At 44.5% G+C, this 280,853-nt stretch overlaps 3 protein-coding genes and 1 long non-coding RNA gene across 9 annotated transcripts; 2 read left to right on the top strand and 2 right to left on the bottom strand.

Annotated features, from left to right (window-relative positions):
• Positions 1-57,251: 57,251 nt before the first annotated feature.
• Positions 57,252-63,441, bottom strand: ZBTB42 (zinc finger and BTB domain containing 42). 3 transcript variants are annotated; one of them, XM_090034146.1, is made up of 2 exons: positions 63,356-63,441; positions 57,252-62,131 (listed from the first exon to the last, which is right to left on the bottom strand). In XM_090034146.1, exon 2 carries the CDS (start codon positions 62,115-62,117, stop codon positions 60,696-60,698), a length of 1,422 nt encoding a protein of 473 aa, XP_089890272.1. In that variant the 5' UTR covers positions 62,118-62,131; positions 63,356-63,441; the 3' UTR covers positions 57,252-60,695. The 3 variants fall into 3 exon arrangements, with proteins under 3 accessions (XP_089890272.1, XP_089890273.1, XP_089890275.1); XM_090034147.1 differs by lacking the exon at positions 63,356-63,441 and adding an exon at positions 62,769-62,988; XM_090034149.1 differs by lacking the exon at positions 63,356-63,441 and adding an exon at positions 62,417-62,576.
• A 46,446-nt stretch (positions 63,442-109,887) lies between these two features.
• Positions 109,888-123,766, top strand: LOC149872267 (uncharacterized). Its single transcript, XR_016440610.1, has 3 exons — positions 109,888-110,239; positions 111,291-111,397; positions 122,111-123,766. It is a non-coding gene; the product is annotated as an uncharacterized LOC149872267 (long non-coding RNA).
• Positions 123,767-126,665: 2,899 nt separating this feature from the next.
• On the top strand, positions 126,666-231,859 carry AKT1 (AKT serine/threonine kinase 1). Of its 3 annotated transcripts, XM_090034143.1 has the most exons (14): positions 126,667-126,908; positions 132,082-132,248; positions 176,580-176,708; positions 191,004-191,115; positions 198,906-199,053; positions 200,912-201,043; positions 201,218-201,283; positions 202,422-202,490; positions 203,435-203,560; positions 207,309-207,437; positions 210,683-210,897; positions 223,042-223,129; positions 228,579-228,681; positions 230,470-231,859. In XM_090034143.1, the coding sequence occupies exons 2-14, from the start codon at positions 132,203-132,205 to the stop codon at positions 230,547-230,549; spliced, it is 1,443 nt and encodes a 480-aa protein (XP_089890269.1). In that variant the 5' UTR covers positions 126,667-126,908; positions 132,082-132,202; the 3' UTR covers positions 230,550-231,859. The 3 variants fall into 3 exon arrangements, with proteins under 3 accessions (XP_089890270.1, XP_089890269.1, XP_089890271.1); XM_090034144.1 differs by lacking the exon at positions 176,580-176,708 and having other exon boundaries at positions 126,666-126,908; XM_090034145.1 differs by lacking the exons at positions 126,667-126,908; positions 132,082-132,248 and having other exon boundaries at positions 176,638-176,776.
• Positions 231,860-265,662: 33,803 nt separating this feature from the next.
• On the bottom strand, positions 265,663-269,375 carry SIVA1 (SIVA1 apoptosis inducing factor). Of its 2 annotated transcripts, XM_090034141.1 has the most exons (5): positions 269,203-269,375; positions 268,915-269,106; positions 267,215-267,373; positions 266,678-266,834; positions 265,663-265,914 (listed from the first exon to the last, which is right to left on the bottom strand). In XM_090034141.1, the coding sequence occupies exons 1-5, from the start codon at positions 269,318-269,320 to the stop codon at positions 265,857-265,859; spliced, it is 684 nt and encodes a 227-aa protein (XP_089890267.1). In that variant the 5' UTR covers positions 269,321-269,375; the 3' UTR covers positions 265,663-265,856. The 2 variants fall into 2 exon arrangements, with proteins under 2 accessions (XP_089890267.1, XP_089890268.1); XM_090034142.1 differs by lacking the exon at positions 267,215-267,373 and having other exon boundaries at positions 269,203-269,368.
• Between the last annotated feature and the right edge of the window lie 11,478 nt (positions 269,376-280,853).

Here is a 280,853-nt window from a genome sequence, read left to right as displayed (position 1 = left end):
CAGTATCATCTGAAGGACTCAGGGGAGTTACAGTCCCAGTGTACTAGATGCTGTATGAACATACAGTAAGAAAGTCTCTGCCAGGAGGAGTTTACATTCTAGACACAGTGTACTCCATTTAAGTACATAAGCTCCAGACTGAAAAAAGCTGTGCATTCACCCAGAGCATGGGCCTTCCTAACTTGATGCTGATCAAATCCATATCACTGTATCAGCAACCCCAAACTGTCTAACTCCCATCATTTTTCACAGCTTGTGTTAGTCAGTTTTACAGCAGCTATTAGAAGACTTGAAAATCAGGGGGAGAGAGCAGCCCTGCAACTGGCCAGCTCCCATCAGTTTCAAGGCATCTAATAGCAGCTCTTCAACACCTGCTCCCCCCCTTCACCATTTCTATACAGTTTACATTTCTACAATTACCTTGCAAAGCCCCAAGGCAGTGGGGCTGAAATAAGCCATGTGGTTTGTGCACTTTACCGATACCTGGATTACAGCTTATGCAATAGGTAAATTATGACTGGCATTGTGTTGTTATGCACTTACTTGGTACATGTATAAATGGATTATACTGTAAGATAGACAATGAGAGGATGCAGATATTGCATGTAAGCAGTAATGACAGACCACACAGGAAGTCTATAGCAAGACCAGGAACTGTACCCAGATTTTCTGGATCCAAGTCCCTAACATACTCACTTATGAATGTTCCCCTAAACAGAAACTGTAAAGATGAAATGGTAATTAGAGCACAGCTGCCTATGTGTCCTTGTCCCTTCAAGAAAGTTGTCCTCACTGGGATGGCATGCTTGACACACACCAGGCTTCTACCATCAGGCATTTTGACACGGGGTCATTGAATCTGAAACTGCTTGCTGGAGAGATCAGACTTGTTCTCCAGACTGATGACATGCTGATCTAAAAGTAAGGCACCTCCGTAAAGCCTTTCCCCAAGAGCAACGGCAATGCTAACAATAATTAATCATAACCCTGCAAGTTCCAATGTCCTGTGATTGGGACAGCAGGAAGAAAATATCACCTGTTCTTCTAGACCTTTTACTCCAGCATAATTCTGGTTAGGGCCCAGGTACCAGTATGATAAGCTCCTTTCAGATAACCTAGATACCATTGCTGTGCCCAGTTTAAAGACTGTCAAGGTCTGTGCCATCACTGGCTCAGTGAAGTGATCAGTGGGGTCTGTGTTTATATTGTGTATGCGTGCATGCATAGTTTGTAAGTTTGCTCAGCACTTTAGGATCGTTGGATGAAAGGCACTATATAAATATTAGCCATGCACCAATCCCCAAAGTATTTCAGTTGCTCTTTGATAATTTACTTTCAAATGCATGAGTGAAGGTTCCCAGGCAGGCTGAAAGGAATCCTAACTCTCTCGGCTCTGTAGCAGGGCCAGTTCTCTTCGAAAGCCTATGCTGGGTTGGGTGCTGCTTTCATGGAAAACAAAGCATCCTTAATGGTAGCAGGACGTGTTCTTCAGAGCCCTGCCTCAGAATGCTGCAGCTGGTTCACATCTGTGCCTGGTGCTCTCTGGCTTCGGTCCAGGATTCCTGTTAGAGGAAGAATCAAGGAGCTGTAGACTTTTACAAGAAGACATTAAAAGCCGAATCTTGTGTTCCCTACATACACCAAATTCCCATTGTCTTCCAGCTGGACTGAACCCTTTACCCCTAGAGCCTCCAGCTTCGATAACTGACTGGTGAGTTGGGATGCCCTTAAAGGTGCTGAAAGATCTCAAAACACTGCTCATCCACGCTCAGAAAATCAGAACCTTTTAACATACCTTGGGAAATCTTGTTGCTGCCCTTTTGAATAGGTCATGCAGCTTGTTCTTTGTTGGTTTACATTTGAATTACAATTTATCTCCCAGCCATGGGTATTGACACTGGATTTGGACCCATCACCTATACCTTTGTTCCAGGCAGGCACAATCCTCAGACTGACCACAACACCTGCCAGTCGATGATAAGCAAATTTATTGATACAGAATAAGAAGAGAAAAGCAACAATACAAACAATTAAACAATTCTATATCTAGCAATCCTAGGGCTGTCATCAAAGTCAAAGTATGTCTGGTCAGGATGCAGGCTCCACTCTGAGGCTCTTTCTCTTCCGTGTCTGCAGTCTGGAGGTGGGATGCCGAAGCCCACAGCCCCCCCTCCAGTGGGGTGCATGACATGGGCTGCTGGTGTGTGTCCTCTGTCCATGGTGGCCTTGGGGACCCTTCCTGGGGGACAGGGATGGGGGTGGGGACCCCTCTCAACGAAGAGAAGGAGGGACGGGACAAAGGGAGGGATGGGAAAGACAAAAGGAGGGACCCTGTGTTACTCTCAAATCTCTGCTTTTGTATTCTCCTTCCCCCTTGATGACTCCTGATGACTTTTCATCTGTGGCTATTTTTGGTTGGCTGTCTCTCTGTGGCCACACGTCCACATAGCTTTCCGGGCCTTCTCCTAATTTGGTCTGTTTCCCCAAAACTGGGACATTAGGTCCCCCTGCTCTCTGAGGCCTTGTTGCTGGGGTCACTTATCTTGTGTTATGGGACATACTTCCTTTGCTTCCCAGGCTGTGTGTCCTTGTTGTGCCAGACAGCTTGTCTGCCTTGAAGGCTGTGATCTCGTGTTATGGCATACCCCACTTAATTCTCAGGCTTTGGCCTTGTTGTGCTAGACAGCCTGTCTACTTTCAGGGCTATGAGAAGCTGTGTGTGTGTTTTCCAAGCTTTTTAGAAATCCAGTTAACCCCTGCTGCCTATCTTGACCCCTTATCATGCATATATCTATACCTATAAGCCAATTCCCCCCAAAACAAACCTTTAAATATCATTTCTAAGCCAACAATGGGCCTGGTTCTCCTCGCACTTAAGCCACTGTAACTACATTGCTGACTCCTGATTTTGACCAGTGGGAGCCAGCAGAATCAGATCCTTGTTTCCAAGGACAGCCTTCAGCCATGCAGAATGTCATTGCGTCACATGCCAACACTCCCGTTCACTTGGCAACATGTACTAGGCCCCAGGGGTGGATCCAGGGCTTGCAGTAGTGCAGTTCCACTCCCACAGGTTTAAAACCAAGTACCTGGCAGTGACTGCAGCATATCTATTCAGGCAGAAGAGGGGGTCCTGACTCATTATAATACACCTTATTCCTTCTAGACTCTCCATTCCATAGGTGTTAATGACCCTCTCTCCTTTTTAATGGTTTTTCAGTGGTTCCACTAATCAAGCTATCCTTTGTTCTGCAGTTCGGCTTTCTGTTAGCTGCTCCTGGTAATGTAACTCCTGTTTCACAGCCCTGCAGACTGCTTTAACTAGATAGAAACATTAACCCAGGTGTGGAAATAACTTTCAGTGAAACACTGGATGTACTGTCAAGATGCTCAGGATGGCTAGATTTTGTTTTATGAATCTGAAAAAGATATACATTTGATTCTAATGAGTACAGGACCAATGAAATGTCTTTTGATTTAGTTTGTTGTGTGTTTATACATAATATATGATATAACAAATTCATGCACGTTCTAGTGAGGTTATATGTGTTTTTACCTCCATCTTAAATTAAATAATATAGCATAAGGCCATGGGTCTATTAGTAAAGGCTCTGTTAACTGGAGACAAATATGTGTTGTGCTATGTGAAGATGCACCACGCTATCTGCAACCCCCTTTTCATACTTCTAGATCTGCTCATGCCAGACCCCAATCCTTTCAGTGCTTTACATACAAGTCATCCTATTGAACTCAGTAGGACTGCTCATGTGCTCACGTGTATAAATATTAGCAGGACTGAAACCTAATGATCTAACACAGGGCTGTCCAAGTGGTAGCCCACAAGCTGCATCCAGCCTGTGAGGGGTTAATTCATAGCCCTCCGACTTCTGGTCCAGGCACTGCTCCTCCCATTGCTCTTCCTGCTGTTACGGTCAGCCAGGATCTCTGGGTTCCCTTTCCCTCTTTCAGCTTCTGCTTCCTACCCCTGCCGCTAGATGCAGGTTCGGGAAGCCTGCGGCATCTGTGCAGCGCTGGAGCACTTTTGTGATGCAGCTCAGAGAAGCAGGGAGGTGGATGTGTAATGGCAGGGGGGAGCCCATAATGCATGACACATGACACATGACCTGGATGTGTGCAGCAACCCACTGTTCAAAAGTTGGACACTTTCATACACTGATTAAACCAGCCCAGTAAAAGCTTGTGCAGGATTCTGGGACATATTAAGGTTGATCTCCACACTGCTGGTGTGATTTAAAAATGGTAGGGCCCATTCCTTAGCTGGCATATCTTAGTTTAACTGTGTTGGTGTCCATGTAACTGTTCTGATTTACATCAAGACAGGATCTGGCCCTACATTTTCTCCCTTTACATTATATTCCCCATATACCAGCATGACTTTTCACTTTACAACTATGGAATCAGCTAAAAATAAAACCTAATTTGCATTATCAGTTTTTGTCAGAAGAGGCTTACCTTTTTTTTGCCACATTCTTTCTTCCAGTTTTGCCATGAAAGGCTTAGCCTAGAGATTTTCTTGTTATCGTGTAGCTTAAATCATAGAGCTGTTTTTAATTTACAGGCTTCATAACATTGGAAAGAAAAATACAAATTATCGATGCAATATGAGAGCAGGGATAGTGCAAGCAAATGCTTTCATAATGTCTCACCCAAGGCTTATGTGGTCCAAATCTTTGCTAGGAAAGATTTTTAAAAGTGTGTTTAAGAGATTTAATATTTGGCAATTTTAATTAGTAAGAGCACAACAATGAAGATATGCTGTCTAATGGAATTAGGTCAAAGATATATGGTTAAATGATCTGGTTTGTTAAATGGAAGACACCTATCATAAGCTGGAGCTATTGCAATGCTATGTTTAAAGAAATCACTTTTCGTGGAAAGTTGACGGGCTTCATAAAGGAAGCAGCAGGGTGTTTGAGGGAGGATGGGAAAGACGGGCAGTTGGCAAGCTGAGCTCTTCTTTGTTTCTGGTTTTCTTCTCTTCTCTGCAGAGCTGGTTTGCTGTTCTGTCTGAGAGTTTCTCATGCGGAAGTTTGCAAGTGTGCTTAACAAGTGAAATTCTCACATGTGCCCTGAATAAGCAGCCTCTGAACAATGTAATATCCCAGCACAATTCACGCCACACAATCCACCATGTGCCATGGTACCAGGAGGCATTCTCTTGCACAAATTTCCTCCTCTTGCACGGGACCTCCTCTAGTGGGTACATTGCACCTGACATTTAGCACTTTGTTAGAAATATCCTTTTCCTGTCTACTTCATTTAGATGGTTTGATTGTCCATTTTTTCCCCACAACTATTGATGACTTAAAATGAGGTCTAAATCTAAATCAAGATGTGGGGAAAGCAATGCTGTTCTTGTTACTAATGTCATTCCAACAAGGACAGGGCATCACTGGCTTGGGTATTTTATAAACAACCAAGATATCACCCCCAGTTCATACCTTTTCACTCGACAACCAAAGTTTCAACAACAACAACAACCACCATGTTGAAAGTTTTTAACCAGTTCTAGTAAATAAACAGAGCAAGGGAAAAAGAGGTTGATGTTATACAAGAGACAGATGTTTCCATGAATCACTGCTGTGGTCGGTGTAATCACACAGGTTTGCCAGTCTGGTTAGTGCCAGATCATACTATTTCTGCTAATAGAAATTTCATTTTTTTTCCTGAAAATTGATTTTTGTTTCTTGCATTCGGCTACGCTTCTATAAGCTGGAAAACTCCAAAGAAATATTTTAGAGATCTATAAAAGACGCATGATTTCCTTTAAGTGGAAGAGTCTGTCTATAGTAGCAGACACAGAAAGAGAGATCTTGGGGCCAGGAAAAGATATTGTCCGATGGCTTAGGGAGAATGATTTAAGGATGGCACTGCACTTGCACTGCCAAACATTTGCTATGCAGCAGAAGCTAGAGTCAGCTTCTACTGTAACATCCGTGAACAATGCTCTTCCTTAGTTATATACCGCTTTGGTGGTACTCCCCTTCAGTTATAATTTATCCAGTGACAAGGGAGATAGTGATAAATATACATGAAAAGGTCATGATTGCCAGGACAAGCCAGACTGCTTATAACAAGTTGGGTGACTGGATAACTTCAATTATTAATCACACACAAGCCATCAGTTTTAGGCTGATTCACTCTCCAGGCATTTTGAAAGAAATCGTTAGAGAAATGTTTGTGTTCCTTGGGGGAATGGAGAGATTAGCAACATCAAAAGGAAAGGATAGCAATCAGAATTAGTCCAATAGGAGAGCTCTGTGAATGCAGGAGCTGCATATAGTTTGCATACATTACTTTGAAACCTGCAGGATATTTTGGGTTAAGCTTAGTTGAGCAGCAGTAGCCAAGTTCCTGTATGTGGTGCACTAATCAAAATCTCTTTCTCAGGCTATGCCAAGGGTCTAAGTAATGTGCGTGAAGCATATATTATATTTAAAAACAAGCAGGACCGTTATCAGGAGGGACAAGAAAATTTGCCGCGTTTATTGAGAATACAACAACTTTAAAACGATACACACATCTACACACATATATACACATTCATTCTCCATCTCTCTGCAGATGTTATAGTTACTAGGGGTGTGCAAACTTTCACCGGCCATTTCATTTCAACACTGTTTCGACTCATTTTGAGGTTGAAACAGCAAAAGGAAGCGAAACAAAGGGCATCGAAACAGCCTTGAAACAAAACAAGGCTAGTCGAAATGTTTCAAACGTCAAAATGTTTCAGCCATAGTGCTGGGGATGGGAGGTCAGTCCAGCTGGGCTGACTTCCTGCCCCCAGCCTGATCTACCAAAACATTGAAACAGCATCGAAACTGCTTCACTTTTTCAATGAAGCAAAACAGAACAGCTGTTTCGAATCAAAATGAAATTTGAAATGGAACGCTGTTCCGTCGAAACCTCAAAACTCAAGGCGAAATGGAACGGTGCCATTTTGCACAGCCCTAATAGTTACCAAAGTCAGTTGCTCAATATTTGCTCTAGGTGGCCAGCCTAGGCATACTGAGATCCCATTGGAAGTGGCGTGTACACATGCGCCTATACTTCCATGAAGTTTGCAGAGTGAGTTCCTACCTTTATGCTATTAAGTCTCTTCTTTTATAGGGATTGCAAGTCTTTGTTTGAGACTAGGGTACTTTTCCATTCTGGCATAAGGTCAAGCTCATGCATCATTGCCCCAGGCACTAGTATCATTCAATGTTCCCCTGTTATCACGGTGTAGGCCGTGTCCATCACAAAGGGAGTCCTTTAGGCTTGTTATGCTCTCCAGGCCTTGTTTTAAGCTGGTTTCTGCTGCTTATCTCTTCCTCACCTGGCACCAACTGGTTCTTCAGCCATCTTCAGCGTAACTTGCTTAATGACATATATTTATAGTTTGCTCTGCTTTTACCATTCATTCTATGTTCATTCATCCATGCTTCCAAATGTTATAAAAGAAATACTTATATGCAAATACTATAATCAGAGTATAGACAAATGATAACAACTTAATTTGTTAACTTGACAGAAAATAAATATTCTATTTATGCTAAGCAATAAAAAGTGGAGACCAAGCCTTGTGTTGCATAACAATAAAGCATAAATAAAACTAGATAATAATGCACCTAATTAAAAGACTAATACGCTAGTGTCAGTTCAACATCTAGTAGCCACTGGGCCAGAATACTTAAATTAGTGGCTCTCCTAGTGTCCCTATGTGCAGAGCTTACTTGTATGTTGGTCCCTGGACATGTTTGAACTTTTGTATCCCTGTCTCCCTGCAATGTTAATTTAAAGCCCTGTCCAGAAGATCAGCCATCCTGGCTGCGAACAGGGACTTCCCTTTCCTCATGAGGTGGATGCTGTCCTTTCCCAGGAGTCCTCTCTCTCTGAAGTGTTCACTGTGGTCAAGGAATGCAAAGTCTTCTTGGTGGCACCAGCGTCGGAGTTGCCAGTTCACTTCCTCAGTGCATCCTTCCCTTCTGGGACCGCAGTCTGAAGCAGGGAGCACAGAAGAAAAGCCTACCTAAGCCCCCAGCCCCTTCAGCCCAGCCCCCAGAGCCCTGTAGTCACTCATGAGCTGGTCTGGATTACTCCTGGCCATGTCATTAGTACCTACATGGATGAGGAGCATGGGGTAGCAGTTGGAGGGCCAGACAAGCCTGGGGATCCTCTCTGCTACATCTCAGATGTGAGCCCCTGGGAGGCAGCAGACCTCACGGGCTAGGGGATCCAGATGGCAGCTGGGTCTCTCAGTGACCAGCAGGAGGGAGTCCCCCCCCCCACCACCTTGTACCTCCTGTTGGGGGTGGCAGCAAGCTTCTTACCTTCCTCCTCTCCCAGTGTCACCATCGGAGCCTCCTCATGTGTGGGGAGGGGAGTGTACCTGTTGTGTACCCCACCCTACTTCCCTGCCTCTGCCCCTCCTCCCCCATCTTTTTGTGCTATATGTGTCAGGGTGTTTTTAAGCCTCTCCAGGGGCACTGGATGTTGGTTACAGCTAAGGCGGTGGACTTCAACTGGGGTGTGCCGATTTCTCCTGCTAGGAGCAAAACCAGGGTTCCTGGCTACAGGGTCTTGCCTCTCCAGTCAGGATCAGACGCATCATCATTTTTGGGGTCAGGAAGGAATTTTACCCCATGGTCAGATTGGTATGGACTCTGGCGGTGGGGGGGTTTCCTTCCTATGTAGAGCCTTGGCCCTCTACCCTGGAGCATATATTGACAATATTTTATAGAAGCAGGATGGTGACTGCCATGGTTTCCCTACTTTACTTGGGGCAGGTTAGGGTGTTATGTCTGTGTTGTGTCAGGGTTGAGGGTAGTCTTATCCAGAGTTTTATCTTATAGGTATTTGGATAGGAATGATCCTGCCTCAGGTAGGGGCTTGGACTAGATGACCTCTGGAGGTCCCTTCCAGCCCTACTTCTTCAACTATGACTATGTAAACCAGTGCCAGCTCAGTCTTCCCACTCTGAGCAAGTTGAGATGACAAGGAAGGTGAAATTCCTATAACTTCCTTGTAGTTACATTTCCACCGTGACTAGCTTTGAGGTATGTGCACCAGTGCTAAACAAAAGCTTTATGTAGGCAAGATATCAGGGGTGCAGTCTCAGGTGATCAAACAGACTAAAGAGAGAGGGGATCGGAAAAAGACACTATATAGTCAGGATTTTGCAGCATGTTATAAAGTGAGTTTACATTCTGTACAGCCGAAGATGTCCTACTGTAAGTGTTTAGCAAGTATCCAGTGTTAACAGCATCTAGATTTCATTAAAATAGAGCAAAGGGAATATGAACGTGTTAATCTAAATAAAACTGTGGCTGGTTCACTACTGGGAAATGTCTCAGCTGGCAAAGGAGATGAGATGGGAGGAGACCAGCCAGTCCCCATTCCTCAACAGGTAGGGGAGTGTTATGAGGTTTTTGTAGCAACCTCTTATTTTTTCTGTACAGTCTGCCATCTCTGTGTCACTGAAAACACCTGTTAGTAGTGGCCATTCCCTTGATGAATTGAATTCCAGACGTGGGAGTGGGGTACAAACTCAGCAAGTCATGTCTGCATGAAAGAACAGAAGCTTGAACATTGACTATAAATAGGTGTCTCTGCTTGATGACCAAATGCTTAAGTATGAGAACGGGCTTGGTTTGGGTGCAATGGCTTGAGCTCTTTACATTCTCTGACACTTCAAGTCTTTTGAGGTCCAAAAGAGGTGTCCTTTTGCCCTATGTAACATAACTTAGTAAGGGCTGTCTACATATTTATGTAGATATTACAGTGTCACAGGCAGTCTGACCCTCCAAGTGGGGTAAAAGCTCAGCTGTGGGTGATTAGCTGGCATTTAAAAGCCCAGGGGAAGATAGGGCAAACAGGACGTGCTGAGGAAAAAATGGTTTGTGGCCAGGGGACAGCCTGAAACCCAGGAGAGTTTGCTTTTAAGATGGGCCAGTGCTAAAAGGGCACGTTCTCAATCATCTACATTTTTCTTCTTTTATGTTATTAAATTCACAGTTTCTGGGAACCTATCAGCATAAGACGTAACTATGATGTACAAAGGGAAGTACACAACTCATTATTAAAGCACAGCTACGATGGGAGAGAGTTCTCCAAGACAGTTACTTGACTATCGGAATGATGGAAAAAGAAGCAGGAAGGAAAAAAGCAGTAAGAAGGAATATAATGAAAATGCCACAGTAAGTCTATAATGCATAAGAAAACAAGAAAGAGTAGACTAGTGGATAGGACACTAGCCAGACCAGGGAGAGACAGAGCTCATGGGCAAATTGCTTTAGATCACATCCCACTCATGTTCCTAGGTGCCTAAATGTGTTCCAAGAAGAATTTAAGCACTGATTCATAAAAGTAATCCAGATTGACCTTGTTCCCACAGCTGCAGAACTGCATAGCCATCTGGTTTCATGAGAAGCCTCCATTTTGTCCTGAAAAGATCCCTACACTTAGGTTTGCATGCATGCTCAGAAGTGATCCAATTCAAGCACCTAGATGCCAACACCTGCCTGTGCAGCATCACTCTCCATCTTCATGCTGGGAGATGCCTAAACCCTGCCTAAGTCCTCCAGCTACAGGTGCCCACAGAGCATCAGTAGCATGAAGTACAGCACACGGCACCCCATGGTAACTCTCAAACAGCTGTGCGGGTAGCAATACCGAACACTTCTTGCAGAACAGTCTGTGGGGTTACAGCACTGGAATAGGTGGGGGAAGCTGGGTTTGAGGCTGTGTTCAGCCTGAGGTGATTCAAACCTACATCTCCCACTTCTTAGGAGGGTGCTCTAAACATCTGCCTACCGCATCAGTTGGGTAGACTCTTGTCCAACGGGCAACCAGCAGCATTAGATTCATAGGGCCAGAAGAACAAGCAAAAGGCAGCCTGACTATGTATGTCAGTCAGTGATGGGACCTTTATGAGGGTAAGTGAAAATTCAGTTAACAATATATTATTTCTTTTGCCTGTACATAAGAAAGAACAAAGTAACTGTGCAAGTGATGGAATGTCTTGCTTTTAGGACATGAAGGCTATTTCACTAGCAGTTTCTTAAAAATATCCTTTTAAGTTTCCTCTTTGGAGAAAAGGAAAAAGAGAGAAAACATGGATATGATACCTTATTATTATTGGTAGGGTTAGCAAGTGTAGCCTGGGTACACCCAGGAGAGTGTGCCCTGTCTTCCAATGACAGTGATGGGAGTCAGGCAGGGTGCTGGTGGAGGGGCCGGCTACTAGAGGAGTTCCCTCTCCTCTCTACAGAGCCAGGCAGAGACCAAGTGCTTAACTATATACTATTTATTACTATAATAAATACATATACTTAAGATCAAACATGAAATATTTACAATAAAGCTTATCATGACACTACATATAATATCCCACAATCTCCATAAACCGGATAATTTACAACATATGTAATAATTATAATTAACACATTAAACAAGATAGTTAAGGGTACAACACGATAAACACATATGGGGAAGCAACTTATATAACCCAAATAGGTTAATCAGAAATGTTCCCTTAAACCTACCAAGTAACAATACAAATATACACATTAATGCATTAAGACACATGAACTATATAAACTCCCTTAAAGAATACCCATACCTTAACACAACAACAATCACCAAAATAGGGAGTGCACACAGCACCCCCCCCCCCGAGGGGGTTCCCTGGAGCCTCTCCCCTGCAGGGCCCTGGGATGTGGACACACCCCTGCCGCAATGGAGGGTGCAGGTGACGGACCCTCCTCTCCCATGCCCCCTGCTTCCTCAGCAACTCATGCTTCCTCTCTGAAGCAGCCAAGGCTCGTCCCCTGGTGGCTGATCCCACAAGAGCCTCCTCCAGCGGCACCTTTGGCTGTCCCTGATGGCCCAGTGCCCCGCACTGGGAGCCCAGGGTTTTCTCTCTCTCTCATCAGGCTCCAGCTCCCCTTTCCCAGGCCCTGCTCTGGTCACCAGGGCTCTTTTAAAGGTGGAGCCACACGGCAGGCTCAGGTCACTCGGCCCAGGGCCAGGGCTAACTTGAGCAGTCATGAGCTGCTCCTAAGGCGGGTTTTCCATGTGCCGACCCGCGCACTGAGTGAAGCCTGAGCAGCCGGGAGCAGGGTGGATTCTCCATGTGCTGATCTGCCCACCGACTACCCAGCTGCTTGCCAGGTTCACAGGCTCAAGCCACTTTGAGTGGCTCCTAGAGCCTGATCACCACGTGCCGATTCGCGTACCGCTGAAGCTCAGGCGGGGTCCTGAAGATGGCTGTCTCCAGAGCTCCTCGCTATCCCTCATCGTCTCTCCCCCCAGTGTGCCAAGTACACTCCCCTTTTATACTCTTCAGGGGCTCCCCCTCCAAAGGTCTCTGGACCTGGCTGTCACAGTTGAGATTCAGGTCCAGCAGCTCCTTGCCCCCTCCCTTCGGAAAAGGGCATGGCCTTGCTTCCCTTTTGCTGCCTCCGGATTGGTGGATGGGCTCCACAAATCAAACAGCAGACCCAAGTCTAGAACTAACCCAAGCCCCAAAAAGGTAAGCCTGCTCCACAAGCCAGTCAATTGGTGGGTAAGATATTGTCAATTGACTTCATATTTTTTGACCAGTTAAAGATTATAGCAATTAAAAAAAACCAACCAACCAAAACAAAACCTACATTTTTTGGTAGACATAAGACTTTATTGCTTGTTGACACATTCCTTAATGGAAAATGTGTGCTTTTTCTATGTATTATTTGGACCTATTAGTATGTATTAATTTATTTATTACAATTTTTGACCAATTAGTCAATTGACTGAACTTTATTTGATTGGTCAAATACTCAACCCCTATTACTAGTACAGTTAGACAGGCCTCAGGCAAAGCAGAGGCCTTCTGTGCTGGGCGTTGTACAAACTATACTAAATGCAAGTCAGAGACTTTATAGTCAAAAAGAAGTGTTTCAGAAGTCTCCATGTCCATATCATCCCAGTGGGCAGACTCCCCCCTTTCACCTTCAGGCATCTGATTGCAAGGTGAGAGCCACAGAATGTGCTCATTAGTCTACACTGTTGTTGAAGTTTATTTGGCAAGGACCTAGTGATGTGGTTTCTTTACTCTTGCATTACATCCATTAAAAAAGTTTTCCAGTGAAGCTGTTGTGCCTTTATATCTTCTAGTTAAGCCTTTTAGTTAAACTTGGGCATTAACTTGGTTAGAACATATGGCTAGATGTCTTCTTTAGAGCTTCTACGAATAAATAATACACTATTATAAAAATTTTTAGGAAATGTCACAGTTTTTTAAAAGTAACATGTATGCTTTGCAGGCTACTTTAAAACTTGAATCTCAGCCATTTTTAATTTTAAGAGAATCAATAGGATCATGTGATGTATTAATCATTTGCCCAGTTCACTCTTTTAAGTCAGTTTTGAACCTGAATAACAAAGATGCCAGGAATCTCATTAGAAGCAGAATCCAATCTCTCAGGTCCTTTGTGCTTTCACTGAGAGTTTCAGATTGCTGCTGTCTTGAAAGATCCAGTCCTAAATAGGTCACAAATATTTTAAATAGAGCTAGGACAATGATTTGACATTTGGATGTGGCTTATATTTGAACTAGGATCCAGTTCAAAAGCACTGGCAGCACAGAAGAATTTTAGGATTTCCATCTTGCAAATGATTAACAACAACATAGAAAACACAGATAACAGATACATCAACAAATATTTCTATTTTGATTCTGGAAAGAGGCAGAAGGATGTATTCAGACTGCATGAAGATGATGAGGTGCTTTCTAGTCCAACAGTCACTAAAGAGGGTGTTAAACAGCAACCACTATCTATAAAGATTTTTCCGTCAACATGTGTGGGTAAGAGAGTTTAGCAAGGTGATCTGTTACCACTGACATTGGTTTTTTTAGTGAATCTTTCCAGAACTTCAGTTCTGGAAACAATACAAAAAGCTAACATGGAATGCAACGGATTAAAAAACAAAAAAAACAAACCCTTGCAGAATGGGTGTATAACTAATACCCGCCAGTGTAGCTGTCTGGAAAATGGGACTTGACAAAGAAACCCGATTTCATCCTTTAATGAGATTGCTAGTTTGGTTAATAAAGGTGACCGGGTGGATAATAGTCATAGGCTCTTCCAAGGCATTGACTTAGGACTGTACAACATTCTCCTTATAAATTAGTTCTCTAAAATGTTGGCACAGCACATGTTGAATGAATTAAGTGCCTGACAGATCTCAAAAAGGAACCATCATTAAAAAGGGGTATGTCTAGTGGGGTTCGTTGCTAGGCTGATCCCAATCAATATTTTTTTATGAGTGACCTAGAAATGCATGTCAAATCAGTACTGATCATTCAGGGTACCACAGAGAATGGCAGAATGACCGATAATGTTGTGGATAGGGCAGGCAGGCAGAACTATCCAAAGTGCTTGGTAAACTGGATCTGTTCAAAGAAACTGTTTTAATATAGCTCAGTCCTAGTCACATGCCCCTACATCTCCAGAACTGGTGACAGTATGCTGGAAAGCAGCAACTCTGTAAGTGCCAATAGGGTCATAATAGGTAAATAGCTCAACATGAGTTACTGGTTCAGTGCTATGACAAGAAAGGGTTAATATTGATCCTTGGAAGAATGAACAAGAGAGTAGTGAGTGGGAAGGCAACTTTGTTGGAAAGGCTGACCAATAGACTTGAAAAGCTGGAGAAGGTGCAAAAGATCCACAAGATGACTGGAGGCCTGCAGAAAGTGACTTCCAGAGAATTTCTTAGAAGATTAAGGAGGATGAAAGGGCTCTAGAATGGAGAGGAGAAAGGTCTCGCCGAAACTAATGGCTAGTAGCTGAAGCCAAATGCATCTAAATGAGCAATTAGGCACAAATGTCATTAGTGAGAATGAGTAACCATCGGAACAAACTACCAAGTGATGCATTCTCCATCATTTGAACGCTCAAGGCAAGACTGGATGCCTTTTTGCAGATATGCTTTAGTTGCACACATGACCGAGTTCAAGATAGGGACAAATGGGTGATCCAGGAGGTCAGACTACAAGAGCGAACTAATGCTCTGACCTGCAGTTTTGTAAAAGGCTACCCGCATACAATATGAATTAAAAAACTGTGCAGGAGCAGTCACTCACAACCTTTCAGATACCGTAATCCTGCAAATTCTGAAAATGCCTTCTCATATAATTTTAGGAGACATCTGAACCAGAAAATAGGCCCCTTCTGCTTTTGGATTCTTTATAAATGAAAGCTATAGGAGAGGGGTTGGAGCCGCTTATTCCAAACTGAAACCTCCCATCAGCATTCAAGGAACTAGAATTTGAAGTTGTGGATTAGGAAATCAGGCAAATTTGGATCAGTACATTAGTACAAACAGACTTTCTTTGTACTGTGTCTGCTCTGAAGGCTTGCTGGCCAGCAGAAAAATGAAACATTGAAGAGAAATAAAGACACACATATTCATCCCATTACATTATGAGGTTTGCAAGCCCCAACAGATTACCCTCAGAATTCCTCATTGTTTTCTTTTCTCTCTCCTTTTAGCTTGGTGGAGAAAGCGAGGCGGAGAAGGATAACAAAACACCCCTCTGGCCTTAATCCAAAACTGACACAGATCAGGATCGTTCACTGGACGCCAGTTTGCTCCAGCAGTCACGGTTTTCATTTTATTTTTTCATATAAAGTGTTCATCTTTGCAGTGGAAGGGGGGGAAAAATAATGAGAATACACTTTCACAATAGCCCAGTAATGGTGATTTAAAAAAAAAATCCATGGGTGGGGGAACAGGACCTGCTTACTGTGGTATAAATTGACCTTATGCAGAGATGTACCCCAACATAAATCACTCCACTCTGGGCCAAAGGTCTCTTTCCAAGTGAAAAGCCACTTTACCCTTGTGTGTTAGACCAGGGTACCCGTCATGTGTCCACTCCCTCAGTTTTATACCTGGGGTAGCCCTTTGCTCAATGCAATCTAGCTCCCCGGCCACCTGGTGACTGGGCGCTGTAATAGCACCTAGTGCAGGCAACCAGCTTCGGAGAAACGGTAGGATAAGGATCTCCATTTGCTAGAGAGTAAATTTACCATGGAGTAGAAGCCATAGTAAGTTACTCCGTAGTATTTATGTCTGGTGTCCACACCCTAATAGATCATGATGAAAAGGAAGAGGAAAAGTAGGGGGAGAACCACGAAGATGAAGTTCACTCACCGAACCAAAACTAAAAAGCACTTGCATGTTAATAAACAGAACATGGATCATGGCATGACTTTCGTCTCTGGATCAATAAATTTGATCAAAAGTTGACTAATCCTTTAGGTGCTAAGTGGAAAAAACAAAAAAGGATTATGCAGATCACTTGTTTCTCTTCTGGGATATACTGTAATGGGAAGGAATATTCAGAAAATGTCAGGGTTAAAGTTGGCCCCATTCAAATTAGTGGGGCCAGGATTTCTCTCTCTACATCCATGACTAATACACTGCTGTGTTTGGTGTTGGGTTTGATCTAGGGGTCTGGCTATTTAAAGAGAAACTCAAGGCTCCTGGGCCTAAAATTAGACCTGCCAGCTGTGTTTTGGTTTGCAGGTCTACAAATGGCACCATCCCTTGCTCCATTCTTGACAGCAGGCAGGAGTTAGAGGCATAAAAGCTCTCACACCAAAGAAGCTACTTAAACTGATCCAGCAGGTGAGCAAAGCTAAGCCTGGGGGAGGTGCATGGTGGTAAAGGCAGAGCAACTCAGCAGCTCCGGTTTATTGTACAAGGCCAGCACTTGCACATGTGCAGGCTCCATGGGTGCCTGTAGACATGCTCGTCCACATTCACAAGTATTAAGCCCCTGCATGTTTCAAAATGGCTATGGGGCAGCTCTACCTAAACCTCATCAAATGAGCTTTAGATAAATCATCTTGTGACCATTTTGAAATGTGCAGGGGCTTAATACACATGACAGTGAGCCATTTTAATTAGAGCAGCTGTCTGGGAACCACTCCAATTATAATGCCCACCCCCCACCACCATTCCTGAGCATGTGTATAGGCAGTCCATGTTCCCACTCTCATGTTGGAAAGCAAGAAATCACCAGGCTTATGGGGATAAGAGATACTGAACTGAAATTCCACCTTCTCTTAACTAAGTGTAAGCCCTGGCAGACTCCATGGCGTTTCCTGGATATCAAAATTTACTTACGAATTTTGCAGATGCATTTCACCTAAATGACCTGCTTTATTAAGAGATTAATTATGGGTTGATTTATTGTCGGTCATCTTTCTTTAAGGCTTTTGGACGATTGCTTCACTTTCCCAGTACTCAGTGCTAATGACTCACCTGCATTGTGACGTGGCTGCTGGAAAGCTTCCCATCAGGACTGCTGCAGCACTCAGCAGATTTGGAAGGCACTATCAATACTAGGACTGCAAGGAAAGAGAGGCTTAAACAAAAGGTTAGTCACCACCACTGAGAGCTAGTGAAAGCCCTGCCAAGTCCTAGGAAGGAGCAGCCTTTGGTCTTCCAAGGTCCACAGGAGGAGGTTATGGGTAGAAGTGTGGATGGCAGAGAGGGGGGGACTTGTGGACAGGAGGAGGCCCCTCAGAGGGAGGATTTCTGCAAAACAGAAATCAAGGATTCACAACCCAACACGGGAATAAAACAGAAGCTTTTTTTGTTTTTATCTCACAAGCTTCACCGACTCTCCTGCAATGTGCTCATTATTGTGCTGGCTGTCAGCAGGTGCTGGGGGGAGGGGAGGGGGGACACAACCATCTTGCACTTTCCCATCCTGCTAAATTGGAGAGGGGGAAAGCTCCTGGGAAACTGGGAGGTGGTTGCCCAGGGTGCCTGTTGGTTGGAGAAGGTTAGGATTTCCCCACCTAGCCTTCCTCCAGCACCGCCAAACCTGTCAACACACTCAGTGCAACAGGTTCACTCCTGGCCCCTCCCAGCACTGAAATACAGCTACTTCTGGGGTGGAAGTGTGACTAGGGTCAGAAGCATCAGGTCTGGAAAGGCAGAAAGATCAGCCAGGAATGGAGAGGGGCAGGGAAAGCCTGGCTACAGGGAGCATCAGAGAAAAGCAGTTACCTGTTGTACTTAGAGCCATTGCAGGGAAAAGCAAAAGACTTCTGAGAAGCGAACACTATGCTTGAAAAACCGTGTGGTGGATGCCGTTTCACCAGCCAGAAAAAGACAAGGGGTTGAAGCCTCTTGAGATCATACCGTAGGCTGATTATTGGCCTGATTTTATCCTCACTGACATCAATAGCAAATCCCACACTGACTTAATAAAATGGTGCAAGATTGTGCCCCAGGACAACAGCTGTCTATTGGATCACTACATTAATGAGGTCAGGATTGGGTTAGGATTTGCCTTTCTTTCCCTCATGGCACTGCACAGTTAGGAGAACAGATGGATCAATGCCCAATATAAACACCCACCAACATTGAATTAGCTACTGAGAGGTAGGAAATTGTCAGGTAATAATGAGTGAGAGAGCAGTTGAGAGCACATGGATTGTTTCCTTTTATCCTTACAAATAGCAGTTGGTGTAAATTTTCTGGTGTCTAGTCTGGTGCCGGTCTCTGCAGTTTCTAATCAATTGTTGCCTATGGGTGGATAAACAAGCTTGTTCATCCATCAAGTGTGTCCTCTCACCATTGTTACACAACTGCTTTGCTTCTATACCAAGCATTGATCAATAAAAATGTATTTGCAGGGAGAAAATAATTCACACCAGTTGATCTATGTGAGGCAGCCTGTAACCTTAAAGCTCTTGCAATGCTTTCTGCCACATACAATTGGTATCTCTCTTCCCCTTAGGGCTAAGCTGCCACCATTAGTTTTCTTTTACCATGGGGTAAGAGCATAGATACAGGGAGTTAGTGAGGAACAGTGGTTCTGAAGTCTCTGCCTTCCTTCTACTTCACCCTGATTTGGTCTTGTGTCTGTGCCCCCGCCATGAACTGCTAAAGATGCTTATTGGTATAGGGTAAGAGACACCTGTTTTCCCCTTTACCATCAGATCATAATCTGCAGTCATACAGAATGATTAGAAATGAAAATTAATTTAATCAGTGGAAACTAGGCTTGATTGATAGGATTAACACTGCATAATCAGGGGCCAGTCATCAAAGTCAGACAGCTAAGCCCACATTCAAGCATACATGTGCACCTGCTTGCCAAGGAGACATACACAATTACTCTAGTTATAGAGGAAAATAAGGTAATGGCTCAGAACTGGCAATCTGGTCCCCAGTGAGCTGCTTGTTCTAACAAACACCCATTTAGCTCTTTCCTGCATTTGTGTATTTGCATTAGTTTCCTGAATTTGGAAAACTCTTGCATTGTTTCACCTTATGTGGCTGATATATGCCCACAGCTCGATTAACCACTAATGACTATAAAAATAGAAGATCAAAATTAGGAAAGGCATGTGGCAGTGCTTACTGGTAACAGAATACTCTTCTACGAAAGGACTCTGGGCTGGATCCAGTGGATTTAGGCACCTAAGTGTGACCATATCCCTTTTTCAGGGACTTGAGTGTGGACAAGGTTCACACTTAAGTGCCTATTAAGTGGAGAAAGATTAGGTTCAATATATGTCACAGGAAGTGCTTTCAGTGTTGCCTGTAATTAAGGTTACCCAGCCCTTCCCATTTGATGACCCTTATTTTCATTTGCTTATAATTTTGCCAGGCCAAACATTAGGTCCGAAATGCTGCAGGCCAGCTGCCTGCCTCAGGTTGATTTTTTTCCTCCAGAATAGTTCTGCAATTTCAAAGACCAAAGTCAGAGGAAAAGTTGCTGTTTTTGCAAGCGTAACTGTTTGACTGACTTGAACTAGTTGTGCAAGGAGCCTGGAAGTGGAACAAGGAGAATGGGACTGAGATAAGGAGCCTACCATGCAGGAGAGACAGGAACAGTGTGGAAGTGATGGGACAGAAGGGATCGAGCCTGGGGATGACTGGTGACAGGGAACTCTCTGTGCCCAGTAGATCCCACTCCTCTCCGGAGCCTGGTCTTTCTAGGTCTCAATGTTTCTCTGTTAGCAGTACACTACTGTGAACCCACTCAAAGATATGTCTGTCACTGGTTCCCTTATAGTATAACAACCTACTAGTGCTGTCAGCTGCATGGTTAGATCAGGTGGCAAAGTTAGCGCAGTGGATTTGAATGTTCCAACCCTATTTAGTGACATCTCCCTGGTTTGTATTATTTCGAGGATGGATTTTGAGTTGTTCTTCCCGCATTTTGTATGCAATTTCTTAAGGGTTTCTATATGTTCTACAAAGTGTTCCAGCTAGCTGTAGCCACTCTGGCTTCCAGTTTGACCTTTTTCTCCAATAACAGAGAAAATCCTCATTTTTCCATGTTTTTCTGCAGTGAACGGAAAACCCAGATCCCTGTAGCGTGACCCCACCCACTAATCTTGCGACCCCATTTAGGGTTGCGCCCCAAGGTTTGGGAACCGCTGTTCTACAGCCTTGCACCCTAATGAAAACACAGACTAACGGCTTAGATCACACGTTTCAGTTCTGCAATCATTCAGCTCCACCCTGGTTCAATAGATTTGTTAAAAACCACACTTGTTACTGGACCCGAGATTGTATGGGCCAGTTCTTTAAGAAGTCTCAGAGGAGGAGTATTCAGGCCCCGTCACATGAGTGCACTGAGTTCGGTGGGTTTTGTCTCCCTTTAGGTGTGGTAATTTCCATTTTCACATCCTTAAGACTTCACTGATATTTTTTTCATTACCAATATATCCTCATTCACCTAATTTTTCCTCCTCCTGTGTATTAGAACACACTTCCTAGTCCAACTTTGCCCTTTCATTTCCTGGTTCAAGTCTGTCATTACAACCTCAGTCCCAAAAATTATTCCTCCAGTGTAATGGGAGGCTCCTAACCCCATTACAGGAAGGAGACTGCATGGGAGGAAAAAGAGAGAGCTGCAACTTTAAAGCCAGGCTGAGCCAGCTGAACGCAGTGGCCCCTGAGGCTATATAAACCCAGCTCTGGGGAGAGGTAGACCCTGGCAGTGCTAGGAAGAGGAGCAACCTGGTGACAGAGCCAAAGCAATAGGACTTTTTGGACTTCTAATTGTGATTAGGTCCAAAGGAGGGCTGGAGCTGGGAGAAACTTGGTAGGATTGAGGAAAGCCTGGGGAGTGCCTGGAGAAGAGACACCCAGGGGAGAGTTGAGTTTGGCTTCGGTTTTTTGTAAAGAGGAACCTATGCTGTGAAGCATGGGGTAGCTGTGAGAGGAGCTGGGAGGCCACAGTGGGCACTCTGGAGAGTGCATGGACTGCTCATGATGTGAGGCTAGCAAGTCTAGGGGAGACTGCCTAGGGGCTGGCCTGGCTCAAGGGGAAAGAGCGAGAGACTGATGAGCCTGAGGGGCTGACAAGGTAGGAAGTTGGTGCATGGACAGAGGAAGTTTCATTGAGACCAAGAGCTGTGAGGGTCTGAGCAAGAACAGCCCAATGATGCGAAAAGAGAAAGGGGTGCCTAAGACGGCTCTCCAACCAAACTGAGGAACTACTCCTTAACAACTGACAGTGTCAAAAGCGTGGCGGGTGAGAGCGAGGCTGTTGGGACATCAGGCGGGCAGGTGAGAGCTGACTGCGGCAGACCACGTTCAAGTCTTCTGCCCTGCCGTACCCAGATAAAGACCATCCTTCAGAAAGAATCCTCTTACCATCCTCAAAACCTCTCACGGCACCCGTCCTTAACCCACCCACTGACTGTTTGCATTATCTCACCACAGTCTCATCCTCCATTCTCCAGGCACCTGAAGATCACCCGAGCCTCCACTCCTCCAGTGTCTTCCCAGCCCAGTGGGGTCACCCTTGATGCAGTCCCATAGGGACCTGACAGTGTTGTTTTTCCCCCTATGAGGGATGGTCAGTGGCTTCTTCCCTGACCCCAAAAGAAACCTCTTCAGTCTTAGGTCCACATGTTGTTTCCCTGATCATGGCAAATGGCACATCTTTTCATTCTCTGGATCAATCTTTGTGACCAGACTGTTGATATTTCTTTCCAAGACAAAAGGATCTTTCTCCTCCTGATGCAGGGGTGAATCTCTGGTCTCTCTCAGTCATTTAATGTCTCCACTGCTCCTTTGGCTGTGGTCTTCCTTGAATGATCTCCTCTCTTCCTGGGGGACTGGCTCTTCTCTTTTTTTTTTTTTTTTACCAGCCCTTTTGTGTCTGCCTCTTTCTTCTTTGCATTCTCCAGTGCTGGTCCTCACAGTGAGATTTTTTTTTTCCTTCACTAACTGATCTTCTCCTGCCTCATTCCCGTAGTCATGTGCTTTCACAGATCTACCCTTCTCAGAGCCTGCCCTTTAGATTCCTTTCATTCAGAAAGGGTTACAAGTCTTGAACTCCCTGTTCAACATTTCCTCTCCTCTCCTGCACTGCATCCTCAACTCCCCAGTCAAACGCTACCATTAGTCACGTCCAATGAGCGTGGCTGTGCAGTATGTGGTGCCACAGACATGTCTGTAGCACCATATTCTTCACATTCATTTGTTCTCTGTGCTGCAAGGGAGCAGCATGGCAGGTGGTTTTTGGGGGGCGGGGGTTTGACCCCTGGATACCTGCACAGAAAAAAAGAGGAGTGGCGCACACTCAGGCAGTGCGCATGGCTCAAAAGTGAAGCTGGGCTGCGTGGAGCCGTGCTCTGGCTGCTGGCCAGCCTCTGCGTGGCAGAATCATCACTGCCGCAGCCCTGGGAGGACCCCAGGACCCCAGGTAAGGCTGCTGTGGCCAGCCCAGTGCTATCCCCTATGGCCCCCGGGGTAACTTGTTGTGCACCAGAGCATATGTGACACAGGTATCCCTGGAAAACCAAACATCTGCACCATGCATGGACGTGGCCATTGAGTCCAGCTGCATCTCGGGTCTGATCTTCTCTTCCGTGAACTCAGTGAGCTACCACTTCATGCCTAGATTCCCACTCAAGGTGATGGACCCTGCAGCTTCTAGGTCCAGTATCTGAGGTGTCTCTGGAATTCTTTAGGTGTCCCTCACCACCACTGACTTTTCTCCCTCCTCCTTCCTTTCAAAGGAAAAAATACTCCACCTTTAAATTCCCACCCCAAACTCCCCTGTTTACTGCTCCCTGGTTGCTTGCTGCTTGGCTCCGTTCCCTTGGTCAGCCTCGCCTCTTGCTTAGGCCCAGCACTTAATTGTATGTGAGCTGTGATCAGGACCCTTTGCATTCTCAGCTGCAAGGCCTCCATCCTACTCACGACATGGAGCCCCTGAACCGACTCTGCAAACTGCAGCTGCAACAACCACAGAAGAGCACGTTTGAAAAGCAGAGGCAACTCCAGTTCATTGCCAGTATTATTTATAGTCTATACAGGCTCCAACCTGTCATGCTTGATACTGCACAGCATGTAGTCAGACTGTTCCCCTTGCAAAGAGTTCGTAGTCTAAACGCACAAAACAACGGCAAGGTGAGAGGGGGAGCAGTCGCAAAGAGCGGAAGTGTCTCACCCAAGTGGGTAAGTGATGGGACTGGAACTAGAACTACTAGGCAAAGCTGCATGGCTGGCTATGGAGGAAGGCTATGCAGCCATGACTCCTGCCCACATCTTAGGACTAGCCCAGCAGCATGTCAAAGGCACTTACATGGCTTCCTATTACCGTAATATCTCAGCATGCCTTAATATGATTACCTGAATTTTGCAGGCAAGGAGCAAAAGCAGGTCTGCTGAATCCTGACCATAGGAACAACCTTCCTCTCGCTTCAGGGGTGCCACATTTCTGGGATGGGATGGGATGGAGCATTCAATCCATCCCCCTTCAAACACCCACACCTGCTATTGCAGTTTCAGTGGGCTAAGCCTTTCATACAGGCTTTGCTCACGGGATGAAGATTTGTCTTAAAGCTTACAGGGATTTATGTTGTATGTTACTATATAAATCTTGACTTGCGTTACAGCTATTTAACAACGGAGGGAGTAAATCCTATTGATGCTCAAGACGGATTCGTCCTGCGTGGGCCAACCGGCTGTCTCTTCCTGGTGTGTAAATGTGCTCTCAATGAACTCCAGAAAAAAATACCCCACTGAAAATGTATTGGCAACACTAAACTACCGTGAAATCGGTCAACTCAGAATATCTAATTAGTGAAACTCCTGATTTTTCAACATTAAAGTTATGGTTTTTACAGTATATTATCTTCAGTTTAGAAGAGTTTTGTCTGTGGTCAGTCTTCTGTTCTTAATGCACACATTGCATTGGATCCTGTTTGAAATTATTAAATGGTTAAAGATCAACTAAACCTAGTGAACTATAGTTCAGAAAAGCATAACTCTCACATATGGGGTCAGTACTGCTTGTCAGTGCAATTAACTTATACCGAACTCGACTATTTATGTGAATAAGTATTCACAGTCTGTATCTATATTTGCTTTTCTTATCAGCTGACATCTGTCAGCCGCACCTGATTTTCATGAATGGCTTTGCTCTATACTGTATGAGAAAGACACTGTTAGAGAAAGAGGTATGGAGTACTTTAGTGTTACCATAAATATACACTAGGGGATGCTCTTGGGTCATCATTAAGAGATAAACTGCCTTGTCTTGTGTCTCAGCTGTGAGGAGTTTACTTTTAACGTGGCATGAAGATTAGAATAAGTTGTTTTCAAATGAAAAAAGTGTAATGTGAAACTAATAAAGGATACTGATAAACCTCCTCTTTTCCTTCTGCAGCTGAAATGCTATTAAATTCAGGACTTAAAAACTAGAAGTTTGTAGGGGTTTTCTAAAAATGACCTATCACATGTATATCATATGGAGCAGGACAGTGAAGCAGATCCTGGAGCTGATAATGAATTTGGTGTAAATGTTCACAAAGGGACATGCTCAAAGCCTTGTGCAACAGACATCATGTCATAAAAAGACCTAGCCGTTCTTGCGGAGGAGAGTTTTGGGGCACTATTCTGGGTTTCTTTTTGCCCTCAAAACTCCCACTAAAGCACCTGGATTTAAGCTGTAACTTGACCAAAAATTGAATCATTAAAAAAACCAATAAGGAAGCTGGTTTCTAATGATCTAACTTCTTTGACCATCTCATTCAGTTCAAGGCAAGTTTTCCAGCCCTAACCTGCAAGCTGCTCAGTGTGGGAAGACTTCCTGCATGTGTCAAAGTACCTTTGAAATCAGTGGGATTGTGTGTAGGCACACATGGAAGAACTTGCAGGATGGAGAATCATCTAAAAAAAACTTTGAGCAAGTGTTTAACTAGATGAGCAGTCCCATCCATGTCAGTGTACCTAAGTGCTTGAAGGTATGGATGCCTTTGTTTCTCGACACCAGGCCCCACATTACTAGGCAGCAAACAAGTGATTCATTTTTCTTTTTATATCTGCACCCATGTACACACAAATACTGGTGATAATACTCAGTGCTGCTCTAGCACCTCTCATCGGAGGTTTTCTTCAGTCACTGGTTTGAAAGCTACACTTATTGAAAGTGCCTTTTTCAGCAACCTCCCTTATGTCATCCCTCTAAGAAAGCTATTGCCTAGACTGTAACAACTCTCCAGAAATGTAACCAATGGATGCAAGTGTAAACTAAATGTCAGGGGAGACCAGAAAAATCAAAGAATAATCCATTGTAAATTAGGGGGGTTGAATATACTCCAAGCACTTTCACTTAGAATCACATAAAGCTTTGCTAATACAATAATTTAAAAATGCAGCTAAATTATCTACTGGGAGACTCCCCAGTGAGCTGAACCTGTGCTACAGCTTAATTGTTTGGGCTCAACTCCATTTGGACTGGCCTTCACTGGTTTTATTCATAGAAGGCCTATATTCATGTGATGAAGAGCAGCAGCAGACCCTGTGATTTTTCAGCCTGGGGAAAACTCCCATAGGAAGCCTCTTAACTTATCCAAGAGAAATTTTTATAGGCCGTTCTCTTTACCTATAAATGACTCTAAAGCAAAGGTAGATTTTGCAAGAGACTCGGTGTAACATATAGGGACATATACTTAATGATTTCAACTGCAGAAACGGTGTATTAGGCATGAGACGTCTCAGTCCATCAGCCTTTCTGTTCAGTGCGTCTGAGGCCGCGGAGGAGGATAGGCAATGATGCATGCGGATGGTGAGGGGTGTCTGACTTCAGCGTCCTGTTCAAATAAGACTGAATCTTCTCTTACACCACAGCAAAACAAGGGTAAATCCAGTTATCTAACCCAACCAGATAAAGTTTGGACAGACAAGCTACACAAAGGTTGCCAAAGTGTAAAAGAAAAAACCTGGGGCTTTTGGTGTCTGTCAAGGATACGTGTAATCGATGCCCACCGTTCTGGGCTTTCACCCCTGTGTTCATTCCACAGCAGGGTCGACTCCTAATCTGCGCCCCCCTCTCCTTTCTCCCAGAGCCAGGTGCAGTTCTTCTTTATTTTTATTTTTTTTTAATAGAAATCATGCCCAAAAACCAACAGCAATATCCTTTTCCCACTCCCTCTTATTTTGGGCACTGGCATGCCTCTGCCCCAGCTATCTCTCAGCCACATATGTTGTATAGCTGCTCCACTTTGGGTTTGGACTGTCCTTTGTGCCCAGGTCCTGAAGAAAGACCCCTGAATGTTCCCCTTTCCTAAGTCCCACCTATTTTTTTTGTGCCTACACAGTGACCAGAAGCTTGGCTAGTCATGTCAGCTGCTTAGCTTTTCTAAGGGACATTCCAGGCCTGGTTTAATAATTTTGAACTAATTAATTGAGCTCACTAGTTCGCCTCAGACATTTTCATTTGGGGGAGATTGCTCTTTCAACTTCATTTCCCTTTCTGGGGTGTTTGCAGGGATAGAGTGTCTGGCTCTAGGAAGAGTGGCAGATGGGAAAATCTGTGTCCCTTCTGCTTCACAGCCCTGGTGAGCATCTCATTAAGGAGCTCAGGTGGTTCTGGGAGCAGAATACATTTTTCCCCTCATCAGCCTCCTTTTGGTCCCTCTTCCCCAGGCTGGAAAGCAGCCCGTGCTGGAAAAGCCAGCTCTTCTGGGCAGTGGAGGACTTCCCATGAGACGAGTGCTTGCAGCCCAGCCTTGGCAGGGTTCCCTCAGCCACTTTCCCCCTAGCAGGAAAGACTAAGAAAGTCATGGCCAAACCTGTCATTAGGGGAGTGAAGCCAGAAAGACCACGCACCTAAAACTGTATGGTCTGCACCAACAGCCACGTGTGATTTCAGATCTCAGCAAGTTACAGATGGGGGATACTGGATACAGCCTGGAGGCTTCTGAGCCGGTTCCCTTCCCTTGCTGCCACTTCTAGCAGAGGCCCCTCAGGCAATCACTGCTGTACTCTTATATACCCCAGGCACTAACAACTCCATGAGGAATACAGGCCTCTGGCCCCTGTGGACCAGAAAGCGTAGACCTTCTGGGAAACCAGGCCAGAATCTTGCTCAAGAGACCTAGAAGGAGCCTTATGACTAGAGAGATGCATACTCCCAGCTTCTCGGAGGGTGGGGCTATCCCTGGCCACTTAACATGCACTTGCAGCAGCCTCTGAAACAGGACCATGATGGACAAATTCCCAACAGCTAATGAATAAAATCAGAAATGTTTTTCTCTATTTGCTTCCACGGATGGTATCATGGAGAATGATCCTTTAGACCTCAACGATTCAGAGAAGGCCACAGACATGTATCAATTTCTCTGAACACATGGGCACATGCAAGAAAATCTTTCCCTTGTGGAGGTAAAAAGCCAACAGGTCAAATGAGTTAAAGGATCAAACAGTAAAATACAGACCAACTTCCAGAGAAGAGACTCTTTCAGACAGAGCATACCATGTACATGTAGGAGGTTTGCAGCTGTCCTGGACAAGCGATAGTTGTATATTCCTCCCCATGCTCCCATGGGAGATATGAAAAGAGGGGTGGAGATTTCCTGCTACTAGTAGGAGACTGAAATAGTATCAGGCTGTTGTCCCCAGCTGCTGCTACAGGTCACCAGAGCCTCACTACTGGGCAGATATTCCCGGTGACCATGATGGGTCACCATGCCCTAACGTCCTGGCTATTGTTCCCAGCTTCTGCTGTAGGTTGTTTTGCTTCATCAGCCCCACAGCAGCTGGTTATGGAGTTATAGGAGAAAAAGGAGTCTAGATGCAGAAGCAATAGCAGGTAGTAAAGGGTCTTTCTTTCTACCCCCAAGACCTTCATCTTAAAATTAAATAAGTCACCGGTGCTTAACTACCTGTCCAAGGGGCTGCATCTTCTGGCCCACAGGGATGTCTGGAAATTTGGCAACATGGTAATGGTGGCAGCACTAATTGCCATGGCTTCCAGAGCTACAGCAACTTATGCTGACACTGCTTTCCTGCCATCAAATTTCAAGCTTTATGGGGAGGGCTGTGGGCCAAATGACATGGTACCACATGCCAGATGATGGCAGTGTGCAGGGTCAGGCTGCAGCCAGATCTAATGCACAGGGGATCACTCTTGCAGCTGTATCTGGCACATGGGGTCAGGCACCTGTGGACTGACCCTATGCTACATCGATCCCATGGACCAGTCCTGTGCCACTTATCCAGCCTGCAGGGCCAGAATGCTGGGTACCACCGAGACAGGTTTTCAGTATGCACTGCTCTGGTTTTAACCTTTCTTACTATCCAAAAAAAAAAAAAGTGTAGTTATTTTTCTTAATGGTCAGAGGTTCAGTGGTTTTTTACTGGGACATTTCCTGAAAAGTGGCCGCCTCACTACACAGGACTTTAACAATCATGACGTCCAAGTCTCAGCCTTGGACAGAAAAGCTCTCGGGTGTCATCATACCAACATAAATAAATAAATGCAAATGTGAATCTGTTAGGGCTCTGTATAGAGAGATGTGGTTCCTTGATTATCTCAAACTCATGGAAAATCAGAAATATGGTGCCAAGGAAATCAATCAGGAAAGTTCATATTGTCAAGTACAAGGTCCTCTCTCAAGAGCGTTAACACGGGATAAATACAGTCCTCATGAAAACAAATGAACAAAAAACCACAAACTAAACTCCTACAGAGAAGTCCAGATCTCTGAAACATGCCAGGTTTTTATGCTACCTATCTAGCAATTCTTCAACTTCCTCTTATCTTACCCAGAAATCTAGGTCCAGTTTCATATCCCTCAACTGTGAATGCAGAGATGTTTTTTTTTTCTTATTTCGCAGAAAACTTCCACTTCAGTGCAGTAAATGGGTACTAGAACGAGAGCCAGCACACACTGCATCCACCATCTGGAACACTTCATTTATTAAGATCTCAGATCACACATTCCTCCATGGATAATGGATTTGTTTTGGTCATGCCAGCCAACACGTCCAAGAGGATTTTCAGAAATGAACTAAGTACACAATCAGCGCTACTCCAGAGAGAAGTCCTTTTGTTTTGGGATGGGGGAAGTTGCCCATCTTTGTGTGTGCTGCCCGCCTAGTGGAAGTAACATTAAGACTTACATGGCAAGAAGCTGGGCTGGTAGACTGCAACCTGCACCCTGAAATATCTTCACTTCATTTGATTTGTAAGCAGGTGATTAACCTCTTTGCATCTGTAAATAGCAAATCAAGTGCCCTGTGGCTTCTCGGTATATCAGGACCTAAGGCCGTGGGGTGAGGAATGACCTCTCACAAAGTAGGCAATAGCTCTGCCACACATCTTCCCACTTTTGTTGCTGCTCCCCCGCATAATATGACAGCAACTAGATGGCAACCAAAGATTAGTGGCGATATAGCTAGTTAATTATAGTTTAAAACCAGACTTGAATTGCTCTAGAAGCTATTAATTGTGGGTATGCGTGTGCAAACATAAAGGTAAACTCTCCATAGTAGGATGTTCAAGGAAAGGAAAGTTTATACAATTCCCAACATTATATGCCTCTTTAGGTCATCAGGCCTCCCTTCCACACCTGCAAGGTCATAAAGCATGACTTTGAAATCTCCTTTGAAGCACTACTCTGATTTAACTCCAACAGGAGGTGATGGGGGTGGTATACTTCCTGTCTATGAGAAGAGGCCTCGTGATAGCTACTTAATCTCCAATTAGATGAATTTATATTTGAAGTTGTGAGCTTTCTCTAACAAAGACACAGTTAAAAGTATATTACTTTTAATGTGGATGGGATAACCTCATGCTGTCATAACATCTATTCCCAAAGTGAAGCCAAGAGGTTTTCCATCTAGTTATGCATCACAGTCCAGTCTTTAAGAGCACAAAGTTTCAGGGCAGAGCAGTCAAACTTCTTAGACTGAGATCTGCTAGATAGCTGCACGGTCACTGAAGTACATGTTCACCACAGGGCATGTAGTGCCCATCCAACCTTAATGTCAGATTCCTGGTAAAAGGCTTTCCCCTACTTTGGTGGCCAAGGGAGATGGAGAAAAACCACACACATGCACATGTTTGGATGCCCTTATTTAAAAGATAACCCCCCTAATTCTTGCCCTAAAGGCACACTGTTACATAAATCCCATCATGACAAATCTGTAGATCTTCATGAAAGAATAAAAAACTTTATCCATTTATATTACCTGAAAGTTTCCTTTCTTTATCTAATAAATTCCATGAGGTCAACCTATTTTGGGCCAAACGGGTTGTCCAGAAATGGCTTAATTTATACTGGGAACTCTACCTAGAGATGTTACAGTAGATGTTGCCACATTTGCGCGCACACACTTACGCAAAATGACACCACTCGCCTTTCTCTCCTACAAGTTACTATGGAACACTGTGAAGTGAATGCTTGGTAAGTCTAATAAAAAATTAAATTTAACAATTAAGGAGAAGCATTAACTATACACTATAACAATGTGAAGGATGTTCTTACAACACATTACATGGTGCTTCCCATTTATTTTCTGAAGCTAAATAAAGATAGCTGAGAAACCTATATGTGCTCCTATTGAAGTCAATAAATACCAACATCGGCTACATCTTTTAGTAGTGATGTCGTCACTGATCCAGTATTTAAATCTTCTCTAGTTGAATGAAAAAAACAATTTAGAGTATTTTAAGCACCCAGGGCCAAAGTAAATCCAACTCAATTATTAGAAGGGTAACAACATTACATTTAGTTTGATTATAACATTACAGTAATAACGTTCCAGTTATAGTTGAGATGGCAGTTTGAATATGAACTTTTCTGGTGAAGTCATAAAAAAAAGCATTTGGCCTTTTGAAATATACCCAAACATGGAAATAAAACCATTCTATGAGACAGGCTGGTTTTTTTAAATGCAATTTTTTGCACTAAATATTTGTTTTTAAATGTTCCCCCACAGCTGAGGCTGGAAAGTGGTTTTGAGCATGATTTTGCTATTTAGTTGCTTGTGATTTTCTCAAGTAAATTCTTTTAGAATAAAAAGTTTCATTCTTTGTCTCTCTGCATAGTTGAACTTTTAAAAAGTAAAGCTTCTGGAGCAGTTCTTGAATCCTACATATGTTCACCTCAGTATAGCATGTGCACCGTATGTTCCAAAGGGCAAGTTTGTGCATTCGGAGCTCTAAGTTCTGCTCAAACTTGATGTAACCCTTGAGAGAGGTCTAAAAAAATCAAGTTTAAAGACTCTGCTGTATGGAAGGTTTCAGAGGAAATTAAAGTGTCTACATATATTAGACTAAATAAGAATATTGACAAATTTACAAAAGGCATAGGAACAAATGCAGGGATCATATGAGTTTTCAGCCTTTACTCTCCACTTCCTGGTTTCCATGTAGTTTTTTCACAATTTGGGTTTTAATTTTATGTGCTGCCCCTAGGGAGGGGACTATTTCATATCAAGGCTCTAAGGTATGAAAACTGCCAATAGAGGTTTAAAGGGAAAGTCAGGCATCTGAGAACGTGAATGAAAATCCAAGCCACCTTCTGGGGCCAGCTTTGAGCATGGAGGACTTGGGGACTGAGCTGTATTCTGCTTGTTATTTCTCTTCAGGTTGTTTTTTTGTTTTTTTTTTCAGCTGACAGCTAATTTCCCCATTCCAGTCTATTTCCCTTTCTTACAGTTTATGGTGTATGGCTGTAGCAAAAAATGAACTGCTGCAGAGGTTACAGATAGACTTCTGGTAGTCAAAAGCAAAATAAGGGAACAAATATGCACAAAACAAATGTTTTATAATTGTTTCACTTTGTGTTTTCTCTACTTTCATCTCCATTACTCATTTAGTAGCTATTGCTGCATTGTTACTTATCAGTCTAGTTTTTGAAACTTAGCTAAAGTCAGTTTCTTCTTTGCAGGAAACTTCAAAGTTAAGCAAATGAGGATTCGTCACATCAGTGACCATTGTTGTTTTGTTTCTTCCATTTCCTTCCTAACCCCTTAATAGGTGAGCAGCATTAAGTACAGCCAAATACACACCTTCCCTGTCTGTGTTGTTACTGGCTTGATACTAAACCAGCTGCAATGATTATACTCAAGGAACACCACATTTGGGGTTTACTTTAGTTTGTCGAGTAGTTGGACATATGACGTGGCCATTAGGAATACAAGAAAAACTCCCTGTGCACAAGGTTTGTTTTTAAAGGAAACACACAGCTAAAATTCAACTGGAGGAGGGAATTTGGGGCCATGTTGGTGGCCAGAGAGAGACAGAAGTGATGAAGGGAGGACAAGACTTTAGACAGCAGCAGTATCCAGATTATACCAGCCCTGTTTCCTTCCCATCCTGTTTATCATGTATACCAGCCTCTGTTTTCAAGGAAGAATTAAACAATATTTACTAGCACTTCTATAAGATAGGTCCCTGCAGGGTAGTGAGAGGACTCCATAGAGCCCATGATTTTTGTAGATTAGTTGTCTTACATTACTCTAGTTTTATTAAAGCAACTAACCCTCCTGAATATTTGGGCTGGTCCTGAAGTTCAGGGATTTGCCCCAGAGTGCCTCAACAGTCCTCAAAACAGGAGTTTTGTTCCAAATTTGAAAAACTGGAGCCCTCCCTTTGCACCCCATAGCATTTCTCAAGCAGCAGCTATCATCCTGCTGCATCTGCTGAAAGCACATGGCATAGTACTGCCTAGCACGGTGTGAGCTCTGGCTTTACTGTTTCCAACAAGGATGGTGGCTGTAGACTAGCCCCTGAACTGTACACAGAAGATTTACACTCCTGCCACACCATCCTCAAGCAAAATCACTTCTCAGAGCTGAACTTCTGGTTCTAAGATCCGTAGAGCACCCAGGATTGTCTCCCAAACTGAGCTGCTGGGCAACTGGTTGCTCTAGCTTTCATCCTCTCTGCAGAAGTCTAGCCACAATTTCTCCATGGCATCCTTCCCTATAGAATTCAAACTTGTTTTGGTTGTTTATTTGGAAGCGAGGTCTCCAGGATAAGGTGCCTTGCGGCAAAACCGTGCCCCAAATGAAGGCAATAGCAAAACTCACATTGGCTACGCTAGGCCAAATTCCATCCTGGGTATCTTCTGTTCTTCTCCCTTCCATGGTAAGAGAAGATGCTGGTTGGGAAGTTTTAAACCAGTGCTGGAGGAACAATTTCAGCATCACTGCCACATGCATTCATTAGACAAATACTTTTTATTAACCATCCTTACACTTCAGTCAATATTTACTGTATTACCTTCAATGCCTTAGTTGAGTAGTTTGCTCATAGCAATTGCCTGCCAACAATTTAGCTAATTTACCTTGGCAACAAAATTCAAGCATTCTGAGTCATCAAAATCCCTTGGCATTAATGTTGGACACCAAATACATATACATGGGCTTTGATAATGACTTAAAAATTAGAGCAGCAGTTTTTTATTTAAAATCGTATAAATCTGGTACCATGACCAGAACTGGACATGTTGTACAGTGTATTGTACAGTGTTCGAGCAATGGATTAAAAAGTGCCTCACATACAGTACTTCTCCTGTCCTGGTGTTGGGCTTAGGATGGGAAAAGAATACCAGCTGTTGGTTGGCAGATTTTATGGGAGGCACGCTTTAAAAATTACTATAGCGTTACCTAGCTCGCTTTCACTTGTGAACTCACTAAGCTTGGAGGAGAGGTGGATCAATTATTCATAAGTTAAAATGCACACTTTTATTACACCAGATGTTTCTCTGAATGTTTGACACTGCCCATTAACTCACCCTTTAATTTTAATTGGTTAACTAATGGCTATATTCAAGGTTAAATGAGTTTAAATCTTCATTCTTTTCTTTTATCATTTAGGATAAAGTTACCATCTGACATCAAGGGGAGGCAGGAAAAAGAACTGAATCAAGTGTGAACCTCAACAGAGTATGAATAAATGGCCACTTCATCGTCCCTAGAGCTACCCTGGGGCAGGCACAACAAACAGATTTCAGCTTTCATTTAGGAGAAGTGGCAGAAAAGGCCCCATGTCTGGAAGCAGATGTGGGCTTGCAGAGCTGCCTGCTGCTTGGCTTGTCATAATATGAGACTATGGGGTGGAGGGAAGTAGCACACTATGAATACAGTTTTTGAAGCAAGCCATTATAAACAGCTTAGAAAGGAAGTGCTTCCTAAAAGGTAGAAAGCATTGTTCCACTGTCTAACATTTCAAACAAGATATTTAACTAGCTCCCAAACTGAGGATGTTTAATTTCATGATTATTTTATGTTTACAGGTTAAAGGGATGCCATCCCAGCCTAGGTCTCAATTAAATGTCATTATAAATATTAATATTACATTAGGAAATGGAATTTAAGGACCGGTTGGGGAAGCAAGCACTGGGGAACAATGAATTGGTCTGGTCTGTTTGAGATGCCAGGGGAGAATTCAGCTTTATGAACACCTAAAGAAATGCTCAACTCAAGGGCAGGACAGTCCTAGCAGTGGTAGAGATGGGGAGTGTTATGGTTTTCCCATATGGGTATGAGATTTCCTGCTGGCCTCTCTTTCTTAGCCATGAAGTACTCTTATTCCAGGTATTATAGTAAGAGCTCATATACCATGCATCAGGCCAGTAAACACCATCTGTTCTACCTCAACAAGATGGGGTCCCTCAGAAGAGAGCAAATTTGACAGTAACACCACGGGGGGAAAAGTCAGCCTCTCCACCGTCCATCTTAAAGGCCAGTTGCAACAGCAGTTCTAACCTCTACAATCAAAATTACCCACCTCAGGCGCAGACATCACTGGAAAGGAGTTTATGTTAGAATATATCCTTGAGAGGTCATGTAAACCGACCTGAGGTTAAACAAAGACGTGTGTCGGCACACACAGGGATAAGAGGTGTTTGGGGTCATGTTATTTAGGGCTCAAGGCCACATCCCATCATCTTTTTCCAGTGAAGACTTAATGGGAAGTGACCTAAATACTGTAGTCCTGACCTCCATGAAGAAAACAGGATTCAGTGCCAATGGGAATGCAACTGAAAGGAGGCGTGTAGTTCTCTCCCTCCATTAAATTAATAGCAAGACGGTCACACCCATCCTGCAGAGAAGCCTAAAGAAACAGCTCCTTGTTTAAAGGGCCAAATCACATTATATGAGGCATAGTTCTGTGACCTTGATACCAGGACGACCCAGAATACAAAATACGTGAAGGGAGAGAGGGAGCAGGGAAAAAGGGATGAACAGTGTTAAGTCATTCTTGAGGAAAAAAGATGTATACCGACCTATTTTTCTCCTGCAAACCTTACATCATGTTCTAATATTTCTCATCTTGGAGGTAGGATGATAAAGGCCTATTTGCATAATTCTTAGTCATTTCTTCCACTTCCATCTCTCTCAGCAGATGTGCACCATTACCACACTTCAACAAAAAGTCTTCCAACGTAAGCACGTGGTATTGTTAAGAATATACATAAGAACTGCCATTTACTGGCTCAGACCCCAGCTCCATCTTGTCAAGTCTCCTGTGTCACGTGGGTGAGGGTCCCCAGTAGACAAGTCTGTATTCCACCTTTATCCCACGAGCCAGCAGGGACCTCAGCTGGCAGCTCTTCCATGGAGCCATCACCATGGGCGAGCATCTGGTGTACCTTATGGACACTCCCAACATCTGCCTCTTTCACCAACAGCAGGAGAGCCTGGTGTATACTTACCTCGAGTGCGCAAGGCTGCAGCCCCTCTTCTACCTCCTGCAGAACCTCCTGCTGAGGTTCTGGCTGCTCTTCTCTCCACACCTCTTTTGTTATGCACTTCCCATCTATGGCCCCACCAAGCCCCAGGACCTCCTGGTTAACCTCCTCCTGGCTCTGGCCAGGGGGAACACAGGTGAGTAAGGTGCTGTCGTCCTGTCACTCCTCCGCTCACATCTCTAGGAAGAGTTTCACTGGTTGGCATCCATAGTCTCCCTCAACTTGTTCAAGGGAACAGGGGGCACTGGTTGATTTGGTCTGCTCAGTGCTCCTTTCTCATCCCCTTGTTATTAACCTATGACCTCACTCCCCTTTCTGGTTACTCTGTTGTTGTCCCAAGTAATTAGTCAGTGCATCTCCAATGGCCTCCCTTATTAAGGGAGGCTTCTAAGCCTTTCACAATGGGTAATGTGGGGCCCCTGCAAGACACACTAGGAAATTTGGTCATCATACCAGATGACAAAGCTAACCTATTCAACGACTTCTTTGCCTACATTTTCCTGAGCAGGGACCGGATCAGCCCCCCCCACTGGGCCCCCTCAGGCCCCAAGGGAGGTGCACCTAGGCCAAGGGTCAGTCAGGGAACTTCTGGAGGAACTAGATGTATTTAAATCAGCTGGTATGGATGATCTCCACCCCAGGGTGCTGAGGGAATTAGCTGAGGTCATTGTGGGACCCCTGGCACGGCTGTACGAGCACTCGTGATGCTCTGGTGTGGTGCCAGAGGACTGGAAGAGGGCCAATGTGGTTCCCATCTTCAACAAAAAGAAGGAAGGAGGACCCGGGAAACTACAGGCCAGTTACTCTTACCTCGATCGTGGGAAGCTTTTTGAGAGACTTATTCTGGCACACATCCACGAGGGGCCAGCAGGGGAGATTATGCTTAGGGGCAACCAACACGGGTTCATTAAAGGCAGGTCCTATCAGACCAACCTGGTGGCCTTCTATGACCAGGTCACCAAATCCTTAGATGCAGGGGTAGCAGTGGTCATAGTCTTCCTGGACTTTCGGAAGGCCTTCAACACTGTCTCTCACCCCATTCTCATTAAGAAACTGGGGTTCTGTGGTGTCAACACCTACACAGTCAAATGGGTCGCCAACTGGCTGGAGGGCCGCACCCAGAGAGTGGTGGTGGACGGGTCATTTTCGACCTAGAGGGATGTGGGCAGTGGGGTCCCCCAGGGCTCGGTCCTCAGGCCTGCGCTGTTCAACATCTTCATCAGTGACTTGGACGAGGGGGTAAAAAGCACTCTGCTCAAATTTGCTGATGACACTAAGATGTGGGGGGATGTGGGCATGCTAGAAATGAGGAATAGGCTACAATCAGACCTAGACAGGTTACAGGGGTGGGCAGATGACAATAGGATTCACTAATTCAACACTGACAAGTGCAGGGTGATGCACCTGGGGAGGAAGAACCAGCCCCATACCTAGAGGCTGAGGAACTCCCTTCTCATCAGTGCAGAGGCAGAAAAGGATCTTGGAGTCATCATTGATGCCAAGATAAACATGGGCTGGCAGTGTGGGGATGCAGTCAGGAAGGCCAACCACATCTTGTCATGCATCCACAGATGCATCTCAAGCAGGTCCAAGGAGGTGATCCTCCCCCTCTATGCAGCACTAGTCAGGCCACAGCTGGAGTACTGTGTCCAGTTCTGGGTGCCGCACTTCAAGGGGGATGTGGACAACATGGAGAGGGTCCGGAGGAGGCCACTCGCATGGTCAGGGGGCAGAGGAGAGGCTACAGGACCTGAACCTGTTCACCCTCCACAAGAGAAGGCTGAGAGGGGATCTAGTGGCCATTTACAAACTAGTCAGAGGGGACCAGCAGGCATTGGGGGAGTCCCTGTTCCCCCCAGCACTACCAGGAGGGACTAGAAATAACGGTCACAAGCTGGCAGAGGGTAAATTCAGATTAGACATCAGGAAGCACGACTTCACAGTCAGGGCAGCTAGGATCTGGAACCAACTTCCAAAAGAAGTGGTGCTGGCTCCTACCCTGGGGGTCTTTAAGACAAGGCTAGACAATCACCTTTGGCCATTTGACCCCAGTGCTCTTTCCTGCCGTGGCAGGGGGTCGGACTTGATGATGTGCTCAGGTCCCTTCCGACCCTACTAACTATGAAACTACTATGATGGGCCACACCCTGTGACCCCACGGCTCAAATAGATCCGTGCTGCCCAGGGGCAGAGAGTGGATGCTGAAAGCAAGAGCAAACTGGGTCTGACTAGAGTTTTTTCCATTGTTCCTCTCTCACTTGCAGCTTCCAGGACTTAAGATCTGGGAAGTTCTCATCCAGGGCCTGTACCCTGAACTCCAATGCTCAATAGCAGCGGTGATGCATAGGACGTGCACATGCACTCCCTGAGAGTGCCGGCGCACACCCTGGCAGGCCGCACTCCCAGGTGGTGGGGTGGGGTGGGAATGCCAGTGGCCTCCCCTTCCCCTGGCTTAGGAGTGCCACAGCTGCTTCGGCACAATCCCCCCACCCTCATTGGCAAGACTGACCATGGGCGATCCCCCCCTCCCAGTTGCTGACTGGTTGCTGCCCCCCCGTCCCCTCCAACTAAGGTGGCACCAGTTGCCTATACTCAATAGGTACTGTGCACCTTTCCTCCAAGAATTTGTTAAATCTTTTTCAATTTGGGTAAACTGTCAGCTTCCACAACATCTGGTGGCAATGAATTCCACACTTTAATCACACGCTGTCTGAAAAGAACTTTCTTTTGTTGATTTTAAACTTACTACCTACGCATTTCATGTTGCGACTCCTAGTGCTTTTAAGAGTTCCTATGAGAGAGTAAATAATAAATCCTTTTCGACTTTCTCATCACCATTTAGTATTTTGCAAACGCATCTCATGCCCTTCCACTTCCCACCCAGCATCTCTTTTCTAAACTGAACAGACCTAGCCTTTTTAGTCTCTACTCATATGGAAGCCCCTTCAAACCACTGATCATCCTTGTTGCCCTTCTCTGTACCTTCTCTAGTTCTTCTACATCCTTTTTGAGGTGTGGGGACCAGAACTGTGCACAGTATACAAGGTGTGGATGTACCATGGATTTATAAAAGAGGCATGAAGAAGCTTTCCATTTTGTTGACAATTCCCTTTTTAACAATCCTTAGTATATTGTTTGCCTTCTCTGTCCCTAGGTCCAAATTCTAATCTTATTTATGCAGGTTTAAATTGAGGCTAACTCCACTAATTACATTTGAGTTCATATCTGGTCCAACATTTCAACAGAATTGGGCCCCCACAGTGGGTCCCACCAGGATTTTGGCACACTGTATAGAATTCCATGGGTTTAAGACAGCTCATCTATCATCCTTCTTCCAAGGCTCTAATCTCTTCTTCTGCAAAATGGGTTATGAAGAATTAATTCAGTAAAATATAGCCTCAACAACATAGTAATAACATGATTTTAAACATATCTTGGTATGTCCTATGACACTTCCACATTGTAAAGACATAGTGGGATCATAGGAAAACAGGGCTGGAAGGGCCCTCATGAGGTCACCTACTCCGGCCCACTGCTCCATCCTAGCTAAGTGTTCGTCTAACCCGCTCTTGAAAACTTCCAAGGATGGAGATTCCACAGTTTCTCTAGGTAGACTGTTTCAATGATTGACCACCTGCATAGTTAGAAAGTTCCTTTTAATTTCCAACCTAAATTTCCCTTGTTGAAGCTTGAAGCTATTTCTCCTAGTCACTGAGAAGAACCATCATCATCTCCATCCTCTCTGTAATCAGTGTTCAGATATTTGAAGATTTAACAAATCCCCTCTCAGTCTTCTCCAGACTAAACAGCCTTTCTTCCTAGGCCCCTAATCATTTTTGTTGCTCTGTGCTGGACCCTTTCCAAACTGCCCACATCCTTCTTGAAATGTGAGGCCCAAAACTAAACACAGTACTCCAAATGAGGCCTCACCTGTGCTGAAGAGAGTGGAGGAGTCATTTCCCTTGATTTACAAGCAGCACTCCTGTTACTACAACCCAGCATGTTGTCCTTTTACGCAAAAAGAGCACACCATTGGCTCATATTCCGCTTATAGTCAACGGGTCCTTCTCTGCAGTACTAGCCAGTCATTCCCCAGTCTATTCCATCTCTTTCCTGTAGAAGACCATGTTTCACTTTGAAACTTGTTAAAAATCTGTCAGAAAAAAACGTATACATTGCTTTCCTGTAGAATACATCCATTTTCTGATCAGTTCAAGTATTACATGGAAATAAAGTGTCTGTGAACCACATTTTCTATTGCTTGGAGATCTTTAGCAGACTGAACGAGGGGACTGGTTAGGCAATCCCTTTCAGGGTGGATTTGATTTAAATCATGATTTATATCACTAGCCAGGAAGCCTAGATTTAATCAATCATTGTTTTCTACAAAAAGTGCATTCTTATTGTTTGATAAAACCTTTGGTTCAGGGCTATGGAAATAGACTTCAGGATAGTTAGCATACGTTCTACATTTCCCTTTAGTCCGATGTTCAGAACTTTGACTATGACAAGTCCATCTATTTTGTTACAATTTTGTTCACAAATTGTCATCAGATTAGGCCAGTTCTCAATATATCACTCAAAACAGCTTTTCCACTGAGTTCCACCACACGTCTTAGGGGAGAGTTAGTCTGATTCCTCCTGCTTTCTTCAGAGCAGCCGCTGCAAAATGGTTGTTACCAAAATGTTTTGCAATTCCAACAAAATTCTGCTCAAAATCCCTCTCTTTCATTTCTACTGCCCCTTCCTCCTTACATTTATCTCCAGACTCCTCCTCCTTGCCCAGATCTACTCCTCCCCCCAACAATCCCCAATTTAACTTCATGAAACTTTGCATTTTAGAGAGAGGTAAGGGCTTGTCTCCGTGTACACAAACTTGCAGACTGACAGTAGGGCTAATGGGTAGGTAATCAGGTCTGTTATCTCTCATCTCTATATACTTCTGTTAACAAGGATGTTATCTGTGGAGAGACAAATCCACAGTTTGAGAACTGAAACTAAACATCACAGAGATGCTTAATGGGATCTTCTAGAGTGAGCACTGAGTCCTATTGAGTAGAGTGGTTTTCTTTAATAGTTTCATAGTTTCTAGGGTCGGAAGGGACTGAGCAGATCATCGAAGTCTAATGCCCTGCCATGGCAGGAAAGAGTACTGGGGTCAAACAACCCCAGCAAGGTGTCTGTCTCGCCTTATCTTAAAGACCCCCAGGGTAGAAGCCAGCACCACTTCACTTGGAAGTTGGTTCCTAATCTATAGAGGTTACTAATCTATAGAGAAGCATCTGGGAACCCCATAAAATTGGGCTCTTAATACAGACTATGGCCTGTTGTGACCCATTTATAAAACTTTTCTTAAAAAGTTTATGAATATATTGTCTCAAATAGTATATAATTTGAAGTGACAATCCCTATTCTATGATGACATCATTGAGATTTAACACATCTTAAATTAAAGCTATCTTTATATAGTTTAAAGAAAAAGCATCTTAGCAAAAACATAAAAAATACAATTAAAAAACTGATTTACATAAAATTTCTTTTTTTTCTTGTTAAACCATTGATTGATTGCTTGATGACGTGATGATAAGCAGGTGAGCGCAATATAGGTCCCACATTACACTTAACAATAAAGTCTATCATAGGCAAGAAGCTAGATGTTAAATATGGACTCTGGACCATCCTCTCGCCTGTACAGACCAAGAATGTAGGGCATTTGGGTGCTGCCAGTCCCATGGTACATGCTGTGCCAGTTCTGTGAATAAATACAGGATTTCTGAGCTTTTAATCCTGCACATTTCAGTGGCACTAAATTCACTTGTGAATTTTTCCCGCCCACTGTGTTTAGTTCGAGCTGTATTAAGTTCAGTTTTCTTGAAGTTTCTGTTCATTCTGGGTTTTGGCAGGAGAGTGAAAGTTTACATACAAGTATTCCCTTTAGCCTGTAATTTCAAGGTCCAGTTGAGGGCAAGCTACCAGCTAACCCATACCCTTTCATGAGTATCAGATTTCTGGGTACAGAACTGAGGATTTCATTCTTTGTTCTTGAACTCATTCTTTCCATCACAGGGTCCAATGGAATGTAATCTGTCCAGATGCCAACACCTCTTAGGAAATAGTAATATAGCTGCTATGCAGTTTAAGTAGCTTATTCATAAAAAGAGAGAGCGAGAGAGGGAGAAAAAGAATTTTGGGTCCTAAGGGCCAGCTCCTCAAATATGAACAGAGACACGGCTCCAGTGAAATGCAAGAGCCACCTGAATTTACACCAGCTGAGGATCAGCTGAAGTTAGAGCGTGCCTGTTTCACAGTGGCTGAGAATCTGGCCCTCTTTGTAGTGAAGATAAAAGAGGGATTTGCTGAAATGCCGTCTTTGGAAGGAAATGCCTGGTAGAGAGAGCAATTCCATGGGGTATTTTATAAGATCTCATTTAACAACCCCGAATTAAGAGGTTTGTCAGAAAGAAAAAGCATCCAGGAGAACAAGGCAGCCCAAAGAGCCAATTGACAGATTACCACATGACAAAGCTAAGAGAGCTCTGAATGCTGCCAACACAACTGTCCGCAGAGTATGCCAAGAGCCAGATGCTGCCACTGGAACAGTCTCTTTCAGAGCCTGGTAACTGGCAACTCATTAGTGCCATCCGAAGCACAAAGGTTAAGAAAAGTGAACTGGGAAGTAACTATTGCACTGGGAGGAGACAAAGAAAAAGTAAGCAATACCTGCTGAAACACTCTTCACACTGGCATGTAGTTTGCACTGTATTTTATCATGACATGTCCAAGTCAAAAATATTCTGCCATTCAATAGTTATTTGCATTAGAGAAACACAAAAAAGCCCTTTGCCCGGCTTATGGCTCCATGGTGCTAGGTACTACACATACAAGCCCTGCCCAAAAGAGCTCAAAGCTTAGCTAGCTGGAGGCGGTTCAACAGATGCGAGTTGGGGCATTTTTATGACACGCAGTAAGCAACCAAAAGCACTAACCAAGACCCTACTACAGGTTATAGTGCCAGGTCATACCATGCTAGGATACATGCATGCACTACATCCCAGATTAGATGTAATGTAGCCATCTTAGCAAGGCAACCTTGCACCAATAAGCTTTGTTTAGTATAGCACTCAAGTGCTTCAACTGCTTCTGGTTTGGGAGATAGCCCATGTACTATGAATAGGGCATGTCTCAACATAGTGCTGTCTAATGCCATCATCTAGCGATATAGGTATACTCTAAGGATTCTGGCTGAGGTCATCTATTTGGGACACAGCCAAACCCTGAAATCTCTCTCCTGATTTCCAATCCAGAGCCATAATCTTGACATCCTTCCTTTTGCAGATAAATTCACATCACTTAATAGGGTCAGAACTAACAGCGTTAGTATTTAGGGTGCTATTCCTCATGTTGTGCAGGGTTGATGGCAGTTGTACTAACAAGCTAGGTTATGATTTATATAGGATGGTTTGGATAGCGATGATCCTGCCTCAGGGCAAGGGGTTGGACTAGAGGATCCCTACAGGTCCCTTCCAGCCCTACTTCTCTAGGATTAAAATTTCCCATCCATGTGAACATTTTGATCAAGAGCAGAAAATAAACCCCAATGGAAACTGTTCTCTGACCAGCTCTATGCTGTAAAGAAGTTCAGTTCATATTTACAGTCTATCCTCAGAAAGGTTCTGCAGAAAGGCTGCATTAAAAGGTGGGCATAGAAAATATGTTAGTTAGCAGAAACAGCCCGGTCAACACTCAGAGTCAGTTTTCAGAAGTTTTACACATTCTATATTGTTATATAAAAAAAAAAAAAAAAAAAAAATTATGAGCAAAAATGTATTTCTTACATTTTAAAAAAAGAACACATGCAACCCCTCTTTCAGCAGTATTCCACATTGGATATGATTCAAAAGCTGAATTTTTAAATGAATACTTTGTGTTGGTGTCCCTGCATACAAATGGTGGTCACCTGCCTGGTCAGATACTGGCTGGATGCAAAGGGGGGGGCGGGTATTGCCAACCAAGGGTCAGGGTCAAATTAGTGAGGGAGTACTTAGAGTGGCTGCATGTCTTCAAGTCAGCAGGACCAGATGGACTACACCCAAGAGTACTGAGGGAATTGGCTGGACATTGTGGGACTGCTGGCATAGGAATTTGAAGACTTGTGGTGTTTGGGAGAGGTTCTGGAAGACTAGAAAAGGGCCAATGTGGTGCCAATTTTTAAGGGGGGGGGGGTGTCCAGGAAACTATATGCCAGTCAGTATAACCTTGATACTGGGTTAAAGTTTGGAAAAAATTATCAAGTTGTCCATTTGTGAGAGACTGGCAGAAGACATGATGCTAAAGGATAGCCAACATGGCTTCACTGAGAGCAAGTCATGTCTGACCAACCTTGTCTCTTTCTATGATCAAGTAATGAACCACTTGGATGTGGGAGACACAGTTGATGTCATATACTCGAATTTTAAGAAGGCCTTCGATATGGGCTCCCATGATGCTCTTACAAAAAACAAAAACTGGGGGATTGTGGGCTAACAGGTGGGTTAGGAACTGGCTAAGGGTTGAACCCAGAGAGTGTTAGTGGATGGGTCTGCATCATCTTGGCAGGAGGTGGCCAATGGTGCCCCACAGGGTTTGGTTCTTGATCCCATGCTGTTCAACATCTTTATCAATAATTTAGATGAAGATGTGGAAAGCACACTGGCCAAGTTTGCGGATGATACTAAGTTACAGGGAAAAGTGGTCACACTAGGGGATAGGATTCAGATTCAGGTGGACCTAGACAAGCTGGAAAAGTGGGCGGAGCAGAACCGGATACAGTTCAATAAGGATAAATGCAGAGTACTTCATCCAGTGACATGAATATAGGTTAGGAAGAGATGTCCTGACCAGCACAATGACTGAAAGGCACATCAGGCTTATGGCTGATCACAGGATGAACATGAGCCACTAGCGTGACAGTCAACAGAGCAAATAGCATACTGGGATGCATTAGCTGATGCACTGCAAGCAGGGCTAAGGAAGCGATACTTCCTATCTACGTGGTGCTGGCGAGACCCCAGCTGGAGTGCCAAGTCCAGTTCTGGGTGCCACACTTTAAAAAAAACGGAGAATCTTGAAAGGGTCCAAGGAAGGGCCACAAGAACGATTAAGGGTCTGGAGAACAAACCTTATGAGGAAAGACTAAGGGGTCTGGGACCATCCAGCCTGGAGAGGAGAAAACTGAGTGGGGACTTGGGGGCCATCTATAAGTATGTAACAGGGAGAATATCGGGAGCTGGGAGAAAAAAAAACTGTTCGTTAGGGCACCCCAGGGGAAAACAAGGAGCAATGGCCATAAACTGTTAGAGAATGGTTTCAGGTTGGATACAAGGAAGGACTTCGTTACCATAAGACTGACCAGAATCTGGAACAGACTTCCCAAGGCGGTGGTGCAGTCCCCAACCTTGGAAGCCCAAGAGGAGACTGGACAGACACCTTGCTGGGATTATTTAATCTCAGCTGTATTCTGGTCCAGAGCAGCAGGTTTGGACTCTATGACCTGTCGAGGTCCTTTCCAGCCTTTAAATTTCTATGGTCTCAGGTACATATGACATGAACAAGGATTTGGTATTTTGGCAACTGTTGTTAAATTCATGGTAGCAGGTTTGAACTTGGAGATTACACTCTAACTTTGGGATAGGACCCATGGACAGGAAGGGAGATGCAGAGGAATGAACACTAGCCTATTTACAAATAAAAGGTTTAGAAGTGCAATCTGTTTCCTCAACAGAGCCGTGCATTTACAGGAACTCAGCTATAAAAAGATCAGCCGCATCATATTCTGGATACGTTTGGGAACCCTCCTCCTCCATTATGCCTACACTCTGCAATGTAAGCTCTGCTCTCAGTAGGGGCATAATAAACAGGCCAGCTAGGAGAAGAAATTATATAGCAGTAAGTGAATGAAATAGTGCACGCTGAAGCATTAAGAGCCAAATTGCATGTATTCACTGCCGCACCAATCACACGCTTAGAGAAAAGGATTTTATTAGTAACCAGCTACAACACTTTGTTTACTTTGCCGCCAAATTAACTTGCCCTTTCCTCAGCATAATACAAGAGCATGTGGAGAACTCTGCATTGCTCTGGAACGGAAAAAAATAGATCAAAAAGGTACAAGGATGAAATACCGTTCTGTCACTGCTGCATCGTGACAGCTATTCTCACAGACATTCGGTGAACACCATGGCAGCACTGCAAAGTGTATGAGGAAGTAGCAGAGGACCGGAAGTTACTGGTCAATGATATACATTGCTGATTCAAAGGCTGATGACCTTAGTGACCTGATCCTACAGTCCTTGCTTTGGCAAGACTCTCAGGCTGCATCCAGACAAGCACGGACATTTGGTTCCCTGGGGACAAGTGGCAGGGGCACAACTTATGCTGCTGCTACTTGTTCCCGGGGAACACCTGTGCCACATGTGCTCTGGCACATGGCGGGTTACCCCAGGGTGGGGTAGGAGAGGCTGGGACCAGCAACTGTGCTGTCATCAGCTGCCTTACGTGGGGTCCTGGGAAGCTGCGGCCATGGTGCTCCTGCAACTGGGAGACCGGTCCACAGCTGGAGTATGGCCCTGGCCAGTAAGGGTTAGGTTTTGGGCAGCTTGCACTGCCACCACATGCACAGCCCTGCTTTTTTTTCCCTACCTGGGTTTTTCCAACCCTGGGATCAACAGCCCCACCCTCGGTAGCAGTGTGGGGAACACCTGAATGTGTAGCATGTGGGGCCACAGATAGGTCTGCAGCACCATACTCATCTGGACACAGTCTTAATGGCTGCATATGGGCATTACATTTGTACTGGGAGAATCACTGCTGTCTTGGTAGAAGTGACAAGTATTCACTGAATTTCTCCCCGGGGGAAAAACAATGTCCTATCTGGAAGATCTTTCAGGTCCCCAACTAGAAGATCTCCTATGCAAGACAGTTGCTCTCCAAGAGTGAACACACGTATGCTCCCTTCCCAGTCTGAGGCCACTCGGTCCAGGGAATGGACTGGGGGCTTTGCCCCACTGCTCCCTCTTGGAATAATCTGGCAGCAGCCAGTTCCCTGTCTCTTCCCCAAACTGGGCAGTCTCTGGTTTGCTGCTCCCACCAGCTTCCCAATTCCACCCACCTGAGCAGCTGCAAAGCCAAACCCAGTTCCTGGTCCCAGTCAGCTTCCTGTTGTCACTGTCACCACCCAGCTGGGCATGGCATGGGATGGGTAGGAATTGCAAAGCCCTAGGGGCCAGAACTGAGCCCAGGGAAGCAATCCCTGCCCTCATTTCTACCTTCACAGACTTTAAATTATCACCTTCCTCACCCCAGTCCACAACCCAACAGGCTTTAAATGTCACATGTGCTGCTAAGCTAGGTGGCGCGCACAGCCATTTAAAAGCCAAGGAGCTAGAACACATGGTTGGGGAAGCTGCCCCTGGCCCCACTTTTCTGTACCTCCAGCTTTATATCACTATGTGCGGCCTATTTGTACATGATATGATATGATTTAGAATATGGGGAGCTTCTCCCCTGCTTGGGAAGGGGGTAAGACAGGTTATCAAGTAATGGGCTCCCTAAATAGTGGGGAAGCAGCCTTCTAATGCTCTTGGCTGGAGAGCTCACTTGTGTAGCAAGTACACTCTGACTCCCAAGCAATTTTTCTATTTCTCTGAAATTCTCGCCCACAGAAATGAAAGCCGGTGTGCAGCCAATGATTCCAAGCCACCCTAACCCTATTAAAGGGTCATTGTGTGGCCTTTTACACTGTACTTCTAGCATAGTGCATATGCTTTTTGAAATTTCCTCTCTGGCAAGTCAGTGAACCAATACTAATTGGTTCACTATTGCAGTAGTTACATTCTTTACACCAACCTACTAGGGTAATTCAGGAAAGGGTGCGAGACCTCTAGGTCCAAGCCCTAGAAAAGTGCAAATGCAATACCCAGGTAGCTCAGTATACAAAAGAATGGCCTCTAGGTACGAAAATGAAAGCACCCCCCCAAACACTCACTCGCAACATCCTCTTTCCTTTCACAAACATCATATACTGTAATGTGTTTAGTCATCAAAGGGAAGCATGCTGAGGCCAGGCCACCATGGGTCTGAGAATCCTTCACTCCCGTGCTGCAAAAAGGGATGTTAATATTTTTCACCAAGGAGGCACTGTGCTTTTCAAGATACCAACTTCAGATGGCAAAGAAGAGATCCCAATGCTGTGATGATAAAACATTTCATGACACTTTCCATAAGATAAACCAGGAGGGAAAATTCAGTTGCAGTAGTTACATTCATTACACCGACCTTCCTCCGCTCTGTTTATTTAGGTATTGTGTTCTACATTTTTTGTTGCCTGGTGCTGCTTTATATCAAGAATGTCTATTAGACAGGTGTCTTGAGTATGCCAGCACATTTGGAGATCTGTCATAAATAACTTTAAAGAATCTTGAAAGATCTATTTTTTTTTTTTCTGGAATCAGTGTTACTTTTTCTTAAAGCCACGACCTTCTGTTTGAAGGTGAACAATGAAATATTGCAAGAGTCTGTTAAATAAGCCATGAAAGACACAGCAAAAATGCCATGTGGAAGTCATTGTGCTGCTACCAAATGTTGCATTGAATTGAAGTTTTGGTATCTTTTGATGTCTGCAAATACTGTGGAACAAAGTGTCGTCTGATCTTGTAAAATCTAGCATTACAAGCAGAGAAGGGGGGAAAAAAACCCAACAAAAACAGGTGGCTTTGTGGTTTCAAAGTCGTAGCCTGAAAATTCACTGGTTTTTGGTTTGTTTTTTTAAAAGAGATCAGCAAAAGATATTTTTAAATCTGTAGGCCATCATGAGCTAAACTGACCTCAACTCCTGCAAAAGTCACCAGAAAAATGGCATTTTATCCATCTGTCTCGAGTACTTGCTATAACCATAAATCTCAGTTACTAGGGTTTAAAGTATTTATCTTTATAGGGTAGCAGTATAGTTATTTTACAGAGAGGCTAAATATCTTGCTCGTGACCTCATAGGAAGCCTGTGGCAAGAGCAGGACACTGGATCTGGATTCCCCCAGTTCCAGCTTATCACCCTAAGCACTGGTTCATCCTATTTTATCAGGAGCCACTCTTTCACGCCGCGCAGGAGAGCTCTCAGCACAAGAACTTTGTCGGTCACTGTACAAAGCAGCACCAAGGAGAGGTCTGCACAGCATCCCTCACTTCACTGATTCGGTGGCCTTAAGTGCCTTAGCAAATGTCACAGATCAGTTGAACAGCACTTTGGCCGTGAACTTGCCCTGGAGTGGATGTACTCTTTTCAGGCACCATTGGATAAAGGCCAGGTCTTAACCTTTATGCAAGGTAAGTTAAATGCCCTCAGTAAAGGATTAACTTGGGTATTTTCAAAACCAAAAGAAGTGCTTGTTCCACTTAAAGTCTTGGCCTGAAAATTTAGGGAAAGGCCAGGGGAAGACAAAGTGTTTGCTCTTTTAGTTTTCTAAATCAATTGATTTATCTTCATTTTGAAAGGAGCAACAGTTTTACAAAAGCAAAAAATCTGAAGTGAGACTAAAAACTAGGGTCTATTCTTACAGATTTCATAGAGATCAGATGCAAGGTACAACATGCCCCCAGAAACTGAAGTCAGGTCACCAAAGCCTTTATCAAACCAACATTTTAGGAAGGCATCTCGCTGGGGTTAGATGCACATCTTGCTGGGGTCGTTTGACCCCAGTACTCTTTCCTGCCAAGGCAGGGGGTCGGACTAGATGATCTGTTCAGGTCCCTTCCGACCCTAGAAACTATGAAGGCGAGTAATTTTACACAGCAGCACATTATCATTGTGTGCACGTTTGCCTACTTAGACCTTGTATTTCTTCAGCTGTTGCATGATTAAAAACCATACATGCCTTTTAATGAATTTGTTCTGTACAGTGGCTGCTTCTCCTTAGGTCCAGAACTACTTTCAATAATGATAAGTTCTGTTCCATGCCCCTAACTTGGTCGAGTTGCTGTGTAAATTGATAGAAAAATCCATCTTTATAACCTAATTGTCACACTGGCAAAGGAAACTCCTTGCTTATCCAAGACAGAGGAACAGCCAGGATATCAGAGTAAACATATATTTTAAGACTGCAGCTTGAGAAGATTCAGTTATGAAATGTATTCCACAAAGGAAAATGGAAAAGGATTAAATAAAACTGACTTCTTATAACAGAGATGATTCTACTGTAAAGTGCTGTATCCTGGCACTTAAAGAATTGTCTCTGCAAGTTTACCTTCCAATTTAGAGAGGAGAAAAAGGAAAAGAAAACAAACCAACACAATGTTGTAGTTCTTCAGCATCAGTTTGTAGTATCTGAGAAAATAAAAAGACATATCCCTCAGTTCTGTTCCATAAAATAGGTTAAAAGCAATAACACAGATGTTGCAGATTTCTAAACAGTTTGCTTAATATGAGATATATTTATGTATCCTGTGCACATTTTGCCAGAGGCTCAAATCTTAAAAGGTCTTTAAAATACCTTGCCATGTAGTTACCTTATATTCTGACAAGGCTCACTAGCAGTCAACACCCGGCATTTCTAAACTAGTGCTATCAAATAGACTAGTTGATAAATCACCATTACTACTGTATATTCATTGCTTGGGTGGAAGATACTAAAAGGAAAGGACCATTCTCTTTTTCCTGGAGCAAACACAAACCAATTCTCACTTTGGAGCATCTCTAACAGGGAAATGGATTGCAGTTCAAGCAATCTGACACAGCAGTTTCGTCTAGGGTTTTCTCTTGCATGCATATTCTTGAATGTATCATGATTCTGTGTGCTTTATTTCTCTTCCTCTACAGAGTTGAAACAAACAAACAAAAAAAAAGAATATTCAAGTGTATGCAAAGAATTATTGGGGTTAGAGAAAGGCAATTCAAGACCAGAATGACCTATTTAATTCATGTTGCGAAGGAATGTGCATATTCACTAGTCTTGGGGTAAAGGGTCGGCCATTACTTCACTCGGTATTAAACGGCTTGTGCAGCAGCAATACAAACTTCAGACTGCCCTCCCACTATTCCTCACTCTGAGCTGGAAGATCAGAGCCCACATCAGACTCAGAGGATAGTGCAGCATATATGAGGCAAGAAGAAAATTAGCAAGACTATCAAGAGTGAGGAACTTCTCTGCAACTAGGACACTATAACTCCTACAAGTGGATCAGAGCCTTTTTTCTTAATGGAGTAGACAGAGACAGCCATCTGAAAGCCACCTGCTTGAACCTTGCTAGGCAATTATGTGATCGTTAGTTTAGGGCGTGTGTAGATAAAACAGGGGCCCCACATTGAAGTGGTGGGTTTTTAAAACACTGCTTCGACTGAGGGTGAAGTAAACCCCCTTCTCCCCGTGTCGTGTACACCCATGTCTTACCCGCCTCTCCCGTGGCAGGGAGGGAGCGGCAAGCTGCCAGCGGGCAGAGCAGTCCCTGGGCTGCGGGCGAGGGGTTGTGCTTCCCTCCACAGCTGCAGCGTTCCCCACCTCCAGTGGCACCCACCCAGCTCAGGCAGTCCCGGGGTGCAGCAGTCATGGAGGGAAGGACCAGGTCCCCGTGAAGCCCATGCAGGCAGGCAGGCTCCAGGGAAAAAAAGATCAGGTTCACCGCTTTTTTCCCCCCCGCTTTGGTGGAGCCTGCCTTCCCGGGCGCTTCCAGGCTGCTTGCATGGGCTGCCTTCACAGGCCCTGAGCCACGCGGAGCCCGGTGCTTTGCTCCACAGCTGTAGGGCAAAGTAAAACTCCTCAGAGGTGTTTTAGTTTGCTGCACTCCAAAGTCATTTAAGGTGCATTACACAGCCAAATGTGCTACAGCAGCTGGAATTAATGCACAATACACCACCAACGCATGCAAACACCAACACCATTAAAGCAGTGCAAAAGCATTAAACCTGCTTTAAAGTGTCATGCACACATGCCCTTAGAGATGAAAGGCTCTCATCCCCTACCAACCCAGCTTGTTCGCTTTAATTGCTGAAAGGACACGGAGTAACCAAATACCTCCAATGAGCTACACACACTTTGCAATATGTAGGTCACATGCTCTCAGCAAAGGAAGTTGTGTGGTTGAATGTTAGACTCCTGGCTCACATTCATGGACTCTGTAAACACACAGTTTGCCTGAAAGCATCCTACACATTCACCTGACTCTTAACCTCACCTGGATAGGAAAAAGAGAGAGGGAGAGAGGGATTGTGGGCACCTCATGTCTGGGCCGAACGGTTTTGTGATAGAAGCAGCCTGAATACAAGGCTTCAGTGAACGTTGGCTGCATCTAAACCACAAACTTACTCTGCCCAGAATCACCACTCAAATGCTGCTCATCCCCCAAGCCAGAGCCATCTCCCACACAGAAACAGGACAGCCACTTCCATGCATGCGTGACATGGTCACACATCATGGCTAATTAGCCTCAGCACCACACGGGTGCACTGCTTCCAACTGGGAAGATGGAAGGAGCACGTGTAGAGCACCACGATATACCAGAGGACATGGCTGCCTGGCACGGAGTAGGTCTAGATACAGCCTCAGCTCCCTCAAAGTGAAAACGCCTTGCGTTACTACATCCGAAACCTAGGAAGCAGAACTTCAACTCAACTGGGCTTGTAGACTTCATTTTGCAGCAAGACACTTGCTTCCAGATTCGGGGGGCGGGTTGGAAAGAACTAGAGAATCAAGGGTGTCATTAGCCTTGATCCCTTTCTGTGGCAAAAAGTCAGCAAGATTCAGGAAGGGACTGGATAGTAACATGGACATCAAGATGTCATTAAATAGGGTAACTGGGGAAAGCATTTTTAAGATCACTGTAAAAGCTGTGCTTTGTCCCTTAGGTATTCGAGACGAGGAAGAGACCTAATGTGGAGGTGGATTGTTCCACATCTGCCTTCTTCTGCTGCCCTCCAAAGCATTAGTTCTGGCTGCTGTTGGAGACAAGATGTAGGACGTGATGGTCCACTACTTTGTTCTGGTTTGGCAGTCCCCAGGCTCCTATAATGTTTGTTAACTGCCAACAGCGTTCTTGGCATGGCACAATGCAAAAACACAGCCCATGTCCCACAAGAAACTCACTGTCAGTTAGACAGAGCATGAAATGAACTCGAATACCCAGAGGAAAGTCTTGCATTTGCTTAATATGGTGGGTGGGTTAACACAGGAGCAGCTGAAAACATTGTTTCCAAGGGCTCTTCCCCCAGGCAGTTCAAATATAATTTGTCCCAGGAGGAGACTATTAAAAACAAAAGCAAGCAGCACCCAATTGGCAAAGGGGAACAGTCCAAGTGGGTGGGCAAAGGTCTGGGTGTTCATTCAAGTGGGTGCTTGGATGCTAGCTGGTCAGAGTAGACCCTCTGACTGTGGAAACTGTTGTCAGCGCTGGCCTGCAGAAAATGTCTTGGCTGCCAGCCTGCAGCAGCACCAGACTTTTCTCCTTGCCTGTGCCAGGCTCCTCTTGCTGGGATAACGTAGGACTGTCACTTTGATGCACAGGAAGGCCAAAGAATATTAATGATTTTTTTTTTGTTAAAGCCAGGTTGGCAAGTATTTTTATTTTCTGTGACAGATTGTTCTGAATGGGCGCCCAAGCCAGCTGTGTACAGAAGTACACAGCTGTACTGAACAGAACAAACAGGAAAAGGTAACAATAACCAGATTGTTTGTTCTCTCTCCTTTCTATATGGGGAGAGCAAATATTTTTAATTTGGATGAACAGTGCCAGTCAAGAACTGCTCACAGCTTTGCAACTCATGCACGTAGGTTTTCCAGTTTGTTAAAGTGCTTTGCATTCTTCTGCCGCGCCTCACCACCCTCTAATCTACATTAATAAAAATGAGCAAGAAGTCAGAATCTCTGTCATCCTACGAGAGAGAGAGAGAAAGAAAGAGAGGGAGAAACATCTCTGCACCAAGTTGCTTAATCGGCAGTACTTGCTGCCAGGTCTTCCCCAGAATAAACATGAAGGGATTCAAGACAAAGTGTTCTTTAGGCTGGCTACCAGCGGTACTGCTCACAATCCCACTTCCAGGACAAAACGTTTTCAGACTGACTGCACTGCAGGTCAGCTCCATTTTACTCGACACTAGCTTTGCCCTATGCATACTACCTCCTCCGGGCCACACCTGCCATAGCTTTCCATAGCTAACAGCTGCCGCTTCATATTATAGTTGGGAACACGTACAGCAAAACGAAAAATACCCACAAGACTGCACAGACAGAAAACTTGGCAAATGTAGCCCGAGGCAACAATATCCAGAGTCCATGACCAGTCACTAGGATGACAGTACTGAACTCTCCAATGAACGTACAGAAATGGCTAAGTTTAATTACCAAGCACACAGCTACTTCCTCAGGTAAGTATTCACTAACTTCATACCCACTAGAAGCAAATGACTGACTCAGTCAGACTTCAGGTGTGAATTTGATTCGTCTTCAAAACAACTGCAAAATACTGTCCCCCGGTTACATTTGGTGTTGGATTTCCCTCGCTTTCATTTTTCCTTCACAGGGATGCTACTTCAGCTCACCATGCATATAAGGTTCAGGAGCTTCATTTGTTAAAAAGAAGTCAATGCTCACGTGCAGGCTTATACACCATTTCAAATCCAAAAGACTAAAGAATTCACATCATGGCGTCCCCACAGTCCCTGCAATATCACCGACGAAAGCAAAATACTAGTAGCTATATTTGGGCTAGGACATTCTATCCCGTGCCACATCTGTTCAGCTGGAACCAAGTCATTCATTTGTGGTCTCTGCCCTGCACGGTGGCATTTCGTAGTGTGAACTATGTAAGTGGACAAACTGCGGTACCACAACATGCCAATGTCACATTGTGTTTTTCAATACAGTTTGGTTTACGCAGTATTAGAGGGTACTAGTTGCTCCTCAGGACCTCCCAAATCCAGAGCAACTCCAAACTACTGAGTAAACAAAGACCCCCAGTTCCTTGAAGTGGCAACCATAAGTCCTTATAAGACCAATATTGCCAACTCCCGTGATTTTTCACATACATACATGACAAGAAATCATGGGATAAGGCAGTATAGGTCTTATAAGGTCCCCCAGTCCCTCGAAGTCGCACACATGTTGCACTCAGTAGTATACATGCATATATGAAAGAGCTAAGTTTTTTCATGTTTCCGAAGTGCAGACTTTAAGAACAACGCAAAAAATCATGAGAGTTGGCAATACGGCAAGACTGAATCCACAGACGGTGAATTCACCTCTCAAGGAGATACAGAAACCCAGCATGGTCCCTTCCCTCATTTTTATTTTATTTAGATATCTAAATATGTAGAGAGCAGAAGAGTATGCTGTATATTCCAGCAAAGTTTAGTTCATGACATTATCTGCCGCCTATAGTTAGCCACCACTCGTTCATCTAATATTTGACAGCAACACTTCTGCAGTGCCTGCTAACTGGCAGGCATGTTAACATGTAAAGCAGTCATGTAAAGTAGTTTCACTTGTTATTAGACCCTTTACAAAAACTTTGTTCTGACAGCTTTATGATGCTAGCATTTACATGTGCTATCAAACAATAGGTGCAATACTCTGGAGTACCAGAATAATACAAAACATTTTTCTAAACATAGACTAGAATGGCCAAGTCAGAAAAGCAGACTCCTATCCTCATTTTGGCAGGATGCATTGACAGATTGCATTAGCAGACCATAAAGCACATTTTTGCCCAGCAGAGTGCTGAAGTCAGAATGCATTTAGGCTTATTTGAGAACAAACTCCTGAATCCACTTACCTACAGAGAGAATGAGATCATAGGATGCTGTACAGACAAAACAGCTGCAAGAATCTTCTCCAGCAGAACTCACTCACCTCTAGTGGTGGCCACATATCCAGCAACATTGTACAAAACTTGCCAACACTGCATCACTTCAAAGCCAGGTGCTGCAGGATTCAGAGTCGTCTGCAACAGCATTCTATCCTCCCTACAGAGCGAGACAGGAGGCACTCAAGCGCTGCAAGGCAGGAAAGGCGTTTGAATGCAAAATTCATCAGATTCTTGCAATAAAGAAGCTGCAACCAAAGAAAAGGCAAAAAGCATGGTCCTCATGCCACCATTACATACTCCAACAGCTCTCTGCAATGCTGCTTTGGAAGTTTCTATAAGCAAGACACCACTACCCAGCTTACTTTTGTCTCTTCCAAAAGTAACCAGCATGTTGCATTCATTTTTTTTTTTCTTTAAACAGCCCCATTTTCAACTCTCACTTAAATCAACAGGAGTCCTGGCTTTGATTTCAGTGGAACTAGTTCAGATTGAAACGCCTCAAGCTTACCAATATTTAAGCATTTAAGTAAACGTGTAGGCAAGTAGTCCAGTTGGCTTCAGTAAGACTCCTCACATTTAGGTAAAACTATGCATGAGTAGCCATGTTAAAGCCAGCAGGACTAATTTCCCCCTATGAGATACCAAAGGTAACTATGTCCTCAGCTGAAGACCACACAGCTCTTGATATTTAATTTCATTTATTAGATGTGTGTTCCCGTTCCCACTAAAGGCAGGTTGCAGAACGGCTTACAATAATAGACGAGATAAAATTTTAAAATAGATTTCATAGACATTAGGGCTGGAAGGGACCTCGGAAGATCGAGCCCACCCCCTGCCCAAAGGGCAGGAAATCAGCTGGGGCCATAGGATCCCAGCAAGATAAGCATCCAGTTTACTCCTGAAGGTGTTCAACGTAGGTGCTTGAACCACCTCCGATGGCAGGCTGTTCCAGACCTTGGGGGCTCAGACAGTAAAGAAATTCTTCCTTATGTCCAGCCTGAAACATTAAAAGAAAATATGGGACAACTAAGGATCTGGCATAAGGGAAAATTGCTCAATACCAACCTCATCCAAAACCCATTGTAATCAATGGAGAGACTCCCGTTCACATCAGCAGGTTCTGAATGAGGTTCAATATAGGAAGGAAACTGAAAATAGAAGAACCAAAGTGTGAATACTTAGTTCTCATCAGCAACCAAGTAAAGGATCAAATGGTGGGTCTACAGCCTTCTGAAACAAGAACAGCAATATCCCAAGTGTCTCATAATCCAAGTAGTCTGGCAAGGAGGAGAGACATACAGACAGTAAGTTTTTACATTTAGGTCATTTAAAGAGAAAATGAAACCAGGGACACTTGCAAGTTGTACAAGTCAGTCAGAGAGGGAAGACACTCAATTTACAATTCTAGCACATTTTTATTTTGTGTAAATTTATAAAGACAACAATCCTAATCACGATTGTCACATTTTACAGTACATACCATTACAGTTGCAAACAAAAACTTCACACAAAAACTAAGCACTAACAATAGTTTAAGTCACTCTTTCTGCGATTGTCTTATCTAGACTAAACAGCATTATGCTAACACTGAAGAAAAAAAATAGTTCACTATAAAACAGTGATAGAACATTTTTATAAAATATATTCCATTCCAATAGCTTTTCTACATACTGTATACTATAAAACTCTCCCACAAAAATTAGTGTCTTTAAATATACATATTTAATCTGAACTGCACCAAGATTAAAAACAATTAAAAATATTGATGATTTTTACATTAACTTCACAGTATTTGTTTGTAGTAGAAGACAAATCCAGTGTTTAAAATTCAGAGCAGTAGCTTTCTCTATAGAGAATGGAACTACCCCACAGTGAAATATTTCATGAAAAACAAACCTAAGTGTGCAATGTTTTTAGTACTTCCTTGCAGAGTAATGAACCATTCTGAAGACATGCTCAAAGCTATTGCAACTTTAAAAAAATGCAAAAACAAAGATAGCCAAAAAAAGTCACCTTAAAATAAAAATAAGTGCAAACGTCTTTACTTTAGAAATTCAAGCTATGAAGTTCAGGGATAAAAACACTACATTATGAAAAAGGACAGTGCATGAATGATGCAGTAAAAGAAAAACCCAGCGTGCTTCTTACTTTTGCCCCATTTTCACTGAAGTACAGAGCATGCTCATAGCATTAATTGAATTAATTATTTCTAGGCTAAAGTTAGATATAAACTTGTTTCAACTTTTCCCTGTCCCCATATACTAATGATGTCTTTTATGGCACATTTTAAATGATTATTTGATCTTTCAAAAAATATTATGAAAAGTAGTGAAAAATGAAATTCAACAAAAGTATCACAAAAATGCAAAAACTAGGAAAAACGTTACAAGCATAGATAAAACCACTACTGTATTAGTTGTTCACTTTACAACATGAAAAGAAATTGCTGTAAGATTTTAAAGTGTAGATTAACTTTGTTTCTAAAAAAAAAAAAAAAAAAAAAAAAAAAAAAAAAAAAAAAAAGAAACCCCCCAAAAACATTTAACAGTAATAATTCCACTTCAAAAATTCTAATAAATACTATATCAAGTATCATCAGGAAAAAAAATAATTTAATTTTAGTAGAAAGAAAAATAACTTAATTTTAGCAGATTTTGTTCAGTGCTATTTCTGATCACAGCAAAAAAGTGATTAAGTAGAATAAGACCACAGTACCAAATCCACTTATGTTCCAAGATACAGTACTCTCCCACATCTTCCACATGTAACAGGTTCAGAAAAAAATTTTTACAGTGAAGTTAGACTAAAAAAAAAGATAACCTATAAATAGAGTAGAAATAAAATTTCACATTACATGTACATTCATAGTTCAAGAGATGAATAATCATAATAATAATAATAATAATAATAATAGTAATAGAGGAGGTTGCAACAAGTGAAATTCTGAATAATAAAAAAGTACTTTCACAATCAATCAATACCAGAATTACATTGCTGAAACTATATTGTTTACATAGGTAGTGCTTACTTAACACATTTTAAGGGGAAATGCTGAAGAATTCCTTCCTTTTTTTAGGCTGAACTCTGGTACTTTGAAGTACAGTATTTAAGAAAATCACTTCAGTGCTTCATATTTTTTAAAAATAAATTAAGCTTCAAGATACAATTCCAGGAGTGTCACTAAGGAGTGATGAAATAATGATTTTTATTTTGCTGATAAGGGAGTGGGTAGAAGTTTAGCCCAGTGGAATGATGTTTCAAAATCCACAGGTATTACAATTTATGTGAAGCCAAGCTAATTATATCTTGAATGGATACTTCAACTGGAAAGGCATGATCTGATATTTACTGACATGCACAGACCAAAGGATGTTCTATTAGGCAGATAATTGAATTAACTTATTTGGAATTAAATTACTTGTAATTACAGGCAGTCTCAAATTTTAAAAACAAAGGAAAAAGTTGACTTTTACTTTCTGACTGGCCAAGCTAACTATCCCAACCGGCTTGAATTTGTGCCATCCCATGGAAATCCGAAGGACTGCACAAAATTGGCACAGGGTAACTGCCAGTGTTAACAGAATATAAACCAAGAAACCCCTCAGCTAAGATCAGCAACTTGGACTACGAAACTTAAAAGGAAAAAAACCAAACAAGCTATAATGATACCAATCATGTTAAAAGACCCTATGAACAACTCAGAGGTCCCAGTAATCTCATATCTCTAAAAGAAAAAAAAAAAAATTATTATATACCACCCCATTTCCTCCCATGGACACTGTGTGGCAGCTCTTAAATATTCCCCAGCATATGAGCAATGTTACATCACTTATTACAGACCCAAGCTTGCACCCCCATTGTACATTTACTGAGGCATTTTTCAATGGGACCAAAACTGGCCCTTCCATGTGAGATTGAGATAAGGATGGGAAAGCATCCTCATTTTTCATATGTACTCTACTACATACTCTTCTGCAACTGAAGGAGTGAATATATAAATGGACAGAAGCATTTTTCTATCCGCATATAATTTCAAAAGTGGTTTAGTGCCATTCAACAGACAAGTCCATGGAGGAGGATGTGTGGGGAAAGAAACGTGAATTTCTCTCTTAGTAGTCTGAAGTCGGAAAGCAAGACTTTTCAATTAGGGGTAAGCATTGACTGCAAAACTCTTCTGATGTTTTAGCAAGCATCAAAAGCCAAACTGTACCACAGACAATCTGAGGAACCTTCCTAAAAACCGGGCCAATTTAATACCACTCCTAGGTCTAAATTTTGAGTGGCTGTATTCCCATCTTGAGACATGTGGAGTTAAGTGGGCAAAATCCCTTCTGCTCAGAGTAAAACCATGGTTCAGCTCCGACATGTTCGTACACAATACATATAATATTTAGGGAACGCAATGGTATCAGAAAAAGCAGATCTTGGCAGTTTACCATTTTTTTTAACTAACTAAAAGGGGAAAAAAAAACAGGAGCATAAAAGTATGACAGACAGAAGCAAAGAAAAAAAAGTCACTGCAGAATAACTTAAGATCATTTTCACATGGATGCTGTAGAAGTCACATACCACAGGGGAGCAAGAGAAGACCTAGGAGACTGAGTTTAGGGCAAGGAGTGGGGCTAAAAGGCCTCTGAAGTGCATGCCTATGCATCTTTTAAACATGACCTGAAGTGAGTATCACCAAAAAGACCAAAAGAAAAAGTTACCTTTTTGTTTTCTTTTAAAAAGTGTTGGGTGGAGAGGGGGAGAAAAAGAAAGGGGGAGAGGGAAGAGAAGAGGCGTATTAAGGGCATATTAAATAGTAAAAAAAAAAAAAAGCCAACCCAAAACCTCGTCTCAAACCACCAAGGACTTGACAAGGCCACAATGAAATTTTCGAATGTGTCTGTATAAGTCACCAGATTGTGTAAAGCGTCTCTCACACCATTTGCACCCATGCGGTTTCTCTCTCGTATGTACGACCGCATGACGGCTGAGATTGTGGGAGTACTGGAAGCTCTTTCCACACTGGCCGCAGGTATAAGGCTTTTCACCCGAATGAGTCCTTTCATGTCTCTTTAAGGTGTACATGCATGAAAAAGTCTTCCCACAAAGCGTACAGGTGGGCACTGACCCATCAGGGGACAGCCTGGTCCGTGAGCCATCCTTATCTCTGAAGTGAGAGCTCAGGTGCAGCTGCAGGACATGCGGGCTGGGAAACACTTTGCTACAGAGGGGGCAAATGCATATGTGCCCGGGGGGCACGAGCACACCTGAGGAGGAGATATCAGAGGAATCCATGTCATCTTCACTCTCATCCCTGTCTTGATCTATATCATCCTCCCTCGCATGAGAATTGCCGTTTCCTGTGAACATGTGTCCTAACCCTGTCACTAGGCTCTTGGCTGAATTCCCAAAATGCTGACTCTCTGGACTCCTTGCTTCACTGTCCTCCTGATCTGACAGCAAGTCTTGTTCATCTTTAACAAGTGGCTCGGTACCCTGCTGCTGGCTGTCGGAAGCCAGCTGTCCAAAGACGTAGGAGGGGTGTAAAGAATCTCTCCCAGGCACAGGCTTGAAAGACAAATCCAGAGCACAGTCCACATCACTTGAAGCCAGGGTATGGTTAACGGACCTTTGGGACAAAGGTCCTGTGGAACTATTGACATTAGCTTTTGTTTTTCCAGCTGCTGCGGTGCACGATTCTGCCTCTGCAGACACAGAGCTGACACTTATAAGATCAGAGGACCAGGCAGGGTGACCAATGACCCGCTCTTTGCATGTTGCTCTCTCGTATTCTGCAGCACTGAATTTCTGTTCGCTTCCTGGGTCAAATTCGTGGACTCCTGGGTCTAAAAAATGCTCTTCCTTTTCCAAATTAGCTGCCTCATCATTAATCTTTTCTTCCGGACATAATTCTTTATCTTTCAGCTTGCCCTTGCAGACTTTCACAATGTCATACATGTGAAGGTAGCTAGCTGCAGCCAGCACATCCTCAACTGGAAGACTGTTGAACTCGAGCTTTCCTTCGTACATGAATTCGAGCAGCAGACCGAAGGCTGGGGCCGTGACAATGTCACTGTTCAGATGCACAATATCCCTTTTGTCTAACTGGTCCCTGTAGAAAAGATGGAAGTACATGCTGCAAGAAGCAAGAACAGCTCTGTGCGCTCTGAATTGAGCTTCTCCAACTAAAACAGTACAGTCACACAGGAAGCCCTGGTGACGCTGCTGACTCAGACACTGCAGCAACTGGCGGCTATGGTCTGGAAACTCCATTCTTCCTTCATAACCTGTTCAAAACAGGAAAAACTTGAATGCCACTGTAAACTCAAGCCTCCCAGCAGCTGTAACAAACAGATTGGCTTTTGGGGAACACAAGCCAGAGAAACAGCCTTGGAGATAACGTTCCCTGTTTGTTGTCTGGAATAGTTTTAATGCACGCACACACACAAAACACCACCCAAACAAACTGCAACTAATAACACAGCGCCTTTCTCATCCTCCAGCACCTGCGCCGAACAGGAAAAACTCGACCGCAAGTAAACAAAAGCTACGAGAGCCGCGGCCCCTTCTACCTTTGTCTGTCTCCTTGAGAGCTGGCGAACAAAATAACTGGACTTTCTGCCCTCCTGGCTTCCCCGACTTGGGGCATCTTTGCGGAGAGCTGCGCCAGCCACCCCGTCGCTGGGCGCGGGGGACACGGCCACCAAAAACAGTTGTGCGGCGGGGGAGAGAGCAAGGAGGGGGGCAGAAAGGAGCTGCGGGGGGGGGGGGGACGGACCCCGCACAAGAGAAAGTTCCCCGGCCTAAAAGTTAGGGGAAATAAGCGGGGGGGGGGGGGGGGGGATGGATTGAGGCTCCCGTGCCTGCAGCAGAGCTGCTCCAAGAGGCGAGGAGAGGGCAGCGGGGTGCAGCAAGGCGGCTTACCTGGCCCGGCTGCGAGGCAGGGGGCGAGGGGTGCATGGACGGCGGCGGGAGCCCCCGGGCCGCGTGCGAGAGGGCGCCGCGGAGGCGCCGGTGCGGCCCGGCGCGGGCAGACTGGCAGGAGGGCGAGTGCGGGCGAGCAGGAGAGGAGAGTGCGAGCGGGCGCGGGAGGAGGAGGAGGAGGAGGGAGCGGGCGCGGGAGGGGAGGGAGGAGGGAGCGGGGAGGGGAGGAGGGGAGTGCTCGGTTTGCTAATTACACCGCAAGCTGGAGAGTCAGCTGCTCTGACTTCACTGCGCTGGAAATGCTACCTCCAGCTGTGCTCCTTTTAATGCCATATGTTCCTCCAAAGCGAGCTACCAGCCAACCACAGCTTGCTGCCTTTTAAAGTTCCAGCCGCCCATTTATAGCGCCGAGCGCGGCCCACAACTTCCCGCCCCCGCCCGCCGAAGTTGCTCCGCGCCGGCTCCCCCCGCGCCGCAGCTCCGCGGGGGGCACAAGTTGCGGGGCCGGCCCGGGGCAGCGCGGCGGGGGCGGCCGCCCCTGCGTCCCGCGCGGCTCGGGGGTGCGGGCCGGGGCCCGCGGGACTCACCGGGGCGGGCGCTGCACCCGCGCCGCCGGCAGCCTAGCAGCGGCCGGGTGTTGTGAAGCAGGTTGTTAGCCAGCCGCTCTCGCGATACTTTCCCAGCCCCGCGTGTGTGTGTGTGTGTGTGTGTGAGTGTGAGTGCGAGTGTGTCCCTGTGCGTGTGTGTGTGTGCGCGCACAATAGCCCCCGCCAGCTGCCGCCCAGCGCCGGGTCCCCGCGGCCCCGGCGCCGCCGCCAGCCCCTGGAGCCCGGCCCGAGCCCGCGGGCGCCGCACCGGGACGTGCTGCTCGCGGGCAGCGACCCCCGCCGCCGCCCGGGATCCCTCCAAGTGATCCCCCCACTGCGTGGCCCCCTCAAACGCCCCCCGGTTTGCCCCCCTCTGCATCCCCCCAGAGCCCCCCCACTGCTTAGCCCCCTCTGGACCCCCTACCATTGCTTGGCTCCCTCTGGGTCTCCCCCGAGTGATTCTGCCACTGCTCGGCCCCCTCTGGACTCTCCCAAAGTGACCCCCCGCCACTGTCCAGCTCCCTCCGGATCCCCCCACTTCTCAGCCCCCTTCAGGTCCCCAAGTGATCTCCTCCCCACTGCTCAGCCACCCTCTGGATCCCCTCAGCCCAGCCGTGGGGGTTTTCCCTGCAGCTCATCATCCCTGGCATTGGAAGCAGGCACGGGACAGCATGCGCCACAGGCAGCTTGAATGGGAATTCATTCGGATTAGCCATGATCCTCCGGGGAAGGGAGCCACCTGGGTACCTCGCCTGGGCCCATGGGCTTGGCCGTCTAGAGGAGCCAAGGGTAAAAGGCTTTGTCCCCCATGCATTTTTCAGGTTTTTATCTGTTTCAAGCCCCTCACTCCAGACCAGAGGGGAACATGTGGGAGAGAGTCTAGTGGAGGGCAGCAAAAAGGGTTGAGGGCTGTGGACAGGAGTGGTGAGGAGAGGCTGAGGAAACTCGGCTTGTTCAGTCTGCAGAAGAGAAACCTGAGGGGGGATTTAACGGCAGCCTTCAACTACCTGAAGCAGGGTTCGAAAGAGGCTGGAGCTGGACTGCTCTCAGTGGTGGCAGATGACAGAACAAGGAGCAACGGTCTTAAGTTGCAGGGAAGTTTAGGTCGGATATTGGGAAAAACTTTCTCAGGATGGTAGTAAAACACTGGAACAGGTTACTTAGTTGGGGGAAGCTCCATCTTTGGAGGTTTTTAAGACCTGGGTAGACAAAGCCTTGGCTGGAATGATCTAGTTGGGGACGGTCCGGCTTGAGCAGGGGTTTGGACTAGTTGACCTCAGGTCCCTTCAAACTTCATTTTCTCTGATTTTATTCTGGGACAAGGCCTTTTCTCCTGGGATCCTGCACAGGGATGAGCCCATTGGGCAGTACCAGGGAGGTATCCAATTTAACATTTGGCCCGGGACAGTGCCAGCTAATCCACTTGCCCTCTCTGTGAACCACGACCTTGTAGTGGTGGAGATGCTGTGTGTCCCAGTGATCTTCAGATTTGTGTCAGATCTTCAGATGACTCCTGGCAGGGTCATCTTTGGCCATGAACACCACATGCCCCCAGAGGCTCCTGCAGAGGGTGGCAGCACCTTTTTGCAGGGCGTGCACCACCAAGCTCAGTGGGTTCACGTGCACCTGCGAGCACCCCCTATGCATCACCAATGTCCTTGGCATTCAGGCTTGAGGGGAGGCTCCAAACCCCAAGTCCTCCACAGCAGGACAGGCAGAAGATAGCGTCCGGATCTCAAGGGCTGTAACATCCGAAGGAGGCTGCAGCAAAATGGAGGTCTCCTGTTGTCCAGGGCTCTCCCTTGCCACTAGGCCCCGATCTCTGCCATGTCAAGAGCATGTGGGTGCTGGTTCTGCACGCTGGCTTCCTTGCATTAAACAGTCATGAGCAGGCTTCTGCCACAGGAAACGATCCACCCTGGTGTGTTGGGCCAGGGCTGGTGGTGACAGGGCTACCAAAGAGAATCTAACAGTCTCCCGCCACAAATTTCCATGCGGGTGGCGGTAGCCTGGTGGTCATCTTGCATCACCCCAAGACCCATCAGTGAGCCATGATGGAGATTATCCTCGAATCCAGGGATTGCCAATGATGAATCCAGTTGCACTTGCCCCCTGTCTGCTACTTGTCAGGGGGGTTTTAAGCCTCCCTCAGAGGTGATGGGTATAGTCAAGGCTGGGGATTTTGACTGGGGTGGGCCTTGTGCCTCTGCGCAGGGTCAAAACAATCACCATATCTGGGGCCAGGAAGGACTTTTACCTCCCTGCCAGATTGGTACACTGGGGGGGAGGGGAGGTTGCCTTCCTCTGTAGCGGGGGCCATGGTCCTCCACCTCTTCAGGATATATCGACATTTCATAGAAGCAGGAGGTTGGCTACCGCAGTTCCCCTGCTTTCCCTGTGGCGGGTTAGGGTGTTAGGTCTGCGTTGTGTCAGGTTGAGGGTTACATAGAGTTTAGGTAATGGATTTGTATAGGATGGTTTGGAAAGGGATAATCTTGTCCAACCCCCTGCCTGAGGCAAGATCACCTCTGGAGGTCCCTTCCAGCTAGACTTCTCTATGAATTGTCATTCATACAATAGGGCTAACTTCATCCTCAATTCACTGGTGCTTTGAAACTAAGCCAGAACCTGGATTCCTCCCTCCCCTGCCCCATACACCCTGTGGACAGTGAGGATCCCAGCAGCTTCAATGGCAAGCAGATCCAGTGCAGTGTTTAAGGTGCTTTCCCAAAGTTTGGCTTGTTTCTGTCTCAGAGGGAGATTATGGAGCCTGCAGTTCGCAGGCCGCAGGGCTACAGCACCAATCTCTTAAAGAGATTAGATGCATATATATATTTGGGGGGGGAGGGGATCTAGTCAAGCAGCCCATTTTTATCTGCATTATCATTTTCCCCAGGCACTGCTAATTGCTCATTGCCTCTCACCCCTGCTCGCAACCAGGGATTGACTGAAACATGACACTTGGAAAGGTGGCATGCTTTCTTGGATTTATCTTTAGTTGTGTGTCAGCTGATAAATACCAGATGCCTCCGGATTTTCAAGATGACCTTTTAGATAGTTAATTTGAATTTTAAATTTTAATTAGCTGTAATCCCATCAAAAGTAAACTCCTTTGTACTAAAAAAATGGAGAATACATTGGCCATTTGAGCTGCTTTCTGTTAGGAGCCAGCTGTACCTCCCACGGAAAGGCTTTGGGTGAACTTTTGGCCATACTGAAATCCGGGGAGAAGTCCTATTGACATCAGTGGGGCCAGGCCCCTGCTGTGTGACTATATGACCGGAAAGTAGGATCAGGCCCCCAGGGAATGAGGTATCAGGCTAAAATGATATTAAGAAAGCAGGATAGATTTATAGACTTTATAGACTAACTAAATCAGAGGTGTGTGGCATAAGCTTTTGTAAGCAGAGGGCTTCTGTGTGAACGTAGGCCGTAGTGGAAGTAGGTTGGAGTAAAGGTGCTCTCACAGTTAAGGCCCTGCACTGGGATGCAGGATTCAATCTGGTGTACACATTTTGAGTTTTCTGAGAAATAGCAGGGATACCTTTTGCATGATTTCTGTATGTGTGTGTTAAAAAGTAATCCCATTTTTAACCTTGCCTACTTGCGATCCCTAGTGTTGCTTCGAGGCTATGCCACTGTCTTCCTGAATGACTCTGGACCAGGCCTCTAACCTATCCTGTGACTTAGTTTCCACTTTGCAAATGGGGATTTGCAATCCAGGACACTGCAGTGGTGGCAGTGAGCTCACTGCACACGTGTCTGCAGGTTGCTTGGCAGTGAGGAGGTGGTCGAACTTCACCAACCCCCTGGATCTGTCCTTGGGGCTTCTACTTCCTTCCTTCTCTCCCTTGTTTGTCCTGAACTGATCAGAAAATCTTCAGGACAGAGGCTGTCTTTTACTGTGTGTATTTTACAGTACCACAGTGGTGCCCTAGGCACTACAAAGGATGTTAGTGCCATCATTGTCATTATTATTCATCAATGTATTTGTTATTCACAGTTTAACCCAGATTTATATCACTGTGCTTCTAGGCTATTTGCTCACAGACACTAAGTACTTCCTAGTTCTTTTTAGTTTTACCAGCCAAACCTCACTCTCACTGGTTAGCTTTATGGACCTTTCTGTAGCATTGATCATCAAGGTGTTTGGGAGCCTTGTGAGCAAGAATGAATGTCTGGCCACAATGAGGTAGTGATAATATCTTGATCCCTATTTTGCAAATTGGGCAAACTGAGGCATGTAGTACCTGTGGCATTAAATCCACAAGTATTTAGCAAAGAATTTATGAGGAAGTGACTTGCCCAGATACAGGAGATCTGAAACAGATCTAAAAAAAAACCAGACTGTCTTGTAATAGCACCTCTCTTTCTAGGACTTTCAGAATGGTCCCATATCCAGTCTGACACTGCAGCCAGCATCAGAGCATTATTGCTGCTTGCTTTTCAAGCTGCATCTGCAGTTTCATAAAGGTTTTTCTTGCTGGTTTGACCACCACAGGCTTTGTAGCTTCATGCATTTGAAGGCACATGCAGTCTATTTATTCTACTTAATTTTTTACGCTTCTTGGGGCAAGAAATCTTTTTGTCTTTAGTTCTGAAGAACCATTTAAACTTATGTTATCATTCAAGCTACCAAACCACAACCACAGTATCTTCATTTTGAGTTTGTCATGGCACTGCTATTGCCTCTTGTGTAGCTTCAGCCATGTGATCTTAAAACTCAGTATATTTTTTAACAAAAATTTTTCACTGGTATGGATGAGATGAGACTTCTGATTTTTCCAATCTAGAATTTGCTCCTTTAATCTATGCTCAGACAGAACAGCTACAAGGTCAGTTTTTTCTGATTATGAGACCATTACTTTGGGATTTCATTGTTAATTTCCTGATCCTTGAGTAATTAAGGAAAGAAACAAGGAAAGACAATAAAATCAAGAAGAAACTGTTAGAGTTTAATTTCTACTGGGTTTCAGCTGTTGACAGGTTATCAGTATTTAATTTTAGTAAGGTGATTATGCTGTTATACTTTTCTCAGCAATTTTCATAGATTTCATAGACATTAGGGCTGGAAGGGACCTCATAAGATCATCAGGTCCAGCCCCCTGCCCCAGGTGCAGGAAGTCAGCTAGGGTCAAAGGATCCCAGCAAGAGAGGCATCCAAATGTTTCTTAAAAGTGCCTAGAGCAGGTTCTTGCACCACCTCTGGGAGGAGTCTGTTCCAGGCCTTGGGGCTCAGACAGTAAAGAAGTTCTTCCTTATGTCCAGTCTAAAAAAGTCTTGCAGGAGTTTGTGATTGTTGGACCTTGTCATCCCTTGGGGTGCTCTGGTGAACAGATGTTCCCCCAGATCCTGATGCACACCCCTCCTTATAGGCTGCCACCAAATCATCCCCGAGCCTGCGCTTCTCCAGGATGAAGTGTCCCATGGCTCGCAGCCTCTCTTCATAAGGCCTGCCCTCTTGTCCTCTGATCATGCGCGTGTCTCTCCTCTAGACTCTTTCAAGCTTCTCCAAATCCTTCCTGAATTGTGGAGCCCAAGATTGGATGCAGTACTCCATCTGCGGCCTCACCAAAGCCGAGTACAGCGGGAGGATGACATCCTGGGTCTTGCTTGAGATGCATCGGTGGATGCAAGCCAGCGTTTTGTTTGCTTTGCCAACTGAGAACAAAATACATAATTTTATATTACTTTAGGTATTGAGTTTGAGATATGACTCAATACAACTGCTTTTAAGGTTTCTCAAGGAATAATATTTTATCTGTGTTTTGTTTAAACTTAAAATGGTTTTCTTATTGGTTCTCTTTTCCCTCTCCCCTCCCCAAAGAATATGGGAGTAGCTTCAGCATGGTGGGGCAGGGCATCCTTAGGAGGGCCTCACTGCCTCATTTCTAGGTTTGGCGCAGTGGAATAGGAGTGGGTGGGTGAGAGATGTTCCCAGGCAGCCCTCCCAAGGCATCACAGATATATCCTTGATTTACAGCAGGGTGGTCCCATGGTGCGGACATCCATGGGCAAAGCTCAGGTTCTACCACTTACAGTGCCAGAGGTAAGTTGAGATGTAGATAGCTTGCTTGCTTTTGTTGCAAAATGGGTAGCTATGGCTTTCCACAAGGAATGTATGGCCTTGAGTCAGTCTGCAAAAAAGGGATCTGCTTAAGTTAGCTTTACTCATAGCTTTGCAATTCTGTCCCTCAATTACAGCAGATGTCAGAGCCAGTTTGGAGCCCTTGGGTGACTTTGCCTCAGTAATGCAAGGCTTATAAAAGTCTTATTTATTACATGAATATTTTATTGATATTGCTATGACACACAAAACCTGTGTGCGTATATGTGTGTTTACTGTAGGGCCCTGCCTCCATTGTAGATTCATTCTGATTAATAAGAAAATTAGCAACATAGCATCCCTCTGTTGCTAATTTTCTTATTAATCAGAATCCAAAGATGACAGGTATGGTATAGGTACTGAATGTGGCACTCTGCTACAGGTGGCACAAAGTGGCATCTGTGGAGATTCACATCCCCGTCAACCAAGCTTTTAATCTCCAGTACCTGTTTTACCTTCATTGTTAATTATTATCACTCCTGAGATTTGGGGATGCATTCCTATAAGGCAGTTATCTTTCACACTTGTACTCGCTGTTTGCTTGTTTGTACTGGCACCAGTCAGCTGATCCTACCCCTGTGCTCTGCCTAATAGAGACCTTTGACTTTTGGCTGTTTTTGTTATAGGCAATCTCCTGTGTTCATTGTCTTCCAGAGCTGTAAAAAAAGGGCTTTTGCAGCTCTGAGACATATGTTGTTTCTTCCTTACCAGCAACATTTATCCTCATTGAAGTCACACCCACTGGTTTCTGGTGATGCTGAAAAATTGCATGGATTTGATAAAGTACGGCCTATACCTTCCTGTTTAGGATTATTTATTTCTCCATTACCCTTTTTTATCCCAAAAGTAACATGTGCAGCTTTCCTTTGAAATTTATGCTCAGAATATCTCATGCATTCATATTTTTAAAAAATTGTTAAAGGGAAAGCTTTTTTTTAACATTTTGATTATTAATTTTTTTTCTGGAAAAGAAATCCAGTTGCCTGCAGAACAAAATAACAGGTGAATGCAAGATGGTGGACAGGCACGTCAAGGCTTTCAAGGAGACACCATAAATAACAGTGATTTGCAAGAGCCCAAATTGATGTCAGCTTGGGATCTGGGCATCAAGTGTTAGCGAGGCCTATCAAAGTTCTTTACAGCAGAAGCTGCTGCATTCCCAGATAAGATAAGTAACACAGTTAGGATGGAATCTATTTATGACCCATTTTTCAGATAATGAGAAAACAAGTTATTACAAAAAAAAGGTCTTAACCAGCATTGTTGTGTTTAAAATTACATAATACATTATTTTAATAATCCATTGGGTTTGTATTTTAGAAGCGCCAGGAAGAAAATGCTGCAATGTACACAAAAGTGTTAGTTACTGCAAGAGTCTTTTTTGCTTCCTCAGAACAGGGAGATCTTGTGATTAAAGTACTTACTAAGCAATAGCATAAACTAGCATAAAAGGCTTGATACTGATGACCTTCTGGTGCCAGCTTCTTGACTTTCACAGCAGTTCATCAGCAGATGTTGTATCCTAGGATAAATCAGCTTTACCTCCACCTATTACCCAGTGCTTTGTGAGGCAGAGAATTGATGCACCTCTCTCACTGTCTATAGAAGGTCTCTTAAGTGGGATCAATTCCTCTCTTGTGACTTGTATAGCTGGCCTTACATCTTGTTAAAATAAGCGTTGCAATCCTTAATAGGTATATCCCCTGTCTGTCACAGTGTTAATGGCCCCATCTTTTCCCATACTGTTTGATAAGAAAGAAGGGCCCTTCCTGGCCCTCTCTTGATCTTTGCTTTTGCTCTAAGATCCTCAAGCCTCAGACTGATTATTTGTATTTACTCGTGGACATGCCTGGCATAAATCAGGAAAACAAAAATCGACAGAAGCAGACCATTGCACTCTTTTCCCGGGGTTAAAGCCCTCACCCAGACCTTGATCAGTTCACACCATAGCCGCTGCAATGTCTTCTTCTTTGCCTTTGTGACATTCACTTCAGCCCAGCACTGCTGCAAAAGTTATCTCCTTCCTTTTCTCTTCCCCATCTTACTGTCCTGTACTGGCTCCTAGATATAATCCGTACTCCTTGCTCACACCTTCACAGCTCTTAGTCATCTCATTCTTTCACAGTGAAACTGCTGTCTTCTCCTAACTTGTCTCTCCTCACACACCCTCTGCCCTTCTCTCAAGCCATAGTGTGTGCTCATGTTCCTTTTCTTTCCTTGTGTATCTCCTTTTATTTCTGGTACTGCCCATATCCCCTTGAAACTCTCTCCCCAAGCTGCCATTTCCATTAAAAAGCCCATTTGTGCCTGGAGGCATAAAACATATTAACTTCATCTTAAAACCTTTCATTGTTGTCTTCAAGACATTTGTGCTGGCTTCCTCATGCCTTAATTGGAAAACTGTTCTCACTCCCTTCCATTCTGACCTGTTTTCACCCAGATAATCCCATTTTAAACACTTGTCCGAGGACTCCTATCAGTTTGACCAAATTAATGTTTTTGTCCAGTTTTCAGCAGGACCCCCTCCACACCCTTTACACACACACACACACACACACACACACTCCTGCCAGCACTCTGCCTTCCCTGTCCTCCTGGCAGGTTCAGCTGAGAGCCTGAAGGCAGCTGAGCATACTGGAGTCAGGGCAGGGGGGAGGAATGGGAGGAGTATCCTGCTTTGGGACCAGGGAAATATGGTTGCCCTACTATTGCTGAAGGCACAGATGAGGCTAGCAAGAAAAGCAGAAACAAGGTAAGACATCTCAGGAGTTATGCTGTGGAGTTTATAGTTGTTTTGCGGTTTGAGCAGGTGCGGGACCTGACCCAGCCATGCAGGTGCACTCTAAACTCCAGCTTACTTTATAAGGAGCTGTGGATGCCAAAGGCTTATGTAGCCGGGCCTATGAAGAGAGAAAAGTTCAACATCCAGGGTAGAGGCAATGGAGGTAAGTGGGAGTTGTGAAATGAGGACAGCCTGGAGAAGATTTGTTTCCCTTGTAAAAAAGAAATACAGTTGTCTTTGATCTACAGAGTGGCAGGAAGCCAAGGCAGTTATGTTGGTTCCTTCACTTCCCTCTAACATATTCCAGTTGAAGGGAAAGTCCAGATAGTGCAATAAAAGAAATGTAAATAGAAATAGCTTTCTGGAACTTCCTTCTCTGAGGTGCTCCCTGCTAGGAAGCTTGCTCCACTCCCTTATTTTTTGGCTTCTGAATTTGTATTATACTCTTAGGTTGCTCCTTCATTAGGCCTGCTTTGGGTTTATACATTTTGTCATTTACTGCTCAAAAAATGAAAGTGGGACCTTTGGTTTTATTTAGTTAGAGTCCAATATTGGTCCTGATCCGCTGAATCAGAGACACATGAATAACATTAAGCCTTTGACTAATGGCCATCACTTCCTTAGGAACTCTAAGGCCTATTATAGGGCTGAGCCTGTGGCAGGAGGAAAGTTCAGCTGTTAGACTGAAAAGGGGTAAAAGTGGCTCAGTGAAACTAGGCAGGAGAGTGCTTAGCTGCCAGTGGGCACATCTACACAAGACGCTACATCGCTGTAGCTCATAACTCACCACTACAGCGATGTAGCATCAGCGGGCACAAGCCATGATACCAATACAACTGCACAATCACTTGTTGCAACTGCGCAGTACAGTCAGAAACAACCCATGCGCCACCAGGACTATGTAGTAACAGTAGTTACTGTGCAGTCATTTAGTATGTGCTAAAGTGCAGTCAGGTACACGTGTAGATGCGCCCAGTATAACTTTGCTGAAGGCAGAGTCTTGGCCTCTGAAAGGTGAAGGAAATAAATGGAGCATTGACTCTAATCAGACTATTCCTCTGCTTAATATTATGCCCTTGCCACTGAACTGTATGTAAGTAAATGATCTCATGACAAATTGGGAGCTCTTTTTGGAGACGGTAAACATGAAAAAGGCTGTGTTTTAGGACTTTGCTCTGTGAAGCAGTCTGCTTATCCCAAAAGGCCCAAGATCCTCAAATCCCATGGACTTTTAACTAGCCTGGGTGTTTATCAGCAGGTTCCAGCTTAAGCTATTGAAACTTAAGTCTCCAAGGACCCAGGTTGAGGACCCCAGAAACTGAGAACATGAATTTAGTGACCTAAAGTTTGGAAGATACTGATAAGAATGAGTGAGAGTATATGAAGAAATGTCAATCTATTAAAAAGTAGTCTTCAGTCTTTTCAGAAAGTGTAAATCCTGTATGACAAGAAAATACAACCCAAGTGGCATTTTTAAAGAGCATTTTGAAAGTGGACAGATATGGTATGTTATATCTTGCAAAAGGCACTCAACACTGCATTGCACAGGAGGTTACTATGTATAGTTAGGGAATGAAAGACAACAACCCTGAATGATAAATACCTGGTTAGATGACAATGTAGGTTATAGTAGGTGGTGGTATTGGTTAGAGCAGTTTAGGGAATGAGACTGGTATTTCTGAGAGAGCTGGTCATGTTGGGCTACATCTGAACTTTAACCAGGAAATGATCCTCCTCTGAGTTTGCATCTGACCAAACCAGAAGGAACAGGTTCTGATCCAACAATTCAAATCTCTCCCTAAATTTAAAGACCAGATTTGGTGACTGTTGATTTTACCTAACATAAAAGTCAAGTCTAGAGATATTTTCATAGAGGTGGTGATGGAGGGCAATGAAATTGTGAATTTAACTTTACGTGCATGGAAGGTCATGGTAGTTTTAACTCTATGGCCCATACATGGGTACTTTTTGCAAACTACAGAACAGGAGAGGAGCATATGGAATGAAATCCTGGTACAATTAGTTAATTAGAGATAGAGCTCAGGATAGTTTCTGATCTAATGAATCATGGAAGTACATGAGAAATCAGTGTTACTATGCAAATGCTTAATATTAAATTAAGAGCTTAGAATGCTTAAAGTCTATTGTTTGACTGATCCTTGGGTCAGGGAATAAAAAAAACTATTGGGATGTATAATTAGTGTCACAGAAGAGAAGCTGGAATTAATGACTGCAACATTAGTGTAGACTATTGTGACCATTATTAAGCAATTTAGGTGAAGTCATTGTCTATTGTTAACAAGGGCAAAACTTGCACTGACTTTAATGTGCCCAGAATTTCTAAAACTTGGTGCAGTCTACAGAAGTCAATGAAGGTGTGCCCACATCTCCCACAGCTAAATTTGGCCTGTTGAAGAAAATGAAAAGGACTCTGAGATGAATAGCAAATGGTGAGTTTGGCTACGTTCTGCAGAGAGGCTGGAAAACAGAATTGTATTTACTGGAAGAACAAGATAGGTTGAGGCAAGAGCCTGCAGTCTCTACCCAGACGAGGAGTCCTTTGGAATCGAATAGGATTCCAGCAGGGATGGCTGGCAGGACTAGGCCCAAAGGAACGGATAATGTTGAAGTTTTCGCAAGTAGGTGCAGGTTTCTGTAGGCTGCAAGCGATAGTAGAAGTTAGTGGTAAGTAAACAGATTTTTGTACCAGACCAAAAAAAAAGTGTAAATGGGTGAGAGGTCCTGGGTAGCACAGGGATAACAGGAAAGTGACTCAGCGAACTGGGAGCAGGGTGGGTAGCTGCTAGCCTTTCACTCCACTGAAGGCAGACCCTCTGCCTATGAAAACTATTGCCAGTGCAAACTTGCTCAAGTTGTGTTGGCGAGTGGCCTAGAACAACACTCGGCTGTTTTTTCCCTTTTTGTGCCAGACTCCGTTGCTCAGGACAATGTGGGTTTTTCAGTTTTATGCACAGAAAAAAACAAAGAATAATATACATTTTTTCTGCCACTGTTAAAACGCTGATTGGCAAATATTTTTATTTGGCAATGCGTCGTCTTCACAGTAAGGGTAGCCAAAATTTGGAATGGGCTTCCAAGGGAGGTGGTGCTCTCCCCTACTTTGGGGGTCTTTAAGAGAAGGCTGCATAGGCATCTGGCTGGGGTCATCTGACCCCAGGACTTTCCTGCCCAGGGCAGGGGGTTGGACTCGATGATCTGCCGAGGTCCCTTCCAACCCTAGCATCTATGAATCTATGAAAGGGCACACGAGGCAGCTGTAAATGAACAGTGTACCTGTAATTGAAACGACCAAAAGAAGAAACCAGTCTGGACTCCTTTTTGCCCCTTTTAAAATGGGCTGAAAAACATTTTGATTTTCTGTGATGAGTCTTCCTCGATGGGCGTAAGAAAGGCCATATGAAACCGTGCAGTTGATGCAGACAGAAAGAAAAACAGGGTGAGCAAGTGAATCAGGGGAGGGGATTTTTGAGCCTAAAGTCTGTTTGGTCTTTTTTTTTCCCCCCCCCCTTTTCAAAAATAGCTTTTTGGATCCAACTGCAAACTCTTTCTTCCTGCAAGGGTTCTGTACTTATTTGTTGTAGCAATTTGCTCATCAACCTGGCCATCAGGTATTCCCACATCATTTTATGCATAGCCAGTGAGAATCCTCATGGGAGTATCTTCTCAGCGCTGTTGCTGAAGGGGCTGTTCAAAAGGGCCTGATCCATCTCACTCCTAAGTCAGTGAAAAGACGCCTCCTGGCTTCAGGGGATTAATTTGGCCTGGTCGGTTCATTCATGGCTTTGCAAGTGGCAGTGCATAGTTGTGTTAACCTAGGAACCAGGCTGCAACTCCAAGAGCCATTAGGACTTACTCGTGTGCTTAAAGTTAGGCCTGTACTTAATTATCTCACTAGAGGGAGGCCTAAATGGTTAATCTTCAAGTGCCTTCTTAGAGCAGCTGTTCCCATGTGCATGCCCTCCTTCCCTCTTCTGACACAGTTCCTATACAAACAGCAGATTGCTTTGGTGCTGTCCTTTTAATCTGAGGGAGGGGGAGGCAAATCCCAAACAAATGATATTAGTTCCCTTTTTGGGCAGCTTGGTGACAGTGCATGCAGGCGAGTGCCTCCCTCCCACCTCTCAGCGCCCAGACTCTTTCCAGATGTCTTTTCTGGGATTTCCTTCCTTAGTCTCTGCCCCCTCCTGTCACCTGTTTTGAGGCTAAGTGATCATCCTCATGCCCCTGTTGAAAGGGGCACAGCTTTTTTGCATAATTTATTAACAACTGTTGTCAGTATTTTTCTGTTGTTGAAGCTGATCACCAGGAGCATCGCTTTATTTTGTTCACCCTTTCTTTTTAGGGTCTTGACATGAGGTGTGTAAACCCCTCACAAATATTGTATTGAGAGGTGATTAGCCAGGTCAGTGGGCTGGGTGTTAATTTAGAGACCAGCTTGTTCAGCAAGGCATAAGCTTTCAGAGGCAACAGACTTCTTTGTCAGGTGTTAGCATCTGAGAAAGTGGGCTGTTGCCAGACCCTGCCTTAGGGGAAATGGCACCCTGGGTGAGCTTGTTTTTTGGTGCTCCCCAAACCAGATTGATGGGGCTGCTGCAGGCTGAGGGAGGGGCACAGGGCGCAGTCCAGCAGGGTGGTGGAGCAGCACAGTGCACCAGGCAGGCAGGTGAGCAGGCACCGCTGCTGCCGGGAGGGACCAAGGAACGCAGACTGGGGCAAGTGCCTCCCCCTGCATGTGCCCAGTCCTCCTGAGCAGCGGTGGGGTGGGGGCTCCTGCTATTGCCTGTGAAGGTTTATGCCTTTCTGGACAAGTTATAAGTGGAACAAGACAATATTTTAGGGATCCTAAAGATGTGCAAGGAGCTGGGTCCGAAGCACTGGAAATCCAGCGCATCAGAGCAGATTCAGTTAATTGAGTCCACTAGAGCAGTGGTCTCCAAACTTTTTTGATCGCAGACCCCTATCAGTAAGAAATTTTTGAGCACCCCCCCAATATATGTATATTTATATTCGCGCACCCCTATCAGTAAAAAATTTTTGAGCACGCACCCCCAATATATGTGTATTTGTATAAATAGAAATTCTACTATTTGCTTCCCACACCCCAATGGATCATCTTGCACACCCCCTGGGGTGCACACACCCCACTTTGGAGACTACTGCAGTAGAGTACAGAAATAAATGCATTCCAGCAGATTCTGGCGTTACATGTATCAATGTCCCTGCAGCGAAAAATGGCAGCAGGGCGCTTTGAACTAAAGCTCATTCGATGAGCTTTAGTTTAAAGCACCCCATCGCCATTTTTTCAATGTGGGGTTGCTGATACACATGACACTCAGGCACTTTTAATTAGTACAGCTCACTAATTAAAGCACCCCCCCCACACAACTCCCAGAGCATGTGTAAAAATGCCCCTAGAGACTAAGTCTACTTATTAATTTACTCAAATAGAACCATAAAAATCACACTGGACTTGTACACTGTGGGTCACCATACATTGCCATACCACGTTGTATGGTGATGCAGTCCGTCTCTGCAGTGATGTAGCAATCCCATGTGTAGATGTGACTGGCACCTATTTCACCGTACCAGCGTGCTCCCCTGTTTTAGTGCAGTGCTTCAGCGAAGTAGCTGCTAAAACTAACCTTGCACCCTGCGCACAGCACAGTACGAGCGGTTACTGCACATGCTAAAGCACAGCACAGTAACAACTTTGCTGTAAGGCAACATGTAGACACGCCAAGTGTTGACCTGTAATCAGGCCCTTGACAAAATGGCTATAATTGTGCCATAATGCTAATTTTGGTTTGACCCTACCAGAAATATTGACTGATATTCAAGGGAAAAGCTCTCTTTCCTAAAACTGAACTTGAAAATGTGGGGTTCATTTATATCTAGGGTCAATTTATACCCAGAATAACATGATATTAATGAATTAAGTCTCAGTGGGACTTTGGTTGCAAAATCACTTATGTGGTTTTGAAAAGTCATCATATTTCTTCCTACAAATTTCTGTCTTCTCTCAGCCTACCACTGAGGTTTATAATGTCACCTCCTTTGGATTTCAGCTAGGGTTAGGATTGACTGAAGAGTTAAGCAAGGCACTTTGGCCATGCAGAATCACTTGGAAACACAACTGAGAAGGGGGCAAGGACTACAAAGCTTTTTCCATTAATTGTCATTTCAGGTTTTCACTGAAATTGCCTCAGCCATACTTGCATTCTTTTTGGGTTTGCTTGCAGTGAATATTCACTTAACTGGGCTGTATTAGTTTGCAGGTTCAGGGAAAGCACATGGTGCATGATAATACTTATGGAAAGTGGACAACGTGAGCTTTCAGTAAAAAACACCAGGTAAGCTAATTGTAAAAGTTATGCTTACCCAGGTACAGCCTGTGAGAAGTAAAGCAAGACAATTCGTGATCAGTCAGACCCTGAACAGTAAGGCAGTGTCAATGAAACTTGCAGAAAATGTTGAATGAATTCCAGAGAATACTGAAGAGTTTGCAGGGGTTGTTCAAATAGGAGAAGAGGTATACGTCAAAAAACAAAAATTTATTCAGGTTTATTCACTCAATTCCTGAGGAAATGCTAAGTCCTTTATTCATATGTTACTTGGGTTCCACTGACTTTTAGTTAAAACCAAGTTAACTATTCAGATGTGAATAAAAAACAGTAAACCTGTCCAAACACTGATAAATAATTTGGCAAAAAATGTTTTAAAAAATCTGTTTCACAGGGTGTGGAATGGGAAAATACCATTTAAAAAAAATACTTTAGCCAAACTTTTAAAAAATTGAAATTCTGAGAAGTTGAGTGTTCAAAATATTTAATGTTCAAGTCTCTCTTTTTCTCTCCTTTATTTCTTGTTGGCACATGACAGCAATGAAATGAGTTATTTCCAGGTTATTGCTTTCTTGTTTTCTATTTTTCCTTTATTTCCTTTTGCTACTCTGTAGCCTTTCAAAACTTCTTCTGCTTTGAAAAGCTTTTATGATGGCAAAATTATAGAGTTTGGTTTTCCTTTGGTCTCTTTGTAAATTTTCCAAAGTTCTGGAAACTTTTTGAAGTGTTACAGAAGTGAGAAATAGAAAAGACATGAAAAAGTCTAACTTTTACAATCAGGCAATCAAGTGACTGCTGTGAATGTTAAAAGGCTGTTTGGGGTCACTTTCCTTGAGGATTTGAGCATGCAAGTTTAGCATTTGCTTACTCGAATGCCCAGTTGCATGTGTGTTCCCTGAAAGCAAACCCAGGTAGGACACAAATAGGGCTGAAGCAATTTCATTAAAAGATTCAAATGAAAATCAGGGTTGGAAGTGGGTAAAGGTTAGTGGAAAAATATTTGGAGGGGAAATGGAACAAATGAAAAATGCAAGTACAATATCTATTTTGTTGGGTACTAGAAATGAGAATAGAACAGGGCCAGGCTGAGAGAGTTACAATCTACATGACCACTGCAGATAAGTGATGGAAGGAAACAGAGGGAAAGGTGACTCACCGGGCACATCTACATGTCTCCTTACGGTGCACTGTGGTGACATACGGCACACTACAGCAACACAGCAAGCATGTGGGTCTACACATGATCAGCAGCTATGCCTCCGTAGCGGCGCAATCCTCCAGTATAGAGTACCTCTATGGCGATGTAGCAGTGAAATCTAATCATGCACCGTGTGCAGGATGCAGTAACCATAACTACCTGTACTGCACCAAAAGAAAGTACTAAAGCACAGCGCCGTAAGAACGTCACCATACAGCAATGTGTAGATGCACCCACTGGGGTCACTCAACAGGTCAGTGCAGCCATTATATTACTCACTGGACCATGCTGGTCTGCCATCATTGCATCCTCTGTGATGCTACATGCGGGTGAAAGCAGTTTTGGGGGTTTTTTATCTTCAGAGGCAAATCCAGAGGGAGCTTAGTGGCATGGACATACCCCCTTTCATGGACGTACTCACTTTCAGTCAATGCCATGGGAGCAGAAGTTGGGGACATTTTTTAAGCTGCCAGAGGAAGTAAGAATTTCCTCCCCTTTCCCCTTTATGGCATATCCCATCCCTTCCCATTTCCTGCTTCCCTGCCTGCTGCTGCAATGGTCCTGCAGGGGTGGGAGCACTTCACCACTGCTCCTCCCTGCTCCAGCTGGGCTCCATGGTGAGCCACGCTCAGCCAGGGACAGCAGCAGCAAGTGGGTTCTACCATCCAGCCTAATTCCCTGGGATGTTCCCTGCCAACCCAAGAGCAGATGCAGGGGAAGGGAACCTGGCTACTGTCACCACCGTCTCCCGCTGATTCTGGCTCCCCACACAACCTGGCTGGAGTGGGGCAGGTGCAGTTCTGGAGCTTTTCCCTCCTTGCCCCTCAGACAGCTGGGATCAGCTGCAGTGGTGAATGGGGGAGGGAGGAATGAAGGGGGGCATGACAGCACGTGTCACTGAACACAGAGGGGAATGGCAGGGGGGCAGAGAGGAAAGAATCGTACCTGATTTGGAGACCTAAAAATGTCCCCCGCTGCTGCTCCTGGGGCATGATCTGCCTGCTCGGTGGAGGGAAATGCTGCAAGCAGGGGGTTCAGCCACTCCCAACAGCACCAGTGGCTGCTCCCGCTCCTTGCGTCACAAAATCCTGTATCTACCTGTGCTTATCTTTGTATATTGAAGTTGCATGTACCAGTAATTCCCCCACCAGGGTCCACAGAGAGCCTGCTGTTAAATGGTACTGGCTCTTCCTGTTTCTAATTGCTTCGTTAGGTTCTGCCCATAACAGCAGAGCTTTGGAGATGAGGTGAGTAACCGAGAGACCATATGATGCAGCCAGCTGTATTTCAGCGTTGACCTTTGGATTAACCTACACTGCAGTGCACACATTATGGATCTAGGCAGCGAAGAGCAGGGGGAGTTTGCTGGTGAAATTAGTGGGGCTGTCCCACATAAAAGCAGGTATTTCTTTACAGTACTAAAAATCCCGGAAGGAGAATTTCACCCATTTCCTCACATCACAGGTGAAAAATATTTACAAGTGGTATCTGTCAGGGCCATCTGCACTACCATCAAATTATTTGTCACTGTTATTCAATGACTATAACCTACAAAGCAAGAGATGCCTGTAGTTTTCAATGATATGATCATTCACAGGGTTCATCCAGGAAGCAGTTGCATACAAATGTAACGTAGCTTATATGCGTAAGTTGGGGTTGAGTTGGATCCGGAAACGCTTCAGGGCAGGTCTCTGTATTCTACTGCCTTGTAAATATAGAATAGTAATAATAATGTTAACTCCTAATTTGTTTCTTTTTTATAGCCAGTGCTAAATGCATGTGTTCCATAGGCCGTGTGTCTGGGAAGAATCTGGCCCATAGTATTTTATATCTGTAATAATCCATTACTGAGTTCCTGGATTCCATCTCATTTGTATATGCCATATATATTTTTTTCAGAACATCTGTTTAAACCCATGCTGGATGGCTGCCAAAGTAGTAGAAAGGATATGGTATAAAGAAGACTTTTGTTTTCTCTGAGCAAAGAGAAAAAAATAAGTTACAAGTTGGTGCATATTGCCTAGAAGAAGTAACTTTTTCTCCCCAGAAACAGATGTCCCGTAGCGTTTGAAAATGAAATGTTTTCGCATCTTGCAGGCAAAGGTTCTGCATTTCAACAATATTGATTGTCAGTTACTACAGATTGTCAGCTTGCCACGGTTAACCTAACAGTTGTTTGAGAGATGATCACGAGCAATTAAGAATCACATTTAGCAGTTTCAAATGCATCCATATTACCACTTTATTCAGTATCCCTTTTTGATGTTAGAAAGTGCATTGGTAAGAGCAAAGGATTTGTTCCCCTGCTAACTGTATTTTCCTTGCTGGACAAATTAAAAGAGATATATATTGCTCATAAACGTGCCTTAGTTTCTTGATTAAAATCTTACATGAAGTACTCAGTTTTCTAACATCAGTCTATAATAATAAGGAATGAGCACATTACACTGCACATATTGTGCCTTTGCTCAAAAGCACTGGGGAAATATCACAAAAAGATACAGCAGCAAAACAGTCGTCAACAATAAAAACAAGTCCACCGCTGGCAGTTCGTAGTAGGAACTAAATAGTGAGATTTAAAATGAAGAGAATCAGAAAGGCAAGAAAGAGAAGCAGAGCTCTGAAAAGCTGAGGTTAGGGTAGTAAAAACCACATTGTGGTAGAGACTGAAGATGGCAAGGGAGTAAAGACAGAAGTGCCTAAAACAGATAAATAAACACCAAAATAAATAGCACAAGTGAGATGAAATGCTGGTTTAGTCTCATATTTTTGCAGTTCTGAAGTTGCTAGCAGTTGGAAAATTCTCTGCTATTGTTACTCCTGTCAAACAGTCGCAGAAGTCAAGACTTTCAGGTTGGTTTCCTGATGGAGGAGAAAATAGTAATACGGACCCTGGGTATTTTCTTAGTGTAACTGGTTTATTTTAGCTAGATAGACCAATTCCTAACCAGAGATGGTCACAGATTGCGTGCAGACAGTCATCTGCTTCAGAGTTTGAATGCCACCCCCCAGTTGACAGGAAGCAAGTCAGCCTCAAAAACTGATTCTAGTTCACAAAATTAAGGCTAGGTCTTAGCTTTCTGTGTGCAACCTCATTCCCAAAATGATTTGCTTCACAAAAGTAACAACATATAAGAGAGTGCAGGACGTTTTTGAAATTGAGAAGACCAAAGTCAAAGTGGACCCCCATAACAGTGTAATTAGTAAGTTGGTCGTGTCAGATGGTGGTCTAAGCTAGCCATTCACAGCGTTGACCATGTGCTATTCTTCTGTTGTCTCCTGTCTTCTGCTATGGTGCTGCCTTAGTCAACCTCGCACAAGAGGTCTTCAGTCAAGGGATGTAATGAAGATCCACTATGGTTGGGGCTAAGAACCACAATATTTAACACCACCTAAGATGCTGACTGCTTGGAGATGAGGTTAATGAGCAAAGCCATATGATGTGCAGAGAAGTGAGGAGTCCAGATGGAGATGACCTTAAGGGCATGTCTTACTCTATACCACTTCCAAAGCATTCCCAGGAGTGCTGTTGAGAAGCACATCCTAATGACCCACTCTCTCTCCACATGTGCTAGACCTGGAAATGAGACAGTGAGGCTGCCCTGAGGCTGCTTTCTAAGCCTCTGAATGTGAAAGATGCAGTACGAAAGGAACAGAAGGAGAGAAAGGGAGGAAGATGCTGGACATGTTCTGTCTACACTCTTCCTAAGCACCTAATCTTTGCCACTGTATGAGACAAGATATTGGGCTAGATGGACCTATGGTCTGACCAGGTAAGTGGCAGATCTTATTAAGGTTTTGGGAAGTCTACCTGTTGCCAGTCTTTCTAGACTAGTACTGAACCACATTGGCAGGTGCTTCAGAGGAGCACTGATGAAGAAAATTACTTTCTGCTGTTTGTGTAACACTTGTCCTTTGAAGAAGCAGAGAAGTTAATGGATCCCCGCCCCCCGCCCCCCCCGGCCAAGGCTTTATTCAAGATGGCCATTTTGGAGTGTGGGGAAAGAGCTGAATGGTGAAAAACTGTCATCAAGTAAAAATGGATCCAGCAATGGAACACAATTGACATGATTAATAAATGTCTCATCACGGACTCCACATCTAAACCTCCTGGCTTTGCTTTACCAAGGCCGAGTTGGACAACATTGAACAGGGTTTGTATTTTATCAAAGACCCCAAAGAATGTTCTGTCATTCAGTCACTGTAGTCCATGCAAATAAGTACACCCATCAATAATTCTTCAGGACTATTAACCTAGTTCTTTCTGCTTTCTCTCTTATTCATACACGAAAAACAAGTATTTGGTAACTCATTTTGTCTTCTGCCTCACTGAAATTTTGCATGTATGTGGCCTTCTGTGCTCAAGTTCTTACTTTTGTAATGAAGGTCCCATTTAGGGAAAGTCTTGAAGCGTAATGAGAAAAAAAGAAAAGAACGTGTCTGAGTAACTTAATGCAGAAGTCTTCGCTCTATCTCCACCAGAGAGTTGTTTATGAGAACAGAAATGTAGTTTCATATTTAAAGTGGTCCTGTCAATTCAAAACTTAGATCAAAGTACTTTCTGACACCGTGTCTGCCCCTGCCTCCCCACTGTTTTGTGGTTTTACCATAATTTTTCTATTTTTAAAATGTGTGTTCTCTCTCTCGTTCTGTAGGAAAGGCACAGAAACTGCAAGGGAAACCGACTAACTGGTTTGACAGAGGAAACAGTGAGACGGGTTATACACAAAATGCCATCGAGCACAAAAAGTAAACACTGAAAACAGAGGAAATGATTTTTTTCCCCCCTCTAATCTTTCACTCTGAGTAAACCTAAATGTTTCTTGTAATAATGTTCACTGGCAATATGCCAGACAGGAGGGTGGTTTTTAAACTAGTAACTTAATAAACAGTTTAGGTATGAGTATACAATGAAACAAGGATCTCTCACTCTGACTGACAGTGGCAGTATGAGGATGTGTCATATTTAGGGCTCTATCCTGCTTACACCAAAGTCAACAAGAATTATGGATGGATGTATTTAAATGGACTGCAGAAGCTTTTTGCTTCATTACCTGCTAACTAAATGTTCTGTTGCTCCAACATTGATTTTTTTCCAAGGATCAAATATTCTAAGTAATACTCCTGTACTTGCCAGTAGATGTATTTGTTTTTGACTTGGAAAAAAAATCCTATTAGTTTAAGCAGGGGCAAAGTGAAATACACTCTGGGAATTATCAGATTTTCAGTCTTGAAGATCTTGATTTCTGTATCAGAGGTAAAAAAAAATTAGCTCTGTTCCCAGCTTATTTAGCGTTATGTTAAGTGCTATCAAATTCTCAGTCTTAATTGTTGAAAGCATACAAATAATATGCAATGGTGTAATGACACAAACATGATAAACTATGGTTACATAGGTGAGATATTACAATCTCTATATATCTTGCATGTGTACAGGAATTAATATAGTTACGGGTGCCAGTTTCTACATGTCATTGGGAGTTAATGCATAGCATGTCACAGGATTGGGCCTTAATAAGAAGTTTGGATTAACTTAAATCATTTTGCAAATTGCAGATCTGTTTGTGTTTGGTAGATCTTTTTGTCCTATGATGATCTTTTTCCAATGGAAAATAATAACATTTATGCTAATCATTATGAGAATGTCTCAAAGTTTTCTGTGACTGGTAACCAAATTAGAAGGTTGGCAGGATTCTGGCTACACCGGTGTTAATCCACTTTCATATTTTAAAATGGCCTTTTCCCACAGATCATTCAAGTTTATGTTCAAGCCACATGTCCCGCAGATAAACAAACAGATGCTCTATATAAAGTGTTAGATCATACTCTGAATGAGTGAAGAACATATGTTATCATTAAGGAAAACTTCAAAGCCAACACTGGCATCAAGGTAGAAGAAAGAAAATAAAGAAAAGGTAGGAAGAGGACAAGGTAATTCTAGAGAAATTGGAGAGTTTTATTTTTCTTTTGGAATTTCTTGATGAAAACAGTAAAAAAAAAATATGTTCAGTAAAAAAAATCAACAGAATTTTTTTTTTTAACCTTTCCTTAGCCCCCCCCCCTTTTTTTCCAGTTATTGGCAGATTTTTTGGCTGATGACCATAAAAAATCACCAGAAACTGCTATAAGCAAAAAATAATCTGAGATATTCCCCCCTCTCTCCTCCTGTGTTTGTACGGGTATTCCCCCAAAACTACACATTTGAATCATTTCAGAAAAGCAGACACATTTTCATTTTGTTAAAAACCTAATTTTCTCTTAAGAAAAAAATTTTGACAACATTTTTTCACTAGCTGTATTACTAATATCCTTTTATTCAATAAGAAAGGAGTAACATGAGGATATCAAGGTACAGCTGATCATGGGCAGTTACTAACTGAAGCAAAACTAGATTATGACATTATTATTAGTTTTAATATTACTCATTTCTTGTATTACCATAGCAGGTAACAGCCCCATGGAGTGGAGACCCATTGTGCTAAGCACTTTATAAATGCAGAACAATACCTTGCAATTTTAAGTACAAGACATCAAATAACAGATGCAAAGGTAGATCTGGAGGGGTGTGGGGTACAGTGGTGCAGTCACTGCCCCTTCCCCCCTGCCTCACACTATGTGCTGGAGCCAGCTCTTTGGAAGGCATGGCAGCTAGCTCCAGTTCTCCATGGCCCTGGATGCTTGGGCCCATTGAAGAGTCCAGGCAATAGAGCAGGGGGAAGGGAAAGGCGGGGGTGTGGTGTGGCTAGAGCCCCCAAGGTAGAGGGGGCTTTTATTAAAACTCCCCCTTGGAGTGACTGTAATTATAGCGCCTCCCCACCACCTCCTGGAGCACATCTATAAATGCTTTAAGTGGGCATTTGAGACCTTCTGTTATTACCTCCTAGGGGTCCATTTCTTTTGGTCACAGACCATGCCCCTTTGACATGGCTTAATGCTACGTGGGAGGCCAATTCTAGTTTGATGAGATGATATCTGTCCCTGCAGCCTTTTGATTTTTCAATGAATCACCACCCTGGGACTACACACACAAATGCAGACTTCTTCTCCCAATGTTGGGGGAGAGGGATTAAACATAGAAGAATGCATCCCGTGCTCCACTCTTAGGAGGAGGAACATGTAACAAGGTGTATGGCTCAAAACAGAGGCTTAAAGGGTAAGAGTGCTGGGTCAGCTGATAGGGCTGATTGGCTGACCCTGGAGGAAGTTCAAAGTTCCCAGAGAGAGGATGCTAAGGAGGGAGGGAAGCTGAGCAGAAAGGCAACACTGAAACATTGCAGTGAAGCCCTTGTCCTAGGTAAGGAAAGTTTTGGGGAGGGAAGATTAAAATTCCTTTTTAACCCTGATAATTTTGACCTGATGGCTAGATTTCTCAAGGAGATGTCAGAAAGAGAGGCTGGGATTTTTAGCTTGAACAGAAGAGAGAGACCAAGACTACAGGGAGATCTGAATGGCCATCTGAAGGGAGGGGGTGATTGAATTAGTACTTTTAGGCGAGATTACCAGAGGTGAGAGGAGGAAAGAGAAGAGAAGATCACCAAGGACAGAACTCTGAAAGCTGAAAGGAGAATGAAGAGGATCCTTTGAATGACATGAGGTAAGAGTGTTTACAGGGATGAGAAGAGAACCAGAAAAAGTTAGTCCTGAAAGCCAAAGGGGAACAAGATATCAGGAAAGCATGATTCATTTTTTCAGAAGCAGCTACTGATCAGGAAGGACAAAGCTAGACTCATACTTATAAATTTGTCATGGATTTATAGATTCATAGAGTATAAGGCTGGAAGGACCTCGGAAGATCATTGGGTCCAGTCCCTGCACCAAGCAGGAAGTATAATTGGGGGTCAGGTGACCCCAGCAAGGTGACTGTCTAGTCTCCTCTTGAAGATTTCCAGGGTAGGTGATTGCACCACCTCTGGAGGGAGCTTATTCCATAATCTGCACACACCTGATTGAGAAGAAGTTTTTCCTAATGTTGAGTCTGAATCTATCTTCCAGGAGTTTGTAGCCATTACTCTTGGTTTTCCCCTCAGGTGCCCTGGTGAACAGCTGCTCACCAAACCCTTGATGTACTCCCCCAGTGTAGCAATAAGCTGCTACCAGGTCCCTCTCAGCCTTCTTTTCAGGCTGAAGAGTCCCCGATCCCTCAGCCTTTCCTCATATGGCTTGCCGTGTAAGACTCTGATCGTACGGGTGGCTCTTCTTTGGACTCTCTCAGGCTTGTCCAAGTCCTTGTTAAAGTGTGGTGCCCAGAACTGGATGCAGTACTCCAGCTGTGGTCTCACCAGTCCTGAGTAGAGCGGAAGCGGAAGAATCACCTCCTTGGTTTTCCTGGAGATGCATTGATTGATTCATGCCAGAATATTATTCGCCGTACTGCCTACACCATTGTACCGGCAGGCTTATTATTCATACTGTGGTCTATTATTACCCCCAGGTCTCTTTCATTTGTGGTGCTAGTCGGTTTGGTACCACCAAGCCTGTAGGTGTGGTGGGAAGTGCTCATCCCAAAGTGGAGCAGTTTACATTTCTCAACATTGAACTATATCAGATTCCGATCCACCCAACTTGCTAACCTGTCTAGGTCTGCCTGTAACTGTAGCTTATCTTTCCCCATAACTTGGTGTCATCCACGAACTTGACCAGTGAGCTCTTCACCTCCACATCCAAATCGTTAATAAAGATGTTGAAAAGTACTGGACCAAGCACCAGCCCCTGCTGGACACTGCTGCCCACTTCTTGCCAGGATGACACAGGTCCATTTACTACGACTCTCTGAGTCCTATCCCGCAGCCAGTTTCTCACCCACCTGACTGTCTCAGAGTTACGCCAACAATCCCCCAATTTTCTCACGAGGACATTGTGAGGACTAAATCAAAGGCCTTTTAGAAGTCTAGGTATAAAATGTCAACCTGCTTTCTCGTGTCCAGGTGGCAAGTTACCTGGTCATAGAAGGAGATGAGGTTGGTAAGGCAAGACCTGCCTGCAATGAAGCCATGCTGGCTGACATTCAGAATCTTACCTTCTGCAAGCTTGTCATAGATGGACTGCATGATTAACTTTTCTAGGATTTTTCCTAGGATGGAAGTTAGGCTGATTGGCCTATACTTACCTGGGTCCTTCCTCCTGCCCTTGTTGTGGATGGGCACAACACTGGCCCTTTTCCAGTCCTCAGGGACTTCTCCAGAAGTTGTGGAAGTTTTGCCAGGGGTTCCGCCAACTCCTTCAGCACCCTTGGATGAAAATCATCTGGTCCTGCCGACTTGTATACATCTAAATTTATTAATTGGTCATACACCAATTCTATGGCAATAGTAGGAAGGTGGTTATTCCTACCGTGCTCATCCTCTACTCTATCTGGTGTGGTTTTCCCCTTGGTTCGGTGAAAGACCGAGGTGAAGTAGTCATTCACCTGTTTCTCTTGGGTACCAGTAACCAGCTCTCCTGAGTTGTTGAGCAATGGCCCCACAGTCCCATTTGTTTTGCTCCTGTTCCTTTGTGCCTAAAGAAGGACTTTTTGTTGTCCTTGACTCCCATCACCAATCTAAGTTCGGTTGCCACTTTAGCCTGTCTTATCCATTCCTTGCAAATGTGGGTTGTCGTGGAATAGTCCTCCTTGAGGTCTGCCCCAAACTTCCATGTTTATATACACTTCTTTTCTTTCTTAAGAGGACTGTGATTTCCCTGTTTAGACAAGAGGACTTCCCAGCCCTTCTGTTACCCTTTCTCTGCATGGGAATGGACTTCCTTTGTGCTTCAAGAATCATAGGGGAGGAAGGAGGACCCGGGCAACTATGGGCCAGTTAGTCTCACCTCCATCCTTGGCAAAGTCTTTGAAAAAATTATCAAGGCTCACATTTGTGAGAGCCCGGCAGGGCAAGTTATGCTGAGGGGAAACCAGCATGGGTTCGTGGCAGGCAGATCGTGCCTGACCAATCTAGTCTCTTTTTATGACCAGGTTACAAAATGCCTCGACGCAGGAGGAGGGGTGGATGTCGTATACTTGGACTTCAGGAAGGCCTTTGATACGGTATCCCACCCCATACTGGTGAACAAGTTAAGGGGCTGTGACTTGGATGACTGCACAGTCTGGTGGGTGGAGAATTGGCTGGAGGGTCGCACCCAGAGAGTCGTGGTGGATGGGTCGGTTTCGACCTGGAAGGGTGTGGGCAGTGGGGTCCCGCAGGGCTCGGTCCTTGGACCGATACTCTTTAAAGTCTTCATCAGCGACTTGGATGAGGGAGTGAAATGTACTCTGTCCAAGTTTGCAGATGACACTAAGCTATGGGGCGAAGTGGACACGCCGGAGGGCAGGGAGCAGCTGCAAGCAGACCTGGACAGGTTAGACAAGTGGGCAGAAAACAACAGAAGGCAGTTCAACAAGGAGAAATGCAAAGTACTGCATCTAGGGAGGAAAAATGTCCAGCACACCTACAGCCTAGGAAATGACCTGCTGGGTGGCACGGAGGTGGAGAGGGATCTTGGAGTCCTAGTGGACTCCAAGATGAACATGAGTCGGCAGTGTGACGAAACCATCAGAAAAGCCAATGGCACTTTATCGTGCATCAGCAGATGCATGACAAATAGGTCCAAGGAGGTGATACTTCCCCTCTATCGGGCGCTGGTCAGACCGCAGCTGGAGTACTGCGTGCAAATTCTGGGCGCCGCACTTCACGAAGGATGCGGATAATCTGGAGAGGGTCCAGAGAAGGGCCACTCGTATGGTTAAGGGCCTGCAGGCCAAGCCCTACGAGGAGAGATTAGAGAAACTGGACCTTTTCAGCCTCCGCAAGAGAAGGTTGAGAGGCGACCTGGTGGCTGCCTATAAGTTCATCGGGGGGCACAGAAGGGAATTGGTGAGTATTTATTCACCAAGGCCCCCCCGGGGGTTACGAGAAATAATGGCCACAAGCTAGAAGAGAGCAGATTTAGATTGGATATTAGGAGGAACTTCTTCACAGTTCGAGTGGCCAAGGTCTGGAATGGGCTCCCAAGGGAGGTGGTGCTCTCCCCTACCCTGGGGGTCTTCAAGCGAAGGCTAGATGTGTATCTAGCTGGGGTAATGTAGGCCCAGCACTCTTTCCTGCTTATGCAGGGGGTCGGACTCGATGATCTATTGAGGTCCCTTCCGACCCTAGCATCTATGAATCTATGAATCTATATCCTCAAGGAACAGCCACTCTTCATGCACACCTTTCGCTTTGGTCCCTGGTCCCACAGCACTTGCCCTACTAGTGACCTAAGCTTGCTGAAATTTGCATTTTTGAAGTCTAAGACTTCAATCCTGCTATTGGATTTGTCTGCCTGTTACAGACCAGCTGGGCACTGTGAATATATCAATTTAGTTGCAGATTGACCGAGCACTGCAACTCTATTAGTCACTGGGCTTTTTGGTTCGGGATCGAGGAGGTGATGTTGGAAAGGAAAGAAATGACAAGTTTTACTTACAAAAAGGAATGAATTTTACTTATGATAACAAAAGATATAGTTTGCATATATAATAGTTAGTAAGCTAATAAACAGACAACATAACAATACAGATTAAAATTGACAGTGATAATAAAACAAATAAAGAAAATAACCAAGAGTTCCCACTTGGTTAGTAACTTATCGGTAGTCCCTCAGTTAGAAGGTGCACGTCAGGTTGAATCAGCGAAGTCAGACATCTCTGAACTGGGCTGCCCGAAGGAGAACTGGTGAAAGGCCCTCAGTCAGGATCTGGTCCTCGTTCTCACAGGGAGTGAGAGAGATCCGTGGGGTACGGGACAGCAATGACCCTTCTGTTCCATCCTTCCCGAGGGTTACTATGACCTCTGTGTTTTTTTATATTCTTATTTTGCTAATTTTTTAGTTATATAGCCATTCATAATATTACTTTATAGCTGTTATCCTATGGGGTTAAAATCATTATAATAAGTTACTGCCCAGGCTTGGGTTTATCCAATAAGCAAACTGCAACACAGCATCTTCAAGTTTGAAATTAACATTACCCCGCCTAAATCCAGCCCCTTCAAAACTCTCTGACAATGCTTTTTTGAGATGTTTTTTCTTGAAATGTACTGGATAAGCTGGGCAGTTGAATGCAGTTTTTATGATTATCAAGGCTAAATTCTAAGTGAGAAAGAACTAGTAGGTCAGCTAATTTTACAGCTATAGCTTTGTCTTTAAGGCCTGGTCAGTTCCACAAACACTTACAAGTTACATTTGCGGGTTACAAAAATACAAGCTTCATATTAGACAAAAGTTCCAAATGCCTCCAAGAAGCACATATTTATTGCTTATTAATTTCTTTGGTTCTGGCCATCACAGTCCACACCTTGCTTTTTTGGAGCATTTGGTAAGGCTTATAAATATGATTTCTGCCAGGTGGCGTATGCATGGTTGGCAGAAACAACATTTATTTTGCATGGATTTTAGACTTAATTTTATAATAACATTTAAAGACTATATTGAACAATATTAATCCCATAACCAAACTTATTACTACTACAAACCAGGGAAAAGGAACATTTTTAGTAAAGGCATACATTTGCACAGTACAAATTACTTTATACCATTTACACATTGGGGGGAATGTTAGTAGCACACTTGATAATTCGCCCTCCCTCTTGGGCTACGAGAGCAAGCTGTTTACTTTTTCGGGCATCTTTAAACAAATTGTTGATGTAGGCTGCTACTTCATCCCACCCTTTTAGTTGAGGCCTGTTTACATCTTGAACCCAGGACTTTGGAAGACTTAGGTTAAGGGTGAGACTTTCTAGCTGGGTTTTTGGCCACATTAAAATAGCTTCCTGGTTTTGGACAATCGGGATAGTTGATGCCCTTTGAAAATTTTGAGCTTCTGCACAGCAGCTGGTGCAGGAGGTCCAAAACACTCTTTTGGGATAGTACAGGCGGCCAGGACCCTCCCAACAAACCCGCTAAGCTAGGGTAATGTAGGGAGTCGCTGGTAGGGGTGTTATACAAATTATGTCGGGGGGACTGTTGGGCCACCCCCTCCACAAAGTTCCCAAGCTGATTAGAATGCCATTTACAGGGTACCCTGGAGATTGAGCTAAATACTTGGGGCCTTCTGGGATTATAATTTCCCAAATGGGACGATGCAAGTCCTCCCAGTCGCACATATATTCTCTTCCCAGTCCTGTTGTTAAGAGGTGGGCAGTGGACCATGTGGTGTTTGCTACTCCATGTATTACAAAAAAACACTCCCCACTGTGTGTTCCATGTGTCTCGGTAAACCAACTGTTGGGTCAAAACTGGGGGTAGTCCATGGCATTTTAAGCCAGCAGGCCATTTTTTGTGTTTGAGATCTCTCATCACCTGGGAAAAGTGAAAGTTAAGTGAAAGCTGCACTTGGGCACACGCAGTGCTCCAAGTTTGATTAGCATCAGCTTGAAAGGCTGCATGCATTAACAGATAACTTATTTGTGCTGCTTCACGGCCAATGATTACTACTAATCCATCAGTGTATTCTAGGGCCATGTTATCAATCATACCCCTTTTAGTGAGAAAACCTATAGCTCACCGTATATCCATGATTCCTTGGGTGTTTTTCTGAGATTTATCTATGTTCCAAACTCCCATGGCTGAATTAAGCCCATTCCAGACATGGTCTAGGGTACCTTTTTTTTTCCAGGTGCTTGGATGCTGTTGGGCTGCAGGTTGGAAAACAGTTGGCCAAGTCCAGCGCACATTTTCTCTGCCAACCGGGCTCTGGCAGAACAGTTGGGGAATGCTGTTCTGATAAACCATTGTTCAGGGTTAAAGGTAATACGGGCAGTAAACAAGGAGGCATTAAGGAGAACTGAAGCCCTGGTCTGGGACCTCCACCATAAGGTGACATTAGACAAGTAAGGTAGTGGATACACCTGTGGTGGCTCTTTTCAGATTAGCATTGTGCATCCCTGCTTAATGCAAAAAATGGACAGGGGTTCTTCTGTTTGGGTGCTTAACCATTTCCCATCTTGTTTCTGGGATTGGTAAACTTCCCAGTGGGGTTGGTTTATTCACTGGAATGCATCTCCATTTGCATACTTGAATGCACATTGTCCAGGTACAACGATGGCATGGGTATCTTGCAAAAATTATTCTGGCACAGTGCCCCCCATGGGTTCAGCCAGTTTTTCTGGGTTGACCAGGGCTGTGCCCTACAGACTTTCCCAGACTGTTTGGCAATAGGCGGCTATAGTATATTCAATTCCGTAAACGATTCCCCCTTCAGCCATATGGCAGAACCACAAAATACCCAGAACACGGGATGTGTTGGCTTCCTATTCCATGGACCACCACTTAACAGCATAAGAGCTGTTTTTAAACCACCATAGTACCTTGCTATACTTGGAGGACAGGTGTATTTAGTGAGCTGTACACCATTGTGCCAAAGTATCATCGGGTAGGGGGACTGTCAGAGCAATTGTTTCCCGTGGAGGTGGGGTCGGAGGTTTTGGTCATCTCTTTGGGCTCTGGGTGGTTGTAGAATTTCGAGCTGCAGGCGGGGTTATGGCCGTGGTCACGTCAGGACTCAGGGTGGGCAGTGTACCTGCAGGAAAAATATAACAGCACCAGGGCCATTGGAAGAAACCACAACAATCTTCCCCTGTCCCACACTCGTTTGTCTCGATTCTGGCATATGGGAGGAAACCAAGTAACCTCCCTGTCCCACAGTAACATTGACAGGTTCCCCCTTGCCAGTTCACAATCCATCGCCAATGACTGAGAGGCCAGTTTCGCACTTCTTCAATTGCAGTTGGGCGTTCCCAGAATTTTAGTGTGTCCAAGGCCTTGGCAGTGGGTGCAATCTGGGGTTCAGGAGCATGGGAATGTCCTACATCAGTCAAACAACAGCAAACAGTTAGCAGTCCCATTATGATGGCATTCCACCCCTTCATTGCTGGATGGGGGTGGCGGCGTTGATCTGGAGCAGGATGACGACTCCAGAGCACCTGGGGTTGCTACGGCTGTGCCCGCGGATGGACCCAATCTGCAGGAACAAGGAAAAATGGAGTCCGGCTCCCATTAGGTGGATCTGACCTTGATATCCACCATGAGTTACATGTGTCCTGTGCCATTAGCACCCCTTCCCATTTGTCCCCCTGCAGATGCTTAACTACCACCTGATCCCCCGCCTGGAGTTTCCCCCAACCACCTCTTGGCCGTTCCACTGTGGGCTCACGGGGTCCGCCTTGACCAAAAGCTTGCTGCATGGGGTTTCCTCCGGAGCAGGGCCAATTGTTGGCCCAGTTGACTGAGCGATCGTGGTACAGATCCCAGTCTTTGAAGGCTGAACCAGCGACCAGTTGCAGGTTGCACTTTAAGATACCATTGGCTCATTCTACCAGTCCATTAGATTGCGTGTGATAGGGAATGTGATAGGTCCACAGCATTTGATGTTTTGCATCCCACTCATAGGCAAGATGGTTGCGAAAATGTGAACCATTGTCACTTTGCAGCTCTAAATCCAGCCCCTTCAGAACTCTCTGACTATGCTTTTTTGAGATGTTTTTTCTTGAAATGTACTGGATAAGCTAGGCAGTTGAATCCAGTGTTTATCGTATCAAGGCTAAATTCTGAGCAAAAAAGAACTATTAGGTCAACTAATTTTAGAGCTATAGCTTTGTCTTTGAGGCCTAGTCAGTTCCACAAACAGTTACAAGTTACATTTGCAAGTTACAAAAATACAAGTTTCATATTAAACAAAAGTTCCAAATGGCTCCAAGAAGCACATATTTATTGCTTATTAATTTTTTTGGTTCTGGCCATCACATCTGCTTTATGTCAGACAGGGAACACCGATGGTTTCATGGTCACTGTCATCCAGACTTCCCTCTATATTTAAGTCAGTTACCAGGTTAACTCCTTCAGCCAGGACCAAGTCTAGCAGAGCGTCACCTCTGGTTGGCCCATGCACCTCCTGATCAGGAAGAGCTCCTCGACACAGGTCAGGAAGGATTGCGACTGTTCCAACTTGGATGAGTGTTCCTCCCAGGAGATGTCTGGATAATGAAAATTGCCCATGAAGACCATGTCACGTGCACATACAGCCTCAGTCAATTCTCCGGTGAACTGCAGATCGAGTTCCTCCCCTTGGTTTGGTGGTCTGTAGTATACACCTACTGTTAGGTCTCTCTTGCTGCACCCGCCCCCCCGCAACTTGACCCAGAGGGTTTCAAGCTGTCCATTTTCAAAGCTGATTTGGCCTCCAAGGAGGTGTACTGCTCTTTCATATAGAGAGCAATGCCTCCACCTTTCTTTCCTACCCAGTCCCTTCTATGCAGGGTGTAGCCCTCTATAGCTACACTCCAGCCATGTGAGGATTCCCACCAGGTCTCTGTAATCCCTACTAGATCATAACACCCACTGGAGAGTAGGAGGGCTAGCTCCTCCTGCTTGTTCCCCATGCTCCTGGAATTAATATATAGGCACCCAAGTCCTCCTACTGAGGTCCTCATCTTCCCATCCTGCTGATGGAGAACTATTCCCTCAGCTGCCACAAGAGTGGCTCTCCTAGTGTCCCTATGTGCAGCGCTTACTTGTATGTTGGTCCCTGGACATGTTTGAACTTTTGTATCCCTGTCCCCCTGCAATCTTAATTTAAAGATCAGCCATTCTGGCTGCGAACAGGGGCTTACCTTTCCTCATGAGGTGGATGCTGTCCCTTACCAGGAGTCCTCTCTCTCTGAAGTGTTCACTGTGGTCAAGGAATGCAAAGTCTTCTTGGTGGCACCAGTGTCAGAGTTGCTGGTTCACTTCCTTGATGTTCACTTCCTCCACACTTACTATTTGGTGAATAGGCTTTGTGAAAGCCAAGACAGCTCCCACTTAGCTTCCAAGACCAGTACTAGGACTAAGAATGAGGCAGAAACTGAATTGGAGAGAGTCCAGGATGGTCTCAGAGGAGAGAAAAATCTAAATGATTAAAGGGGGAAAGGAGAAGGATGAATAATTTGCTAGAAAAGGGCTAGAGATTTCTAAGGGCCAAAATATGCTTGTATTGTGAGGGGAAAGAGCTAGATGGGAAAAATTAGGTTGGTTAAGGAGAATAGTGAGTGCATGTGGCAGGATCAGAAGATAGGATGGGGACAATGGAGCAAGTGGAGGGATTTGAGAAGGACAGCATGTAAAAAACTTCTAGTGCCTCTGAGATCCAACTCTGATATCAAAGAGATGGCCAAAGCTAGCTCTGTCACATTAATAATTAAACTCTATTGTGGATCACCTCAGCCTGTACATAATGTGTCTGTGCTATATTAAGTTCCCACATTTTGCCTCAATACATTTAATAGATTTAATAGACATTAGGGCTGGATGGGACCTCAGAAGATCAGTGAGTCCAGCCCTCTGCCACAGAGGCAGGAAGTCAGCTATGTTCAAAGGATCCCAGCAAGATGGGCATCCAAATGTTTCTTAAAAGAGTCCAGAGAAGGTGCTTGCACCACCTCTAGAGGGGATCTATTCCAGACCTTGGGAGATGGGACAGTAAAGACGTTTTTCCTTATGTCCAGCCTTAAATGATGCCCACGTCCTTCCAGGTTGAGAACGACCCATCCACTACCACCCTCTGGGTGCGGCCCTCCAGCCAGTTGGCGACCCATTTGACTGTGTGGGTGTCAATACCGCAGTCCCCCAGTTTCTTGATGAGAACAGGGTGACAGCCAGTGTCGAAAGCCTTCCAGAAGTCCAGGAAGACTATGTCCACTGCTACCACTGCATCTAATGATTTGGTGATCCGATTGTAAAAGGCCACCAGGTTGGTCTGACAGGACCTGCCACTGATGAACCCGTGTTGGTTGCCCCTAAGCATGCAGTTCCCAGCTGGCCCCTTGTGGATGTGTGCCAGAATAATTTTCTCAAACAGCTTGCCTAGGATTGAGGTAAGACTAACTGGCCTATAATTTCCCGGGTCTTCCTTCTTCCCCTTTTTGAAGATGGGAATGACGATGGCCCTCTTTCAGTCCTCTGGCACCACACCAGAGCACCACGAGTGCTCGTAAAGCCGTGCCAGGGGTCCTGCAATGACCTCGGCCAATTCCTTTAGAACTCTAGGGTGGAGATCATCCGGGCCGGCTGACTTGAATATGTCAGTCCCTCCAGAAGTTCCTTAACTAGTTCCTCACTAACCCTTGGCCCAGGTGTGCTTCCCCTGGGGCCCGAGGGGGGCCCAGAAGGGAGGTAAATGTTCTGGTCCCTACTTAGGAAGACGGAGGCAATGAAATCATTAAACATGTTAGCTTTGTCATCTGGTATGACAACCAAATTTCCCAACGTGTCCTGCAAGGGCCCCACATTACTCGGGACCTTCTTTTTACCCCCTATGTCTTTAAAGAAGCACTTCTTATTGTCCTTAATCTGGGAAGCTAGCCCTAATTCCATCTCCTCCTTGGCCTTCCTGACTGCCCCCCTACATCCCCGAGCGACTGCAGTATAGTTGTCCCTGGTGATGTCCCCTTCTTTCCATTGGGTGTACACCTCCCTTTTAGCTAGGAGACATTCCCGGATTCTTTTGGTGAGCCATGGGGGCTTTTGTGCCCTCCTGCTCCCTTTGATCCTTGTTGGGATTACCTTCCTTTGGGCTTGGAAGATCGTCTCCTTAAGGAGCGACCACTCTCCTTGGACACCTGGCTCCCCTCCTCCCCGGGACCTCAGTGCTTCCCCAACTATCCTCCTTAGCTCGTTGAAGTTTGCCCTCCTAAAATATAGGGCCGCTGCCTTACTGCATGCCTTTGTCACCTTGGGCTGGGTGGTGAATTCCAGCAGGCGATGATCGCTGTTGCCCAGGTGGTCAAGCACCCACAGCCCCCTCACCAGGTCGTCACCCGTGGCCAGCACCAGGTCCAACAAGATGTCTCCCTTGGTGGGGCTGTGCACCTCCTGGGTTAGATGGAGGTCCTGCACTCTGTCTAAGAACCTACGTGAGCGGTCAGATCTGGCTGACTGCTCTTCCCAGCAGATGTCCGGGAAGTTCAGGTCCCCCATGACTACCACATCCTTTGACCTAACTACCTCAGTGAGCTGACCTAAGAATTCCTGGTCAAGCTGTTCATCTTGTGGTCAATCAGTCATTACCCCCAAGTCCCTTTCGGCCATGGTGCTAGTGAGCGTAGCACTGCCGAGCCTATAAATGTGATGCAGGTTTTTTTCTCCCAAGGCGGAGTACCTTGCATTTTTCTGTATTGAATGTCATCAGGTTTTCATCCACCCATTTTCTAAGCCTGTCAAGCTCAGCCTGGATCACCAGCCTATCCTCAGGTGTGGACACTTTACCCGAAATTGTGGTATCATCGGTGAACTTGGCCAGCCCGCTTCTGACACCAGTGTGCACATTGTTAATAAAGATGTTGAAGAGTATAGGTCCAAGGACAGAGACTTGGGGGACACCACTGGTCATGGAGTGGTAAACCATTGATTACCACTCTCTGGGTTCGACCTTGGAGCTAATTCCACAGCCATTGGACTGTGATGTAGCCAAGTCAGCAATTGGCCAATTTTTCCATGAGGAGATCATGGAACATCAGATCAAAGGCTTTTTTAAAGTCCAGATATATGACATCAATCTCTTCTCCCTTGTCCAGGTGATATGTCATCTGGTCATAGAAGATGAGATTGGTCAGGCAAGACCTATGCTGGTTGTATCTCAGGATGTTGCTATCAGCTAGTTTGTCAAGAATGGTTTCTTTGATAATTTTTTCCAAAATCTTCTTTGGGATCGAGGTCAGGCTGATTGGCCTGTAGTTTCCTGGATCTACTTTTCTCGCTTCTTGAAGATAGGCACCACATTGGCCTTCTTCCAACCTTTGGGCACTTCACCTGAGAGCCAGGAGTTCTCAAAGATCTGTGCTAGTGGCTGAGCTACAATGCCTCCTGCTCCTTAAGTACCCTGGGGTGAAAACTGTCAGGACCAGCTGACTTGAAGGTGTCCAGCCTCTCAGGGTACTTTACAGGGTCTACATCGAAGTTAGGTATAAATTCGCCCTCACCCTGGTCATCCTGCATCATGTTAGGCAGGGCAGTCCCTTTGGGCTGGTGAAAAACCAATGTAAAATACCAAATTAACAGGCTGGCTTTTTCCTAGATATTGGTTGTCAGTTGTCCCATTTGGCTTAGCAGGGGTCCAATGTTACCCTTGCTTTTCTTCCGACTCCCCATATATCTGAAAAAGGACTTTTTATTGTCCTTGATATGTGTAGCCAATTGGAGTTTGGTTGCAGCCTTGGCTTTCCTGGTTCACTCCCTGCAGGTCCAGACCAGTGCAGAATACTCCTCCTTAGTGGTGATTCCAGTCTTCCATCCTTTATAAGCCTCTCTTTTTAGATGCAGGAGGTCCACAAGTTCCCTGCTGAGCCAACAGGGTTGCTGCGTCCCTCTCCTACCTTTCCTTTGAAATGGGATGGACATCCCTTGTGCTTTCAGGATTTCTCCCTTAAGAAGCAACCACTCATCCTGAACTCCCCTCTCTGTTAAGTTGTGGTCCTTTAGGGCCATGACAACAAGCCTCCTGAGCTTATCAAAGTCAGCTTTCCTAAAGTCGAGGACTTCTGCATTGCTGATTGACTTGCCAGCTTTGTGGTGGATGGTGAAAGTGATCAGCTTATGGTCACTGTCTCCCAGCTTCTCTTCAATCATTAGGGTTGCTGACTAGATCATCCCCTTTGGCCAGTACCAGGTTGAGCAGTGCTTTACCTCCTATTAGTGCATAGACTTCTTGAGTCAGGTAGAGCTCATCTATACATGTGATGAAGCTTTGTGACCATTTGGATTTGGCTGAGTGCTCTTCCCATGAGATGTCTGGGTAGTTGAAGTCTTGAAGGACAACCATGCACTGACAGTGTGAAGCCTCTGCCAGTTTTCTGGCGAATTCCTGGTCAAGCTCTTGTTCCTGATTAGGAGGTCTGCAGTAGACTCCTAGCATTGTATCCCCTGAGCCATGAACCCCACGTATTTTAACCCAGAGGTCTCCGATTGTCCTCCCTGGGTGCCAACGTCAGCTTGTAGGGATGTGTAGCTTTCCTTGACATCGGGAGCTACGCCCCCACCCCTTTTTTCCGCATGATCTCTCCTGCACAGGGTATAGCCATCTATACCTGTGGCCCAGTCAAAGGCGGTGTCCCACTAGGTCTCTGTTATTCCTATGAGATCATAGTCATTCTTGTTTAGCAGGAGGACCAGTTTCTCCTGTTTGTTCCCCAAGCTCCTAGCATTGGTGTACAGGCAGGTAAGTGCCCCATGGAAAATCCTAGGCTTCCTTGCACTCCCAGGAGGACACTGTTTCAAGGTTGGGGTAGGAGTGGATTCCCTTGAGTGCCTTAACCTGCTGGTTTTGCAGAAGTTGTTCAGTGGGCTTGCTTTGGTGGTTGTTCAGCCATTCTCCTGCAGGCTTAAAGTCCAGTCGAGCAGGTCAGCCATTCTGGTTGAGAAGAGCTTCCTTCCCAGTGAAGTGAGGTGGAGGCTGTCTCTTCCCAGCAGACCACTGCCTCTCTCACCAAAGAGTGGACTGTGATGGTGGAAGCCAAAGCCTTCATGATGACACCAGCGCCACAGTTTTTGGTTGACTACCTCAATCCTCCTCTCCCTGCTTAGCCCATGACCTGAAACTGGGAGGATTGAGGAAAAGATCACCTGTACCCCTAACCCCCTCCGCCCCACTCCCAACCCCCTTTAGCCACTCATGACACAGCCAGGATTGCTCTGAGCCGTGTCATTCATGCCCACATGGATAAGGAGCATAGGGTAGTGGGAGAGATCTATGAGGCTCCAAATCACATTAAACTGATATATTACACACACACACACAGAGCAAATGTAGAAATATTGTAAGGAAGTATGTCAATCTTAACATTTTAAGACAAGTCAGGGATGAAAAATGATGTCACAAGCAAAGAAATCACAGAACTTCCACAAAAAATTCCACAAAATGTGGCTTGAATTAAACTGCAGAAAAAATGTGTGATTGTAGCGGAGGAGAGAGACTGATTACTGAAGAAGGAGTAGAAAAAGAGGAGAAGATCTCTGAAATGCTAAAAAGATTTATAATTGATGGAACAAGGATCATTAGAGTTAGAAGTTTTCATGTAGAGTACTGTTTCAGTGTGCCATTTGACTTCCTAAATGACAGATACCTTACAAGACATCTCTGAAGTTGCAATAAATTAAGTTAATGAGCAAGGCATTGGGAGGACATTTGACCTTAGTATAGATGCTTTATTGGATGGTGAACACATAATATAGAAGCATCTTGCTAAGTTGTCCAAAAGATAGTAAATGACCTGGAAGGGACCCTCAAAATAAGAAGAAGAAAATAATAAAAGATACACAAGGAGGGAAATATGATGACCTTTAAAAAGTCACAACATCCATTGGTCTTCTATGGGTATTCTGAAGAAATAAAGAATGCTGAAGATCAGTCTAAGGAGACTTCTGGATTCAAATTATTCCAAAGAGGTCAGACCATAAATTTGCTTTAGAGAACATTGCTGAATTCAAACCAGTTTTAACTGGACTGGTTATGTTGGTCGGTGCTTCTAGATAAAGATTTTGGGGAAAAACAGACCCCACTGAAGTCAATGGCAACACTCCCATAGACTTTTCAAGGGCCAGGATTTTATCCCAGGTGTCCTGCAGTTACTATATCTATCACCTACAGACGTGTTCACCATTTCTTAAGATCAAGGGTCTACTGAACTAGGCAGCTGATCACAATAATCAGAGTTAACCTGGTTAAAAACAAAAAGAGCATTTAGCGAATTTCATTGCAAGTATTTCTCCTGCCTTTTATCAAAATATCAACATTTTTTGAAATGTGAAAAATCTTAACAAACTTCACAGCTAATTGAAAAAAGGAGGACACGTTTGCAGAATATTCAAAGATGTTCTTGTCTATTTTGCCCATTAAAAATGGGGGATTGCATTAACTCTTCAAGCTTTAGGGACATCAGAATACACTTTAATTACACCAGAGATGACTGCAAGCTCATGTAACATCATAGTGGGTGTGTCTACATGGGCGCCTGACTGTGCAGTAACCGCCATTACTGTGCAGTCCCAGCAGCCCATGAGTCGTTTCCTACCCTACTGCGCAGTAGCTCTTTGCTACTGTGCAGTACTCTGCAGTAGTGTCAGTGTCACAGTTCGTGCCCTGCTCAACACTATGTCACTGTAGCAATGAGCTACGTTGCCGTAGCTTGTTGCTACAGCGACGTAGCATCTTGTGTAGATGCGTCCATTGTGCGGTCTCCTACTGGTCATAGCTCCTTGAGTCAAATCCTGCACACTTTAGACTGTGCTTAATCTGGGAACCTTTGCATTGGTGAAGCTGTGCCAGCAAGGTTAGAATAGAGCCAGCTTCTTATGCAGACGTGAAGTGACCACAGCAGACAGCAGAGAGCCTGATTAGCTGTTTTTCCTTAGTAGGTGGGCGTATGGGGGGAAAAATTCACCAATCAGAGATGTGTTTCCCTTCAGACAACACCTCAGTGACTTGGCTTCCTGTTATTCCCCAGGTCTGCACCCTGCTGTGACCCAGCACACTATAAACACTGGCTTTGTTCTCACCAACATGCCGGGAACTTCCAGACTTAAATTCATGACTTCTGTCACTTGAACTAATGAGCCAGGCCCTTTAACTGGGAACTGTAACAGACTCAGGTCCTCTGGAGACTGGGCACTGAGAGAGACACATAACACACGCTAGGACCACTGGGCTATAGTATACAGCAGTATAAATGATGACAAATTTATGTTGGATTTAATCTCCTAGACTGCTATGAGTCACCTTTTACTACATAGGTTAGTGTAGCTACAATGGTACAAAAACCCTGCATGACGACAAGAACGGAGCGAGGCAAAACTCTGATGCTAGTAAGTAGTTTTGCCTAAGGCAGAAATATTTAGCTAAAAAATCTGGCCCTCCCTGGAGCATCTGCCATAATGGAGACTTGCAGGTCAAGTAGATTTAAAAAAAATAATTTGAAAAACCTAAGAAATAAAGGGAGTGGCCAACTGCTTATGGCCTGATGTAGTATACAGTTTGGGTTGCTTTCTGGATTTCAGAAAGCATGGAAAGCCGCAGATTCAGGCATCTGTAGCACAACATCTTATCTGGAGGAAACACCAGCCTTGTTCTCATGACCCAGGACACAGGTTTTTTAGCAGGAAACTGTAGGAAAAGTTTAGGAGGAGGATAATTCATATCGATGTGCTTCACAGCTGTTTATATCAATGAGCTTCAGAACTGTCCATCTGTTCCAGGATCTTCCCTTGTTGAGGCTCAAAAGCCTGCAGGAGTTGCTACTGCTTGTAGCTAAATGTCTTGATATATGAGCCAATTCCAGCCAGTTCTTGTCTCAGGGTTAGAGGAATTTTGAGTGAAAAAGCACAGTCCTTTCCATGGGAATCACCTGTGTCCCAACACTTTTGCTCTTAAAGGCATGTCCAGATGAGCCTGGACATTTGGTTCCCCAGGGACAACCACCAGTGGCACACCTTGCACCGCAGTTACTTGTCCCTGGGGAATGCCTGTGCCATTCGTACTTTGGTGTGTGGCAAGTTGCCCCAGGTGGGGTAGGGGAGGCTGGGGTCAGGACGGGGCTGGCCCCAACAGCCTTACCTGGGGTCCTGGGGGCTTCCCGGGGCTGCAGCTGTGGCGATTCTGCCGCGTGGAGCCCGGCCGGCATCCGCAGCAAAGCTCCAGGCAGTCCGGCTCCGCTTTTCAGTGGCATGCACCTCCCAAGAGTCCGCTGGGCCAGTTTTTTTTCTGCAGGTTTTTTTCACTCCTGGATCAAAAAAACCAAACCCTGCAGGGTCAAAATGGGGTTAAAAAGGATGTGGAAAAAAAACCTGGTGCAGCACATGTTTGGGCAGTGCATGCTTGCAGCGCGGTATGTGGTGCCGCAGTCGTGTTTGTAGTGCCACGTACTGCACGACCGCACTCATCTGGACGCACCTTAGGAGTCTGTTGTCAACCTCTCACTGGCCTTATAGAGAATACACAAAGCTGTTCAGTTCTTGGGGAGGTAGGATAGAAAAGAGGTCATTCGGCAGGATTTTCAGTCCTCTGTGACTTTTTTCCTCCCACACAGACCTTCCCAGAGCAATCATTAGTCAGGGGAAACAGTGTCAAGTCTAGCAAGCCATTTACCTTATTGTTCCTGACAAACTTTTTAGCATCTGCCACACAGCAAGAGAACCCACAGCAAATACCCAGCACACCGCAGGATATCAATCCTTGTGAGGCCAGGTGCTATATGACAGGGGTCTGGGATGGCAGATCATTCACAGAGTTATTCCATAGCTGCTCCTGAAAACAGGCACCAATGACCAGGACTCCTAAGCCTGCTGCTTCTGGAGTTGTGAAGACACAACTGGTGCCCAATGAAGGCGACCTGGTGCAGGGTGAGGTCCTCATTGTGCTCCAGTGCTGTCAGTCAGTGCTGGCAATAGTCACATCCAGTGTTGAGTACACTGTTTGAACTATGTCATTTATGTGACCATTCATGGGAAACATCTGGCACAGCATCTTACTGACATGTCTCCAGCTACAGAAAACTGAGAAATCATGTCAAAGCAGCCACCTAAAATAAGAAAATACATTTTTATTAATCTCAGGCCTGATTTGCCTCTCACTGTAAATTACACATCATTTTAGGGAAGTCGGTGTAGACACACAAACGTAAAACTGGTGTAAGCTGGGGAGTGGCAAAGGGTGACAGCGCTACCCCATGGGTAGAGCAGTGAACCCAGGCTTGGGCAATCTGGTTTCAGTACACGCTTTGCCATTGGCTTGCTGAGTCACCTCGAGCCGATTACGTAACCTCCCAGTGCTCCAACTTTCCCATCTGTAAGAGCTAGACAATTGTCCCCATCCCCTTTGTAAAATGTTGGTGAACAATTTTGGGGAGGAGCTAGCTGTAAGTATGAGCAATATCTGAATCCACCAATGACTTCTTGTGCGACCTTTGATAAGATTAATTGATACAAGGGAAAAAAGGGTAAAAGAAAAACTGTATGAGCTGCAGAGTTAAGGACAAGTAAGAAATGCTGGTGTTGGCCCGTTGCTAGAGGGATATGCTGGAACCATCTATAATAGTGCAAAAAGGCAGAAGTGTCTTTTGTTCTCAATTTGGGAGACAGCCAGATTTTCTGTTCACATAATAGGATGAAGAAAAATCTTAAGCAGCATCTACTACAGTCTGGCATTTTGGAACCAATAGGTTTATATAACTTACATCCAAGATCTGTTAAAGAGCCAGACAAAAGTTTTTCTAGACTATTAATGCTGCTTTTTAATAACTGCAGGAACACTGCTGAGAAAGCCAACATTTAAAACAGGTAAATGGGATGGCAGGTGTAATAATGGACCAGGGCTGTCTGACTTTGGCAAGGCTGAAGGCCACATGCAGCCCACACCCTGTGTGGACAATATACAGTTGGGGCAGGCCCCTGGAATCAACAGTCCTCCCATATCTTTGCAGGGTGCATTAGTGAACCCTTGCCCATGGGCTGCACTGGCATTACACAGCTCCCAAGGTGCATGGACTGCACTGGAAGTGCATGGTCTCCTGCCCCCCATACTGCACTAGTAGCACATGGGTCCCTAGTGGTGCAGCCCCCCTCTGGGAGCTGCCCTTTTGTGTGCAGCCCCCCCCCCCGGCCTTTCCCTGCTGTGTGGCCAGGGGAGAGGCAGCTATAGTACCTTCGTGTTAACTGCTTGCAGGCTGTATGTGGCCCACAAACCACCAGTTAGACATGGACAGCCTTGTTACAGACCAGTCTGGTATCAGTCCTGGGCAGTAATGACAGAACAGCTGATACAGGACATCATTAATAAAGAGTTAAAAGAGAGTCATATGATTAATACCAATCAACATGGGTTTACAGGGAATAGCTCTTATCAAACTGCCTTGATTTTTTTTATAAGATTGCAGTTTGGGTTGGTAAAGGTAATAGTGTTCAGATAATACACTAACAGTTCTGTAAGGCACTGCACAATATTTTGGTTCAGAAACTGGAATGATACAAACTCAAATGGCACACATTAAATGGATTACAAGCTGACTGACTGAAAGGTGCCAAAATGAAGAATCATCACTGAGTGGGTGTGTTTCTAATAGGGTCCTCAGGAAGTGATTCTTGGCTCTATGCCATTTCCCATTTTTATCAAATACATGGAAAAAATATAAACCATTTGTGATGCAGTGTGGAGACGACATAAAAATTGGGGCAGCAGTAAAGAATAAGGAAAGACAGGCTATACATATATGAGGATCTTGTTCACTTGGTAAGATGGGCATAAGCAACAAATATTTATTTGAATATAGTAGGAAAAGGGAATGGAATATTTTACCAAAGTTATCCTCCAGTTCAAACAAGAATTAATTCAGAGAAATCGTATGGTCTGTGTTATACAGCAGATCAGACTAGTTGATTGTAATTGGACCTTTTCTAAATACACAGTCTACAAAAACCTCTCTAGGCCTCTGTTTCCCCTGATGTCCTGTCTGCCTTCTCTATTTTATGCTGTTGAGGATTGGAACTATCTTTTAAAATATGTTTTTGCGGTGCCTAGCACAATAGACACATCATCTCAGTTGTGGCTTCTCTATGCTACGATCAAGTCAAATGTTCATCTGTGGACACCCACAGGAATTCTTCTTTCGCATGGCATCAAATATTAACTTCCAAATCTATGAGCCACTGTCCGGTAGACTAGCTAAATCACACCGATCTCCATAGCCAGTAACACTCAGGGGAGCAATGTGGCCAGCGTCATACCTCTGATTCCCCAGCTTGGCTGACAAGGGACCTGTTTATAACTGGGGGCAGCCTTTGGCATTAGTCCAGACCAGGGCACCTCTAGACCCATAGCAATTCACCTTAATCACTCTGCTACCACATGCCTTATGCTGCCATAATACAAACACTATTACTTTCTGTGGGAGATACAGGCTGCTTAAGCTGAAACTCTGTTGACAATAAAAGGAAATTTTGGGCCAGTTAAAGGGAGGGGAAAGGGGTGTGTTAGGAAATTGGAGAAGTTACAATAGCCTGCCAGGTACTATTCACACAGATTCTAGTGTCATAATCTGATCATCTTGCTGCAACTGCTCTCCACATCAGCTCTTGAAATACTAAGTACACTCTTGGCAGTAAGGGAGGAAAAAGTCCCTGCCTGTCATACTGAATGATCTAAATGTTACAGAAATGACAAAAAGAATGTTTTCTGAAATAATTAGGTCAATTAAAATGTAACAAGGATAGTGGTCTAGACAGCATTTAAATTAGAAATGAACTGTATCCATTTCACTTGCCTACTTAATCATCCAATTCATCTATGTGAATTCCTGGCAAATTAGAAAATCTGCAAAAATGAACCCTCCATGAAGGTGGTGACTAAACTGTATTAAATTATGGGCCAATGCCAATGCCATTTTGCCTTAAGTATAAAGGGAACTGAGCCATATTGTTCAAGGGTATAAATTACTTTGAAGTCAATGGAGTTACACTGATGTCTGTCATCTAAGTCAATGCTATGGTTCAGAAGAAAAATGGTGATTTTTAAATATTCAAGGCCCAATCCCATAACCCATAAAATAAACAGTTAGTCAATGGACTACAAGCAAGAGAAAAGGATGTGGTCCCCCATGGGGCCTATACTCTCCACAGGTAACAGCCTTGTAATTGGTATAGCATTTGTGCATCTAAGGGCACATCTATACTGTTGAGGCACTGTGTTATGGCAGGGAAGCTCCCAAACACCCTACCTACCCGATCCCACCCATATATTCTTAACCCCAAAATGCACTGGTGAAATTGGGGCTGGATCCGATGAACTTCCGAGGTCCCTTCAGCCTTACAATCTATGAATCTATGAAAAGCTGCTCTACGGTCATTCCCAGTGGCTTCTCCCAAATACACCGGAGACCAAGAATCCCTGCCAGGACACATGGCTGTCTCAGTGTAAACATACCCTAAAAGAATCCTATAATCAAAGAAAATTAGAGTTGGAAAGGACCTCAGGAGGTCATCTAGTCCAACCCCCTGCTCAAGGCAGGACCCAGTGAAGGCTTTAAGTATATTATCCCAGCCAAGGCTTTATCTATCCAGGTCTTAAAAACCTCTAAGGATGGAGCTTCCACGGTCTCTCTGGGTGGTCTGTTCCAGTGCTTTATTACCGTCCTCATAAGAATTGTTTTCCTAATATCTAACCTAAACTCCCCCCACTGCAACTTGAGACCATTGCTCCCTGTTCTGTCATCTGCCACCGCTGAGAACAGTCCGGCTCCAGCCTCTTTGGAATGACCCTTTAGGTAGCTTCATAGTTTCACAGTTGAAGGCTGCTATTAAATCCCACCTCATTTTTTATTTCTCCAGACTAAATAAATCAATTTCCCTCAGCCGCTCCTAAAAGTCATGTGCCCCAGCCCCTGAACTATTTTCATTGCCTTCTTCCAGACTCAAGATGGTTGGAGGAAGACGGTAACTTGACTATGATATTCTCTCACCTAATACCTGCATCCAGATTCCTTAGGAAAATAGCACTGCTGCTTGGGCCTTTTCTGCCTGATGCCCTTGGGACTAATTATCACATGGGGAATAATCTGGCCCCCCTGCCCCGTCTCCCACACTCACATACACGCTCCTACTATGGAGCCTGTGTTAGGCCTAACCACCACTTAACACCCTCCGTACCTCTGTGCAGGAGTGAAATTCATCTAACAACAACATCAATTTATATGCATCATAGTGGTCTGTTTCTCTTTTTTAACTACCATCATGTTAGAGGACATCCCAACCTTAGGTTTAGCACTTTTTCTGTAATGGTTCAGATGGGAGTTCACTGCTTTCTTTTCCAGAACTCCCTGTAGTTACCATGCAACCAAAGTCAGGCTCTTAAAATACCTACTAATGAAATCATTGAGAAAGGAGAGAGGAGGAAGTTGGGTGGGAAATGACATACTTGGGAGAAAGAATGGGTGACAGAAAAAAATCGATGTTCTGAGGAAGTATACTGTAATGTTGTGAAACCTGTATATTTTTCCTCTATCAAGCTCATTTTCCTTTTGGATCAGCAAACTTAGGAACTCTCTACTGAGTGCTCAGTAATGGATTGAATAGTCAATAGTTTGACTACAGCAAATAAAACAATATCCCTTTGTCATAGAGAGCAACTTTGCTTTAGCCTCCACTAAAAGAAGCTGTAAGACTATCTGGAGAAACCAGCTCCAAAGCCCAAGAACCATTACAAGATAAGGTGAATTCAATTATATTTGTGCATGTGAGACACAGCACTGTACAAAGTGACATGCTGAAGTGTTTTTAAAGAATGAGGGATATTCTGACTGGGTTCCTGGCTAATAGAAAATGGCCCTGGCTTTGAAGGTTTTAGAAACTTTGTGGATGGTATTGAGACAAGCAGAGAAGAACTGAACGTTGACAAGATTTTGAGACTAAGGTAAGGAGAACGCGTGGATTGGGTGTTTGCTTGGGGCTGAAACCCGACATCTGTACTTGGGGTGGTGAACTGGTCTGGCTAAAATTAAATCAGGTTTGACTCTTTCTAAGTCTTCTAACCTGAAGCAACCCAAACTATTTTCTTAAGATCAGAGATTGCATTGTTTCATGCAAACGCAATGGTTAGGAATTTTTTTATGGTCCTTGGATATCTGAGCAGGGGAAAGAAGATTATAGAACCATTACCTGGTACTTGTGCAAACACTTCTGCTGTTCCCTTCCTGCTTCTTCAGTCCAGTAAGGAGTTGCTGCCACACGGAAGGCTCTTTCTGGATACAGTTTTATTCTTCAACAAAATATCGGCAAAACCCGAAACAGGCCTTCTGACCACCTTAAGGTTCCCAGAAGTCCTTTCCTCTTATCCACTTTGGACAAGATCTATTACAGTAAGCCCAGCTCTTTTCCTCAGCCAAACTACTTGCTGGCCTGCTAATCACACATTCCCTTTTCAGCTGAGTTTGAAAACTGTATGGGGCTGGCTAGTCCCACTGTCCCTGGACCTCAGACTTTCTTAGTCACAACATAAAGAAGAGTTAGGAGACTGTTTAACGGAAAGAGTCCCCTTGACTCCCCTTGCTGTCAGTTTATCTGGACAGCAATCTGAATACATCCCATACCCATTGAATCAGCCAGACTTAAAGTGAAAATGAAATGAATTGAAAAATTCCTTTCTTGGTGGCTGGCTGGCTGAGGAGCTGAGTCACTTGGCAGTGCAGAAGGTCATTTAAGAGGCTTGTTGCAACAGAAGCTTAAATCTATTTTAGACCAGTCACGTGCCTTTTCTTTTGATTGTTTCTCCCCTGATTTGCCTGATTTGTTTTTCTTCGTGTCTTTATATAAATGGTCATATTTCAGTGTTTAGCTCTGAAGTGTAACTGGCCTGCTTTTTATTAGCCAACTTGAACATGTGTCTAGAGCACTGACTCTCACCCACGGCTGGTGCATTGTTAACAAGTATTATTTTTCCTAACGAAAGTTTATTGCCATTACAGTGAACTAGTGCGCTCCATCCCGAAGGAATGAGAACATTGTAGTGACGTGACAGACGGTAGACACAGGAGTCACCTTATTTGCGTCCACCGCTGCTTACCTCCATTAAGTAAGTTCTATGTCAAGTTTCAGACTGGAGCAAAATCTTTATGTCCAGATTAATAACACTCCCAACCAACTGCAAGAGTGGCTAGTGGAAGCTGGTAGATGGCATACACAATAGTACTGCACAGCAATGCTACTGTGCTGGAATATATAGTTCAGCCATCTACTCAGAAAAGATATATTCCTAAAAACAGTGCTTACAAACAAAATGCAGTGTATAACATGATGAATATAACAATGTGGAGCATAGAGAAACCTTGGGCTACCTTAAAAACAGATTTAATTCATATCTGAAAATAATTTAATCTTCAGTTTTCCTCCACACCACTTACTAGGTCCAAACAGTTTATAAGAGCTATTGACAGGCAGAAATTATCAGGGAGTTATGGCTTTTCAAGATCTGACTTTCTCAGCAGTTGCAAGTACAAGAGCAGAATGCTGATTAGCCCTCTGATGACATGTGAATGAAAAAAGAACCCCAGGAATATCATAACTTAGTTATATATAAAATAAAATATTATTTGGTAAACATTGAGCAAATGGTGATTTGTGGAGCCTGAACCACAGACAAAATGCCAGACTGAATATTATTAAAGCAGTGCTCCATTACCATTTACTATTTGGTAAGATGTGTATGAGCATTTTATATGATCACTAGCTATAAACAGAAATGTGCTATGTGTGGGTCAATACGGTGACTCAGCGATCAAAGTTACTTAGTCTCACTGCAGTCAGAAGACTGCAGTTTGATTTCCAGAACCATGTTTCGTCTTTCCAGAGAGAAGAGGAGATGAGTCAGGGAATTAGAACAACCTTGCATTACTTAGCTAGTGCTTGTGGCTTGATCAATGGCACTAGCAGAGCTCTGCTGTAGGGAACCCCTGCAACAGTGTCGCAGTCTGCTCACTATCATAGAGTGCTGTGGAGGATACCAGTGCTCTGTCGCATGGGGGAAGAAAAGAAATATGGGCATGAAATAATATTGCAATTTCCTCTCAAATGGTAGATGGTAAATAATATTTACCCATTTCTGTGCAAGCACTCTGTATCCCAGCTGTTATGCAGGCAGACACGAAACTTTAAAATAAGAAAACCCCAAAATACCGTTGTTTTCAAGCTACAGCCAGTCACTGGCAAACTGGAATGCATGCAAAAAACACAACGCTCATAGAACAGAAGCATATCCTGGCCAGTCAGCCAAGACATCAGACAGGTAATTAAAAACACCAGAATAAAAGGAACTAGGACTTGTTTATTACTCAAAATAACATTAGTGATCTTAATAGTGTCAGTTTTAGTTGAAGTGATTTATTATAATAATTGTGATTTGTACGCATTGTACGGCATACCCAGAGCAATAAACAATTGCTACTCTATCTAGCATTAGGCAAGTATTCTAACATGAAAATAACACAACATTTAAAGCAGGAAATTACTTGCAGAAAACAACTGGAGGTAACGGGTAGATGGTTTTCATAATTTGAAATGTGAATAAAAAATCTTTGCTGAATAACAGCTATTTCTGAAGTAAAAAGAATAACATTATGTAAGAAACTGTCTAGTTGAAGGCATGTCATAAAAAAAGCTCCAATGACATACATAAAGGGGGAAAGTTATTTGCAAATTATAATGATAGCTTTCTACATCTGTTCTTGTAAAGAAAAAGAGCTGTGTGGCTGGTAATGTTTTATGCCAGGCTTTAAACCATCCATATTGTATTAAATTTAAAAAATCATATCACTCTTTTTATGTGATTTTATAGGCTTCCCCCCCCCACACACACACACTTTTCTATAGCCACTGCTCTGCTTCAGGTTAGACTGTGATTTTCATCACGTTTTATGATAATTTGGATCCACTGCACTGAATCTTTCCAGGCTTAGTGTCATCCCAGAGGTGACTTTATGAGGACAAATCTGAGGACAATCCTTTCAGCTGGTTTTCAATTACTGAACGTTATCGCTAATTTGTCACGTGTATTACAGTTTTGCCTAGAGATCCCAACCAAGATCGAGCTCCATTGTGCCAGGTGTTGTCCTGACTCATGATAGGCCCCAGAGAGCTTACAGTCTAAACAGGTGAGGCAGAGAAAGGCTGGTGGAAAAAAAAATCTATTATCTTTCTCACAAAGGAGAACTCAAGATGAAGGAATTAAGGGACTTGGCCAAGGTTACGCAAGGACTTTGTGGGAGAGCTGGATTTGAAGCCACATCTCTTAAGTCAAATTCCATGAAGTAGCCACAAATCTGATTGATACAATGCTAGCATCCAGGAGCTGGCAATAGATTTAGGTCCCATGACATCAGGCACTGTGTAAAGATCCACTTGGATGCCCCTAAATGGAGATGGGACTAGGACTGCATGCTGGTCTAAGGGTCCACTCATGTGGAACTGAATCCCTAAATAGGGAAAAATGCATCAGGTGAATTTATAGGGAACAGAAAGGTGACACTGGTTAATAGGACTGCATACATATGGAGCATATGCAGTGTGGAGGCTTTGTAGTCCATTTGTTCTATTTTTAGATAAGGTAAGTGAACAAGAGATATTAATAACCTTTCAATGGGAGGTGGGTGCTTAAGTACCTTTAAGGATTTGAATCCTAATGTTTTAATGAATCAAGGTCTCATTTGTGCTTTGCAAGGCTGCAAGCAAACTGTGGTGGAACAGCTAAGGAAAAGGCAGAGGTGAGGATATCAGCAGGCAAGAGCCAGAGCACTCAGCAGTCTAGAGAGCACAAAGTGCAGGGACTCAGAGATGTGGGTCCTAAGACCACAGCACCAGGAAGGAAGAGAAGAGTGATGGTGACTGGAAAATCCCTTCTCAGGGAGATGAAAGAATCAATTTGTTGTCTGAATTTGGGGCCACAGGAGGTGTGCTGTCTGCCTGGACCCCACATTCAAGATGTTAGAGGAAGACTGCAATAAGCTTACCTATCCCTCAGACCACTACCCTTTACCGCTTGCCCATGTAGGCACCAGCAATACTGCCATGAATGACAACAAGCAGATGAAAGGTGAGTATGAGTCTCTTGGCAGTAAGATTAAGGAGCCTGGAGCACATGTAGTGTTCTTATCAATTCTCCCTGTAGAAGGTAAATGTCTGGACAGGGACCATTCATTGTATTGTAGAAGGTAGGGGTGCACCGATAGAGATTTTGGGGGGCCAATACCGATAGCCGCTTTTTAAGGAGGCATATCGGCCAGTATCATCTAATTTATGATACAGTTGCATCCAGCTGATAAGTCTGTTGTGGGGGAAGGGGTGTGGGGAGGGAAGGGGTGTGGGGGGGAGATCAATGCCCCTATGGTGAGGAAGAGAGTGGAGCTGGGGCTGGAGCTGGGACTGGGGCAGGCACTGCCCAGCTGGGGCAGGGTGGTGTTGGGTGTGGGACGGAGCCACGGCTCATCCAGGAGATACAGGGGGGTGGCAGGTCCCACCACTGTGTGCACTCCAGGAGGGCATGGTGCGGGGTGCCTGTGCCTCAGATCTGTGCAGGGTGCGGGCAGGGCGGGCTGCAGCTGTGGGCTGAGAGGGGGGCTATGGGGGGACTACAGTGAATTTTGAGGTAGCTGCAGCCCCACACTGTAGCTACCCTCGCAGTGCTGCCACCACCTGCCACAAGTGCAACCTGGGTCAACCCCCACCACCCCGGCAGGGCAGCTCCTGCCCCAGTTCCAGTCCCAGCCCCACTCCCTCCCTCACCACAGGGGCCTTGATCTGCCCACCCATACCCCTTCCTTCCCCCTCCTCTTCCACCACAACAGACTTACCAACTGCATGCATCTATCCAAGCTGCTAGGCTGTGCTTGTCACCATTTATATGCTGTACTGCGGTTGTGCACATGCATGAGCATTTATCGGTCAAATTATTGGCCACATCAGGCCAATTTCTGATACAGTTAATTTTCTTTATATTGGTGCCAATCTGATATTGGACTGATGTATCAATGCACCTCTAGTGGAAGGAAATGTGTGGCTGAGATGGTGGGGCTGATGTGAAAGCTTTGGATTCTTTGACAATAAGCAGATATTCTGGGAAGGAGAAATGCCATAAAGATATGGAAACCATCTAACCAGAACTGGAAAGAGCATTTTTGGGTATTGTGTGGTCAACCCAGTAAGGAGGGTTTAAACCTAAGTTCCACAAGAAGTGGTGAGCAAAACCCTCCAGCAACAGAGCAAACAATCCAGAGGGGAAAAGACCAAACAAAGTTCACTCTGGAAGAGAGTCAGAGACCCACAGGACAGAAATGAGTAATGCAGTAGGGAAACAAGTCGTTGGAATGCAAAATACGTCCAGTATATGTATACAAATGCAAGAAGTATGAAGAACATCCCCATATGTTGGGGATGGTTCTGCTTTGAGAAGGGGTTTGGACTAGATGATCTCCTGAGATCCCTTCTAAACCTAATCTTCTGTGATTCTATGAAAAAATATAGCTGGAAGTCACAGCCATAAAAGTAACTATGGACTAATTGATATCACAGAGATCTGGTCGGACAGATCTTAATGTTGAAATGTCAACAGTGAGGGCTACACTCTGTTTTGGAAAGGCAGGGTTGGGAGAACAAGTGGTAGTATCACCGCGTGTGTTAAAAAGACATACACTTGTTCCCCAGTTCAGGAGGAAGAAGGGAGCACTTAGAATGTATTTGGGTGAAGACACAGAACTGATATAGTAGTGGGGATTTATTATAGTCAAGTCAGGAAGAAGAATGCCAGGATGAGGAATTCTTCAGGAGATGTCAAAATTAACCAAGAGTTATGAGAATAGTACTGATGGGAGACTTCTCTTTTCTGAACAGCTGCTGGAAGAAGAGTACAGCCAAACACAAAATGTGAAGAAAGTTCCAAACTTGTGTGTAGGACAACTTCCTGTTTCAGAATGCTGAGGCTACAACTTGGGGATCATTTATCTTGGATCTTTTTCTGACCAATAGGGAAGAACTGGTGGAGGATATGAAGTGATGGGAAACTTGGGTGGAAGCAGTCATGAAATGATAGAATTTATGATCCTGAGACAGGGAAAGCATAAGGTCAGGTGTGGTGTCATGGACAGACAGGCTAAAGAATACAGGCACCCAGGGGAGCTGGAAATTTCTAAAGAGCGCACTATTGGAAACCCAACAAGAAACTTCCCCAACACAATAGAAGAAGAAGAAAAATGACAAGAGACCAATGTGACTGCACAAGGAACTTCTAGGATGCCTCAAATGTAAAAGGAAAGCATAAAGGCAGTGGAAAGATGAGCAAGTCAACAAGGAAGCATACCAGGAAATAGCAAAAACTTGGAGAGACATAATCAGGAAGGCAAAGGCAAAAACTGAGCTGCACCTGGCAAGGGAAGTTAAAGACAATCAGAAGAGGTTCTATGAGTATGTTGGCTAGAAAAGAAAGGTGTAGTTAGTAGGGCTGTGCGAAATTTCTCCAAGTGTTTCATTTTAATGCTGTTTCAACTCATTTCAAGCTCAAAACAGTGAAACTGAAGCACAATGAAAGGCTTCAAAACAGCCTTGAAATAAAAAGAGGGCAACTGAAATGTTTCAAAAGTTTCTAAATGTTTCGCATTTCAAAGCTGGGCTTGCTTGCAGGGAAACAGAAACTAAGGAGAAGGACGGAGAAGAGCAGGGAAGGACTGCTCTGATATTGATTGTATAGCTAGCCAGTGACTTTGATCTTTCCCTGAGGTCCCTTCCTCAGTGCTTTGGGGGAGGGATGGAAAAACAGTTGCCCCTTAACACACCCGCTCACACACACACACACACACACACACACACACACACACACACACACGTCACAAGTTTTACTTATCAGCAGCTTGAGGTGCAATTTCCCAGACCCCTACAGCTATCTCCTTGAAACTTGGCAGGCTTCATGGCCTCAGCAGGGGCTACCATCCCTGCAGTGTTCACTCCATTGCACCCTATCAGAGCAGGGGGTCATACTCGATGACCTACTGAGGTCCCTTCTGACCCTAACATCTATGAATCTATGAATTAACACACACACACAGAGTCACACATCACAAGTTTTGCTCTGAAAAGTTTGAGGTGCTGGGGTTTCCCAGAAACCCCAGCACCTATCTCGATGTCAACCTGAGAGGGTATGTGCAGCAGAGTCCCCCAGGGCTCGGTCCTGGGGCCAGTGCTGTTTAACATCTTCATTAGCGACCTGGACGAGGGTGTGGAGAGCACCCCGTTCAAGTTTGCTGATGACACCAAGCTATGGGGTAAAGTGAATACACCGGCAGGCAGGGACTGCATCCAGGCAGACCTGGATAGGTTGGAGAAGTGGGCGGATCTGAACAGGATGCGGTTCAACAAGGACAAGTGCAGGGTGCTGCACCTGGGGAGAGGGAACCAGCATTATGGTTATAGGTTAGGGGCTGACCCTTTCAGCAGCACAGAGGCAGAGAGGGATTTTGGAGTCAGGATTGACTCCAGGATGAATATGAGTTGCCAATGAGATGAAGCAATAGGCAGAGCCAACCGCACCCTGTCATGCAACAACAGGGGCATCACTAACAGGTCCCGAGAGGTCTTGCTCCCCCTCTATGCGGCGCTGGTCAGGCTGCAGCTGGAGTCCTGTGTCTAGTTCTGGGCACCGCACTTCAAGAGGGATGTGGGGAACCTGGAGAGAGTCCAGAGGAGGGCCACTCATATGGTTGAAGGCCTCCGTGGCCAGCCCTATGAGGAGAGGCTGGGGGACCTGAATTTCTTCAAGAGGAGACTGAGGGGGGATCTTGTGGCTGCCTACAACTTTATCAGGGGCCACCAGCAGGGACTTGGGGAAAGTCTGTTCACCAGGGCCCCCTTTGGAGTCACCAGGAACAATGGTCACAAGCTGAGGGAGGATAGGTTTAGGTTAGATATCAGGAAGTACTACTTCACGGTAAGGGTGGCCGGAGCCTGGAATAGGCTTCCCAGAGAGGTGGTGCTCTCACCTTCCCTGGAGATCTTCAAGAAGAGACTGGATAGGCACCTGGCTGGGGTCTTCTGACCCCTGCCACCCCCAGTGCTCCTTCCTGCCCATGGCAGGGGGTCGGACTAGATGATCTGTCTAGGTCCCTTCCGACTCAGTGATTCTATGATTCTATGATCTCCTTGAAACTTGGCAGGCTTCATGCCCTCAGAAGGGGCTACCATCCCTGCTGTTTTCATCCAAACCTGCCTGTGATGACTTTAGTGGGCATGACGGGTACTGTCCTGCTCACTCTTTCTCGGGCCCCTCACCCCTAAATTCTTCTGCCACGACTTGATGTTATTGGGTGAAAGGAGGGTGTGCCTGCTGGGCTTTGTTCACTCCCAAGGGTAGAGCCTTCCTGTTGTCGCCCAGCCCCAGGACCTTTGAGGGCAATGCAGTTGTTCTTTTGCTGCATCATCGCCCCCACTTTCGCCTGCTACATCTCGGTGTACCGTCAATGTGGGGGGTCGCCTAGCGGGTCCCTCGCTGCCAGGGTCTGACCCAGCAGATGTACATGGGGCTCCACCACCCCTGCACCCCAGCCTTACGCCACCTTCTTGAGCTGACCCTGTGGAGTCACATGGCCCGTCTTGCCCGTCCACCTTCTTCCCTTGTCCCTATCCCTTATACCTAATGGGTCGAGCCCCTCTGGGTATAGAGTTGGCTCCCGACCCCTATCCCTCAGAGTCTAACTCAAATAGATCCTGGTGCCTGTGTTCCCGGAGGCGACCCCGCCCCGATCACGATCCTCCTTCGGGATCCTCGTCACCCTTCCGAGCCGGGCGTTCACCTGGTTCTGGCGCGCCCTCTGCGATGGCTCCTCCTTGCCGCCGTCCCGTTCAGGTGCCTCTCGTCCGCCGCCAGCTCCTGGGGGCTGCCGCTGGCTCCCTCCCCCTGGCTCCCCTCATTCCTGCTCCCTGTTCTTCCCTGGACGTCGCTGGGCCCCATGCTCCTCCTCCGCCGCTGACAGATTCCCCACTACAGGGCCATCTGCCCCTTCCACTGCAGCTGCCACCGTTTTTCTCTTCGCCAGCCAGTGTCTGGTGCTGACGTCACCGGCTGGCCATAACTGTTTCATAGTTTCATAGTTTTTAGGGTCGGAAGGGACCTGAGCAGATCATCTAGTCCGACCCCCTGCCATGGCAGGAAAAAGTACTGGGGTCAAATGACCCCAGCAAGATGTTCATCTTACCTCCTCTTAAACACCCCCAGAGTAGGGGCCAGCACCACTTCTCTTGGAAGCTGGTTCCAGACCCTAGCCGTCCTGACTGTGAAGTAGCGCCTCCTGATATCTAACCTAAACCTACCCTCTGCCAGCTTGTGACCGTTATTCCTGGTCACTCCTGGTAGTGCTCGGGGGAACAGTGAATCCCCCAATGCCTGCTGATCCCCCCTGACTAGTTTATAACAGGCCACAAGATCCCTCCTCAGCCTTCTCTTGTGGAGGCTGAACAGGTTCAGGTCCTGTAGCCTCTCCTCGTAGGGCCTGCCCTGTTGTCCCCTGATCATACGAGTGGCCTCCTCTGGACCCTCTCCATGCTGTCGACATCCCTCTTGGAGTGAGGCGCCCAGAACTAGTCGCAGTACTCCAGCTGTGGCCTGACCAGTGCCGCATAGAGGGAGAGGATCACCTCTTTGGACCTGCTCGAGATGCATCTGTGGGTGCATGCCAAGGTGCGGTTGGCCTTCCTGACTGCCTCTCCACACTGCTGGCCCCCAGATCCCTTTCCGCCTCTGTGCTGACAAGAGGGGACTTTTCTATGATTCTATGGGATTTTTGCTCAAGCGTATCTCAAATATGCTTACAAATTCAGCTGTAACAAAATCCCTCCAAACAACCATTGCTTGTAAATAGTCTTCATCAAGGAGCGGGCTATTTTGCTAATTCAGAATGTTGGAGGGTCAGAGGGAAATTAAAAACAAAGAGGAAATAATGGACTGAAACAACACGTGTGTGTGGCTGGGTGAGTGGGGGGGGCAGTTAAACCTACTATTTTTTTTTTTAACAGTGTCTTGCAAAGCCCTGCCCATTTTGTGACATTACTTTTCTAACCTGTCCTGATATGATACAGGCAAGGTTTCTTCTGGATGATATCTTTTATTGGACCAATTGCATGATTGGGATAGAGCTTTTGAATGCCATGAAATGATTTCCAACAGATAAAATTACAGACATGGGTGTTGGGTAGGGATTTGAAGGAAGAGATTACTAAAGGTCGAAATCCACATACTCCCATTCTCTTAGTCTTCAGCATCTAAATGAGATGTCAGCATTTTAACCAATTCCCCAGTCGTTTTGATGAGTTATAGAGATAGCAGTAATCATTAGATGAAATCTTACAGCCTGGGTCATACAGGACGGCAGACTAGATGACCATAGTCTTGATCATAATAGGCACATTTGGACTTAAGATCTATGAACTGTGAAACCAAGAGAAGACAATTCACATGCTAAAATGCACCAGCATTTTCTTTTGCATGTGCTCTCAATAAAACTACTCAGAAAATCAAAAGCAACTCCCTCTCTTCTAATGCTAGTAGACAAATAATAATAAAAAACTATTGATAAAATGTTTAAACTAGGCACACAAAATGTAGGAAATTCACCTACTTATAAAGCATGTTTCATCCTAATGCCTAAGTATGAGGCAGCACTAGTTAATTAAGAGCAGTTAGAATAAAAAATTATGACTTCTGAGGAATTTCCAGAAAATCCCATTTAGAAACCTTGAACCAGTCTGTTAGCTTCTACAGAGACAGCAATACCCCTAGGCACCAATAGCCCAATAAATCTATTGCTACTTCCATGGCCTGCAAGAAGGAACCCAGTGTAAACTTGCAACTAAAATCTCTAATACAGTGATGGTCAGAGTGCTGTGGCACCCTGGAGTGCCTTGAGATCAATGGTAGCATGCTAGGCATGCAAACATGATTCACAAGATAAACCCGGAGATTTCAAATAGAAATGAATAATGTTAAAACATTCTGACCTGTTGTGGTCTTTCTGAGTTTTATGCTACAGAAAAATTGCTCTATTAGTTTTTGTAGTAAAAAAATCAACTGAAAAACAAGAGTTGGCATTTTTTGCAGGATGCCTCAAGTCTTTTGGGAGGTGTCTCAAATCTAAAAAGGTTGAGAAACTGTTCTAATACAACATACTAAATTGCCTCTAGTGTATTTACTGCACTTTGTCAAGTTAAAGCAACATGAGTGAGTTAAGTCTCCTACAAGACCCTAAATATTTCTCTATTATCAGGCATTTTTTGTTCCTGTGTGTTTTAATGTAATCAATAAGAATGTGATTGGCTTTCCAAAATATTTCAGATTTACTCCCCATAACTGAGGACATCTCAGATACGGCATTACTAACAGAGGAAAAAATCAGCTATTTAAAATACTGTAACACATTAAAATTAAGGATTGCTTTTTCTTTATATCTGGACAGTCCCAAATGTTGCCCTGGTGTTGATTGGCAATGTTGGGTGCTGTTGTATTACTACTAATGCTACAAATGATTGGGATAGGGGAGAGAAGTGGTATGTTTGCTGTTTTATCTAACCAATTCAGTTACTGTTTGCTCACAGAATTCCCCACTGCATGCTTGTTTCCATATGTCATAGACACCAACTTTTCAGCTGAGGAGGAGTGGATGGTTTTCCCATTGGAATTTGTCAATACCACTCATGAATCCGCCAGAGAAGCTACCACTGATCACTTATGAATCTTGCCTTTCTCTTCCCCTTTCTCTAGCAAAAGCAAGCTGACTGCCTTCTCGCTGCTGCCTGGCTGTCGTCTTGGGGGACCAGGAAATAGAGACTAAAAACAAACCTCAGTCTCCTAGTTGGCTATGCTGAGTGCTTCTATGAGCCATTGGGAAATGCTTCCAACAAACTGTGTTTGTAAACATGAAATAGTTCAGATCTACCGTTAATTTAAAATATTAGTTTAAAAACCACTGTTAGGTTTGCATCAACTTCACTCTAGAGATTTGTTTGCACTATACATTTTCAACAATTAGATTAAACTTTCCCCTTTGTCAGTTATTGTTTTGCTACTCCAGAAATATCCATTTCCTTTTAAACACTGGACTTCTTCATATTTAGAAGGATGCCTGTCCCCTTTTTTAGCTTTTGTGGGTTAGAGTTATGTGCTTTTAATTTTGTTTTCATATCAATCTGGATTTCTATGTTAGTCTAAATCTGATTCATCTTTATTTAAAGGGTGGAACTATTTAAGCTGAAATTCTGCCTCTGCTGAAGTTTATAGTAAAAGTCAAGGGAATTTCACCCCTCATCTCTTCCCTTATGTTGCTTGAGATTCGTGTAAAATGTCTTTTAAAGAGGGAGGAGCAAAGTCATCACAGGCACATAAAAGATACACTGCTCTAGACAGCAGTGGAATAGCCTCTGTTATTTTAGGGGTCAATGTAGCTCTTCTTCACTTTATTGATGTCAGACTTTTCTTCTCTCAAATATTGTCTCTGATAGTTTCTGAGAAAGTTTTAAAGTAACCATTTAAAAATTATCATAAAATTATATCATATCTCTATATATTTTAAACAATGACTGAGGCTAGACAGGTCAATCTCACAATGCAGTATTAATTTATAACCCAGAAATCCATCCCTTCTTTGCTACTAACCCACATACTAAGCATTTGTTCCCTAATGCTAGGGAATAGTTTGCACACCTTGTTTCTTACTAGTTCCTAAATCAGAATAAACAGATGTGAAATTTGAGGAAGTGTTTAGGGAAATCTAGGGACTTCCCTAAAAATTAGGGTTTATAGACTGTAATGCCATTGTCGATAACTGAATTATAAAATCCATGATGTTTGCATTTGGAACAATACCCTCGTGTTCTAAATGAAAAATGCCATGTTTTTCTTCATGCCTCAATACAAATCTCTCCTGTTATTGCAAAGCAGTCACTTCCTATTCTACCCAGTTATTTTTAATCTGCAGTCAAAGAGCTGAGCCAGAACTGCAACCCCTGATCTGAACATTCCCAAGTTTAGGGGAAGTTTAGGTCCAGAACTGTGTAGCTTGGGTCCACATCCACTATCCTTTGAAATCAGCAACCGGTAAATCTAAATTGCCTGTTGTTTTAAAAAGTTGTGTTTCTTTGTTAACAACCAAAATAAGATTTATTCTCTTTTCTTCAGGGCTGATATTTGTGTTTGTGCATGTAATCTTACTTTTTAACCTGTTGTTTATGACCAGAGGAAACTTTACAGATTCTTTTTCCCCAGGTGATCTGGGATCCGACCAGTTAGAACAAGATTTAGCACAAAAAAGGGCAGGAAACAGGCTGTGATTCTGCAACCACATCTGTCAGCAGATATAGTTTTGCATTATTAAGAACTCAAAAGGAGTCACCACGGCTTTTGCATTGGCTGACATACGTGTGAGTGCAGGCCCTAAAATAAAGATCAAACTATTACGTTAATATTCTTCTGGATGAATCTGTTAACTTCTGTTAATAAACTGCAGATGCTATACTTTGATATTTAGTTTCTTTCTAGTCCAGTCTGGGGAAGGTAAGTCTAACAGTTATCTTTGGTACTTAAAACATTTTAATCTACAGCTAAATAGTCGTGTGTGATGCTTAGTGACAAATTCGAATGTATTTGCATGCCTGAGAAAAAAGAAATACTAATAAAAGTAATGGTAATAGCAATAATAATAATTTCCATTATCACTAGAATTTGCCACTTGCTTGTCTCTTTCAATGTATTTGTATTTGCCTAGAGATGGCAACATTGTTAATATCTATTCCAATGCCTTCTGAAAGTGGAAATGTTTCCATTGACATCTGTGGTATTGGATCTGGCACTAACTGAGATATCATGGCATGTGTCACAGTTTAGCTTATAAAATAAATTTGCTTATGCCGATATTGAAGTAGGTATTAAAATGTATGCTAACATACTGTCATCCTTGTATAGAAGGACTGCTGATGACAATGGTGACAACATGACCACCTATCTGAAATCAGTCATATACAATCTCATAGATGGATTGCTGTTTCACCTGGAGGAAATAATTATAGAGATGCCTTGACTGCAGCTGGCCATTTTTATCAAAAAGGGGGATTTAAACACTCCCTTTTCCTTTTAAAAGAGTGAATGAATGCCCCACCCCCCAACTCTTTTCTGTTAGGGATTCTTTTGATGCCTCAAGCTACATAAAATCCAATGATCTCTTATCAATTTAGATACATTGGGATGGGTATGGTGTAACTACATAAACCCACCCATAAGATTAAAATGTGAGGACCAACTCAGCCCTGAAAAAGTGAACTGAATTATTTTCTGACTTCTGTATCATCAATATACTTGCTAACTAGGTTTCAGTTACAGAAACGTTGTTACTAGTAACTCTGTGGTTCTGAAAGAATTAGATTTGACTCCCACAATCCAGAGTTTCCAGCACTGACAGTTAAAACATAAACACCTTAGCAAATGGGATAAATTTGACATGGGAAACATGGAGGAGCAATAAATGTATTGGTAGCATTTTAATTTTTCCAGAACAGACCTGCACATAAAAACTCACAAAAAATGCTGTACTGTAGACTCCAAACACTACAGGTCAGCAATTGCAGACTCTCATGCTCCAGGTCACTGTTATGTTTAGGAGCAGTCTTATCTGGTTATTTGTCCAGATTTCAGTATTCCCTTGCTCTGACCATTCCATTGCTACAAGCTCTCTATACGGATGTGACAACTATCTTCCTGGGCCTTGTCTTATCCACTCTTTAAAGGGATATTAAAATACTCTTATTGGTCCTGGCATGCCCAAGGAAGTAATCAATATGTATAAGATGTGGTGAGAATTGTACATGAAAGGTGCTGTATGCATGCAAAGCATGACTGTATTGCAAACGTTTGCTAAAGGATGGCAATAGCAAACCTTGTAACACTGATTCTCAATCAGGGCATTACAGTACCTTGGGGCGCTGTGAGATTCTTTTAAGGGTGATGTGGTGTAATATTAGCACTGTTAAGTGTCCAGACGCCTACGCTTGAGTCACAAGTTAAACCTAGAGGCCAGGTCCAGACACGCAGGGGTGTGCACTTGCAGTGGCATAAATTGCCATAATGTACAACCCAGCATGCGCGCTTTGTTGTGGGATGAGTTGTCCTGCAATGGGCAGACTACCACCCTTGCCCAGCTCCCCCTGGCTCTTCAGCACCAGTAGGGCCAGTGCCAGTCTTACTTAGTAGCCTGGAGCAGCAGGGGTATAGGTTGGGCAGTACGGAGGCCTAGGCAGTAGTCAGAGTATTGCTCTAGGCGGCCCGCCCTCTGTGTGTGCTTGTCATGTATGCGTTGCAGTGCTTTTTGTTCCATTTTCAGTTTTTCTGCTGCAGGGAAATCCCAGCAGTAAATTTTGGCCCTGTGCTGCAGCACAGGGGCACTTTTTAACATTGGCCGCGTCCAGTTTGTGGCACCACAACCTGCATGTTGCTGCATGTCTGGACACGGTCAGAGATTTCAAATAGGAATCCAGAGTGTCAAAACCGCTCTGACCTGCCGGGGCTTTTCCGAGTTGTTTGCAAGAGAAAAATTGCTTTGTTATTATTCCTGGAGTCAGAAAAATGAGTGCAAGGTCATTTCCCGAGCGGGGCCTTGACTCTAACAAAAGGCTGAGAACCGCTGCTGATAACTTTATGGTGCGGCCGGGGTGCTCGACCCCCACCCAGCCTGAGGGCCAAATCCGCCCTGTGGACCATGGGGTTCCTCATGGGTCCAAAAATTGGGCAGCAGGGAGGCAGCGGCCAATCATTGCTGCTCTCTTGCTAACAAATTTCCAAACCAGCGGCGAGCCCTATGGGCTACTTGGATTGTGCAGGGCCGGCTGGGGCGGCACAAGGCCGACGCGGCGCACAGAGCTGGGCGGAGGTGGCCTGTCCCACGCTGCTCCTGGAGCCCCACGACCGGCGCCGACCTCACGGCCTGGTCTAGTCGTGCGCAAACACACCGGCGCAACCTGCCAACGCGGCGGGGTTGGCTTCCTCGCGCCCCAACGAGCAGGGCCCCCGGGGCCATCGTGGTCAAACGAAAGCCGGACACACGCAATACATGTAAGGGGAGCAGGGGCCTGGTGTGAAATCCTGGGGCTAAGACACTGCTCCCCCACCACCCCAGGCTCCAGGGGCTGGGGCTTTGCGGCCCCCCCCTGCGGCAGGGCCCGGGGGTGGCCCTGGGCTGCTTCGCCTCCTCCAGGCCCGCAGGCTGCCCCCGCGCAGGGCGGGCAGGGGGGCGGGCGGCGGTAGGACCCGGCGGCAGCGCTGGGAGCAGACGGGCTGCGCGAGGGGGCGCCGAGCCCGGCCCGGCCCGGGAGGGAAGGCGGGCGGGAGGCGGGGAAGGAGCCGCCGGGCAGCTGCGGCAGCAGCAGCAGCAGCAGCAGCAGCAGCGCCCGCCCGGGCCCCATGGGCTGAGCCCCAGCGCCAGCGCCAGCCGCCGCCCGGGGATGGTTTGCAGCCGCGGCCGGAGCAGGAGGCTGCAGCCGCCCAGCTAGGCCCGCGCCGAGGAGCCGCTGCCCGGGTGAGTGCCGGGGCCTGTGCGGGGCCGCCCGCCTGGGCCCTGCCCTGCCTGCGGGAGCCGGGCTCGCCCTCCCCTGCCGCCCGGGCCGGGCTCTGAGGGGCGGGAGGCGCCTCCCGGCCTCCCCCAGCTCCGAGGGGAGGCGGTCTCTGCCCCCCCTTGCTGCTCGTCCCCTCCAGAGGCCCCCTGCCTTGCCCCCACGTGGAGCCGGTGCCATTTGGTGGCCTGTTTCGGCTGCCCCCGGCCCCCCCAGAGCACCAGGACTCGTTGCCGATTTTGCTCCGGTTTCCCCATGGGCTCCCGGGGAGGGGGAAGGAGCTGTTCGCCGCGGGTGGGCGGGCAGGCAGGGGGTTTCGAGATTTCTGTGCCACTAACTTGTGCTTTTCTTCGAGTAGGTTGGGCTCACTGCTGTTGTGCCTAAATGCCCGTGTGTGTGTGGGCAGCAGCAGTCGCGAAGTACCAGGTCGGAGCGTGTTTGGAAAGCTTGCAGTCCCCGGGCCTCTGGCTTTTACTGCAAATTTAAATAATTTAGGGCTTGCTCGAGCCTCATGAGAGACAGAGCAAAACTTTGGTAGGGGCAGGATGGGGCAGAGCGCACCTGCCAGCTGGGGGTGTTTGAGTAACGGCACCCTACAGCCCCCCCATTTTTTCTCCCATCAGTGTAAAGAGGCGTATTTCTTGTCAGAGAGGTATAAGCAAAGAGCATCTTGTCTATCCTGATGAATTTCAGAGAGAAAATCAGGCAGTTCTCTCCCTTCCCCGCAGTTTCCAAATGCTTTCTCCAGGGTTGGTCCCCCGTGTTGTGAGGCAGAGAGCTGAACTTGTAACCCTTGTCCCACACCTGAACACAATTAACATCCTATCTATTTGTCACTAAGCATTGGAGAGCACTAGGCATTGCTAATTGCAATGTGGAAGCCTAGGTTCAGTTTGCAGAGTGGAAAAAAAAAGAGACGGTTTATATTGCTGTCAACTTCCCTTTGTAATATCAGGACAAGCTTCCCAAACCTTGTGATCAGCCACATGTATAGTGATTAAATTCTGGTTTTTATGTGGTGGTGTTCAAAGTAGAGCATCCTTTTCACTAGCAAAAAGCATCACTAACCACACAAAACTAGTGGGCCACTGTTACATTTTTAAAACCTAAAGTAAGATTTTGAAACAGACTGGTGGTCCATTTTAGGCTTTCTTGAAAGTGATCTCCTGCAGCCTGAGGGCTTTGGGTCAAATCTGACCTGACCCACCCCACCTGTTAAGAGAATAGGGGCTTTCAGTGCATTGGCATCACTGTGGTTCTGTACAGGAGTGGCGGTTGATTTTGTGTCAAGCATGTGGGAGATGTGTTTCATGTCATAGTTTCACAGATGCTCCAACACACAAAGCCGGGCAGGGGCAGAAGGGATAAAGCTCATGTTGTCTGCATCTACCCTGCAACACACTGCCTCACATGAGGGTGGGGTGATACCCGTTAGATCTGCACCATCCATTAGGCTGTAGTTTCAACTTAAGAGTTGTGGAGATATAATGGTGTTTTCCCTCCTGCTTTGATTTTCTATGAGCACAACCTGGCTGTGCAGAATATGTATAGAGACTAAGAGAAAAGTAAGGTCTCAGTCTGAGGAAGAAAGGGAGATCAAGTGCATCTTTTAATTTTGTACCGTCTTGGAAGGGTGCATTAGAAAGATACAGAGGTGTTAAAAAAGAGCACTCGGCCCTAAAAGGCTGTCCCAAATACAGCTTCACTCAACCTTCTGTTGGCAGATTCATTTGCATGGCTTCTTTAAGATGGGTTTTATTGTGCTAGTACGTAAGGAAGGGATGTGTGTTTAAAATTCTTAGTTTATTGGATTTTCACCATTTTTATGCATGTTCTTACTAGCTGTCCCCCATATTAATAGAATAATATACGCAGGGGTACAAGTTTAATATCATGCCATCCATTATTTATTGTACTTGCAGCATTTCTGACTGACGAGTGTAGGTGGTGATATGGTATAGAATAAGGTGGTATGGAAACATAAAATTAATCAGACAGAAAGGGCTAATAGTTTATCTCCAGTTCTTGACAACACTGTCATATGCATTCTCTCACAGGTTAGAGAAGTCAGACTGTAGTCATCTCAGATACCCTGCATCACTGGGAACCATTCCTAGACTTGCATAGATGAGGGTAACAAGCATCCATGTTTGTTCAGCTTGTGCAAAAGGGAACCTTCTCTCGTTTGGCCATAACTAGTAATTCCCCTCTCCAGCACCGCTGCTACCTGCCCGGAGCACAGGCTGGTGCAACCCCAGCTTGCAGTAGCAGCCTGCCCCACACAAATCTGGGGGGCACACCCCTCCATGGCCTCCTGGGGTGTGTGCAGTGGTGGGGAGCCACCCCTCCCCCTCCCTGTGCCCCCGGACAAGCCATGGCTCTGTCCCATGCCCTGCCCTGCCCTGGCTGGGCAGCACCTGCCCCTGCCCCAGTCCCACTCCCTCCCTCACTGCAGGAGCCGCAATCTGCCCCCTTCCCCTTCCACCACAACAGACTTACCAGCCAGACACCGCTCTTCAAGCTCCCAGGCTGTGTATCAGAAATTGGATTGGTATCAGCTAATATGCCTCTTTAAAAATCGGCTTTCAGTATTGGCCCAAAAAAACTCTGTGGATGCACCCCTAGTTTTCTTTGCTGCCACTAAACAGCACTTCAGCACAGCTGAATAAAGAGCACAAAGCCAGATTGTGGTGCGTCTGTGTGCTGGTATGTAGGAGTATCAGGTGCCCTCTTACTTCCTTGTGCCATGCTGTCATTTCTAGTGCAGTGAACCACTGTCATACCAGCTTTTCCCTTCACCCCACCTTCCCAGGAGGAATGTGACGTGCTCGGCAGGATTATTATACCTGCACATTAGGGGCTGTCTGTTGCCTGAAGTCTATACCTGGTACAGCTTGGAAACTAGGAGGGAAAGTAATTCCCAACTCAGTTGGGCAGCAGTAGGGGCAGTAAAATAACATGGTCTGACAATCTAGCCTTTCATTCATAGGACAGCGCTATAAAAGTGTATAAGAGGTGGGAAACCCATGCGGGCATGGAGTACCTCATACTGAGATGCCAGAATTTCTTGTCATTGTATTGCTTCTTATAGTCTTGGGATTGTTCTTCCTACTAACTTAATTTGCTTTCAACTTTCTCTTTTATCTGATTACTGAAAAGGGATTGATTGCTTTAATGCTACTCCTGAATTTAAAACATGAAGGTACAATGTATAGTGCCTTGTCCTGTTGTGGCACGGTATTATAAAGTGTTAACTTTCTCACTGCACTATTCCATTTTCAAACTTCAGCTGTGATAATCGTAGGGTTTTTGTTCAACACTTTACAAATTGCTCTGTGCTTCAGAGAAGCCTTTAAATGAGGTCTAGTCTCCTGTTGATGCCTACGCATGAGTCTAGTTAACATCAGTAGGTGTTGCATATGCACACTGACAGAGGCATAAAAGCCCATCATGTTTGTCAAGATGTATCTTAACTTGTCAAAAGGAGCTTGTCCTAAGATACCTATTCCTGAGGAAGCTACCCTCCATTTTGTTGCGCACAGTTCTATACTTGTGTGTAAGGTTAAGAAATTCCTGCCTGTCTGTGTTCCAGCATCAGGTTTTGTGTTTTCCCTTCCCCCGGGCAAACCTCTTGTCTGTTTCTTGGAGTTGATAATTGTAAGCAGTGAGACATGGCAGATTCCTAAGTTGGAAAAACAGTATGCTTCTCAGGAAAAAAAATGACATGTAACTTGTAAAGATGCTGAACTGTGGTAAGTAGTGAAAGTTCATAGAAAAAGAAAGAGGGACCTGGCTTCCTTTTAATCCATCTCTTTCTACTCTAAATTGTATGATTTATTTATTCAGCAACTGAAATAATTCAATTTTTTTAGCTTCCTTAGAGACCCAAACACTGGTAATGGAATATGGAACAGCCCATCTCTACCAGAGCTTAAAATCTAGACAGGTTCATAATGATCTCAGGTCATTACCCTCTGAAATCTCCGCAGGGGTTAGATGAAAATACTTGATCTGAGTCTATTTTTAATGGACAGATATCACCATCCTGATTGGAACTAATTGTTCCAGCTGTTGCAGAACCACATAGAGCTGAATAGGCAAAATGATGGGGTCCTTCGAGATTAGGAGAATGGCAGTGGCATTGAGTGGAGGGACGGATCAAGATATTTGCTGGGGCTAGTGTTGGGTTTAATTTTCTTAAATGTAATAATCTGACTTAAATCACCTGAATGTGTCACAACAACACAGACTGATGTTGCAGATATCTCTGTGGTGATTTTAAAGAAAAGAAATTGCCCATGTGAATAGAAAATACCTAACAATTGGGTTCAATTTGGGAAGAGAAACCTGGAAAGAGATCTATCTGGGCTTCAAACTAGGTATGTTTGGAGTGAAACAAGGCAGAGAGGATGACTAAGAATGCTTTGAGTCATGAAACAGGCTGGCAAGAGTCTTTTACCATCTTTGTTTTTGGATGTCTCGGTAGAAATATAGTCTTAAACTGGAGGAGATGCAGGTAGTGCAGTGTAAATGTTCAAGTAGTGTAGAATACAGGTTGGAAGGATTGCTTTATCTGACTCACGGACAGTCATCTAATCTGAGATTATGTGTACAGCTTTAAGAGGGGCAGTAGTAATAAATACCAAGGTTGGAAAAGTATTACTTAGAGACTCCAAAAAGATTTAATTGGGAGTAACAGGATGTAATTGAGCCTAGGGCAACTGAAGCAGAATATTAGGAAAAGTTTCCTGACATTGGGATGCGTTGGGTTGTAGACGCCCTTCAGAAGGAAATTCCAGAAGCCTTTCTGGGAGATAGTTAAATTAGATTCTGTAACATCTTTGAAAAAGTGTGGTTGGGGAATAATGTGGCATTGGCAAGGATTGAAGAGACCTTCTGGATGAAGTCTTACAGTTGATCTCTAATTATTACGGTGTGTGCTGATGTTGCTGGTGCACTCCACTCTATCTGTTTAGTGATTAGATAGCGCTTTGCAAGTATGCATTTTCATAAATGTCCCTGTGAAGAACATTTCCTCTTATGTGAGCACTGTAATGAAAGTTGCTCCCTTTTATATCTCTGACTGTTTATCTGTAAATTGCTGCAAAATGATGGTGTGCTATTCTTTAATCTTTTTAGAAATATCAGAGAGGAGGGAGGAAAAAAAACCCCTTTCCGTGGCTCCTTCTGCTGGTGTCCAGAAATTACAGCGGGGTGATCTTTTGTTATAAACTGTTTTTCAAGAGACATTCCTGCAATTATGAATGAAGTAGCAATAGTGAAGGAAGGATGGCTTCACAAACGAGGTAAGTATCTGTTCCTCCTCACTTAAAGGAACACTGACTGTTTTGGTCTGTCAGTAAATGGGCTTACTCTCACATTGATGACTTTAACAGCATACTTTTTATTTTTTTTGAGAATCCCCTTTCTTAAAACTTGTCCGTCCTGATGGTAAATGTGTGGAAGAAAGATGTGTGAATTTCTGTGAACTATGCAGTACTCTGAGAAAATGTGTAGTACATTTTCTGTGTTTTTTCTCAGAAGACTATCTCTGCCCTTTAGTTTTTAAAATGATGCTAATGATAAAAAGCCACTACTTTACAGTTAAGTATTAATGGGTGGACTATAGCAAAGGTGGACTAATTAGTTTGTCTTGATATCTTTTAAAATGTAAGCAGTATATTTGCTACTGTTCTCTCTACATGCATGTGTTGTGCACTTGCCTCTGGGAAAACTGCATTTGGACAGCAAGAAATACAATGTTTGTTGGTTGTGTGTGCTTTTGCAGTAACTTTGCCAGGGAATGCACTCTATTTTTTTGTACTGTGTGCATGCCATTTAAATACTAATTACTTTTAGTACCAAGTCCCAAGATATGAGCAGTATCATAAATTCTGTACGTTCCATGTTTAATGTTGATAAAATAAAAGACCTGCATGAGAAAGAAGGGACACCTGGAATATAATTGACACTGTAATTGCATATGCGACTGCACTGTTTCTTATTAGGTGTTGTGTTCCTTCAATATTCTGCTGCCAGTAAGTTTAACTGGATTTTTTTGTACAGGGTGAGTGTTTTTTGTTGTTGTTGTTTTTAGTACAGCACCGCTATGCATATTAGCATTTTAGTACAGCCCCACTATGCAACTTAGCCATTACTTTGTACTATATTACTGCTTTCTCTCAAGAAGTGAACATATTTAGGTGCTTTCCATAATCTCATCTTTTTGGACCAACAACAAATTTAGTGCTAATATGGAAACTTGCTGTTTCTGCAGAATCAGGATTTTTCCAGAGAGTTTGCAACAGCTTAGTAATGTAGCCTGAAGGTACACAGGTACAGCAAAATTATTTTTGGAAGAAGAGGGAAGTACCTTATCATAACCTTGATGAAGGTTGATTCTTCTGCAAGAACAAAATTTATAATACACAACATTAAAATAAAAGGGATATTTTTTTTCTGAAAACTGATATAACATTTTGTTTTTCATTATAGGCTGATGCTTGGTCAGGAGAATTTGACAGGGCCATTTGAAAGCAGTATTATATTAGGTTTTCATCGCAATTTGTTTCAGACACAGTTTATGTATATAGATGCCCCCTTTCTGCAGCTTACAGAAATATATCTTAACTCCTGTCTCTGGATAGCTCTGTTACCTGGTTCAGTCAATGCGTTAGAAAGGCATACTTTGCTTGCATAAAGCAAAGGTAGTAAAAACTTGTTTGTGTTTCATATTAGACTTGAGGGTCTGAAGAATTCTTGCAGCTGAAAGGACAGTGTGGACTTGCATTATGTGTTTTTTACCTAATGTTATTACAAATAACATATATGTAAAAGACTGCAACTGAAAGAGATTGGAGGGAAACATTTGTTTTTGTGGTCTAAAGCACAAATAACCAAAAGACCAGATCAGTTCTTCAGCCCTGCAAGGTTAAGTACTGCAGCCACAGGATGTTTCTAAAACTTTATACAATTATAATATAGTCAGCTTTCTCACTGTGTTTGTGTGAGTCTTTCACATGAGAACAGAGTGGAGAGAAACATTTCTCAAAAAAAACCTTGTAATACGATAGATACTGTCCCTGAATCTGCCAAGCAGATACAGTCAGTATCTGAAACCACTTTTACCTCCTTTTTAACAGTCTGACTTGATTTCAAAATGACTATGACTCTTAACCTGGGAATTGAAATTTCTTTACTTTCCAGGTGAAAAACATAACTTCCAACCAAATAAGATGCCAGTTCAACATAGTATGTAATGCTGCTGGAGGGCAGCTTTTAGTTTAAAATGGCTTACTTGAATTTTAAGTTCCTATAGAAACTCTAAACAGGCTGCATTATAATTTCTGACTCACTTGCAAGATTGTGACCAGATTATTTGATGAGCACCTTTTTATTTTGATGGTGGTTGTCGGCAGGATAAATAGTGCAAGCTGCATATTTGATAGTCAGATTTGTCTTTGGACTACATTCATCCAGGTCTTTTGCATCGAAGGGAAACCCCATCTCTTTATCTTGGTTTCTGCAGCTTTTTCCACTTCTGTGTCTCATTTTGAGGACCGTTGTGGTACCTGTTTTCCTCAGTGGTTCAGTACAACTGTTAATTGAATGTCACTAACCTGCCGATGGATTTCAGGAAAGCAATGCCATATCCCCTTTTAGGTTCTCCAGAACACCACATGCATCTGCTCTGCTGTACTTCTGGTTTTGTTGGCAGCAGTTTTGACATCAGTTGTGAAACTTGATTCTCTCAGATGGAGGGTCAGGCCGGCCCACTATTGCTGGTCTTTTTGCGAGTGATATACATTTGTTTTAGATGTGCTTTAATCTGTAGTGATTATTAAGGAGATCTGTATATGGAAAAAAAAAGATTGATTCTCCAGCTCTGCAAGGTTAAGTGCTGCACGGGATGTTTCTAAAAGTCATGTCCGATACTGTGAGCTTGTGAAACAATACATAAACAGTAATTGTTGTAGGGAGGGACTACCAAGGGAAGACTACAGCTACAGTAAATGCCTGCAGTTTGTCCCTTTGGGCAAAGTATACAGATGAGATCTTGACCATTTGTAGTCTTTAATGATCCCATGATTCTTTTCACAGGCATAAAGAGCGTTAACCCTGGTGACTGGCCAAATTCCAGATCCCGTAATTACGTTCTGAGTACCTAAAATTCCCCTTGTAGCTTCAGTTGGATAAAATAGCTCTTTCAGTTCCTGTCTTCAACAGTTGAACAGCACAACAGTGTGTTTTTCCCCAGTGATGGCCATGTTTCTGTGGCTGCAGTGATTTGTGCACATATAAATCAGCTTGCAAAAAGCTTTGTAATCCTTCTAGAGGTCAGGTGCTATATGCGTTAGCTATCATTAGCTGGAGCAGGTGTTTTGGTTTGGTTGAAGTAACAGGACTTTCTAGCATTCTGGAGTAACTTCCTTCCTTTAGCTGGCTTTCTTTTTCCAAAATAAAAATAATATATAAATATGTTTTATTTCATTTCCCCATATATATCTAATTTGTCTATCTAGATATAGCTATATATGGATAAGTGAAATTAAACATTTATATTCTTTGTATGTTTTATATATATACTTCATACATATATATACATAATGCACGCACACATATATATGGAGAAATGAAATTAGACATCTTTTTCTCTGCTGGTCTGAGTTCCTGGCAGTCCTGTGAGTCAGTCACTTAAAGGAAGTGCGACTTCCAGTAGTGCAGATGTTTGTTTGCAGAGAGGCTAGAGTCATCTCCATGACACTTCTAACCTCATCGAGTCAGAAGTATAGGACTTCATGAATGAACTGACATTTTTTTTCAATTGGCAGTGCATAGCCCGGCAGTCCTAATCAGGATACGTCAGGCGGTCAGCTACACACACAAAAGCAGTAGTTACAAATCCTAATCTCGGTTTGAAGAACTACATAGCAGAAATGCCTAATGTGTGTATGGGGAGGAGGCAAGGAAGCTGAAGTGGAGGAACTTGAATTTTGTCATGTTTGGGGGAGATGTCCACGCGTGTGTCTGCATGCTGTTTGTGACATTGTTTATGTTGCAGAGCCATAAGGCAGGTAAAAGAGAGTAAAGGGGGGAATTTAAGCTTTGTAGGTCACATGACATTAAATTAACTATTTTTTGTTGAAACTGCAGCGTTACTTTGTTTCTAAAGGCGTGTCAGTAGCAGCTTGAGCTTTAGAAGCGTGCCCATTGCGGTGCATTTGTTAGACTGAAGTAGACATTCGCGTGGCCTCTATGTGCCTGAAAGTCTGTTGTGTTCCCTTTGTCATCTCTGTTCATCTTACCACATTTGTCCCTATTCTCTAAGGGTCTTCATGATGGTATCACTCCAGTTGTCATCCTCTTTACATTCAAGTCTGTCTTTAGAAACCCACTTCTTCCAGGGCAGTAAGAAATGAGATACTGTCAAAACACTGCCCTTCTCACTTCTGCCTTTCCTGGTATATCTTGTTTTCTGTGAGTCTCATTTCAGTTATAAATTCTTTGGGGAAGAAACTTCCTTTTTTACGCTGTGAAGAAGGGAGTGTTTTGTTGGGGCTAAATAGGAAATAAAAATCTGATGGAAGCAATTACATTCAAGCCTGTACCAAATATGTGGTGCTTTTTTTTAAATGGCATACATAAATGCTGCATAGCATTTAGGCAGAAAATTTGCAACAGCTTAGCCATCTGATGCTTCAGGAGTATTTTAGGCAAGTAAAAGATAATTGCTCAATTTGGGGTCTGGGTCAACAGCAGACAAAATTGCCAGAGCATCTTTACAAACCAGTGACTCTTCAGCTTACTTGGCAGGCAGTCCTTTCAACAGTGGGGTGGCCCTACTGCCATGCTAAGGAATCAGGTCAGTGCCAGCTTAGAGAGATCCCAATAGCCCTTGGAATAATGTATGTGCCCTTTAGAGATCTCCAGACTAATATTTATACCCAGCCTCACCCTGCTGATTTCAGTAGGGCCTGTAAACTGGTAGAAAATATCTGTATAAAGTACGTTTGCCAACTAAACATCAGATCCATTTGTCTGAACCAGAATAATGGGGCCTAGCACCGTTTAGCATTGTTTTCCTGAGAGCCAGTCAATATGTTTAACTGTTCACTTACTAGTATCAATTGAAGGATGGCTAAACAACCATGTTTCCACCAGTTAACTACTTTGACAAGCCCAGGTTGGGTGCACTGACATTTCTTCTCTCTCCTTTGTTACTTGGTTCTTTCCCCGCCTCTTCATTTTTTCTTGGCATCTGGGTTTCGTAGCTTTGTTCTTTCCAGCTCACCTATGCAGCCAGACCCTTCAAGATTCAGGTTGATTGGAGGACCTTCTGGCTTTGGTGGTATTTCAAAGAGGCCGCAGCCATGATATCAGATACAAAGTATTCAAATATACATACAAACTTGCAGGAAGTTGGCTATAGAGAACAAAGTTACTTTAGAGGATAAGCTGAAGTGATGAGGACAGGTAAAGATGAACAAGAATCGAGAGATAGGAGGGAAAGGAGCTGGTGCTGTTGTTTTAAATAGAAAAACAATATGTATGGTTGTAGGTTTGTAGTTCATAGTTTAGACATGTTGCTCATCTGGTTGTACATAAAAGAACTTGGGTAAACAAGGTCAGACTGTGGCTTTGGACATTGATCACTTCTTCAACACGCGGCAAAGGTTTTCTAATGGCATGCTTGTTCTCTGCCTCTTTCTTGTCCTGCTCTCGGGGATGGAAGGAGGGAGGAACCAGGAAATTATAGAGCAATAAATCTGACCTTGGTGGTAGGCAAGATGCTAGAAACATTAAGAAAGGATGAGATCACAAAACATCTGGAGAAATATGAGCAGATAATGGCTAGTCAGCTAGACTATTTTGGAGAATAAATCTCATCTGATGGAATTATTTGTGGAGAGACTGAAGGAAGTAGTATGAGAATAAAGCAGTGGAGATTGCCCTAGTTAATCCTCTGCCATCCAAAATAGACAATGTAGATGGTGTCATTCCTGAACAGTCAAGAGCTGGTTATTGGTTAGAAGGCAGATTAAAGATAACTCGGGGGAAGCCAGAGGATGACTAGACTGTTGTAGGAAGAAAGGTAGTTGAAAATTTTCTGAGAAAAACAAACCAAAGAAATTCCCCACCCCCCTATGATCAATAAGTTTTTCTTTTTGCGTGAAACATTTTCATTTTGATAAAACAAACAACATTTTTAAAAAAAACGTTAGTTTTTTGAGATGTGGAAAAAAATAGATGTGCTGTAACTCCTTTTTCCATGCAAGTGAAAAATGTAGTTTTAATATGTTATATTAAAACAGTTCTATGCATTTTCCAAAATGTTAATGAAATGAGAAATTCTTGTTTCTCCAAATTTCTTTTAGAAGATAAAAATCCCCCCGTTTTAGCTGCTTTTCCACAGGAATGTGTGTGTTAAAGTGAGATGCTTTTCTCTGTGTTTTTGTGAATGATTTGCCATGGAATAGAGGTACAGAACAGATTTTTTCCAATCAATGATATAGAAAGAGAGGCTCACATGTAGGCACGTGAATATCCTATTAGACTATGGAGTTTGTCTGTGTCTTGTCACTTCATGTCAGGCAGCTTAGTTTCATATTCTGTTTGGCTGTATGTCAGAACTGAAGAGAAGTAGGTGTTGGTTCTCTGCAGGTATCAGGTCATGTTGCAGAATTGCACCCTCCCTTCTGCTTAAGAGATCCAGGAATATGGGGCCAGGGTTTTGGCTCAGGCCAGGCTGAAGATGAAATGGTAATGATTTGTAGGGCAGGTTGCATGGTGCTTGTCCATTCTATTTCTGGTCCTCCTCCTTTTCATTCTCCTCCTCCCCTCGCCCCTTCATGGGTGCCTCTTTTGTTTTTAAAGAAGAGGAAAACAGTGGGAGAATGGCCAAATAAGTAGCCCTGTGGTGGTTTTGTTTGTTTTTGCTTTTATCTTTTTTTTTTCTTGGTTGAGCCTCTGTGCTAAGTTTAGGAGAAAGGGGAGTACTGAGTTGAGAGGGTTTTGGATTAGGTAGAGAGGAAGTTGAGTAGAAAGCCATACTATTATGGCAAAATGTAATGGATACTGTGTAATATTACTGTTTTAAACCTTAAGACACTATCAATAGAAAACTCTTTAAAAATGGCTAAGGGAGTTGCTAGAGACAGATTAATTCAGGAAACAGGCTTTATTGTATGCTAGAAAGACCAGATTAGTTGGCATGCTAACTTTCACGTAGATGTAAATTTGAAAGCAGCTTTCAGTAGTAACTCTGTGATCTGCTGGGACAAGTCATAGAGGCTATTTTTTTTAAGGTACAAGGTGAACCTATTGCATATCTTGATTTACTAAGAAAATTCATAATTTTTAATAGGGTTTGAGAAATTTAAGCTTTTAAAAATGTATTTTAAAATTGAGATCCTTGTAGTTGTATTGGATAGATGATAAAGTACAGGTATATATGTCTTAAAAGGGGGAACAAAAACCAGGAAACTGTGCAAGGAAAGAGGAAGAAAAAGAATGAAGGAACAATACCACCATATTAGGTGTGATATAGTCGGTGTTTGTGAAAAATATTTATAGCAGCTGAAAAGGAGAATAATTCTAACACTTTTTTTTAGCTGGAAGGGGGAAAATGTAGTGGAATTTATAGATCTTTTTCAAAAGATTTCTCAAACTTGAACAAATTATAGGGGAAAAAAGTTGGTCCAAAAATACAAATGAAATGTATCAGTTAAATCAGCAAATGTGTGATTGTTCCTTATCACAGTCAAAATGTATGTAAGGGAGGAGAGAAACATATATTATCTTTTTATTATCAGTTTAATAACTGGTATCTTTTTTTTCTATTTTTTAAGTCAGGAGGATATGTTTTGAACTACCCCTCCAAGCCCAAATCCTGCACTGGGTGAATTATAGGCAATCAGTGATGTTGTGTGTGTTCACAGTATGTAATTGGCACTACTAAAACTATTGATGCAGTGTCTGGTGATTTATAAATGTATCCCTCTTCCTTGTAGGGACACTGTATTTTTTATTAATCTGTGACTGAGGATCATTGAAGGAACTGGATTTTGGATTTGTTTTGAAGGTGCATAGATTCACACATAGTTGGATCTGTCTTGTGAGTGAATTCTGTAGTTGCTAGGAAAGCTGAAGTTTTCTTGGGTGCAAAGTTCTCTCTTTTGAGAATGATGATATTACTGTTCCGGCAGAAAGTAGGTGTTGCTAGAGTCATGATGGCTTACGGCATTGTTGCTAATTTTCACCATTTCATTGCAAGTCTTGCGGTATGAAGTCCCAGCTCTAGGAGTCATGTGACTATGTGAGAATTTAAGCTTTCATTTGAAGAGCAAGAGCAGGTTTCTAGTCTTCATGGTTGTGGAAAAAAGCTGGAAGACATTACTGGAGTGCTAGATGGTGAAGATAAAGGACAGAAAACTTACAAGTGGTTTTTAAGTCTCTACCCTCCTCTCACTGTTGTGAAGGGGCATAAAGATGGAGAAAGGTACTTAAGATTGCACTTTTAGAGAGCTAGTGGGATGAAAGTATCATTTATATACTGTCAGAGGTCTGACCAGTTTAATGTGCAAACTGCCTTTTTGGAAACAGTCGAACTAGCTAAAATAGATCTAGATGTGAAAGTCTGCTGTCGTTTCCTTGTACTTAATGCCATTCAACTCTTATAGATGTAAGTCATACCAATTAAGTGGATAGCACCAGGGCATTATGGTTGGAGTTATAGTAATACAAAGGTACTTAATTGGAATAGCTTAGTTCAGGGCTATATAGGCTGCATGTCATTCACAGGGGCTTAATTTACAACATGCTGGGTGCATCTACATGTGCGCTTTACTTCCAAGTAGACTAAATAGTTTTGCAGTAAAGCATCACAGTCTACATGTGCACTGGTATTAAGACGCAGTAAACTAATTAACTCTGCTGTAGGATAATACTGTCCCTGATAGTACTGTCCTATGGCAGAGTACTTCACAGCACCAAAATGCAGATATAGATGCTGACTACAGGTGTACATTGTGCTCGGTTAGCCCAGCCAGCTCTGGGCCTTTTCTGCCCCAGTTCAAATTGCTGCTATCCCAGGCACACATGTAGATGCTCCCCCTGGGAGCAGTCATCTCTGGTTGGAACTGCTTCAGAGTTTGTCTCGCATTAATTGCATATGTAGATGCACCTGCTGTCTCCCACACAGGTACCTGCTTTAGCTACTGCTGCCACTGGGCCCCCAGTAGGGCCGTGCGAAATTTTGCCGGCTGTTTCGTTTCAACACTGTTTCGACTAATTTGGAGGTCAAAACAGCAAAATTGGAATGAAACAAAGGCCGTCAAAATAGCCTTGAAACAAAATGAGGCTGGTGAGAACGTTTTGACCATAGGGATCCAGCTGGGCTGTCTTCCCATCCCCAGCGCAAGATTCGGTAGTGGGTGGCGAGGCAGTCCAGCTGGGCTGCTTCGTGGTCCTCCGCTAGGTTGCGCTGGCTGACTCTCTATCCCCAGCAAAATGTCGAAACAGCCTTTCTGTTTTGACAGAACGAAACAGCTGCTTCGACTCAAAATTAAATTCAATATGAAACACAGAACCAGCGAAACTCAAGGCGAAATGGAACGGTGCCGTTTCGCACAGCCCTGGTCTCCAGGTTTCCCCTCCAGCTTCTATTTCCTGGCCCCTGCCCCTGAGAGCAGGGTGGCACAGCAGGGCCTAGGGCCCCCATGTAGTGGGAAAGGTGTTTGCGGTGGTGGGGGGTGCCAGTGGCATTGCAGGGGATCCGTTTGGCATACAGTCCTTTGTCGTTCCTAAGTTGGACAGCTCTGGTTTAGTTCCTGAAAAGGCCAGTGGAAGGACTTTTTAAATCCATGTAACTGTGTCCTCATTAAGAGATTTTCAATAAAAATATTGGAAAAAATAACAAAATAATATATATGGCACAAGCTGTCTGAGTAGTTAGCCCTTGATTTCACTATCCCTTGTTTCCCCCATGCATGAAATAAGGAAGATGGAATTTCTTTTGCCTTGGTTGTGCATGGCTGTACAGCACAGGGGAGTGTTGTGCAGAGGTAGGGCAACCTAACTCTGTACCTGTTAGCTCTGGAGCCAGAACCCAGTATGCTTTTGCTAAAATAAAGGTACCAATATTACTATATTTACAATAGTAAACTATACCATTTAAATACGTTTTCAGTGTTTGCTGCCAGAGCCAGCACATGTGGAGCTAGGTTTGAATGTCTTTGTACAGCCCTTCGTTTTGTCATACAAACGTCCCTCTCAATTGTAAGCTTTTCAGAGAAGGGACTGTGTTCCTCTGTTCAAACATGTGGGTCCCTCATCTCATTTGAAGCCTGTAATTACTGCTGCAGTACAAATAATATTAATTATGCAACTACAAATGTTACTTTCCAGATCAGAGTTACAATAGAATATTCGGGTTAAATAAACATCACATTTTTGTGAAACCACGTGAAATAATTGATCTTTGCCTGAAGGCATTTACTACTAAATCCAAGTCTGATCTCCATGCAAATATGTGTAGTTTAACTAAGAATTGGTCTGCATTGCAGATTGCAGTGTAGCATTAAGATACCTGATTTAGTTTTAAAGGGGAAGCAGTTCAGCTGCATGCTGCAGCAGCTAATTTGTGCTGCCAAGAAGCAAGCTGCAGTATAAACACACCCTAACTCAGGTTGGTTATTTTGGTTCATGTCTCAGAGTTCATGCTTCTGTGTTAGAATAAAGTTTTTTGCACAAAAATAAATGATTTTTTTGTCTGTGTACCATTTTGTGTTTTCAGAATAACACGTGATTCTGTGTACACGGATCAGGCCCCTGATGGTGTTAATTTTTCAGGGGTGCTATTGACCCACTTGGTGGTGCTTTGTTGCTAGGTCTCAATGAAGTCCATGCTTAGACTGGCAGACTAAACCTCAGTAATCCTGTGGCTTCTCCTAATGTCATCAGTGAAAAGCTGAGGGATTTCTTTGGGATGCTGCCTTTTTTGTGAAAGTCTTGAGTGGAGAACTTATTCCAATTTCTTGGCTTTATCTGGCTACCCTGAGTACTATATTTCAGAGTTTAAGGAGGTGGGAGGAGGTTTGCTTCCTACCTTGAAATATTCCTTGCAGCAAGGAATTCCCTTAGCCCTTTATTTTACTTGGGAATTGGCTTTCTGAAATTGTTGTTCTTGTTGGCAGCTCCTGCATACAGCACACTCCCCTCTGCGTTCTCTTAGGATGGGGTAGTTTGCTTCCTTGTCTGTATGGCAGGTGGTTAGCTTGTTTCCCATCATAATCAAATCAGTAATTTCTGAAGTGAGAATTTGGGAAATTTGCCATGTTTTTCACTGTATGGGAAATCACTGAAAATTTCTCAGCAGTACTTTCTGAGAGACTTGCATGAACCCCAGCCGCCAAATACAATGATGGCAATCTGTTTCTGTTGTTTCGTGACATTTAGCCTGTGAGGTTGACACCTTAATCCAAAAAAGTAAAACACAACCCAAACCCACAAAATGTGTGTGATGGGGAGATAGTTAAATACCATCATGATGGAAGAATACCAGAGTACTTAGTTTTAAAGACATTCAGAACTACATTGGCACCCCTTTGTTATACAGTGTAGCTGAAAACGAACTGCAGCAATAATGAACCAATCCATCTAAATCACAGCAGCTGAACAACTGACTATTCTATCTCAAAATGCAAATGTGTTGTGCAGAATGGATTTAATTGTAAATGTTTGCTTAGTAGGGAATATGAGCCTCTTAGTTTGTGACAATAATTGTGAATACAAAGAACCCACAGAATTTTAGGGTTTACATAGCTTTCCCCTCTTTTCATAACAATATTTCTAAGTTATTCTTTTTTTTTCAAATGTGCCCTAGCTAACTAATATTACTTCAAACATACAAGTATACCATGTATTGTGAAGGCTGAAAGATGAATTTAGCTGTATATATTTAGATCATGTTGGATTTTCTGTGACTTTTCTTTGATATGTATGTGGTGTGTATGTTCACTTCTTTAATATAGTTTAAATGAATAAAAGAAGAGAGTGCTGACTTTCAGAGCATTTGATTTGTCTTTACGGTGCAATAATGGTGAGAGTTTCTTACCTAGCCCTTTCATTTTGATTCCAGCAAGATAGCTTTTACATGTTTAATATATCACTATTTAAGGATTCAGTTCTGGCTCAAACAGCCCACGGAAGGTTGAGACTACAAACTATTTTCTTGTCTCATAGTTGGTAGGGTTGGAAGGTACCTAAGCAGATCATCAAGTCTGACCCCCTGCCATGGGGGGGAAAGGATGCTGGGGCCAGACGACCCCGGGTAGGTGATTATTTAGCCTCCTTTTGAAGACCCCCTAGGGTAGGGATGAGCACCACTTCCCTTGGAAGTTGGTTTCAGATCCTAGCTGCCCTGACAGTGAAGTAGTGCCTCCTGATACCTAGCCTGAATCTACTCTCAGTCAACTTACGGCCGTTATTCCTTGTTACTCCTGATAGTGCTCGGGGGAACAGGGACTCTCCCACTGCCTGCTGGTTCTCCTTGGCAAGTTTATAGGTGGCCACCAGATCCCCTTTCAGCCTTCTTTTGTGAAGGCTGAACAAGTTCAGGTCCCATCGCCTCTCCTCATAGGGCCTGCCCTGCTGCCCCTTATCATGCAAGTGGCCCTCCTCTGGACCCTCTCCGTACTGTCCACATCCCTCCTGAAGTGCGGTGCCCAGAACTAGACATAGTACTCCAACTGTGGCCTGACCAGTGTTGCATGGAGGGGGAGGATCACCTCCCTTGACCTGCTCATGATGCATCTGTGGATGCATGACAAGGTGTAGTTAGCCTTCCTGACCATGTTCCCACATTGGCAGCCCGTGTTCATGTTGGAATCAGTAGTGACTCCAAGATCCTTTTCTGCCTCTGTACTGACGAGAAGGGAGTTCCCCAGCCTGTAGGTATGCTTCTGGTCCTTTCTCCCCAGGTGCAGCACCTTGCATTTGTCTGTACTGAAACTCATCCTATTCTCATCCACCCACCTCTGTAACCTGTCCAGATCTAGTTGTAGCCCGCCCCTCTCTTCTGGCGTGGTCACTTCTCCTCACATCTTAGTGTCATCTGCGAACTTGAACAAGGTGCTTTTCACCCCCCTGTCCAAGTCGCTGATGAAGATGTTGAACAGTGCGGGCCTGAGGACCGAGCCCTGGGGGACCCCACTGCCCACATCCCTCCAAGTCGAAAATGACCTGTCCACCACCACTCTCTGGGTGTGGCCCTCCAGCCAATTTGCGACCCCTCTGACTCTGTAGGTGTTGACAACAGTCGCCTAATTTTTGAATGAGGATGGGGTGAGAGACAGTATCGAAGGCCTTCCTAAAGTCCAGAAAGACTACGTCCACCGCCACACCTGCGTCGGCTTTGGTGACCTGGTTGTAGAAGGCCATCAGGTTGGTCTGACAGGGCCTGCCCCTAATGAACCCGTGTTGATTGCCCCTGAGCATAATCTCCCCTGCTGGTCCCTTGCAGATGTGCGTTTAGATAATTTCTCAAAGAGCTTCTCCAGTTCTGAGGTAAGACTAACAGGCCTATAGTTTCCTGGGTCCTCTTTCCTCCATTTTTTGAAAATGGGGACCACATTGGCCCTCTTCCAGTCCTCTGGCACCTAGCCAGAGCACCATGAGTGCTCATAAAGCCGTGCCAGGGGTCCTGCAATGACCTCAGCTAATTCCCTCAGCACTCGGGGGTGGAGATCGTCAGGACCTGCTGATTTGAACATGTCCAGGCCCTCCAGAAGTTCGCTGGCTAGGTCCTCACCTTTAGTCAAAAACTTCTATTCCTGTCTGTGATGTTGCTCATGAGGACTGAACTGCTGTCACTGATTTTAATATTTAATTATGAGGAAATAGTGTTAAAGTTTCTTTTTTAGATAACAGGGGGATGGCAACAGGAGGAGGTGGATGGAGGAAGAGAGAGTATATATGTATAGAGAGAGAGAGAGAAAGGGCTGAGGCAGCATATCCCTGGAGGAAAAAAAATAGGTTCACCCTCCAACTAGGATCAGAAATACCTCAAACTAATAAAAGGCACCTATACTCTTTTTTTCTTTTCTTTTATTTAGGTGCTATGGTTGCTATTTATTGTGCATTTCATTTTAGTATGCTGGAGATGTGTTTTAGTTGGGGGGAGGGAATTCCTGAAGAATAGGCCTTTGTGACATTAGAAGAGTTTACTGTGCCAAAGTTATGGTAAGAATTTGTAAATTTTGGCTTCAGGGGCATTTCCTTCCACTGTTGTAAGTTTCCAACATTAAAAACATAAGGGTTGAACAGCATTTTTTAAACTGACAATGCCAACATTCATTTCACAAACTAAACTATCCTTTCACATGACACTGCTGGTTCCACATAAACATGCTGTTGATTTTGTCCCACTGAAGTCATCCTTCGACTTCCTGAGTCATGCAGAAGGGTCTGTCACTGTTTTCAGATCTGTATTGTGGACTCTGAATGATCTGTGTGGATTTAGTTTGCAAACTTACTGTCCTTGAAAGAAATGCTTTTATTTGGAATGATGTCCTCAAACCCTAAATGCGTATCTGGGTTATTTATGTATTCTTTGTTGGGACCCTGAAAATTGCTTTGTTTCCCTGGGATAAAGCACAGCTTGTTGGGAATAGTTGTTTGGTGTCTGTAGTAGCAGCACCATCTTCCTCTTAATTATGCTGTTGGCTCCTTATGTTGCTCTTCCTGTTGTTAGGAGCTTTATTTTTAGGTTATACAGAATGACTTGTATTCCAAAAGGGCTAAGGAAGAACATGCCATGTCTGTAGGAGTCCTTGGGCTGGGAGGACCCAGGTAATGCATTCAAATGGTAGTCTTTTCTAAAGGACTGAGGGGCACATTCTGCTGTTTGCTACCTGCTCATTTCACAGGGGTTTGGTAGAGTAATCAGGGGCAAAATCTGAGCCAAAAGCTAGACTGTCATGGTGACACAATTTTTTAAAAGCGTTTTCTTGCCTAAACAAAAACATAGATTGTACGTTGTAAAGTACAGCTCTAATCTAATAAAAAGGATTTTGCACATTGTAAAAAAGATTTGGCGACTTCCATGTCGTTGTTTCCAGTCTATTTTTTTTTCACCTGCAAGATGATAAAAAAAAAACTTTTTTTCTTTTCCTCTCTTCCTGGGCTGCTGGTTTTGCAAATTCAGCTTCATGTCTGAGGGTCAAGATGGATCGATAAGGCTAGGCAATCACCTTGCTGAGGTTGTTTGACTCCAGTACTCTTTCCTGCCTTGGCAGGGGGTCGGACCTGATAATCTGCTCAGGTCCCTTATGACCCTAGTAACTATGAAACTGGGATAAGCTTCCACCCCATTTGTCCAGTAATATTGCACAGATGTGTAACAGACTAAAGTATGGCCCCACAGTATCAATTGAATGAACAGTGAAGGCCAGATGGAATGGAATCCAGGTTGTCCTCTCGGTAGCCATGCATTGAGGCTGAAAACATTGTTAAAATGTATTTATGTCATTGGAGTAAGCAGATCAGAGTCAGAATATCCAGACCTGGTAAATTCTCTTTCTGGATTAAGGTTTGCTGTTCCTGCTCTGTTAGGACTCTTTGATTCCTTTTGGAATAGCCACCGATACTTTTATTTTTCCTCAAGTCTCTGATGTGTTCCAGCCTCTCAGATATATACATCCTTATTTCAAAGGGAGTCATCATCTAACATGGCAAGGATTGCTTGATCAGTGGGAACAATAAAAATCGTGGGTATAAAATGAGCAAAAATGAAACGTTATGTTATGACAGTCACACCTCTTGCAGTTTGGGCATTGCTCTCTTATCTATTGGTCTATCTCTCTGCAAAACTTAGTTGCAATTTCAGAAAAAGCATGTGAACTTGTTTGTGTATATTTATGATGGATGTCAGCATCTCCACTTAAATGACGAGAAGGCTTTCTTTCATAAATGGTGGGTTTTTTTCAAATGCAGGATAACTTTAACCAGTTTGTCTGCTGAGACTTGACTGCATGGCCTTGTGAAACTGGCAATTTTAAAACTACTATGCTTTATTGAGGTCCTGCATGCTCCTGAAGCCCGTAGTGCGGTTAGAGAAACAAAAAAAAAAGAGCAAACGGTGCGGGGTAAACATCAAATTACCCTCCTCCTGGCTTCTTATCCTCTGATGTCCTGACTTCTGAAACATCCTTATCTCTGGCCTCGACACATGCAAATCTGCTGGCAAAGATCTGTCTTCTGTTAGGTTATTTCCTGCATCTTAGACCTTTTATTGTTTCCCACCTACCAGTTGCCCCTGATCTGACCAATCATACATAAGTAGCCAGTTTTCCCTTTCAAGGTGGCTTGTCTCCACTTCACTTATCCTCTCCAGTTGGATATCTAGAAAAACTTCTTCACTATGAGAATAGTGAAGCTGTGGAATAGACTGCCTGGGGAAGTAGTGTACCCTCCATCTCTGGAGCTGTTCAAGAAGAGGTTGGACGGCCATGGGTCGAGGATGATCTAGGCGTAGCTATGTTCTGGCATGGGTATTTCCTATGCTTATGGGCTTTGCTATTTGCCCCTTCCTTCCTCTCCCTTTTCTGCTACATTCATCAGGGTGTTTTTAAGCCTTCCCAGAGGCACTGGGAGTTGGCTCCAGCCAGGGCTGGGAGTTTTGACTGAGGTGTGCCAATGCTGCTTCTGGGACCAAAACCAGAGGTTCCTGGCTAAAGGGTGTTGCATCTCTGCTCAGGGCCAGACCGATCACCATATTTGGGGTCAGGAAGAAATTTTACTTCATGGTCAGATTAGCACTGACCGTGGGGTTTTTGCCTTCCTCTGTAGCAGGGGCATGGCCCTCTACCTGGGATCTCTTCAGTGTATCATTTTATAGAAACAACTTATACAATGTTATAAAACATGTTATAGAACATGTATAAAACATCTATAAATGTTCTATAAAACATCGTATAGAATATGTTATAGACAACATTTTATACAGACAGGAGGTTGGCTGTTGTGGCTTCCCTACTTCACCCGTGGTAGGTTAGACTGTTAGCTCTATGTTGCATCAGGGTAGTCTTATGTTGAGTTTAGGTGATGGTTGTATAGGGTGGTTTGGATAGGGATGATCCTGCCTCAGGCAGCGGGTAGTACTAGATGACCTCTGGAGGTCCCTTCCAGCCCGACTTTTCTGTGACTCCGTGGTTTTATGAATTTTCTTCTAAAGTATTAACTCAAGTCTCCTTTGCTCACTTGTTTACATTTTTTTTTTTTTTTTAGAGTATAGTTGTGCCTTTCCCTCTTAAGTGTAATGACTGCAATCAAACGTGGTAGCAGTTTGGCCCTGGAATGCTGAGAACTCTGCTTATCTCTCAGAATCGTAGAAAATGAGGGTTGGCAGGGACCTCAGGAGGTCATCTAGTCCAACCCCCTCCTCAAAGCAGGACCATCCCCAACTAGATCATCCCAGCCAAAGCTTTATCTGGCTGGGTTTTGAAAACCTCTAAGGATGGAGCTTCCATCACTTCTCTGGGTAACCTGTTCCAGTGTTTTACTACCCTCCTAGTGACAAAATTCTTCCTAATATCTAACCTAAACTTCCCTTGCTGCAACTTGAGATCGTTGCTCCTTGTTCTGTTGTCTGCCACCACCCGAGTATAACTCTATCTTCTTTTGAACCTTGCTTCAGGTAGTTGAAGGCTGCTATTAAATCCCCTCCCAGCCTTTCCTAGAGTAAAAAATCCCAGTTCCCTCAGCCTCTCTTCATAAGTCATGTGTCCCAGTCCCCTCACTATTTTCGTTGCCCTGTGCTGGACTCGCTCCAATTTGTCCACATCCTTTCAGTGGGGGGGCCCAAAACTGAACACAGTACTCCAGATGTGGCCTTGCTAGTGCTGAGTAGAGGGGAATAGTCACTTCCCTTGACCTGCTGGCAGTACACCTGTCAAAGCAGCCCACTATGCCATTAGCCTTCCTTGCAACAAGGCTACCCTGTTGTCTTTATAGTCAGCTTATTGCCCACTGCAACTTTTCTGCAGAGTTGCTGCCCAGCCGGTCAGCCCATACCAGTGCATGGGATTGTTCTGTCCTAAGTGCAGGGCTTTGCACTTGTCCTTGTTGAACCTGATGAGATTTCTTTTGGCCCAGTCCTCCGATTTGCCTAGGTCACTCTGAATCCTAGCCCTACCCTCCAGCTTATCTACTGTTCCCCTCAGCTTGGTGTCATCTGCAAACTTGCTGAGGGTGCACTCTTTGCCTTCTTCCAGGTTGCTGATGAGGACATTGAACAAAACCTTCCCCAGGACTGACCCCTGGGGTACTTCACTTGATATGGGCTGCCATCTAGACATAGAGCCATTGATTACTACCCTCTGAGCCTGATGCTCCAGCCAGTTTTCTATCCACATTACAGTCCCTTCATCTAGCCTGTACTTTCTTAGCTTGCCTGCGAGAATGTTATGGGAGACTGTATCAAAAACCTTGCTAAAATCTACTGGTCTCCCCATGTCTACAGAGCCTTCATCATAGAAGGCAATCAGGTTGGTCAGGCATGACTTGCCCCTGGTGAATCCATGCTGACTATTCCTAATCACCTTCTCCTCCAAGTGCTTAAAAATGGATTCCTTGAGGATCTGTTCCATGATTTTTCCAGGGACTGAGATGAAGCTGACTAGTCTGTAGTTCCCTGGATCTTCCTTTTTCTCTTTCTTAATTATGGGCACTATGTTTGCCCTTTTGTAATCATCCTGGACCTTTTCTGGTTGCCATGAGTTTTCAAAAATGTTGGCCAATGGCTCTGTAATCACATCAGCCAACTCCTTCAGCACCCTTGGGTGCATCCCATCCAGCCCATGTACTTGTACACATCCAGTTTTTCTAAATAGTCCCTAACCTGTTCGTTCACCACTGCTGGCTTCTCACCTCCTCTCCAGACTTGTCCAGTGCAGTAGTCTGGGAGCTGACCTTGCCTGTGAAGACGGAGGCAGAAAAGTCATTGAACATTTGAGACTTTTCTGCGTCCTATGTCTCAAGGTTGCGTCCCCCATTCAGTAAGAGACCCACACTTCCCCGATCCTCCTCTTGCTACCAATATACTTGTAGAAACCTTTCTTGTTACCCTTCACATTCCTTGCTAGCTGCAACTCCAATTGCGCTTTGGCCTTCCTGACTTCATCTCTGCATGGCAGAGTAATGCTGTTATAGTCCCTAGTTATTTGTCCATTTTTCCACTTCTTATAAGCTTCTGTTTTGTGATTGAGTTTACTGAAGAGTTGCCTGCTAAGCCAAGCTGATCTTCTGCTGTACTTGCTAGTCTTCCTGTGAATCGGGATGGTTTGTTCCTGAACTCTCAGTAAGGATTCTTGAAAGTGCAGCTAGCTCTCCTGGACTCCTCTCCCCCTCTGACTGTTTTCCCAGAAAATCCTGCTCATGAGTTCCCTGAGTGAGTTGGTCTGCTTTTCTCCTGGTAATCAGTTTTCTGATACTGTTACCGTGTTCCCCCATCTGTCCATGTGTCATCTCTTGTCTGTCCATGTGTCCTCCCTGTATTTTCAGGACAGGGACACACTCTTTGTTCTGTTTGTACAGTACCTAGCACAGCGAGGACCTGGTAGATGACTCTGCTTCTACGACAGGGGTGGGCAAAATATGGCCTGTGGGCTGGATCCGGCCCACAAGGCGATTCTGTCCAGCTTGTGGGGCCCCTAAAAAATGTAGAAAATTAATATTTCTCTGCTCTTGGTTCCTGTCAGAAATGCAGGAATCAAAAGCAGTAGGACCCAGGAGAAGCCTGGCGGGCTCCAACAACAGTGTGGCCTGCCTGGCCCCGCCCCACCTGGGGTTTCTGGGCTGGGAGTATGTGGCTGCCCTGGCGCGGGAAGCTCAGGTGGGGGGGGACCCTCGGCTGGGAAGGAGCGCGGAGGGGGAAGTGGGCACTCCAAGCCCACGCCCAGTGCCCCACACTGCAGCTGCCCACAGCCCGCATGGGGCTGCCTATGCCTGCTCCGGACAGCCGCATGCAGCCTGCGAGTGCCTGCAGCGTAGGGCACCAGGTATGGGAGGGACCGATTGTCCCCTGTGCTCAGCTTTTCCCCGGGCTCCTTCCCTGCGTGGAGAAAAGCAGCCCTTTGCCCGCCCCATGGCTGGCACTCTGTACTGTAGGTGCTCGCAGCCAATGCAGGGCTGTCTGGAGCAGGCACAGGCAGCCCCAGGCCAGCTGCAAGCGGCTGCAGTGTGGGGTGCCAGGCAAGGGGCTGCTTTCTTTGCCCCCCATGCTCAGCATCACTTTGTAACTCGACCCCACTGCCATGCAGTGGGGCCTGGTTACAAGGTGGTGCTGAGCACAGGAAAAAGTGGCCCCTCGCCCACCCCATGGCCAGCACCCCGCACTGCAGCCACCTGCAGCCCGCATGAGGCTGCCTGTGCCTGCTCCAGACAGCCCTGCGCGGGCTGCGATCACCTGCAGCAGGGAGCACCAGCCATAGGGCAGGCAAGGGGCCACTTTTCCACATGCTCAGCACCAGCTTCTTCCCTGCTGGCAAGCAGGGGGTTGGGGCTGTGTGCTGCCCCCTCCCTGTACCTTGGGGCTGGAGGCACTAGGTGTGAGCGGGTGGGGAGCCAGTGGGAGCATGGGGCCTGCACCAGTGTCCTAGGGCCAATGCTCATGGGGCCCAGAGCAGGGTTGCAGGAGCATGGGGTCCTGGCTAGCAGGGGCTCTGTGGAGCCAGGTCAGCTCCCCACTCCCTGCTGGTGCAGCCCGGCTCTACAGACCCCTGCCAGCCTGCTCCCTGTTCTGGGCCCCACCGGTGCTGGCCCTGGGACATTGGTCCCAAGATGGTGTCAAGGGGCGGGACTACCCATGCGGCTCTTGACAGCCTGCCAAAACTGGGTAAGCGGCCCTCTGCCCAACATAATTGCCCGCTCCTGTTCTACAATGATAAAAATCACTAGTATCTAGAAAGCCTTAGTTTACAGTAGAAAAATCTGGCTTATTATATTCATTAAGAAGTTTTTAATTACTGAGCTGGGGATTTGCAGTGATCAGGTTTGTGATACTTCCTACTTTTAGGGTCAGCCCTGTGGTTAGATTACAGGTTGGATTGTCATCAGCAGCAAAAAGCTACTAAAATAGTGGACTATCTAGGAGCTGTGTTGATTGGTTTCTGGGAAGACAGGACTGGGTTTAACTATGGTAGGACCTCATGTTGCAAGCAGCTTCTTTCCATGCACCATTTTAAAAGTGGAGTGACACCTCGTCCCCTCCCTCGGATATGTGATTTTAAGTACACATTCACACTTCAGAGTGCATGCATAACTTTTGACCATATACTGTCCCATACTGTTTCTCTCAATTCATGTGGTAAAGTAAAGCATGGGAGAAGACGCACAAATCACTTCTTCTTGTGAGTGTTATATGCTGAGAATATGTGAATGTTCATCATTCTGCTGAGTCTTGTGTCCTCAAACCAAGGACTGGAGGGGAGAATAATAGAACGAATGCAGGCGGCCAAATAAACCAACCAGCTCCTTCTCCATAGAGTTGACCTGAAATTGTTGAGGGTTTGAAATAAGTTTAGTTAATGCTTAGTTTTTTTCCCCACTGATGTTTGGCTTTCTCTTTAATATTTTGTACCTCTAGATTTCTGGCTTTGTCTAGAAGTACAAACACTAAAGGACTTGTGGAGAGTCTCTGGCCATATGCTGGGCCTGTTTGAAAATGGAAATAACGTAACAAGGCTGAATCCTAGTTAAAGAAAGAGGGGTAGTTTGACTTCCTGCTCAGAGCCATTGAAATCAGCGTCAAACACCTGATTATTCATTGGGACCAAAGCTGTTATGATTACTGTCCCATCCTCGAAATCTAGATGGTTCTCTTGTCAGTGCTTTCTCACATACTGTTTTTCTACATCGTCTCTTCAAATAAACAGGAATTCAGGATGGCTTTAGACTGTCTTTCTCAACTTCTTCAGCCCTGCAGGCCTAATAAGTGTTTGCGGGCCAGATCCCTTGTGTAGAGGTTCATCACCAGGCCAGATCCAGTGCAGAGCTGGTCAGCAGGTGTGATCTGGTCTGCCAATGAGGCCCTGTATGCTGGATCCAGCTGTGGAGCTACCATGCGTTGGTATGATCTGGCATGCAGAGCAGTGTCATCTGGACCAGGGGCTCCCCACGGATCTGGAAATTTGGTGGCAGAGGAGCAGTGCCAGCATTAATTGCTATGATTCTGAGAGTAATTAACACTGTTACTACTCTCCCTCCCCTTCCACACGCCTTCCCCTCCAATTTTTCAGACCCATGGGGAGATCCATTGGCTGGATGACATGGTTCTGCAGGTTGGCTGTAGCCTGTAGGACAGAGGTTGAGTACCACTGGTTGAAGAGATGGATTTGTTTTGTAAAAGGTTTTAGTCAAGCATAGCTGGTTTCACTCGTATTAGTGTGTTGCGGTCTGTTTTGGGAGACCAAAAGTTTCTTTCTGTCCTTAGACGTGTAGGCTTGGATTCTTTCGCCCAGTCAGAGTGAGTACAAAATGACTTTAAAAGAGGTGGAAGGAGTTGAGGAGGATTTCTGGTGTAAAGGAGTTTGCTGTCAGAAAGCAGCTGCTTTTGGTATAAGCAGAGAGGAGATTGTTGTTCTTAGTACTAGCTGGAGCAAGCTCGGTTCTGCCTAACTCTCCACAAGCAAAAGGTGTGTTGTCCTCCATCCCTGGCAGGAGTTAGAACAGGCCCCTTCCAGTGCATTCATGTGACTGAGGGAGCGGCTGATGGCTCTGTGATCTCATGTGCCCTTCTCCAAGCTGTGTTGGAAATGTGGCCTTTATTCATCTTGCGTTAGTGATGTTTACTGAAAGTTTAGGGTACCTCAGGTTACCTGTTTTAAGGCAGGAGACTTAGACTTTAGTTGATGGACTGTCCATTTAGCTTGGTGCTGGTAAACTGGAGCCCAAACAAGGCTGTGGAATTAGAGGCTAGTGCATTGCTTGGTGCTTGCATATACTACAGAGCTAACCCAATCACACACATATCTCCCTTCCCCTGGCTGTGATGTAAAGGGCACCCCACCAAGGAGCAGACTTGGTAACTTTGGTGGTTGGTAACAGGTTAATGGACCTTTGTTATTTATAGGTCACTTTATTGAAACTGTGTCAGGATAATTGTGACCAAGAATCATTACTGTTTGATGGCAGCTTTTATCTCCAATGTAACTCAACTAGATGCCATGCATGTCCATAAAGCAGCTGGTGTGCTAGATGGCTGTTGGCGGAGTAGCTGCAGGTAGGATGGACTCATAGATTCATAGATGTTAGGGGCTGGCAGGGACCTCTCAAGATCATCAGGTCCAGCCCCCCTGCGCTTGGGCAGGAAAGACAACTGGGATCAGATGACCCCAGCAAGGTGAGTGTCCAGACACGTTTTGATACCCATAGTAGGTGATTGTATCACCTCTGTGGGGAGTCTGTTCACCCCTCTGTCACCCCTGGACAGTGGAGACAGAATCAGCCTCTCACTCTGAAAGGTTAACTGCCTGATGGCAGGGTTGAGATGTGGTTGGGGGGAGAAGCACGGGGGGATATCTTGCACGGTCTGTTGTCTATAGTGGATCCTGCTGTTCTGCTTCAGACTTGCGTCACTACTTTGAAATCTGAAGCCAGGATCTATATATGGAACTTCACCAGATTGTAAACTGGATAGTTGTGGTGTGTGGGGGATTTTTATTGCTTTTTAAAACAAAATACCCAGAGGAGTAAGGTGCTTCGAGGATATGTGTGTGGTGTGAGCTGCTTTTTCAGTCTGCTTTGTTGATTGTTTTTTAAATTGTGCCTAACTGCCTTCTGTGGACACTTTTTTTTTCTTTAAACACTTTGTGCATTTCCCCTGTCCCTTCCCTCTACAGCAGGGTGATGTGTGAGCATTGAGAACATCAGTGTCTCCATGCAGTAGAGGCAGGTAGGTGCTCTGAAAGGGAGTGGTGCCTGCAATCTGAATCCCATTCCTTTCACTTGGCACAGACCAGGAAATGGACCCACAAAGCATGCAAATGTTCCCTGTCCCCTGGCACTCAAGGGAGCAGGTAGTCTGTCAACTGGATGGTAGGAAGGGGTGAAGCCGAGGGCTGGGAAATGGTTTGTTGGCTCAGGTGCTCTTGTGCGGCTGGGAATTGAGCTAAGGTCTTTCTTGCTGTGCCACAAACTTCCTCCCATGTGCCGTGGGGGAAGGTTGGTTTTGTTTCTGTGTGTTGGTTCCTTATCTGTGAAATGGCGATAACAGCACTTCCCTACCTCCAAAGGTGCTATGAGAAGTGAATTAAAGATTGTGATGCACTCGAGTGCTATAATGGAGGGCTGGACAAGTTGCCCCAGATGGCTAGAAGTATCATGCATCCCAAGAATGGTTCTGCTTCTAAAGCTAGCCAGATGTGTTGATGGGAATTGGGGTCCTGCATTAGCTGTGAGCTGACCACTGCAGTGTGCCTTTACTATGCATGTTTCCTTTTCCTGGTTTCTCTGTCTTAATATATTGTACATAAAACCACACAGTTAACTTCTTTATTAAACGTTGTTACTTGGACCATTGGTCTGCAAGGTCTGAGTGCTCAAGTGTCAGTACATGACCTAGCTTTCATATTTGCCCTTCAGGCACAATCGCAGTGATTAAACTGATGATTTCAGAGTCCAATAATGTTGATCCAGCACATTCTACAAATCAACTTAAACACTGAAAGTACATGTAAAAAAACCAAAAAACTTCATGGATTTTGTTTGTTTAGATGTGCAGTTCAGAATAGTTCAGCAGTTACAAACAAGATCTTCATATCTAACAGACTAATTTGACTTAAGTAATAAAATAGAGGAATTGTCTTTGGTATAACTGTTAAATTCACAGAGAAACCGCATCCTTTTTGTTGCCAGTGACAACATAACATTCCCTAATGTTTGAATTTGAGTTGTGCCATATACCCAAAAGTACGTGCAAACATTTTCTTCTTAAGAATTTCTGTTTAATGACATTGGAAAAGATGTTCCACTCTGCTATGCTTAACATTAAATGCTGGAAACTGCCTGTTTATATATAGTGCATACAGGTATGAGGCAGGAAATCTGTCTGCTTCACCCTTGCATTGCTCCATGTGCAAAGGAGGTTGTGACAGAAAGTGGCACATGGGATTAAGGGGTGTGGGACTATTTTTGCCCCCCATTGTAATAGGGGCCAGCTCATTTATTGCCTCCTTTAAACATGTGGTTCACATCATCTCCCCTGTTCACCTGCTTTGGTAAACTCTATATTTAGTTGTCTCTGCTCATGCTCTTCATCTATGCGAAAATAACTTCTGTGTCATTGCTCTCGCTGTCTTTGCCCTCCCCTCACCTTCCCTGTTGTTGCTTCTGGGTTTAAGGTATTCATTTGTTTTTGGAAGGTTGTTTTTACAAGGAGCGAGTGGGTGCTATAGAAAGCATTTTATACCCTGTAATAAACTTGTTGTGAAGAATATGCAAACTATCAGAAACACTTCCTTCTCTATTATAACACTTGCTGAGAGGTCAAAATGTGTGCAAAACACTTGGAGGGGGTGGGGCTGAGAGGCTGAGAAATGGCTTGCATGTGTATGAGGCATACATCTGTTTGACAAAAAGAGAACCGGGGATTAATGGACAGGCAAATAAGGGGTTTGGTTCTGGGCTCTGGGGCCGCATCTAAAGATTGCAGGGGAGCAAATCTTTAGATAAGTTTCCTTTCGACCTTGACACCTGTGGTGAAATGCCATGTGGTATTTAGCAGGATTGTTTTTTTCCCCCTTCCTGTAAATTTCTGATCAAAAGAGATTTTGTTTTAAGCAGGATCTCTTATGTCCCCAGGATTAGTACACTTCATTATTAATGTCAGGGACAAATAACCAGGGGGGTGAGCCATTGTATCTGGTTGATGGATAAAGAGGTAGGTATCCACTGCATCTGCCAGGGTGACTTCTATTGCTATCCATTGTCTTCCTAGGGTGTTTGGGGAGATGCTGTTTCTCTCAGAGGGCATTGAGCTGGAGGCTTCACAGTTTTGTGGGTTTGTTGTGCTGCATGTCATCAGAGTGTTTGTCCATATCCTCAGTAAGGCCTACCAGACACACAGGGGCTAGACCTGGGTGAGAACCGTTCTTGATTCTACGAGCAATCCTGATGAAAACAAAATACGTTATTCAAATACTTTTGCAGTTTTTTTATCAGACTGCTAAGAAAGAAATCACGCTTGGTTTCCTATGGAAATTTGTGTTTTTGATTGGAAAACCCTTTTAACAAAACATTTCACACAGCTGTACCGTTGATAGGATTGTTGCGCTTTTGTTTTTTCTAAAAAGTGGCAACTCCTGCTAATAAGGACCTTTTTCCTTCCTACTTTTTTTTGCTGATGAAAGCGAGGAACTAGTGATGCTGGCTATAAAGGCAGGCACGCTAAGTTTTCCCATATAGCTTTAGCAGTACTTATGCCATTCTCCTGACTTGCACAAGCCCATGGTAGTGCAATCCTGGAAGATACTTAACCAGAGACTGCCAGCTGTCAGATCATGTAGAGACTTCTGTGATGTGATGTCTGCAAGCAGAAACCACCAAACACAACCTGGCTTTCACTTAGAAACTTAACTGAAAATGCATATTTGAACCTAAGTCTACCCAATTTAAAAAAAAAAAAGACTGCAGTAGTAACCCATTGGACTAACTTGTTCTTGTAGGATTAGGATGGATTGTATTTACCCTGCACTTTATACTGCTTTTAGATTGAGGGCCGTTAGTTTCCAGGAATGCTAGTTCCTTACTTCACAAACACAAATATGCACTCAGATCATTTTGAAGAAAAGAGTGGGCCCTGAAAAGAAAGCACCCTTCGCAGGCTTCAAGGCATAATGTAATCCTTTTAGTACTTTGGATTGCTGTGATTGTACTGGGCAGACCAGGATGCCTCTCAGACATCTGCTTTTCTGTCTGTTGAGTCAACTCAATATCCTCAAAACTGTAATTTTCACTGTAATGATGGATTACACTTGTCACAGTTTATGGAATTTTGGCTGGTGTGTTTAATAAAAGGAAACAGATTCTAATGCTTATTATTTCTGAAGTCACATAGATCTGAACTAAAGTTCAGCATATGCAAGACAAACTACGCTTTAATTTTACAATTGTCTGATGGGACTTTGCGATTTATTTGTTGTTACTTCCTTAATGATGTTGCAGTCAGAGGCACTGTTTTGCTAAATGTTGTGTAAAAAGTAAATTGTAGCACAGCAGATGTTGGTATTTGGATGGATGTCGGTGCAATGGGGGGACAGCAACAGTCATCTCTGTCAGCTGTCTTCAGACTCCACAGGCCTGCTGTGTGGTTACTTTGGTGTGTAAAAACAGCTCGTTTTGCAACTGGGAAGTTTGGCATTACGTTTGGCACCAAGCCATTCTACTGGGTTAACACAAGTGTTTATCCAGCAATTTTCTTAAAATTGGTAACTAGCGGAAAATGTTTATTAAACTTCAGTACAGAGGAAAAGGGAATTATAGCTGGCTCTGTTCTTTTAAAACAAACAAAAACACTTGTAATACTGCAAGGGTTTTTTTGTTGATTTTTTTGGTTGCTGTTCTATTGACAGTCTTTTTGTCAAATGCTTGTTTTTAATTTTGTTTTATCTGCTAAAGGGAACACAACCTCTTTAAGGGGCTAGGTATCTTTAGCTAAGGAAGGTAAAATAGGAACTCCATTTTTATTTAGTCTGCTTTTGGTTACAAATAAAGCAAAAGGCATTAAGTATTGGAGATATAGCAAATTGTTTCTCCCTTTATAGAAATTTCAACTGAAGCATAGAATCTGAGCTTGAATCTGCAGAGCACCTGATTTTGTATGACAAATTACTTAAAGTTTTACCTTTAGGCTAATTGGAAGAGTCCCCTGCAGGCTTTCAAGAATTCTCAGTTTATTAGACTCCTGTCAATTTTAGACTCTCTTCTACATGGAAATTGCAATTTGGGGAGTAATATTAATAAGGAAGTAGCTTTATAAAATGATGCTGCTTTAAGCAGACAAAGTTCTCTGGGTAAATGTGGTATCTTTTATTAGACCAACTAAGTAGTCAGAAAAAATGTTCTTCGCAAGCTTTTGGGCACAAACACCCTTCTTCAGGCACAGTCTGGAGAGTCTGCTGGTGTTTTGTGTTCTCCTGGATGGAATAGAAACCAATGTGCAAGCTGCAGGTCTATGAAAATGCAAATGGGTGGCAGAGAGGATCAGAGGTCATGGGAGATAAGTGAGAGACAGGTAGGTAGAGGAGAAAGAGGGGAATATTGACCTGGTGATTCAGTGTAGCTGATAAAATGTAGAAAGGTTATCTAGAGTTATCAGATGGTAGGCAGGTTATAATGTGCCATAAATCCAATACCTATATTTAGGCCATGACTTTTTGTATCCAGTAGATTTATGTAGTGAAGTTCATAGGCTTGTCTACGAAAGGTGTTTTGTAAATTTTCTCTAAGGATTAGAATTGAGAGATTGGAGGGAAGAGTGGTTGATTTGTAAGAAGTATACACCAACAGGTAATTGGGTATTCTTGTCTTTGATGGATTCCCAGTGTGCATTCATTCTGGTACATAGTTGTTGTTTGGTTTCTCCTACATATTTTCCATCATGACATTTTGTGCACTGGATGAGATATGTTGCATTTCTGGAGGTGCAGGTGTAAGATCCAGGAATGGTGAAGGTTCTGTGGTGGGGGTGTTGGAGATATGTTAGTAAGTTTTACATTTCTTGTCCCAGCATGGTCTGGATCAATTCAGTGTGTTTTGGGCCATAGGACATTTGCTTCTGGTGATGAGATTGGCACGAATGATGCATGCCCCCTGTGGCTGGGGGGCACGGAAGCAGTGGCGGGAACGCAGCAGCGGTAACCGGGAGCTTCCGCAGACGCTGCTGGCAATGGGTGTGGGGACGAGGTGGCAAGCACCGGCCAGGGGTGGTGACCACCTGCAGGCAGTGTCAGCGGGGGGGGGCGGGGGAGGAGGGGTGGCAAGTGGCAACCGTCCCTATTTATAGGGGATGTACCGCCATGCTCAGGGAGTGCACATGCAGCTGCGTGCACCCCCTACACATCGCCCCTGAAGACTGGTGAGGTTTGGTGCTTGTTTAAAGGCTAGGATGGGTGATTTTAGGAGGGTCTTTTTAAGAATTGGGTCTTCGTCTGTCATGGATTGCAACTGTTTGAGGATTTTCCATATGGATTCCAGGGAGGGGTGCTATGTCATAACTAACGGTGTGCCATTCATGGGTATTTTCTTTTTGTACTCTAGCAAAACAACAGCAGACTCTCTGTATGCCTGAAGAAGGGTGTTTGTGCCCGAAAGCTTGCAAAGAAAATTTTTTCCAAATTTTTTATTTAGTTGGTCAAATAAAAGATATCACATTTACCCAAAGAACGTTGTCTGCCTAGTCCTTAGACCAACACGGCTAAAACCAACAACTTCAAAACATGGTTGCTTTAACCAGGCTTTTACATCTTAAACTGGGAATTTCAAAACCTTTAATCTGAGGTTTTAATGGGAAACTGTATGAGAGCATGGGAGATATTTTAAGTTTGGATTTCTTTGTTTAATTGTTTTAGCCATTAGTGCTACTTTGGTTAAAGGATTTAACTGTCTGTCACTGGGGAGGACCTCTGTTTCTTGTTGGAAGGAGAAAATAACAAACTCCAATGCAGCAGAGGAACTGTGGAGATACAGAGGAGTGAAGTGAGAGAAGTGTGAAACTCCTTGTTTTTCCAGATGACAATGTTTTTTGTACACTGCACATAAATGTGCAAGGTGCTTAGTAAATGGTTTAATTGAAGTACAGTTTTATTACCGAAAATTACTCCGGTGGAAAAAATTCCTGCCTCTTATGGAAGAGAGAGAGATGTTTCTTTCTTTGGTGTTGGCACCTTCCAGGTTTTGTGCCAAATTTGGCTCAATTTTGAAAGCTTCAGTTTTACAAGAGGGTCAGTCAGACCTTTAAGAAAAGAGGCTCTTAGTATGTCAGAAATTAAGTTGAAATCAGAGGTTAGCTGTCAAACGTGAAGCAGCTTGTTTTCATAAACTGCCCTTCTCTCTTTTGGTTTGTTACTGAATCTGCAATTAAATTGTAGCCTGTATACTGCTTTTGGGGAGGAAGGAGAAGGGAGATGTAATGCCAGAATTTTAGTTAAATTGAGGAATAGTCCAGGTTTATAACTTAAGCGAACAAAAAGGCAAGCTAAAGCTCCCAGAACCTGGCTGCCCTTTTGTGAGTTTCTACTACAAAAATTGGCTGCATCTCTGCAAGGATGCTTAGTTAAGTGACTGCAGAAATGTCAGGCCCCCAAAATTCTTCCCCTTTCTTTGCATTGAAAGCCTTTGGATGCTTGCTTTTTTGTTTTTGGATTGTTTTTTTTTCCCCCCTGAGACAGCTTGGATCTAAACTGACGTAACATTCAGAGATTGGAAAGAAATACTGGGAGCGGTCCTAGCCCACATGGAAAAATAGGCCCCCTTGCTTCTCGTTTTTTCAGGCTTGCTCTGGATTTGATATTTATTTTGGTGACCCAGTGGTCCTGAGTATGGCCTCTGGGGTGCAAAGCTTTGCAGTCCCTTTGACTGTCCCCACTGGGGGCATCTATAGTAATAGCAGCATTTGACTCCAAATGGAAGAGACCCTGCTCTGTCCCCACCCCTTCTCCTCTCCTTTTGTCAGCAGCATCATATCTGGTGCAGCAGTTTCCAGCCAGAGTCACAGCACAGTGTTTAGAGCATCTTGGCTGATCTGCACCAGACTTCATTTCTCCCCTTCCCCTCCCCCCTCAACTCACTGGCAACAGCAGGACCTTCAGGGTGGCCTCTTTTTGCTTGACCCCTGCGGCAGCAGCAAAACCTCCAGCAGCTGCAGCCTGAGATGATCGTATCAGATCAGGGACTCGTGAAGGAAAATGCTGTGTATCCAAAGCATACTCCACGCATCTAATTGTAAGGCAGGATTTTTTTTTGGTGTACCTTCTTTCACAAAGCTCCTGGAGGCAGGAAAGTGTTACCCCAGGTAACCTCCAACCAGAACGTTACCCCAGATGACCTTCACATAAGCGTTATTTCTGGTTTTTTGGTGCTCACATTGACTTCCCATGTACCTAACTTTGCTAGAGAGCTTGATTTAATGACAGTAAATTCTACGGGCATAAATAGCAAATATACCCCAACTAGGCAATATTGCCTTTGGGTGAGTGGGGGAAGATGGGAGCAAGGCTTTGGTCTGCACAGGGGGCTCTCTCGGGACACGTCCATGGTGGAAGGGAGGTAGGCGGTGAGGCGTGGAGCAGTCATGTGCGTGTGGTGCACTGCGCCTGGAATATCAGGTGCTGAGGAGAGGTGGGGCTGATGCAGCAAACCCTGACCTCTGCAAATCCCCTGGGGAGGGCTGAGGGGTGGCAGCTTATTTTTTGTTTCCCCTGGAAACAAAGCCAATTTTAGAGGGAACTGGATTTTTCTTTTTCTCTTCACACCAGACATCCTGTTCGTTACAGTAGGATTAGCCTAATTGCAATGTCCGCTGTCTTATTTAAAATAAGAAACACCTAGCTCTCTTGGTGATGTACTTTTCTGTCCTTTTCCTGCATCCTTGAGTGTTTTTGCTTCTGGAACTATGTACTGTGAGCAGAGACTCCTTATTTAGTGAAGAGTGACATTAAACAGACTATATTAATGATGTGGACATTGGAGTCAGAAGCGGACTGGGCAAGTTTGCTGATGACACCAAACTTTGGGGCAAAACATCCACACCAGAAGACAGGTGGGTGATCCAGACTGACCTGGACAGGCTCAGCAAATGGGCGGACGAGAACCTGATGGTGTTAAACTTCGTAAAATGCAAGGTTCTCCACCTTGGGAAGAGATACCTGCGGCATTCTTATAGGCTCAGCAGTGCTACACTGGCTAGCATGACAGAAGAAAGAGACTTGAGGGTCATTGTTGACCACCAGATGAACATGAGCCTGCAGTGCGATGCTGCGGCTAGTAAAGTGACCAAAACACTGGCTTGCATCCATAGATGCTTCTTAAGCAAATCCCAGGACGTCATTCTCCCCTTGTACTAGGCCTTGGTGAGGCCGCAGCTGGAGTACTGCATCCAGTTTTGAGCTCCACAATTCAAAAAGCATGTGGAGAAGCTTGAGAGAGTCCAGAGAAGAGCCACACTCATGATCAGAGGTCAGGAAGATAGACCTTACAACAACAGGCTGAGAGCCATGGGACTCTTTAGCCTGGAAAAGTGCAGGCTTGGGGTGATCTGATGGCCACTGTGACAGAAGTATCACTATCGGAGCTTTTCCAGGAGTGGCTCCACCCTCCTGTAATGGGCCAACCGCCTGCTTACTCGCCTGCCACACCTTGATCTTTTTTGATTAATAGATTGTTGTAATCAGCGGGAGGCTGCCCATTTTCTGCGCCCCAGTGACAGGGGGCGACTCCTTTTCCTCCCCTACACCGCAGCCCAAGCCTCACAGATGGTGCTGACATGGTTTGACATGGGCCCTGTTGTGTCTCAGCCCTCCTCTTTACTCCTGGGGGGAGCTCCTTGCTGCGCCCCTCTCGCTCTGGGGCTGGGGCCAACGCACCCCACAAAATGCTGCACCGTCCCCGGCGCCAGGAACCCCCACACTACTGGGGAGTCCCTGTGAGGCCTCTTCCAACCCCTAATAGCCTTACCTGGTCCTCCGGTCAAAACAGTGAACACAAGAACCCAAAGCCCCTGGGCGACAACAAAAAAAAAATAGACCGTCCGGTCAAACTAGATTCACTCCCTACTAGAGAGTGAAAGAGAGGGGGGGGAGAGCTCCCCAACCCCAGCAGCAACCGGGGGATGTTCACACTGCCAGAGTTCTCCCCTCTGTCTGTCCTAGCCAAGTTTCTACTCCCACGGCCGCTGGAGAGGAACTGGCCTCCTGCCTGGGCTTAAGAAGGGCTAAGCCCTGCCCCTTCCTGTCAGCTGGTTTTACTAGATGCCCCGGCAACCAGCACCTGCACTGCCCTGGTGACTGGCAGCTGAGCATCCCCCTTCCCGCCATTAGGGGTCTCTCCCAAGCCGTCTCTGCTTTCAGGTGCAGGGCACCTGAGTGCACTGAGACAGCCACCTATAAGTTTATCAGGGGTGCTCACCAGGATCTGGGAGAACAATTGTTCACAAGAGCGCCCCAAGGGATGATGAGGTTGAACGGTCATAAACTTCTACAAGACCATTTCAGGCTGGACATAAGAACGAATTTCTTTACTGTCTGAGCCCCCAAGGTCTAGAAGAGCCTGCCATCGGAGGTTGTTCAAGCACCTACATTGAACACCTTCAAGAGTAAATTGGATGCTTATCTTGCTGGGATCCTATGACCCCAGCTGACTTCCTGCCCTTTGGGCGGGGGGCTGGACTCAGTGATCTTCCGAGGTCCCTTCCAGCCCTAACGTCTATGAAATCTATGAAATATGGGTATTGCGGTATGAGTGGTAGTACATGGTAAGTGTTGTAGCATGGAGTCAGTCTGTGTTTCAGTCCTACTGGTTTAGTAAGTTGTCAGTTCATGAGGGATGGGATACCAGCTGTACTGGGGATCAGCAGTTAGGCTTAAGTACAATCTGATGATTTGAATGGTGACTTTGTGTTAGATTCAGTAATGGTTGTTACTGAGTATTGATTATTATTTTTTTAATTCTCGCTCCATTGGAGTTAGCGGGAACTTTTGGGGTTGATTTCACTGGGGCCAGTGTTTCACCCTGCATTGTAAAGTGAGTGCATTTGCTATTTATGGAGAGTGATCAACAGACGAGCTTTACTTTGACCTGAACTCCCAGGGCAACAGCAGTTCTCTCCACTGACAAGAGACCTCACTCCAGAGAAACAACCGGTAGAGGTTTCTTGTGCCCCTCCAGTCCTTGGTTTCTCAGCTGGAACTGCCAGCAAAGTTGCTGATTAGTGTTGGTGGTGACTGTTTAAAAAAATGTCTTCCTTCAAGTTAAATTATCTGTCTGGTAAGAATAGGCCGCTACAAAACACTGCATTGCCTATGCCAACATAATTTAGTTTCTGGCATGTGAACTGGATTTGGGGTGGCTTTAAGCCAGTTTTCTGCTCCCTTTTCCTGGGTAGGTTGACTCATAATTCCTATGTAGGAGGAATCCTGGCCTATCACTTTAAGTTTATGGGTGCAAAGCAGAAATAGGAACAAAGCCAGGAGGTGTGTCAGTTCACATGGGCACTATGCTAACTCAATATGACTAAGAATAAGCCATCGGTATAGCTTATGAAAGAAGCTGGAGGCTTTCAGGACTGAGCCTCTATTCTCAGTCCACCTTAACCTGCTTAGTGCTGTTTACCCAGTTCTTCATTATCAAGAGATGTACTGAGCAGCAGTTGTTTTGAATACATCTTCACTGTTCAAAACTAAGCAGGTTTCTGTTCATATCTGTGTGTCTCAGCAAAACTGTCCTTCCCACACAAGTACTGGGTGATCTTGTGTATTCTCTAATGTGTGCTATTTTTTTCCATTTCTTTCATTGATTGTATTTAATTGGGGAAAGCTTGTCCTGAACATATTCAGTGTGGACTATTTAAGCAGCGTGTGGAATTCAAGCTTGAATTCCCTTTTTTAGTTTTTCATACACGCAAGTGGCTTTCGGTTTACATTACTTCTCAGTAGGGGTGCACTGATAAAGATTTTTTTGGCTGATACCAATGGCCGATTATTAACCAGCCATATCAGTTGATACCAATCCGCCAGCCAATATACAGCCCTGCCGCAGCTTGGAGAACAGTGTCCGGCTGGTAAGTTTGTGGGGGAAGGGATGTGGGAGAGGGACAGGGTATGGGGGGGAAGATCAAGGCCCCCATGGTCAGGGAGGGAATGGGGTTGGGGCTGGGGTAGACTCCCAGCCAGGGCAGGTCACGGGACGAAGACATGGGCAGCTCGTCCGGGGGCGTGGGAAGTGGGGAGGGGGATGGCTCCTGACTGCTGCGTGCATCCCCAGGGCCGGCATGGGGGGGCATGTCTCCCCTGGATTTGTGTGTGGGGTGAAGGTGGGCTGCCCACTGCAGGCTTGGGGCCAGAGGCTGCACTGGCCTTTTCCCAGCTGCAGGAGCTGGGCTGGAGCTGCGCTCGGGGCAGGTGGGGGTTTGGTGGGTGGTGGCTGCGCTGGGGGAGCTATAGTAGATTTTGAGGTTGCTGTAGTCCATCCCCCTCTTAGCTCTGCTGCTGCCCACCCCAAGTGCAGCCCTGGCCCAACCCCCTCACTGGGAAGAAGCTGGTGTAGCCCCGAGCCCACAGCGGGAAGCCTGGCCTCGCCCCACGCGCAAATCCAGGGGGGCACATGCCCCTGTGCCTCCCCTGGGGGTGCACGCAGAAGTGGGGAGCTGCCTCCCTTCCCTGCCTCCCACAGACTTTACTGGCCAGATACTGCTTTCCAAGGTGCAAGGTTGCATTCCTGGCTGCATGCATGCTATAGCTGCGCACATGTACACGGCATTTATTGGTGACATTATTAGTTACACCAGCCAAAAAAGCCAATTGCTGATGATGTCAATTTTTTTTTTTATTGGTGCCAGTTTGATATGGACTGATATATTGGTGCACCTCTGCTTCTGCATTTTTCCTTCCTCCCTTTATCTCCATCTTTAAGCAGAATTTAATTGAAGAGCACTACTACACATGCCATATATAAATAAACTCAAGTTCAAGAGTTGTTAAAGAGAATGTCACTTCCATCTTATTGCAGGTAATTATGTCAACCTTTTTTTATAGCAGCCTAGACTGTCTGAAAAAGACTAGGTATGTTCAAATGTGTTGGCATGTGGGAAATTAGGATATAACCAATCTGTATGTATTTGTAGCCCAATTTATTGAAGCAGTGTGTCCATAACACAAGCTGAAAACATTGCAGAGTTGCAGATTCCCTACAATTCTGAAAAATCAGACCCTAAAGAGAGCAGACATTTAAAATCTTAGTGTGGTTTATTTGCTTAAAACTCTTAGGCCTAAGCTTTTGCAAAATCTCTCCCTTAATTTCTAACTAAAGTAATTGGGAGACAAGACTGGTTCAATCCAATTCAGTTTGATTCTCTACTTGCTGCTGTTTTTATGTGGATAATATGTAACGCATTTAAAGATGGGTAAAAAACCAAGTAGTACATTATGGAATTTTTGTTGTTAGAATGTTTTATTTTCTTAAAATGCTTTGGTGTTGAGAGCAGTGCGGTACTGAAAATGTATTAAAATTAGATTGCATGCCTTCTAATAGTTTTTAAAGTGCTTTTTTGCTTTCTCCAGGATGTAATTGAGACAAAGTTCATGTTCATACTATTTTTAACATAGTTAAAGTGATCAATGTATCCTTTCTTATAATTTATGTACCTATCCTTAAAACTGCAGTGTTTAATGAAACTTCATTTGCATCTTTTCCCATTGGAGACAGCTGTAGGTTAGGACTAGCCTGACTAAGCTGTGCCAAAGGTAGGAGTAAGGAGTTTTCTGTATGCTGATTAATTCTCTTTGACTCCTTTGGGAATATCTGGTATTGCTTAAATTGATTGCTGTAAGCAATATGGCAACATTTTTGACCTTCTAAACCGAAACGCAGCAAAAACTCCTGTGTTTCAATTGTACAGTTATGTAGAATTGAAGGGCAGCGATATGGAATTGCAGAGTGATCTGCCATGAACGTGGGGTGTTTGTTGCCTGACAGGTGATAAGCTCTAAACAGTAGTGATTTTTAATATTAACTTCTGTTTTCTGTGTGAAGAGGCTCCTGGATAGATAGGAATCAATATCTACTGCCCCATAATTTTTATTTAGAGCTGTTATAGAGATCCATTTCAGACCAACCATTGGCACCCTAAAATATTCACACTGGCCATCTGTTAAGAGACAGAAGCTGCATCCAGTAACTTTAGTTTTCTGCAGAGTTCGTTCAAACACTTCTTGTGTTGTGTTTTTAAATCTCTAAGTGGCCACGTAATGCATTTTTATTTAATTTATTTTCGAATTAACTTGCAGATGTGCAATGCCAGGTGAATGGGAGTTGCTCACTTGTTTTGAGCAGGCTTGGATTTGAATACAGTGTGAAGATTTTTCTTTGTCACTCCGAACATGAGACCATCTAATCATTCCCCTTTTGCCCCACCTCCAGCTCCCCTCCCCCCTCAAATTCCCTGAAGATATGATAATTAAGCAGGTGCCATATATTGTGGCTTTGTGTAAGCGTGAGAAACAGTAGTAGGTTTAGAATAACCAGCGCCACACTTGAAGAGGAAGGCATTTCTTCTTAACCTGTTGGCAATAATGTCAATCATTGTCATGCAGGCTGCTGTCGAGCCTTACATGCAATGCACTACTATCCAGCTGCATGGAAAATGAGTAAGAATAAAGCGGTGAACGGATTTGCCTTGCGCTGAATTAGCTTGTTGTGACAGTGGACTGCCATATATGGTCAGTGAAAGGCAAAGAGCTGGGATAAGCTGGAGAGCGCCAGTCTGGTGCAGACAGTCTGCTGACTCAGGCTTGACCTCCCCATTGGGGAGCACCCTTGACTGCAGTCTGAGCCGGCTCATTGAGATTCAGGGCACAGCCAAAGTGTCCGCAGCTGTACGCTGGAGGCAAAGGCTGAGAACACATCCAGGGAGTGACCAAAAAAATAATCAAAGAACTGGCCCCCTTCTGTACTCCTGTGAATAGCCAGGCAAACCAGAGGTCCTCATCTCTGAGTGAGCATATTGGGAAAGACATTAGCATACGCTTATTCCCTCCCCAGCTACCTAAACTCTGGTACTGTTTAAATATCTTGTTTTGACAGTTTGTCCAGGGGAGAAAAAAGGGGCACGTCGACCTCTAGGAAAGCAAAACGGAAATAATGTGATGCTGTGATATACACAAATTTTGAATATGGGGCGCAATGATCTTGTCTGCCTTAAAAATATCAAACACTGGTACACGATGTGGATTTATCTCGCTGTCTGGAAACTGTGGACTGTTTAAAAAAAATCAAGGAAGAATTTTCAACCTTTTCTTTTAAAAATAAGGAATTTGTGTTGGCTTTAATAAAGTTTTCAAATGAATGGATAGTTACAGTACTGACTAGCAGACACTAATTGGAAAACCTTCCCTTCAATCCCTCCAGCACACATGAGATGGCAGCTTCTAAGAACTTCACATCTTTGAGGAAGCTGGCATCTGTTTCGCTGAAACCTTATTGGGCAGACAGGATGCAGACCACTTTTTGCTTCCATTCAGGTTTTATAAATGAGTCGTTCCATTTCTTTGACCAGGGGAACATTAGTCCTGCTTTTGGCACAACTTTGGTGTTTTGCTCAGAGGGTTAAGTGCTCAGTGAGAGAATGCATTGCATTTGGTCTGTTTGAGAGAGAGACTCGAACAAAGACTGAGGCTGAAAGGTTTTTTAGTTAATGCTTGTGGTGTTTAATTTTAATAAATAAAGCTGATTTTTTGATGCCTGGAGCAGACAGCATAATCCAGTTTCCACTATGGATACTTGAGTGCATTTAATATAATCGGGACCTTGCTTTTCTCTTGAATATTCCAGCCTGGGTCTGGTTAATTTGGGATATTAAAAAGTTAACAGTCCAATCCATATTCTTGTAATTTTTACAGGCTGCCATGGTTGGGTAATTACTTTGCTAAACTATATACATTTTTAAATCCTCAATGTGTATGTGTGAGAGTTTATCTAAAAAGATGTAAGCAAATGCTGCTTAAATACAGTCTGTTATGAATTAGAGGGTGTGGCGTTGGCTTTGAATGAGCTTGATGCAGCAACAAGCATGCAGCAGTTGGTAAATAAAGATGGATTTTCTTTTGTTCTGCTGGTGCTTGCTGCTCATTATTCTCCACTTACCCCGTAAGCTTCCCAGGGAGTGGCAGCTGTTTCTGATGTTAGACACTCTATCAGGGGTAGACAGCTCCAGATTCAGTACGACAGTGTTGTGGAGTGGAAGGGCGGGGGGGTGGAACCGAACCCTGCATTATTGTAAATCCTCTGTAGAATTAACTTTTCATGAACCAAAAGAGTTTTTTTTTGCTTAACTTTCTGAAATATTCACATTGAAAGTATGCTTTGTGCTCCATCTTGTTATGAAGAGTGCTTTTGGCACAAGGTGGATTTACATTATAAGTGCATATTAAGGATTTTAATGTGCAGTGTGTGGGGGCAGAGGCAAGGCAATAAAGTGAAATCAGTTTATAACAATCTTCGTGTATATTTGTGGCAATGTACAGTTGGGGAATTCTTGCACTTTGCAAATTGCTCTACGTAAACAGCATGGTGAATAAAGATTTTAACTAACAAAGCTAGCAAGTTGGAGAGGAGTCAGTTCAAATCCAGCATTTTACATGTAGGATTTATAACTTGCACTTTTTGCTTTTCTCTCTTTGCACCGTTAGCGTTCTGTTACTGAAAACAAAGAAGGCTCTGCCAAGGCATTAAACAAGCAATGAATCACTGAGGAAAAAATCTTTTGCTCTCTGAATTGTTCAGTTTTCCATGGTGGTTTGTTATTATTTTTACTATAGTCTAATAGAGCTGGAGTTTAATTTTTCCCCTCACGCAGTTTCTTGCATTGGTTTCTCTCTCACATTTTTAATTGTGCCTGTATTTACTGTTTTATAAGAAACAGCCTAACTAATATAAATGACTTCAGATAGGACAACAGAGATTATAACAGAGAAGCTAAAAAAAAAAATTGGGGAAAAAATCAAAACAATGCAGCTCATACTTCAAATATGCCACTTTCCAACTCTCCTAACACAGTAGGAAGAAAAGGCTCGGGATTTTTTTTTTTTAACCAACTTTGTGCAAGCAGTCTAATACTACTCTATTTTGTCTGTTTAAACAAAATGTTTGAGTTCTGTCTTAAGTATTCACATACCCAGTTGTGACTTGTCTTCTAACCAATGCGTAGTATATGTGTATGGGTATATATAACCCAGTTTTAGAATTCGTTGCTTTACAGTGCGTTTAGAGTCCCATGTCCTATATGTAATAACTCATCTAAATAATTTTATTTTTAAGAATAATTTTGAAAGGAAGGTAAGGTTTGGCAACTGCCATAGTTCAAATGAGCGTGTAAAATTTAGCTGTTACTCTTGCCAGTCTCAGAAACTCAAATTTGCTTTATAACAACAGAAATACCGCACACTTTTTCCTGCTGATTTTCATCTGCAAACCTGTGCTCCAGTGCTGCTGTAGATGCAGTCGTCTTTGCTTAATTTATCATTTCAGTATACTGTATATTCATGCCTCTCTGATCGCTGTCTCGTGCAACCACAGATAAGTAAATTTCATGCCAGTTTGTTACATTTCTAGTTCCTGTCACTTTAGAGTATGTTATGCAATGACACTCATTCTATAGTTCCTGCTGCGTGCTTCATAATGCTGCAGGTCATCAAGATATGATGTTTCTGCACAGAGCGTAGGTATTATTTATTGATTCGTAGTAGTCCTTGGCACACACAAAACTGTTGCAATATTTATTAAGTGGCAGACAGAACAAAAAATTATAATAAAAAATAGAAATGTTTACAATAGTTTACGATTTAGAAATTAGCTTTAGGAAAGAGAACTAGCTGCAGTGGTGATTAATATGTGATGGTCCAAATGTTGAATGATCCCATTGTCAGGAAGAATACGTCTGATGTTTATGAAATAATTAATTCCTCAAGGAGGAAGTGTGAATGGGCTGAAGAAGAAAGGGAAAGTACTAAGGAGAATGCTAGGCACATGCAGTACTCCAGTTTGAAGGTGGTGATTAATTTTACTACAAGATATATTTCCAACTGGAACAGATCCGTGCAAGAAAGCTATTGGAAAATGATCACATTTGAACACTGAATAAAAAGTAAAATGGAAAAGAGAAGAGTGTCTGCAACAACTCAATATTGTGAATTAGGAATGGGATTTCACGATCCCTTTCCCTCCCCTCCCCACCTCTCCCCCTGCAAAGAATTTCATTTTCAATAAAACCTTTCCTTTGATAATGTTGACCAGAAAAGCATTAGGACAGATTATGCTAGCCCTTACTTGTCTGTACAAAGGAGAAAGGGTGAATGAAACTCCCCTGGCTTGATCCATTGCATATTCTGACTGGCTACGTAGTTGGAGGGGCAGAAGCTTCCACCTACCCAATCTGAACTTCTCTTAAAGCAAGTCGGTGAGGGGATTGAGTTGGAGGATCCATGGCTCTACCCTTGCTGGTCTGCAGCAGTGAGCAGTTTCCTCCATGAATTTACTCTCCAGATCAAAGGGAAGAACCAAGGACAAGTCTTTTGCCTGAGTTCATTCTTGGGTCTGCTCCTGGCCTCTCTTTGGTCTGTTCCTGGCCACCCCTTCCCCAGAACAGATTTTGCTGTTGCACCCAAGCTCTTACAGTGGGAGCAGAGAAAAGCACCTATTACAATTTTGACTGAAAATGTTGGTTCAGGCCTGGTGGATTGCAGGAGCTGAAGCCATTGAAGTCATTGGGCTTTGAGGAAAACCTGGCCCCTTGTGCATTAAAGTGTGTTACAGCTGTAGCTAAAGTGATACTTATCAAGGTATCATAATCATAGGCAATGAGTAGAGAGGACATGGGGGGAGGGGGGCACATCCATGTTGTCATCCCCCCCCACCCCCCGAGAGAAGCTGCCGCTGGCTTCTGCGGGCAGTCACAACTTGCCACCTGTCCCCCCCTGCCCCCCCTCGAGCCATTGGCATCTGTGGGCGGTCCCCGCTTGCCACTGCCGACACTGGCATCTGCAGGCGGTCGCTGCTCGCTGCCAACTACAAATGATGCCCCCCCAATCTCAGGAAACACCATTCGTAATCATAAACCTAAATTTTTGATCTAACTTCAAGTTATGGTCTTAATCTTCCACATCTGGAACATCTGCTTCCAGCTTTGTATCTGTTAAGAACAATACTGGGAGGAGATGATGATGCAGTTTCAGTTGTGGAATAAGGTGAAATGTTTGCCCTCTTGTAAATGGCTATGGGGTATTCTGATGTAGGTTTCTTGTGACCAAGTTCACTTGATATAAAAGAAAGAGGTTTTTCGGTGTGGGCCAAGGTGCTAGTGACAGTGCTGGCAGCTGGAATGAGCATCTCTGCTCATGTCTTGTGTAGTCCTGTACAGTGAGAACTCAACTGTGACCACGAGTTTGTATCTGAACATGGCAGTTAGGGGCATGGTCTGATAGAGATGGCTTTTGCAAAGTGGCACTGGATTTGGACCTAGTACTTAGAAGTAGAAGGCTGCAAAGGCCTCTGTGTAGTCCCAAGAGTTGCCAGCATTTGTTTTACGTTAGAATTAAGCACCTTGAAATATAAATGTTAAGTCATGACAATCATGGGTCCGTTCCTCAGACATTTCTATGGTAATTATGACACTTTGTTAATCTCTATAGGCTACCATGGCAGTTAACCCAGTGGTTTTCAACCTTTTTTTTTAGACTCAAGGCACCCCTTGGAAAATGCTGGCCCTTAACTTTCACTTTGTTTTTTAGACTATGGAAAAACAACAGAGCAATTCTTCTGTTTCAAAGACTCAGAAAGACCACAACAGGTCAGAATGTATGAGACGCTATGAATTCCTGTTTGAAATCTCGGGGCTTATCTTGTGAATCATTCCTAGGTGTTTGTGCACCTAATAGGAATAATATTGAGCACCACCTGGTGTTACTCTCAAAGGTGTTGTGGCACTGAGAATCACTGATTTAACCTGCTGGTGGGGCATGCTGACTTGTACATAGATTTGTGCTATATCTTGCGCGTCTCTTCTGTGCTGTCACTTGTATCGATGCTAATAGAAGATCTTGGCAGACGTGCCGAATTTAGAGGATATCCTCCATACTTACCCTTGGGCATGCTGCCTTCCTTCCTCTTTACTTGCCCTTAGAAGCTTTTTTTGCTTTAGGATAAAAAGTCTAAATGCTGTTGTGGCTACACGGGGAAAGCAACTGCCAGGTGTGCAGGTGAGCACCACGGAACAGGTATGAGGTTGAACAGAGGGAAGAAGTGCTGCAGCTGCTGTGTGAAGAAGCAAGAGGCTGCATCACAGAAGGAAGGGAGGTCTATGGAGAGAGGGAGGCAGGCAAAGCAGCTGTAGGGGAGTTCCTGGGGCAGGGTGTGCAGCATCATGGGAGAAATTACCTCTGGTGGAAAGCGGAAAACAGCAGGAGAGGCTCTGTTGGGTGGCCAGGGAGGAAGGAAGGGAGAAGAATAGCAGAAAGGAGTTGTGGCTAGTAAATCTGTGGTGCCTTGTATTTTCTTGTTTTTGTCTATTGTTCAGTTTGGTGGTTAGCCCGTCAAACAAATCAACAGTGAGCATCATGTCCTTGTATGATAATTTCTTAGGCCTTAAAATGAGATGGAATTAAATGTATCTGCCACCCTGGAAACTCCTGTCTGTTCTGCTGTCTGGTATCCTGTCTCTGGTGGCCAGCATCAAGCATGTCAGGGAGGGGTCTAAAGCCTATCTACCATCATGGGCAATTAATAATAAACTGAGGAGAAATTTGCTGCCCCCAAGGCAATTATTGGTTAGCTCATCTCACTAGATAAGTCTTTATCCTAGTTGGCAAACTCCAATCCATGGACAAAGCTCCATGATGTTGAGGCCACATGTTTGTAGGAGACTGTGACCAAAGGCCTTTAGGTGGGACACAATAAAAATTGCAAATATGTCATGAAAGCACAGAGGCCCACGGTCATGCAAAAGTGTTGTATGTGCTGCCCAGATGCAGGCTGAGAGCGCTTAAATAGGCACAGTGAGGCCAAATGAGAAACAACTTGACCAAAGTCAATAGGTAGACAATGCGCCCTTCCCATGACTGACTAGGTATTTGGTCTGTGAAGTCGCTGTTCATTCTGCCACCATATGTTTGAATGGGACCGTAATATTTATGCACAACCAGAGGTTCTCTTTATAACATTGCTTGTGAGCGGCAGCCTGGGGTTAGAAATGCTTTACCTCTAGGAAGAGAGGGCAAGTTCTTTGTAAGACCTTCCATGTTCCTCTTACACCATAAGATTTTATTTTTCATATTGTCCTACACATTTCTAGATGGTTTGAAAGGAGTAGTATTATGTAACTTAAGCAGAGAATGATCTCTTTATGCTTTAAAAGTGACTGTTGGTTTGATAAAGCAGTTGACTAATTAGTAAATTACCCATTGTTGTTTAAAATACTTGCGCTGCAAAATGTAAATGAAAAAAATTTCTCCACTTGTCAGTATGAAAAATGACAATAGCAAAAATAATACATAGGACATCTGCTGTGATTTTTAAATTTTAAAATGCATTTAAAACAGATGTTGCAGAGTTTGTATGGAAACAGAAGTAGCTGGAATAAAATACAGCTCTTTACCTTTTATGAAATCCCATTTTTTGGTTAATATCACTGTCACTATCTTAATCACTCCCTGTATTTTTCCATTGTTTATACCAGGACAAACTGACTGTTAAAAACCTTGCTGTATTAAAAAATATGTGCAGTATAATTGTTTTAAAGAGGTTCCACTGACATTCATGGGTAACCGTGCATGGAATGTTTTCTGATTTTTCTTTTCTGGTCTGTGATTTTTTTTTTTTTATAGGAGAATACATAAAGACATGGAGACCGAGGTATTTTCTGCTGAAGAACGATGGCACTTTCATTGGCTACAAAGAGAGACCGCAGGATGTTGACCAACGGGAGTCCCCTTTAAACAACTTCTCTGTAGCTCGTAAGCCTTTTTAGCGCCATCACTTCTGCCTACTGGGTTTTACAGGTTTTGCCTACGTTGTCCTTGTGGTGAGCAGTGTCCTAAAATTGGTCCTAGACAAGCACTGTGGGTGGGCTGAAGAAATGTCCTCATTTTAGACAAAAAGAGTATTAGGTTTCTCAGTATAAACCTAACTCATAGCTGTGCATGAAGGGTCGATCCAGAGTCAGGTCACATCTACTCTGTGTACTTCACTTCTGTTTTTCAGTCTCTTTTGTATTACTCCTGCAGAACAGAATAGGGTCCTTTACTTTGATATTGTTTTACAGTTAAAATAGATGCTTCTTAGGCCCTCAAACATGGGAGTAACCGTACTGAGCAGTATGTGCTCCAGTACCTTGTTGAATTGAGACTGAAAAGCATATCTGCTATTGGTTCCAGATTTCAAAAGGTGTTTGATAGGGGTACACTGATAAAGATTTTCTTGGCTGATAGTGATGGCTGATTTATTAACCAGCCATACTGGCTGATACTGATCCGATAGCTGATTGACAGGAATGTAGCCCAGCAGCTTGGAGAGCAGCCTCCTGCTGATAAGTCCCTGGGGCAGGGGGCTGGACTCGATGATCTTCCGAGGTCCCTTCCAGCCTTAATGTCTATGAAAGTCTGTGAGGGGAAGAGATGCATGGGGGGGCGGGGGGAAGATGGCTGTAGCCCACCCTGTAGCCACCTCTCTCAGCACCGCAGCTGCCTGCCCCACCCCTGCCTGCCCAAGTGCAGCCCCAGCCGCCCTCACCAGGCAGAGGCGGGCGCAGCCCCTGGCCCCAAGCCCGCAGCAGGCAGCTTGCTCTTGCCATGCGCACAAATCTGGGAGGACATATGTCCCCCATGTTTCTCCTGGGGGTGTGTGCAGCAGTGGGGAGCTGCTCCACTCCCCCCCATACTCCATGAACAAGCTGCCCACAGCTTCATTCTGCTCCCGGGGTCACATTCACTGCCCTAGCTGGGCAGCACCTGCCCCTGCCCCTACTCTTCTCCCTCCCTTACCCTGGGGGTCTCGATCTGCGCCTCCCGCCCCCTTTTCCCCACAGACTTACTGGGCCAATGCTGTTCTCCAAGCTGCTGGTCTGCATTCCTGGTCACGTGTGTGCTGTGGTGGTGCACATGCACTTGGCATTTATCGGTGATGTTATCAGCTACACTGGCCAAAACTAATGTTAATTTTCCTTTTATCAGTGCAGATCCAATATAGACTGATATATCGGTATACTTCTAGTGTTTGAAGTCAGTGGGGAAGTTCCTGTTGACTTCAGTGGGCTTTGGATCAGGTTTTGATGCTGCATTTCAGAGGATCTGGGGACATGAGGAAATCTTACTCTCCCTCTTGTTACCTCACACAAGGCCCCAGCTTATGACTTTAAAGCTTCCCTTAGGCACCCTAATAACTCTCTCCTGTACTTTTTTTAACCTCTCTCTGAATCCATTCACCTTCAGTTCTCTGCCGCTCTGTCTTTTTTTTCTGTTTGTTTTCACCAGCTCCAGGCGCACTCCACCCTTCATCTCTCCTCATCCCACAGCTGAAGAGTGGAGTCACATACGGCTCATGATCTGTATATGCTGGTCCATTTCCTGCCCCTGACAGTTTGGCTGGGGAGGAAACGTTCAGTAGAGGACTGCATTGAGAGGGAGCTTTGCCCATGCAGACTGTTAGAGTAGATGCAAACACAAACCCCATACCAATTTCCTTCTGAGCTCCTGGGCCCATTAAAGCACAAGAATGTCCCATGAATTGTCACACAGTTTCTTGGCAGCCTTGGTATTTATGTACCCAATAGGCCCCTTGCTTTGTTAAACCTTAAGGCAGGGTGGGGATGAGAACAGGAAATAACCAAGTTACCAAGAGATGCTTTGGTTCAGAACACCAGGGAGAGTTGGTGGGGGTTGAGGAGAGGCTTATGTCTTACCAACCTATTCCGGAGAGAAGAATTGATTAGTATTTCCACCTCAGTAATGGACCGAACCTACGGTGCTTTACTCTTCAGACTGATTTCTCTTTATAGATCAACAAAGTAGAGAAAAACAGCAGAAAGCCATTAAATCCTAGACAGGTTTTTTAAAGCTCTTGATATGTAGCCAGAGGCTTTTAACAAATGCACTTTTTAGAGGATGCTTTCATTATGTTGCTCCTAACTGCATTATTTACAATATATATTTTTTTTACTAAGGCTCAGTGCTGAGAGATTAAAAGGGGTGTAGGGGCCTCTCATCTTTCTTTTTTTTGGTCCAGAACTTGGTCCAAGAGGGTTGAGTTAAATTGGCCCTTTACAATGGAATATGTTTGGCCTTTTTGTCAAATCAAGCACGTCAGTCTAGCCATTTATAATAAGCTCATTGCCATGGTATTGAAGTATTGTAGAGCCATGACACGCATTTACCATGCAGTGTTGCCTCCTGTACAGACATAAATGGAAGTGAGCATAGGGAAAAGTGTTCTTAGCAATTGCCTCAGTCTGTTTAGTAGCATTGAATGAATCCAGGAGGACAGTGTGGTCCCAGTAACTGCATACTGTCTTGATGATCGTTGAGCAGGCTGCCTTACCTGAAATGGTGATCGTAGTTTTTGGCCAGTTGCTGAAACTAATTCTGCCTCTTTCCTCACACTTAGCTGTGGCTTAGTTCAATCGCTTTTCATTTAGGCACTGAGATATGGCACTGCTAGCATATGATGCAGGGGGTATGTGGAAATGTGGGGGACCTAGATGCTTTTGGCATTTGAGGTTCTTGTACCTCTTTCAGATTCTGCTTGCTGCACCTTCATCTCTCTCACAGCCTGATTGCTTCCTTTCGCTTGTTTTGGATTCAAGTCTGCGGTTCTGGGAAGCATCCTGCAGGTTCAGTAAAGGGAATGCCAAATGCATCTCCAGCTGTTCCTGTAACTATCAGTTGAAGAACACAGGCCAGAATATCATTTTTACATGGGCAGCAGCTAACAGTAATGCAGAGATGACTGTTGCTCATACAGCCAGGGACACATTTGCCCCCAGATACTATAGCCACACTTTTTATTGTTTCAGGTAATTTCATGGGTTTTGGTATTTGGTGGGATTCCCTATATGTAGAAAAAATGTAGAATTGCAGATTTTTCAGGGCAAATGCTAGTCTTGTTTGCAAAGTAATTTGTTTTGCTGCCTCAGATCTTTCCTGCTGCTAAAAGGTAGGCCATTTTCTCTTAAAATAGTTTAATCAACATCAAAGGCTTTTTAGATAGAAAATGAGATAATTTACCTATTGAATGTATATTTGTAATGTAAAGACTCATACTGAGTTTTTCAGTTTTGCATGTAGACAAGAGGTGTGAAATATTTGCATGAGAATAAAGTAACGAAGGAAGGGGGCAGATGGTATTAGAGAGAATAGTCTGGTTTCTTTTTCCTGAGGAAGAATAAATATGGCTATGGGTCCAGTCCTAGCAACAGCTACTAGATACAGAAAGCAAGTTCCTTCTGCAGTTGTTTTGCATCTGTTTGTCAATCTGGAAGCCTGCCTCTAATCAGCCCTGGACTTTCATGCTTCAAGGGGAATGGACTTTGATCACAAAACTGCCTATGAAAGCTTGCCTCTATTGTAAAATGAGTCTGATCTTTGATAAAAGAAAAATGTCCTGCTTTTCCTTGCCTAATGTACCTTTTTGAAATAACTATTCATCTGGGCCTGTGGCTCAAGGTTACGGTTCAGGAGTCATCTCCCAAAGTATTGGTTGGCTATTTTTAATGTATTCCCTCAAAACTTGTACCTAATGCTACAGTTCTTTGTTAGCGTTGAGCTAAGACTGAGGTGGGATTGTATGTCCGCTCTTGCTGGTGCTCTGTTCTTACTTTATCAGTACCAAGAGAGATGAGATAAGGGAGCCTCTGTAAAAACAGCTGTTGGTACAGAAATTTTCTGAGATATGTGAAACACCCCAAAGATCATACTAGCAAGTAACAAATAGTCCATCACAATTCACGGCTTAGGTCAGGGGAATCCATACTGATGCAGTAGTCTCAGTTCATCTTCACTTGAAATTATAACATATGGAGCTGAGACTGGTATATTTTATAAACCAGGAAAAAATGAAAATAGAGAAGAACCTGTTTATAAAGAACAGATGATTTTTCTCTGTAGTGAACTGTATTGAGGGTAAAAGAATGTTTCATTTCTGATATCTGATAACTTCATCTGCTCAAATACATTTTTAGGGTCAAGAGTACATGCCTCTGGTCAGTCAGTTTCAGTGTCACTACTTTTCTGGATTTCTAAGATTATTGATTCCAGTAAATATCTTGTTTTTCCTCTGCCATCCCCAGACCCCCTATGTTAAAGTATTTGGATAAATCTAGGCCTGGGGCAGTGTTCAGAACTGTGCTCACCTTGGTGTTGTTGTTGGGTCTTTCCAGTAGTGCTGAAAGAGCAGCAGTAACTAAACATTGGGCATTTATACACATACATTTTTATGTCCAGATGCGCTGGAGGTCTGCACACAAGCTGACACACAGCGCTGCACTGCTTGCAGTTGTCTAAGTGGCGAAATACACATCAGTGTGCAGAAAATGGTGGTGGTGCACTTTGAAATAAAACACCTATGTGTTCCAAAAACCTTCTATTCTGAACTAAAATGCATTCTATTCTAGTTCAGATCTAGTTCAGAAGTGCACCACCACCATTTTCTCAGCACTGACGTGCATTTTGCCACTTATACAATTGTAAGTGACGCAGCACCGGGCACTTTTCAAAGCACCCAGTGCTGTGGTGCTGCATGTGTAAAAATGCCCATTGTTCCTTGTTTGACTTCATCATTCAGCTCTTCTGGCAGCCTATTTCCTTTTCTTTTCTGGATTTTTTTTTCCCCCCCTTAAAAAGTCACAGTGTGGAAATGATGGATTCTTCCTTGACATTATTGGCTTAAAGTGTGATGTCATTGAATAGGGAGCAGAGTTTGACACCTTCATCGCAAGTAATCTGGCTTTTAGCTTAAGTGCTAGGGAAGCAAATATTGTGACATTTTAGAAAGTCACTGGGATAATACTAAGTGTCTTTCAAATACAAAATGGTAATTTACATTTGAATGCCTTGGTGTCTGTTCCTGTTGGGAACAATTTCTCTGTCCTACTTACTTTTAAAGACCAAACGCCAAGAAAGAATCAAGAGGTTCTTTAAAGCAATTTAAATCATCTTTAGCAGGGTGCTGTTGATAGTACTTTGTGGCAACTGGGTAATAGTTACGTTGGTCTGTTTGACAGGGCCGACTGTTTCCAAAGTGGTAAACGACCTCATCTTATTTGAGGCACTTGATTTTCATAGCATAACACCAAAATAGGGTATAAATCTTACTTAATACTGTAGAGCCAGGAACACCTTTTATGGGTGCATCCAGATGAGTGCACACGTGTGGTTTGCAGAGCCACAGACCCGTCTCTGGTGCCACACATCACATACACCACACATGTCGGCATTTGCCACACTGCTAATTTGCAGTGTGGGATTTTTTTTTACACCAGGAGAAAAAGTGGGGCGGTGCATATGGTGGCAGTGTACGTTGTTTGAAACCAGAGCCTGGTCAGCTAGAGCCATGCTCTGGCTGCCGGCCAGCTTCTTTGTGCCTGGTTCGCCACCACTGGAGGCCCAGGAGGCCCCCAGGTCCCCAGATAAGGCTGCCAGGGCCAGCACAGGTGTTGACCTCAGGCTTCCCTACCCCATCCAGAGCAATTTATCGCGTGCCAACTAGTGCAGCACAAATATGTGCTGCTGCTAGTTGTCCCAGGGAATGCACATTCAAACTCATGGGGGCATGCCTTTTGTGTGTATAGTGCCTGGGTCTACATGGTTTTAAAGTAGGTTTGCAAGGGAATGGAGAACAAAGCCCTGAGGTAAGTGGGGAAGTGTGGGACCTGGAGCAAGCAGGAGGGGGCAACAGGGGAGGCCTCATTCATCCTGAGAAAGTAGGACAGTCCTCTAGTCACCTCAGGTGTCTGTACATGAGCTCACGGAGCCTGGGAAACAAGCAGGAAGAATTTGACATCCTCACACAGTCAAGGAACTGTGACGTGATTGGAATAACAGAGACCTGGTGGGAGCTTGCATGACTAAAGCACTGTCATGGATGGGTACAAAAGGTTCAGGAAGAACAGGCAGGGGGGAAGAAGAGGAAAAGTTTGCACTGTATGTAGAAGAGCTGTATGATTGCTCAGAGCTCCGGTATGAAACTGGAGACAGACCTTAGTGAAAGTCTCTGGGTTAGGGTTAGGGGGAAGAGCAACAAGGGTGATGTTGTGGTAGGGGGCTGCTATAGGCCACCAGATCAGGAGGATGAGGTAGACGAGGCTTTTCTTCAGCCAGCTAGCAGAAGTTACCCAGTCGCAGGCCCTGGTTCTCATGGGGGACTTCAGTTACTCGGACATCTGCTGGGATGGCAATACAGCAGTGCACGGGCAATCCAGGAAGCTTTTGGAGAGTTTTGGAGACAACTTCATCGTGCAAGTGTTGGAGAGACCAACTAGGGACCATAATGTTCTTGACCCACTACTCAAAAACAGGGAAGAACTGGTGAGGGATGTAGAGGCGGATGGCAACGTGGGCAGCAGTGACCATGAGATGATAGAGTTTAGGATCCTGACAAAAGGAAGGATGGAGAGCAGCAGAGTATGGACCCTGGACTTCAGAAAGGCAAACTTTGACTCCCTCAGGGAACTAATGGGTAGGATCCCCTGGGAGATCAGTCTGAGGGGGAAAGGAGTCCAGGAGAGTTGGTGGTGTTTTAAAGAAACCTGACTAAGGGTGTAGCAACAAACCATCCCAATGTGCAGGAAGAATAGCAAATAGGGCAAGCAGCCAGCTTCGCTTAGCAGAGAACTCTTCAGTGAGCTTAAACACAGAAAAAAAGCTTACAAGATGTGGATGCTTGAACAAACAACTTGGGAGGAGTATAAGAGTATTTTTCGGACATGCAGGGATGAAGTCAGGAAGGCCAAAACACAATTGGAGGGACGTGAAGGGTAACAAGAAGGGTTTCTACAATTAAGTTTGTAATGACGAAGATTGAGGAAAGTGTAGGTCCCTTACTGAATGGCGGAAGCAACCATGTGACATAGGACGCAGAAAATGCTGAGGTATACAATTCCTTTTTGACCTCGGTCTTAACAAGCTAGGTCAGCTCCCATACTACTGCACTGGGAAGCACAGTTTGGGGCAGAGGTGAGCAGCCAACATTGGTGAAAGAACAGGTTAGGGACTGTTTAGAAAAGCTGTACATATACAGGTCCGTGGGGCTAGATGGGATGCACCCAAGAGTGCTGAGGGAGTTGGCTGATATGATCGTAGAATCATAGAAGTCGGCTTGGAAGGGACCTTGTAGATCTTCAAGTCCGACCCCCTGCCTGGGCGGGAGAAAAGACTGGACTAAAATCAGTCCAGCCCGGTAGGCATCAAGTCTCTTCTTAAAGACCCCCAGGGTAGGAGCCAGCACCACTTCCCTTGGAAGTTGGTTCCAGCTCCTAGCTGCCCTGACTGTGAAGTAGTTCTTGCGGATGTCTAATCTAAACCTACTCTCCAACAACTTGTGTCCATTATTCCTAGTTATGCCAGGGGGCACTAGGGGAAACAGTGTCTCCCCCAAACCGTTCTGTTCCCCCCCAGTGAGTTTATAGACAGTCACCAGGTCCCCCCTCAGCCTTCTCTTGTGAAGGCTGAATAGGTTTAGGTCCCACAGTCTCTCATTGTAGGGCCTGCCCTGTTGTCCCTGGATCATGCGGGTGGCCCTCTTCTGGACCCTTCCAATATTGTCCACATCCCTCCTGAAATGGGGCGCACAGAACTGGATGCAGTACTCCAGCTGTGGCCTGACCAGTGTCACATAGAGTGGGAGGATCACCTCCTTGGCTCTACTTGAAATGCACCTGTGGATGCACGACAAGGTCCAGTTAGCCGTGACCTTGCGTTGTTGGCCCATGTTCTTCTTGGAGTCAATAATGACTCCAAGATCCCTTTCTGCCTTCGTGATTACAGAGCCACTGGCCATCATCTTTGAAAACTCATGGCAATTAGGAGAGGTCCCAGATGATTGGAAAAGAGCAAATATAGTGCCCATTTTAATAAAGGGAAAAAGGAGGATCCAGGAAACTACAGACCAGTCAGCCTCACCTCAGTCCCTGTAAAAGTCATAGAGCAGGTCCTCAAAGAATCCATTTCTAAGCACTTGGGGGAGAAGGAGGTGATTAGGAGCAGTCAGCATGGATTCACCAAGGGCAAGTCATACCTGACCAACCTGATTGCCTTCTATGATGAGACAACTGGCTCTGTGAATACAGGGAAAGCAGTGGACATAATATACCTTGACTTTAGCAAGACTTTTGGTACAGTTTCCCACAGCACTCTTGCAAGCAAGCTGAGGAGGTGTGGGTTGGATGAATGGACTGTAAGGTGGTTAGAAAAGTGCCTCGATTGTGGGGCTCAACAGGTAGTAATCAGTGGCTCAATTTCTAGCTTGTAGCCAGTAGGCCTGTGGAAAGTGGCTAGTATTCGCTCCGGATTCAGCCGATTTTGGGGGACAGTGATTTGATATGGTGATTCGAATCACTGTCCCAAATACGGTTTGGCTGAATCTCCCAAATCTCTGAACCAAACAGGCCCCATCCCCTGCCTGCTCTCCCAGCCCAGTCAATTGCTGTCCTGCCTGGCCCCAGCCTTCCGGCTCTTTAAAAAGAAAAAAAGCCTGGCCGGTGCCAGGTGGGGGAAGGTGATCCTTGCTGCACCCTGCTGCCGAGAGCTGCATAGGGGAGGCTGTCATGAGCCCCCTGAAGCCCCGATGGCTGCTGCAGCAGCTGGTGAGAGTGGGCCTTTTTTATTTATTTATTTATTTGTATTTTTAAGGAGCTGGGATCCTGGGGCTGGGCGGGGCAACCATTGACGGGCATGGGAAAGCGGATGGAGGTTGGGGGGATACTCAGGGGGGCCAGGGGAGCTGGCAGGGGTTCCCCTATGATCTTTGTCGTTCCATCCCCCCTTACTTACCAGCATGGGGCCGGGGTCCAGCTCCCTGAGGCGGTGAGTGGGGACTGCCTGAATCTTCGAAGCTCTCCAAATCTTTTCCAAATCGATTTGGAGAGTTTCAGATTTTATTGGTTTCCTGATTCAATTCAGATTTGCAGATTTGGCCACTGAATCTGGCCGAATCTCCTTCAAATCAAATCAGCCCGCGAAGCTTCGCACAGCCCTTGTAACCCAGTATCAAGTGGAGCACCCCAGGGGTTGGTCCTGGGGCTGGTTTAAGTTAATGAAGATATTGAACAACTGGAAGATGGGATGGTGTGCACTCTCAGCAAGTTTGCAGATGACACCAAGCTGGGGGGAGTAGTAGATACACTTGGGGGATAGGGCTAGGATTCAGAGTGACTTAGACAAATTGTAGGATTGGGCCAAAAGGAATCTCATGTGGTTCAACAAGGACAAGTGCAAAGTCCTGAATTTAGGACAGAACAGTCTCACGCACTGGTACAGGCTGGGGGCTGACTGGGCAGCAACTCTGCAGAAATAGACCTGGGGGTTACAGTGGACAATAAGATGGATATGAATCAGCAGTGCGCCCTTGTTGCCAAGAAGGCTAACGGCATATTGGGCTGCATTGGTAGGAGCATTGCCAGCAGATTGAGGGAAGTGATTATTCCGCTGTATTCTGCACTGGTGAATCCACATCTGGAGTAATGTGTTCAGTTTTGGGCCTCCCCCTATAGAAAGGATGTGGACAAGTAGGAGAGAGTCCAGCAGAGGGCAGGGGAAATGGTTTGGGGCTGGGGTACGTGACTAATGAGAGAGGCTGAGAGAACCAGGTTTATTTAGTCTGGAGAAGAGAAGACTGAGAGGGGATTTAATAGCAGCCCTTAACCACCTGAAGGGTGCTTCCAAGTGGATGGAACTGGACTGTTCTCAGTGGTGGCAGATGACAGAACAAGGAGCAGTGGTCTCAAGTTGCAGCAAGGGAGGTTTAGGTTGGATTTTAGGAGAAACTTGCTCACTAAGAGGGTAGTAAAGTGCTGGAACAGGTTATCTAGAGAAGCGGTGGAATCTCCATCTTTGAAGGTTTTTAAGACCCAGCTAGACAAAACCTTGGCTGGGACGATCTAGTTGGGGCTGGTCCTGCTTTGAGCAGGGGGTTGGACTAGACACTAAATGACCTCCTGAACACTAAGTGACCTCCTGAGGTCCCTCCCAACCCTAATTTTCTATGATTCTGTGGCCTGCATACATACAAAAGGGACAGATAAGGTGCATTGATAACTTGCAGACTGCAACAAGAAACACTGCTATTTCCTGGTTCATTGATAAAAATGGGTCCTCTAGACTCAGTTATGTCAGGGGAAATTCTGTGGTAACTTTAATTTTTTTTAAGCCTATGTGATAAGACACAATAGTAATAACAAGTTGAAAATATAAAGCCTTCTGCGTTTCTTGATATGTGCTGTTATGATTGAGCAGGGTAATTAGACAGCATATTGTTCACTAAACAAAACACTTCTCTGTGACATACTTGAATTATAGTGGTTATTAACTGACAAATCTCTATTATTTATCTTGCAGTATGCTTTAAAGATTGCTGGATCAGCAAGCTTAACAAATATCAATGGACAACGCTGATATAAAAGAAATGCTGGGATACTTTAATTGGTCTTGTTCTCTGTGTCCCAAAGCCAAGCTTTGTTTGTTAGCCTTAAGTTAAATAGTTACATTTTTTTCTGGGTGGGACACTGAGATCAGTCCCCTGCATGTGGAGCCTTCCATTTAGCTAAAGTGTCCTAAAAGGTGTCCTCTCCAGATCCTCACCTACCACAGTCACAAAACACCTAATATCCAGACAGCAAGCCGCAGGTAAAAAGCAAGGGAAAGAGGGGTGCTACCTGTGCCCTGCCACTGCAAACCAGGAAAGTTATTGGATGATATATGCTCAGGTGAGCCTAGGCAGAGGATTTAAAGAAATGCCTATGTTGTTATTTGGAAATACTTATTCATAGGTATTGAATAGCAGTTCAGAAGGTGGTTGACTAAATACTTTACCACTGTAAAAACATTTAATTTATATACAAACAGTGTTGGGTTTCAAGATTGGCGTAGCAGGCAAATCAGAATTCTCAATCTCATTTGAAAGGGTTCTTTCTGTATTATTTGTCATTATCAGTAGGGCGTAGGGGCCTCAGCCCAAATCCAGACTCTGTTGTGGTTGGCACTGCATGAACAGATAGGAGACCCTCCTTCCCTGAAAGAGCATACCACCATACTCGACTAGATAGTGAAGGAGTGGGAGGAAAAGCAGACCAGGAGAGGTAAGATGACTTTTGTCAGGTTTTACAGCAGGTCAGTGGCAGAGCTGGGAGGAGAACCCGTTTGAATAACAGTCCAGAGCCCTATCTACGTGACCATGCCAGCTCTGATAGTGCTGCGGAAACTACAGGTTCATGAATGATGACTGTAGCTGCTGGAACACTGTAGTCAGGAGGAGTTTGCATAGTAAAAGCAAAGCTGCATCTTTTTGTGGTGGTTTTTAAGGTTAGTTTTTCTAGTGAATAAGAAAGTGCCGTTTAGCACTAAAACCTTTTCATGACTCATTAATAAACTTTCTCTTATCTAATTGCAGTACTTTTGCAGAATGCAGCATAACCTCAGCATGCTATTAAAGAAAAATTAGATTTTCTTGTCATGAAAAATGCAAAGTTACTCATTGAAAAGCTTATAATTTCAGCAGCAAATGAGGCATGAAATATATTGCCAAACACACAGCACCCAAAAACACTGGCAGTAAATATTTTATCTTGGTGCTAATAAAGGCTTGAATTTAAAATCAAGCATTCTGAATTTCCACAGTAATATCATTCATCTAACAGTGCTGGCATGCATAGTCTTAAGAACAGCATGCATCTGGAATGACAGAAATGTTATGTCGTTAATCCTTATCCACACTACGAAAGTGGAACTTGTTTGAAGCTTTGGTAGAAAGTAAAGGTTTTTCCTCACTCTCCATTGTGCATTTGGATTTAGACTGCTAAGACCCCAGTACTGTGGAAGCAGTGGTTTTACAAACTGCAGGACAAGAGACTTGGTACTAGGTAGGACTGGAAGGGGTCTCTCTGGCCATCAAGCTCAGTCCCCTGGATTTGTGGGCATCCCTTGGTCCACAGGGTCTACGAGTTTGTCCACACTATCCCCTCTGTACACTGTTAACACAAAAGTAGCCAGGTTAAAAGAAACTTGACTTACGTTTGGATCTGTTGTTTTTCTTTCATGTTGCTTGGGGTTTTTATTAATGGGAGGAACGCTGTTAGCATTTGAGCTTTGCTAAAAAGTTTAGAAAACCAGGTACAAAAAAGTGGTGCTTATAGCTTAGGTTTAGTACCTCACTGAATTTCTTTGAGTTTGTCCAGTTGACAGTAGCCAGTCTGCTCTTAATGGGGACCTGTTCCAGGGCCAGTTTGTGAAAGATTTTAATTGTGTCTGTCCCATGTAGAATTCAAGTACAGGCATACCTCGTTTTATTGTGCTTCGCTTTATTGCGCTTCGCAGATATTGCGGTTTTTTACCAATTGAAGGTTTGTGGCAACCCTGCCTTAAGCAAGTCTATCGGCGCCATTTTTCCAACAGCATTTGCTCACTTCGCATTTTTTAGCAATAAAGTATTTTTTAATTAAGGTATGTACATTGTTTTTTTAGACATAATGCTATCGCACACTTAATAGACTACAGTATAGTGTAAACATAACTTTTGTATGTACTGGGAAACCAAAAAATTCATGTGACTCGCTTCATTGCGATATTCGCTTTATTGCGGTGGTCTGGAACCGAACCCGCAATATCTCCGAGGTATGCCTGTATTGTAGAAGAGTCTGTCTGTCTGTCCGTAATGCTTTATCCACACTCTTGACTGCTTGTCTGAAACAACCAAGCAGTCCAACAGCGTTCTGGACAGGAGGCAGCAGTGGTGGCACAGCGGGGATGGAGGGGAAGAGCAAGGGGATGAGCCCAGGACCCCCCAGGTCCTGCTTCCTGCAGGTGGTAGCGGTGGCCCCCCTCAGTCCCTGCTGTCATGGCAGCCCTGTCCCTGCTGTCCCGCTCTGCTTCCAAGGAGCAGGGCCAAAGCGGGGCAAGGGTGGGGCCAACACCACTGGCATAACCCTCCTGCTCCAGCCCCTCAGTCCCCTCTGTCATGGCAGTGCTTTCCCCCAGTGGGGCTGGGGGTGGGGGGGGGTGGCGAGGCCAGCAGTGCTGGCCTCACCCCCCCCACCTCCCTGGCCCTGCTTCTTGGAGACAAAGGGGGACAGAGAGGGGGAAGCAGTCCATGTTGTCATAGTGGTGCTGTCCCCCACTGTCCCCCACCAGGACTGGAGCAGGGGGGCAAGAAGAATGGGTCCAGAGACAGAGGCAGCACCGCAGGGCATTGGGTGGCGGTGCTCCGTCCTTGCCCCCCCCCCAGTCATTCTTGATGGGCAGTTGGCTAGTATTTAATAAATAGTCAACATGCTGTTTTTTAAAAATCAATTCCTACAAGAGAATTTGGAGTAGGTGTGTTGGAAGGGGGTTGGGAGGGCAGGGAAGAGGTGAGAATGATGGGACAAAGAGGCTACTCTGTGATGAAATAATCCATCCTTCGTGTACTTGTTAGCCTGCATTGCAGTATCTGCAGTGGTACAGGCTTTCATCAGGGTGTTGTATAGAGGTGTTTGCACATCAACTGCCTTCTATGTTTATGAAGCATTGGAAGTCTTTTTTTGGGGTGCCTGACTACAGTTTGATCCATATAATGAGCACCTTCTTTTTGGAAGATTGTCTATATTTCAGTGTCCAGAGAGGTCTCTGCAGAATGGTCAGTACAAACATGTACTCTACTGTCATCTTAAACATTAAGAGCTTGATCTTTTTATCATTAAAATCAATGAGAGCTTTGCCATTACTGTCAGTGGATGCAGTCATTGGCCCTGTCCAGAGCTGCCTGTACTGTGGGCTCTTCTCCCGGTGGTTGTGGGGTGTGAGACTTGAACATGGATCTTTTCTGTTTTCACACTGTGTGTTTCTATTAGACCTCTGGGCTGGCCACCTCAGAAGGCTTTTTAAACAGAACTTAGTCACTTAAGCTGTGCTTTAGTTTCATCAACATACTAAATTGTCTCCTGTCTCCAGAAGAAGTACTTACAGAGATTTCTATGGCTGATTAATCTCAACAGTTTGCTAGATAAGAATAAAGACAAATGATTATTTAAACCTGCTTATATACCATGACTCTTTCTTCCTTGATTGTGGTAGAATGCCAGCTGATGAAGACAGAACGACCTAAACCAAACACATTCATCATTAGATGCCTCCAGTGGACCACAGTAATTGAAAGAACATTTCATGTGGAGACTCCAGAGGAGCGGTATGTTTCATTCATATTTAAAACATAAACTACTTGTAAAAGCAGATGCAAACGTTCAGTGTTATTAGTGCAGTCCTGGCAGAAGCTCTTATTTGTCAGGTGATTGTGCGTCTAAAAAAGTGCCAGGTGATTTTGCATGCCTCTGTTTTTGGAGGCTCCAGCCTCAGAGGCCCCTTAAAGAGAACCTGCTCTTCAGAGGGTCGGTGTTCAGTACTTTCTGCAAGATGAGTCTCTTTAAGATCCCTCAGCCTGTGAATTCAGAAAACACCAGCAGTTTCGGAAAGTTTAGGTCAAAGCTCCTGGAGCAAACCCTAGGTTTGGAGGCTCTTGCGGTGTACAACTTAAAGGGTCTTGAGATCCCTGAGGAAAGGTGGGCAAGAAGCAAAATGGGCTTCAGCACAGGTGAGCTGCCTCAGCCTGCTGACTTTCTTTTTGAGGGCACCTTTTAGGAACAAGTTTGTTGTATGGTTGCCACTTGCTAATAGGTTATGTAAATGAGATGATAAATGGTGATGGGTAGAAAGCAGTTGCTGCTTATGTAGACTTGTATTTCAGCAGCTAAAAGAAGTAAAGCTAAAGGGGTGCATCCTATGCTCTGTGCTCAGTGGGGAATTGATCTCTTACCTACTGCTAAAAGAGATTCCCAGCACAGATATTCTACAACTATATGCTATTGAAATTGCTTTCCAAGCTCTGAATTTATATCATTCCAGTATCACCATACTGAAGGAAGGGTGTTTTTAAAACCTCAGGCCTCCCTACAGTGTGATGCAGGCACATAGATATCAGCATTTTTCTACCTACTGTTCTTCACCAATTTCCCACAAAGTCTTTCATGGAGTGATTTCAAGTGATGTACCTTAGCATTCTGTTATGAGGTCAGGGGAAGAAGAAAATAAATTGAAGCAAAGAAAAAGATTGGCCGCTTGTTTTCATCTGTAGCTTTGCAGTCACTGACCCTGACAGCAACTGATGCCTTGCACTTCAGAGAGATTGCATTTCAGTATTATTTTGGTCCCTCCTAACTAATTAACGAGGCTGAAGAGTGCTTCAGGACTTAGTAGGTTAGTCACCTCTGCTACATGCATTGGGGAGATAAAATTGAACTGTGAAATACTGGCCTTATTTGAAGTCAATGGCACTGACTTCAGTAGGTTCAGGAATTTGCCTTAAGTCAATAAAGTATCTTAAAGTAGACTTAAAAGTAGATACCACTTTTATGTCCTTTGCTGCTAAACCTGAAGTTGTTTCTTAAGAGGCAATTGATGAAATGTGAACGCAGACAGAACAAGGATGTGTTTTGTATTGGCGCTCTTGGATGTTTAGAGGTAGGGCACTGGGGCAGGCATTCCTGATACACTGATAGCACAATTCAGAAACTATTGCAAATGGAAACTTGAGCTGTGCTTTCACCTCCCCCATAGGAAGATCCATCTATGCTGATGTGCTGTGATGGTACTGATCATAGAAGTGAAAAAAAACTACAATTTTTACTAAGTTGGGGCCAATTACTCCTCTTTTCTGTCTTCATCCCCTCTTGAAGATAGATAGGATCCTATCTGTGTGCTTCCTATGATGCACTTCAAATACAGAATACGGCATCTGGTTTTGTTTGCCTTAAGAAAAGGTGAGGTAGTAACAGTGTTTTATTCAGAGAGAGTGAAAAAAATCAGACTATTCACTGGGGCACGTGTGTATGTGGTCAATAAGGTAAATTTTATATACCATGTTTACTAGGCTCCCCCCCGCACCCCTTCATTTAACATGTGATAAGGGGGAGCCCCTTATCTTGGAATAGTATATGGGAAGGGCAGGTGACTGCTGTGGCTTGGGCTCCAGCCCCTACCTAGGATTGGGGTTGTAGCTGCTGTCTACCCTTCACCCTGCATCCCACCATCTCCCCCTGCAGCCTCTTTCCTCCGTAAAGCCTCTGTTCCACTGCCTGCCCCTCTCTTTCACTCCTCTTACTTTTGCTCCATGCTGGCAGGCTCTATCCATGCTGCAGCCTGGGGCACAGAGCACAGTCCCAGCCTAACCCCATAGCAGTGAGGCTGGGGGGGGGGGATGAATTAAAGAAGACACTCCAAAAATTAGATTGTGTACATGGAAAAATTATGAATTTATAATTTTCCATGTATAGAATCTATTTATTGGGGGGTCTTCTTAAATTAATGGTCATCTTAAATTTAAGTAAATGTGATAATTGCTGTAGTTTTAATTGGAATTGTATGTCAGATACTGTCTCACCTATATCTTCTTTTCCTTATTCATTCTTTTCCAAACTATATTTGGCTAGTAGGAAAGATGTTCTTCTAAATCCAGTTTTTAAATGGGCCTTGGAAAATGAATGGCCAAATTGTGTATCTGGTAACTACTATATTTACTTAATTCCAAAATGAGGCGTGTGTCCATTTAACATGGGAGAAAAAGCCCCTCATCTTCAAATTGTGTACAAGGAAGTTGGTGGCAGGGGGGTGGGGAAGGAGGGTGGGCAGCTGCTGTGGCTCCACCCTTAGCCCTGACCCCAGGCTGGGGCTGGTGCCACAGCAACTGCCTGCCTCCCACTGCCTCTGCACCCTCTGCCCCTTCTGCCTGCAACCCCAGAGCCTAAGGCCCCTGTCTCCAGTCTCCCCTCCCTTCTCTTTCTCTTCTTTCGTTCCCATTCTCTTCTCCCTGTCTTCTCCCCACGCTGCTTCTGCAGCCTTGGGCCCTCACCCCCTTCCTCCATCATTCAGTAAAGTGGGAGCCTCTGCTGAAGGGTCTTTTCCCTGTAACTTCAGATAGTCTCAGCTGCTTTTCCCTGTCTAGCAATAGGGTGGGATTTTCAACACTGGTCAGCTCTGGCCTAACTGGGTTCCCATTAGAATTACTGTGAGTGTTGTAATTTTACTTCATTGGAAGGGACCTCCAGAGGTCATCTAATCCAGCCCCTTGCTTGAGGCAGGATCATCCCTATCCAAACCATCCTATACCAAGACTCCCCAGTCTTTTCTCATCCAGCCAGGTGTTCCCCGTTTTGTCTTTGTGCTTTTGGTTAATTTTCCTGAGTTGTAGCCTTTGTCCGTATTTAACTTCATCCCGTTAGCTCTAGCCCAGCTATCCAGTCTGTTGAGAGCCTTCTGAATTGCACTCGCATCCTCCAGAATGTTCACAGTTCTTTTCCAGTTTTGTCATCCACAGACTTGCTCAGGAAGCTTCCTTTGCCAGTATACAAATCCGTATTAAACACACTGAACTGCACCAGGCCACGGACTGAATCCTCTGGGACTCCACGCAAAACCTCCTGCCATTCTGACATGGACCGGTTAATAATTACCCTTTGCTTGCAGCTATTGAGCCAGTTATCTGTGTGCCTTGTTGTTTTATCTAGCCCATATTTATCCAATTTGCTTATTTCTCCAATTTGTTTGACATGATTTGTTTTTTCGTAAATCTATGGTGGCTGCTTGCAATCAGCCTTTCCTGCACCTTGCAAATTGCCTTCTTTAAGCTATGCTCCACTAGCTTCCCAGGTATTGAGGTGAGGCTAACTCGTCTGTAGTTCCCTGAGTCATCCTTGCCTTTTTTAAAGAGGGGCAGTATGTTGGCCCTTTACTAGTCCTCTGGTACCTGATCTGTCTCCCACAACTTCATGAAGATCATGGCCAAGGGCTCTGAGATCTCTGCCAGTTCCTTTAGGACCTTGGGATGCAGCTTATCCAGCACTGCTGACTTGAATTCACTCAGAGCCAGCAAAAGCTTTCTGACCATCTCTTTAGTTATCTTCCTCACCTTGCCCCCTTCCTTATTTAGATCAGTGGTCTCCAAAGTGGGGCGCGCAAGATGATCCATTGGGGTGTGGGAAAAAATATTAGCACTTCTTTTTACGTGTATATTTATATAAATATACATATATTGGGAGTGCTTGCTCAAAAATTTTTTACTGATAAGGGTGCGCAAATATAAATATACATATATTGGGGATGCGTGCTCAAAAATCTTTTAATGATAGGGGTACGTGATCAAAAAAAGTTTGGAGACTACTAATCTAGATAATCCCTATTAGATGTCTGGCAGCTTAGTTTTTTTTGTGAAGACTGAGGCAAAGTAGCTGTTGAGTAGCTCTACTTTCTTTGCACCTTTGGTTAGGAGTTCCCCAGGCTTGTTAACAAAGGACCCATAGCTTCCTTGGTCCTTCTTTTCTGGCCAGCATACTTACAGAACCTCTTCTTGCTGCCCTTAACCACCTTTGCCAGGTGCAGCTCATTCTTTATCTTTACCTTCCTGATTGGAGGCTGGAGTGGCAAAGGTGCTAAGGTGCATGGCTGACAGCCCAGAGGTCGCAAGCTTACAGTGTGGCCCTGTCGTATTCCAAAGGAGTTTGTGAATTCTGCAAACTACCGTGTCACAAGGATGTGGAAAAGGAAGGCCTTCCTGATTTTGTCCCTGCAGGTTCTTGCTACTGCCTGACCTGTTATGCATCCTTGGTGGCCTGCCCATTCTTCCATTGCCTGTGTGCTCTCCTTTTGCATTTGAGGTATTTTAGAAGAAACTTGTGCAACCACTTTTTTCTCTCGTCATTCTTCTTGTGCTTCCATTGTATTGGGACAGTTTCATGTTGGGCTTCCAATACTGTGCCCCTTAAAAATTCCTGTTCTCCTGGGCACCTTTATTCTTCAGTCTGTCTTCCCATGACACCATGCCTATTAGCTCCCTGAGTTGAATGAGATCTGCCTTCTTGAAACCTAGCATCTTGATATTGCTGACCTCACGTTTTCCCTGTCCCAGGATCTAGAATTCTAGTGCATCGTGATCGCTTCCTCCCAGGTTACCCATCACCTTCACATCTTCCACCAGTTCTTCCCTGCTGGTCAAGACAAGATCCAAGATACCTGATCCACTACTTATATCCTCCACTTTCTGGAAGAGAAAGTTTTCTTCCAAACGAGTTAGGATCCAGCTTGAAATGTCATGTTTGGCTGCATTGTTTTTCCAGCAGATGTCTAGATAATTAAAGCCTCTTATCAGTACCATCCCATAGGTTTTGGATAAATTTGTCACCTGCTTGAAGAGTGCCTCATCCACCCCTTCCAGATTCAGTGGCCTATAATAAATCTCCACAATGTCTCTGGAAAATTCTCCACATCAAATGGAAGATCACCACACACATGCCAGTATCTTTGCTGAAGCTAATGTTAACCAGCATTGAGTCAGTGATCCTCAAGCACCAACTTCACCGGACTGGACATTGTGTGCAGATGTCTGACTCTTCATTCCCAAAACAAGTGTTCTACTGCCAGGTTAGTGATGGCCCAAGATCTCTCAGTGGCCAAATGCTACAAGGACACGTTGAGGGCATGCCTCAAGAAATCAGATGCTGACGTCAAGACTTGGGAGGAGCTGGCTCCTGACCAACTCCGCTGGCGGCACAACCTCAACCAAGTGTCTGCCTGTTTTGAGGTGAAGCATCCTGCCTTCAAAGCAGAGAATAGAGTGGTGGAAGGAAATGGAGACAGATCCTGGCATACGGTCTGTCCTTTGCTACAGAAAGACCATCTTGTGCAGACAGGTCGGTGACTAAAGGACTGTAGTCTTAAGTCACTTAAAGACCCATCAGTGAGCCACAGTAGAGAGCATCCTTGAATCGAGGGACTGTGGAGTACGACAATGGTAGAACACAATCATTCTGTGAGGATTTTTAAAAATCACCAATTTTAGGGGGTTTTTTCCCCCCTTCGGATTAATTTTTTTTTTAATCGGGACTGTTTGGCTCATAAGGAGAGAAGATGAGGGAAATATGAGAGCAGTTTTAGAAAATAAGGACATTCCTGCTTTCCGTTCTGTCCTAGCTTCATGTGATGATTACTAACCAAGTGCAAATTTTACTTTAATAAAAAAGAAATAAATTGCCCTACATATTAGTTTTCAGTGCTTTTTGCAGCCATACACAATATTTGGCTACCATTTGTGGGTTTCACCTGTTAGTGCTGGGAATTTAGGGGTGCTAAGTACACTGTACACTAGGGTGGCCATTGGGGTACCTCAAGAATAGAGGACAGGTGCATTTAGTGCAACTGTCCCCACCACCATGAATGCCTCCCAAGGCTGAGGGGGCACGGCGAGCAGCCTCAGGCAGTGGTGGTGGTATCAGTCGCAGGAGCATGGTGGTGGTGAGCAGGGAGCTCCCGCAGGCAGCCACGGTGGTGGCGGCAGCGGGGGCAGGCTGAGCAGGGAGTTCCTGCAGGCGGCCACAGTACTGTTGGCAGCGGAGGTAGGGGGGTGCCGAGCGGTGAAAAATAGAGGACATAAAGGCATCCAGTTTCATATCATTAGAGGACAGAGAACTAGAAAATCGGACTGTCCTCTATAAAATGGGACGAATGGCCACCCTACTGTGCTCCCTTTGGACTTATTTACAGTTTCTTGGTAACCTCCACCCAGTCGTGGCCATTTTTATAGAGTGGCTCTGTTGCAGCACCTATTAAGTTGACCAGGTAGATAGAGGGCATAAAAGACATTTTTACCTCCCTTTATTTCACTTGCATATTTAACACCAAAAGGTGTTAACATGCATTCACAATAGGAACAAGGTTGTGGTTCAGTAGAGGTTGGTTACTAGTGTCCTACATGACCCTTTTTTCCCAAAATAGGGAAGCAGTTAATCAGAATCTTACTAAGATTTTAAAAAGATGGCAGGGAAAATGCTTTTATTTGTGTATATACAAGGTTCTTTGGGTATAAATCTGATATCTTTTGTTAGAGCAACTCAGATAGTTGGAAAAATTCTTCTTTGCAAGCTTTCGGGTACAAACTTTAGCTGTGTATGTACTTTTCTCATTTTTCTAATTGATGAAGTTAATCAGTTTTGTGTCTTCTCTCTCTCTCTTTTTTTTGTTCCAGCCTTTCCCAGCAAACTGGGACAAAAGGCCTGAAATGTTTATAAATACAAATGTAAAATAAGCTATTGTGTGATAGGCGAGTTGTATTTTTGGTAGACTTGCAGTGAAATGAACTGAATGGCAAGAACATTCACTTCAGTAGCTTCTTACAATGTAAAATTCCCCAAAGGATACTTTCACTGGAGCTGTCTCTGTAGGAATAGGAGGGGTCATAGCAGCCATTGCTGATGCAGCTGTGGAGCTTTCATGTAACCCAATCCCTGCATCTAAGATAAAAATGCTAGTTAGAAAAAATAGTGAAGGAGCATTCTCTTTTGTTGAACATGCTCTGACTGCGTTTTACCCTAGCATAGCAGCAAATTTACTGCCCACTGACAGTTCAGAAAACATGGGCAGAGTTTTATAGTCCTGGAACATCTGCATTGATTAGAGAATGGGATGAATATATGAGGATTTGTCACTGTATGCCTATCACTTGCATATTTATATTGCAGTGTCTTGTGGGGAACAGGCCAAAGTGTTTAGATTACTCTGTGCTGTGCATTTGCTGTGTAGGTTTTTGGTTTTGGCTGGCCTGTTTGTTGAGAGGGACAGTCCTTTATAGCATGGGTAACATGTTGTCCTAAAGCCTGAATATGAATTTTAAAAATGTTCTTTCTTGAAGGACCTAGTTATTGCTATTGTACTACTGGGATTTGTCTTTCGTTTCTAATATGTTTGATCAACATATCCAGTAAAAGTGGTTTTGAGCATGAGCTCTCACTATGTCTAAAAGCACGTGGGTTTTTTTTGCATTCAGCAGATTGGTTCATCTGATAATGTCAGTCGCTCTTTATTCTTTTGTGACCCTTGCCATGGCAGATGGTAGTCTGAAGTTGTGAGTAACAAATGTCATTGCTTACATTTTCTCAGGGAAGAATGGACAAAAGCCATCCAAACAGTAGCAGATAGCCTTAAGAAGCAGGAGGAAGAAATGATGGATTTTAGATCTGGTTCTCCCAGTGATAATTCAGGTGCTGAAGAAATGGAAGTTTCTATGACAAAACCAAAACATAAAGTGGTAAGTGAGCGTAGCAGGAATAATATTTGAATAGGGGCCTTGTTATGAGAACACACCTTGCTGCTGACAGCCCCAGGCTTTATTGAATCCAGTGTCAGCTGTCTGCCAGTAATCCTTTTGATTCTGAATAGGGGCAAGGGTACTAGTAGGTATGCCTTGAATGCAAATGAGCAGTAGCCATCAATATACAACTCCCTTCTTTCCCCCTTCCCCTCCCTAATGATGTTTGCTGATGAGGAGATCCTGTACCTGTGAATTAGAGTACTGCTTTCTTTCTTGCCCCGTGTCTTGCCCTCAGCATTGTAATCCCTATTTGCTTCCAAAACAGTGCTTGTGTTCTGGGGACATGAGCTGAGCCAATAAACTTTTACTGAGAAACTGTGTTCACCCTCAAGCTTGTACTCTAGGTGTTCATTCAGAAAATGAATTTATGCCAATGTGTGCAACTATTCGCTTGTCACTCTGAGATACAGCTCCCATTGATCCTGACTGTCCTCTGCTTAGTGTGTCAGCAAGATTTTGCTGGAGCATTCCAGCAGGATGCACCAGGAACATATGAAAGAACATCATGGTTTGGCTAGCAAGCAGGGTAAATTCCTCAGGTATGGCGATTCAAGTTCCTCTGAGCCTGAGAGCCAGGATCCAGCTGAATGACCACTTGGGTCCTGAAACCATTAAAAATTCACTCCTGGTTTTATTAACACAATCAGACGTCACCTCTCACTCAGTCCGTTTATTAATGCTTTCAGCCAGGGAGAGAGAAGGCTGGTATTGGGAGTATTTTCAGTCCTGCCTGGCAAGCCCATATTAATTCAGAGCTACATAGGCCTACAGCTATCCCCTTAGAAATACCACAAAAAGTATCTGAGACCAAACTGTTCTCATTCCTACACCAGCTGTTTTAATAAAGAGAGAAAAAGCAAGAGACAAGGCAAGAGGACAGTTCAGATGGCAGCATGGCCTCTGCATGCTGTCTGACACCATGCTTTGGAAGGTTGATCTCCCATAGAAAAGGTCAAAGCCTCAAAACGGGACATGGATCTGTAGAATGAGAAACAAGGTAGCTTTTTTCCCAAGTGTCCAAGGTGTTAGTCCCGCCATAAATTAAAACATGCCACATATTCAGCCAATTTATAAAGCTGTAAGTTGGCAAACTAGCCTCAGAGATGTTCTACATCTAATGTAGAAAATCTTTGTGGCTGGTTTGTATCATGGCTTGAATTGAATGTGTGGTATGTGTTGTTTTCCAGAGCAGAGCTGTCCCACCAGTGTTGACAATCAGGTGATTTTTGTCACCAACCCTGAACAGCCCTGGGTCCTGAGACTGCCTCCAGACCAATCCTCAAGTATTGGGCTGGAAGCAGATCTAGAGCTGAATTGCGTCCTGCCTGGAGGCAGCCCCACAGTGGTGGGATTTGGAAACTAAGGAGTTTTATGCTCCATCACAAACTTCATACGTTGTTCCATGCATGTCTGCCGTGACAGAACACACATTGTTTAGGGAGGGGCATAAAATTCTTTGACCACACAGTCATGCCATTATTTTATCCCTAGGGGCCCAAGTGATAAAGGCCGCATGGCCTTATGGACTTTCAGTCAGTTTTGCCTGATTCAAATGAAGGAATTTTCAGGCAACTTAGTGGGTTTGATTCTTATTATTGGATGGTGTAATACAGATGTCCTATTATGGAAAAACCACTTGAGTTTTTGCTCAAGTGACTAGAAGTCTTGTATACCATTTTAAAAGAAATTCATAACTCTCAGTAATAACTCAGCTGCTGTTTCATCTTCTTGAGTCGTCATTCATAGGCATTTCAAAACTGGTTATGATATGCATTTACCTTACTGTCATTAACAGACCATGAATGAGTTTGAATACCTTAAGCTACTGGGAAAAGGCACTTTCGGGAAGGTTATTCTAGTTAAAGAAAAAGCAACTGGACGGTATTATGCTATGAAAATTCTGAAGAAGGAAGTAATTGTAGCAAAGGTGAGCACACTGGAACATCCTGGGCTCAGTTCATCCTTCATGTAACTCTGGCTTCTGGAGTTGCATTAAGACATGCTTTACCCTGGGTAGCATGCCATTTATTTCCTTGTTACTTTTGACTGGACTTGTCTCAGATGAATTGCACTGATGGCTTTCTGCTTTGTGGCATTGCAGGATGAAGTAGCACACACGCTGACGGAAAACCGTGTTTTACAAAACTCTAGGCACCCATTCTTAACAGTAAGTATTCCTCCTTTTTCAGTATGTTGGTAAAGCCGTTTTGGCATTGTGAGAGCCATGACTTTCCTCCTTCTTGTAGTAATAAAACAAATCTTATGAGCCTTAGTTTTCAACAGTGACTAGTAATGCTGGGTAGTTCAGTAATTGAGATGCTGTTGAGGGTCCTGATATTTAGCCGGTGAGTGCTTGGTACTTAATGAAAAAACAAAGATCCCTTTAGAGAGATACCCTTTTAGTCTCTAAAACCAGTACAGTCCCTAAGTACAGTCATTCGTGCGCCTGTTGACTTTTATTGCAGAATACTGTGATCGTCCTCTCTGAAAAAATATTGCTGATTCAGAAGTGCTCCTTGTAATGTAGGCTATGATGACATTGTGCTCTACATCCCCCTTTTTCATGCTGGCATAAAGCAAAACATCTCAAGTAAGGGCTGTCTTGAAAACCCAACTGTCAGGCTGGGTCATGACCTATAAAAACAAATGAAGGATGTGGCAAACAAGCTGTTGGCACTCATGATGTGGGAATACACATGATGCAACTGTACAAAGACACTTTGTGACATTCTGCGGCTCTCCCCTGCCTGTTCCGTTTTTTGTGAATTGATGGCAAATTGATATTGACAGAATTGCTCAATCCTCTAGTTAGCTGTCGTCATGGAGTGGCAGCAGCAAAGAGAGCAGAAGGGACAGAGCAGCGTGCATAAGTGTATGTGCTTCACACCAGGCTTTGCTGCAAGTACAGTAAGGCTTGTGTCCACTTTTGGTGGGATTGTATCTTATCTGGGAGTTGAAATTGTAAGAGCCTGTGAGCCTCGTGTTGGGGGAATGTTCATGCTATCAGCTGATTTCCAGTTAATATTGATAGATGATAGCTTTGTCCTTTAGCATTATAACCTTTTTAGACAGTTGTTATAAAATGTTATGGGACCCAATTCATTATTTTAATAAAAAACAAAAATTGCTTCTTGCAGCCCTGTTTGAGAAGTGCTACCGAAAAACTGAAGATACTGCCGTGTTGATATAATACAATAGGTGGTGTTTCCTCTCCAGCTAGTCTTAAAACTTCATGGAATGTACTTTTTTATAAATGTACTTTTCTTGATGCGGCAGCTCTAAGTTTTAATTTAAATGTGTTTCAGGCTTTAAAGTATTCCTTCCAGACGCATGATCGCTTGTGTTTTGTTATGGAGTATGCTAATGGAGGAGAGGTAAGGAAAATTTGAACCACCTTCAGTTATTTTTGGATTTTCCTGTAATCTACATTTATAGCTGGTTTTGTGGCCCTTGCTGAGAGACCATGCCTGCAAATCTTGGAGTTTACTGCAAATGTTAACTCTCTTTAATAGTCCCTGTTAAATGGCAGTGCTCACAGGACTTAGGCCTATGAGTAAGGGTTGTCAGAGGCTTTTCCTCAGTAATACAGATTCCAGTAATATCTTTAGGTTGACATCTGACTTCACTACATCTTGACATTCCTTTGTGGTTGCTCTACAATGTTGAAGCTTTAGGGATTTGTTTAATGTTAGAATGTAAAAACAGTGCTTTGAAGAGAGACCTGTACACAAAAACGAGAGCTTTTAGAACAAGGACTGGTTCAGATGAGGAAACTTTCCAGTTGAGGAAAAAGTAATTTTTCTAAAACAGGGCTGTTGGTTGTAGCTGAATTGGTGTAAGGACTTAGGCAGGCAAGGTTTTTGGAATAGATGTCACATCTCTTATTAGACCAAGTAAGGGTGTTTGTGCCCAAAAGCTTGCGAATAACATTTTTCCAACTATTTAGTTGGTCTAAAAAGATATAACAGCTACCCAAAGAACCTTACCTGCGTTTCTAAAACAGTGCATTCAGGTCTGGTATAAAATGTAGCTGTAGTTTTAAATGAGAGATTTTTCTATTGGTTTATATGTCTAAATGTGTGGTGCATAATGAAGTTATCAAATAGAGCAGATGTATGTATGCAGGAGATTAAATTAATGTTTAATCATTTAATTTAGGGTACAGTTTAGAACCTTTTGGAGCACAGGTGTGTGTGGGTGGGTGGGGAGAGGTTTCTCTCTTGGTTAATATCTGCTTCCAAGCAGCATGTTCTATAAAGGAGCGTACATCGTTCAGAAACACGTGCATTCTAAATGTAACAGATGATTGTTGTTGTAGTTGTTTTTCCATCTGTCAAGAGAACGCGTTTTCTCTGAAGACCGGGCTCGGTTTTATGGAGCTGAGATTGTGTCAGCACTGGATTACCTGCATTCAGAGAAGAACGTGGTTTACAGAGATCTGAAGGTACACAGAAGCCTTCTAATTTCATAGGCCAGTGAAAATCGGCACGGGCTATTATTTACTTTTGGGAATTTACAAAATAGCACTTAAACTTGGTAAACCAGATGTGTTAAATATACATCTACTGATGGGCCAGGGAGTTTGGGAGTGGATCTAGAAGAGCGCAGGGCTTGTTCCAGAATCTGTGGCCCCTTGGACATGACCATTGATGGCAGGACATGAGTGAGGGTATATCCACATAGCCTGTTTGCCCCACTGTTGCTTGGCCCCCAGTTTGCCCTGCTGCTGCTTGCTCACCACTTGAGAGAGGCTGCTTGGCCTGCAGCTACGTGGCCCATAGCCCTTGCCATGGTTATCAGCTGCTCCTAGCCACTGGCCCACATGGAGCTTTATGGTCTGGATCCAGATTGGGGTCAGTTTGACATCCCTGCAATAAACCTGTCCACTGGAATTTAATGTAAGAGAATTGTTGCAGTTATAATTTTGATATGCCGAATTTATAAGATTTCACCCAAGACTTGCATAATCTACCTATTATAGGTAGGATATTGGTGCCTTTGCTACCAGTGCCCTAGTGGAACACAAAAAAGTGCTTTGCTGTTGTAGATGTGTATTTGAGTGGCAGTAAAACTAAAAATTGACCACTCTCATTAGGAGAGAGGGACTGGCAGTTCTCCTAAGTAGTGAAGGATCAGCTGAACATCTTGGCCACATTCTCTCTGTTAGTGTACAAATGTGATCCTTGGGTACATTCTGCTCTCCTACCATCCTGTTTCTCTCGTATTTACATTGAATAATTGCTCACTTGCTTACTACTGAGGGGAGGGGGGATCTAACTTACCCTTCCTGGTGGAGAAAAAAAGCTCTTCTGCTTTTCTTCCCCAGAAGTGCATGCATTTCAGTGGTGGGGGAAGTGATACTACTAGATATTCAGTCCACCGGTCATTTTAGGAGCCATCTGAATTACTGATTCCCCAGAACTGCTGGTCTTGCAAACTATGGCTAGAGCTTCCCTTCCAATGAGAAGTTTGATGCTAAGGTACCTGGTAGGTCTGTAAGAAATATTGAGGGTTCATGCTAGTATGTTGGTTAAAAAAAAAGTGTCAGAGCTGTTAATCTAGATCAGTGGTTCTCAAACTATGAGGTGGGACTCCCTAGGAAGGTGTGACCTCATGTCAAGGGAGGTGCAAGCTGTGAGTCTTTTTGAGAAGAGGTTGGATGAGTTTAAAAAAAGTTATATATTTTAGATATATTATATTTTAAAATAACTAAAAATAAAATAATGCAAAAAGCTTGTGTTTAGTATACTAATGTTGCATAGCAACTGTGCCACATCACACTGGGGCGGGCAAAAATACAGCCTGTGGGCCGAATCCAGCCCACCAGGCAATTTCATCTGGCCTGCGGGTGGGGGCCCACCAAACCCCACTCACTCCTGCCAAGGCAGCAGGCTGCGCTCCCACCCTCATGCACAGAAGGGCCCCAGCCCTGGCCAGCGCACATGACTTCATGGATTCATAGATTATAAGGGGCTGGAAGGGACCTCGCAAAATCATTGGGTCCAGCCCCCCTGCACTAGCCAGGAAAAACAACTGGGGTCAGATGACCCCGGTGCGGTGACCATCCAGTCTTCTCTTGAAGATTTCCAGGGTAGGCGATTGCACCATCTCTGGAGGGAGCTTATTCCACACTCTGGACACCCTGACTGGACACCCTGACTGTGAAGTTTTTCCTAGTGTTAAGCCTGAAACAATCTTCCAGGAGTTTGTGGCTGTTACTCCTAGTTTTCCCCAAGGGTACTGTGGTAAACAGTTGCTCACCGAGCCCTTACTGTATTCCCCTGATACTGCAGTAAGCTGCTACCTAGTCTCCTCTCAGCCTTCTCTTTTTAGGCTGAAGAGGCCTCAGTCTTTCCTTGTATGGCTTGCCTTGCAAGTCTCTGATCATACAGATAGCTCTTCTCTGGACTCTCTCAAGCTTTTCCACTTCCAGGCAGGGCTGGAAAACTGCTCAACTTCCCCAGCCTCCAGCAGCTCCTTCTCTTATCACTGCTGCAGTCCTCCAGGCAGCAAGTAGGGAAGTTGGGATGGGCAGGGGGAAGCTGTAGCTGGGCGGGAGCACAGGACCGAGGCTGGCAGGTGTGCAGTGGGGTGGCAGGAGTGCAGAGGTCAGATCAGCCCAGTTCCATCACACGGGGCTCCCTGCAGCTCACGTGCAGCTCTCAGGACTTGTGCGCTGCCAGGGGAAGTCCCATACGATGGAGCGAGCAGGGTTCTCCGTTCTCTACCACCATATGCAGCTTCTGGGACTCTGCTGGAAGTGGCAGGGAGCCCCGTGCGATGGAGCCAAGCTGCCTTGGCCCTGCTCCTTGCTTCCTGGTGGGGTCCTGCATGTGGTGGCAGGGAGTGGGGCCAGGCTGTTGTCTCTATCGCGTGGGGTTCCTCCCCAGCAGCGTGCGAGTCTGAAAGCTACACAAGCTGCTGGGAGCACCGTGTAATGGAACTGGGCCGGCCTACCCCATTCCCTGCCACCACGTGCAGCTCCTGGAACTAGCCGAATCTGCATACTGTTGTGGGGGGGGGGGGCCATGTGCAGCCCAAGGGCTCACCCCCTGCTGCTGCTGCTGCAGCAAGAGCTGTGCTCCATGGCAGGGGGGTGGGGCACATGCACACACCCCCATACCCATGTGTGCACAGTTTGCACATCTCCCACGCACACACTCCATAAACACCACACCCACTGACACACACATTGCCCCCCATACCTCACACACTCCCCCACACACCCCTCACACACAACATACAAGAGTAAGACTTTATTTTGAGCTATTATGCAATCACCTCTATATATACTACACAAACAAATGTAAATCAGGACAAAATATATTTTTAATTAAAAATATTATAATAGATATTTGATTTTTAGTGTACGATTTAGTTTTTTTCCAGTTCCAAGATGGCAACCACCCTCACTCCCCCAAAAGAGAGGCAAGGGGAGGTACAGTCATTTTTTTCATAGCTCGCTGCGGCTCACTATAACGAAGTCTGAGAACCTCTGATCTAGATGAAAAGTGCTGAATCATTTAAGACTGCTGCAAAATGAATTTAACGAGTGTGGCTGGGATTTTAGGCTCCCAAATCCCCTAGGCATTGCTGAAAAACCCCTGCTCTGCCATCACTACCCTGAATCTACAGAAAACTGAGATGTGGGTGAAACAAGCAGCATAGGCATTGACTCAGTTCTGGATAAATGCCAAATTTTAAGTCAATATACAGCTTATTCACTATGTTTGGGGCCCAAAGATAAATCGATCCCTTAGTTTTAAATGGATTTATTATTTTTATCCGTATTGCAGGTTTCCATCCATACCAAACTCTGAGGATGCTTGGAGTAAGAGAGAGGCGAAGTGGTTTCAGTTTTTTAAATATATCTGTGCTTTTGTTGATGATAAACTTTAAGAAGTTTAAGTCTAGTAAGACCCTTTATGTGCTCAGTGTATAGCTGTCAGCTGCCCAAGCATCATGTAATGTTTTTCCTAACATTTCCCTGAGGAAACGTATATTTGTAGTGTGTGTGTGTGCGCGCGTGTGTGTGTGTGCGCGAACACGCTAGGACAGCCAGCACATTTCTAATCCCGCTATGAACAAGAATGAAAGGAGTAATGTACAGGTATCCAGGTATTTGACAAGCCTGCTCTAAAGGCTTGTGCTGTCTATCTAATCAGCCTTTTTTATTTGGGCTTTCATCTCAGCTGGAGAATCTCATGTTGGATAAGGATGGACACATAAAAATAACAGACTTCGGCCTCTGTAAAGAAGGTATAAAGGATGGAGCAACAATGAAAACTTTCTGCGGCACTCCAGAATATCTTGCCCCAGAGGTATCTTTATTTTGGTTGTTATAACAAACTCTGTTCTTTAAATTAACACCATTCTTGAGCATTGTTTTCATGCAGGAAGGCCTCAGCCTGTGAAACTGTTTTACCTTTGTCCTGGGTGAGTGAAATGCACAGTGAAGGCTTTTTGTGGTAGTAAAATAAGGCACAACTTAGAGTACTTTCTTTTATGAAAAAATAATGCTAGGGGAGTGTGTTCTCTTTTGGTCCACTGATGGCTCTTGTCCTTGCTGATTGCTCCTGCCTGCTTCTCTTCCTTCTAGGCAGTGACAGTGGGGGCTGCTGCTGTATGCTCCTTTTTCCAGCTGTTTTCCTGTTTTTCCTCATAAAGGATAAGCCTGCCTGTTCCTATGAAGAACCCAGGCACCTGTCAAAGTAGGCTGGAGCCAGCCCCATCCTGCTTGCCCCGCTCCGAAGGAGTCACCAGAAGCTCCTTAGTGAATCCAGGCTGTAGTCTGTGGACCACCATTTGAGAACTGGTGATGGGAAAAGGGATTAATAACACAGCAAGGAGAAGTTGTTCACAAATATGACTTCTGGTTGGCAGGATCTTTTTTAAAAAGCACTGTTAAGCTGCAGCCTCTCATTGAGGATTTTGTGGCATGTTGTAAAAAAATACCAGAATTTTTTTTTTTTTTTTCCCCTCACCACAGACTGTCTGAGGGGAAACCCACACAGGGGAGTTACTTAGCTGTTTTGGTCACCTAATCACTAGTACTTTCCTCTCAGTATTTATAATGAACTGGCTCAGTCGCAATCCAGAAGGGCAAATCCCTGTAACTCCCTTACTTGTAGATCTGTACTGTGAGTCGGAGTGTTTAAATCCGGAAGGCTTGTGTCATCTGGTTGACAGCATGTGAAAAATCTGGGAATTGTGTATAAGCAAGTATTGTATGTTTTAAGGTCATGCATCCTTGAAAGTAGGGGTGTTTCTTGTCATCTCTATCTGTAACTTGAATCCAACATAGAAGCATGTTTGTACAGTTGCTGCATCGTTGTTTTTAGGTTCATATTGGAATCTCGTGCATGGATGGTAGTGACTGAACCATGTCGGCTTTGATGTGTCAGATATATGGACGGCTGTGGTGTTTACAGCTGTTGCGCCTTCTCTTATAAATTCCATCTCACAGCTGTTTGTTATGAATTGACCATCCATGTAATTTAAGTTAAATCACCTTGTTACCTTGCTGCTTCCCAGTTATCAGGCATTTTGCAATAAATCATGGGTATGTAATGCCTTTTCCTGCTGCTTATCTAGTTTTCCCCTTCCCGGCTGCAAACATACTTCACATTACAGTAACACCATTGTCCTGTTCTGTATATACATGAATTTAATGTTTGGGAGAAGCATTTTTCCTTTTTGCTGCTTGTGTTACTGATACAGTGAAGGTAAAAGATGCAAAATTCTAGTAAATAATCTGAATATGAATAAGTATAATCTTTTAACAAGTTGACGTGGCCAGATTTATCACTTGAAGTTTATTTTGTGTATTAGAAAATGTGATTTTTTTTTTTTTTGGTTTTTTTGCTAGCACTTGTATCATATACAAGCAACCTGTCATAGGCTTGGCTTTTTCGTTTCTTTTTGGTTTTAATCCATTCTATCGTATCTCTTACATCAGTTTCAAAATGCGAAGGCAGTGTGTCTAATTTATTTTCAGTAACCCAAGTGGGTTAGTGTGAACAGGAAGCCCTTATTGAAAGGGTGTGACTCAGAAGTATGGCTAAGTGCATTGTCACACAATATCTAGGACGAAGTTAGAGCCCATGATTCCTCATAAAGGATGAGGCTGGCTCCTGGAATCCTGGCAGACAAGCAGCTGTGTTGGTCTTATACATATATGGGGCAGCTGTAGAACCAGCTGTCGTTTGGTGTGAATCATACGGCAAGAGAGGCTGTAAATAGACCTGTGTGGGGTAATCTAATACCTGACAGCCTTTGGATTTTTACAGCAGGCCTTTTTCCTGGTTCAGATGATTTTTAAGGCAGAGCCCTAAACAATTTGTGCCAAAGAGAAAGGGAACAAAGTTAAAAAGAATCTCTTTGAATGAATTATAGCAGATTCTATGAATAAACTTAGAAAGGGCCAGGTCCTGCCTTATTAAAGACCTGTGGCAAAACCTCTGCTGACTTCAGCTGGTTCTTTGGTCCCAAATCCCACTGAAGTCTCCTATTTTTGCATATAAATGATTCCAAAGTGTAGCTTTGTAAAGTGGGCAGCCATGAACACTGTATGACAATAAAGAACAAACTTCAGCAGTTTCATTTCTTGCTACTATTAGGTGGTTTAAATGCAGACTTTTTGGAAGAGTAAAGATGCCATGTCCAGAATATAGAAGTAAAACCTGTGGATAGAATTAAGGAAAAGACATTTGCAATAGAAGGTTTTTTTCCCCTGATGATTAAAAAGGCAGTTGTTGTTTCTTTCCTTGACATCTTTGTGTTCAGTAAGAAAAAGCTGCACATCAAAAAGATTTCAGGCTGTCTACGAGTGCAGAGCATCTGAAAATCTGGAGAGTAGATTTTCAGAAGTTCAGCTCTCCTTGAAGATATCAGAATAAAAGCCAGATTTGCAGCAGAATGTTCAAAGCTGAGCTGTTTGAAAACTCTGGCCCTTAAAGTTAAATTCAGCTGGGTAATTCTTTTACGATGCACAGACGGTCTTTCTTGCACTGCGACCTAACTTCTTTTTTTTTGTATGAGAAAGCTTAAAGAAAATGTACAAGTCGACATGGAGACAGAACAAATATGATTGTAGCTTTGAAGCGACAGGTTAATAATCAGCTGCTTCTCTCCCCAAATGGCATCTTGTTTTTAAAATGGGATCCCATTTGGAACGGTTTCTAATGAATAAGTTAGGATTTAACAGCTGGCTTTGTAATGTGAGAACAGACTTGGGTTCTCAGCCTCTAGGCTTGAGAAGGTTATGCTTATCATGGAAGTAATGTGCAGGGGGACGGGAGGGGGAGAGTGCCACAGCGTGTTTGCTCTCTAGCTTTTTTTTTTTTTCCAGTCTTCCTTGCCTAGAGCGTTCCCTGTTGATAAATCATTGGTGAGCATTGGTGTCAGTTGTTTGCAAAGGGATCTCCAGAAGGTATGCCATGCCTGTGGACACAGTTGGGAAATACGGAAACATGAATATAAAGCACAGGTCCTGTTGCGTGACTTTTCTGTGTGTTCCCAGTGTACAACCATGTGTTAAACCTGTTCCATACATTTTTTCCTGCAGGTGCTGGAAGATAATGATTATGGTCGTGCAGTGGACTGGTGGGGCTTAGGAGTCGTAATGTATGAAATGATGTGTGGCCGCCTGCCTTTCTACAATCAGGACCATGAGAAGCTCTTTGAACTCATCCTTATGGAGGAGATTAGATTTCCACGCACTTTGTCACCTGAAGCAAAATCTCTTCTGTCAGGTTTGCTAAAGAAAGATCCTAAGCAGAGGTGAGACACTTATTTAAAATGTTTGTTTTAATTTCTTTACTCTGCTAGCTGATAGCCCGGGATCCAGGTTTTCTGTTTCCCATGGGAAAACAGAGAAAATCATGGTTTTTACCTTTTACCAGGGGCAAACACGGATTTCTTATTTTACTGGAGAAACTTGCGGATTTTGCAGTTTTGCAAAGTGCGCTCTGGCTGGCAGAGTTCCAGTTGCAAGGGGCTGGAGGAAGCCGGAGGAGGGCGGTCAGACAAGGGGGGCACCATGTGCATGTATATGCATGTGGCCACCAGGCAGCTTGGAGAGCAGCTCCTGCAGGTAAGTGGAGGGGTGGAAATTGAGGCCCCCATAGAGAGGGAGTAAGTTGGGCAGGGCTGGGGCAGTTGCCCAGTCAGGCAGTGCTAGGGGCCTGGGGCCACAATGTGTGGCTGCAGGGCCTCAGTGCAGGGCGGGACAGGCTGTGAGCGGCTCGGTCAGGGAGTGGGGTTGGCTCCCTGGCTCTGCGTGCACTGTGGGGGGCAGAGGCGACCTGTACCCCACAGATCTCTGCACGGGGTGGGGGGTGAGCTGCCTGCTGTGGGCTCAGGCCCCTGCCCTACTGCCCTCCCCAAGGGCCTCTGCAGCTCAGTGGGTGCAACCCAGTTCTGCAGGGCAGAGCAGGGCTGTGCACAACCGCTGCTTGCTGCTGCAAGCTCCATGCTGCCCTGGCAAGTCATCCTCTGTGTGTGGGGCTGCAGTGAGGGGCACAACCCCTGCAGCTGCCACGTACCCAGTGGACATGTCACCAGGGCAGCACGGGTCTTGCAGTGATAAGTAGCTTTCCTGCATGGCCCCACCTTGCAGCGCTGGGTTACACCTGCTGGGATGTGGAGGAGGCCTCAGGGGAAGGCAGCAGGGTGGGAGCCCAAGCCTGTAGCAGGCAGCCCACACCCACCTCTGCTCTCATCCCACACACAGATCTTGGGGGCATGGGTCCCTCCTGCCCCCCGCAGAGTGCAAGCAGCAGGGAGCCAGCCCTACCCCTGATCCTGCGGCAGGCAGGCAGGCAGGCAGTGCGGGGTGGGAGGGAGGAGCTGGGTTCTGCTGTGCTGCAGCAGCCACCACCTCCAGCAGGGGGCTGTGGACCCCTGCCCATGGCCCTGGCAGCTGGGGGCCCCCTCGCACGGGGCTCGGGGTGGGGAGTGAGGGGCACCAGCAGGGCTAGGGGAGGCTGTGGAGAGCAAGTGAGGGTCCTTTCATTTTAATCATGGATTTGGGGGTTTTTACCAGAGAATTTGCGATTTATTACTATTATTTTTTATCGGGGAAAACCAGGATCCCTGCTGATAGGTCTGGCTTCATTTCTTTTCTTGGATTCACTACATGAAAACAGTAATATTAATGATACCACAACGTTCTTTAAAAAGTCACCGATGTACGAAAGTATATAAATAAAACAGGAAATCACCTCAGCAATTTGGGAAAATATGTTTTATCTCCAGCACTCCCTTGTGAAAGACTCATAGAAAATGTCATCAGAAAATAGTAAAACTGGGCCTACACAAAGTGCTGTTTAAGGGGCAAATTAGACAAAGGACTGGGGAAGAATGTTGTCCTTTCTCATTTAAAATCAGAAAGAATTTTAAGATTTTTAAAACACTACAAAATTGTCAGCAACTAAGAATAACTGCAAGATCCAGTGAACAAATATCTTTTGTTTTAGAAGTTGCCAGACTGGCACTACAAATAGCAACAAAAACCAAAAACATACTAGAGGATCAGAACTTCAATATATGCAGAGTCCCACTAGTTCATGACTATAACCTAGAAAAAAAACCAAACAGGTTACCGGCTTTTGTTCACAAGGAACACATGCTGACTGTTGCAGGTTGTAAACTTCTCTTGAATGACTGCTTCAATTTTTTGTTCTGGTTCTAACGTCTGTTTTCTGTTTTTAGCTCCATATTGAAACATTTGACTCTTATTAGTGTAGGTCCGTGGCTTATCAGTCAGGGTTGGTATATTCGCCATCTGCCATCTGCGTTCCCTGTTTCTTTAAGTTTTTTAATAGCCCAAAGTGAATGTACACAGTACAACAAGTAGGAAACTTTACAGGGTCAAAGAGGATCTCTGGTCTTTCCACAGAGAGAGATACTAATTTAAGCCAGTTACCTTATTAACAGCACCATAATGCTAACATAGAATGGGCAAAGTTATAGCTTTTCAAGGGGTAAAACCTAGTGTGAACCATAGTGCTAGAGCTGTGAGCGGGAGCTTACCGTGTCCTATAGGGTTGTTGTCCTGTGTCCTAAAGTTGTTCCCAAACTTACATGAGATGGGAACAACTTTAATCGTTCTTGAGCTGGGTGGGATTCAGGCCAGTGACCTACAAGTGATCCCACAGCTCTTTAGCAGCACGTTTCGGTATTCAGTCCTGTAAAACAACAATGGGCTGGCTTTGCAGAAAGCTTACTTAAATCAAGGCATGACCTTTTCTTAGCTTATTCAGGTAGAGGTTTCCATTCTTGGGAAACACAGGTAAGGTCGCCTTTACAGTTTTCCCAGTCTCCCATAACCTGTTTGTTAAAGGGACAGCTCTGGTTAATCAGAATGCAAACAGTGTAACAGCAAACCAGATAGAATCATAGAAAATTAGGGTTGGAAGGGGCCTCAGATCATCTAGTCCAACCCTCTGCTCAAAACAGGACCATCCCCAACTATATCGTGCCAGCCAAGGGTTTGTCTAGCTGGCTCTTAAAAACCTCCTGTTCCAGTGCTTTACTACCTTCCTAGTGAGAGAGTTTTTCTTAATATCTAACTTAAACTTCCCATGCTGCAACTTAAGACCATTGCTTCTTGTTCCATCATCTCCCCCTTAGAACAGTCCAGCTCCATCTTCTTTGGAACCATTCTTCAGGTAGCTGAAGGCTACTATTAAATATAAAAATACTAGTACAGCCTTCAAATTCACTTTTAAATATAGAATTATGTACTGTAAAAGGATTTCAACAACTGCTCTGTGATCTTACTGTTCACATTTACACAAATGCATGCTCTTGCATTCATATGAGAAACAGCATAGAATTTGAAACCTTCAGGTCCACAACACAGACCTCTTCCACTTCAACTGCAGAAATAGCTGTGAGAGGTGAAAAATGCACTCACCCTCCGTGGTCCAACCCATGCCAGAAGAGATTGCATATGCACTGCTGCTATTACTTTACACATGCATTAGAAACAGCTGTAGAATAGTGACCATCAGAATTTCTGCCTTGTCTTCATTGCTCTAGATTGAAGCAGACTGTTGCATGGTGGTTAGAGAGCTTAGATGATTGTAACAGTAGCTCTTATTGGAGTAACTTTGGGGACCTGAACCTAGGACCTCCAGGTGAAAATATGTGAGTGCACATTGCCTGAGCAAAGTGTGTGAGAGAGAAAGAGAAATCAAGGGTGCCAAACTCATTAGACCTCACTGGCCCTACGCACCAGATTGGGTCCACAGACTTGGCCCTGTGAGTCAGCGTCAGCATGCATCAACTCCAAGACCCATGAGCAGCATCATGATTCTGATGATCGGGTTCCTACCCACAGACCATATTTTTGACATCCTGATATATATGGAGTCAAGCTGCTAGAGGGTGATGCAGAGTTGCACTGGATTAATGCAGGTTACTGAAGCAACTTATGTTTTTCCTCAAAAGCTGTGCAAGAAAGTATCCAAGACTTGGGTCCCCACCTCAAGTGACCATGAGCCAGTTCCCAGTGAAATTATGACCTTGTGCCAGTTCCCAGTTACATTATTAGACAAATGGGTGCATGCTAGTTGCCTTAATGACAGTGTGAAGCCTTGTTTAATAGCACGGATTGGGAGAAGCGCCAAGATACTCACAGCAGTCAGGGAAGAACTGGGACTACAACCCGGGTATTCTTGCCCTGCCGTTTCATGCTGGGAACCCCCAAAGTCATGTGATGGCAAGTCATGCAATTATCAGAACTTTGCGTCTGCAGTAGGTGCCAAAACTGATTTCCCTGCCTTGACTTGCTGCTAGTGAGTGGGAAAGAATGAAGGAGGAAATGGGAAAGGAAATCGAACCCTAAGGCTTCCTCCCTGCACAATAAAATATATATTTTTTCTTTTTAATGAGGAAATACTGAAACATTGTGCATGGAGATGTTAAGTTAAATGAATGGCTGGAGGTGACTCTTGGCCTGCTATCGGGGAATATAATGTTATGAATAACCTGTCTCACCTCAGCTGGTAATGTCTGAGAAGCGTTTGCATTCTGCGTTCAGTAAAAGCAATGCTCCAAACTCACAGGCATATGGGGAAAATATGAGGAAAGATAATTGCACTCAGACTTTAATCAATCACAAACCCCCCTCTCCTTTTATAAGAGTAAAGGAATGTTGAGGTTTCTCTAGGGATTCATATAAATGTATTAATCTTGGAACGTGACCCTTAATTTTCCTGAGAAGAAAAAGAGCTGTTCTATAAACATTTCTTCTCTGCTGCCTTGTGATACAGATCAGGTTAAGGGAGACAAAAAAACCGTGTATGTTTTTACAGTTGAAAGAGCAAAGTTTCCCAAGTACCTTATTATTCGTTCTTTTGCTCTAGAAATTGTAATTGGAAAGAATTGAATGAGTCAGGGTGTTCTCTATGAACAGAGTGACTTTTTTTTTTTTGAACATATGTGCAGTCCAGCAGCAAGTTTCCCACAAACTCAGATGACTCTCAGCCCTGCTGAATTTAGATTTGCAAGTACCAAGATTTCTCTTATGCGTGAATTCAACCCTTTCTGTCACTCCATACTTCAGTGTTTCCATTCCCCCATCCCACCCAGTATCGGTCATGTCAGAAATATGGCCTGTGGGTGGGAACCCAATCACTTTGGTTGTTTGTGTTCTCTGTTATGTTCCTTACTCTGAGAAGGTCAGTTTACCACAGGAGTTCTTCCTTTTCTTTCTTTGGCCCTTTCTGGCCTTTGCCAACAGGAAGGAACAAGAAATAGAGGCTAAAAAGGTAAAAACTGAGCTCTCACCTCTACCGTGCTGCTTGCCACCTTTTGTGTATGATTGGGCAGGCTGGAATAGAATCCCAAGATTTTGGGTCGCTTTAGCAATGCAGGCTCCTTCATATCGCTATTCTTAGGGTTGCTCAAAACCAGAATGGTGGTGTCTTGAGTTCATGAAAATGGGTCTTTTGAAAGTAAGGGAGCTGACAGTTGAAGCATTTAAACTCCCTTAACTATGTCCTGAAACACACAACCTACCATTGTCCTTTCTTTGCCTCCAGGGTACTGAAAATGCACCTGATGATTGCTTCTTTAGTTTGTGTCATCACAAGCATGTCAGAGCCTTAGTGGGCCTTTCCTGCATCTAGAGGATTGTGACATGCCATGAACTACTTGAATCCATGAAGAAGGTTTTTGAAATGCATCCAGTTTAACCTGCAAATGCCCCCCCACTCTGCTTGGAGCAGAATACACTTCCAGCAGTTTGTATGAACTCACTTGATCTAAAATCAGTGATATCCAACCTTTTTCCTCCATGGGCTGGATGACTGGTGGGGTGGGTCCATGGGCCAGGACTGACCCAGTGCACATGGAGCTGGGACCCAATCCAGTGCACACTGGATCTGGCCCTGGTCCCACATGCCATATTGTGGTCAAAGCCCTGTGGAGGATCAGGCCTACTGCCCCAGCTCCAGGCCCCCATGCACTGGGTCAGCCCAGCCCCAAGTCCCTCGTGCTCTGGATTAGGTTGGATGGCGTCTTGTTGCTCCCTGCTTGCAGGCGGGATTCCAGGTACAGGGCCATATTATCTGGCTCACGGGACTTAGAAATTAATAACTATTAGAGGGAATCTAATGTAGACTTCAAAGATGTAGTAGTGGCGGAGCAGTGGCAATGTTAATTACCTCGGCTTCTCCCCTTCCTCCCCAGATTTTCAGACTTTTAGAGAGCCCCATGAGCTGGATCACCTGGCTCCACAGACTGGATCTGGCCCATAGGCTGGGGGTTGAGCACCCCTCGTCTCAGCCATTTCACTTTGAACTTGTTGGGTGACAGCATGAGCACAGACATGGTGGAGTGTTTCAATTAATTCTGATGGTATCGTGTGTGCTTGAGTGGCCTTTTGAAATCTCCCAGATTCTACTGTTTTCACATCAAACAAGTCTACCTGTCAGCAATGTAGGGAAGAGAAGGTGATGATTAAAGCAAAAAGTTATGACTTCTATTGTACTATCAACATATCTTAAATACCTGGACAGAGGGTGTATTTCCACCCTGTCAACTGCCTGTGTAATAGGCTACAGACCTTCAACCCTGCATGGTATTTAAGAAGTTGTCTCTGTCTCCACACAACAGGGACAGCTTCTTAAATACCATCTTGGGTTGGACTCACAGAGACTCTCCTTGGTGTTGATACTGCTCATGGGGAAGTCAGGTAGATGCAGCTATATCCAAGGACTTAGGAACTGCTAGAAAGAAAGAAGTCTCTAGGTTTGGGATCCTTGATAAAACAGGAAACTTTTTTTTATCTGATGCGTTTAGGGAAGGTGAAATGTGCAGCCACTCCTGCTATTCCTCTCAGAACAAGTGGCCTTTGCTGAGTTGGTTCCTAAGGTGTGTTTTCATCCTATTAGGGAACCAAGCGGAAGTAATACTGTAAAACACCCCTGGTAATCAATTCCAGCTAGAAATTTGAAAGTCACCTTTCAGACCTATGCCTCAAAAGCTCTGGTAATGTGTCACCTGGAAAGCAGCAAATTTGGAAAGGTGTTCACTTCTGAGTAGATGTTTGTAGAGTCTTACTTGGGACTAGACAGTAAGGGCGCCTGTACCCGAGTGTGGGGGTTGCTCTGATGCACTGGAATTCCAGCATGTCAGAGCAGACTGGATTAATCGAGTCTGTTGGAGCGTGGCAATTGCTGTGCTCCAGCAGTCTCCTGCGTCTTGTGTATCAGCATCTCTGTACGTCAAAATGGCAGCGGGGGCACTTAAACTAAAGCTTGTTCAAGCACCCCTGCCTCCATTTTTAAGCCTGGGAATGCTGATACATGAGATGCAGCGGTGTTTTAATTGGATTGGCTCCAAGAGCCACTCCAAAGCGCTGTCCCCCACCCCCGGAGCACATGTAAAAGTACCTTAAGTGTCAGAACTGGAGGTGGTGTAATGGGCTACACTGCATCGTGCTAACACAGTTTCTATCACTGTAACTATCAGAAGGAATCCACTGTAGACTTAGAAGGTCAAGTAGTCTGCTTTCAGTGGTTACAGTGGTAGAACTGAATTGGAGGAAGCAGTTACTGTAATCTTAGGTAGGCTGAGGATGTAGCTTTCATTCTTAAATCAGACGGGCCACATTGTACTGAGAGTGGCTTACGCAACTGTTGGTTTTAGACTACTTGTGAATGGAAGCTGGTTGCGAAGCAGTGAATGTAGCCACAGGACAAACTGAAAGAGGAAAAAATTCTATTTCTCAGGTTGCACCATTTTTGGAAAATATGGGGCTGCTGCCGGGGGCAGAATATTCTCCATGTCATTCTTGTAAAGTAGAGAACGTTTGTAAGGAACAACGGTTAATAGTTCCATAGAATTTGTGGCCAGAAAGGCCAGCTTAGGTAGGCTAGTCTGATCACCTGTATATTACCAGCCATATTTCCCCTGTATAGTGCTTTTGTTCAGCCACTGAGTGAAGCAAAGTCCTCCGTGTGCCACAGAGACGCACAAGAGATCAAGGTGCCACCGGTTACTGAGGCCCCTGTGATAGCATGTAAATGACTGGGTGAGAGATGCCAAGCTGGTCCTATCCTTGTGGGTGACCTTTCCCTTGTTCTGATGAGACTGTTAAGGTAACAATGAAATGGTTTGAGGCTTCAGATTCAAGTGTAATGGAGGGAAGCGCAGAATGAGCAGTGAACCATGAACAGTCAAGAACCTGAAGGTGAGTGGTGTCAGGATCTTCCAGATGAGGATGGTCCCAAACTCAGAATCTCTCTACTAGGTCCTGGTCCAGCAAAGCAGATTCTGGGCTGTGAGATGGTTCATGTGCCTAAAGTTAAGCATGTGCTCGGGTGCTTTGCTATATTGGAACTAGGCTGCAGCAAAGGTGACATTTTTCAGTTGAAAAACTGGAATTTTATTTTTTGTGAATGTGGGAATATCCAGGGGTCATATTAGTCTTCACTTTGAGGAGTAAACTGAAATGGCAGGGTCTGTCTATGATTTAGAAACCTGCTTATTTTTGTTCATAAGCCTTTGCGTGATCTAAGCATGTTGAACAATTTTGCATGTGCTTTTTCTGTGGAAAGAGCTGACTGCCATTCACTTCTGGAGCACAGATATTAGCAGCCAAATCATTAAAATAACTTCCAAGCCATATAAATTCCAAGCTCAGACTATTTCCATGTTTCATTTTTTTTTCTTTTTTTCCTTCAGCTCCTTTTTAATAAAGTGTCTTTCTTTGGAACTAAGCTGAAGCACAGAATAAAGGTTCTTGACCTAGGAAGGAAACAACCATGAATAAATAGAAATGTCCCATGCTCAGTTAATGAGACCCATCTAAACTCTAGTCTTTCTGTTGCTTCTGGCCCTCTCTATTCATTTCATATTTCCCTGTGTACTGTAAACTTTTTAGTAGTGGTTTGCTTTTCCAGTCTGGTTATACCACTCTGGATTCTGTCTGCTGATTTCCATGCTGTGATGTTAATTTTATGCTGCAGATTTTTTAGTCCTTTTTTTTTTTCTTTCAGGTTTTTTTTTGCCAGATAATGTTGCATTTCTTCACAAGATGCCAAGTTTTTAATTGTAAATACTTATTAAAAATGGTTGTGCTCTTGCATTAGTTACTGCCTTGATTTTTGTTCACTCCCTGAAGGCCCTTTTATTCTAATCCTGGCAAAAATAAAAGCTGCATTGAAAATACCTTTGTACCCAAAACGTGAGGTTTTCTGTTGCATGCAGCTTTCCTGTTCCATTTCACTGAGTTTTACTTTTTATTTTACTACCTTATCAATTTTAAAAAAGTATAACACCCCCCCAGCCCTGCTGTCACTTCACCAAGTGTGTATATTTAGTCTTTGCAGAACAAAAGCTGCTATAAGCTTGCTGTCTCCAAAGTACTTATACATGTCTACAGTTCCATGCTGATTCCATGCCTTTTTCCATGCTGGTTAAAAGTAGTGTTCATGTCGTTCTTAGTTTGTATTTGCTTTGGATTTTCTGTATCAAATGGATTTTTGGAGGGAAAACACAGTGAAGCAACATTGCTAGTAGTCAGATTGTGGGTGGGGTATTGGAAAGGTACTTTATGGCCCTGTGCTAGACACCAGTCTAGGAAGAGAAGTAGCCTGTGTAGAGTGGGTAGAATGGGATGCTTGCCTCTCATTGTACTGGCCAGCATAGATGTATTGACGCACTGGAGAATGTGCAGTGAGCCTGGTGGAGAACTGGCAGAGCATAGTACCTTCCTGCACCTGTGGGGAGCTGGTGGAGATAACGATTGAGTCTCCTTCTGCAACCTGTTTCTGGGACAGTATAGTAATGAGGGCCTGGTTTAAATCACAGATTTAAATATGCTATGTTCTTCACATTCTGCCCCTTGCTGCTGACTGGGTGGGACGCAAAAACTATATTAAAACCACAGTTTTTGCCTTCTGACCATCAGGAACAGTCAGTAGGGTCAACAGGCCCCTCCACCAATCGGTGGTGGGGGAACACGTTTGGAGAACTCCAAAATTAAAGGAGCTGCTGTGCTGTGAGTTGGGCCCACAATTTAAACCAGGCCCTAATAATAACACACTGCTGCTTACTTTATGCAAATCATTGTCACAATCAAGCCTGTGATTTATACTGTAAGTGAAATTTAGTAGCTTGCAGCATGGTTACATAGTGAGAGCAATTATGGCCCTGTGCTAAAGGTTCCAGCTGGGTATATGGGAGTGCCGGAGTCAGTTTCCAGCTCCATTGTAAAGGACCTGTGTGACCAAGGCAAGTCATCCTAGGCCCAGATCCTGTTCTGAGACAGTAGCTCCTGGCAGACATTAAAATAGTGGCGCCGTTCAGATCTGACAGATGTTATGTCGGATCCCAAATATGGCATGCCCTGTCATGCCAGAAATGCATGAAAGGACGCATCATGTTTGGGATGGGATGTAATATTCCGCAGATGCCAGTCATGCCACTGTGGGGCTGTCCCCAGCCTGATTCTGTGGATCAGGCAGGGGACATCTTTGTCCCTAGCTGTGGGGCTGTCCCCAGATGGGGACTGGGCATAGATAGCCTTGGGACCCAGTTCAGGACTCAGAGCTGCCCCCAGTCCAATCTCAGGGATCAGAGTGGGGCTGAGATTACACTTGAGCCAGTGTTATCAATCAGTTATTGTTGGAACTAGCCTCAGTCAGCCCTGGGTGTGATTTGAGACCCAGGTCTGTTCAGGGTTAGCACTGACAATCACCTGCCCACTTTTGCTTAGTACCTTGGTGGTTGAAGTGCTTGCCTATGAAATCACCTGTTTGTCAGCACCAGCCCCCAACAGCCCCACATCCAGTTGGAAATAATGGAACTGTCTGAAACAGTGTTGACAATAAGGTGATTGTTGGCACTGGCCCCAGGCAGCTCTGAATTCAGTTCTAGACCTGGAACTATCCCCAGCTGATGCCAACAATCAGCTGATTATTCATATGGGTTGGGGTAACTCTGGTCTGGAACGCAACACATGTCCCATTTGATTTAAGGCACCATGCAGACCAGCCACAAAGATGTTTTACATTATATATGGAACATCTTTGTGGCTGGTTTGCCATTTTACAGTGCCATAAAGTGGCGGAACATATACCATGTTATAATTTATGGTGAAATTTAACATTTTAATCGTGCCACATCCAGTGTGTGTCCTGGGCCTGTAACATTGAAGTGGTATTTAGGTTACTTTTAGACACCTGAGTGGCTAAGTGCAGTCTTATTCCACCTGCCCACTTTTTGCCTAGTACCCTAGTGGTTAGGTTGCTAGCCCAAGAAATAGGCAATCCAGGTTCTAGACCCCATTCTGGCAGAGCTTAAACCTACATATTCCACTTGGAGGAATGTTCCACCAAGCTCTAGGTAGGGCTGAGGGCATTCTTCATCTTTCCTGTTGTACTGGGCCACTAGGTAGAAAGGCGTGCAGGATTTGGAGGGCAAGAATGAGAATAAGACATAAGGAACCTAACCAATGGAGGTGGCTTTCTCCTGGTGGGGAGAGGATCCTGGGTTCTGCCTTCTGCTCCAAATGCTGTTTTCTCATTTTTATCCAGTGACTAGTAAATGCAAAACTTATCCCATTGCTCAGTGGAAACAACTATTCTCTGCCTTCTCCCACCAAGTGGCAAGGCTCGGTAATAGCAGCTGTCTAGGGAGAACTGGTCATCTGTTTGTATTGGATCCAGTGTAAGTTATCCTGGCATGTAAAACCAATGCAGATTGCAGCAGTGTTGGCGTCTTGTAAGTGCAGACCCTAAACCAGTGCATGTTGGCACTCTTACTGAAGAGTGTATTTTTAAGCTTCTTTTCTTCTTTGAAAAGTGAATAAAATGCCATGTGGGTTTCTGTGTTTGTGCCTCACATTTTATATCAAATCTCTCTATAACAAGATTGTGTGTTGTTGGTTTTCTAATAGCCTGAACATAGCATCTCCCATATCATTGCAAGTTCTTAGAGTTCAGTTGGTTCAATTCAGCCTGTAGTTAAGCTAGTTTTATTTTATTATCTTCCAATTCTGGTTGTGATGTTTCCTGTGCAAACCTCACTGGCATCAGTCCTGGGTACCAATAGTAACTGGCTCTTTAATTGAAACAGTCAAATTCTGTGGGTGATGTCTAGAAGGCATTTTGTTTCCCATAACCATGCCAGCCCAAATCTTCTCAAGAGTGGTTTTGTTTGTTTGTTTTGGGGGGCGGGTCTTTTTTATATCAATAATGATTTCTAAACTATGATTTCAGAATGTCTAATGTACTTTAAATGGTGCTTATGGGTTTTGCTGTATTTATGCAGCTAGATAGATTATGATAATACTGGGTCTGCTGCCAACTGCACAAACCGTATAACTCATCAGGTCCTGTCTTCCCAATACTTTTATTGGAAAAATACATGTTCTCTTTTTATTTTATTTTTTTTGTCCCAAAACAGGTTAGGTGGTGGTCCTGATGACGCTAAGGAGATTATGCAACACAAATTTTTTGCTGGCATTGTTTGGCAAGATGTATATGAGAAAAAGGTATTTATAATATTCCTCTTAGGGAAAGTGTATCTGTGAATGAATTGTTTCCTCACCAATGTCCCCTACATAAATTGTAGAAGAAAACTTCACAGAAGAGATCTGGAACGCTTGAGTTATCCTTTCGAAGCCTACCTAAATTGTTACACTGTTCTGCAAGTACTGTAGTTATGGGATTTCCCAATCAAAACTTTTCTTTTAAAGAAAAGTCATCCATGTCCATGCTAGGAGGAGAAGAGTCTCTGTCAAATCAAAAGTGGCCACAAATTCATGTTTTGTTAAACATGTATTTGTGCAAAGCTGGTCTCATTCAACTTTCTTGTGGTAGGAAATAATTTCCCCTTATAAGGTGGTTGTAGCCCGGAAGTTGGCTTTTTGTGTCTGGGAACCTGAGACTGACGGTAATCAGAAGCAGTAGTAAAAGCATAATTAAAATAGATGAGATCAGATGCATGCAGAAAAATCCAGTGTGGATTTGTAAAATCTGTCCAGTTCTAATGAGCTTTCTGTAGATACAGAGGCACTGTTACTTATCGGAGCTTAGGATTTTTTTTACCCACTTCTCTTGGGGCCCTACCCTTGGGTCCTCAAACAGGAACCATTGAAGTCAGCAACTTAACCCTGTGATGGGACAGGCATTAACCATTCGGTGCCTTCCACTATAAGCATCATGGTGCCCTCTTCCACAGTACCTTCTTTGCCTTATCTGAGCTGATCTGCAAGATCTCTTTCCCTGTGCATTCAGGTCCACTCAAACCACTCTCATGATGCCTAGAGGAAGTTTAACCAAATAGGACATCCACAGAGCGAGAAAACCTACCCTCTTTGCCATCATGATAGCCCTTGAGTAATTGTAGCCTTTTTTTCAGCCTCCTGGTTTTACTGTCCTGTTGTCCTCTCATTGTGTTAAGTCCAATTTAATGCATAAACAGGGATCTGTCTAGTCTCTCTTCTGTTGCAGAAGAGCCTATAACTTCTCTGGGCTCCAATAGGCATGCAGACTATACTGTTTTTAACTAGTGTCCTTTTATTGAATATAGTGCGTGATCTATTTCAGTCCTTGGCTGTTTGGATTCCTTTTGGTATAACTAATGCAATAATCTGTTAGCAATTTCCATATCATGACAGTAGATTAACGTTGCTGGCTTGTGTATTGTATTGGGAGTTGTCCAACATGAATACAAGATTACAAAGAGAACCCTGTTTCCTCCTTTACCCCCTCGTGTCTTCTTGTAGATATATGCTGTTAAGAGGAACAAAGAGATTGTAGCACAGTAGTTTTTCCTAGTGTTTGTATACCCCACCTTTGTCCTTTCCAAGCACTTTCTGCATTCATGATAGCTGTAAAGGTGTTGCATAGTCCCTAATGCAATGCAAATATATAGCATGCAAAGTATAGTATGACACATGTTCCTAATTCCAGAAAGAGGTATTAGCAAAGACGCTTCCCTCTTTATGTCATATCTCAGAAGGGAAAGAGTGCAATGAATTTGAATGCTGATGAAGTACTTCAGCATTGCATACTTCACACTTGAGTACCAGCATGTGACCGGGATATGCTGATCCTCTTAGAGGACACTGTCAAGGTTGCCAGGCTAAAGTTTTAAACTATTTGAAGATTATTCATACATTTTTGAGTTACAGCATAAACCTTTGTCCCTGCTCCTGGAAGACCTGCTTTTTTCCAAAACCAGGAGAGTTACAACTCTAGCAGAACTGCCTCTTTCTGTAGAAAGCAAATCACCAAACACACCCTGATCATACACATGTGTTTTACTGGGTCTCATTCTTCTGCTTGCTTTGTTCTCATCAAGTCTTGGGAAAATTGGATTTGTATAGGTTTCCTGCAGTACCTCACCAGACCAAAGCAGACCAGAGAATTGGAGGACTAGTAAGTCATGCTTTTTGCGTAAGGGCCAGCAAACCAAGAGCTGGCTGGAAGGTCTAATTTTATGCTGACAGCACTCAATAACCCAGGAGTGGGCAATCATTTCGGCTGGGGGGGCGTGTGTATGGCGGGGTGTAGCGGGGTGTGTCTGTGAGATGGTGTGGCTGTGTGTGTGGGGAGGTGTAGGGTATGTTGCAGGATGGGTGTATATGAGGGGGGGTTGAGAGCAGGGTGTGGGTTTTGTGGGCTGCTTGGGAGGAGGCGGGATCTCCTGTACAATCCCCCGTATGGTGCACAGCCCCCACCAGTGGCTGCAGTAACAGCAGCAGCAGAAAGCCCTTGGGCCACTTGTGGTCTGTACAGATGCTGCTGCAGCGTGGTAGCATGTGGCTTCAGCAGAGCTGCACATGGTGGCAAGGAGCACAGCCAGGCCAGCCCACCTCTATTGTATGGGGCTCCCCGCGGCACACGTGCAGCTCCCTGGTGGCACGTGAGTGCTGGGAGAAGCCCCACATGATGGAGCCGGCTGCCTTCCCTGCTGCCTGCTGCCATGTGCAGCTGCTGGGACTCTGCTGGAAGTGGCAGGGAGCTCTGCCCCTGTGTCCATGGTGGCAGGGAGCAGGGAATGCAGACAGCTCCATCGTGCAGAGCTTTGTGCCACAGGGAGCCCCACACAATAGAGGCAGACCAGCCTGGCTGCATTCCTTGCTGCCATGTGTGGCTCTGGCCAGAGCTGCAAGCAGGCCACAAGCACCCCAAGGGCCCACTGCTTGCTGCTGGGGAGGTGTTGGGGGGGGTCCCCACACACTCCCTCACACCCACACCCTGCCCACCCAAGCTCCACGCTCCTGCCACCCCTTGAGCGCAGGCTCTGCGCTTCCACCAACCCCATGCTCCTTGCCCCCACCCAGCAGATGCAGCAGTGGCGGCAGCAGCCCCACCTGGAAGCTGTGTGCTGGCTGAGCCAGGGCCCCTCCACGCACAAAGGTGGGAGCAAGGCCTGCGGGTTGGGCAGGGTACAATTAATTGGTGGGAGCCCGCAGGCTGGATGAAATTTCCTGGTGGGGTCGTATTTTGCCTGCTTCTACGATAGCCCTTCTATTGCTTGGTGTATGTCTGCAGCAGATGCCTTAGGTCCTTGACTTTTGCACGCCAGCTTTCTGATTGCATAGGATGTATCCAGTCTAGTGTTAGGAACAATAGTTGTAAAGAGAGCTGCATGAAGAGGTAATTGGTGATTCCTATCAACCGGTCTGGTTAACTAAATGTTGGGGTCTTGAACATTGTACCATTTAGGAGGAAAAATTGATGGTGGAGTGGAGCCTCTTTTTGTCACAAGAGCATACAAAACCCTGCTTCCTTAAGGCATTAGAAGGAATCAGATTGGAGGAAGTTTCCTTCCTTGTGGCACTGAGTTTCTTTCAGCCTGCACCCCCCCCAAGAACATACTCAGTCCCCATGGGTTGTGCTACAAATAGCACCTTTCAGCCAGTCGAATTGCACAGCTCTCTCCTACTTTAATTTCCCAAACCTGGAGGCTGATAAGAATCTTGCCACCTCTTTGGGCTGCGCCTTATTCTGGTTTAGATTCCAGTTTTACAAGGATCTTTTCCTGAAATGTGCCAGATCACATTTGTCTCGGGCTCTTGTGTTCTGCAGTTTTCTGCTATCCCCAGCCCTCCTGGAGCACAGAGTGTAGGTGTCTGCTGCAGTGTCCAAGTCCTAAATCACCCCCACATGCTGAGCCTCTGCTGCAGACAGTAATTTAGAGAGCATCTGGGAACAGTACAAACGCCACCAACACCATTAGCTAAAAAGGTCAGGGAGGAACCTGAAAGCCAAACGGAACAGGACAGTGTATGGCTGTAAGAATAGCAGGGTCTAAAAATGGGGGAGAAAAAGGGGTCTTTCCTCCCTCCATTATGCATACCCCTCGTTCCTGGCTGGAATTGCTTGGGTTGCTTCCTTTCACAACAAAATTATCTGCTGTTGTACCATGAGTAATGCATAGCTGGTGTGCTCTGTGGTTTCAAGAATGACCTGTGCTTTGAAGAACTTTCATTTTTTAAACCCAGTCAGAGCGAAAGGGCTGTGCCTGTCAGCACCCTTGAAGGCATCCCTGGACCCTCAGAACTATTGGTTTTGAAAGACCGTTTCAAAGTCTACTCTGCTGGAAGTTTTTAGGGAAGGTGTTCATTCTGGAAATGGAAATTGACTTCTTTGCAGCCTCCCTGTATGTGGGTCCTCTACTGGTGGGTCACGCTTTTAACCATTTAGATTTAAATCTAATCTGAATAAAGGAATCTTCCAGTTCTTCTGTTTCTTACTGTCTTATAGCAGGGCCTTGGAGCTCCGCTCTACCAACTCAAAATAAAAAGATAGTTCCTGAGCTAGTTGGATGAACCCAGTGTCTTTCTCCTGAGCAAGTAGCTCTGGCTTTCAGGATGAAGCAGAGGGTGGATGGGGTTTTAATTTCAGGTTCTGCTGACAGATTTCAAATAGAAGCTTTTAGTAGAACTTGTTTTTATTTGCATAAGGGTTAGCAGTATAAACTTCCATGCCTGCTGAATTCCTGGTGGAGTGATTTAGCATTTTGCCTAGATAAATGTATCCCCTGTGATTTCACTGGGTGCAGCATACTTCCTCCAGCCCGCTCCTAAACTTTTCGTTGCGCAGTTTGTGTGCTATTAAAAGATGGCTGTGTGTACCACCAGAGGTAGGAGAACTGAAGATGAATGTCTAGAGCTTTTTGTGCTTTTTGGGATGGCAAAAAATCTTCTGCTGTTTTCATTCAGTTGCTACAGTGTCATGTAGTGGGAGGAGTGACCAAAGCTTGTCTCCCAAGGACATTGGACTCCAAACGCTCTTCTGAAAGAACAGCTCCTTTCTCTTTCATCCCAGCCTGCCTCCTTGCACACCCCATTCAAGCATCTCTGCTCCATCCGGAGATCCTACTTACATGTGGCTGACTTCTGTCCCTCATGCCCAAGAATTTTACAGCACAGAGAAGACACTGACTGTGCCATTTGTGGTTTAGCCAGAGAAAGATGCTGCCTACTGCCCATGCCTGCTTTCTGTAAACCCACAGGGCTCCCTATGTGCTTATTGTCTGGTTTCCATGCAATCGGAAGGACGTGTGATGTCACTATGCTCAGCTCCTTACTCTCTAATCAATTTGGGGGGGGCACGAGACAGGCTTTCAACTTCTGTCCCTTTCCAGATCTAAAGCAGAGTAAAGGAGGCCTACAGATGTGTACATCATTTTAAAAAGAGACCAAGCTTTAATAATTTTAATGAGGTATCTGTTCTTTTTGTGTTGCTTGAAATAGCATCAGAAGTCCAGATCTCTTGCCTTGCTGCAAACAAGATGGAAGGGAAAACAATCCATAAAGAGCAAATGCACATTTAAATACTGTGTACACATTGGCCCATTTCTTTCCTGTGAGCTGTTTTGCCTGTAGTACAGCAAAAATCGCTGTCAGTCCCAGTTGCACTTCAAAGCCTGCCTGTTAACACTATATTTCAGGAACACTTAAACTTAGTTGGTCTTTTGCTTTGCAGCTTGTACCTCCATTTAAGCCACAAGTTACATCTGAAACAGATACAAGATACTTTGATGAAGAATTTACAGCACAGATGATTACAATCACTCCACCTGACCAAGGTAAAGTATTCTGAACAAAACTAGCACCATCTTCCCCTGAATAATCTCAAGACAGTTTTCAGTAGTTTTTTTACAAAATACCAAGGAAATGTTTGTTCACATGCGTCTGGGATTTTTTTCCTGGTACATAACTACATTTTGTGATTTGTGCCTGATTGGGGGTTATTGACCACAAGGGTTTTTCACTTCTTGTTGCCTGTATAGATTAGGGCTAGCAGCAAAGATGGGTGCAAACCAAAATCCTGTATCCAGCCTCCAGATGTTTAGAAATGTGCATGTGAATTTGTCCCTCAAGGCTCATCCCTAGATAATAGGCCTCTTGATAGATGTTACACTTAAGATGTGATTAATAGTTAATCACATCTTAAGTAGTGATGCAGCCACACATTCATTCAGTTAGTGGCATGATGAAACAAAGAATGACCCACAAAGTTATACAAAACAAACAAAGATGTGAAATAACTTTGTGTCTGGTTCCTATCACACCTTTAATTGAATGTGTGGCCAGTGCTCCCAGCCTCTGGAGCACACCAGTGCCCTTCAGAAGTCCTGTGTGTTGCAGAGTCTGGGAGCACAGGTCAGCTGATCAGGGGCTCCCAGCAAGGGGAACACCCAAGCCACTTGGCTCCCATGTGCTCCTCTGACCAGGACTACGCAAGCAGCTGACTCGGGCTCCCAGGTGAGGGATTGCAAGGTGTGCTCCCCAGCTGGGAGCCATAGTAAGCTGATGGGCATTCCCAGCCAGGGGAGTGCATCAGATCCAAGGGTTACCCTGTGCTGTCCCAGCTGGGAGCTCCAGTCAGTCGATTGGGGTTCCCAGCCAGTGGAGCGCAGGGAGCCAAGCTTGCTACGGGCTGGTGCAATCAGGCACCCTTGCACTGGTGTGATGGGATATGATGGCACAGCAGGAAGAGTTATTGCTGGGATCCTACATCAGATCCCATCGCACCTGTACTGTAATTTCTGTCCGCAGCCAGAAATACTGAGGGTTGTTGCTCTAGTGAGTGCTTGGTGAGCTGTAGGAACTACCCCAGCTTTCTCAGTCATCCCTAGAAAACCCCACTACTTTAACTAGCACTGTTCTTTCTTTTTCCAATTTACCCTTGGATAAATTAAAATGTTTTGTTTTTGGTAGAATCAATATTTCATTCTGACATTGTTTTAAATACTTCATATACCTGGCAGCGTACAAGTTTTGAAACAGTTGTTTTGGAATGAAAATGAAATAAAAATTTGAAATCAACATTTCATTTCAAATGGAATGAATGAAAATCGTGAAACAGCTTTTACTGAGAACAGCTCTTTTGAAATGTGTGTTTTATTTTGCTGAATCATCATTTCCCATTGGGAAACCGCTCTGCTCAGGAATTGGAATTATTTGTGTACCCACATTCTGTACACTGCATACGTAAGCAGTTACTACATCAGGGCTGGTATGCTTCAATATGTTCTAGGTAAATGGTAACTGTATATTCACTTCATAACACTAAATACCAACGTTATGTCTGTAGCGTTAAATGAAGATCACCACCGTTACACCTCTGCACATTGTGCAAGGGAGATTTAAAAAACCAAAAAGCAAAAGAAAACCCATTCTTCTATGACTATTGTTTGATGTAGAGATTCAAGGCAGGTCTTGAAGGTTGCTTTTCTTTTGATAGTTTTAGCTATGGTTTTTGCACACTGCATTTATTGAAAGAATTATAGAAGTCATTTGTACTTGCTTTAAAATGAAAACGTATAAATTATTATTCAGTATAATGTAAAATGGTGTTTGTCTGCTTGCAGATGACAGTATGGATTGTGTCGATAATGAGAGAAGACCTCATTTTCCTCAGTTCTCCTATTCAGCCAGTGGAACCACTTAATGTTTTGCAATGTTTTCCATTCAGAAACAAAACAGACTGCCTTTTGGGGACCTTACTTCAATGGACACTAGAGAACTTTCTATATTACCTGAATTACAAACTATGTTTGTACTACAATTTAGAAAAATTTGTAGGATGCCTCACAGATTCTGTATTTAAAACAATTCTTCGTTGCATTTTTGAGAAGGAAAACAAATCCATTCTTAGTGTTAAGTCAAACCCTTTATGTTGAATGACCATAGGTTTTTAAGAATATGCACCAAAACCGTTTACTTTAGAAGTTATTAAGAGATTAAACATATCAGCAGCTCTGACCAGAAAACCCCCTTTATTTTATTTATTTAATTCAGTTCATTATCTAAATATAGAATCTGCACTCTGAACAATTAGATTTATTTAGGAAGATATAAGACTTTAGTAGCTAGTGCAATAATATAAGCAACAAAGTGAACAAACTCTGGAGAGTTAAGGGTTCAAACTCACTTTGGACAGCAAAGAAGTGTCATCCTACTCCAGAAAACCAGTTATAGGAACAGCATTAATGGCCTCAGTGAGGTAAATCAAGAGTTATTTTGTTATAACATCTGCTACAAGACATTACATATCAAATCAAGTTTGGTGGAATCTAGTCCATTTCTACTTTACACGGATGAGGATTCCACTCAAGACAGTGCATTTAATTATTCCATTTGCTTAGAGTTAGAACTATTTACTAGGATTGGCTTCTCAAGATTTAGAAAACAGGCTGATTTCCAATCTCATCTGGAATGCTACACTGCAAAGTCACCCCACTTTACATAGCATATAAAAAGCTGCATAGGTCTACATGAGAAATCCACCTCAACGAGCAAGTCAACCAAACATGCGTACATTTTGACACTGAAGTAATGACTTGTTGCCACTTTTTTTTTCTTAAAGAAAAGCTATATAAACACTTAATGAAGTTTGCATCATGCTAGATCATTTCCTTTTTCTTCAGTGTGCATTAACGGTATTGGGCAACAGTCGGCGGTGCTTTCTTACTCGTGAAGAATCACTTCAACAGTGTTTCCCATGTATAAGGAAAAACTAGATTGAAACGTCATATGTGTTTGAGTAATATGATGTTCAAAAAGTGATTTTTTTTTTGTTTTTAATCTTAGTGAACAATACCCCACACCCTATTTTGTTGTATCATGTTTCTTTGTAATTTTCATAAAAGCAGTCTTATTCTGTCTCTACTGCAAGTGAATTTATTCCATTGTAGGTTGCATTTGCTTAGATTGCTTTTTGTTTTTGTTCTCTTGACTGTATAAAAATGATGAAGTGTACTGCAGTTAATTAGCATTTATTTTTTTTAATTTGAAAGGGAGTATATTACAAGTACCCTCACTTCCCCTTCCCATGGCAAACTACTGTGTTCAACCACAGAACACCCACCACCTTCATTTTTTTTTTACAACCATTCAACTTTAGCATTTTTACTTATGATATGAATTTCCCTCCAAATACTTAAATAAAAACTGCTTTAACAAGTTAGGTTTTTATTTCTTTTCGTTAGGAGCTTTCTGGCTTTGTGAAAACATGAAAGCTGTTTTCAAATTTCTCTCCATCCTTCCCTTGTGTGAAGCCTCTTAAGAGTTTATCTGCTTCCACCCACCTTCCCGCAGTCCTTTATTTGCTATGCACTTAAGGTCTGTTCAGTAGTAGGTTGTTATGGAAATAAATTCTGTACTGGAAACCTTCCTTAGGGAAAGGGAATGAGGAAGGGGCCTTGTTCTGGTGTCCCTATTTGTGTCAATGGGACTAAACCAGAGTGCTCTAAACAAAAAAGGACTGGATAAAACTCGGGTATGCAGGTGTGTTGCTAAGGCCCTAATCCTCCAAGGTATTTCCTGTTTTAGTCGACTGAGCCTGGGTTGCAAGTGGTAAAACCCCATCTTATATTAGGGTATTAATAGGTTCCTTTACTCTGGGAGCTATTTTCCCCAAAGAGGGGATGCTGCCCAGTTAAAAAGGAAATGCAAAGACAGACAGAAAGACCTTTCTTCTTCTGTACCCAGTGTGTCAAGCTAAGCAAGAATGTTGCAACAGTGCTAAACATTAGGGGTGTGTGAAGTAGGCCCTATTCGATTCGGATTTGGACCGAATAAGGGACAGTGATTCAGTTTGTTGATTCAGATCACTGTCCCTGATTCGATTTGGCTGAATCTGAAGACTTAATGCTGATTTGGAGAATCAGCAATTAGGACATGGACACAACTTTAAAAACATTTTCTACGTACCTTGAGGCAGCAGGCGCAGCTCATGATTGCGGCGATGCTGGGCCCCATGGAGCATCCCACAGGAGTGCGGGGGGGGGCCCAGCATGTGCTCGGAGGTGAACCCAGAAGTAGACTGGAAGTACTTCTGCTGAGGAGTGCACTGCCCCCCACCCCCAACGCCTCTACAGCTCGGCAATCAGCCACAGCCCCCCCAAAACCAGGAGGCACCTGTCACTGAACGGGGTGGGGGGTGTGGCAGCCCCCCCGGCAGACCTGGAAGTGGCCCCCCCATGCTTCTATGGGACACTCCATCCACCCCAACATCGCAGCGTTCACGAGCCGCCTGGTACCTTGAGGTACGTAGAAAAAACCTTTAAAGCTGTGTCTGTGTCTGAATCTCCGTATCAATTCAGAGCATTCTGGTTCGATTTGCGGAGGCTAAAGGGTCCTCTGGTTCGATACGGATTCGAAGATTCAGCCACCAAATCAGGCCAAATCTCCACCGAATTGAATCGGGGACTGAAGCTTCGCACAGCCCTACTAAACAACAATAGGTTGCAACTCCCGAAAGGGTTTACTGAGCTTTGAAGCTCTGGCTCTTATAAGGTGATGCCCATCTCTCTTTAATCTCCTTCATGAAGCTACCAAAAGGCCTGTCAAACCTGAATTTGGGGTAGGGGCATCACCACGTGTCCAAAGTCCCTGTGTGATCATGCAGACTTTTGGGAAGGTTCTGCTGGTATGTAGAGGTTTCCTTAAATCTTTGCTGCCCAGCCCTTCCTTTCTGTGCATGATGCTTCATAGCTCATGTGATCATCTTACTGCTTCTGGACCTGTGCCTAAGTTTGTTGAGAAATGGAATTAACTGTAGAGCTTGTGTGGCCATCTACAAGTTATGACAAATTCTGAGCTAATGCATGGTTTCCTAATTTAGCCTACAGTAACCGTTGCCTGTTTGTGTACATTCCCTAACACAAGATCTGACCTTGTAAATGCAGGAGCCTGTTGCCAATAAAACAATGTGGTATGGAAATGGAAATTTAATAATAAATAGCTCTCCATAATGCTGGTGCTTTGAGCTATCAGTGTAGAAACTGCCTCTGTGTAGCAAGGGTGAGCATGGGAAATACAATTGCAGATAAATGACAAATTGGACCTCTGATGCCAACCAGCAGCCAAGGCAGGCAAAGGTCTTCTGAACATGAAAGGAGGTGTATAGTTGTATTTATTCTCCCTGTGTCATTTGGAGGTGGAGAGGCCTTAGATCAATTAAGCAGAAGCCATTAGGTCATGCAAACACCATTTGGTGCTGTCCTATACAGCAAGCTGAAGTCTGCCATGTATCCCATTGGGATATACCAGAACACAGGAGATGAGCGCTGCAATCTGCAAGCATGCCTAAAATTTAGAACATCTCCAAACGCAAACAACGTATAGCTTGCTGCCTCCGCGAGGAAGGTTGCTGCCTTTACGTGTCTCATTATTTCCTCTCCATCATGATCTTTCCAATAGATTAGTTTCCATATAACTTCCCAGGTGCTGTCCCTCTTATACCCAAACTTAAACCATCTTGTTTGCTACTTGCTCAAAGATCCCAGCTGTCTGCCTTCCCCTCTCGCCCCCCCCCCACCTATTTCCCTCCCCAATCAGATGCCTTGATCTTTACAAATTCAAAGCAAAGTGCTACAGTCATTGACTAGAATCTGAAGGGTTGCATTAGTTTGGAACTTGTTTTGCTTTGGTTGTAGCTTTGCATTGCCCATGTGTATTTAATTGGCTCTTCCAAGAGTACTGTACTATTAATGATGCCAGTTAAGTTTCTCTTTGGCAGAGAACCTGCCCTCTGCTTTTGCTCCCAGAGCAAGGATTTAGGCTGAAGGGTTGGTTTGCTTCCTCGCCGGTTCCCTTGTCGTGCATCACTAAGGCACGTTTGATGAAATCAGTCCGTGCAGAAGGATCTTGTTTCCTCAGCGCTGTGTATTGCAAACGAGTGTGTTTGTCTTCCACTTTTAGATCTGTATCCTTAATAACAGGGAGGTTAATTGCCACTAGAAGTAAGAGGAAAAGAACACACGGTGCCTGTGGCAAATAAGCGGCCCATTATCCCAAATGCAGCTGAGTGTACAGACGTTTCTTAGCTCTGTCTAATGGAACATATGTTGCATTCTAATCAGGCGATGACTAGTCATTCCGTCTAAGGGAAATCATTTCAAACCAAACCACTTCATTACAGTACTCTATTCCTGCACGCTATTCATTTCTCCATTGACCACCGTGCTTGAGGGCACGGTTGACCCATTCCATCAGTCATGACTTCCAAACTAAAGGGTTCACTATGTATGAGAATCCCTTCTGGCATAGTTCTTCACAACTCTTTTCCTTACCAATAGCTCTGCTTACATTTCATTTGCCTTCACAGCAGTTCTCCACATCATCCTTGGAGTCTTCTTATTGCTCACTATTTCCTCTCTGAAGTCTTTGGCTTTTTTTTAATTCTTCACAATCTACCGTGCTTCTGGAACAACTTTTCATGTTCTGCCTTCCATTCGAACCTCCCATTTTTCCTGAGGTTTTCATTTGTCACCATCTTTGTAGACCGTATCCCAGAACCTTTGTGCATTTGACATGTTCATCCCGTATATCACTCTTCTACTTGCCTGAAGTGTACACCGCATGCTTTTCAGGGTTGCGTGTGTGAAGTATATGTATTTTCAGGTATTTTTTAATGTGCCCTGTAAACTTAGGTCAGCCTCTCTATTTTTGTTCAAACAATAATACGTGTGCTCTATAAGAGCATAATTATGTTATTACTTGGGAGTACGCATGTGCCACGCTTCTCATCTCTGCCAGGTTGCTGAAGATGCTGTCTAGCTCCTTAAGATGTATATAAAACATTTTTTACATTACTTTCCTAGGGTATTGATGCTGAATTTGGCCTCTGCTTTACAATCTTTGTAGGGTTTTTTTTTTCTCTCTTCTTGTACAGTTCTGAGCAAACTATCATCTTAGAACAAATTATGAATGGTTTTGATTTCCAATATCTGGGATTTAGATAACGCTTCCACTGATGATAATCAAAGGCATGCATCTGAATCTTAGAGTGTTTGCAAAACATCATTCAACAACTATAAGCTTCCATTTTGCATGATAATTGAAGAAAGAAATAGGGGCAAATCAACATTTAAAAGGAATTGGTTTAGGCTGCAATTTGAGAGAGCACCTGCTTGTCTGTTTTGTTGTTTCTTCTTAATGAATTGTGCTGTCTTAGGCTGTTTGGAGCTCAGAACCGAAGTGCTTTGTGCACTACTGTGAGATGTGTTTGAGTGGACATGAAAAATCTGATGGATGTGAAGGATCACATGGTGTACATATGTCAACATGCCCCCGGGCACACATTACATTTAAGGTCCTGTTAATTGGATGCACAGTTTTTCAAGGTCCAAGCACATGGGGTTCCTGGGACTGGAGAAAGTCTCCCTGGTCCCGGGGGGTGGGGGCAGGGTTTTACAGCTGTCGGGCTGTGGGATTTGATTGACTTCTCCAGCTCCAGCACTTGCAAACCCATACCCCAGGCTCCCTGCTAGCAGTGGCACGATTGGGATCAGATCCCTGATCCCAACTCCACTTCTTGCCATACACATGTAGCAGGGTAGGAGGCACGATTCTTGGGACTGTGGATCAGATCCCATCACATCATTAAGTGAATTTCCATCTCCCTGTGCCATCAATCTTATTTTATTCTGCTTCCAGCAGCCCTGGTAAACATCTAGCTATGTTGAAATCATTTCTCTTGCATGTGGTTTGATGGCTTTATTCGGCTTATTCAGGAGCATCACCTTTATTGCTTGTAATTAACGGAAGCAGTTTCATTCAATTTCTACACCTGAATTGCTATAGATTGAGCATATACCTTCCTTGTGCCTTTTATTTCTCTCTCCAATATAAGCCATGTCTTGTTCTCCAACACATTATTATTGAGTCATAGGATTGCAGTTGGGTGTGTCTCAAAAACAGAAAGGCAGGCACCTGCTTCTAGGATTGTATAACCTAGCTGAGGGGTTGGTAACGGGCTGACACTACAACCCGACCACCACTACCACTTCTCCCTGCTGTCCAGCCATAGCGTGGCAAGGATGAAATGCCCAGCTGCAGTGCCGCTGAGCCCCCACTCTGCAGGCTCCATTCAGTGGTTCCTCAGGCCAGATCTGCCCCAATGGACATAGGTCTGCCAAAATGTGGTCTAGATTACAGGCAGGTCAGGTCATCTGATGAGAGCTCTTTAACTGCTGATGAATCTAGATAATAGATCCTGGTCAGATGTGGACAAATAGCAGATGACACTTGGTGATATTTACCCTTTCAGCAGGACGGTGCTTGCTTCCTCCTGGGCTTGCAATCCAGACAGCTCTTGAATGAACAGACAGCAAGAACAGCTGCACTCCCAGCCAATTCCACCTGTGGTTGACTTAGAGGTCGAACCTCCCCTGGAAAATGCAGACCTCTCTGGGATCCTATTACTTCTGGGAACAGCTTCCTCCAATATTATTTTCATCTGGTTAATATTGAAAACGACTTGGAAACTTTGCCTAACATGAATCATGGATGCCAGTTGGTTAGTGGTGGTTTGCTTAACACCACACTCCATACTGTAGAGGCTTCTGCTTGATCTGTGACTGCAGGTGAACCTGTCAGCTTTGATGGATCACATGCTAATATATTCTGGATTCCCCGAAGAGGCTGCATCTCACATGCTGTTTTTGCAGAGCAGATCCTCAAAATAGAGAGCCCAGTCTGTGTCAGGCAAAGTCTTCTGAAGCCTCCTTCTGGTCTTGGTGCAGCAGAAGTGGAAATCTAGTTTCTGAAAGACAGTCATCAGGTCTTCCTTCTCATTCAGGCTTGATGAAGATGGAGATAATCTGAGGTTTAGGTTAAAGGGTCTTTTTTTTCCTCTCTGATAATAGGGAAGTTAACGTTATGTTGATGGGTTGCTGGCACATGGCTTCATGACCTTTGTACATGTGCAGAGAGAATGGGATGGGTGCATTTTTACAATGGAATAATAAAAATGCGGAGTGGTACTGCCACCGAGGAAAGTAGTAGTGGGAGTCCATATGAGGTTTCAGTTGCCATAAACTTCCATCATTCCCATATTTTTTGATGAGTAAGCTTTGAATAGTAAGAGGTAGGTACAAGTGTGGGAGCTGATGGCACTTACAGGGAAGTCCAAATTGAGTGAAGTATAAGGAGTGGAACTGCAAAGGGACTGGGTGCAATTAGAAAGAGGAAAAAGCAGGGTGAGGAAGTTGAGAACTAGAACAGATGGGCTTGCATACACCAGTGGAGTTCGCATCGATGTGATGTAATGTATAGCTATGACAAAGGGGCCAGACATGTCACATCCTTGACCTTCTCTCCATAATTCATCTCTGAAAATCTGAAATCCTCCTACTCAATTGCATCAAACTTTTATCTGGAGAATTACTCACCTAGGGAAACATAATCTAAGCTGGACATGGTTCTAAGAAACTGAAGTCCCACTGATTTCAGAAGAACCCAGATTTGATAGGACCATTTGCAAAACAAGATACATTTATTCATGCTGAACAGTATCTGAACCCTCCCCGCACTGTAACACGGGACCATTCTCAGAGAACTGAGATAGTGCAAACGTATCTGTTAATTTTTACTGTTGGTGGTGGCAGCACCAACATCTTTTGACCAGGAGGCCCTTTGAAGAAATCTTTAGTTGCTGAATGCAGAATACCTGGATTTGGAATTTGGCCAGATCAGCTGACCTTTGTATAGTGGGTCAGGCAATCAAAATTGGCATATTCCTAATTTAGAAGTATAATCCAGTAGATTCTGCTTTACTTTATATTGGCTATTTACCCATTTCAGTTCCTTGCATGTGTTCCTGCAAAAAACATAGGCCGCGGAACAGGGTGGGCCACCCAGGCCATGGCCCAAGCAACTCTTAGCATGTTCATTTAGCTAGTAGCTATGCAGTTAAAAAAAAACAACTATATGGTTGTAACTGGAATGACAATTGCGCATTTGTGGGTTATATAAATTAACTTGGCCCATCAATTGGCCCACCCTGTTCCACGGCCTATGACAAAAACATTTGTTTTTATCTCTTCAGTTGGATGTTGCCCCATTCTTTGTCTATTGGCTTTAGCATATTTTGGTTTATTGCTTAAACTTCACGCTAGAAAAAGGGCCAAGGATTGAATAATGCAGAGAGTGAGCAGTGTGCAGGAAGTCTGCTCGCAAAACAGTTTATAAGAATGTTTCAAATGAAGAAATACTGCTGCAATCTGGCAAATGATTACACATGTCTTTTTGTTGCTTTACATTAATAAGCACATTTAATTTCTAAGGCATATTTAACAAGTTATATTTAACATGTTGCCTTTCATTAATTACCATATCAGCCACATTAAATCATTCCTTCCAGCGGCGGGTCTCAGTGAAAGACAAACGACTTGTTCCACGTGAAATTTTCTTTGTTATTCACAAGCACACAGTCAAGTGCAAGGGCACAACAGGGGCGATGATGCTATTGAACAGTAAGTGCCAGAAGTTCCCATGTATCTGCCCGTGAATATTCAGGAGCCGACCAGAAACCTGAGTGACTTGACATGCAATGCCACGTTCTGATGAGGAGTCACACTACCTGTTTGTAGTCTTTTTTTTAAATTTCCTGTTCTGCTTATTAGCATACTCTGTCTATTTGCATAATTTAAGAAGGCTATGCAAATGCTAGACTCTACTGTCATACAGTATCCAGCGTGCTCTTTTTTTAAATGCAAATGCTGTATGAGCAGAACCACCTGGGCTGAGGCTCGGCAGGACTACTCAGCAATACTTTCTCCTCGGTATCAGTGTTGCAAAGTCAAATGTGGCTGTTCATTGTCTAAAAGGCCTTTTTTGAAGTTTGCAGGACTCGCATTTGACCTACTTTTCCTAGTGCTAGAGGACGGTATGGATCTGGCTGGATACTTGTCCCAGCCACCAGCTCACCGGTTGATCTCAGGCAAGTTGACTCTCTGTGGCTGTTTACCCACTCCTAAGGGTTGGGGGGAGGGTGGGAATCATGATATCCTCCTTTGTAAAGTGCTCTTGCACTAGTGATAAGAAATTGCTGCAGAAGAATTAGCCGTTCCTGTGGTTCCTCCGAGTAAAAATTCTTCGCTCTGGGTGTCTCAAGCAGCGGTTGGCAATAGCCATTTGGAGTGACCCAGCTGGGTCTGAAGGGTAGATACTGCCAATGCTGACATTGCTTCTCCCTGCTGCCCAGCCACAATGCACCAGACGGAGCCCCCCGCTGCCACCCACCACCGAGCCCCGCAGCGCTGTGGCCCACATCCAATGGCTCTGGGCAGTACATTGTCAGCTCCTACTCTCAGCATCGTACCTGACCACCCCCAGCAACCTTTTAGTATCAGGCCCCACTTTGCCAGCAATAATGATCATAATAAAATTACCATCTTCAGGCCCCCTTTCTTTCCAGGCCCCAGGCAGCTGCCCGGGTCACCCATGCCTGCGTCCAGCCCTGCCTGCTGTAAAGGAGCAGCCTGCTCCTGAGTACGCTAACAATAACAGTGCTGCTCATGCAGCACGCAGGCAGGCTACAAGAAAAGGTGGCAGGGAAACATTTCATTTCAAGGTGGATTAAAAAGCAGGGATCCAACCCCCACCCCACTGTAACATCCCAAATGCACAGGCATATTCTCCAGCAGATGCAGCCTCAACTTCAGCCTCGCATGGAGCCAAAGCGCCCGTGTAACGTGATAGCGGCTTCTGCGGGTACGGCCTCTCCCGGGCAGGGGCTGCTGGAGAGGGAGCCTAGAACAGCACGCAGTGGCTTCAAGCGCCCATCTGGCAAAATGCCCCACAGGCGCTGGTGCTGCCATCTGCCTCCTGTCTGCAGCGCGTCCCTCTCTGGGGAGAAGGGAAGGGCTGACGGGGAGATGTGGCTTTCCCTTCCCTGCTGCAGGCTGGGATCTGGACTCCCATGCATGCCCTACAGAGGCAGGGAAGCAGGGACTGGGCGACCATCATTCAAGGGTGCATTAAAAACTAACATAGAAGAAAAAGCATGTGCCCGGCCTTATTGCTCTGCTCAGCCCAGGGCAGGGCTCTTGGTCCCTCTCTCCTCAATACCTTTGGCTATAGTTTTTTTGAGGGAACCAAATGCTTTTGTCCCTGCTGTTTTCTTTTGACTTGTTTCTTCTTGAGCTTGTTCTCTCTAGCAGATGTTGATCTCATCATCCTCAGGCTTTCCTCTTTGTTTCCCCCCTTTCTGACCCCACTTAGTGTCCTCTTCACTTAGTCTGTTCCCCACCCCCTTGCAGTTTCCTCTTCACCCCCATGTGCCTCTACAGAGGGGTAAAAAAGCCTCCTCTTCCCTTGCACAGGGCGGGGATAGTAAGAGCTGAACTTATTTCACCTCCCACCCTGAAACTGAGAGCAGCGGCCTGGAGTTGCTGCTACCTACCTTTAGGCAGACCTAGAGGAACGCTGCTCTGTGCCCCAACACGGGCCAGCGATGCCAGTTAAGGCCGAACTCTTGGCTCTGTGAAGACCAGACAGGCCATCATCCCACCCCTGTGGGACTATTAGAGGTAACACAAGTGGTCTCCTCTAACACAGAGCTGGTGGAGATCCCCCAGCAGACCTTCAGCAGCTGCTTGTTTAGCCCTTGCATGCCTGGCTCGTGGGCTTTTTGGTCAGAAGCGGTTGCAGCGCTGTCACTTCATTTGGGCTCTCTGGCTCTGTCTGCGCCATGTCCCCAACACTCTTGGGGGAGGACGCCTGGAAAGGTGGCAGGGAAGTCATTCTAGGACATGCTTGTGGCCCCCTGGGAAGTCGGGGATGGGCGATTTCAGAACAGGCAAGGGAGGCAGTGCCAGAACAACCTCAGCTCCACAATTGTCCTTGTGCTGCCTGCCCGGGGGTGCGCTGAGTGCAAGGCCACTTGCAGGGACCGTTCTGTAGATGCACTCCCTGCCATGCTGTGCTAGGATGTCAAATATAAGCTTTCCATACTTGAAGTTGCTCAAGAGAAAACTGCACTTTGCTGCAGGAGTCAGTGCTACCAATTCAAACCTGCTTTGGATAGGAAGCATCTTCCGTTTCAGTGAAAAACCGTGTTCTTTCCAGCCTGACCCCAGCCTTTGTTCACCATTGCTTTATGTTAAAGGCCTAGGTGGAGTTAAACCCCTGCAAAGGTTCAAGCAGAAGCCTGAGAGGCAAATCCTGGCCCCGCTGAAGTCCGTGACCACGCTCTCGTTGACTGTGGTAGAGCCAGGGGTCTATTCTAGCCTTTAAGCCATCTTAGCAATATCCATTTAAACACCTCTCTAGCATTGACTGTGAATGCAAAGGCCTCCTCTCCTAGCCCTCCACCTGTTTTCCCTACATTCAAGACTGCTTCTTGGGCAGTGCTTAATTTATCACTCAGAAATTCAGCATCATCCCCATCTCTGGCTTTCCTGCTGCACCCGAGCTGGTGCATATGATCTTTTAGACTGGATAACTAATACTTGAAGGAAGTACGATGTTTTTCAATAATTCCAGTCGTTCTTTTTCCTGGCCCCGTCTCCAGCCTATCTTTCTGCTGCGGTATGCATTAGAGCTTAATTTTTTCATGACTTTCCTATACAAATGTCTCTGAAGGGAAGTGTTTTTGAGAGCATGTATACATGTATGCTCACGCATATATATGAATACATTGCAGCTTGCTTACAGCACTTGAAATAATTGTGAATAGTCTCAGCAGCTTGCCTAAAGATAACACTTCCAGGGTGCTTTTTCTAAGTGCATGCGTGTTTGTTTGTCTGTCTATGTGTATGCACATGGATTTAAAGGTGGATTTAACCCTTCTCTCTTGGTGGGATTGTGTTCAAATCCTTTGCAGGTTGCCAAAACACCTTAATGCCTGGGAAGCAAGCAATGGCAATATAGTATCCTTCAAATTTCTTTGAGTCTCAGGAGTGGCAAGTGCCTTCTAATGGAATGAAGGAGCCTGCAGTCAAAATTTAGCACTCATAAAACCTCTGAAACACTCACATTGTTTAAAAGTCATAGTTTCATAGGCAGGAGAGAAAACTGGGCTCAAATGACCCCAGCTAGGTAAACGTCGAGCCTCCTCTTAAAGACCCCCAGGGTAGGAGCCAGCACCACTTCCCTTGGAAGTTGGTTCCAGATCCTAGCCGTCCTGACAGTGAAGTAGCACCTTCTAATGTCTAGTCTGAACCTACCCTCTAACAACTTATGGCCGTCATTCCTTGTTACGCCAGGAGGCGCTCAGGGGAACAAGGTCTCTCCCAAACCTTGCTGGTCCCCCCTCATAAGCTTATAGATGGCCACCAGGTCCCCCCTCAGCCTTCTCTTGAGAAGGCTGAACAGGTTCAGGTCCTGTAGCCTCTCCTCATAAGGCCTGCCCTGCTGCCCCCTGATCATGAGGGTGGCCTCCTCTGGACCCTCTCCATGTTGCCCACATCCCTTTTGATCAGAACTGGACGCAGTACTCCAACTGCGGCCTGACCAGTGCTGCATAGAGGGGGAGGATCTCCTCCCTGGACCTGCTTGAGATGCATCTGTGGCTGCATGACAAGGTGCAGTTAGCCCTATTGTTGGCCCACATTCATCTTGGAGTCATTAATGACTCCAAGATCTCTTTCTGCCACCATGCTTTTGAGAAGGGAGTTCCCCAACCTATAGGTATGCTGCTGGTTCCTACTGTCTAAGTGCAGCACCTTGCACTTGTCAGTACTGAATCCCATCCTATTCTCATTTGCCCACCCCTGTAACCTGTCCAGGTCCTGCTGTAATCTGTCCTTCCCTTCTGGCGTGCCCACCTCACCCCAACTCTTGGTGTCGTCTGTGAATTTAAACAGGGTGCTTTACACCCCATTGTCCAAGTCGCTAATAATGAAATTGAACAGTGCGGGCCCGAGGACCGAGCCCTGGGGGACCCTACTGCCCACATCCCTCCAGGTCAAATATGACCCATCCATCACCACTCTCTGAGTACAAGCCCTCAGCCAATTTGCAACTCATCTGACCGTAGGCATCGATCCTACAGTCACTTAGCTTTTTAATGAGAATGGGGTGGGAGACGGTGTCAAAGGTCTTCCTGAAGTCCAGAAAGACTACATCCACCATGAGACCTGCATCCAGCGATTTTTGTGATCTGATCATAGAAGGCAATGAGGTTGGTCTGACAGGACCTGCCCCTAATGAAACCATGCTGGTTGTCCCTGAGCATTATCCCCGCTGCTGGCCATCACAGATGTGCTCCTTGATAATCTTCTCAAAAAGCTTCCCCAGGATTGAAGTAAGACTAACAGGCCTATAGTTGCCCAGGTCCTCCCTCTTCCATTTTTTGAAGATGGGGACCACATTGGCCCTCTTCCAGTCATCCGGCACCTGGCCAGAGCACCACAAGTGCTCATAAAGCTGTGCCAGGGGCCCCACAATAACCCCTGCCAATTCCCTCAACACCCTGGGGTGGAGAGCGTCTGGACTTGCTGATTTGAATGTGTCCAGCCCCTCCAGAAGTTCCTTACCCCGGTCCTCCCTGAGCCTAGGCCTGGCGGAGTTTCTCTTGAGTCTGTCCTGAATCTCGGTGAGGGAGTCCCAGTCCCTGCACGAAAAAATGGAGGCAGAGACATTGTTAAAGAGGTATGCTCTCTCCTCTGGTGTGACCAGCAGATTGCCTAGTGTATCCTGCAGGGGCCCAACATTACCCGGTGCCGCCTTCATGCTCCCTATGTATTTAAAAAAGGACTTTTTGTTATCCTTGATCCTAGCCCTAGTTCCATATCTGCCTTAGCTTTCCTAACAGCCCCCCTACAGACCTGAGTGGTGGAGGTATACTTCTCTTTGGTGATAGCCCCTCCCTTCCACTGGTGTACGCCTCCTTTTTGGCAATCCGGCATTCATGAATGCCCTTGGTGAGCCAGGGGGGCTCTTGGGCACTCTTGCCCCCTTTGCTTCTTGTTGGGATTGTCTCCCCTTGGGCTCTGAGTATCGTCTCCTGAGTCCCTTCCACTCATAGCCTCTCTGGCACCCACTCCCATCATGAACCCCTAGCTTTTCTTTGGTTTCCATCAGCTGTGCTCAAAGCATCTCTGACTACATTCTGCCAGGCAGCTTGCCCACCATGGAAATCACCAATGCAGGTTCAGCCCCAAACTTGTTGATGATTTAGCCCTCTCCAACAACAGTGCATCTCACCTGTCCCCCTCACCCCAGTGCCTGGCTCCAGCAGGTTGGCAGGCACACCCCGTTCTCCAAAACGAAACAGAACCAGACAAAACTAGGCATCCTCCCCACTGTTTCTACCTTTATATACAATGCTCGATGCTGCAGAGCAAACACACGGACAACGTACAACCTTCTGAATCGAAATCTGTGTTCTGTACAGAGTCAAGCCAATTGTTGTCATTAAATAAATACTGATGGCACTCCAGCTCTATGCCACAATTATATATCAGGTCACTGATCAGATATATACTTAATCAACTACTTAGCAGTTGAGCGACAATGATTTAAATGAGCATTTTGGTTTTAGAACCAGCATCAGTATACTTACAGGTGTCTGTTAGCTACTGTGCCACCTACAAAAGATTTGCATAATACTGTTCCCAGCACGTAAGGAAGTGTTATTGTATCTTGCTAAGGACTGGTAATATTTACAAAAGGAATAGTAAATGACAGCAGAGCTCTCAACAGACAAAGCTCTATCAAGACTGTTGCCACCGCAAAGCAAACTAAAGTATAATAACAACTGGAAGTACTGCTGGGGACAGCTTGTGAAGAGTACATGAAGAGAGCTCTACTGCTGGGGAAAACTTTTTCTTAGTAATATGGAATATCATAGGGAATACATTCAGCTGAAAATGTTATGCATGCGCCCACACACGACTTTCAAATCCATTAAAGCTAATGGTTGCTAAGTTGCTACATGTCTGCAGATTTCCAAAGCCGTTTGAAGAAGTGAAACTTGATAGCCATATCAATATTTTAAAATAAGTAAATAAACTATCATTTGCCTCAATTTGTATCTATTTACAAATAGGGTTCAGCTCTGCAAAAAAGCTCAATATACAACAGCTTCCTTTTGGGGGACACAACTAGATTTTCCAAATATCTGCTAGGTCTTGTGGGAGCTGTTCCTTTAAATGAATCTGGCATGAAGCCCTTTGAAATAGCTTTGAGATGGAGGATCACATTATGCAATGCTGATCACACAGAACTCAGACGGTTAAAGGAAGCAGACCTCTCTCAGAATAATTGGCGCCGAGTGATTACTGAACACCACATCATTCCTGGCATGAAATGAACTAAGAAAATACACTGAGCGAAAGAAAAAAATGTTGAAAGACCCATCAGAGTTGTAACTCACTGGGAAGACAAATAGAGGAGGCTTACACAGGATATCGTTTTCTTTTATCTGCGAGCAGTAAATTCCAGCAAAACAGAAGACAGAGTGAGCGGAGCCTTATTTTTGACAACAGCTCTTTCCAAAGCACTCAGTGTCTGTCGTAGTTTGCCGTGAATTCAGGCAGAAGCGAACTATGAAACTTTATTTTAGAAATGTCAGCAGTCTCATATGCCACATAATAACGACATACTTGAGCAATACGGTTTTAAACGCAGAGTACAAAAAGGTGAAAGCACAGAAGAGCCTCTGACTGACCTGAGGGCAAAAAGGCAGTCTGCCATTCTGGGGAGCTGACAGAGTCCCCAAGAAGAAATCAGACTCAGACTGGGACGTGTGAGAAGTGACTCGAAGACAGATGAGTGGGATCCAGTCATCTCCTTGACAAAGCAAGCAGAATTTGTTCACAGTCAGTCGTGCAACCCAGGCTTTGCCTGTCTGTGCCATACGACGACACCAACAGACCGCGTCCTCCGTGTGCTTATTTCTTCTACTCTGTCTTTGCTTCTAGTCATAATTAAGCTTTCCCCTTTGGCACTGAGATATGTCCAGGCCAGCTGGGCACTTACACAAAGATCCAGCCCTTGGTGGCAGGAGTTGTGGCTTTGTGGGAGATCTCTGCCAAGATCCAGCAGTGCTGCAGGAGTCTTTTTCTCTTGCACGCTTTCTCGCAACCTCTTTCAAGGGCTTCCCACTGCCACATGGGGGCTCTGAAATAGCTGCCGAACAAGATGTCTGATAACCATGTGGTGGCTTCATCTTCTGCAATAAAGCACAAAGGTTATTCCAGTACCATGTATTTGAAAAATGACACGTAGCTCCTCCCTGAGGCTGACCTCAGCCTCCTCCGTCTCTCCCCGGTGCTTGCTGTCACTAGCGTTTACAATGGCTTCTCTCCTCTCCTGGGCTTTGCCCTTGACATCTGGCGAGTCTCACATGTGGAAAGATGACTCCTCCCGTGTGCTGGGTATACAGGGCTGTTGTCCCTTGAGAACTCACTGACAGTGATATAGCCGGGCATGGAGTGGAAAGCCCAGTGCTACTATAAAGGTGAATGGAAACACTACACCCCAAAAACCAGGGCCAGCTCTGGGGTGGGGGAGTTTTACTGGGGACAGGCTCTTGGGATCGTGGGGAGAGAGTAGTCCAGGTGACTAATATGCTTTTACGAAAAAGACAATTTGCAACCTGGTAATATTCACACTCCTTCAAACCCCTTCCCCATTATTAGCCCAGGATATTGTGGATGGGACAGCCAGGGTTGCCAGTCCCGGCTAGCTTAAACAAAGTTGCCATGGTCCTCCCCTGGTGGCAGACGCATCGACTTTTCTCCGTGTCCTGGAATTGCCCTGGGTGGTCTCAGGTCACTCTCGGTAGCAGCAGGTCCTGGGTCAGATGTCTCTACCTCGGCCCTGGTCACGGCAGAGCTGGTTTCAGAGCAGAGCAGTTTCAGAGTGATAGAAAGTCCCTTTGGGGAGAGTCTAGGAGGGACTTCCCACTCAAAATAGTCTCTCGGCTGGAAGAGCCCAACCACCTGCAATTCACCCCTTTGTGATGCTTTTTTCCCCCCCACAGGAACTGTCTTTAAGCAGACACTTAAAGAGAAGCTGGATAGGGTCACTGCCCGGGATACAGACAGTCAGTAACAGAAACCGCAGGAGGGGTGCACATGGAGGAAAATAAGGACAGACCCCTCGTGGATGCACCCAAAGACATGAAGTAAAGGCCTGAAAAAAACAAACATTTTTCTACTCCTGGCTGAAGCCAACTAGTTTTCCTTCACCCGGTGTTTAAGCAACGTGCTGGCAGGTGCCCTTAAAATGGAGAACTTATTTGAATACAGATTCCACCCCCCAACTTAAACAGACACTGCCATTTGGATGTATAAGAAACAGCATCATCTGGATGTTTGGACACACCGTAATAAGACTGAGATACTTGTTAATATACCTGCCCCAGCAGGCAATGAAAGGGTACAAGGCTCCCTTTAAATTGTGTACCAGGTAGGGAAATTTGTGCTAGTCTTCTCTAGCTGCCAGAATATCCAAGACTACTATTATACAAAAGTGCCAAATGAAAATCTTAAGATTTTGAGACACTCTTGATTAAAGAAGGCCCCAGCCCTAAGGTATTATGCCTGTAAATGCAAAAAACCAAGTTGTTTATGGACCCCGCATAGGAGGGTATTGACAGTCTCCTTACTACAATAGAGACTATACATCCTGGCTGTTAACAAAAGCTAAATGATGGTACATTCAAAGAAGGTGGCTTTAATCTTAATATAGGGTTATAAAACATTTCATGTCTTTGTTTATGAGAAGTCTTAGCTAAAATTGATATAAACATATTACCATTGCCTAAAAGGGGTTTGGCAAACATTTTCAGAGCATATCAATTCTTTTCAACTATGGATATGTGATCTGAAACACGAACACAAACCTGGAAGTAATTTGGTGGTTGCAACATATGTTTAAAGCATGGTTAAAGCTAAATTGCATGTATGTAATCTAATTTATTGAATTATTTATTCATTTAATTATAAATCCAGCCTCAAAGTATATATATGTGGACTGTCATTACCAGAGCTACTGCTGAGGATGAGATTCTGCAGAAACCAATTAAGGAAACTGGTCGAGAGGATAGCATATCCCCTTGACCTCGTATCATTTGAAGAGAGAGGTCTTACTCCAGGGGGGGATTTATTTAAGGCATCAACAAGGACAGAGCCAGGGGCAGAGCTGCGGAGTGCACCCCTCGACTGTGAAGTACGTGCAAAGCGAGCTCTTTCAGCTTACCACCCTGTCAGCTCAGCTTCAGAGACCACGGGGTTAATGCTGCCACCACTCACCCGCCCAGCCCTTGCCAGCCACAGCCAGGAGCCACGCTGACAAATCATGTGATGTACAACCAAAGGTGAACATGGCCACACACACCCCACTCCACCCCTCCGGGACCCAGCCTGGGGCATGAGGATAGTGATTCCACAAGTATTACAGAAATACATGGTAAAAAGTCATTTAAAGATTAGGACTAGAAATGATTTATATTGGCTTTGAAGAAACGAGGACAATGAGGCTTATTGTATATTCTTAAAACACAGATCAAGTCAAGCAAAAGAGCCCGAGGCCAGGTGGGCTTTTGTAGAGAGTGGGCAAAGCTTGAGGCAACGCTCTACTACGGGGGGCATACCCTGTATGAGAGAGGGGCGATTCAACAGCCTCCGGTTGTGCCCTTTTTACCCCCTGTCTAAAGGCCCCCGCAAGGACACAGGAAAAAGTGAAGCCCTAGAGGGAAGTCGGCATAGGTTGTTTAAGCTGACTAGAGGAAAAGACTACATAACTGTCCTACGTGATTATCCTCACACGCCTTGGACGGCCTTACTAGAAAGTGCTACGGCTAAATGGATGATTGTGTGTATCAAATCCATTTTCACTAAAACAGGTATACCTGAAGCAGTAACGGCTGACAATTGCCTGCAGTTTAATAGAGACGTTTAAGCAGTTTGCATTGAAACACACATATCGGCCGCTGACAGATGTGGAAAAAACCCAAAACAGTGCTTTACCAGAAGAGGAATTGTGTTACTTTGACCCAGCTCCCCAGAGTCTGCATAGATTGGGCACTTCAGCAGTGCTTTTTGGCACGTTTATCTAATAGCTGACACAGTCAGTTATTGGAAAAAAGCAGCAAAAAGCCCCACTAAAGCACATGATCTATACAGATGTTGGGTGAGCCAGGTCAAAGTAATGCAGTGCCTCCTCTGGGCATGCGCTGTGCCGAAAGCAGAGTGCTGTTTTGTTCTCTTCATGTCTGTACGCGGCCATCATTGCTACTCTCAGTCGTGCCCAATCCAAGGAACTAGCAAAAGTACTAAAATAAGAAAATGCCTACTCAAAGAAGCCACGCAACCAGACCGGTCCATATCTACTCCTGGTGCCGTCTTGTCACTTAAGTAAACAACTTAAATGACAGGAGAGCACCAGTGAAGCAAGAATTATCACCCGCTGATCTTTTCTTCCACCGGAAACTGAAAACAGAAGGCCAGCACTGTTAGAAACCGATGGCAAAAAACCTCACCCACCCTGGCTTCAGCTCCCCCAAACTATCACCACTTCATGAAAATAAGGTTGGGCATATCTACAATAGGAAACAATGGCTGAAAACAACAGTGGTAGTACATGAGGTAGCCCTCCTCCTCCCCCCAGCTTGTATGGGGTTATCATCTCACAGAGGCACATGGCACAGAGTAGTCAACACCTCCTCCAAAACCCCGGAGAGAGGGAGATAAGGGGCACTGAGCCAGCCGTTTTGCCAAAGAAGGGATCATACAGAGGATCACAGCTACATTAGACTGAGCTCAGGTTTTGACACAAATGAAACCAGCACTGTCACTGCTGCCTTACAACAGTAGCATGGATGTTTCAAGGAAGTTGCACAAGTCCATTTGACGCACAGGACACTGCGTGTGTCTTTGAAATATTTTGTTAGGTTGGGTGCTCATTGTTACTGTTGTGCTTGGATGGGAAAAGAAAAGGTATGGAACTGGACATTTAAAAAAACGTTCACAAGAGGTGGGGCGCGCAGACGGTAACGCTGCACAACGCTGAGTGCTAAGAGGGAACTGAGGGTGCAGACAGCAGTGCTTTTCCAGCTGTCATTCAGGATTTCTGTAAAGCGTCCTGAGTCACCACGTTACCCCAGACCAAACTGAAGTTCACTCTTGGTTGCAGGGGCAGAAGAATCGAGCTGCAGCTGGGATCCCGCAGCCAGGTTCCCACAGCAATGGCCAGGGCGCTCTGTTTTCAGCATGGGAGGAGAGAAAGGCAGTGGAGGGAGCTCATTCTTGGGGCTCCCCAGCTGGTGCTGAAGGGTGGGGTGGGCGACGTGGAGGCCCCCCACCTCAGGCAGGCTGCAATACACCTGCCCCACCCTCTGGGGGGGTTTCAGCCCCCCCAGACTGAACTCCCTCTGCTCCCTTTCTCTCCTCCCATTTTGAAAACAGGGACAGGCTGGAAGCTCTGCAGACACAAGTTACAAAAAATGCTACATTTTGAAACATCTTTATGGGAAACCTCATGCAATGAGGGGGTCGGATTTTCATAGACCCATAGAAAATTGGAGTTGGATGGGACCTCAGGAGGTCATCTAGCCTAACCCCCTGCTCAAAGCAGGACCATCCCCATCTAGATCACCCCACCCAAGACTTTATCAAGCCAGGTCCTAAAAACCTCCAAGGATGGAGATCCCACCACCTGAGTAACCTGTTCCAGTGCTTCACCACCCTTCTAGTGAGAATGTTTTTCCTAATATCCAATTTAAACATCTCTTGCTGCAACTTTTCACCTGATCGGCCACTTTTTAAACTGTCTCCAGCCATGTACTTGTGTTCGGTCACAACTACAAACTGCTTTCTGTGGCCAGATTAGGTGAAAGTTGTCACTTCTGTCTGCACCCCATGAAGCAGGCCTCAATTAGACGCTTTGTGTCTAAGCAATGTTGAGCTGCTGAGCTTCTGTGAAAAGCTTGCCAATAATAAATCTGGAAAGAAATTTACTGTGGCTATATACACAGCCACCAGTTACCCTAGGGTAATAAGGAGATGTGGAATCAGTGTGCCAGCTGTACTGTGATCGTGAAGTGAAGGCTTTTACCTTTCAATAGATGAAAGATCACTTTCATCTAAGTACCTTGATACTCCTGGTTCATTACAGTTCTTTAGTGGTTAAGTGTATGCACTCCAGCAATTCCCATGAATCAGCTGAGGTTTGACAAATTAGACATATACAAGTCAGCGGGACCAGATGATCTTCAGCCGCGAGTGCTGAAGGAGCTGGCTGAAGTCATTGCAGAACCCCTGGTGAAACTCTTCCACAACTCACGGTGCTCTGGGGAAGTCCTTGAGGACTGGAAGAGGGCCAGTGTTGTGCCCATCCACCAAGGCAGGAGGAAGGACCCAGGTAACTATAAGCCAATCAGCCTGATTTCCATCCCAGGGAAAATCCTAGAAAAGTTCATCAAGAAGTCTATCTGTGATAAGCTTGCAGAAGGTATGGTTTCTGAATGTCAGCCAGCATGGTTTCATTGTGGTCAGGTCTTACCCTACCAACCTCACCTCTTTCTATGACCAGGTAACTCGCCACCTGGACACAAAAGAGCAGATTGACATTGTATACCTTGACTTCCAAAAGGCCTTTGATTTAGTATCCCACAATGTCTTTGTAAACTAGCTGCAGGATAGGACCCAAAGAGTCGTAGTGAACAGATCCATATCATCCTGGCGAGAAGTGGGCAGTGGTGTCCAGCAGGGGTCAGTGCTCAGTCCAGTACTTTTGAACATCTTTATTAAAGATTTGGATGTGGGGGTGAAGAGCTCACTGGCCAAGTTCACAGATGACATCAAGTTATGGAGGAGCATGGTCATGCTTGAAGATAGGCTACAGATACAGGCAGACCTAGACAGGCTAGCAGGTTGAGCAGGTTGGAACCTGAAGTTCAATGTTGAGAAATGTAAAGTTTCCACCTAGGGACGAGCAACCCCCAACACACCTACAGGCTTGGCGGCACTAGACTGACTAGCACCACAAATGAAAGGGACCTGGAGGTAATAATAGACATGACCACAGTATGAACATGAACCGACAGTGCGATGCTGTAGCCAGTAGGACAAATAATATTCTGGCCTGCATCAATTGATGCATCTCCAGGAAAACCAAGGTGATTCTTCCGCTCTACTCAGCACTGGTGAGACCACAGCTGGAGTATTGCATCCAGTTCTGGGCACCAGGCTTTAACAAGGACGTGGACAGGCTTGAGAGATTCCCAAGAAAAGCCACCCGCATGATCAGAGTCATACACGGCAAACCATACGAGGAAAGGCTGAGGGATCTGGGACTCTTCAGCCTGAAAAGAAGGTTGAGAGGGACCTGGTAGCAGCTTACTGCTACACTAGAGTACATCAAGGGTTTGGTGACCAACTGCTCACCAGGGCACCTGTGGGGAAAACCAGGAGTAATGGCCACAAACTCCTGGAAGATCAATTCAGCCTCAACAAAGGGAAAAACTTCTTCACAGTCAGGGTGTCCAGAGTGTGGAATAAGCTCCCTCCAGAGGTGGTGCAATCACCTACCCTGGAAATCTTCAGATCCCATTTTGGAGGAGACTGGACAGTCATCCTGCTGGGGTCACCTGCGCCCCAGTTATCTTTCCTGCTTGGTGCAGGGGGCTGGACCAGATGATGTTCTGAGGTCCTTTCCGGTCTTACAGTCTGTGAATCTATGGTAAAAACCTGCCTCTTTTTGTCTCCTGGTAGCTAGTGTGTGTGCACGTACCCTCATTTTCAAAGGTGGCTTTTACAGGACATCCTTAAACTGAATAATTAGGAAGAAAGTGGAATGCAGAGCTGAAAGAAAAAGTTCAAGCTACCAGATTCTTTTTTAAAACAACCGTCTCATATGAAGTAGGAATGTCACAGTTGAATGTAGATTGTGACCTTTGCACTTTGAAAAGCATTTTTCTTTTGCATTAATTCCTTATACGATTAATCCAACATGAATTAAGTGTTGGGTTACCGAAATGGGGCTTCTAAGGTGGTTTCTTATTGTGTTGAGATACTGTTGAATCTAAATTGTGGCCTTAAACTACCTGGGTGTCATGAAAAAGGCAATCTAGACAATCAATCAGATTGTTCCTATACTAAGGTATTACTCAGGGTAGGAATGATTGGGAACAGGCTCCTAGGTTGGAACCAGCTTGGCCTGAGAAAGATAAAAGCAAATCTTTGAATGAGTTACTTCATTCACATCCAATTGTCATAATAAACTAATGATCCTGCAAAATGCCAAGCTCTCTATCTCAATCTAGCAAAAGACATATGGATGTGTTTAAAGTTAAATCTCAGAGTGGTCCCATTAAAGTTAATAGAAAAGTTAATGTGAATCAAGCTAAACACTTGCTCTTTTTTTCCTCTGGATTGAGCGACAGTACTCAACACTGTCACATGAAGTCCTTTACTCATACCCCATGTTTTTTTACTTGGCTTGACAACTTTAAGTTTTCGATTTTAGAAGTGCAAAATGAGATCTGCAAAAACACTCCAGGGGATTCCCACTGAAACTCAATGTTAAGTGCTCCTAAATCACTTTTAAACTTCATTGCAGAAATGTGGGTTTTAGACTTCATTGTAGAACACCAAAATTTTTTTTTACCTCCTTCCTGCCATCTGACACCTCCAGGGAAGGAATTCTACCTGATCTACACATCAAAGAGCTACTCAGCACAGCTCACAAAGACCCAGAGGGACAGCCTTCCATCTTCAGCTCCCTCTGTGCAAAAAATGAAGTTTGTTTCCTACCTATGGGGACTTTTTACCACCTTGTGCCATCTTATACTTTTCCCAGAGCCTGATGAAGGGACTTTGATCCCAAAAGCTTGCAGAAGAGGACAATTTTCTTGCGACTTCCCAGTTGGTCTAATACAAAGTATCATTTTGGAACCAAGAGTTCTAGTTTTTTGTATGCCGCCTAAATCACTTAGGCGCTTTTGAAAATTTCTCCCTCCAAATTTATGCCACTGCCTTATCAATCACACGAGTAACACAGACAGTTACTTCAGACAAGATAACACAAAATAAATTAACTCAAGAATTTTTTTTTGATGAAACGTAACTAAAGTATGATTCAAGTGATAATGTTAATTTAAATATATGTTGCATGGAGAAGACTATTGAGATCATAGAAAGTGATTACCAAAAAATCCAATTTACTTTTCAGTATTTATGTTCCTTGTCTCCTTTCTACTGTTCTCTGTTTAGACAGGAAAAATCAATGCATCACTTGCAATTTCAGGCTGCCTGTTATACCACGGGGTAATATCAGCTAAATGACTCCCCGTTGATTTTTTTTTCTTTAATCATAGAAAGGTTTCTATCGGTCTTATTTCAAGTTGTATGAAAAAATGTTTTTTGCAAACTAAAACTGCTGGTCCAATTATGAATTAACAGCTGTCAAGAGACTAGAAAAACAGAGAACAATATTAAACACTTGTGCCAAAGTTACATAGTGATGCCACCCTGTGGCTATAATGTGAAACTACTTTTAATACACTGAATATTCATGCCTTTAAGCACTTCAATTCCGGCAGAGAGCAAAAACCCTTTCTCTCTCCTTTTTAAAGTAATAGCATAGACCCCTGATTAGTGCAAATTAACGTGTGCCTCCATGGAGCCCATGTCAGTGTGGTCCTCTGTGCCAGCGTTACCTATATAGCAGAGCTTCCCAACCCCCGGACTGTGGCCCAGTACCAGCCCATGAAGATTTGGCTGCTGGACTGGAAGTCCGGAAGTGACTGGCATACTGTGGACCGGCAGCCAACCCTCTTTTATACCGAGTATAAAAGAGGGTTGGCTGCCGGTCCACAGTATGCCGGTCACTTCCAGTCCGTGGTTTGCTAGTCCGCGGTCTAAAAAGGTTGGGAACCACTGCTATATAGAACCCATCTCAGGAGCCAGGCCTAAATTGTTACATAGTCTGTGAAAATCATTATGTAGGTCCAAGAAAATTATAGGGAAATTAGAATTAAAATTATCGTTGTGACCAAATGCTGTTGAAATGTCTATTTATGTATGATACATTAACACGTGTATTTGAATGTGTTTAATGTTTCATGTAAAAAAGTCTGTTCCATTAACACATTGTAGGCCAGATTCTCATATAGTATAGCTCCATTAATTTTAATGTTGCTATACAATATTGAGCCTACTACCTGCAATGGTATTCTGAGAAAGAGATAATAGGAGGAAAAATATGCACAAATCTTGGTTTTTGTAACTCAAAAGAAGTATCACTGCTGTGCACATTTTTTAAGCACCATATAATAACTTTGCCACCATTTTACATTTGAAATTAGGTAAAATTGAGAAGGACCAGAGGCGATAGTTATAAAGAACAAATACAATGTATTTAAAATCAGTATTCCCAAACGCTAGAGTTAGCATTAAAAAAACATCAGGAATTAGGCCACCAAACCATCAGATTAATTTTTATTTCTATTTTATTAAAATTAATCCCAACCTCTTAATTTACCTCCTAGTTTTAGAGTCTTTCAGGCTCATTTCTTCAAGTTTTTGTTTCCAATCAAGAGAGTCAGTATCTTCCTGTTCAAAAAGTGGAAGTCTCTAACATAGATTGCAGAAACTAGACTTTAAAACAAAACACCCTCTCTCCCCCACAAAAAGCTAATATTACAAGACTTGTTTTAACATTGCAGGCACTGGCAACACAAACAATTTTAAAATATAGAAACTGCAGGACTGTGCATCTTCTTTTATGGTATAACATTGGAGTCACTTTAGAGATAAGGATTTCTATGCAATACAGAAGAAGTTACAAAAATGATGGACAGAAGTTTCATCAATTTTAAAATATTTTTAAAAACTAGAAAAAGATCTGATTGGTAAGGTTACTTAATCCAGCACAGTTTTGATAATGTGAAAGTTTAGCTTGAAATCAAAAGCAAGTTAACTATTTATAAGCACCATAAGCGACCGATTTAAGGATCTTCTACTTCTTATCCAAGGAGCCATGTTAAGATTCTGTAAAACCTTTTGACTATCGTAATCTTCTATAGTAAGACAACCAATTTGCTACAGCATTACAAAGCAGAACAAAATAAAATTAACGCCCCCCCGCCCCCCAAGTATTCTCTGAAGCGTTACTTTGATCTGTAAACTTAATGAAATGTTTCAGGGAAATTTGAACAAGGCTATAACCAGATCAAATATCTGATTGCTCCCTTTGTGCCCATACGGTTTGCACTGACTCAGGGCTTGACGAGCCATTTCCGTCCTGCAGTAGGGAAGGCCAAAGAGGACAAAGGGTTTGCCTGTAATTCACAAGCATCCTATGAAATCCTAAAAAGGCCAGCTTTGTGGAAGTCTATGCTTTTGCCCCACACCTTGCCAATGCAATTCTGTTGAACATTTCTCTAGCAGAGACTGCCTCAGATTCCCGCAGTATATAACAGTGGTGGCCAACTTGCAGCACGTATGCCACAACCGGTACAGGCCACCTCTGTATGTGGCACATGGTAGACTAGGAACTAAGGACCAGTGACAGTGAGGGCAGGGAGCAGAGCAGGAGATGCATCAGGAGAGCAGCATCAGAATGGCTCTCAGGGAGGCTGCAGGGCTTATCTTGCCAAAAGGTGCATGTCCCCACCCCGGTATAGAAGATCACAGAAGAGCCTTTAAGGGCTGTAATTCTTGTCCCTCAAGCATGGGACCAGCAAGTGGATAACACATAATCTCTCCCCTCCCACCGTCCTCAGAGCTTCCCATACATCAGAGCAGTGATGCTCATCCTTCTGGTCCTAGAAGCCAGATGGGTGGTGGAGGCCACTCTATGGACCTGATTCCACACTGGCTCAACCCTGTGCGCCATATCTAGCTGCAAAGTGACCTCACGCACCGGGCCCACTATGGACCAATGATTTAGCACTCAAGGCCACATCAGCTGGGCTTGGAAATTTGGCAGCAGGGGAGCAGTAATTATTGTTGCCACCATTCCCCCTGCCATCACATTTCTGGACTCATGGGGAGCCCTGCAGGCAGATGACTGCTACACAGACTAGAGAATGAGCACCACTGCTGTACAGAACGAATTAACTGCCTTTCACAGAAAACACAAATGTCAGCATTTCATTTTAGACCATTGTTTTCCAAATATCCGTTGTTTACTGTAGCTTGAGACTCATGGATAAGAAACAGGCCTCCCAAACCATAATTCTCCTTTATTTTTATCCATGCACTTTGTTTCTACAAGGAAAATGGTGCAAATTTAACTCAGTGGGACAAAATCTAGCTGGAAGCCAAAAGAGAGCGCCTTGGAACAAGGTTAGCAAGCAGAGGAATTCAAGGGTCTTGGGCAATTATCTCATTACATCTGTAACCTACAGGAAACCTGCCCTCTCATAGCTTTTTGCAAAATTAGCTAACTCAATTGCAGCCCATCCAGCTGCCAGGGAAGGATTATACTTTATCAGGATCTTTAGCCCCATTTCTTCACCATCTGAATACTTGTTCTGTTGTGTGTAGGCTCTTATACCACACTCATCATGGTAATATCGCAGAGCCTTCCAGCAGTGCTTTAAGTGGCACGACTAACATCTGTCACAAACTGCTCCCTTGCACCCTCCCCCAGGAATAGATGCGTGTGAGATGAGCATTGTTTTGGAAGGGTTTGATTTGTTTTTTAATTTAACATATATGCTGCCTGAACTTAGTACAAAGTCAAAGAAATATCCTTTGCACTTTGATCAGAGTAATAAGGCTTGCTATGGTCCTTAGTTTTTAGGGAAGTTTATTTCAGTCTTGGACTGGCCCCTGAGGAAGTTTGCTCTTTGCACAGATAATTTGACCCCAGAAGAAGAGTTCCATTGTGCCAAATGAGCAAAACTGTTCAGTCCCCAACTTCATCTCAGAGCCACAGCTGGTCCTTAAGGTATCTCGGGCTGGGACCCACAGAATACCTGGAAGTTAAGGTCTGAGACCTTGACCATCGTTTAATATTCCATGGAAAACCAGGGTACAGAAGAAAGGACAGGACTGATATGCTTGAGGTAGCTTGTGTTGCTCAAGAGACAAATTATAACCATCCTGTACTATTTGGGGTTTTCTGAACAATGACAGCTTCATCACAGCTAGATCATACTGCCCTGGAACACCTGAGGATTAGCAAAGGTGTGAACAACTGATGACAGATCACTGTGCACCAAGACCACACGATGTTAGAAAGTGTTACTCATGGACACTGCTGTGTAAGAACTTAGTGTCAGTAAATTCCTCTTAAATTTAACTTTCCCCGTCCAATCATGCAGTCATTATGCCATTATGAGGGTGGTAGCATGGTTGTTTGTGGTGAAGAACAAATAACTCCTGTACGGTGCCGAGTTCATGTTGTCAGACTGATTCACTTGACTGCATCAACTGATCCTTGTAGGACTCCAGTCTATAGCTGAGGTGTCTAGAACTGGATATACAATGTCCTATTGCTACTTGCTGTGTGCAACCTTCCACAGAGGATGTTAACCACTTTAAACAGCAAATTTAACACCCAGGCCACCTCTCGCACGTGACAGGAATATCTCAGAGACAGCAGCATCAAACACTGCAAACAGGCCCAGAAGGGTGAGAAAAGATATCTGCTCTTTGTCCACTGGCAGGAGATCTCATGCCACTAGGCCTGCTCCTGGCCAGAGTCCACATTGTGCCACAGTCCAAACCTAGACCACCAGCTTTAATTAGGTTAATCTGAAATGGGCTTTTAGCTACCTTCTCTACAAACCTGTTCAGCACAGATTCTTTTTGTAAATGAAATGTCAAGTATTGCAGACAGGTGTGGAACCAGTTTTTTCATTATTCCATTTTACAAGGACATAGGGAAAAGTTGCATCTTGAATTGAGATTCCCTCAGGGTGTCAGGAACTAGTGGATGGATGAACGAACATACTACACTGGGTAGAAACAGAATGGATCTGTGCCATCTGAGCAGGTTTCCTAAATGTACGTTAACTTTTCAATGAAGTAGGAGGATAATTATTCACAGCTGTTGGTGCTCAGTTCTGATACAGGTTGTAACTGCTAAAAACGAAGTAGTTGACCATGCTGGATATCTTGTTAGTGTAGGTTTTAACAGCTTCAGCTGATGGAAAGCCTCACTTGGCCCACAATACAGCATAGATGCTGAAGAATTTGTGTTTCATATTGAGCATATTAGACTTTGGCTTCCTGTAATACCACTCATATGTCCATCGCTCGCTTAATTCAGCAAAATGTCAGAAAAGCAGGTATATTTGTTTGGATTTAATGATGAAAAAGCCCTTTAGGAGGTCAGAATGTTGCATACAATGATGATCATCCACTGGGTAGCTTTTAGGGCACCATTGGTGAAATAATGAAAACTTGAAGTGCAGCTGAATGCAATAAAATGAAGGCAATTTTCCATTGCTTTAATAAGACACATACAAATATCACTTGCTATAGTTCTGTACGCACTTCAGAAACAGACCACGTGCCACTCCATGAATGACCTCACTGAAGGAGCCACAGGACATCACATCACATTAGAAAAGAATGACCCAAAGAGGAAAAAGTGTGTTTGAGGTCTCTCTTACTGGTAACGAATGAAGAACTGACAATAAGCATTTGAGAAACCAAGACAAAAATTCTGATGGAAAACTTTTTCTGTTTTGAATTGCCAAGGGGAGGGGGAAACTGTCCAAGATCTAAAACATCCCCTTCCCATTGTTCAACGGAGGGCTGAGAAAGTTCCCACCCCAGTTCCCCACTCTGGCAATGAAAATAAGACCGTGGTGCCTGCATGCTAAGGCAGGGCTGTCCAACTGGCAGCCCATAGGCCCCAGCAGTTACCTTTCCTGCTGCCGTGCAGTGGGAGAGCGCCAAGAAGTCCATGATCTACCCGCTTGCCTGGCACAGTATAGAGGATTCTGGAAGGGGGTCACCCCCATGGCCTGTAGCCTGTACCACATGCAGCCTAGGGGCTGGTGATAAGTTGGATAGCCCTGGGTTATGCAACTAATACACTGAAGGAGTGCTTTCAGCCCTTCATTCTGGATGACTAAAGAACAAAAAAGGTCAGGTGCCTTTTAAATGCTGTTTCTTAAGAAACAAGTCTTTTATGCCATTTCTTTTGCTGTTGCTTCCACTACTCTACCTCCGCTCCTGCCACAGACAAGCAGCATTTTCTTTCTGAGTTTCTGTTCACTCTTTCAATCCTCCATTCCTTGTATATGGTCTCTGTCCTACAGGTAGGGTGGCCATCATAGAGGACATTCCAGTTTTCTGCTACTCTGTCCTCTATTGATATGAAACCTGACGCCTTTTTGTCTTCTATTTTTCTCTTCGAGGACAGAGGACAACCGGACTGTCGTCTACGATGGCCACCCTACCTACAGGGCAAGCCCTTTTATAAAGGACAGGCTAGAACAGGGTGGGGCAAAAATACAATCTACCAGTTGATTGGATCCAACCCACAAGAGATGCCCGCCAATTGATTGGATCCAGCCCACAGCTGCCCCTGCAGCGCTCTACATGGGGCCAAGCCCCACTAGGGCAGGCAGTAGTGCACTCCTGCCCAGGCCTGCTAGCCCCAGGCCAGTGTGCACTGTTTCTGGTGGTGATGCTCCCAGTGCTGCTCAAGTCTCACCTCCAGGAGTGGTTCCTCCTACTCCTGCCCCTGCTGTGCTGCTTCAGGCCAGTAGGAGAAGCCACAGCTAGGCATCTCCTGCCCCAGCATACCAGGCTCCGGCTCCAACTTCCAGCTGCCTTCCACCTGCTCTGCCCACCTGGCCATGATGAGCTGCCACCTGCAGGCAGGCAGAGTGGGTTGAAGGCAGCTAGTAGCTGGAGCCAGAGCCCCATGGACTAGGGCAGGACCTGTCCAGCTGATGCTTCCCCTTCACCTGAAGTGGTGCAGCAGGAGCAGCAGGAGACACCACTGTAGGCAAGGGGGGCTGCCACACTGGAAGCAGAGCCTGGTAAGCTGTGTGCGCTGGCCAGAGCAGGGCTGGCGAGCCTGGGCAGGAGTGCAGCACAGACTGCCCTGGGTGGGAGCTGGTAGGACTCAGGCCCATGTGGAGTGTGGCAGACAGCATCGTCTGGGTGAGTTCTACTGCACATGCCCCCTGCCCCCTCCCCCCCAGACCTATCACCCAGGCAGTGCCCCCTACCCCATATACACATACAACCCCCTCCCCCCTTCTACCACCTGCTCACAGGGCAGGCATGTGCAGGAAGCAGATCACCCATGGGGAGTTTTGGTGAGTTATTGTGTTGGGGGGGGGGGGTGTCAGGAAGGGTGCTGACCCACCCCACAACAGCTACTCAGAACTCCCTATGTGGACCTCCCAGGCCCAAATAATAGCCCACCTCTGGGCTACAAAAATGACTAAGGATTTTGAGCCATGAAATCCAAATAAACTCCCAAACCATAGCCTCGTGAGAAATAAAATGTTGCTCTAATGAGCCCAAAATATACTCATCAGCAATTCTGAAAGACACTTCATTTGCAAACAGCCTGCATACTCTCGTCAGGAGCCTGGAAGAAAAAAACCCCAAAATAATCAGTATTTTCAGTCGGTCAGTTACCTAAAAAGGAAGAGAAAAAGCAGACATATATTTAGAAATTGCAGTTTGCACAAAGGGCCTTCATTGAAGGCCACTGTTTGCTGTTCAAAGCTTGAAATGAAATGTCAGTTTTTAAAACTGTTCTCCAATTTCATATTGAAAACACCAGCAGTGTTCACTAAAAGTATCTTTTCAACCTCAGGATAAAGTTTTGTTTAAGCTATTCTAACCATAGCAATTTTACAGGACCTAGAGACATCCCATATACACTATAGTTCATCTATCACTCTGACCTACCCACTAATTTTAATAAGATAGTTAATACCATAGAACAGTGATGCTCAACATATCTGGTGCTGCAGGCTGAGTGAGTGGCAAAGGGCCAGTCTACAGGCCAGATCCTGTGTGCAGGGTCAGTCCACAGGTGTGATTTGGCACACCGGCCTAGCCCCACATGCCAGACCTGACCACAGAGTGAGCCTGCATGCCAGATCCACCCCGCAAAGGAACCCTATGTTCTTACAGAAGCCAGCATTGGAGCATGTCATCCAGCCCATGGGGAGCATCACAGGACAAATGACAAGATTTGAGCAAGGGCTGAAGGTTGAACACTGCAGTAGAATAAGCATAAATGCTTCTTGACAGCACTTTTAATATAACTGGACTGCTTACCTAGTTTCAGTGTCACTTACTTTTGGGGGCTGATTATAATTGATCATTGAGTCTTCCGTCTCCAGTGCGCCGAATCCAAGAATACAGCACAATAGGCTGCATACAATAGCGAGCAAGTGGCAAGCAACAATAGTGATACGTTGAATGAGCGACCCACGGCAGGTTTTTGTGAAGCAGGAGAACCTTAAGTGTCCTGAACTAGTTATATTGGGGTTAAAAGGAAAGGAAAAATGTCATCCCATGCCCATCTGTCACTGAAGTGCCTGCAGCTTGTGTTCTTTAATTGCATTTCATGAAATTTTTCCTCTTGTTAAGCTACACAGAACAGCACACGATTTATTTCAGATGCACTTCAGTAGTAAAGGACATGATTTATACAACTACCCACTGCAGATATTCTTAAGAAAGCTTTTTTGACAAGTAAGTCTTACATAGACATTTATATTCAGACCAGCTACCTGCACACAGCCCCTTAGATGTGAATAGTTAAAACACACTTGCCACTTTGAAATATCCAACTCCAACAGTAATGTGAGGCAATCTTTCATTTATTTTCGAGGCAGCCCACATTTGACTTTGCCAAGTTGCATGCAAGTCTGTTTGTCATGGCCACCTTGTGACCTTCACTTTTAGCAGCCTTGTTAATTTGCTTGGTAGAGGGAATGCCTATATATTTATACTGTATATAAAACAATATGGTGCTGATCGGATGGGATCTGCAGCTGCTATCTTAACACAAGCAAGGTGGCAATGAACAAGAATGCTCTGAAGACTGTTTCTTTGTGTGCAAGGAATGGATGGTCTCAGTTCTATTCCATAATATAGTATGTGCACTACTCGACTAGAAGCGATGGGGCAAACAGGTACAATAAGGGTGGAGGTAGTACCTTACGCTCACTAAATGCACTAACCCCCCGTATTTACCTACATTTAAGATTACCCCCAATTCTTTAAGTGGAAAACTTCTAATGTTGTTACAATGCTCCCATGTATAGAATTTATTTATACGAGGGTCATCTTTAGGGACCTACTGAATTTGCGATTTTCACGGAAACTGTGAATTTGGTTGGTCCCTGCATAAAGCCCAGTCCCTGCAAAAAGGATCAGGGACCATGAAAAGGTACAAAATCAGCAGCAAGCAGGGAGTTTAAAAAAGAGAGAACTGCAAAAACAGATGAGGACAGAAAGTCCTGGTATCCTGACACCTGGGGGAGGGAGAAGGGGGCAGAATTTTACTGTGAGTGTAGTGTCCCCCCCTTGCCTCTGATTGGTTATGGGGCCCCAGAAGTCTCACCCCTCCCCAGAGATTGACAGATGGCCATGCATGCATGTCCTGCCGTGAAAATGGTACCTGGCACTGCGCTTGAACCATGAAATCGGGGGCAGCCACCCCAAATTCGGTTAGTCCCTAGTTATCATAAATCTTTCCCTCTCCTTCAGTTGCAGTGGGGAAAGCAGTGGCTGGCAGTAGGGAACTCAAGTAGCCTGACCCTTGACTGCTCACCTCCATGTCTACATCTCTTGGCATGTGCTCCCCACCCACTACCCGCCCTCTTTGCTGTCTCTGCTCGCCCCAGCCACGTGCTCTCCAGCTCTGGGTCTAGAGTTGGCAGAATGGGCAGCTACAGCAGCTGCCTGCCTCCGTGATACCTTCGATTCCAGTACAAGGCAGGTTAAATGTTAAAAATGGAGGTGATGGGGGGACCTCATCTTGGATTTGAGTACATATGGTAGTTTTTTTAACATTTTAGAAAAAAAAACCAAAAAACAAAAAACTGTTGCCTTTCCTTCTGACAATATTCAATTTATGATATAGGCAGACAACAAGCTTCATATTTAGAAACAATTTCACAAACAGCTGCTTAGTTACTGGAAGTGTACCAAAACTCTCATCTGATACTTTAAGCCAGAGGCCAGAAGCACTTATAATTAAAAGCTGATCTCATGCAAGCAGGGTTTGTTGTTTTTTTTTTTTTTGGAGCACACTGCAAAAAACCACAGAAAGATTCAAACTGCCATCCATAATTTGGAAACATTCGGTCACAAATATATTAATTTCCCTTCTGCACTTTGCATTAAATGACCTAAGCCAAGTATTCTTCTGTGTTATGATTCTACAAGATAATTAGAATCCCAGCCACCTCAAAAGGTACAAGATTGTGCATCTAGAACAAGAAATATAATCCCATGGAAAAAAAAAAGTCACTATACAAATACATTGGTTTACAGTTCAGAATAGAAACCTGTACTTCAACATGAGCAACAAATTATAAGAATTCAAAGCACTGAATGTGTAGTCTACATATCTGTTGCAGTACTGGAAAAAAATCATTGCCTTTCAAAAAGCATATCAGTCTAGAGCAATGGTTCTCAGCCTCCTTGGACTTGAGGCTTCCCCCTCTATAATTCACATAAATTGGAGGCCACTCAATTCACACGATTAATGTATCTCTTACTATGCTTACCTCCTTATAGGAGCTGGGGAATTAGCATGGCAGGATCTCATGGCACCTGGTTGAGAATCACTGGTCTGGGACAAGGAAACCTAAAACGGTCTTTGAGGTTAACTGTAGTTTAGCTAAAATAACCAAGGCAATACTTCAAAAGTCTCATCAAAATATAAAAAGAGTTTATTTAGTTAGCTACGGTATAAAAATACAATATAAACATACAATACACATCAACCTCACTGTTAAATCCATCCACTAGAAGTGTTAGTTATTCAGCTATAAAAAGATGATTCTTCATAGAACTGAGAGAGACATCTTAGTCGCAAAGAGGTACTGGCAGATCATTAAAATTTAGACTTCAAACATTGAGCAACCACTGCAGAGAACTTGCTCACCAACGTCACTGTAACTAGAAGAAAAAAAGAAGTCAGTTGAGCATCCCCTATTTCTTGTACAGTATTGAAAAGAAAAGGAAAGAAAAGAAAAAAAAGATTCCCTTCTCTCTTCAACAGCTACGGAAAGCAAGAGAACCCCACAGAAATTACCAGGCTCCCATCAGGCATTTATACACATGCTCCAAGAGTGGGGGGAGGGTGCTTCAATTATAGTAGCTCTGAGAGCTGGTCTAATTAAAGCACTCTGAGTGGCTCATGTATCAGTGTCCCCGTGCATAAAAACGGCAGCAGGGGCGCTTTATCTAAAGCTTGTTGAATGAGACACTGGAGGTTGCTTTAGCATGGCAATTACCACACTCCAGACTCAATTAATCTGTAATTACAGTGCATCAGAGCAGCCTTGATGCTTATGTATAGGCGCCCATCACTACTCTGCATTTGAGGAATGCTCATAGAACTTAAAGCTACCAGCACAATACAGCTCTACTGGGAAGAGATACAAGACATGCATCTCACCTCCCAGGCCATGTGACTGTAACTCCAATTCATCATTTCCATTAGGACGAGTATCAGAAGCAGCGTACCAGCGTAACTATAGTTTCTATGTTTCGGGGAGTTTTAAAGACATAAAAACTATACACCTGCCCTGAACATATCAGTCAGGCACTTACACATCATATACGAGTAGACTGTCTCAATCTGATGCAGCTGCATTTTTCCCCCCCTTATAAAATTATGATTCTAAAAACAAGCTTGAAACCATCACAAAACACTTACTCGATTGTGCAACACATAGAACAAATGACAGCGTTACAGCAACTGCAAAGTTTGCTGCAATGCTGACATATCAAGCGATCACACTGCGTGCAAACTTCTTTGATGTCTACGGTCCGTACACACGAGGAGCAGGCTTTGGAAACTCCCATGGGTGGGGCTATTTGGGAGAAAAAAAACAAACAAACAAAAAAACCCATTTTATTATTATTATTTTGCCAGAACAGAAAATTCAAACAAACAACATCTAGAGCCCTCCAAGATCCATAGGAACCTATTTATCTGTAGTCAATATTATTATAGTGAAGTGAGCACAAAACTGAATATGTGATAGCTATTCCAGGCACTAGATGCATCCCATGCTTTTACAATTAAATGAAGAAAGACAAACTATTTTGTGGCAGCAACACCCAGACTCTACTTATCCGTTTGGTATCCCAATTTCGCCAGCCAACCCTAACTCAGGGCTGTCCAACTGGCAGCCTGGGGGCAGCATACAACCCATAAGAAATGATTAGTTTGCAGCCTCCAGGGTCCCACCTGGTTGCTCTGCCCTCTGATGCTTCAGCTGCAGCAGCAAGTATCTCCAGGTTTTCCTCTCTTCTGGCCTCTGCTTCATGCCCAGGGCGCAGGGTGACATGATGCAGCGTGTGGTAGCCTGCAGCTTGGGGCACCCACAGTGCGCAGCAAAAGGGGACCCTACAACCATGAAGCGGAGGATGGCAGCAGCCCCGGCCCCCATCCCAATTGCTAATTCTGACAGGGCAAAACTTGACCTCAAACCTATCAAGTTTCAGCTAAAAATAAGAATGGTGTGGCCTCTCTGACAGCTTCAGCTTGGTGCTGGCCAATGAAGCCCTGCACAGACACCACCCCAGGGGCAGGACAGGGCGGGCTCTCAGGGGGAATTTTGCTTTCCTTTGCAGCAAGGACATGGCCCTACCTGGGACCTCTTGAGCATCTATGGATAACATTTCACAGAAGCAGGACACTGGCTGCTGCAGTTCTCCTGCTTTACCTGTGCAGGCCAAGCTGTTCGATCTGTGTCGCATCAGGGCTGACAGGTTTATGAAGATTTGATGATGGATCGGTAGAGGGTGGTTTGGCTGGGGACAGAAATGTGGTGCGGAAAATTTTCCAGTGCTTTAAATTTTTCCGTGGGAAATTTGCCATTTCTAAAAATTCGTCGTTTCATAAAATTCATTAGTAACAATGAAAGGATGCCAATACAATATTAGGTAAGCTTAGAAGTTTCAAAGTCGTAATTGTTTTTCAGGTGATTATCCCTAGGAAGCGTGGGAGACAGCACACCTGTGTTTTACTGATTTGTAAATGGGAGGGTAAATACACTCAGAATCATCCAAACCAAAAATCAAAGTTACGAGTTCACCTAATTGGCTGTGCAGGTTAAATCAAAACCAAAGCACTGCACATCACGCGCAGTTCCGTGTTGTCAGAAGCAGTATCAGAAGCAGCGTACCAACATAATTATAGTTTCTGTATTTCAGGGAGTTTTAAAGACATAAAATCTATACACCTGCCCTGAACATTTCAGTCAGGCACTTACACATCATATACGAGTAGCTCGTCTCAACCAGATGCAGCTGCGTTTTTTCCCCTCAGAAAAGGATGATTCTAAAAACAAGTTTGAAACCATCACAAAGCACTGACACGACGTAAGCCTGTCAGCAGTTTTCAGTGCCTTTGTTTTATTTAAAGGGGGGGAAAAAAAACAACGCAAGGGATGTACATGCTGTTGTGTACTGGCTTTATAAGTATTCCAATAATATAATAACTTCTTTCCACGTAAAACTTTGAGTATAGCATTAACACCTGTTTGAATATATTTAACATACCATATACACACACACATATTAACTGTGCTGTATTTAATTTTTTTCCCCCCTAATCAAATCCCTCAGTTCAAATACTTGTGGCTATTGGGACATAACATTAAGTGAAGGGGGAGGGGGGAATGTCCTTTTTTAGCTTTGTTTATTAAACGCAAGGCAAATAAACCGGCTAAATCAGACCGCTGTACTTAGGAAAATTTCCCAATTTAAGGGTTTCCAGAAAACCCGCGTCCCTGGCGGGGGCGTCCCCGCCTCAGCTCCTGTCCAGCTCCACTTCTTTCTCCACGATGGTATTTATGGGGCAGCCCCACGCCCACGGGGAAGGCGGGATGCCGGGTGCCGCCTCTCGCAGGAGCGCGGCTCCGGCTCCGGCTCCGCGTCACTCACCGCGCTCGCGGGCCGGGCGGCGCAGCAGCCTCCCGTCGGGACCCAGCAGCATCTGTCCGGCGCTCTCGGGCTCCCCCGCCGGCTCCTGCGGGGAGGGGTGCGGCGGCGGCGGCGGCGGCGGCGTCAGGGCCGGGCGGGCGGCGCGCTCGGGGCAGGCCTGGGCGCCGCGAAACAGTAGCTGCCGCGTCCGCTCTGCGGGGGGGGACACGACACATACACACACAGTGACACGGTGAGCGGGGCCGGGCGGGCGGCACGCGCGGCCCCGGCCCCGGCCCCGGCCCTCACCGTAGACCTGGCGCCGGTACGTGTCGCCCGCGACCCCGCGGCTCATCTCGCGCAGCCCCACGCGCGTCTTGCGCTGCGGCGCGGCCGCCTCCGCGAAGGGGCAGCGGCGCTTCGCCATCTCGGCCGCGCGCCCACCGCCCCGCGCACGTCACCGCCCCGCCGGCCAATCCGCGCGGGGGGCGGGGCCTAGCCGCCGACGGAAGGTGTGGGGCAGCCTCTCCCTCCACCCCCGGCGCGCACAGGGCGGGGCCGGAGCCTGGGGGCGGAGCTTGCCTCCCTCCCTCGGGAGCTGGCGGGTGCGGCGCGGCCCTGGGCGCCCTAATTCTGATGGGGACTTTCGGTTTCAGTGTCACTCCGCCCTGCCCGTGCAACTGCAGTGATAGTGAATAGTGTGGCGAATACGGTATGGACAACACAAATGTGATCTTATATTAACGACAAATATCTCAATACACTATGGATAACACAGATATTAATTACAGATCTCTCAATACAATATGGGTACTACAAATAGTATCTTAATAACAAATAAATACGATATGGATAATACACATCTATTGATTACAAATAACTACAATATGGATAATATACATACTGATTACAAATAGCTCAATATGGTATGGCTAATACAAATATTATCTTGTATTAATTACAAATAAATACAATATGAAAAATACAAATATATTAATTACAAATATCTCCATTACAGTATGGATAATACAAATATTAATTATAGACTTCTCAATACAATATGGATAATACAAGTATCGTCTTATATTAATTACAAATATCTCAATACATATGGATAATACAAATATCATCTTGTATTGATGACATATCTCAGGACACAATGGATATTACAGATATCTCAATACGGTATGGATAATACAAATACTATCTTCTATTAATTACAAATATCTCAATGCGATTTGGATAATAGAAATATTCAGTGGAATTAATTTTTATAAAGTGGGGGGCCCTGGGTGGTTGCCCAGTTTGCCCTCCCCTAAGGCTGCTACTGATTGCACTCTTGGGGCCATAAATGCAGGCTGGCTACACGTGCAATGTAGTCCCTGTGCCATAAAAGTGACTCCCCAGCTGTCCAGAAAGCCACACTCCCATTAAGTTAGTGCTTGAAGATGTGTAGTGATCACCAGCACCAGTCTGGCACTGGTTCCCATCCAGCTAGGGTTACCAGCCCTCCACGGTTGCCTTGGAGTCTCCAGGAATTAAATATAAGGCTCCGGGATACTGCTAAAAGTCACCCGGGAGATAAATGATAGGTCATCGCTTAAAATAAACATGAAATGTTGAATCCGGTTTATATAGTAGTCCAGTGGGTTTTTAAAATGTAATAGTAATGTGTACTTGCCTTCTCATGCCATGTCATTATTACATTACATGTCATTATGGCATGTAATGAAAACTCCCAAACTGATTTAAACGGAGTTGGCAACCCTACGTCCAGCTTTCATTTGAAGGCCTAGCAGGGCCCTGCAGTGGCAGAGGGCAGATGCTGGAAGGGGGCAGCGAGCAGGAGGGTTTTCCCCTGTTCCTCTCCCATTTGCAGCCTCCAGCATTTAAGGTCCCAGCGATGCAGAGGCTGTGTTCACGGCTCCCATGTTCACCCTGGAGCACCTCGTGCACTCCCTTGCCACCAAATTAGGCAGCTGTGGCACTTTGGCATCTACGTGCAGTTGTATTCCACCCGGCTTGCAAAACTGAACACAAATATACAGGCTGTCCTCGGACTTACAACACAATCGGTTCCTGAAAACTGCATCTTAAGTGGAAACATTGTAACTCAGAACCAATTTTCGTATAAGAAACAATGTTATAAATGAGGGATTGGTTCCTGAACCAAAGCCCGATATCTTATTTTCACCAAAAATACCCCAGAATTTTGTACTCGATCAATTATAGATGAGTCATAAACATTAATATATTTATATTGTAAATAGCAATCATGTTGAATTGGAAGGACTTCTTTGAAGTGACTTTGCTGGACTTTTTGTAAGACTATTGGTTGGACTTTTTGAAGGGCTCTTGGCTGGAGTCTTCTCAGGAGTACTGGCTTTTTCTGGAGTCTTGTCTGCTTTCTTAAAGAAAGTGTCTAAGGAGGTTTGGACAGATGCTCTCCAGGGAGATGAGCCAACTTGTTCGCTGGCGTGGTATTGCATCAGATCAAGCACTGAAAAATCAAAACTGACATCATGAAGTTGAAACATAAAGTAAGTGAGAAACGTTGTAACTCGAAATGTTGTAAGTCGAGGACTGCCTGTATGTGGGTTGCCCTGCCTTATGCCATGTCATCCCACATCTAGGATGAAGGCACATGATAAAAAGTATATCAGTACTAATGGTTTTTAAGGAGCCCAAGCAAGGTGGAATAGGATCTCATTTAAATTACCTGAAAAGGCAGAAAAATGTCTCAGGCCTGTCAGTGGTTAAGGGAGCACAAACCCATGAAATCCTAGGTAGATGGACTGTGTTCAGCACTTTGCAGTCTTGAGCGTTTCTATCAGAACATCTCTGTGCTTTACGAAGGCGACCAGGTGACTAGCAAGGGTGAACTTGAGGTAAGTCTTTACAAATTAGATACTATATATGATATCAAGAAAGGATATGAAGACACGGTGGAGATTGCTCTTTTGCTTGTGAAGAATAACACTCTAAAACTTTATCTGAGAAGAAGAAATAGGTTTAAAAGGGATCGGCATGTACTATAACTGCAATGCTGGATCTTTCATTTCAGGGTAAAAATGAGGGCAGTTTCCCTGAGGGCTGACACATGACACTGTCAAGATGTTCTGTTATGATTACTTTTGCAACATGCTGCCATCACCTCACTGCAGGGCAAACTCAGCAGTCTTCTGTTGCAGCCATTAGAGTCTGCCTCAGGTGGCAACATCTCTTCCTTAATTGCTTCACAAGCCTAATCCTTAACAACATCTGCTACTGCTTGGGCTTTTTTTTTTTTGTTAGCAAAAAGGCAAAATAATTCTGTCTCATGTGCATCAAAATGATTTGGTATCCTATAAGGAAAAAGTTGGCTCATCTGTTAGTTTTTTTTACTCTTTACCCAGTAGAACAATCCACTAGTATTTATTAATCTCACAGAAATAAGCCTTGAGGGAGATCCATTGGTGATTTGGAAATAGAAGGGAAGACTGTTCTGATCTGGCTAAGCTTGCCAGCATCTAACATTCACGAAACATAAGGCTGACAATTTCTGTTCATGAGACTCTGTTAGCCTAATTTAGCCTCTGTTAGCCTCATTTAATGCATGTTATGGGCATGTGTCTACATGTGTGTGCCCTTAATGCATATTAAAATGGTGAAATTAGGCTAATCACACTTAAATTTGATACCTGCAAGTGCAGGTATCAAATTTAGGCGTGATTAATTAAAGCGCATTAATACATGTGTAGACGTGACCCAACACTAACTTTAGTGCTGGGTCTGCCCAGCCACTAGGGGCATATGGCAGGGCTGCAGGGACTTGGCACTAACTTTAGCGCCCCGTCCCTGCATGTGTAGATGCATGTAAAAAAATTCCTTTATGCATCTTAGCTTAATGCTCATTAAATGTATTTGTGCTTAAATGCATGCGTAGATATGCCCTGTATTATGCTATTCTGCTTCAGAATCTGAAAAAAACTAACCCACCAGTAGTAGGTGAGAGTGTGAAAATTCTAGTTTTTCTTTAAAAATGCGTTTGTGAAAGAAAACCCAGTGAGAAAGGAGAATCAGACCATCTTAGTTGCACTCTTCTTGCAAGAAACATTTAACATGAACAAATGGCTGGTGAAAAGCTTTCTGAATTTAATTTTTTTCTTCAACGTTTTCAATTTCTAATTTGCAAATTATTAATTTGCAGATTCAGGCACAAATCATACATCTCCTGATGCAGACTTCAAACATCCCAATTTGCAAGTACAGGTTTCCCTCGATTTATGTGGGTTCTTTATATGCAAATTCACTCTTATGAGATGAGCATATTTAGACCCATAATTCATTATATGCAAGGTAAATTTGCTCTTATGCGATCAGCATAGACACCCCGCCACCCAAGCAGGTAAGTCTGTGTGGAGAAGGGGGGAAAGGCCGTGGCCCCACTCACTGCAGTCCTGGCTGCAGTGGCCCCGGGAGCACCTTGTGCCAGCTCGTCCTCACTCACCTCAGCTCCTGGGTTGTGCCATGCCCTGGTGCAGGCAGCTGGAGTTGGCTGCTCCCGGAGCTGCTCCAGCACAGGCTGGGGTGAGTGCTGTGCCCCGTGCTGCCTGGGGCTCCACTTGTCACACTCACCCCAGCCCATGCTGGATTGGCCCCAGGAGCAACCAACACAAGCTGCTTTCACCAGGGCACAATGCAGCTCAGGAGCAGTGGTGAGTGGGAGCAAGATGCAGGGGGACAGGTGAAGCACGGCGCAGCCCAGCGGCTGCAAGCTGTTGGTGCCGGCTGCTCCCGGGGCCACTGCAGCTGGAGCTGGGGTGAGTGCCGCTCTGCTTCCTCTGCTTTGCTGCCTTGTAGAGCCCCGGGAGCAGCACCTCTCCTCCCGCCCCTTCCTTAGGCCCAGCCTCACTCCCTCCCTCCCTTCCTCTCTGCCATGGGAACCTATCCCTATTTGTTACATTGCAAAGTGGATTTGCTTTATACGAATTCAACTTATGCGCCATTCTCTGGGAACGCATGTACCTCATAAATTGAGGGAAAACGGTATGTTTACTCAGGGGTTATGTTTCAATCTGCTTTGAAACCAAGGGTTGTCTACAAAATACATACATTTAGATTTTGAATGCTGCAGTGAGCAATGATGATATTTTCTTGGTCTGGTCTACTTCTAATATAATTAGCACATGAAAAATGTTGTTATATTTCAGGTATGCTTTCAATCACCCCAAGTATAACTATGTTTCTTGAAGGGTGTTACTGTATTTTCTCACAAACTGCATGCCCCAGAATATAATACACACCTTGTTTTTGAAAGAATGAAATAAAAAAAAAAGATTCTTCCAGAGTTATGGCTGCATAGAGCAGAGATTGAACCTAATTGGCTGACTCAGCTGTTCTTTCTTGCTTAACTAAAGCTGAAAGGCTAGGTGCTGCTAAAGACTGGTCTTCATGGGTAGATCTATGATTTTAGAAAGAGCGAGTGCCTCCAAGGCTGAGAAAATATGATACTGCCCTTATAGTAGCCATAAGCAATAGAATAAACTAGAACAAAAATCATCAATATTTTAAAGCAAAACAAGATCTTTTTACATATAGACTCTTTTTATTCAACCGCGAATTATTTCAGAGATTTCCTATGACTTGTTTTATACAGGAGGTCAAACTACATGACTGAACTGGTTCTTTCTGTCTTTATAATTTGCAGTTCTGTCTTCACTGAAGTATATAAAATTCAATTCTGTTTGTAAATAACCCTTATTTTCATAATGGGCTGAAAATATTTTATCCATTTTTGATGCACTTTGGCTAATAGTTCTGAACTCTCCTAAACTCCTCACTGTCAAATTAAAATGGAGACTTTGCAGCCATTAAAATATTCCACTTCTCATCCCAGTTTCCTCTGTCCCAGATGTCTAATCCCTAGGGCTGTCCCTAGCGGGGGGCAAATCAGGGCGACCACCCTGGGCCCTACGCTTTGGGGGGCCCCGCAGAGCCAGGCGGAGCAGCTGTATCCAGCTGTTCGCTACCTTCCAATGGCTGCAGCAGCTTTTTCGGATCCAGGGTGCACAGGATCAGGGTGGGGGCAGGGGCGGAGCCTCACACAGGCTGATTTACCCCAGGCCCCTGCTTGGGTTAGCTCTGCCACTCCCAATATATTTTTTGGTCAAGATTTTCCTCCTGGATAAGTAATAAGCATTCCTCATTTATTCTGTTCTTTAAATGGAGGGACAATTTAAAAATCATTAAGGGAATGTGTTCAGATTCTCCTTCCTTTTACAGAAGTGTAAATCTGGATATCCCATTAATAGTTATCAATTTCCACTAATATAATATGAGCGGTTTTCAACCAACTGTCTTTTCTTTCTAGATGTCTGGTCATGAAATGGTGAGATGACAATTTTATTTTTACATTTAAACATACGGGTTTAAATGCAGTGTTTGTATTCTTACCTGGTATATGTGGGATTGAAGTGTATTGCTGTAGCCCAGGGATACATGTTGTAGCCGTGTTGGTCTGCAGGCCAAAGTTTTGATTACTTGTGTCCATGCATTTCAAACCTACTATACTCTTCATCCTATGACCTTCAGTACAGAGTCAAAGGTATAATCTTTCTTGAATAAACCTACTTTTATTAAACAATTTATGGCCCTTCCCTTTCTTCTCTCCCCCTGGATTTTTGTGTTCTTTTATAGGAAGTCAGCCATAACAAGTCAACAAGTCTACAAATTCCCTGAAAGGGATTCAGCAGTTATCTGTTAGGGAGTGCCAAAACAAAATCATATACCATGTATTTAATAACGAGCAGCACCTCTGTTATTTAGCAAGCGAGATCATCTTCTACATTAACATGCACATCAAATAACGTTTGATAAATTAATGGCATACATAGTTAAGACTATACTCTTGAAGTATGTTGTTCTGATGCCAAGATCCTGCAATCTTTGTGTATGAGAGCCAGTTTTTGCCCACAAACAACTTTTTTGGCTGTCTTCTACCTGTGCTAGACAACAATTCCAAGAATGTGACTTGATACTTTATTACAGCTATGCCATCTGTTCTTTTGGCAGGCAGAAATGCGCAGACATTACACAGAGGTCTCTTTCCCTTTAGTTTTTTCAAACCATTCTAATTGTGTAGCCTTACTTTGCTATATAGTCGGTAGTTTTTTTAATTTGCATTTTCCTGGAGAATTTTAGTTTACCCGTGGAGCTGAAAAAAAAAAGAACTATGCAGTCATATTTGTAACATGGTATTTGTTACAAAAAGCTTGTAAGCATAAACACATTGAATTGGTGATACCATTGTGTTCATATAATGGGTATTTAGTGGGATTTTGCTTGCACTAGCCTCATACAGTTTTTCAGGTGCAGCAGGTGTACCTAGATTCAGAAATGATTTACATCAGCAGTCAGTTGTGCCATAGGTTGAATTAGTTGTGATCAGTAGCTGAGTTTTGACAGTTCAAACTGAGATAAGCCATTTGAGCTAAGTGATGTAATGTGATGCAAAGGGTTTTTTTCTATGCAGGCTGTTGTATAGGTTTTGTGTGGCAACAACTGGATGGCCTATGGATGTTAGTCTGTCAATACAAATATTATTGTTTTATAATCACTTGTGATTATAACCAACACTGAGGCTAAAACAATAGTTTCTCTCTTAGGGTGAAACTTGTTTAGATGTTAAGGTCTTCTCATTCCTCTTCTGAGTTTGCACATTATGGGTGCTATAAAAATAGTAACAACTATCATTCTGCTCTTACCACTTTCATCAGGAATTCCAATTAATAGGGTATATAATGATACTTTTTGGGGTTATTGACATGTGAACTAGTGATCAGGAGATGAAATGACCTATCACCTTGACCAGCTAACTTTTTAATATTTTTGACCTTCCATTATCCTTTTCCTTCCATGTTTTCATTATTTATATCAATTTTCTGTATATTTATGCCAAGCACATTCCTTCCCTTTCTTTCATTTCTTTGATCTTTGCTTCTCAGGGTACAAGAACCTCAGAATATGACAATATAATAAATGAACCATGAGTGCTCACATGTATTCTTTTTTCTCAATGTCCTTTTCTTTCTACTCAAAATTTTTGAAGGTCTCCATGACTACAGTAGAAAGAGATTCAATTTGTAAGATATTGTCTGTTTCTATTTCTGTATGACAATCCATAAGAAGCAAGTCAACGAGGAAATGCACTATCACCAAAAGTGGCATAAATATAGCATTTGGAATGATTTATCTTTAATATTTGTACTGTTTAACTGATCAGAATGGCATTCTAAACTCATAGCACCCCTTCAAGCTCATCCTAGACATTGTTCCTCTGGCTAAGTCTAACCATTCAATACTGCTAATCATGATTTTGTTCTCCAACTGTAACCTGGACTTTTCTGGCACCTTTACTGTTGTATCTTCTCCAAACCCTGCACTGATTTTAATACATGATGCATTTTAATGGGCACTCTCAAGGCAATAGTCTGTCTTTACAACTGTGTATTCCTCATATAGTCCCCCAAAAGAGTGGACCAAATGCATTCCCAGGCTACATCCAGATGAGCACGAACATTTGTTTCCCAGGGGACAGGTAGCCGTGGCACACCTTGTGCCCTCGCTACTTGTCCCTGGTGTAACAATATATATGGATTTCAGAGGCAAAACCAGCAGCAGCAGAAAGGCGGAGTGGGAAGGAGGAACCAGAAGTGAGGGGGAGGAGCAGGAGGAGGAAGAGAGTTAGAGAGCCTGGGGGAGAACAGGAGGCCCTGTAGCAGCTGTGTAGGAAACTGCTATAATAAAGACACTGTTTATATTAAGTAGGGAGCTGTTCCTTGATTACCCGTACAGGGTCACATGAAACACATGGGGAATGCTACGCGCCCTCTGGTGCATGGCAGGTTACTCTGGGTGGGGTAGGGGAGGTTGGGGCCAGCAATTGTGCTGGCCCCAGCAGTCTCAGCCAGGGTCCTGGGGGCATCTTGGAGCTGCAGCTGCAGCAATTCTGCTGCTGGGAGCCTGGCTTGCAGCTGGGGTGTGGCTCTAGCTGGCTAGGCTCCTGTTTTAGATGGCACACACTTTCACCACGTGCACCACCCTGGGGTTTTTTTGGCATGGATTTGTTTGACTCCAGGATCTCCAGGACACCCCCACCCCTCCCGCGTCCCCCCCAGCCCCCCCCCAAAATGCTCCAAGGTAGCAGCACAGGGAATGCCGGCATGTGTGTGTCTGCAGTGCCTCTGGCAGTGAATTCAATATATTAGTTTTCCTTTTCGATCAACTTTCTTAGACTAGACAGAAAGTTGATGCTACTTGAGATTGGGAAGTCACACCTTTGCTAAGTGTACATTTAATAAATATCTTCCAAACATGTTTTCTGATGTGGGCAACATTATTGCATGATTTATTGTGGAAAGAAACAAATAAGTACAAGTATCCAGGAGGTAAGTATTCCCACCCCTAGGAGGTGGTGGGGGACTCTCTCCTGACAGGCACGGAGGGACCTATCCGCCGTCCGGACCCCCTAGCCCGAGAGGTCTGCTGTCTCCCTGAGGTCCGCATCTGAGACGTTGTGGAGAGGATCCCTAGACTTGCCTGTCCCTCCAACTATTACCCCATGCTCCTCATCCATGGGGGCATGAACACCACAGCCAGGTGTAACCCTGACTGGGCCGTGAGTGACTACAGGGCTCTGGGTGCTGGGCTCAAGGGACTAGGGCTCAAGTAGTTTTCTATGCTCCCTGTTGCACGTCACGGACCCAGGAGGGAAGGCCGTGTGGAAGAGGTTAACAGACGCCTCAGACGGTGGGTGGTGTTACCATGAGGGGTTCGGTTTCTTCCACCACAGCATGCACTTCAGGGAGGAGGACTCCTAGGACGAGATGGCATTCACCTCATGCGGAGAGGTAAGGCCCTGTTCTCAGCCAGGATGGCTGATCTAGACAGGGCTTTAAACTGACTTTGCTGGGGGATGGGGAAACTCCAAGTGGAGCATGCCTGGGAACTGGCACACAGGAAAGCTCCCTTGTAGAAGACACTAGCACAACTGTTTCTGAAAATGCTAGCCAATCAATTCGCGCACAGTGTCTCAGGAAATCAAGGGGGTTAGTTGGGGGCCTCAGCTGCCTGTCCACCAATGCCAGGAGCCGGGGGAACAAGCAGGACGAGCTAGCCCTCCTGCTCTCTAGTGGGCAATATGACCTGGTAGGGATCACAGAGACCTGGTGGGACGCCTCACGATTGGAGTGTAGCCATAGGGGGCTATACCCTGCACAGAAGGGCCAGAGTAGAGAGAAAAGGTGGAGGGGTAGCTCTCTACATGAGAGAGCAGTACACCTCTCTGGAGGCTGACATTGGCTCCAAAGATAAGCAGCTTGAAACCCTCCAGGTCAAGCTCCAGGGTGGGGTGGGGGCAAGGTGGGAGAACTCTAACTGTGGGCGTTTACTACAGGCCACCAGACCGAGGGGAGGAGCTGGATCTGGAGTCCTCTCGAGGACTGACAAAGGGACTTGGTTATCATGGGTGACTTCAATTGCCTGGACATAGATTGGGAAGAACGCGTGCCTAGGTCAGATCATTCATGTAGTTTTCTTGACTGATGAAGGAGCTCTTCTTGACCCAGGAAGTGCAAGGGCCAACCAGAGGTAACGGTCTTCTAGACTTGGTCTTGGCTGAGGGAGACGATCTGGTGTGTGGCTTGAACATTGAGGGTAACCTGGGTGACAGCAACCATGAAATAACCAGGTTCACCGTCCGTTGCAAAGGCAGTAAATCAACCAGCAGGACTGAAGTCCTGGACTTCAAAAATGCTAACTTCAACAGGCTCAGAGCATTAGTAGGGGAGGCGATGCGGGACCAGGAAGGCAAAGCAAATGGGGTACACGAAGAGCGGTCATTGCTCAGGGATACGATTATCAAAGCACGAAAGAAAACTGTTCCTGCAAAAAGGAAAGGCAGAAGGGCTGGCAAGCTCTCCTGGCTTAGTAGGGACATTGAGGTCCTCTTAAAAAAGAAAAAAGAGGTGCACACGCAGTGGAAGCTAGGGACAGTCCTCAAGGAGGACTATACAACAGTGGCCAGCACTTATAGGGAAATGATCAGGAAAGCCAAGGCGGCAATGGAGTTTAAGTTAGCTATGGGAGTTAAGGACAATAAGAAGTCCTTCTTCAGGTATGCAGGCAGTAGAAGAAAAACAAATGGGAGTGTGGGACCCTCGGGACAGCCGGTAACTGACATTCAGGAGAAAACTGAACTCCTGAATGCCCACTTTGATTCAGTATTTCACCTGACCATGGGGAAAGTCACCACCCTGGGGTTTTTTTTGGCATGGATTTGTTTGACTCCAGGATCTCCAGGACACCCCCGCCCCTCCCAACCCCCCCCCAAAAATGCTCCAAGGTAGCAGCACAGGGAACGCCGGCATGTGTGTGTCTACAGTGCCTCTGGCAGTGAATTCAATATATTAGTTTCCCTTTTCGATCAACTTCAAGGCTCATAGGGAAGGCTGTCAGTCCCAGCATGTCCCACTGTGGATGCTGAGTGGGTACAATACCAACTAGAAAAGCTAGAGGTTTGTAAGTCAGCAGCACCAGATGGACTCCATCCGAGAGTGCTGAAGGAGCTGGCTGAGGTCATCGCAGAACCCCTGGCAAAGCTCTTTCAGACTTCGTGGTGCATGAATTTGGAAATCCCTGACAACTGGAAGAGGGCCAACATTGTGCCCATCTTCAAGAAGGGGAAGAGGGAAGATCTGGGCAACTATAGGCCAGTTGGCCTAACCTTCATCCCACGCAAAATCCTGGAAAAGCTCATTAAAGAGTCAATGTGCAATATGCTCACGGAAGGGAAGATTCTGAATGACAGCCAGCATGGCTTTGTGGTGGGTAGGTCTTGTCTTACCAATCTCATCTTCTTCTATGACCAGGTCTCTCGCCCCCTGGACACAGGAGACATGACAGACAATATATACCTAAGT

The sequence above is a fragment of the Crocodylus siamensis genome, chromosome 2 (assembly GCF_052110815.1).
Source record: "Crocodylus siamensis isolate JL-2025a chromosome 2, ASM5211081v1, whole genome shotgun sequence".
Classification (NCBI taxonomy): Eukaryota; Metazoa; Chordata; order Crocodylia; family Crocodylidae; genus Crocodylus; species Crocodylus siamensis.
Note: the sequence above shows the minus strand (reverse complement) of the source record. Positions and strands in the feature narration are given on the sequence as shown.

What these genes read in the sequence shown, in the direction of transcription:
- SIVA1 (XM_090034141.1), bottom strand. Translation starts at nt 269,320, where the DNA reads ATGGCGAAGCGCCGCTGCCCCTTCGCGGAGGCGGCCGCGCCGCAGCGC. An exon ending in CCGCCCGGCCCGCGAGCGCG is followed by an intron (nt 267,374 to 268,914) that starts GTGAGTGACGCG and finishes TCATGGTTGTAG; the next exon opens with GGTCCCCTTTTGCTGCGCAC. An exon ending in TCAGAGGGCAGAGCAACCAG is followed by an intron (nt 266,835 to 267,214) that starts GTGGGACCCTGG and finishes TCTCCCAAATAG; the next exon opens with CCCCACCCATGGGAGTTTCC.
- AKT1 (XM_090034143.1), top strand. Translation starts at nt 132,203, where the DNA reads ATGAATGAAGTAGCAATAGTGAAGGAAGGATGGCTTCACAAACGAG. An exon ending in CTAGGCACCCATTCTTAACA is followed by an intron (nt 201,284 to 202,421) that starts GTAAGTATTCCT and finishes AATGTGTTTCAG; the next exon opens with GCTTTAAAGTATTCCTTCCA. An exon ending in AGTATGCTAATGGAGGAGAG is followed by an intron (nt 202,491 to 203,434) that starts GTAAGGAAAATT and finishes TTGTTGTTGTAG; the next exon opens with TTGTTTTTCCATCTGTCAAG.
- ZBTB42 (XM_090034146.1), bottom strand. Translation starts at nt 62,117, where the DNA reads ATGGAGTTTCCAGACCATAGCCGCCAGTTGCTGCAGTGTCTGAGTCAG.